Source organism: Symsagittifera roscoffensis, chromosome 3 (assembly GCF_963678635.1).
Source record: "Symsagittifera roscoffensis chromosome 3, txSymRosc1.1, whole genome shotgun sequence".
In the NCBI taxonomy this organism is placed as follows: Eukaryota; Metazoa; Xenacoelomorpha; order Acoela; family Convolutidae; genus Symsagittifera; species Symsagittifera roscoffensis.
The window spans coordinates 41,438,740-41,727,097 of NC_087064.1; the positions used below are offsets into that span (position 1 = coordinate 41,438,740).

The following is a 288,358-nucleotide window of genomic DNA, read 5'->3' on the forward strand; positions in this document are numbered from 1 at the left end:
AGCAAGAAATGGCTGTCCACTGACATTCCAATCGGACAATGGAACAGCTTTTCTAGGAAAACTTACTAAGGAGCTCAAGAGACATTATCAAGTAGCTCAGGCTCATTCCACGACGTATCATCACCAAAGGAACGGCTTAGTGGAAAGACAAAATTGGTTTCTGGTGTCAATGATGTGGGTGTTTTGTTCCCGATATACCGCTGATTCGCTGATCGGGGTAGATATCTGCCGCAAGTGATGGGAGTTTATAACAGTACGCAGCATTCACTCGGATGAATTAGTCATCACATCATGATGACTGGACATGAAAAGTTTTTGCCTATGACTTTCTTTTATCCAAAGTATGATGGAAAAAAAACCTCGCCACAAGTCTAGGTAAGGGATGTAATTAGACGTCAGCAAGAGCTGAACGATTTATGAAGATACAATACGCAACAAGCTCAGGCGAGGCCGAGGAAGAGGTTTGACAAGAGGACAGGCGGTGCAAAAGCTTACCCGGTAGGAGACTACGTGTGAGTTTTTCAGAACCGTATACCACCGAAAGGAACGAAAAAATCCTGAAGAAGTGGAGGAACCTTTCATGATAACAGAAGTGCATCAGGAGGGTTGTTTTTAGAGACTAAACACCGGCCGAGCTGCGCATTTTCAAAAAATTAAACCACAAAACCCATCCACAGAGGACTGGTGCATTCCTGAAGAACTGGAGGAGGGCGATTACCTGATGATGCACCCTGCTTGCTAAGTCAATGAGAAACGCACCAGGGCATGAGGCGCTGGAAGAAGAAATAAGCAGATAGAGGTTCCCAAAAACATTGAAACGGATCTACCCTTTTCAATGCAGACAAGACATAGTGACAGGACAAGAGCCGCAAAGAAAAATAATCGTTATGGAGACGACTTGGTAGTGGACAGGAGAGACCTGATAACGATAGTGGAAGACCTAGTAGGTCTAGAAGAGATACTCGCGTCTTAGGACACAGACTTTATCCATGATCGAGACAAGGAATGGATCGACGAGCGGTCTAAACTTGAAGTGGAATTAGTACCAACTGCGCCTATTGGAGTGGTTTAACGAAATGACATCAGATCCAAAGAAATCAGTGTCACGATTCAAGATTTCAGGACATAGACCGCAAGAGCAAGAAATACATAAAAAATGACAAAAACGATCCTTCCTGGACAGCCCACGAAGGGAAATTGCTAAGTCCTGCGTCCAACTTTAACTGAATATCCGGATGCGATCGACGGGGACGTCGATGTATAATTTTGTCCGGAGAGTGGGGATAGGACTTACCCACACTAAAACAATTTTAATAAAAAATTGAAAATTGCACGAAAAACAGGCAATCTTGAGGCAGAAACAGATGAAGGACCTAAGGAACCAAACATAGTGAGAGTAATAGAGTCATATTTTAACTTGCCAAATGAATATAGCATGAAACTTGTAGATAGCGATTTTATTTTTACAGATAAGACGTGTGCGATAGGTATCACCACGGATATGAATTTTAGAACAGCGTTAGCAGCAGACTTTAGGACAGAATAGTAACACATAGAGTTTTTGTGGAAGCAAATACCAGGAATAGGATGTACAGCAGCTTTAAAAACGGCGGCTTCGCGAAAACCAGGAAAATACTAATGCCTCTTGGTGACGAGGGCGATGGAAAAGCAGCACATGGACCCTGATGAAGTGGGTCTGTCCCTGTCGAGAGGGGAGTGAAATAACTCTCGCTTCCGGTGAACGACCCAAACCGAGGACGATTTCATCCTCGGGAGCTGTATGTTGTGATACATGTGATCTTTTCGGATACCATTAGAGAAGTGTATCTACATAAAAATATTATTTGAGTATAGGTTGAGTGTAGGTCGGGTGTAGGATGTGTTATGTGTTATTGTGTTCCGTTGTTATGTTATTAGGATCTTGGGTTTGGAAGTGTTGGTGACCACGAATGCTCAAAAAATAATTTAAGGAACAGATCCAAAGTGTGGACTGTCCACTTTTAGATCTAATTTCAAGATTTTAGACTGAATAGATTTTTAATATATCTTAAGACCAAAATCTTCTTATCTGACTGTTTTTAAATCTTTTTCAAAATGAATTTGTAGCAATGTTGATAGATGTGATAGTCGTGACCTCATTTTTAGACCCTGATTGATCAAGTTAGTCATTTAACTTCAACTTTGAAAAATCAATATATCGAATTCAAAAACAAACATGGACAATTTCGACAAACTGATTGATTTGGCCGATGCATACGTAGGGCCAGTCAAAGACGAGCCTTATCGTATTCTGCTGGAAAGAGATTATGCCCGGGATGACCCGGAGGTGGCCATGTTATCGGCTGCTCTGACCAACATCCTAGGGCATGACAACTAAGGAGTGCTGGATCGCCCATGTCTGCGTGTTAAGCGATGCAGAAATGGAGCTCTCGAGAAGCGACTAGGCGCACGAACCCGGTGTGGGTACCACAAGAACGTACCAGCCTAGAGAGATGCCTCTTCAAGCCAGGCCTAGGCCCGGTCTGAGGACTAGACATCAAGCTTTCCAGCAGGAAATGAGTAGCTCGTCCTGCATACAAATGAAAGCTGCGGTCCCCGACAAGAGACCAAAAGTGGACGAAGAAGTGCAGACAAATGGAATAAAGGAACATCTGAAAGAGACGAAAGACGAACTGGACCGACGAGTGCGAAAAACCTTGATCAGAACTGAAGAAGACAGAGATATGTGGAGGAGACTGTCTGATGATTGCAACAAGAAACAAGGAGATGAGATAGAACTCTTGAGGCAGGAATATAAAGAGCAATCGGATTGACTAGGATTAGCAAAAATGGAACGACCATTACCCGCAGGGAATTTTCCTTGTGGACGGTATCCGATGGAGCTTCTGACGCCTTGCGAACTAAGTCAGACAACAGAAAAGCAAGTCCCAACAGCACCCGGTAGAGTGACGATCTTGGATCCAAGTGACACCCTGTGTAATCCAGTCGTGGAAAGAACCATGCAGCAGCTGGTGGAAGCCGCTTGCCGACTTGTGGCCATCAGGAGTGTGCCATGTTCCGGGATGACTGCACCCTATGGAACAATTGATGATGCCGGCAGAGCAGATTTCTCTTCAGAAGTAATGAAGTAAACAGGAGCTGCTACATTGACGAAGTTAGTAAAAACTTCCAACAGAAAGATAAGAGAGATGCCAATGAAGAAAGCGTCGCGTGTAGTTGACATGCAAAAGAATAATCAAGTTAAAAACAACTTAACAGTAGTCCCAGGTACGGAATGCGAGCATGTTTCAATCGATCAGCTTGGAGTCCAGCAAAGAACACGCAGCAACCACCTCTTGGAACGTCGCATTTGACATTGGGCAAAAGTTTAAAGAGCGTTTTGCAAAACTTGAGAACCTCATGGATCACTACGGTGATGGCATTCGGATGTGCCATAGTAGCCCAGCTGTATCGGATGATGGAGTTGATGAACCCAGGTAAAATTGTGGACTGAAAGAATCTAATAGGCTCAAACAACGTGTCCAGAAGCTCGGACTCAGAAGAAGCCCAATGGGAGGCAAGGATAGTAAGCTTGTTTATCACAGTGTGGCAAAAACTCAGTGCGCGCTACTGACCGTTTGCACCATACGGATGAGCCCGAGAACGCAGTCATCCGCAGATAGAAGGCACAATGAAAGAGTCGTGAGGTGGAACAACATAGTGCGTAATTCGGCAAGTCGCAAATCTGGACGAATGATCTTAATTAACTTGGAGCTTGAGCTGAGGGCTCTGGCTCAGGCCAGGTTTACCACTGATGGAATACAATTTGACAGTATAGAAGGAGAAGTCTGGATTAACTGTCTCTTCCACGAGCGACTAGATGAGATAGAAGTTGAACTATTCGGCACTTGAGAACTTAGAACGGAAGAAGCGACGAACGTGCCTGCAATTTCGACCTTTGTGACCTAATCTGGAGACATGCTTTGGATCATATCCTGCCGTGTCACGAGTGATACAGAGGACCAATCAATCAAACGACGGATGCGACCTGAGGCACCTCCAGATCTGAAACGACGACAAGTACAAGCAGGAAAGAGCGACATCAAGATAAATGTTCCCTGATCTGGTCAAGACCAATACCTTCCCCCGGGCATGTTTACAAGCAGGATTTGATGAAGCTGCACCTTCAAACAGAAAGATTTGCAGCTGATGTCATGAGAATGTTGAATTTTAAGTGAACTTTACTCGATCGCTGGAGTGGATTGGTTGATAGCAGCAGGGATCAACTTCAGTTCTACAAGAGCATTGCAGCTTGCTGACCTTGAGGGATTGCCCTCAAAGAACACCGTGGTTGCCATGAGTGCCAGACCTTTGCCAGATGTAAGGATGAACCATAGTGAGCAGACTAGAGAGAAGAGACCAGGGAGATTCTTGACAAGTAAAGCACTAACGGGGCAACATGTGAGGATGTTTGAACAAGTGCGAGCGCCTCCAGCTCATGTGAAAGAAAGAGTCTTTCCAAAAAAAGTAGTACAAGGAGGTGATGCTGAAAGATACGGTGAACTGAAATTCCGAATAGACGAGACCTTCTTCGCCGCGTACTACAAAGCTGAGATGAGGAAAGCAGAAAAGATTTCTGCTTTCCTCATCTCTGCTTTGTAGTACGCGGCAAAGAAGGTCTCGTCTATTCGGAATTTCAGTTCACCGTATCTTTCAGTCACTGCGAGCTCGCACTTCGTGCATACCTCTAAGTCCTTGTTTCGGCCCGATGTAATGAAGTTGGCGGAAACCGACCATTGTTGATGCAATCCACATCGTTGGCAAATGGGGTTCAACGCAAACCGAAAGGAATCCGCACACAATCGTGTTTGCCGGAATTAATGATCACGTGCATAGTAGCGATATCCTACAGACTCAGAAAGCCAGCAACGGCGGAAGATGCAGTGTGGCCAGCAATTCCAGACATTTTGGAGTTCATGGGCGAGGTCATGGACGTCTTAAAGGAAGGCGGATTCTAAAAAATAACGCCAAAGCCAGTGTTCGTGTTATCCTCAGGATATGCGCACCTCCCGTATGAACTAAAATTTGTGTATGCAATGAAAACGTTACTCTCAGAAGGGAAACATGCTGTGATCGTACGTGCCCCAAACCGCGAAGTGTAGGCGAAGAATCTTAGGCTACTTCGGTTGGAGTATCCTGCAATATCCTCGGATAACTCAAACTTTATGAGAGGATTCAAAGACCATTCGCTACACCTGCTAATTTTAAATGAAATGTTGGGATTGGAACTGTCCAATTTCAGCAAACAGCTCAAGTTGAAATCGGGAATCGACGATGATCATCAAGTGATAGTGGGAAAGTCTAATGATCTTAGGTTCCTTGCGATTGAGTTCCATGGAGAAGAAAGGCCCAAGAGGCAGTACGCCAAAGAAACGAAAGATCACTTGGAAGCTATAGTTTTAAGAACAAAATCGGGGGCAAACAAGTGGCTGCACTTGACTCCTCGAATAGCGGCATTGCGCATGGACGCTTTTGAGCGGGGTGCAGCGATAATCACGAAGATCCACGCTTACCTAGTGGAAGAATTGAATTTAGTTGCAAATGAAGGAGAAAAGTTAGCGCAGTCCATAGACAGCATGTTCTAGATTACACTCGAGGCATTCTGGGCGCACAACGTGACGGGAGAAGAAGGTTTTGAGAGGACGGATAGCTTGTTAGAAGGGTTGGGAGCAGAATGGACCGCGTCCTCTCTGACAAAAATTTTCCCTGGGTTTTCTCGCTATCTAATACGGCAGTTCCTCAAGGCCATCACGGGATTATCTAGCCTAGTGATCCTTCGATTGTTTGTGAAGTTTGGAGCAGAAAAATTTTTATAAGGACCAGCAGTGCTGCTCCTTGAAGGAATACAAAAAGTCCGACTGAATGGACTCCTGACATTAATTGCGATCACGCATGGAAAATTGGGAGGATTGATAAATTTAACCCATTACTCCGAGCAGACGTGGGAAAATGTGAAAAAAATTGACATGAAAAAGTTTACGGACTCCTGGACTAAAATACGGGATCTGAGACATAATCTCAACCAATACATTCTACAACAGAATCACTTTGGAACCGGAGAAGTCAATACGATAGAAAAAGAAGAGGATGCGAGACGTTTAGCGGGGGTATGCCATTACTTACCGAATTACACCCAGCTATGAGGACAGATCCCTTAGCACTGATCAGGGGAGTCAGTGAGTTTATGACGACGATATAGGGTCCATCAGTGACGTTTGCGTTCGCTGACGCAGAAGTGGAAGCATACAGAAGATCGGTGTTGCATCTCAACCTCATTTCAGCAGTGGACGGGGGCATACTTTTTTGGTGTGAGCAGAATGTTCTACGCGAATTGATGAGCGAGGGCTGGCTGTTCGCGAAAATATCAGAGCCAGATATGACCGCAGTAACAATCAATGATCACTTCCATGACCAAATGGCCGACGTGGACCGAGGGCACATCGAGGTGTTCCCAAAGCTCTGGTTTTTGAGATCTTACGACGGAACGAACGGTGAGATAACTAGAATTCCTCGTCTAATAGACCCATACCTGAAGATGGGGCGACTACAAAAAGCTATCAGAAGAAATACCTGAGTTTCCCTTATTTCGGAGGAAGTTGCTCGGAACAGACTCCGTGGTACACACTCCCAGGTTGAGAGCCTTCGAGACCAACGCAAGTAGGATGGCGAAATTCTCTGAATCGATGGACCCGTGATTCGTAGGCAGAAATGCTGCCGTGCTGCATTTTACGCAGTTTTCACATGTGGATGTGACGACGGAGAGAAGGATGAGCAACGAGGCCACTCCGAAACCTGGAAGATTTGAGAAAGAATAGGCCAATTGGACCTGTCGCCAACTACCATGAGAGGCAAGGCAGACCTGCAAGAAGTCCCTGCACTGATAGTAATAAGAAGACCCTGCAAGAAGACCCTGCACTGATAGTAATAAATTTGAAACCAGAATTGGCAAACACTGGGAAGCTGCTGACTGGGACTGCTCTAGCGCCCTTCAGCTGTGAGAAAGTTGTGATAAAACACGAAAAAATTGAAGACCGGTCAGCTAGCAATCTAGTCGTGCCGAAGCTTCTAGCCGAAACAACGAACGACGAGCAAGGACTTCAGGGTTAAAAAAGGAAAGCGAGACGACGAGGAGAACGAAGACCGTCAACCGGAAGAGCACCGATGGAACAACAGCCAGACCAATACGGAAGGGACGACGACGACAGAGCCTCAGTAGGTGGTGCGCCTAGCCTGGACTTCTAATTCTTGGATGATGACGAAGTAGGAACAAAAATGTTGACAGGGACGATTGAACCAACGGAAGATGAAACGTCCACGGAACCTCCCTCAGTCTTTATGAATATAACCCATAACTTGCCGGAGAGCAGCTCTCAAAATACCAAAACCATTATAAAGAATTTTTTACGTGGTCTCCGCGTAGGAGAAGAATAGAATGCGCAGCACGAGTACCTTTCTTGGGAACCCTGCCAGAAGAAGAATGGGAAGTTCACAACAGAGATCATGAGAACTGGACAGGCTGTGGTATGGACAGAGTTGCTTTCATGGAGGAAATCTGGACAGTGTTGCAGTGCTACGGGACCCAGTCCATATTGAAAACAGGTCTCAACATATTCTTGACAAATTGGACGAATGAGAAGTGAGAATGAACGAAACCAATAAGGAAGTTGTATACATGTCCAGAACTCGAAAAGGAACGATGTGATCGAAAGTGTTGATCGACAAGATCAACGACATGAAGATGAAATTGGGCAACTAAGTCACGTTAAGAAAAATTGGGAAGGCAAAATTGGATTGTCACCTTTCAGCAAAGACTGCTAACTCAGCTGAACGAAAGCGAATCGAAGGTGTCATGGATATGGGGCAAGGCAAGGACAGACTGCCTGGCACGTCCAGAACAATGACCGATGTAAGGATGGTCCTACCCAACCTCATCGCAGGATTAAGATCAGCCAGCTATAACACCAAGCGTAGCAAGCGCAATTTTACTGGAGCTACCCTAGAATTGAAAGTACTCAGCCAATGTGTTGAAAGTATCCTTCGGGATTCCAGACCATCATGCATGAATCACGGAAAGGGAAGGGTCATAGGACAGCTGAACCCAGTGGAATACAACCAATTGATAGTATCGGACACCGTCTCGATTAACGAACCCGCCATTGGATACATGGAAATGATGAAGTACATGAACTCAGCTAGAGGACACCTGATCGCTCTGAAAAAAAAAGGTGAAAAGGAGTGTTACCTAGAAGAAATGATACAGGGCACGACGATGAAGCAATAGGCGTATGGAACGTTAGGCTCCTCAGAAATGCACGCGGAAACGGTGGATCAATTGGTGAGTTTGACGCGGAGAGCAGTAGTTCTGAGTATTTTCGAAGAAGATATGCGGACTACTCCAAAGATACATGCTCAAATAGCGATGCCGTACGTCAGAACTGAGGTGCGAGCCGAGCTGTATGACGGGACTGACGATGGAAGAGTGTGACTCGGAAGAAAGGAAAAGGTCGAAAGAAAAGAAGGTGCGCTTTATGGCGAGTCTATGAGACCGTATGATCTGTGAAGGAGCGGCATTCGAGAACTGAGAGACACGGTTCATGTTCGAAAAAAAAATCGGCACCTGCGCTTAATACCTGTGGAAAAATGCGGAGAGAAGACAGTAAGCCAGCGAAGACCTTGCTTTTACAAATGCTGTTGGACATTCATCGAAGCGAGCCAATGCGGAAGAATATGAAAAAACCTGTAGTAATAGAACCCCTGAAGAAGATCGATGGAATCCGAAAATTCTCAAACAAGGAGCTTAGGCTCACGAAAGAGTGGATAGGACACTGCTAAAGTCCAGTGAGTATTGTGGACCGATCAGAAAGAAGTCATTTGGGACTTGCATTGGAAAAAAGGTTGAAGGAAGATCTGGAAAATAACGATACGTTATACCACTATGTGTCGGGAGTTGTTGGAATAACCTATAATTTTTTTCATCAATGAGGACATACGTGATTGTTACATACGGACATTGTGTCAGAAGCTTTCAAACGAGCTTTTGTGACACATCGGAACGCAGTGACCATCTCAATGGAGAGAACATCGAAAACGAATGATTGTGACGAAGGAGAAAGAGAAGAAATGTTGGAGGAAGGTCTGGAAAAGAATGTGACGTTATACCACTATGTGTCGGGAATTGTTGGAATGACCTATAATCCTTTCATCAATGAGGACATACGTGATTGTTACTTCGATTACGATCAAGCTGAATTGCTGATATCCTGGTTGCCAAAAATATCAACAAAAAGAAGCATTGCCTGTCAGAAAGTCAATTTGGGACTTGTATTGGAAGAAAGGGTGACTGCATCTTCCATGCCAAAAACTGATAACCGAGTGGAATTTGGATTGGGTTTCTCGGATAAGTTACTGAGAACGAGCGTGATGGTGGCGTGGGAGATAATGAAAGCATCATGGTGCCCGATTCCAATTACCTCTTTGATATTACGAGCGACGCAGGTTGTGCAAAGGGAGTTGAATGAAGATTGCAGTTTAAACGACCTCAACGTCATCTAAAACTTGATAAAAACAGGATCTAGGAGCAACCGAGAGAACTACGTGGAATTTCCTGGCTGGGGATTTGTTATGAGAGCGATTCGATTGCTGGGAAATCATGTTGAGGAGAGCAACCGACAAGAAGCACCGACCAAAAAACAGTTAGAGTAATTCGATTGTCTGAAAAAATATAGATCTTTTTGAGAAAATATGCAAAATTGTGAATATTTCGATAGAAGTGAAGAAAGAATGGACCAGAAGACGACTGATACCACAGTTCAGAATCAAAATGACTCTATGGTTGTACGATTATGCCAAAAAGCTTATGTCGAAGCACATCAGGGTGTACAGTTCGTATCAGATGGACATATGGTCAGAAGCTTTCAAACGAGCTTTTTTGACACATCGGAATGCAATGACCACATCAATGGAGAGAACATCGAAAACGAATGATTGTGACTAAAGAGAAAGAGAAGAAAGGTTGAAGGAAGATCTGGAAAAGAACGTGACGCTATACGACTATGTGTCGGGAATTGTTGGAGGGACCTGTAATCCTTTCATCATTGAGGTTATACGTGAATGTTACTTCGATTACAATCAAGCTGTATTGCTGATATTCTGGTCGCCAAAAATATCAACAAAAAGAAGCATTGCCAGTCAGAAAGTCAATTTGGGACTTGTATTGGAAGAAAGGGTGACTGCATCTTCCATGCCAAAAACTGATAACCGAGTGGAATTTGGATTGGGTTTCTCGGATAAGTTACTGAGAACGAGCGTGATGGTGGCGTGGGAGATAATGAAAGCATCATGGTGCCCGATTCCAATTACCTCTTTGATATTACGAGCGACGCAGGTTGTGCAAAGGGAGTTGAATGAAGATTGCAGTTTAAACGACCTCAACGTCATCTAAAACTTGATAAAAACAGGATCTAGGAGCAACCGAGAGAACTATGTGGAATTTCCTGGCTGGGGATTGGTTATGAGAGCGATTCGATTGCTGGGAAATCATGTTGAGGAGAGCAACCGACAAGAAGCACCGACCAAAAAACAGTTAGAGTAATTCGATTGTCTGAAAAAATATAGATCTTTTTGAGAAAATATGCAAAATTGTGAATATTCCGATAGAAGTGAAGAAAGAATGGACCAGAAGACGACTGATACCAGAGTTCAGAATCAAAATGACTCTATGGTTGTACGATTATGCCAAAAAGCTTATGTCGAAGCACATCAGGGTGTACAGTTCGTATCAGATGGACATATGGTCAGAAGCTTTCAAACGAGCTTTTTTGACACATCGGAATGCAATGACCACCTCAATGGAGAGAACATCGAAAACGAATGATTGTGACTAAAGAGAAAGAGAAGAAAGGTTGAAGGAAGATCTGGAAAAGAACGTGACGCTATACGACTATGTGTCGGGAATTATGGAGGGACCTATAATCCTTTCATCAATGAGGTTATACGTGAATGTTACTTCGATTACAATCAAGCTGTATTGCTGATATTCTGGTCGCCAAAAATATCAACAAAAAGAAGCATTGCCAGTCAGCAAGTCAAATTGGGACATGTATTGGAAAAAAGGGTGACTGCATCTTCCATGCCAAAAACTGATAACCGAGTGTAATTTGGGTTGGGTCTCTCAGATGAGTTACTGAGAACGAGCGTGATGGTGGCGTGGGAGATAATGAAAGCATCATGGTGCCCGATTCCAAATTCCTGTTCGATTACGAGCGACGCAGGTTGTGCAAAGGTAGTTGAATGAAGATTGCAATTTAAACGACCTTAACGTCATCTAAAACTTGATAAAAACAGGATCTAGGAGCAACCGAGAGAACTATGTGGAATTGCCTGGCTGGGGATCAGAAGGCTGGGTAAAACATGGTAGCTGTCTGGCGAAAGTCTGTGGACTAGAAGGTCATTTGTGTGGAGGTCTTGACTGCGTGAAGCCACTTGCAAGCACCATAAACAATTGACGATACTGCTCGTAAATATAGTGATGAAAGCAAAAACGAAAAAAGTACTAATCGCAGAGGAACTGAAGTGAATCTAGTGAATGCAATAGGGTTTTACAGTATGTTTCGTATTTCACACACTTCGTAGCAATGGATGTAAAGAGTAGAAGGACGATCGTAGATAAAACTTTCTCCAAGCCAAAATTTGTAAGACTTCTCCAAGCCTTCTCCAAGATTTCTCCAAGACAAAATGTCGGCGAAATCTCACGAGTTGCTCTTTAAGATGTTTGCCGCAGTTCCAGGAAGAACGAGGGACGAGTTAGAACCGATACTAGGGAAGAAGTTCATGGTAAATGCTAGTGAGAACTTCACTGACTTGGAAAGACATAAGCAGAGAAATTCAACAGCGACGGATTACAATGCAGTAGACGAGAATGATGAAACCCACCGAGTGATGATGGAAGTGGAACTGCTACTGGAAGCGTCGGGCAAACGAAATTGGAGAAGCATCATATTGACACATGATGAGTTCCCATGCCCTTGTTTGCTACAAGCATGGTGGTGTCCTGGGCGAAGTAACCTGATGTTGATCTGGGACTCTGGAGAAGAAAGGAAAAGGTCGAAAGAAAAGAAGGTGCTCTTTATTGCGAGTCTATGAGACCGTATGATCTGTGAAGGAGCGGCATTCGAGAACTGAGAGACACGGTTCATGTTCGAAAAAAAAATCGGCACCTGCGCTTAATACCTGTGGAAACATGCGGAGAGAAGACAGTAAGCCAGCGAAGACCTTGCTTTTACAAACGCTGTTGGACATTCATCGAAGCGAGCCAATGCGGAAGAATATGAAAAAACCTGTAGTAATAGAACCCCTGAAGAAGATCGATGGAATCCGAAAATTCTCAAACAAAGAGCTTAGGCTCACGAAAGAGTGGATAGGACACTGCTAAAGTCCAGTGAGTATTGTGGACCGATCAAAAAGAAGTCATTTGGGACTTGCATTGGAAAAAAGGTTGAAGGAAGATCTGGAAAATAACGATACGTTATACCACTATGTGTCGGGAGTTGTTGGAATAACCTATAATTTTTTTCATCAATGAGGACATACGTGATTGTTACATACGGACATTGTGTCAGAAGCTTTCAAACGAGCTTTTGTGACACATCGGAACGCAGTGACCACCTCAATGGAGAGAACATCGAAAACGAATGATTGTGACGAAGCAGAAAGAGAAGAAATGTTGGAGGAAGGTCTGGAAAAGAATGTGATGTTATACCACTATGTGTCGGGAATTGTTGGAATGACCTATAATCCTTTCATCAATGAGGACATACGTGATTGTTACTTCGATTACAATCAAGCTGTATTGCTGATATTCTGGTCGCCAAAAATATCAACAAAAAGAAGCATTGCCAGTCAGCAAGTCAAATTGGGACTTGTACTGGAAGAAAGGGTGACTGCATCTTCCATGCCAAAAACTGATAACCGAGTGGAATTTGGGTTGGGTCTCTCAGATGAGTTACTGAGAACGAGCGTGATGGTGGCGTGGGAGATAATGAAAGCATCATGGTGCCCGATTCCAAATACCTATTTGATATTACGAGCGACGCAGGTTGTGCAAAGGGAGTTGAATGAAGATTGCAGTTTAAACGACCTCAACGTCATCTAGAAATTGATAAAACAGGATCTAGGAGCAACCGAGAGAACTATGTGGAATTGCCTGGCTGGGGATCGGTTATGAGAGCAACTCGATTGCTGGGAAATCATGTTGAGGAGAGCAACCGACAAGAAGCACCGACCAAAGAACAGTTAGAGTAATTGGATTGTCTGAAAAAATATAGATCTTTTTGAGATAATATGCAAAATTGTGAATATTCCGATAGAAGTGAAGACAGAATGGACCAGAAGACGACTGATACCACAGTTCAGAGTCAAAATGACTCTATGGTTGTACGATTATGCCAAAAAGCTTATGTCGAAGCACATCAGGGTGTACAGTTCGTATCAGATGGACATATGGTCAGAAGCTTTCAAACGAGCTTTTTTGACACATCGGAATGCAATGACCACCTCAATGGAGAGAACATCGAAAACGAATGATTGTGACTAAAGAGAAAGAGAAGAAAGGTTGAAGGAAGATCTGGAAAAGAACGTGACGCTATACGACTATGTGTCGGGAATTGTTGGAGGGACCTATAATCCTTTCATCAATGAGGTTATACGTGAATGTTACTTCGATTACAATCAAGCTGTATTGCTGATATTCTGGTCGCCAAAAATATCAACAAAAAGAAGCATTGCCAGTCAGCAAGTCAAATTGGGACTTGTACTGGAAGAAAGGGTGACTGCATCTTCCATGCCAAAAACTGATAACCGAGTGGAATTTGGGTTGGGTCTCTCAGATGAGTTACTGAGAACGAGCGTGATGGTGGCGTGGGAGATAATGAAAGCATCATGGTGCCCGATTCCAAATTCCTGTTCGATTACGAGCGACGCAGGTTGTGCAAAGGTAGTTGAATGAAGATTGCAATTTAAACGACCTCAACGTCATCTAAAACTTGATAAAAACAAGATCTAGGAGCAACCGAGATAACTATGTGGAATTGCCTGGTTGGGGATCAGAAGGCTGGGTAAAACATGGTAGCTGTCTGTCGAAAGTCTGTGGACTAGAAGGTCATTTGTGTGGAGGTCTTGACTGCGTGAAGCCACTTGCAAGCACCATAAACAATTGACGATACTGCTCGTAAATATAGTGATGAAAGCAAAAACGAAAAAAGTACTAATCGCAGAGGAACTGACGTGAATCTAGTGAATGCAATAGGGTTTTACAGTATGTTTCGTATTTCACACACTTCGTAGCAATGGATGTAAAGAGTAGAAGGACGATCGTAGATAAAGCTTTCTCCAAGCCAAAATTTGTAAGACTTCTCCAAGCCTTCTCCAAGATTTCTCCAAGACAAAATGTCGGCGAAATCTCACGAGTTGCTCTTTAAGATGTTTGCCGCAGTTCCAGGAAGAACGAGGGACGAGTTAGAACCGATACTAGGGAAGAAGTTCATGGTAAATGCTAGTGAGAACTTCAGTGACTTGGAAAGACATAAGCAGAGAAATTCAACAGCGACGGATTACAATGCAGTAGACGAGAATGATGAAACCCACTGAGTGATGATGGAAGTGGAACTGCTACTGGAAGCGTCGGGCAAACGAAATTGGAGAAGCATCATATTGACACATGATGAGTTCCCATGCCCTTGTTTGCTACAAGCATGGTGGTATCCTGGGCGAAGTAACCTGATGTTGATCTGGGACTCTGGAGACCTGCTCTCTATGGATTTACCAGACTCATCACAGCCCATGAAAATCGTGATAGTCGGAGTTATGAGAGCGATTTGATTGCTGGGAGCTCATGTTAAGGAGAGCAATCGACAAGAAGCACCGACCAAAGAACAGTTAGAGTAATTCGATTGTCTGAAAAAATATAGATCTTTTTGAGATAATATGCAAAATTGTGAACATTCCGATGAACGAAGAAAAATTGGACCAGAAGACGACTGATGACACAGTTCAGAGTCAAAATGACTCTATGGTTGTACGATTATGCCAAAAAGCTTATGTCGAAGCACATCAGGGTGTACAGTTCGTATCAGATGGATATATGGTCAGAAGCTTTCAAACGAGCTTTTTTGACACATCGGAATGCAATGACCACCTCAATGGTGAGAACATCGAAAACGAATGATTGCGACTAAAGAGAAAGGGAAGAAAGGTTGAAGGAAGATCTGGAAAAGAACGTGACGCTATACGACTATGTGTCGGGAATTGTTGGAGGGACCTATAATACTTTCATCAATGAGGTTATACGTGAATGTTACTTCGATTACAATCAAGCTGTATTGCTGATATTCTGGTCGCCAAAAATATCAACAAAAAGAAACATTGCCATTCAGCAAGTCAAATTGGGACTTGTATTGGGAGAAAGGGTGACTGCATCTTCCATGCCAAAAACTGATAACCGAGTGGAATTTGGGTTGGGTCTCTCAGATGAGTTACTGAGAACGAGCGTGATGGTGGCGCGGGAGATAATGAAAGCATCATGGTGCCCGATTCCAAATGCCTATTCGATATTACGAGCGACGCAGGTTGTGCAAAGGTAGTTGAATGAAGATTGCAATTTAAACGACCTCAACGTCATCTAAAACTTGATAAAAACAGGATCTAGGAGCAACCGAGAGAACTATGTGGAATTGCCTGGCTGGGGATCAGAAGGCTGGGTAAAACATGGTAGCTGTCTGGCGAAAGTCTGTGGACTAGAAGGTCATTTGTGTGGAGGTCTTGACTGCGTGAAGCCACTTGCAAGCACCATAAACAATTGACGATACTGCTCGTAAATATAGTGATGAAAGCAAAAACGAAAAAAGTACTAATCGCAGAGGAACTGACGTGAATCTAGTGAATGCAATAGGGTTTTACAGTATGTTTCGTATTTCACACACTTCGTAGCAATGGATGTAAAGAGTAGAAGGACGATCGTAGATAAAGCTTTCTCCAAGCCAAAATTTGTAAGACTTCTCCAAGCCTTCTCCAAGATTTCTCCAAGACAAAATGTCGGCGAAATCTCACGAGTTGCTCTTTAAGATGTTTGCCGCAGTTCCAGGAAGAACGAGGGACGAGTTAGAACCGATACTAGGGAAGAAGTTCATGGTAAATGCTAGTGAGAACTTCAGTGACTTGGAAAGACATAAGCAGAGAAATTCAACAGCGACGGATTACAATGCAGTAGACGAGAATGATGAAACCCACTGAGTGATGATGGAAGTGGAACTGCTACTGGAAGCGTCGGGCAAACGAAATTGGAGAAGCATCATATTGACACATGATGAGTTCCCATGCCCTTGTTTGCTACAAGCATGGTGGTATCCTGGGCGAAGTAACCTGATGTTGATCTGGGACTCTGGAGACCTGCTCTCTATGGATTTACCAGACTCATCACAGCCCATGAAAATCGTGATAGTCGGAGTTATGAGAGCGATTTGATTGCTGGGAGCTCATGTTAAGGAGAGCAATCGACAAGAAGCACCGACCAAAGAACAGTTAGAGTAATTCGATTGTCTGAAAAAATATAGATCTTTTTGAGATAATATGCAAAATTGTGAACATTCCGATGAACGAAGAAAAATTGGACCAGAAGACGACTGATGACACAGTTCAGAGTCAAAATGACTCTATGGTTGTACGATTATGCCAAAAAGCTTATGTCGAAGCACATCAGGGTGTACAGTTCGTATCAGATGGATATATGGTCAGAAGCTTTCAAACGAGCTTTTTTGACACATCGGAATGCAATGACCACCTCAATGGTGAGAACATCGAAAACGAATGATTGCGACTAAAGAGAAAGGGAAGAAAGGTTGAAGGAAGATCTGGAAAAGAACGTGACGCTATACGACTATGTGTCGGGAATTGTTGGAGGGACCTATAATACTTTCATCAATGAGGTTATACGTGAATGTTACTTCGATTACAATCAAGCTGTATTGCTGATATTCTGGTCGCCAAAAATATCAACAAAAAGAAACATTGCCATTCAGCAAGTCAAATTGGGACTTGTATTGGGAGAAAGGGTGACTGCATCTTCCATGCCAAAAACTGATAACCGAGTGGAATTTGGGTTGGGTCTCTCAGATGAGTTACTGAGAACGAGCGTGATGGTGGCGCGGGAGATAATGAAAGCATCATGGTGCCCGATTCCAAATGCCTATTCGATATTACGAGCGACGCAGGTTGTGCAAAGGTAGTTGAATGAAGATTGCAATTTAAACGACCTCAACGTCATCTAAAACTTGATAAAAACAGGATCTAGGAGCAACCGAGAGAACTATGTGGAATTGCCTGGCTGGGGATCAGAAGGCTGGGTAAAACATGGTAGCTGTCTGGCGAAAGTCTGTGGACTAGAAGGTCATTTGTGTGGAGGTCTTGACTGCGTGAAGCCACTTGCAAGCACCATAAACAATTGACGATACTGCTCGTAAATATAGTGATGAAAGCAAAAACGAAAAAAGTACTAATCGCAGAGGAACTGAAGTGAATCTAGTGAATGCAATAGGGTTTTACAGTATGTTTCGTATTTCACACACTTCGTAGCAATGGATGTAAAGAGTAGAAGGACGATCGTAGATAAAGCTTTCTCCAAGCCAAAATTTGTAAGACTTCTCCAAGCCTTCTCCAAGATTTCTCCAAGACAAAATGTCGGCGAAATCTCACGAGTTGCTCTTTAAGATGTTTGCCGCAGTTCCAGGAAGAACGAGGGACGAGTTAGAACCGATACTAGGGAAGAAGTTCATGGTAAATGCTAGTGAGAACTTCAGTGACTTGGAAAGACATAAGCAGAGAAAATCAACAGCGACGGATTACAATGCAGAAGACGAGAATGATGAAATCCACCGAGTGATGATGGAAGTGGAACTGCTACTGGAAGCGTCGGGCAAACGAAATTGGAGAAGCATCATATTGACACATGATGAGTTCCCATGCCCTTGTTTGCTACAAGCATGGTGGTATCCTGGGCGAAGTAACCTGATGTTGATCTGGGACTCTGGAGACCTGCTCTCTATGAATTTACCAGACTCATCACAGCCCATGAAAATCGTGATAGTCGGAGTTATGAGAGCGATTTGATTGCTGGGAGCTCATTTTAAGGAGAGCTATCGACAAGAAGCACCGACCAAAGAACAGTTACAGTAATTCGATTGTCTGAAAAAATATAGATCATTTTGAGATAATATGCAAAATTGTGAATATTCCGATGAATTGAAGAAAGACTGGACCAGAAGACGACTGATACCACAGTTCAGAGTCAAAATGACTCTATGGCTGTACGAGTATGCCAAAAAGCTTATGTGGAAGCACATCAGGGTGTACAGTTCGTATCAGATGGTCATATGGTAAGAAGCTTTCAAACGAGCTTTTTTGACACATCGGAATGCAGTGACCACCTCAATGGAGAGAACATCGAAAACGAATGATTGTGACGAAAGAGAAAGAGAAGAAATGTTGAAGGAAGATCTGGAAAAGAACGTGACGTTGTGAATCCACAACGGCTTCTGCAGAAAAAAGAAAACTAATATAGACCCTCTACCTTGTTGCAAAGGTAGAAGAGCAGATTTGTGGAGAACTGCCACCAAGAGCGTCAGAATGGCCAATGATGTGTTGCAAGACACTGAAACCAATAGTGCAGAGTCAAAGTCACAAAAGAAAGAGAGGGAGCAGTGACAAAAAGCCGAATGTCAAAATGCAAAAAGGAGAAAGATTAAAAAAATTTAGAAGTTCTAGAACTTCTGAGCGACGAACTCTAAATGAAAAGAACGAAAGAATTAGTAACATAGAAGGAAAAATTAAAATTCAAAGTTGTTTTTGATTGAGAAAAACTCAAATAAGATGCCAAGCAACTAATCTTGAAATTGAAACTGAATGAAACAAAAGATTTTACTTATTTTTGAGATTAAAATTTGTTGCTATTATAATTTTGCCTTGTGATTTTAGCTGGTGTTTTTAGAGACATTTATTTTATCTGGAGAGGCTTGGGTGAAAAATTTATTCCAATATTCCAGCCTGCATGATTGTTTTGAATCAACTAAGATGATTGTTCACTTTGTAGTGACATGGAAGACCTGGGTATTCTCTTGAGGAGGGAGATTATTTCCTTGTTCCTCCTAGCCACCGATTTCCTAATTTTTTTATTCAGAACCAATAACAACTAAATTTCCGAAGGGAGGAAGCATAGTAGTACAATTTTAGTTTAATGGTTGGCAAGACTGTCAAGCGTCTCAACACTTTTTAAATTTAGGAGAAGGAGTTTTGAATCAAGTTAATGGTACTAACAGTAAAAAAATTTAGGTCATATCCTCAGAGTGCAGGTTAATGAAAGGTAGTGGAAGCGTATTAGGATTCCACTAGTAGTATGGTGCCATTTGTAGAGTGTAGCGAGTATATACGATGCTGATAAAAATTCTTTTCGTGCTTTTGCAAATTCTGTTCGATGACACTGCACCATTTAGATGAGCACATTAGCCGGGATGCCCGGAAAGTGTGTGACTTTTGACCAGAGGGGAGAATCGAAGTTTTATCATGAGCAATTTAGTGGGAGAATCAGCTGTTTTAGAGAGTTTACGGTCTTATTTGACAAACTGAACGAATTGGAAGAGGTCGGTTTTAACTGACATACAGAGACACGTGACCATTCTTTTTTTGGCTAATAAAGAAACAGCACAAAAATCAAAAGAACAGTTTCGCCGGAACAAGAACGACACTTCGCGAAGAAAATCAACAGCAGGTATAGCTTTACTGTCGAAAAAGAGGCGCATTCCAACTTGTAAGGATTGTGCAGCAACAACCGTTACGGAGTAGTTCCTGAGAAATCGGAGTGGCATTGAAAGGATTTTACTACCCTTCCCGATCAACAACAAGACAGTTCTTCCACCGGATTCAAGAATCCGTAATGGTCTTGGGAAAAGACTTGGGACTCATTTTCAACAACTTTTAGCTTCCTGTTATGTCCTGAACTGAATTAAATAACATCAAATTTGTTTTCAGATTATGAAAAGCTAGGAGTTGAAGGAAAGGATTTATCCATCTCCCATGGATATGATGACTCTTATCTACTGAGCAAAAACAAATTTATTATGATAATAATTATTAGCCCTGTTTTTAGGAGTGACCTCGTGGTCTGGGGATACTGAGACTGACCAGCCGTGAGCTAAGTATATTATCATGTTAAAAAGTTAATTTGCAGGATCTGGCCGATAGCCTTGATTAATAACGACTTTGTTGAACCAATTTTAATGGACCACACATTGAACTGGCTTCGGCAGAGACGGTTAAAAGCATGTGAAGCTGTGTTTAGACGCTAGCCAGTCGTTTTAGGACCAGCTTTATTTTCCGTCGTCATTTACTGCCAGGCGAATGTTACATTTTCTAAATACTGCGACGAAGCCTGAGCTAGAAGCCTTAATATCCTGCATTGTACTAGGTGGAAGGTGCGGACCATCCACCTGGTACAATTTAGCTTTTCAACCTAAATAAGACCAAAAATTTCGGGTGCTAGAGGTTAGGTGGGAAGTTATGAGCCCTTTTATCCCGAGGCCATGGGACCAAAGATAATTAAAGAGATAGCGTAAACAAAAATAATCTATAATTAAGAAAAGGCCAAAAACAACTTTTTTGAAAACAAAAATCACAAAAAAAACAGTAAAAACCGAAAAGATACCAAAAACAAAAACAAACATGAAATGACAGTTTATATTTATTTTCCGGACAAGATGTGATCAGACTTTCTTAATTTTGTTGTTTCAGATTGATTTATATCATTTCTGATCGAAAGATCAAGTATGTTTGCTGTTGGTTAGGTACCCTCCCTTGAGTGTTGTTTGAGTATTTAAGAACCTTAATGATAATTTTGCCAGTGACCCTAGCCAACACGCTCACAACTGATGGGCCCACCTAGCCCACTAGATGTGTGGAGAACTGCCGCCAAGAGCGTCAGAATGGCCAATGATGTGTTGCAAGACACTGAAACCAATAGTGCAGAGTCAAAGTCACAAAAGAAAGAGAGGGAGCAGTGACAAAAAGCCGAATGTCAAAATGCAAAAAGGAAAAAGATTAAAAGAATTTAGAAGTTATAGAACTTCTGAGCGACGAAAAAAAGAAAGGAATGAACGAAGTAGTAACATAAAAAGGGGAAAATTAAAACTCAGAATTGTTTTTGTATGAGAAAAACTCAAATAAGATGCCAAGCAACTAAGCTTGAAATTGAAACTGAATGAAACAAAAACTTTTACTTATTTTGAGATTAAAATTTGTTGCTATTATAAATTTGCATTGGAATTTTCTTAGTGTTTTTAGAGATATTTTTTTTATCTAGAGAGGCTTGGGTGAAAAGTTTATTACAATATTCCAGACTGCATGATTGTTTTGAATCAACTAAGATGACTGTTCACTTTGTGGTGACATGGAAGACCTGGATATTCTCTTGAGGAGGGAGATTATTTCCTTGTTCCTGCTAACCACCGATTGTCCTAATTTTATTATTCAGAACCAATAACAACTAAACTTCCTTAGGGAGGAAGCATAGTAGTATAATTTTAGTTTGTTGGTTCCCAACACTTTTTAAATTTAGGAGAAGGAGTTTTGAATCAAGATAATGGTACTAAGAGTAAAAAAAAATTTAGGTCATATTCTCAGAGTGCAGGTTAATGAAAGGTAGTGGAAGCGTATTAGGATTCCACTAGTAGTATGGTGCCATTTGTAGCATGTAGCGAGTATATACGATGCTGATAAAAATTCTTTTCGTGCTTTTGCAAATTCTGTTCGATGACACTGTACCATTTAGATGAGCACATTAGCCGGAAAGTGTGTACTTCCATGCGAATTTTACATTTTCTAAATACTGCTACGTAACTTGAATAGCCAAGTCAAGTCTAATTTACAAAAATATCATGGCAACCTTACCGAAACACTATCACTCATAGCCTAAACGAGGAACTTTAAGAGAAGCCAGAATAGGGACAACAAATGACCTAGAATTCAGAGCAACCAGCGCGTCAACCGAAACTTTGGTACTACAAAACCGCCTTACAAGTCTTCGCGCAAAGAAGATCAACGGGAAAAACAGAAAAATCTATGGAAAAAAGATATTGCTTTCCAAGTCATGCTTTTAGCGTGACCAAAAAAAAATTCAAACCATGAGCCATTTTTCCGCATTGGCACAGTAGAACCTATCGGACAACAAACGCTGAACAGCCGAACTACAAGACCGGAAATTAGTCGGAATATGACAGAAAGTCGAAGCCTTTTATCGTGACATCAAGACACGATAAGGTGCTTGTCGAAAGAACTTCGGGTACACGGAATGTCCATTGGGACATTCGGGACGGATCCGAACCCTCCCGTGCATCGAAATCAGAGAGATATTGGCGTTATCTCCGGGAGAGTGCAAAATCGGAGGCCCGGTGCCCAGAAACTGTAAGAGACATTAACGATATGTTTTAGCTGCTGTAAAGCCCTGAGCGTGTTTAATTGACTCCGATTTCATTTAAGTATTTCAGAGCATGAGCAGTTAGAGTCAAAGAAGATTCAATCCGTCTCTAATGACTTTGGTAAATAACTGTCAAATAAAACATATTTAATAGTGGTTTTCTAGCCGTGTTTTCAGTAGAAAATTCGTTGTCTGGGGATATCCGAGACGCAGGCATTAAAAACGAAGGCTGATCAAAAGTCATTTGGTCTAAAAATGGTAGCAGGGCACTCAGCTCTTAACAGACCAGAAAAACAACTGGTTAGGACAATACGAATTAAAACGAGTAGGATTAGGGTAACCGTCGTCAGCCAAACGTCAAAAGGTAATTTATCTACGCTCTGTCACTGTGTAATGTCTGGTCGAAAATTACATAGACGTTTTTATGGCGCTCCTGAATGGGTCTGTTAAAGGCACTAGACCATCATGATCAGCAAACGTTTCAGCGACGAACCATCCGCTTCGGGACAAAGCTTGAGCTAGAAGCCTTAATATCCTGCATTGTACAAGGTGGAAGGTGCGGACCATCCACCTGGTACAATTTAGCTTTTCAACCTAATTAAGACAGAAAAATTCGGGTGCTAGGGGTTAGGTGGGAAGTTTTGAGCCCTTTCATCCTGAGGCCATGGGACCAAAGATAATTAAAGAGATAGCATAAAAAGAAGTCTATTATTAAGAAAAAGCCAAAAACAGTTTTTTTTGAAAACAAAAATCACAAAAAACAGTAAAAACCAAAAAGAAGACCAAAAACAAAAACAAACTCTTAAAATGACAGTTTATATTTATTTTCCGGACAAGATGTGATCAGACTTTCCTAATTTTGTTGTTTCAGATTGATTTATATCTTTTCTGATTGAAAGATCAAGTATGTTGGCTGTTGTTTAGGTACCCTCCATTGAGTGTTGTTTGAGTATTTAAGAACCTTAATGATAACTTTGCCAGTGACCCTAGCCCACACGCAACAGGCGACAACAAAGACAACGTCCACAACGACTGTTGGGTATTGTTAGCATAATTTTAGTATCGTTCGGGTACTATTTGAATAAACTCAAGTAGTGGGGGAACAATAGACTCGGTCCGATTGTACCCTCCATCGATTGCGAACTTCCGAATTAAGGGTATTACTTCGGATGTTTTAGTGAAAATGAGGGTATAGTAAGATCGAATAATGACTACTAATAGACTAAAACCCGTATTATGAATTAGCTATTGCCCATTTGGACCCCATTTTTTTGACGAATATTTTTCGTAATTTTCTAAAATTCTTCAGTATGTTTTCAGGATTGAAACTTTGAGATTTTAGAGGCAAAGCGTTAGAGGATTTTGCTAGCATAACAAGCTCAGTTACCAGAACAGTTTTTAAGTAACCTTCCGAGTAGCTCAGTTCTTAGAGATAGAGACTTAAAGATCGGAAAAGGAAGTCATCGGAGGGTCCGAAGCCGATAGTTTTGGCCAGTTTTTTTGTTTTTAAACCAATTTTAGTCCAGTTTTTGCTTTATTCCAGTACTTTACTGGCTATTGTACTCGTTTCAATTATTCTCAAGCGCTTTCAAAAAGTCACTTTAAAAGTTCATAGGTAGCGAAAAAAGGTCATTTCAGTGAACGCTTTTTTGTTGACTTCTCAAATACTAGCCAACTGATCGCAGTATTTTTGGTACCATAATTCAACGTTTTGATCATTTTTCTGGCGTGAAACCGTTTTCAGTTGGGAGGGTCCAAATTTTTAGGAACCCCCTTTACGACACAAATTTTTATAAAACTCCATTTTTAACCTACAAGGGAGGTTGAACTGTTCAATTAATTTTGTTTTAAGTGAGTTAGGCGGCGAAAACACTTGATTTTCCGCGGCGAAAACATAAAAAAATTGGGATTTTTGAGGAATTCTCCGACGTAACGCTCCGGAGTCAGTTAAGCCCCTTAATAACCGTCCCTTAAAAAACTTTTCTGTGGAGCCCTCCGAAATAATTCAAAAAACGTCCCAGAATAAATTGAGCCTAATATGATTCAATTTGACACTAGTCTGAGACTCCTTTCAGGAAAAACTTGAAAACTCGGAAATCTCAGGGAACCCTCCGAGGTAACCCTCCGGAGTGTACTTAGCCCCTTAAAAACCCTCCCCAGTGAATTTTGGAGATCCCTCCGAATTAGCTTAGTTGCTTAAGGTACCCTCTGAATAAACCCTCCGAAGTAACTTAAGCGTTTTGAGTATGCTCGCAAGTAACTCTCAGTGATGATTTGAGTCCTTTAACAAATCTCGTTAGTGAAAATCAGAGGGATCCTTTGAGGCAATTTAGATACATTAATTACTAAAATTTAAATAGCAGGTCAATTACCCACGGGGTGTGTGTATTAGGAGAAAATAGAATAGTTGACCCGAAGATTCGCGTTTAACTTTGGATTCTAGATCGGGTTCGTCAAAAGTAGCCGAAAAAATTTTTTGTCATGATTTTGATTCTGTGGCTGCATTGAGCCACTTAGTAGGCAGGTTCGTGCAATCCGGGAACACATAGTGGAATACCTCGGTGAGTGTGTAAGGTTAGACACACCCAGTTGAGAAGAAAGAACAATTGTTCCCTACTTTCGTGCACTTGGAACTGTCCGAGCATGGGAGAGCTTTTGTTTAGATCCTAAAAATTGTCGATCAGAGGTTGCCTTTGAGCTACTTAATAAGACAGCTTGGCAAACGCAGGATACATAGAAGAGTACCTCGGTGAGTGTATTAGATTCGACATAGTCACTTGAGACGACGGTGTCGTATGCTTCGTTCATTTGATTTTTTTTTCCAGATGTGGGAAGTCTTTTTCCTTAAGATTGGGTATTATTTGATTCTTATCACTGCTATTTTAAAAAAACTTGCTTAAATTTAAACGAGGCTACAAGGATACATCTTCAGCTATAAATTGATATTGATACGCTGTCACCTACAGGGCGTGATGTTATTGTTATTTTGCGGATTTTTGCAATACTTATATGAAATAAGTGATTGAGCGGAATTAAGAATAATTCAACACAGGGTAGACTCAGAAGTTACTCTTAGCTGAGTCGTTCCTAGAGTTTCTGAGAGACCAAAAATTCGCTTTCATTTTGAAAGAATTGAGTACATAGTTACGCTTAAGTTTTTTTAGTTTTTGGAACTTATGCACTGTTGTCGAAAATTTCTGCGCAACCTCACTGATCACGAAAGTATGGAGCGGAAATAATCGTTCGGAGAAATGACTAAAAGTCTCAGACTTAGCACGGGAAGCACGCGGAGAATCAAGTCGCGGCGCAGCCAGTCTTCGGTTGGCAGTACCTCCGACGTTGATGTTAGTGAGGCAACGAATGAAAATCGCGGTGATCTTTTAGTGAGCGGAATGAAACTAAGAAGCGAAAAGAATCTAGATGGCGATGACGGCGGTAACTCTGAGGCCGGGGCGACGACTCTGAGCGGGAAGGAGTTGAAGGAGCTGAAAGTCCTCGGAGCGTTCCGGGACTAATGCAGGAGAGGAATTGTTGTTCAAAGGGACGCCTAGATCGGAGATCAAGAGCAAAAGACGAAGAAAGGAACAATCCTCTCCAGCCAAGCAGAGTAAGAACGCGATGATCTCGAGCATAAGTCCCAGGGAAGAACAATCAAGTTCGAAAGCAAAAAAAGGTTCAAGACGTTGTATGATAACGCAACGCATGACACCGCTCCAAGCTGCTGGATTATCTTCTGGCTTTGTGCGTCTGGGACTAATATTTCGGACACGTAATTCACTCCCAGCCCGAAGGAGGAGAAGAACATGAAAGTGATGTCAACTTCACCATCAAGACCGGTGTCGGATCCGATAACGATGGGAACGTCATCGAGGTTCGATAGACTTATGATGTCAATGGGCACGCAGAGAGATGGAGCATCATCGAGCACTGGGCTGCAGCCTCAATTAACCTCGTCGTTTCTAGGTCTGACCACAGTGTTGGGCTCGGCCAGTGATATGAGAGGCAGGTTTGTTGATGTGTTGACAGGTCTTGAAGAAATGCGGCAAGATATGACAAAAAGAATCGACCGAGTAGAGGGGAGGGCTCAACAGGGCCATGAGAGGCTAAGAGAAGAGCTGGCCAATTCAAGGGCCAATTGTGATAAAGTTCAACAGGCTCAGATCACCTATCAGTGCCTTGCGGAGAGTTTAGCTCGGGCCAACAAAGAATCTGAAGAAAAAGACCGCAGAATGACGCGAGAGAAAAATCGGCTATTGAACAATCATATCAGCACCTCTTGTCAAACGAGGATAAAATTGGAGAGTATTTTGGACGCTAAGGCTGATCTTATGATGCGGAAGCTTGATGAGTTTTTAAACCACAACAACCGAGAAGGTCGCTCAAATCCGAGGGGTAAGTCGCATTGGCCATGTAATGGGTTGAGAGCCCCCATACACACAAAGGCGAGATCAAGAGCATGTTTTGAGTCTAAGCAAAGGGAGAGACCCAGGGCAGCCTCATGGAGGCCAGGTTGGACGGATCCAATCCGGCCAGACGTGGAAGCCCCATCTGGGGCACCCTTGACCTTAATTCCTCATGCCAGATCGATTCCAGATTTGACTACCGTCTCACATGACACTACGAGGTATGCATCAATGTTTGAGCCACTCAACAGGTCTCTCAAAACGTTTATCACCAAACTCCGAAGTCTACTGAGAGAGCAGAAAGGTCACGAAGAACACTCGAGAAATCAAAGTCATACAAAGATGAGTCAGACGGCTGCATTGATACTTGGATAGAGGCAATGAGTTTGCACTTTTGGGAAGAAAACCTCCCGAAGAAGCCGGAATGTAGCACACTGACGAGCAATCTAGAAGGAACGGCGGTCGGACTGTGTAATGGCGAAAAGGACAAATGAACAAGACAGTTCTCTTAGGATTTTCGACATCTTGCTGAATCGTTTCGGCTCGGGTGTGCAGGAACATCAGGCGATGGTGAAGTGTGAAAAGAGGCGCCCAAGAGATGATGAGTCCATTGACAAGTTTTTTGATGACCTCGAGCTGCTGAGAAGGAGTAGTAACCCTGACGAGAGAACCCCAGAAAAAACCTGGCCATAGCCTCGAAGTTCATGGATGGGGTAAGGATCGCCGAACTGAAAACCATGTTGGCCACCCTTTTTACCTCTTCAGCGAACTGTGTACCCACGCCCGATGATTTGCGCATGAAATGGTGTGAGTACCCGCTCATAAAGCCGAGGGCTCAAAATCGCTATTAAGGCAACTACAGTGGGATGAATACAGGCACAGGTTCCGGTTGGTATAAACCTCGTGATGACATGGACAAAAGGCGGTCATGCGCTAATTGTGGTGTCAGCCTGCTCCATCTATAAGCAAAGCATGAAGGCAATATGTGAAGATGAAAAATGGACCAAGGTGTTTCTTTTGCAATCTAAAAGGGCACTTCAAATCAGACTGCAATCAATTTTGGGGTGCAGTAGCAGACGCGAAGCACCCCTGTCACCAAGATTTGCTTTCTGGAGAAAAGACCAGTCAAGCACGCCTAATGAACGAAGCTGACTCGCGGAAGAAAGAAGTGTCACAGGGCACCTTCACAACCAAGAAGGTGAAGACCTTGCTCGATGATGCGATTGCCTCAAAGCTGGAGGCCGTCCCAGCTAATACGCCTAAGGTGGATTATGGCCTACTGGCTCTGCCGCATTACAGAAGGTTCGAGAAGAGTTAGCGACGACAGAAGTTGAACAATGGGTAAGGTCTGAACTGGAAAACTTGGAGATGCGGGAGAAACTGTGCACCTTGGAGAAGACAGTGGAAGCAGAAGACATTGAGAAACCTAAGAACCTAAGAACATTGAGAACTAGAGGTTTGAAGTTGAATGTCATCTCGGGGAAGACATTCGGAATGACGAGAGAAGGAATCAAGATAATGTCAATCATATCGGCTGTGGGTCATCAGGTGGTGAGTGAGCCATTTGATATTACCCTGGTTCACCTGGATATCTATGCAAATTGTTTGCGGGGACTAGATCCTACATTCGGGTAGACGGACATTATATGGAGATCTATGGCCCATACCCAATTTCGATGAATAAGGATGGCATAAACATCTACACGAACGCTCACTAGAAGAATGCAATTGATCAATTAGGCTGGCTCTACATAGGACAAGAGGAGCTCAAAGTACGACGAACTGGACATAACGCCATGCTGAGCAGAATGCAGTCCACATTTCCCGCGAAGCTGATCTAGCAGCACACTTGCTGGACATACAGGGCATGCAACTCTCCCTAAAGGACTGCTTGACACCGACGCGGTGGTCAGTGTCATGCTCATTAGCACCTAGACCGACATGTGCTTTGATAGGTCGGACTTGATACCGACTAATACCAGGCTGGCCGCGGCCAACAAGTGTGCTATTTATGTGGCCGGAAGGACAGCCATCATCTCGCTGCAACTGGCAGGAAGGCATCTCTGGATGAGCTTTCTGGTTGTCAAAAACATGGACGAGTCCGACCAGTTGATCTTAGTACACGACTTTGTGCGGAACTTTGACGTCACAATTGACCTCAAACACGGCTTGATACCAATCAAGGACCCAGAGAGGAAGTGTGAGAAGAAACCTATCAATAAGATTTTGATAAATCCGGCAAAGGTGTCAGTGTTTTTAGATCAAAAAGTTAGGTTGAAACCAAATCAAGCTGTAGTGGCAACGTTTAGGGTTTGGGGCTTGAATGAACTTAGTAACAACAGACAAGCATGTCTGGTCCCGAACCCAAACAGTAAGAGCTCAGATATTTTAGGAAGAAGCTTCTCACCAACTCAGAACGGACTATGTGTGAGTGGGTTGTTGAACACACAGGCAACATCGGTGACGATACAACATGGAAAGAAGCTTGGCAATGAGTTGCCTCTGAATACCTAATGTCTGAATATGGAGAACTACAAGAGGTTTAAAGTGACTGAGTGTCCCTTTCACGCCAACAAAGAATATATATTGAAGAGAATAAATGAATTAATGTCCTTTAAAAGAGCGTTTTCTATGAAATCGGAGGCATACGATGGGCTGTCTAGTTGTTCGAATGTCCACGAGAGATCGACAGACACAGAACTAGCAGCAAATAAACCAGTCCTACTTATCTGAGACAGACCACCTGAAAGGTGAAATATTGGTTAGGGAACTGGAATCCCTTAGGGAAGTGTTGAATGGGAACGCAGATGTTTTATCGCAACACAAAGCCAACACAGGTTGTTGCAATTTTATGGAACATGAGATAGAGATTTAGTAGGGCTCAGTACCTTAAAAGAAAGGAGCTAGAAGAATGACCCCACACATGTCAGAGGCATGAAGGATAGAATTATGTTGATAAAATATGACATGATTGAGTCATCAAAGTCCCGTGGGCATGTGGCGTGGTCATGGCTGTTACAAAGGGGGACAACCTAGGTTTTGTTTATCGCACTAATGATAAAAGATGCATATCCGATCCCTCGCATCGATGAAAGACGAAGTTGGTAGACGCAAAATTCTTCACGACGTTGGATTTGGGCTCTGCGTTCTGGCAAGTGCCCCTTAGGTAAAAGGACGGAGAGAATGCGTGTGAACAGAGTCTGTTCCAGTGGAAAAAAATGTCGTTTGAACTATGAAACGCGATGGCTGCTTCTCAACGATTGATGGCCCAGGCTCTCACCAATGTAACAAAGAAGTATGGAAACCTCATAATGTGCTACATTGATGACGTCGTGATCACAACACCAAACATGGAGAACCTCATAGAGAGGCAAGACGGCGTCTTCACTCGCATGAAGCAGGCCGGTCTGAAATGCAAAACGTCCTAGTGCGAGATCCTGAGGGAATCAATAAAGTATCTAGGTCGCCTTGTGGATAAGCACGGATTCATCCCAGACCCCGAAGTGAATGATGCAGTGCTGACATGGAAAGCACCTAAGACTGATACACAATTAATGAGCTTTCTCGGCTTGGCTAAATACTACCGAGAACTCATCAAAGGCAATGCCAACAAGATATACTCCACGCAGTAATTGATGCGGAATAAGGGCAAAAAATTCAGCTGGACTGACGAGGCTCAAGTCTTTTTTGAGAACATCACGCGAACTTTGTGAGGCTCCATTCATCGGCTTGCCGACCGAGAATGCAATGTTTGTGCTGGACATGGACGCATCAGTATTTGCTATCTCGGACACACTCCATCAGGAACAAAAATGGAATCGGAGGACTCTTCTCCGATCCATAAATTATGGGAGTGAGGTTCTAAGCGACACCGAGATGAATATTGTGCATCGAAGGCGGAGATAATCACAGTACCTACTTCTGTGGAAAAATATGGAGCCTTTTTAGGAAGTAATCCTTTTAAACTGCCCGTAGACAATCGAGCTCTCGCTTGGCTGAAAACTTATTCGATGGATCAGAGCTATATCGGTCGCTGGATAGTACGCCTGGATGGCTACCACATGATTATAGAACACCGAACCCGTCACAAACACCAAAATGTCGACAGCCTAAGTACAAAGACGGAGTTTTATGAGCGATTGGAAGAGAAGCAAGATAACCAGCCTGAAATTAAGGATGGCTTTTTCTTTTTGGACAAAGACATCCATGACAAGCTGCCACTCACCAGATGGCTTGACAAATCAGAGCAACCCATACCAGTACACCCCGAACTTCCCGCTTAAAGAGTCGCCGAGATAGAGGTGTTGGCAAAGGATGACCCGGTTCTGTCCATTGGACTTGTTAGTGCGCTCCGACTTGTTATAACAAGAACTTACCAGGCTGGGCATCAATAGCATATCGCTGCTGAACAAAACAGTGAGCGTGGCACTGGAAGTCATTCGGAAGCTCTGCGATCTAGCTGATAGAGAAGTTGAAAGGCAGGATCAAGAATGGATGGAAAGCATGCGTAGACTGACCATCACGGAGAAGACAGAGACAAGTCCTGTAGCGATCCGTAGTAGGGATGTTGAACGGGATTGCCAATCAATAGTAACTCAGCTGGTGAATTCGAAACCGAAGGATGTCTTGTTGAGAACATCGTACGTTGAATATCAATAACTGAACAGCACTCAGCCCACTCAGGATTTTAGCGTCGATTTGAAATCCAGTATGGCAAGGAGAGTTCAATTCGTTGATGCAAAAAAGGAGTACGAGCCGTGCTCGGCATCTTCTTTCGGAAATGAGACCTTGTCCGGGAAGTCATTTCAGGAATGTGATCGAGATGCGGAATTATCCGGAGATTCGGGTTCTATCAGACCCGGCCAGGATGATTTGCCCGGTGAGTCGATTCCAGGACAACCGAGGGACAGAATTTTGTCCTGGGAGTCAAAAAACATGATGAGTAAGTCTGAAGGCGACTGAGCAGGCTCCATCAACTCGAGTGACTGTTCGACATCTCAAACATGAGGGAACGTGTCTGAAACAATTTTCAGTTCAGACATGTCAAAAATAGCGATTCATTCCTTAATAATATAAAGGAAAACAGCGCGGAAAGGATAGAGAGATGCATCAAGACCCAGACATAGATAGATATACCTCCGACGAGAAAGGGCCTGTAGTCGACCATGCCACAGACGAACTTGAGTTGATAGCAGTATCGAAGCGGCCAAATAGAATAATTCCGCATGCTACGGTCGTCCGTACCAATCTTGAGCCAAAGATAAGTTGTGTTAAAACGATGGACGACGCCCATGTTCTGGAACTAGTAAGCGGACAACTAAATGTGTGGAAGACAAGTTTGAAAGCCAGGTACCGACTGTCGGATCTTTCAAGGGCTCAGCGAAATGATAGGATGACGAACCATTTAAAGAGATGGATAGAAAACGGAGTGCTCGACAAATGTGACCTAGAAGAAGAAAACTACAAGATCCTCAAGAGATTTTACATGAAGAGAAAATAATTGTTCTCTTTAGAAAAGACGGGATCGTTGCCTCCAAGCGCAAAGAAGAGGATAAAGTCCTTCACAAAAATAATTCAATGATCCTACCACAACTGTATATCAGACTGAATGATTGTTTAGCTCACACGACCGGATGGGTCATCAAGGCGTGAAACAAAGTGTAAAACCGGATACAGAAGCAGTTTGAATGGCCTGGCTCTGGCTTGAAGAAGCCCTGAGGAAAATGGATTTCTGTATGTCTGTCAAGTCAACCAGCGAATGATCCCAGGAAGCTGAGATTTCCTCTGCAATCGATAGAATCGTCGGGGTTCAATGAAGTGATGCAAATTGATCATCAAAAAATCAGCTTGACTGGCACGGGCTATAATCAAGTGCTGGTAATGATCAATCTTTTCACAAAAAACGCACAGGCAGTACTCTGTATGATTGTATCAGCGGAGGAAATCTGTGATCTTTTGATAAATGTTTGCATCGCTAGAACTTGGTGTCCGATTACGTTTCAGTCCGACAATGGCAAAGCAATGGTCAGCGAGCTCAAGAATAGATGATGAAAAAGTCGAAAGTGGCGCAGGCGCACTTCAACACATATCAGCCGCAGACGAAATGCCTGGTTGAGAAACAAACTTGCGCACTAGACTCCATTCTAAATATTTGTTGCTCATGATACATGGATGACTGGGATAAGCTCTTGCCGCAGGTGATGGGCGCGTACAATAATACTGAACACTCAACTACGGGAATCAGCCCACACATAATATTAACAGGATATGAAAAACCTGTCCAGTTAACTTTCTTTATCCTGAAAACGAGGAAGGAAAAACGGCACCGCAAACATACGTACGCGGCGTGATCAAGGCAACAAAAATTGAATGGTTTGTGCCGACAAAACACGCAGTAGGACCAAATTATGCAAATTGTAGATTCGATAAAAGACCGCTGACGCCAAAGCATGGTTGGTGGGAGACTAAGTCTGGGTCTTCCAGAGGTGGTTCCCTCAAAGAGAATCAAAAAGTTGCTGAAGAAGTGGCGTGGTCCACTTCAAATAACTGAAGTTCACCAAGGTGGTCGCTTTTATCGATTGAGCACTGGAAGTGCTGCTCATTGCGAGAACATTAAACCACACAATGCCTCATCAAAAGAGTGGTTAATCCCAGCTGACATGCAAGAGGATGATTACTTGATAGTGGATCCCGCTTTTGAACTAAATGAGAGGGGCAAACGCCGAATAAGAACGACGAAAAAGAGGTGGTGATTGACTGTGATTTGTCCTTGGACTTAGAATTAACTGAACAAATAGAGGACGATGACGAAACCCTACCTTATGGGGGGAAGACTGGAACGACCCAGAGCAGATTAAAGCTGACAAAGGAGTAGAACCTGACTTTCCTTTGGCCATGGAGACGGGCGCGATAGAGCAAGAGGAGAAAAGACAAAAAGAAATACAACCCGTACCGAGAGGATTTTGTCGTAGACAGAAAGACACTAGACGATATGACTGACTCAGTAGTAAGCCTGGATGAGAGAAGAGTCTCGCAGGACTTCAACCTGTTCGACGATACAGAAACAGACTGGATCTACGATTGATTGGTACCGAAAATGGAGTTCGAACCTGAGGTAGAACAAATTCATGAGCAAAAACTGACAGTTTTGCGAGTGCTCGAATTGCTTCATGAACTACCTGCAGATCTAAAAGAGACAGTCCTGACGATTCTGCATGTCGATCAGTCCAGCATCAATTACATCAGTCACGACAACACGGAGTCAAACTAGATCGGCCCAGATGGCACATTGCGCAATCCGAAAACCAACCTCGATCTTCTCGATTCTGGACAATCGTCCGGAACGTCGATGAAATTTTTTGTCCGAGGAATTGCTCAAGGACTAACCACGCTGAAAATTTTAAGATAGAAAAATTAAAATTGGCAAATGAGACAAGAGAACTGGAAACGTAGTGTGAAAACCTTAAAAAAACGCCTTTTGGACGGTTTCTCGAATCATATTTTGAACTGCGAAATCACTACTCGAACAACACTGTTGTGACAGACATTGATTATATACTCACTGAACGCACGTGCACTATAGCGATAATTGCGGGTGTAAATTTTAAAACAGCACTAGTGGCGCCGACTTAAGAGGAGAGTATAAGAATATCGAGTTTATATGTAAATAGAGGCCTGGTGTGGGAGAGATGATAGCGCCGTTCCCCGTTGAATCGCAGATACCAGGAAAAAACTTGTGTTTTTTCGTTACCAAGGCCACCGATAGGCAACACGTGAATCCTGAAAGCTTAGTGCTGGCACTAACTCGACTCAGGAGTGACCTCGCTCTTCCTACCGGTCTATGATCGCAATAGGAGAAAACTACATCCCACAGAGCCATATGCTCGAGTGCATGTGATTTTTTCGGAAACGGTTATAGAAGTCCACTTGCATAAGAAGTACTAACTGTGCACATGCTAACGCTACGGTTGAAATTAAGAGCCATTTAATTATGATTAAGAGTTTTCTACTACAATTCTTTTTAAAATATTAGGATTTAGGTTTTTAGGATAGGTATTGAGTATTAGGTTTTTGTATGGTAGTGTTGATGTGTATTTTGTTGTTTTGGGTTAGTATATGGTTATGATACTGTGATGGTTGTTTGATTGTGACCTTTGCTATTCCAGGTGCGAAAGATGGCAGCATCTAATCATTTTACATTGACACAAATGGAGAAGGACAACCCACCCTGAAGCTATTTTTTAGATGGAAAAGCAAAAATTTTATTTAATTCATTGCTTTTAAAAGATGTTAATGATGTTTTATTATAGAGGTATGATAGCTTGTATAATGGTTCTAAGTTGTGAATTGTCTTTTCGATCGTGATTGATCAGATATTTGTTTTATTGACATTTGAAACTAAAGAAATCGAAATTGAAAAAAAGAACCCACACGAAAGAGATTGAGCGACAGGAACGATCTATTGGACTTCATCTCAGCGAGTCTAGGGACGTCTCTGGGCGAGATATAACAACCTTTGTTGGATTGCAAATTTGGACTGGAAGATCTGGAACTGGCTATTGTCACCTGTCGCACTCCTCAAGGCGATGGGAAGAGAAGGCCAGGGAGACCGCCCCACGGAAGTAGTAATAATGGTGGCTTTCGACGAGTCCGATAACACCAAAAGAAACCAAAATAGCCTCACGTGATGGCGACGTGGGAGGTATGTGGTCACGACTGTGGCCACGACAGGATTAGGTGAGCAGAGGGATTATAGGTTAGGGGAGATGGCCCGCAATGTCCGCCCGAACTCCTCGGCACAGCCTTTTCTTGGAGTTAAGAGATGACGTGATGGGCCGGGCCTTTCATACTCGGCGGCTTCTCCAACGGCCGCTCCTGTTTCTAAGAAGGTCAAAAGGAACGAGATTGAAATCCAGACTGCGGAACTATTCAAGAGCGTGAACAATAAGAAGAAAGATTGCCAGTAATTACACGCTAAGTGTCAAGAGTATAAAGCGATAGCCCTGGAATGATACGAAAGGAAGAAGGAGCACATTGAATTGTTGATAACTCTCAAAGAAAAAGAATTCAAATACCTGAAAAACTTATATATGGCGAAGGTGGCTCCAAATGCCACCAGAGGTCCTGACGACAATGATACTGCGGGCATCCCAGCCTTCGGCGAAATCCAGAAACACTATACCTGACCCTTCATAGACGTACCTGGCTCCACAATTCCAAGAAACCTTTGAGCGGGTAGTCAGAGACCCTAGGAATGACATCAACCGAACCGGTGGACGGACGCTTCCCAGCGTACTGATCGCTCTTCAAGCAACTCAGAGCGGGTGCCGCAAACGATTGTATCAACGGGTCCAGCACGCAGCGATACCACCTTGAAGTCGCGTGTGGTGGACATCGAAAAGAACCTTGCGATTCGGAACCTCTTTGTGCAAGTGGCTGTGGACAATCCCCAAGCCTGCCCTAGTGGTATGGGCTGGAATCCTGCTGCCACCCATCAACCAATTCCTTCCGGGAGTCGTCTTTTGATTATGGGTGACAGCCTGGTAAGGGATTTGATTGAGATCTTTGCGAGAGTTCAGACCACTGCTGTTATCTTTGGAGGAGTCTCCGTAGCCGCGGTGATCAAAATGATGGAGTTCCATAATGAAAGTCAGTTAGACACGCTGATGATAATGATTGGCACTAATTACAACTCTATGGTTTCGGTTATGAATACCCTGGCATGCCGATCCATCGAATGATGAATGGAATTGGCCCCCGCGGTGTCCGGATGATATCGTATATCTGGCGTGGACCTCGACGGACTGCCTCAAGACAATACCATGGGACTCTGAACACGTGATCTCTCACGGACTAAGGTCCAGGGAGATGATACCATCTCTCCGAAGAAGCAAGTTCGTAGCAAGGCAAAAGCCCAACAACAGACACCACAAGATGTACCGGCCATTCTCCAAGACACCGGACCAAGCGTCTGGTGAGTATTCATGAGATTATCCCCGGGCACGTCCGGTGGAATGGGACATTAGGAGGTACAAAGGACTGGATACACCAAGGGGGTGATAGCCTGTTTGCAGCCTATGAACCGCTCGACATCAAGAGTGCAAAATATTTAAAAATGGCCAGTTCGGAATACGTGTACACGCCCCCTTCAATGTTTTGGCCAGACGTGATCTTTCTCACAAATCGCCAGCTGGGTTGGAGACAATCAGTGGGCATGGCGGTAAGCGTGCAGAGAGTTGTCAACATGGATCCGCAAGTGATAATATTAGCCGACTCAAAAACTCAAATGATCGTTTGCAGAGTCGGGGGCTATTGACCCACCTTACAGACGGATCAGTTCCCAGCAACGAGTTCATGAGAGAGGCGATAATGACGCTCCTATCGGCCATGACAGAAGCGGAGACCTCAATGCAGCGATGCTTCAGCAGGAATGTGGCGAAAACCATCTTTATTTTATCACCAGAATGAAGTGCTGGATGTGGTGCTGGATGAAGTCCTAGGGTTGGAACTGTCGAACTTCGCCAGGCTGCTAAGGCTGAGACCAGGATTGAATGATGACCATCTGCTAGTGCAGCAGGTGGCCAATGACCTCAAGGAACGCGAAGGCGTGTATGGTCAGGCGTAATTTGACATCGTCTGATGAAGACCTCATGGCATTGGCCTTGGGGACAAGACCGCACAAAATGTGTGGCTGTATCTGTCACAGAGGGTGTGCACGTTGGGAGAAGATGCCTTTGGAGATATTCCAGCGAGAAAAGAAATTCACCCATATCTAAAAACCTTGTTGCACGGAAGAGAGTAGGCTAGATACATGAGGTTGCAATTGTTGCAAGATCTGAACACCATGTCGCTGGACAAGTTCCAAGCGGATGTACTGACGACAAGGTCGCAATATGAGAGGTCCAACGCGATCCTGGCAAGAACGGGAGTGGGATGGACGCCATTCTTCCTGTTCACGTGCTATCCGAGAGCCTCCAGGAACTTGATTGCGAGCTTCGTAAAGGACGCCAGGAAAATGTCGATCGGCCTTGTAATGTAACTTTGTAGTCAAATGTCCATTTTATGTGGCATTTGACCCTGAAAACTTTGTGATGGGACGGACCGGTTATCTTTTTCAATCTGGCACTAGAGGACCTGAGGCTGCACGTGCTTCTCACGTTAATCCCGATGACGTATGGTCGTTAGGGTGACCTGTTTGTACTCTTGCGCTACCCCGAGCTGCGGCAGTGATCGAGCCGAGAGCTCAACGCGCATGGTAGACCGCCTCTTACCATAAAATGAAGGACCGGAGAACGGTTTTGATTCAATGCCTCCTGCAAGAGCGCAGGTTCCTGACTGGAGATTATAAGACCATAGCAGGAGCGAGTGAATGCAAGAAGTACGGCGGCATGCCCTCACTAACAGATCTGTCAGTGATGATGCGTATTGATCCGCTGGCTTTAGTGTTCACGATAGTGTATGGACCGATGCTGTGGCATGTGTAAAGGCATATAGGAACTCTGCAATCTGTGTGCGATATGTCAACCTGGTCTCGGTAATTGACCGTTCAGTGCTGAATTGGGTGGAACAACAGGAACTGAGAGAACTGGCAATCGATGGTAGGCTATTTGCAAGGATAGCGGAGCCTGGATGGATGCTGATAGATTTCAACATGTTCAAATGTCGAAATGGCGGTGAAGATCTTTCCAACGTCCAATTCAACCCCACACTCCGGATTCTGCGACCAATAGTGAAGGATTCGGGAGAAGCGATGCGAGTTCCGGCCTGGCCGGAAGCATATGTCCACTTGAAGGAAAACCAGCAGGCGTGGCTTGTAGGATCCAGACCATTTCCAGACCAATGCCCTCAATACCCGCAGATAAGGAGGATGTTGCTAGGAGTTACGTCTCCTATTACTGCCCCTAGCATCGGAGCAACTCGTGAAGTCGAAGCAAGAATGCGGAAATGATTTGAAGGCATGCAGCGATGCTGTACGAGCTGAATTGTTCCGGCGATTCACACCTTTGATTTAAATTTTTCTAATGCATCGAGTCGAAAGAAGATCAAGATCAAGGTCTCACGATCCAGGAAGCCCGTATTTCCTCTGACGTGTGGAATAATGTGTATTCACCAGCTGACGATTGGCGAAAACTAAAATTGCCAGGACAGGAGAAGGTAATAGTGTTGGAACTGGGGAGCGAATCCAGAGGAGCCATCTACATGACGATTTATGAGTTGGCGCCACATGGTGATGAATCAGTGGAATTCCTTGTGAATGACGAAATATTTTACCATGCGGGTGACCTGACTGTGCCGGCTCGGCCGGACTAAGCCATGGATATGCGCCAGTGCCCTTCCGGGCGGGGACCGAAGCCAGACGACGTCAACAATGACAACGCTGAGGATCAGGATGACGATCCCATGAACTGAGAGGAGGAAAGAACGAGCGGAGTGTATTTAGGAGCCTTAGAGAAGGAATTGTGGGAGGCAGTCCGTGATGAAGGTGGGGTTGAAACAACCAATAATGCGCGAGGTTCTAGAGAAGGTGATGGGCCCCACTGAATTTGATGGTCTGACCGAGTCAGTCACGGAAGGTAGTGCCGATGAATACTCAACTACATAGAGACAATATGTTAAACGATCCAAGAAAGGGTTGAAGAGGCTGAACACTGTGAGCTCCGAAGTGATTAAGTCTCAAGCCAGTGCAGTGGTGACGTCGCTGGCGAAAGTGTCCCGTCCGACTGAAAATGGACAAAGGGATCGCACAGTGCCGAGTGGAGGAGAAAAAGAAAACTTGATACAATCTATGCTGTTGGCTGGTTTGATTTGAACAGACTCGAAGTCGAGAAAGACTAAAAGAACCCTAGCACACACGAAACTTGAAATGGTAGTTTTCAGTCAGTGCAGATCTGGTGGGCTAGATTATTACCAACCCTCGCGAACGAACATGGCTCATAGGAAGCTGGAAGGACAACTCGACAAGGTCAAGTACAGTCGGGTTACGATACCCGACTCGGTTCACATGAGCGATCCCACCGGTGGCTATGTGGAGATGCTCAAAGCGAGGAATTGAGCGAGAGGGCACCTGGTGGCTTGAGTGAAAAGAAAGCGCTGCAGGAACATTTGCAGAAACTTTTGGAAGGCTCTAATTTGGAACCAAGATATTATGACACTGTAATGTCATCTGATGCTATTGAAAGGGGACTAGAACAACTGCTGAAGAACCCCTGGAGGGTCGCTCTCCAAAAATACTTCGTTAAGTCGATGTGTGCACTTTCAACAAGGGCGGCATATCTGGCCTACCCGTGCGTGAGGGCAGAGTTGCAATTGCGATTAGCATGGTGTCTGTTGGGATTCAAGAGGTCGTAGTACGAAGCCAGTAGTGACTCGAAATCGAAGAAACAAGAGTTGAAATTGATGGAGGCTCTACAAGCTTTGGTTGCCAGAGACGACTCAGCGATAGCGTGTGCTAAGCTTTGTTGCGTGAGGTTCGTGGTGGATCGTATCCCCACTGCCGTGTTGGAAGAATGCATAAAAGCTATTCGACAAGAAGGAGTTACTCGTAAATGGATCTTGCTGGAGCTTTATCAGGACTTGCCGCTCCAGATACCTACCAAGGAATTGAGCAACGTTGAGAGCTACAGGGGACTGGAGGAAGTGGTACCGGACCTGGAGACACCTTCTGAGGACCTTACAAGCTTCATGGTACCGGACCTGGAGACACCTTCTGATGACCATTTCTCATCAGGGGAGTATTCTTACCGGACGTGGGGAGTATTCTTGCCACTGCCTGGCGCAGAATTATGGTACCACAAAAGGGGGAACTTGATATTGGTATGGGATGTGCAGGAACTGTTCTCCACGGTATTGCCGGAGCAAACCCAGCTCGTATCAATTTTAGTAGTCAGTGTCATGATCGCGTTGAGGTGGTTGGAAGCCAACGCTCGAACGAAGAAACAGGAAACGACTATACCTACATCTAACAAGCTAAGCAACGTGAAATTCAGCAAAAATTAGGACTTGTTTAAAGCCACCTATAAAGTACTGAAAAAACCAAATGCAATTGAAAGGATCTGGACAAGGCATATATTGATGCTTTGATTCCCTGCTGTGATAACTTCATGGATATATGAGCTCGCGAAGCGTCATATGTCGAGAAACTCAGAAGCTTATCAGCGATTCCGGTTGGATATAGGACCGGGTGCCCATAAGAGATCATTTCTGACTCATAGAAAAGCTGTCAGTACACCTGTGAAGCGTGTGGCTGGATTGTCTTGCACAACAGAGAGCGAGAAGAAGGAGGTCTTTTGAGCTGACCTGGAGCAAAGGGTAAGCCTGTGCTTGCACAGCAGTTTCTGTCGGAATCGGGAGCGGAAAGTGACGTGGATCTCCTGCCCTGGTGTAAAGATAGACTGTCGAAGCACGAAAATTGGGGCACGGGCCGCAACTCTGATGCGAAGCTGCGAAGACGAGACGAGACAGAAGTGGGTAGAATGAAAAACTTGATTGTCCTTGTGTGTGAAAATTTGACCAAGTCAACAAAGCTTGATTATTGAAATTTTTGAATTTTTATTTTGATTAGAATTTGGTCAGACCAGATGTTGAAACTGTTGATATTTGTTATTTAAGATTGTTGAAATACAATGAATATTTTAGTTTGTTACTACTTATTTATGCAGGCCTTTAGGTGAGTACATTAACTTATTTAAACCTGACTGAAAGTTTTTAACCTGCACAGGACACATTTTCACTTTGTGGCGACCTGGTACGGTTTGGGAACGCTCGCTTGAGAAGGGTGGATACCTCATTACTTTTCCTAGCCAGATTTTCTTAGTTTTAATGTTTAGGGCAACAGCATTGGTGAACGATTATAATTTTGAGTAATTCTAAGTTAATATCAACGGGTGGGTGGCCGTGCCAGATTCCAAAACCTTTTTTTAAAACAAACAAGAGCAAAAGAAAATTTTTGATCAAATGACGTAAGTAGTCAGAGAAGAAATTTTAGCAAGGACACTCCTTATGGTGCATATTTCGTGAAAATGTTAGAAGGCAGTGAGATGTAGTGCGTGGTTTTTTTGCATGTAAGCGAAAGCTGATCAAAAGTCGTTTAGCTGATGGCCTAAAAATGGTAGCGTAATATCTAGCCCTTAACATACCAGAAAAACAACTGGCTAGGCCAAGACGGTTTAAGACGAGTAGGACTAAGGGAACTGACCTCAGCCAGTCGTCAATAAGCATTTTTTCTACGCTTCGTCACTGTGTAATGTCTGGGAGAATGTTACACCATTACTCAAAACTATACTAACCATTATTGCGATACAAGAAATCAACAAAAAACATGACTTCACGCGACAAACTGATTTAAGCAACACACTTGATAATCCTATAAAAGTCAATCAGTATTTCGAATATGTATTATGATGCTTCATTTCGAATCAAACTAAAATTGGACAAAGTTATACTATAATTTTCTCCAACTATTTCCAAAGTTTAGAAATAAAGTTGTTTTAGTTTTTGAGAAATAATCTCAAACATCATCCGAGCGAAATACTGCTAGTCTTCGAAACTTTTGCCGTTGGAACTTATTTTTTGTCATTACAAAACAAAATTCACCGGAAACTGTCTCTGCCCACATGCAAAAGGCATCAACTCACTTTCGTCGTCTATGAACTATGCGCGAGGAATGAAATGCAGCTTCGAGCATCCAAACGCACGCAATTTCAAGGTGTGTTCTTGGTGTCTAACTTGCGTGTCAGCAATATTGGAAGCCCTTTTTTCAGTTCAAGTTCAGTTCAGGAATTTCCGGCAAACTAAGTGATTTCAGAAACTCGGATGTATAATGGCAGAGCATTTTCATCGACACAATTATGCACACTATAACAATCGGTCGTAACTTCAGAGACCCTTAAAGACTATAAAGAGGATATTTCAGCAGTAACTTTCCAGAAAGGAACCACCGACCTTTTAACACAAAAGTAAAAAACCTCAATTTCGACGGCTTGGCATTCATAGACAAACTTTTGGCAAATTGGGCAAATTAATATTTCTAACCTCATATCCTGAGCAAATGCACGAATCCGTTAAAAAATTAGATATGCAGAAAGCAACGGCGTCATGAACGAAAACACTAGATCTGAGACACGTACAATAGAATCGTTTCGGAATCGGAGAAGATGTCGCGATCAAGAGAGATAAGTGTGAGGAGAAATCAGTGAGTTCGTGACTGTAATTTACTCGCCGCTAGGGGCTTTTGCGCTTCGTGGCCCTAAACTGATGACCCTATCGTGGAAACTTACAGGAAATCTGTGGAGCACCCGAACCTCATCTCTGTAATTGATTCGTCATCAATCAGCTGCAGTGATCAAAGTGTACTCACAGAGTCTATGGAAGAAGACATACTGTTTGGGAAAATTGCGGAAGCATGAGTACTGTGGATGGGGAACACAAAAAGCTGTGGAATCTTCGAACCTTCACCAAGTTAAATGGAGAGAAGACGAGAGTTGTGAGATTACTGCAAGCGTACAAGAGAAAAAAATTATTTTTCTCTGATCACAAAAATATTACTCGGAGCAGACTCCGCAGTTTACGCACCCTACTTCAGAGCTTTCGAGATGAACAAAACCAAGCGTGTGACATTCGCAAACATTTTGGATTAATACTTCGTGAGCAGGAAAGCTGCTGTGTTGTAAGGTACACAGTTTTGTGTCCAGTGAAATTTTCTTTTTCACCCTTACGCTGCGCCGTCAAGATGGGGAAAAACTTCAAGGATTGGGATTGTACAAGCAAAGAATGTTAAAAACCTTCAGGACTTTTAAGTGGATTAGATGTGGTCGTTGTTCTAATTGTGTAAACAAAACTCTTAGCGCCTCAAAGAAGACCCAATGGTTTCAGTGTCATATGTGTCTTAAGAGAAAATCTGTAAGTATAGCTTCAATTGGTAGTGACTTCGTGCTAAACAGTTATGTAAATACAGCCAATTCTAATGTTCGAGTGCTCAAGAGGGTACCTGAGGACTCGCGTCTTCTTTTGGCAAAAACTCTTTCAGATAAAATCAATGATATTTTCTACAAAGTAGAAAAAGTTACACATTGGCTGGTTTTTCTGGCGTTTTTCTTGTTTTTTCCAAAACAACCCCAAAGAAATGGTCGTAAGCAAACGACAGCTATGAGTTCAATTTTAAACAAAAAAAATAGGAACCAATATGGTTTCACTGCCTAAACCTTTGCTCAAGAATCAAACACAACCCAAACAGATCTCGCGCAGAGAAAAAAACTTACCAGCAGCAAGCTCGATGAGATAATCAAAAAGAAGGAATGACTCTGGCCACTTCCGATGACATGATCGCACTTTTTCCGACTCCTATTTATAAAAAATTGGTATCTGAACACCTATGTGTTAAGAAAAGCTGATTCAAATAACCCGGAAAATGATCAGGGAGGAGACCGTAGACTGGAACGATTTCAATGAAATTCCCGAAAAAATGCCAGAATTTTCTCTGATCTGGAGAATCTTACTCGGAGCAGACTCCGCAGTTTATGCAACTTCATTCAAAACTCTCGATACGAACGAAAACAAGCGTGTGACATTCGCGAACACAGTGGATCCATTTTTCGTGAGCAGCAAAAATGCTGTGTTGTACTGCACACATTTTTGTGTCCAGTGAAACTTCTTTTTTTACCCCTACGCTGCTCCGTCAAGATGAAGAAAAACACCAAAGAGTGGGAGTGTACATGCAAAAAATGCTTAAAACCTTCAGGACTTTTAAATGGAGTAGATGTGATTGTTGTACTAAATGGTACTATATCAATTGTGTAAATAAAAAAAATTAGCGCCTTAAAGAAGATCCAATGGTTTCATTGTCCTATTTGTCTTAAGAGGAAATCTGTCAATAATGCTTAAAGTGGTAGTGACTTCAGTCGAATTAGTTATGTGAATACAGCCATTTCTAATGTCCGAGTGCTCATGAGATGACCTAAGGACTCGCGTCCTCTCTTGGCAGAAAGTCCTTCAGATAAAATCGATGGTAATTTCTATTATGAAGAAAAAAATTACACAGTGGCTGGCTTTTCTGGCGTCTTTCTTGTTTTTTTTTTCAAAATAATCCAAAAAAAAGGTTCGTAAGCAAACGACAGCTATGACTTCTATTTTAACCAAAAAAATAGGAGCCAATATTGTTTCACTACCTAAACCTTTGCTCAAGAATCAAACACACCCCAAATTAATTTACATAACTAATTAGACTGGTAGTGACTTCAGTCTAATTAGTTATGTAAATACAGCCATGTCTAATGTCGGAGTGCTCATGAGATAACCTAAGGACTCGCGTCTTCTCTTGGCAGAAAGTCTTTCAGATAAAGTTGATGATAATTTCTATTATGAAGAAAAAAATTACAAAGTGGATGGCTTTTCTGGCGTCCTTCTTGTTTTTTTTTCAAAATAATCCAAAAGAAAGTGTCGTAAGCAAACGACAGCTATGACTTCTATTTTAACCAAAAAAAAATAGGAGCCAATATTGTTTCACTACCTAAAGTCTTTGCTCAAGAATCAAACACACCCCAAACAGATCTCGCGCAGAGAAAAAAACTTACCAGCAGCAAGCTCGATGAGGTAATTAAAAAGAAGGAATTACTCTGGCCGCTTCCGATGACATGAACGCGCCTTTTCTGACTCCTATTCATAAAGAATTTGTACCTGAACACCCATGTCTCAAGAAAAGCTGATTCAAATAACCCGAATAAAGGTCAGTAGACCGTAGACTGGAACAATTTCAATAAAATTCCCGAAAAAAGCCAGAATTTTCTCTGAACTGGAAACGAGGTTGACTGTTAAATTAAGATGCTCTTGTGTCATCTGCATATGTAAACGTCATATTGGTCAAGTAAGACTATCAAAAGCTGCAGATAACCTGATTAAGCCGAGTTTCTCAATGTATTATATACGTTGCGACGTTTAGCAAAGACACTCGAGATCAGGTCCGACAGGGAGCCAGAGACCCATTGATACGGACGAATAAACAGATCTAACTGGGGAAGACGACGGGGATAAAACCTCCAATGAGGGGCGTCAAGCTTACAATTAGACTTGCTGCTTGACAAGGAAAAATTAAAAAGAAACAGCGGAAAAAATGGCTAAGCAGGTGGAAGACCAATCTTCCACGCTGGAACTTCCCCTAGCTTTAATGACACCAATCGATAATATGCTAGAGAGTAGCTTTTCTGGCAATGTTGTACAACAAATAAGTCAAGCAAGAACGACGCCAACCGAATCACATCAAGAGGAAGGTTGAGAACACAGCAAGTGTTACCTTTCCTATGAACCTTGCCTGAGGAGGAGTGGGAGGTGTATCGATCATGAGAGGAAAATTGGCTGTGGCATGGAAAAACCGGCTTTTATGGAAGAGCACTACGGCAGTGAAGAGCTAAAGGACTAATCAATGTTGAAAACAGGTCTGAATTAATCACCAATGCGAAAAGTTCTAGAGAAACTGGACAAAAACGAGGGAAAAATGAGCAAACTGCTAATTGATTCTGCCACGGACGGGAGTGAAACAATTTCTTCTATAAAGCCAACATACCACAAAAATAGCAGCGAAATGATGTATTTGTCCAGAAAGAACAAGTGTGCTGACAAAAATCAACGTCTGTTCAAATTGTATTTCCTACAAACCAAATTGTCACAACAATCGAATATTTTTCGGTAATCTTACAGTTGATAAATATTCAATTAAGACAAACTGAATCAGCAACGAATTTTTGAGCGTGTGAGTTCATTCATACTTTGGCAAAACACGGCTTTTGACAGTCGAAAACCTGTCAATTAAGGTCGGTCAAGGCCATTTTACGAACTATTTTAAATAGCTAAATAAAACAGAAAAGGTTTTTTGGGGCATTCGAACACGGTTGAAAAATTAATGTCTCGTCTCGGCACATATTTGAGTTTTAAGAAGGACGGTCTATGTTGAGTTATAGCCTATGTGGTTAACTCATAGAGTAATTTCGGATAGGGTAAACCGTCTGCTCGTCACGCTATCTTATTTTCGGCCGGATAGATTCGTGCAACTTCTTAGTCTAATACCGATCCTAATCTTACTCTTATACTTACTAGTCTCAGGGTGTTTAACTAGTCTCTGCTAGGCTCAATAGATCTAGAGTATACTGGTTTATTGCGGCAGTTGAAGTTCTCTTGGAGAGGCAACTAATTTCTAAGTTAAATTCAAATCTCTCTGGTGCTGAAATTACAAGTAATTTCAGCACTTACAAATAAGTGGGTTGTTAGTTAGATGGATTATGATTGGTTAATATTAAATATTTTACAGTGATAAAATATCCAATTTATCCAATTATAAAATGTAGTTTAGATCAGGTTCCACCCATCCGGGTTTTACACAGTTTTTTAGAATCATCTTTCTGCAATTTGAAGGATGGATGATGAACGTTGGTATTTGGCGAACATCAAATTCTTGTCCGGTTCCTCTTGGAGAAGAAGTTCCAGGACGCTGGAATTAGGGACATAAAATCGTTGCGTCGTCTTTTGACAACGACTGTGATCCCCAATGAAATCAATCTGATTTCAAAATGATTTGCTATGACGGGTTTTTCCGTATTATGTAGAGAACTTGTTTTGTGTGCAACCTCGTCTGGGAATGGCGTGGAGATCGTGTGTGGAAGGGATGCCTCGTAACTCGGATCTGTACGTATACTTGAATATCGAGGTGGTCATTGGTCTAGTTCAATGAAGTCCTTTTCTGCGAAGTCATGTCGTACTCTAAATCCTTTGAGTTGTGATTGTGGACGGCATATCGGTTGTGCTTAGCCATTCTTTTGTTCGAGTGTGATTGGATCATTTAGTCTTTAGATGTTCGTCTTTGTTGTTGTGTATTGATCTATATACTGCAAAGAATAATTTACATTTTATAAAATTATGTTAATCCAATTTTTTAATCATGATTTTAGTTAATCGTTTTCACAAAAGCGTTTTGTTTTAGTTTGGTTATTTTGAAGAGTTACTCACCCTTGAATACCTCTTATTAAAAATAGAAGTGTGGTCACAAAGCGTGGATTAGCGGGGTGGGTTAGGCCGGCTATAGAGCATGCTCAGGACGTCCTCTCTGGTGGGTTAGGCCAGGAGTGGGAGTATGATTTCGTGCTGTTTCTTTGAGAAGTCCTGTTATGTGATAACGTTTTATGTTGGGCTTATGCTGGTCTTTTTTATGTTACTTTGGTTGAGTCCTTTTTTCAAAAATCAAATTGTTTTTGGTATGGGTTTGTCTTGCGACTTTTTTGTGTTTTATTTTTTCTTTCTTAGACTTTATAATAGTCTTCAAGAGAATAAATTATCCAGTTTTAAACTGGATTAATCCGGTTTGGGTACCGTCAGTTTTCTTTTCTTAGTCATGCTGTTATTTTATGATTTGAGGTGTTTAGTAAGCTGCGTTGGTTAGTTTGGTTTAGTATATAATTCCTTTCCAACCGGGTTAAAGGAAAGTTTGAAACTTGTTATCGTGTGTTAGAGTTGTTGAGTGTGAAAACTTGAAACTTAAAATCATTATTTAAACAACTCTTCGTGGGCGAGCTGTGCGAGTTTGGATAGAATTCTTGTGCGATTGAATGAAAATATCAAAGGTTAGTACTGCTTTCTCATTTTATCAATTTATTGCATAGAATTTGAATTTTACTGCGTTTGGGGGAAATTTAAAATTATAAATTTTCATCGTAATTATTTTTACTGCTTCATGAGGAAATAATTTATAGATTAAATTACTACATTTGGTATGAATTTTATTACATTATTTAATGCAAGAAATTAATGAATTTTAAGAGAATTTAACAAGTTTGTATTTTTATTTTTCTTTTCTGTTTTGTAGGTGATCGTGGTGATACGCTCGGCTACTGCCCTTGTATTCTATGCAACTATAGTTCAAATTTGTATTCACATTTGCACAGCAACAATAAGAAAAGGGGCAAAGCTATCAAAGTTAGTACTCGAGCGGATCAATGACAGGAACATGAAGTCAGGCAGCAAAAACATGGGAACAAGAACGGGAGAAGCTTTAGGCAATCCCGGATCTCCAACGTTGAAAGGGCCACTTCAGCGAAATAAACTAAGAAGAACACGCGAAAGGACGAGGCAATGACAGATTGCAAGGTACCTGTACCTCAAAGGTGATCGAAATAATGATAGCACCACCAATCCTAATGGCAGGAGCCTAATCAGCACCCTTTAAGACAAGAACGAGTGCCTGCACTGTCACTGGCGCAACATTGGAGATGGAAATCTTGTGCCAGCATAGAGACATCATTTTCAAAGACTTCAATCTTTCCATGATGAATCCGGAAAAAAGAAGTGTTGCTTAACGCCCGTCGAACACATTCGGTTAACAGTAAAGCACACTTAGGGGATCGACAAACGAACCTAAATGCGGATACCTGGAAAAGCTAGAACTCAAGAAATCGGTGAGAATTCTAAGGTCTAATAGCAGTACAATACGTCAGAACCAATCGCAACATAGACTCACCTGGAGTGTAACGGGATTGACTGAGGATGAGTAAAGTTCTGATGAGAGATGAAATTCGAAGGACACAAAGTACTCCTGATCATGACCCTGAAACGCATGATGATAGAAGAGAGAAACAGTTATGCTCGCAAATCAAAAACAGGCTTTTTTTGCTAAGATTCATGGTATGGACAAATATCAGCACCAGTTTTAATCACTTGTGCAAAAATCTTGAAAGAAGGCCACGAACCTCCGCGAACATTTTTTCTTGCAGGCAGTAACAGACATCTACCAAATCCGAAAGAACCAGTGGACTAAGAGCCTACAAAGAAGATAGACGAAATAGGAAGATTCTCCAATAAAGCGCTCGGACTCATTAAGGAATCGGTGGGAACACTAATGAAGTCTATTGACTACTATGGACCTATGAGAAAAAAAATCATATCAGTTTGCATCCGGAATTCTCGGAATGGCATGCAAGTCATCCAAAAACGTGATTGCTACTTTGACTATTACAATCAGTTTTACTGAAACTTTGGGTGTCTAGAATGCTAACCGTGAGCAAGTCAGGATGTCAAGCCAGGACAATTAATGGAAGAAGATGTGATCGCATCTTCTACACAAAAATTTGACTGCAGCGTAGATTGTGGATAATTTTTATGATGAATTGCAACAATCATGATTCACGAACCCAAAAATTGAAAAAAAAACTTGCGATTAACAGAAGACGTCGAGAAATAGCTTCATACTGTAATCTGCGTGACCTAAGCTTTAAGCACAACTGAACGCTTAAATACTGATTTTGTGGCAATAATTAATGCGAAATTTTTTGTTAAAAATGGGCATCAAAATTTTTTTGCACCATTACTGATTTTAGTTCAAGCTTAATCTTTCTTAAAATCGGGGGCAGATAAAGGATTTTTGCAAGGAAAGGGTATTTTCAAAAAATATGGAAACATTTTGTCAAAATTTAGTTTTCCTACTTTGACCAATTTTTTTCCGAGCTCTCCCTAAGCACTAAAAAACCAGTTTTGGGCAAGTTTATTGCGCCGCAGGCCACTTTTTGAAAACAAAACGGGTCGAAAAGGCGTTTTTGGACCTTTTTGGTAACATTTGACCAAAAAAAAATATTTTTTTTTAATGGAGCGCTCCCCATGCAAAATAGATGAACACTGCCGCCTGAGGATGCGTTAGAAACAATATCGGGTCGGTCAGCCAAAAATGGATATGTCAAAGTATACCAAATAGGTGGCTCTTTGAGCCGGCAAGAAGACAATTTGCTAAAGGAAGGATTCGCTACCCGACCTTTGACCTCTCTCTTTTGTTATCCCAATTTTTCAAAAAACGTTGATGTTTCTCGAACCAAATCTAAATTTTTATAAGAGAAAAAGCATCAAAACACCCAAACTGTGGTAATGCAAATTTAATATCGCCACAGAGGCGAAGCTGTGCTTCGCACAACTTGGGATACAAAACAGTAGTTGATTACACCTTTTAGTTCGTTAAACGTATCGCATTTTGAAATGCAAAAATTTTAAACTAAAAAAAGCTACATGAACACCCTTTACTGTCTTTGTGAGAGTAAATCCCAATTTGTCTTTTGAAGTTGTATTACTACAGCAAAAAAATGGGAGTTTTCAGTTTGTTAAATGGATTGGTTTCTGAAATTCATAAAACATCCTTCTAAAACATTCTTTCATCCTTTATTTTCGTTTACAAAATTGAACAAGATGATAAAGGCAACAATTGTGTACAAAAAGCACCAGTTTATGCGTTTTGAGCATGTGATTTTTCATTTTATACAAATATTCAATTAGTTTTTTGACCTGAAAACCCTTTTTTTCCAATTCGAGTTGCAAACCCGCCACCTTGGTGTCCAGAACCAAGCACAATCGGCTTGCTCGGATCGTTTTTTCTCAATGTCTTCCAGACACGGTGATAAAAAAAATGTGCCAAAGTTTTGAAATGATTCCATAATGCTGTTTGTTTTTTGCGGAGTGAGCTATGTGATTGTTGCTTTGACTCTCTCTTTTGATTGGGCAGCATCGACACGAGACATGAGATGGTATTTCAAACATGTGTAACACAACAGCTTCCCCTCTGTGTAAACAATGTTTAAAATTGCCTTTCAAACTACATGTTTTCAAGAATATAAAGTGTTGTTTGAGCCAATTTCTAAGGTACAACTTTTGAATTCTAATCGTCAGGCTAGTTGCGTTACATCACAAACAGCTTAAAAAAATCAGTCACAAACCAAAACTTCTCCATGTCTCGATATAAGGAAACAAGGAACCCAGTTTATTTCGGAGGTATTTATTGGATATTTTTTCGATTTGTTATACTGCTGAGGGATGCAATGGAAAAAGTCAAAGCTTAAAATTACCAGAGCATCTTTTTGTTGAGAAAAAATAAAGAGTGCCTTACTTCTGCAGAAAAAATCTCGCAACAGGCTCTTTCAATTTAACCCTTCATCTCAGATTTTATGGGGTAGTTTTTAAGAGACGTCAAAAACTTCTAAAAAACTGTCAAAAATCAATTTTTAGGGAACGGTCAAAAATAAGACTTTTGCTAAAGTAGGTCGTAGCCACTCAAGCAAAAAAAAGCAAAACTGGTTTTTTCGATTAAACAATTTTCCTAAGAGTGTTTTTAGAGAGGATAAAAAATTTGAGGGTAATAACAACTAAATCAAACTGGAAAAAAAACATAGTCGACTAAGCAGGGAAGCGGGAGTTAAACTTGACCAACGTGGCAAAAACTGACTTTCGTGTCCACACCGATCCATTTTGAGACACCCCTGTTGTTTCTTATATAAACAAACGACCTTCTTATTAAAAACTGCAAATTTACCGAAGCTTTTGTATTTGTCTACGACACAAACATTACTAAAAAGAAACAGCTGGATCGATAGCTTGAACCAAGACGTATAAATTATGAGTGTAAAATTTCGAATAAACTATGCAATATAGTTTATTTCTATAAACTATCTAAATATGGACAAAACATTCCTCAACTTAAAACTCTAAGCAGGTACCTCACCAAATTTTTTTAATCTCTGAATAAGGTACCAAAGAGCAATTGTATAATAATCGCATACCTTTGCAAATTGCAGAGTCATGCAAGCGACGTAGTGCTTAAGTAGATACTAATTCGTCATTCAATTTTCACATTTAGTTCTCACATTAACATCTTGCGATCGGTATCAGGACTACAATAAGAAATTTTTTGAACGAATTTTCTATAATTGATGAACAGTCGTAAATGACCAGAATGTAAACTTTTATTATGATGAATACTCCCAATATCAAAACATCACCAAATTACAGAAGAGTTAGTCTCTTCTTGCCCAGAAAATTCACAATTTGCTAAAAATAAGCAATGAAGAGCTGATCAAGCTTTGATTTTGTTGACAATTTTTACCTAAATACTCAGATGGTTATTACCTGAATACAATACACCGATAGTTATTATCTGTAAAGAATACCTGATATTGGCAGAGTTCAAGCCTTGCATTTTTCAAAATTTTATTTTCACTCTGAAAACGTCACTCGGGCTTGTTAGTTCGTTACTTGGCTCATCTAGGTAGTGCTGACTGTTTAACCTCCATCTAGTTCTACTGATCTAAGAGGCTTCGAGTGATGGGATACAAATAGTCGAAGCAGAAAAAATTAAGTGATCAAAATCGGTTTTCGTTTTTGAAACCAAAAACGTATAAGTTTCAACAATTTCAAGAAAATTTTATCTTTTTGCCATGCCTATTATGCAACAAAATAGCAAAACAAAGAGCAAATGCATTATTTGATCTAAACTTTGAAACAATTTACGCATTACAGTTGCAACATCTATGAATTTGGTCTATTTTTGTATGATCGGTGTAGTTCTGTTGATGCTTTTGTTGTAGTAACAGAGCAATGTCGTTTAGATATAACAACCGCAAAAACTCTGTACTCTTGATTTGAAAAAATACTGACTCATTGTATCACAAGATTTGGTTTCATAAGTTAGAAATGTATTGTGAAAGGAAAAAACGTGCTTTGCTTTAACAAGCGAAAGGACGAGGCAAAGAAATATCGCAACGTACATCAAAGATAATTGAAATAATGATAGTACCACCAATATCAATGGCAGGACTGAAATCTGTACCCTTTAAGACAAAAACGAGTGACTGCACTATCAAGGGTGCAAAAATGGAGATGGAAATATTGAGCCAGTGTGGTGACAGCACTTTGAAAGACATCAAGTTTTCCATGATGAATCACGGAAAAGGAGTGTTGCCTAACGTCCGTCAAACACATTCGGTTAACCGTGCCGGACACTGTCGTGATCAACGAACCTACTGGCGGATACAAGGAAATGCTAGATCTCCAGAAATCGATGAGGCTTTAACTAGTGGCTTACGAAACAACCGGTACATTGCATGTTACTTGGAAAACGTACTTCTCGAAACGATGATAGCGCAGAAAAGATACCAAACGTTGACTTTCATGGAAATGGTTGCCAGTTTACCTTAAGTGCAATGAAGAAACTTCGCTTCGAAAAAAAATCAGAGAGGCGACAAAACTCTAAGCTCTAATAGCAGTGCAATACGTCAGAACCGAGTCGCATTATAAATTCATCTTGAGTCTAACGGGACCGAATGAGGATGAGTAAAAATCTAATGAGAGAAAAATGTCGAAAAACAAAAAACTCTTGATGATCAACCTAAGAGAAGTGATGATAAATGATTCAGAAGAATTGACAAAATGAAAAGATGCTTTCTGTTTCCTAAGACTCATGGTATGGACAAATATCAGCGCCAGTTTCAATCACATAGACAAAAAACTTGAAGTATGACCACAAGCTTCAATGGACAATGTTCTTGCAGGCAGGCACTAACAGACATTCACCAGAGCAATAAATCATATCAGTATGTATCCGGAGTTCTCGGAATGGCATACAATCCATCCAAAAACGAAGACGTGCATGATTGTTGCAGGCAGTGTTACTTAAGCTTTGGGTGTACAGAATACTAACCGTGAGATATATAGCAAAATAGGACAAGTAATTGGAGAAGGGAAGAAGATGTGACTACAGCTTCTATACAAAAATCTGACTTCAGGGTAGATAATGGATAGATTTTTAAAATGAACTAAAACAGTCATGCTGACCAAATAGTTAAATCGTTAAATGGATTGGTTTAGAAATAAATAAATTAAACTAAAAAAATTGCTGAGCATGTTTCACATTTAAACTTTCTAAAACCGTCATTATTCTTGTAAAAAAAAAGAAGCTGAAAGAGATAGGAACAGCAAAAATTGTGAATACCTATTTTGGCAATCCGGGTTAAAATCCCGTCGACTGTGCTAAGGGTTCAACTATGTTTTGTGGTTTTGAAAAAAGAAACTCAATATCTGCAGAAAAAATTTTGTTCATTTCTATGAGAAGGTAAACTTTCAACATGAAAACAATTTTCATGGTAAAAAAGTGTTTTTCAAAACTATCAATTTTGGAAAACTCGTGAGTGAAAGGCTATTTCAAACATTTAAAACACAAAATTTTTGCTTCTCTGTCAAAAAATTTTAAAATTGCAATTCAAACTACGTGTTTCCTAGAATATAAAGTGTTGCTTGAGCCCATTTCTAAGGTTCAGCTTTTGAGATCGAATCTTCAGAGCAGTTGCGATACCAGTTGCGAAAAAAATGAGTCGAAAACAAATCTAAGAAAAGTAAGGTGAACCAGAATTTTCTTATGTCTCCATAAAACAAAACAAGGGCCCAGCTTAGTTTAGAGGTAACTGTTTGATATTTTTTTCGATTTGTTATACTGATGAGGGAACAATAAGAAAATTGAAGTTTAAAAATGCAAGGGCATCTTTTTCTGACAATTGCTGAAAAAAAACATTGCTTCTGCAGAAAAATATTGCAACTAGTTTATTGGATTTAATCTTTATCTCAGATTTCAAAGGGTAGTTTTTATGAGACGACAAAAATTTTTTAACAAAATTGTCAAAAACCAATTTTTTGGAGAAACGGTTATAAGTATCGAGGTCGCTCAGTCAAAAAAAATCCCAAATTGAGTTTCTCGATTGAACACCTTGCCTAAAAATTGGCTAAGTGTTTTTTGAGAAAAAACAAATAGCATCAAAAGTCGGCAAAAATAAAAACATCTTTTCCGAGGGTACTAACGTTTAAATCGACGTCGAAAATACATAGTCGATTATGCAGGGAAGCGGGGTATAAAACGCAATTTAAAAGGTCAAATCTGGAATTTAGTGTAAACACGGGTCCATTTTGAGATCCCTACTGTTTCTTATAAAAGCAAACGACCTTCTTCCAAAAAACTGCAAATTTAACTTTAACAAAGCTTTTCTATCTGTCGACGACTTTACTGGAATAAACGGCTGGATTAATAGCTTGAATTAAGACTTATCAACTAAAAGTGTAAGAGTAAAAATTTTGAATAAATTACTTCTAAATTTTATTCAAAACAGTCTTCCACAAGTTACCGCCAAACACGTACCTCCGCAAATTATTTTATCAATAGTAGTCCAATTGAAAGACAATTGCAAACTTTTAAAAATTGCAGAATCGTGCAATTGACCTGGTGCTTATATAGATGCTAAATTGTCATTAAATTCTCACATAAAAACCTAGAATCAGTATCAGGACTACAGCGAGGAAGTTTTTTGAAGGTTTTTTTCTATTTTTGATGTACCGCCTTATTTGACCAAAATGTTAACCTTACTTACGATGACATTTTCCAGTATAAAAGCATCATAAATTTACAGATGATTTGATCTCTTTATTTTGGCGAACAGAACAGTTTTTTTATCAAACTCTACTTCAGATAATCAACAAATTGTCCAAAAAATTCACGATTTGCTGATATTAAACAATGAAGAGCTAATCAAGTTTGATTTTGTTGACATTTCTTAGCTAAGTACACAGATATTTATTACTTGAATTCAATACACAATACACGAATAGTTTTAATCTGGAATGAAAACCTGATTTTGACAGATGTCAAACCCCTTCAAAATGGTTTAAAATTTTGTATTTGATTTTCAACCCGTAATCAGCATTCTGAAAACCTCACTCAGGCTTGTTAGCTGGTTTTTGGTGATTTGGATCCGTTTGGTGTCTGCTGGACGTCTAGCCCGCAATCAGTTCTACTGATGTTAGTGGCTTTGAGCGATGGTATAGAGTTAGTCGAAGCAGTAACCTTGAGTGAACATGTTCAAGTTTCGTTTTTTAAATCAAAAAATTGTAAATGTAAGCAATCAGAAGGAAAAATTTTTTTTTCATCCTTAATATGCAGCAAAAAAGCGGTATAAGCAGCAAATTGTTTTGTTGAATTGAATTTTGAAACAATTAACGCATTAAAATTGCAACGTTCATGATTTTTACTTATTTTTTATTTTCGCTTTAGTACTTTGATGCTTTTGCCGTATTAACAGAGCAATGTCGATTAGATATAACAACCGCTCAAAAAATCAGTTCTCTTGATTTAAAAAACTTTTGACACACTGAAAGCACAAGTTTTTGTTTCATCAGTTTGAAATGTAATGTGAGTAAAAAACATTTGTTTTGCTTTAACACGTGAAAGGACAAGGCAATGACAGATCGACTGGCACCTCAAAATAGATCGAGATAATGATAATACGACCTATCCTATTGGCACGGTTGAAAACTGCACCCTACAAGACAAAACCAAGTTTCTGCACTGTCACTGGCGTAAAATTGGAGATGAAACTCTTGAGCCAGTGTGGTGACAGCATTTTAAAAGTTTTCAATCTTTCCATGATGAATCACGAAAAAAAGAGCGTTCCTTATTGCCCGTCAAACACCTTCGAAAAAAAGTAAAGGACACTATCGTGATCGACCAACCTACTGGCGGATAAATAGAATTGCTAGAACTGCAGATTTTGGTGAGACTGCATATAGTGGCTTCCGAAAATACAGGTACCATAGCAAGTAATTTGGAAATCAAATTTCGCGAAACGATGAAGACGCAGAAATTTCATTAAACAGTGACTTCCTTAGAAAAGCATACCTACCAAATTACCGTGGAGTGCACTGCAGGCACGTCACTTCGAAAGAAGAGTGAGAGCAACGTCAAAAATTTTAGCTTTAATAGCAGTGCAATACTTCAGAACCGGGTCGCAACATGAAATCACCTGGAGTCTAGCGGGGTTGACTGAGTAAAATTCTGATAAGACAAAAAGTCGAAAGACAACAAAATTGTTGATGATGGCCCTAAAACACTTGATGATAAATGAGAAAAGTAGTTCAGTTCGCAAATTAAAAAGATGCTCTTCGTTTCCTTAGATTCATGATATGGACAAATATCAGCACCAGTTTTAATCACATGCGCAAAAGTTTTGAAGGAAGGCCACGACCGATGACCAAAATTCTGAAGGAGGGGTTTCACTATCCAACCCATCGCCTCTCCTTTTCTTCATCCCAATTTTTCAAATAGCGTTGATATTTCTCGAATCAAATTGTACTATTTTAGGATAAAATGCATCAGAACACTCAAATGGGGTAAAACAAAACTAATATCGACACAGATCAAAGCTGTGCTACACACCACCTGCGTTACAAAACAAGAAAGCCATTTAGTTCGTTAAATGTATCGGTTTTTGACATGCATATTTTGTAAACTAAAAAAAGCTACACCAACACAATTTTTTCGTTTTTGTGAAAACTACGATGAATTGGTCTATTTAATTTGCATTACTAAAAAAACAATCTAGCTTTTAAATCCTGAAATGGAATAAAGCTTGAAATTCAAAAACTCTGAACCAAAAAAAACTGTTAAGCATGTTTTTAAAAGAAACCTTCCAAAACATCCATTATTTTTGTTTCAAAAATGAAAAAGTAAATAAAAGCAAAAATTGTGTTCAAAGATCACTCATTTACGTGCTTTTATTATTTGGTTTGTTTCAATTTATTCAAGTATTCGTTTTTTAACTTCTTTTGACATTTTTGGAGTAAGCCGTTTGATAGTTTAATGCTTTGATTCTCCCATTTGAATGCAACAACACGAGATTGTTTGAAGCCATCTTCCAATTTCGACTGTAACAAGTGTTTAAGTATGTTTTATGGTTTCAAATAAACAAACTCACTATCTAAAAAAAACAATTTTGTCCACTTTTATGAAAAGCTGATCATTTGTCACGAAAACTATTTTCATGGTATGTAAGCCTTTAAAATTTTAGAAATTGCATTTCTTACTACGTGTTTTCTAGAAGATAAATTGTTGCCTGAGCCATTTTTTAAGGTTCAGGTTTTTTTAAATCGAATCGTCAGACCAGTTGCAATACCACACAAACAAAAAAATGAGTCAAAAACAAATCTAAAAAAAAGCTAGGTGAACCAAAACTTTCCTATGTCTCGAAAAAAGAAAAAGGGCCCAGCATATTTTGGAGGTGATTATTGATATATATTATTTTCAATTTTTTTTATAGTGCTGAGAGATGCATTGGAAAAACTCAAATTTTAAAACTCCAAGGGCATCGTTTTCTTACAAAAACTGAAGAAGTCCTTGCTTCTGCAGAAAAAAAAAACCTCGCAAGTTCTTTCGATTTAACCTCAGATTTCATAGGATAGTTATTGAGAGACGTCAAAAACTTCTAAAAAACGGTCTAATGTCAATTTTTTAGAAACAATTAGAAATTGAATTTTTTGCTAAATATAGGTCGTAGCCGCGTAAACAAAACATTTCGCAAATGTAGGTTTCTCGATTGAACACTCAACCTTAGAATTGGCAAGGTATTTCTCGAGAAATTTCAATTAGCTTCAAAAGTGGCAAAACAATTGACATATCCGAGGTTTAAAATCTTTAAATCGAAGTCGCATATACAAACGAGTCGATTATGCAGTAAAGCGGGGGTATAACGCAATCAACGTGGCCAAATCTGAATGAATTTGTTGTCCCACACGGATCCATTTTGCGGCCTCATGCTGTTTCTTATTTAAACAAATGATATACACCCAAATCCTGCAAAGTTAACGAAACTTTTCTTTTTTTCGACGACTCATACATTACTGGATTGAACGGCTGGGTTGATAGCTTGAATCAAATCTTAGAAGCTATAAGTGTAAAATTTTGAATAAACTACATCCAATTATGGGCAAAACAGTCCTCCACAAGTTACCTCTAAACAAGTACCTATACAAGTTATTTTATCTCCGATCAATAGTCCAACAGGCTATTGTATAATCAAAGCAAACCTTTCGAAAATGCAGATTCAAAAAAGCAGATGTTGGAGGTGATCAGGGGAGGGGGGGGTGGGGTGCTAGCGGTAACCAGTGTTTTGAAATAAGGAATAGATTACAGGATAGCTGGCTATGTATGTAACCTAATATATTAAAAGTAAAAGGTTTCCTTATGTAGTAAAATGAAGAATAGCTTTCCCAATGCATTAAGATGCGGAAAAGAATTGATAGGGTTTCAGTGAGATGGCAAGAAAAAACGGTTTTTTGTGTAAACATGACTAGTTTTTCGCAAAAATCTCAACGCGTGTTATCTAATAGGTAAATATCTTTGGTCTATTACGTGTAGATTGTAGTTTGAAGGCCTTTCATTTCGTTTTTTGTTCATGGTAAGTCAATGGTAAGAGTTTTTGGGTAAAATTTGAGATTTTTTAATCAAAAAGTTGAAAACTTTTCTAAAAATTTACAGAACACAAAACATTTTGATAAAAAAGACCTATTAACTATCTTGTTGGTTAAACTTTTTTTTAAATTAGTGCTCTATCTACCTGAAACTAAGCCTAAATCTACTGAAACTTCAAAAATCAAGTTTCTCGGGGAAAAAATCAAATTATAAAGAAAGTATATAAATCACTGCATCCTATAGTAAATTCTCTGCCATAACTTACACTTAAAATTTGAAATATACATATTTACATGAAATTACTTATAAAATATAAAAATATGCACATCACAAATATTATTCAATTTTCTCTGGTAGAATTTAAAAAGAAGAAATGCTGAATAAATAGCGTGGAGTCCACACAAACTATCAGTTTTCTGTAACTTTTTGCGAACCATTCGTTATTGATTTCCGGTCAGCCATTCAATCTATTAACATTGGTGTAGAGTCTATATTGTATTAAGATAGTGGAAAAAATTGGTAAAACTTCAGTGTTTGAGCAATAGTAAAATAATGGTAATATAAAGGTACTTTTGTGGTGTTTGTGAAGAGATCTCTAGTTTTTTCGCAAAATTCTTGAGACGAGTTATCTAATTGGTAAAGATAATTGGTTATTAAGTGTAATCATCGTATTGAAGTTAGTTTTTTGGTTCATGGTAAGTCAATGGTAGTAGTTTTGGCACAAAAACTGAAACTTTTTTTTCAAATTTTAGCGAAAAAACTTAAATTTTTTCTTAAAAAAAATCAAAAAACGATAATATTCGAGCCAATTTTAATTCCGTCTCATTTTCATATAATTTTTTCACTAGTTATGCTCAATCTAGCTGAAACCTGCTATAAATGTGAAAAAAATGAGTTTTTTAGAAGAAAATATGTTACAAAGAAAGTATATAAATCACTGCATCGTATAACAAACACTGCAATAATTTACCCTTACAAATAGAAAACTAAACATTTACATAAACTACTTATGAAATTTATAACAAACACATCATGAATAATATTAAAATTTCTCTGGTAGAATTTAAAAAGACGAAATGCTGAATAAATAGCGTGGAGTCCACACAAATATCAGTTTTTTGTAATTTTCTGGGAACCATTCGCCAATAATTTTTTGTTAGAAAGGAAAATGTTGGTATTTTTCAACCCAAAGAAACAGCAAAGTAGTATATTTTATCCAATTAAGCTATCATGATCCAGTTTACTCCATTATCCTTGCTTAGCGCTGTGTTGATGATTGCAAAAGAGTATTTTTTTGTTGAGATACTTTATCAGAGGGGTAAGATCCCATGTATTTGAACCTGAGCTCACCAAATCTTCCAATAACTTGTACGAGTGAAAATTATCCAACTTTGCAAATCTTAGCCAGTTTAAACCTAAAAACAAAGAAATTTATAGTTTGATAGTGCACTTTAGGATTTAAAAAAATATTAATGGTTTACACGCTTTTAGGTATTGAAAAAACAAAGTCCCATACACAAGTCTTGTGTACTGTACAAAGGTTAGTAAAAACTGCTTTACAGTCTATGTTGTAGTGACTTCTCGGAATTTCAATTGAACAGCATACATTGTCTACTGTTTTTTAGAGATTTTGGTCTGAAGAAGAACAAAATAGATAGTTCAGAGGGAATAACGCTGAAAAGTCCCAATAATTTACAATAGTTTTTTAGAAAAATTATTAGCGACTGTTCCAATTTTGTCAATTCGAAAAAGTGACAATCTTTCTCCCAAGACTATCCTTTCCGTTACTTCCTCCAAGGTAGATTGGAAAAACATTTTATTTTAATCTCGTGCTTTCTCCACTAATTTCTGGGTAAGGCAACTGTTCAACTGCATCCTGTGAAGAAGTCAAGTCAGAAACAAGAATATAATGACTATGAAAAAATTCCATAGGTAGAGTTTAAAAATCTTTGTTAAACTGAACTGTTTCTTTGTTTCAACATAGGAACGTCAAGGATAATTTGTATCTATTGAAACAATTGCTCTCCCAGCCCGGATAATTCTGAGCTTGCTCATATAAAATTGTTGATAGTTGAAAAATTTTTCATGAAAAGATCAGGCAGCAGCCGAATTTGTTTTCATTGCAACTGCTATGCTTCTTATTGGAGCGTTATTGAACACATTTTCCAGTCTAAATTGGTTCTGACGTGATGGAATGATGAAGGCTCTTGCTATAGTTTCCAGATAATTGTACTGAGCAGGTTCTGTTACCAGATTTCAATGCAAGTGTTGATGATTAGGTTCAGCAACTAAGATTCTTCTAGTAAACAGCAAATAATCAACAATTTTCAGACTGACATTTGGATTATCGACAGCATGTATAAACTTGGTCGAGCTCCAATTAATTTATTTCGGACTAAGATGAAAAAACTGTTTTCAAAACTGGGACTTTATCAAAAATCTCCAAGACAAAATTTGTAAAAACCCGGTGCCAAAAATGGCTACTTTGATTTGAACTCATTTTAAATTGACAAAAAAGTCTTCGCGAGAGCGACTGTTTTTAGAGCTACTTTATAGAGAAATGGATCTAGTTCTAATAGCTCTATTTTTTTTACCTCCCAATTCAATTGTTTCTGAAATGATTTTGTTCCCACATCTTTTGCAATGTTTTGAGTTCTTTTGCGTCCATTAACAATTTCCCCAATCAGTGGAGCCGCTATTTCAAACAAGTTTGCTACAATTTTTTTCAGCGGGAATTTATATATTTTTCAATAAAGGGGAATGCAGTTCTCCTAAGAGTTTGCGCACGACCACCAAAACCTCTTCAATGTTGCCTGACCAGCCCATGAAAAATAATCAAAATTATCATTCGAGATCTTGCGGAACAAGCAAACAGCTCCTGTAATTGCCACAGAGACAAATCGAATTTTTTGCCTGTACTATCTCCTAGTTCTATCTTGATACTATGGAAAGTGATTTATAACAATTTTTAATCTGTAAATTTGTAAAGGTATGATAATTCATGCTTTGTCCTGTAGATTTTAAATCTCTATTTTTTTTGGAGATGAAAGGAGAACAACGCTTTTAAAAAGTTTTTGTATCACCGACTTTTGTTAAATTGTACTATATCACAATATATCATGAGGGAATGTATTCTTATAATGTCGTAAGAATACTTAGGATAATGCGGTCCTTTACCACTCATTAAAATCCCTGTTTGATTTTGTTCTGAAGTATGTGTCAAGAATGTGACTGGAATCAGAACTTGAATGATAAACACTGATTGATACTATGGTAAATGAAAAGCTATCTTTCGCGTAACTTTAAGAACTGATACCTGTTCTGTTATATTCAAATGCTTGAGCGCCTAGAATGTTTTGTTGTTCATGGCTACAACTATATCACCAGTACTTGGATACAACCCTGGTTCAAAATGGTCGATTCAATGTTTTTTTTCTCCCCAGAGATTTCTCTGCCATCTTTACGAATGTAAATTTTCCCTCAGTAACATTTTGTCAAAAAGAAGGATATGATATTTCTGAAAAGCAAACTCTCATTTTCTTTTGAAATGTATTTATTCTAGACGAAAGTTTGTGAATTATTTCAGACTATTATTTGGATAACAATCAAAAGATTTGTTACAAACTAGCTCAACAAAAAAGATTCCATGACAACTGATCGATAGAATTTTAAATTACAAATTGATTTACCTTCAATCTGAAAATTTTCTCAGCTCTTTTTTGTAAAGTTTTCCCAGAAATTCTTCTTTGTCGAGATCTTTGATGATGGATGTAGAAGGCTTTATTGTAGATTTTACCGAAATTTCAAAATTCCATCTGTAAGTTGTAACTTGTACCCTTTCGAAAACGAATACTTTTCTTTGAAATTCCTGCTCTATCTCCAACTTTGAAATTTAGTTTTTTACATTTTGTTAGATGTTTATTCTACAAAATTGAAGGAAATCGGTATTCTTGACATCTGTAGGTGATTTTCCAATAGATCTATTAATGCGACAATTCATTCTAGACACAAATTGAGGTAACTTGTGAACGAACTTTTCACCATGACTTTCTATCAAGCGGTAAATTTTGTGTTTTAATTATTGAATAACTCTCTCTGCAAAAGCAGACTTTGCTCCACTCATTGTTGAGTAAACTTTGATGTCCTTCTTTTTGCAAATTTTTCTGTTTATACTGTTTATTTATCAAACCAAAGTTTTCACGGAGTGTTTTTTTTTCGAGAAATCAATTTTTTTGGAAGCTTGCAAAGTGTGTGTAGCAAACCTCGTTTTCATTGATTGACTCTGACAAATCGCAAAAAAAAACACCATCAGCAACCAACAAACAATTGTCTCCAGTGTTTTGACTCGCTAGTTTTCTCACAAAATTCATTGATATGTTTTCAAAAAGCTTAAAGTCTTCGGAAACGTCTAAACGGAGGTCCAAACTTTGTATACGATGTCTTGGCTTGTAAAAATTGTTCTATTTTCGGATTTGATAAACGGCTTGCTTTACTCAAATTTCGCACAAAACCGTACGCCGCTCTAACGCAAGAAGACAATTTGTTAAGACTTGTCTTTTCAGATTTTGAAAGGGACACAAGTTCCTCTCTCTTTCGCTTTGGAAATCTTGTTGATAATAGAATTAGGAAGAATTGGAAAAACTTCAAGCATGACAAAGTAAAAATCTGGAAACTTGGTACTTTTTTTGCTTTAGTGCACACAGATAGTCTACAAAAAAAATTTTTGTGTCTCGAACTTAAATGATACTGTCAGATTGACTCAATCTAATTCTAGGACAATTCAAAACTACATCAAAAAGATGCTTGTTGTTGCTTGTTTTTAATTTGCATGTCCATCACTGTAAAAGAAACCCAAATCTTTTGGTACAACCTTCTTTTTTTCTTGCTTTTGTTCCAATTTTGGTTTTTTGAAAGCGTGTTTTGTGATTGATAAACTGAGTAAGGAACTAGAACATTTTCTTCCATACTATGTCAATCGTTCAATGACAAAAAGACTGAAGAAAGATGTTAGTTGCAAGATTTTAGGCCAGCTTAAAATAGTTCTCCTTTTATGCAGTGAAGTTCTTCGTCGTGTGATTTCTGATTTTTCTCTTCAATATTTTACTACGTCTACTTATCGAAGATCCTGTAATTTTCTTCGTAGAAAAACTACTAGACATTCGCTGAGGAACTGAAGTAAATTTTTTGGGCTACGGAGGATGAATTCTTTTTGAAGTTTTTTGGGAAAATGTTTGAAAAATTGGGAGCATAGAAAAGTTTTGTATGCTCATTGTCCAACAACTTTGATGGAAATTTTGATAAAATTTTGATGGAAATGAACCGCATTTTGTGCAATATTTTAGCGAATCAATCGTTTTTTGAGTTAAATCAATGAGTAAATGGCCATAAGGAATAGATATTGCATCTTGATACCACTCTCCTAATTGAGATCCTGGACCTAAATGTTGACTTAATGTATCGATTTGTAAAACATCTCTCGGTGGTTTGAACAAGACTATAAGTTTAATTTGTAATTCCACACCTCTTCTTTATTTGCTTTGATGAAACAAGCTATGCCTAAAGTATATTGTATTCAGTCCCCTGTGTCTTCCAGCACAAGCAATTTTAACAAACTGTTTAGAATTTGAAATTCCATCAAAAGAATCATCAAACAGTTCAAAGTCAACTCCTTGGATAAAGTTAATGTTTTTTTTAGGATTTGTCTATTAAAAGGTTGATAATGTTGATAAAATAGAAAAATACTAAAAGAGGTCTATTACACGGAAGTCCAAAAAACCTCCATGATTTTCGTTCTTGATTGTCTTCATCAAATGCTACTTTCCTAAATTTAGTTGATAGCCACATTCATCACCAGTCCTAACTTTGAAATGAAAAAATTGATAAAGGTAAGTATTTAAAATTTTAAAACAAACGATATTACAAAATTATTTACATGGTTTACAATTTGTTAAAAAAACATCGAGTCCTTGTTGCCTGTTAAATGTTTTCCTTTCTGCGGAAGGAAGAGTTTATGCATGTCGTAATGAGTAGTTGCTACACATCTAATCACATTTTTCATCTTTGAAAATCAAGTTTTGAAGTTTTGGGCATGCATAGTCATCCACGTTTGTAACCTTTGTTTTTTATATTTTCGACAGAATCTTACATTTTTTATAATCTTTTGCAAAACAATTCCGTTTCTGGAGGTTTTAATTTTTTCAATATTTTTGCAAGCTGAGTATTTTTTTTATAAGCACTGCTTCCAATTTCCTACAGGAATTTTCCTACTTTGTCCATTTTTACCAACTCCTATCTCTTTCACTATTTTGTTTTCAATACACTCAAAATCCAAAATAACCAGACTGTTAGGGTAACTGTTTTTGCTGATAGTTTTGCATAAAAATACTAACAATCGAACAATCTATATACTATGGAAGCAAAAAGATTAATTTGTGAACAGAAAATCAATCCAGTCACGTGACCAAGAAAACAAGAACTAGGAAGTATAGGTAAAACATAGCAATATCCAGGTTCTTTATGCGTATTAGACTGTATAGATCCAACTGCATCATGTAGAATTGCATGAAGTCTCAAAATTTTAGGATTTGCAAAAAAAAATCCATACAAGATTTTCTGTATCCACTTAGACCATCAAAAGGAAAGTTTTGGTCCATTTTTTTCAAACTCATGTTCGGGTCTGAAACATTACAGGTTAGAAAAAAATAATTTCTTCTTTTAGTTCCTGATGAAAAGGCATGCTTAATCAAAGCAAAAGATCCGAGAATTTTTTTCAATTTCTAAACGCTCATTTTTTAGAGTGCATTCGTCAATAATGATACATAAGAAAAAAACCGGGGGATAAAATCAACCAGTCTGTCTTTCGTCTCTTTTTCTATTTGAAATTTTTGATTGTTTTTTCGGGTTTTTTCTTTCATACGAATTGAAAAAATTATGATTCTGTATCCAAATTTTGCAACTTTGGTCAATTTTGAGATTCCAAAAGTGTTAGCGAAAATTTCTGGCACTTTTTTTGCGAGACGATATGAAAGAGTTTTTTATTTTGAAACTTTTGAACAAAATTTCTGGAAAAACCAATGTTCCAACTCCTAGTGCTTATCTCGAAGACATTTTACAACATGTTTCAAAAAGATGAATAATTGAATTACATGAATATAATTAAATCACTCAAAAAAATTATTGAACATTTCAGTTCTCAAAAAACATAAAGTCTCCTAAGACTTGAGCGAAAACTTTTAGTTCGTTCAAAGTATAGTTGGCATAGGCAACTTGCTTCAAGACTTCGACTCCTTCGCAGTGAAGAGTCGAAACTGAATATAGGGTGGCTTGATCACCTCCTCTTTTGTAAGTTGCTATGTCATCATGGACCGCATGACAGTTCGCAAGTTCCTGCTCCATGATTGAGTCTTTGTCAGAATAGGGTTCCAATATATACGAGTACAAGGTTTTCAGCATCATGATTAACAATGTTCCGTATTGCTGATATCATTTAACCCTGTTTTTCATCAAGATAGACTAACTGCTATTTTTCAGTTTATCGCGAATCATTTTCCTTTATCAATTGGAAGAAAAAATCAAAGTAAATATCTCCGTTGTAGTGTTTTTTGGGAGCAAATTTTTAATTTTTACGCAAAGTGAATATAATTGAAAAGATTATCTTTTCGTGAAAACATTTTTATTTTGAGACACAGAGCCAACTGATCAGTAGCAGGTATTTGAAATTAAGAACAATTGGAATTTCATAGAGAATAGGAAAAAGATATGACTCATTTTACTTTCCAAATAAAGTATTTTTACCTTATGTGGAATGGTGAGTGAGTGATAATCCAAAAATGGAAATCGCGTAGCTTTAGAAAAACTATAAAAGCAATTTAATGTAGATAAAAACTAATTCAACTAATAATCGGTGATGGCATCTGCTTTGTGTCAAGCATATCCCACTTTTTATTCAGATAACACAGCGATATCTTTTTTTTTATCTCTGTCTGTCTCACTGCTACTCAAGACTACTGTGTATCTAAGCATTCATCATTCTACACAGTGGAAAATTTTAAGATTCACTTAGTTTTAATTGGATCACCGCTTGATCAAATTTTGCGAAGATTGGACAAATATCATTTCCCTGACCAGATTGTTGACTGTATTTACAATTTTCAACTTACAGAACTGGTTCCAATATTAGTTCATCAAGAGGTGAAGTTTTCAGTCAATTGAAACTTCCAGTAGAACACAATTTACAAAGTAGAATACCGGAAAATACCCAGTATTGAAAGGAAACTCCTGCTGCGATTAAAATTCATAGGACATTTTTTCAACTCTGCCCAGAAGCTTGCGTCCACCCAGACTTTTAGATCAACTCTTTCAGAAAGGATTCGAAAAGTTCAAAACTCAAAGTATGAATCTGATTTGTTGCAGAATTTTTAATTGTCTCCATGATCCTTATGTTTCTGTGAATAGTGAGCGTGTCAATTTTTCGTTTAACCACTGAATAATTGTTTATAAAATTCTTGTCAATGTTATTTTTTTTTCAGATTTTTAATTTTTTTAACGAAAAAGATTATGTCACTTTTAACGTGCGCAAACTAACCTCAAAATTTTTTTTTGCATGATGCAAAAATCTTCTGATTTTTTCAACAATTGTGCGAAAAGGTTTGCGTAATTTTTGTGTAGGAAGCAAGTTTTTTTGTAGTTTGGTAAAAACATATGCAAACTCTAACTACGTTTTTTGCATATGCGCAAAACGCACTTTTGGTAAATTATTGCCAGTTATTTTTACATTTTACAACTTAATACATTGTTTTCCTGATCAAAAAAACATGTAAAAATGGATTTTTTTAATGATCAATTTTAGATTAGAGAAATTCATAAAATCTACCTTTCATAAACTTTTTGACTCGCTAGTTTGTCCACAAAAGCCTCTCTCTTTCGATAAACCGCTTGTTCTACTCAAGTTTCACATAAAACCGTACGCCGCTCTACCACTAGAATACAAACTGTTAGGAAATTAACATTTTGTATTCTTCACTTGATTTTCAAACTCTTTCACTATTTTTTTTTCAATACAATCAAAAACCAAAACAACCAGACTGTTGTTTTAACTGTTTTTGCTGATATTTTTGGTTAAACTGACTAACAACAATCGAACAATGCGATATAATGTGGAAGCAAAAAAATTCAATATGTAAAAAGAAAATCAATCCAGTCACGTGACCACGAAAGCAACAACTAGGAAGTCTACGTAAAACAAAACAATAACCAGGTTTCTTATGCATAGTAGACTGCACAAATCCAACTGCATCATCTAGAATTGCATGAAGTCCAAGATTTTGGAAATTGCAAAAATTAATCCTCACAGGAATTCCCGAATCCAGTTAGACCACCAAAAGGAAAATTTTCGTTCATTTTTTTAAACTCGAGTCCAAAACAGTACAGGTTAAAAGGAAAATATTTTCCTCAATTTGTTTTTGATGGAAAATCATGCTGATTCAAAGCAAAATTTCTGAGAATATATTGAATTTCTGAACGTTCAATTTCTAGAGTGCATTCGTCAATAATGATAAAACATTTTTGAATGCCTCTACAAAAGGGAAAACCGAGGGGAAAAAAATCAACCACTTTATCATACATCTCTTTTGTCTATTTGAAATTTCTGATTGGTTTTTCAGGTGTTTTCTTCCATACGATATTCTATAAGATCTATTTTTTCTAATATCTGAACGATAATTTTAAAAAGTATCACGTCTTCTATTGTGCAAAGTCCAATCAAATTGAGAAAATTATGACTTTTCTTGTGAAACGATATGAAAAAGTTTTTTGTTTTGAATTTTCAAACAAAGTTTCAAACAAAAACGAATGTTCCAACTCATAAAGCTCACCTCAAAGAAATTTTGAAAATTGATTCAAGAAGATTAATATTTGAATCACATGAATATAATGATACTACTCAGCAAAACTATTGAACATTGCAGATCGTAAAAGACATAAAGTCCCCTAAGACTTGGGCGAATTGTTTGAGTTCGTTCAAAGTATAATTGAGGGAAAGTGCTTCAAGACATCGCTCTCCTTCGCAGCGGTAGCTGCAAGGTTTTCAGCGTCGTGAATAACAATTATCCGTATTGCTGATATCATTTAATTTTGTTTTTCACTAATTTAGACTTACTGCTATTTTTCGATTTATCCCGAATCATTTTCCTTTAATAATTGGAAGCAAGATTCAAAAAAAATCTCTGTTGTAGGATTTTTTGGGAGCAAGGATTTCTCCCAATTTTTTTAAAATAAATTTAGCAAACACAATATAATTGAAAAGATTATCTTTTCGTGAATACACTTTAAATTTTTAAATTTGAGACACAGAACCAACTGATCAGTAGCAGCTATTTAAAAACAAATGATATTTAGAAACTCATAGAGAACAGGAAAAAAAGAAGACTCACTTTACTTTTCAAATAAAGTATTATTACCTTATATGGAAAGGTGAGTGGGCGATAATCCAAATATGGACATCGCGTAGGTTTAGAACTATTAAAAAAGCAATTCAATGAAGATAAAAACTTTTTTTTAATTATTACTCGGCGGTGGCATCTGCTTTGTGTCAAGCATATCCAACTTTTCATTCGGATGACATTGCGAAATCTTTTTTTATCGCTGTCTCACTGCTACTCAAGACTACTCTGTATCTAAACATTCATCATTCTACCCAGTGGAAAGTTGCAAGATTCACTTAGTTTTAACTGGATCACCGATTGATCAATTTTTGCAAAGATTAGACAAATATCATTTCACTGACCAGATTGTTGACTGTATTTACAATTTTCACATTACAGAATTGGTTCCAATATTATTTTATCAAGAAGTGAAGTTTCCAATCAATTGAATCGTGCAGTCAAACACAACTTGAAAAGTAGATTACCGGAAAATACCCAGTTTTGCAAGGAAATGCCTGCTGCGAAAAATTCAAATTACATTATTTCAATTCTGCCCAGAAGCTTGCGTCTACCCAGACTCTTAGATCAACTCTTTCAGAAAGGATTCGAAAAGTTCAAAACTCTAAGTATGAGCCTGATTTGCTGCCAATTTTTGATTGTCTCCTTGATGGTTATGGTTCTGTGAATAATGAACGTGTCATTTTTTTTACCATTGAATATTAGTTTATAAAATTTTTGTCATTGTTATCTTTTTTTCAGATTCAAAATTTTTTCAATGAAAAAGTTTATGTAATTTTCAACGTGTGCAAAATTAACTCAGAATTTTTTAAATTGTGCGAAAATTTTTGTGTAGATTTTGTGAAGGAAGCAAGTTTTCTTCTAGTTTTTTTAAAAACACAAGCAAAATCTAACTTCTTTTTTTTGCATATGCGCAAAATGCATTTTGTATTGAAAAAATTTGGTAAATTATTGCTGGACTTTTTTTATTTATTGATGACTTTGAGTGCTATTCCCTATCTTAATACCTTGTTTTCTGATCAAAATACATGCAAAAGTGGATTTCTTAATGATCAAATTAAGATTAGAGAAAACTTTTGACTCGCTAATTTCTCCACAAAGGCTTAGTCGGTACACCAAAATTCGTTGATATATTCAGCATTCGAGGTTTTCAGCATCGTCAGTAACAATAATCCGTATTGCTGATATCATTCAACCTTGTTTTTCACCAACTTAATTTTACTGCTACTTTTCAATTTATCCCGAATCAATTTCTTTTATCAATCGGAAGCAAGATTCAAAGTAAAGTTCTCTGTTGTATGGTTTTTGGGAGCAAGGAATTCTCCCAACTTTTTTAAAATAATCTTTAGCAAACACAATATAATTGAAAAGATTATCTTTTCGTGAATACACTTCAAATTTGAGACACAGAGCCAACTGATCAGTAGCAGCTATTTGAAAAAAATGATATTTGGAAACTCATAGAGAATAGGAAAAGTAGAGATCTCACTTTAGTTTTCAAATAAAGTAGTATTACTTTATATGGAAAGGTGATTGGTTGATAATCCAAATCTGGACATCGCGTAGGCTTAGAACTACTAAAAAAGCAATTCAAAATAGATCAAAACTAATTTCAACTAATCATCAGTGATGGCATCTACTTTGTGTCAAACATATTCCACTTTTTATTCGGATAACATTGCAAAATTGGGACAATGTTTGAAATATTGGGAGTATAGAGAAGCATTGTATGCTCATTGTCCAAAAACTTTGTTTATGTTCCGGCTGATAAATAAAAGTTTGATGGAAATGAACCACTTTTAATGCAATGTCTGAGCGAATCAGCTGTTTTTGGAGTTAAATCAATGAATAAATGACCATAGGAATAAAAGGAATAGATGTTGCATCTTGATACCTCTCTTCTAATTGAGATCCTAGACCTAATTGTTGACTTGACGTATTGATTTGTAAAACCTCTCTCAGTGATTTGAACAAGACTAATTGTGTAAAAGGTAATTCTACATCTCTTCTCAATTTGCTTTGATGAAACAAGTTATGCTTAAAGTATATTGTAGGGTTTCTTGGGAGCTCCATGGTTGAGTCTTTGTCAGAATAGGGTTCCAATACGAGTACAAGGTTTTCAGCATCATGAATAACAATGTTCCGTATTGCTGATATCATTTAACCCTGTTTTTCACTAAGATAGACTAACTGCTATTTTCAGTTTATCGCGAATCATTTTCCTTTATCAATTGGAAGCAAGATTCAAAGTAAATATCTCCGTTGTAGGGTTTTATGGGAGCAAACTTTTAATTTTTACACAAAGTCAAAATAATTGAAAAAATTATCTTTTCGAGAAAACATTTTAATTTGAGACACAGAGCCAACTGATCAGTAGCAGGTATTTGAAATTAGGAACAATTGGAATTTCATAGAGGATAGGAAAAAGAGATGACTCTCTTTACTTTCCAAATAAAGTATTTTTACATTTTATGGAATGGTTAGTGAGTGATAATCCAAAAATGAAAATCGCGTAGCTTTAGAAAAACTATAAAAGCAATTCAATGTAGATAAAAACTAATTCAACTAATAATCGGTGATGGCATCTGCTTTGTGTCAAGCATATCCCACTTTTTATTCGGATAACACTGCGATATCTTTTTTTTTATCTCTGTCTATCTAAGCATTCATCATTCTACACAGTGGAAAGTTGCAAAATTCACTTAGTTTTAATTGGATCACCGCTTGATCAAATTTTGCGAAGATTGGACAAATATCATTTCTCTGACCAGATTGTTGAGTGTATTTACAATTTTCACTTTACAGAACTGGTTCCAAGGTTATTTCATCAAGAGGTGAAGTTTTCAGTCAATTGAAACGTCCAGTAGTAACAACTTACAAAGTAGAATACCGGAAAATACCCAGTATTGAAAGGAAACTCCTGCTGCGATTAAAATTCATAGGACATTTTTTCAACTCTGCCCAGAAGCTTGCGTCCACCCAGGCTTTTAGATCTTTCAGAAAGGATTCGAAAAGTTCAAAGCTCAAAGTATGAATCTGATTTGTTGCAGAACTTTTAATTGTATCCATGATCATTATCTTTCTGTGAATAGTGAGCGTGTCAATTTTTTGTTTAACCACTGAATAATTGTTAATAAAAATCTTGTCAATGTTAATTTTTTTTTTCAGATTTTTCATTTTTTAACGAAAAAGTTTATGCCACTTTTAACGTGCGCAAACTAACCTCAAAATTTTTTTTGCATGATGCAAAAATCTTCTGATTTTTTCAACAATTGTGCGAAAATGTTTGTGTAATTTTTGTGTAGGAAGCAAGTTTTTTTGTAGTTTGGTAAAAACATATGCAAACTCTATCTACTTTTTTTGCATATGAGCAAATCGCACTTTTGGTAAATTATTGCTAGTTATTTTTCCTTTTTGATGACTTTGAGTGCTATTCCTTATCTTAATACATTGTTTTCCTGATCAAAAAACATGTAAAAATGGATTTTTTTAATGATCAATTTTAGATTAGAGAAATTCATAAAATTTATTTTTCATAAACTTTTTGACTCGCCAGTTTGTCCACAAAAGCCTTTCTCTTTCGATAAACCGCTTGCTTTACTCAAGTTTGACATAAAACCGTACGCCGCTCTACCACTAGAATACAAACTGTTAAGAAATTAACATTTTGTATTCTTCACTTGATTTTCAAACTCTTTCACTATTTTTTTTCAATACAATCAAAATCCAAAACAACCAGACTGTTATGTTAACTGTTTTTGCTGATATTTTTGGTAAAACTGACTAACAACAATCGAACAATGCGATATAATGTGGAAGCAAAAAAATTCAATGTGTAAAAAGAAAATCAATCCAGTCACGTGTCCAAGAAAGCAACAACTAGGAAGTCTACGTAAAACAAAACAATAACCAGGTTCCTTATGCATAGTAGACTGCACAAATCCAACTGCATCATCTAGAATTGCATGAAGTCCCAAGATTTTGGAAATTGCAAAAATTAATTCTTACAGGAATTCCCGTATCCAGTTAGACCACCAAAAGGAAAATTTTCGTTCATTTTTTTAAACTCGAGTCCAAAACAGTACAGGTTAAAAAGAAAATACTTTCCTCAATTTCTTTTTGATGGAAAATCATGCTGATTCAAAGCAAAATTTCTTAGAATTTATTGAATTTCTGAACGATCAATTTCTAGAGTGCATTCGTCAATAATGATAAAATTTTTTTGAATGCCTCTACAAAAGGGAAAACCGAGGGGAAAAAAATCAACCACTTTATCATACATCTTTTTTGTGTATTTGAAATCTATTTGATTGGTTTTTCAGGTTTTTCTATAAGATCTATTTTTTCTAATATCTGAACGATAATTTTTAAAAAATATCACGTCTTCCATTGTGCAAAGTCCAATCAAATTGAGAAAATTTTGACTTTAGAGAATAGGAAAAATAGAAGACTCACTTTACTTTTCAAATAAAGTAGTACTACTTTATATGGAAAGGTGAGTGGGTGATAATCCAAATATGGACATCGCGTAGGTTTAGAACTACTAAAAAAGCAATTCAATGTAGAAAAATATTTTTTTAAATTAATAGTCGGCGGTGGCATCTGCTTTGTGTCAAGCATTTCCAATTTTTTATTCGGATAACATTGCGAAATCTTTTTTTATCGCTGTCTCGCTGCTACTCAAGACTACTCTGTATCTAAACATTCATCATTCTGCCCAGTGGAAAGTTGCAAGATTCACTTAGTTTTAACTGGATCACCGCTTGATCAAATTTTGCAAAGATTAGACAAATATCATTTCACTGACCAGATTGTTGACTGTATTTACAATTTTCACATTACAGAATTGGTTCGAATATTATTTTATCAAGAGGTGAAGTTTCCAATCAATTGAATCGTGCAGTCAAACACAACTTGAAATGTAGAATACCGGAAAATACCCAGTATTGCAAGGAAACGCCTGCTGAGAAAAATTCAATAGACATTATTTCAATTCTGCCCAGAAGCTTGCGTCTACCCAGACTCTTAGATCAACTCTTTCAGAAAGGATTCGAAAAGTTCAAAACTCTATGTATGAGCCTGATTTGCTGCAATTTTTTGATTGTCTCCTTGATGGTTATGTTTCTGTGAATAAGGAACGTGTCATTTTTTTTTACCATTTAAAATTAGTTTATAAAAATCTCGTTGATATATTCAGCATTCGAGGTTTTCAGCATCGTCAGTAACAATAATCCGTATTGCTGATATCATTCAACCTTGTTTTTCACCAACTTAATTTTACTGCTACTTTTCAATTTATCCCGAATCAATTTCTTTTATCAATCGGAAGCAAGATTCAAAGTAAAGTTCTCTGTTGTATGGTTTTTGGGAGCAAGGAATTCTCCCAACTTTTGTAAAATAATCTTTAGCAAACACAATATAATTGAAAAGATTATCTTTTCGTGAATACACTTCAAATTTGAGACACAGAGCCAACTGATCAGTAGCAGCTATTTGAAAAAAATGATATTTGGAAACTCATAGAGAATAGGAAAAGTAGAGATCTCACTTTAGTTTTCAAATAAAGTAGTATTACTTTATATGGAAAGGTGATTGGTTGATAATCCAAATCTGGACATTGCGTAGGCTTAGAACTACTAAAAAAGCAATTCAAAATAGATCAAAACTAATTTCAACTAATCATCAGTGATGGCATCTACTTTGTGTCAAACATATTCCACTTTTTATTCGGATAACATTGCGAAATTGGGACAATGTTTGAAATATTGGGAGTATAGAGAAGCATTGTATGCTCATTGTCCAAAAACTTTGTTTATGTTCCGGCTGATAAATAAAAGTTTGATGGAAATGAACCACTTTTAATGCAATGTCTGAGCGAATCAGCTGTTTTTGGAGTTAAATCAATGAATAAATGACCATAGGAATAAAAGGAATAGATGTTGCATCTTGATACCTCTCTTCTAATTGAGATCCTAGACCTAATTGTTGACTTGACGTATTGATTTGTAAAACCTCTCTCAGTGATTTGAACAAGACTAATTGTGTAAAAGGTAATTCTACATCTCTTCTCAATTTGCTTTGATGAAACAAGTTATGCTTAAAGTATATTGTAGGGTTTCTTGGGAGCTCCATGGTTGAGTCTTTGTCAGAATAGGGTTCCAATACGAGTACAAGGTTTTCAGCATCATGAATAACAATGTTCCGTATTGCTGATATCATTTAACCCTGTTTTTCACTAAGATAGACTAACTGCTATTTTCAGTTTATCGCGAATCATTTTCCTTTATCAATTGGAAGCAAGATTCAAAGTAAATATCTCCGTTGTAGGGTTTTATGGGAGCAAACTTTTAATTTTTACACAAAGTCAAAATAATTGAAAAAATTATCTTTTCGAGAAAACATTTTAATTTGAGACACAGAGCCAACTGATCAGTAGCAGGTATTTGAAATTAGGAACAATTGGAATTTCATAGAGGATAGGAAAAAGAGATGACTCTCTTTACTTTCCAAATAAAGTATTTTTACATTTTATGGAATGGTTAGTGAGTGATAATCCAAAAATGAAAATCGCGTAGCTTTAGAAAAACTATAAAAGCAATTCAATGTAGATAAAAACTAATTCAACTAATAATCGGTGATGGCATCTGCTTTGTGTCAAGCATATCCCACTTTTTATTCGGATAACACTGCGATATCTTTTTTTTATCTCTGTCTATCTAAGCATTCATCATTCTACACAGTGGAAAGTTGCAAGATTCACTTAGTTTTAATTGGATCACCGCTTGATCAAATTTTGCGAAGATTGGACAAATATCATTTCTCTGACCAGATTGTTGAGTGTATTTACAATTTTCACTTTACAGAACTGGTTCCAAGGTTATTTCATCAAGAGGTGAAGTTTTCAGTCAATTGAAACGTCCAGTAGTAACAACTTACAAAGTAGAATACCGGAAAATACCCAGTATTGAAAGGAAACTCCTGCTGCGATTAAAATTCATAGGACATTTTTTCAACTCTGCCCAGAAGCTTGCGTCCACCCAGGCTTTTAGATCTTTCAGAAAGGATTCGAAAAGTTCAAAGCTCAAAGTATGAATCTGATTTGTTGCAGAACTTTTAATTGTCTCCATGATCATTATCTTTCTGTGAATAGTGAGCGTGTCAATTTTTTGTTTAACCACTGAATAATTGTTAATAAAAATCTTGTCAATGTTAATTTTTTTTTTCAGATTTTTAATTTTTTTAACGAAAAAGTTTATGCCACTTTTAACGTGCGCAAACTAACCTCAAATTTTTTTTTGCATGATGCAAAAATCTTCTGATTTTTTCAACAATTGTGCGAAAATGTTTGTGTAATTTTTGTGTAGGAAGCAAGTTTTTTTGTAGTTTGGTAAAAACATATGCAAACTCTAACTACTTTTTTTGCATATGAGCAAATCGCACTTTTGGTAAATTATTGCTAGTTATTTTTCCTTTTTGATGACTTTGAGTGCTATTCCTTATCTTAATACATTGTTTTCCTGATCAAAAAACATGTAAAAATGGATTTTTTTAATGATCAATTTTAGATTAGAGAAATTCATAAAATTTATTTTTCATAAACTTTTTGACTCGCCAGTTTGTCCACAAAAGCCTTTCTCTTTCGATAAACCGCTTGCTTTACTCAAGTTTGACATAAAACTGTACGCCGCTCTACCACTAGAATACAAACTGTTAAGAAATTAACATTTTGTATTCTTCACTTGATTTTCAAACTCTTTCACTATTTTTTTTCAATACAATCAAAATCCAAAACAACCAGACTGTTATGTTAACTGTTTTTGCTGATATTTTTGGTTAAACTGACTAACAACAATCGAACAATGCGATATAATGTGGAAGCAAAAAAATTCAATGTGTAAAAAGAAAATCAATCCAGTCACGTGTCCAAGAAAGCAACAACTAGGAAGTCTACGTAAAACAAAACAATAACCAGGTTCCTTATGCATAGTAGACTGCACAAATCCAACTGCATCATCTAGAATTGCATGAAGTCCCAAGATTTTGGAAATTGCAAAAATTAATTCTTACAGGAATTCCCGTATCCAGTTAGACCACCAAAAGGAAAATTTTCGTTCATTTTTTTAAACTCGAGTCCAAAACAGTACAGGTTAAAAAGAAAATACTTTCCTCAATTTCTTTTTGATGGAAAATCATGCTGATTCAAAGCAAAATTTCTTAGAATTTATTGAATTTCTGAACGATCAATTTCTAGAGTGCATTCGTCAATAATGATAAAAATTTTTTGAATGCCTCTACAAAAGGGAAAACCGAGGGGAAAAAAATCAACCACTTTATCATACATCTTTTTTGTGTATTTGAAATCTATTTGATTGGTTTTTCAGGTTTTTCTATAAGATCTATTTTTTCTAATATCTGAACGATAATTTTTAAAAAATATCACGTCTTCCATTGTGCAAAGTCCAATCAAATTGAGAAAATTTTGACTTTAGAGAATAGGAAAAATAGAAGACTCACTTTACTTTTCAAATAAAGTAGTACTACTTTATATGGAAAGGTGAGTGGGTGATAATCCAAATATGGACATCGCGTAGGTTTAGAACTACTAAAAAAGCAATTCAATGTAGAAAAATATTTTTTTAAATTAATAGTCGGCGGAGGCATCTGCTTTGTGTCAAGCATTTCCAATTTTTTATTCGGATAACATTGCGAAATCTTTTTTTATCGCTGTCTCGCTGCTACTCAAGACTACTCTGTATCTAAACATTCATCATTCTGCCCAGTGGAAAGTTGCAAGATTCACTTAGTTTTAACTGGATCACCGCTTGATCAAATTTTGCAAAGATTAGACAAATATCATTTCACTGACCAGATTGTTGACTGTATTTACAATTTTCACATTACAGAATTGGTTCGAACATTATTTTATCAAGAGGTGAAGTTTCCAATCAATTGAATCGTGCAGTCAAACACAACTTGAAATGTAGAATACCGGAAAATACCCAGTATTGCAAGGAAACGCCTGCTGAGAAAAATTCAATAGACATTATTTCAATTCTGCCCAGAAGCTTGCGTCTACCCAGACTCTTAGATCAACTCTTTCAGAAAGGATTCGAAAAGTTCAAAACTCTATGTATGAGCCTGATTTGCTGCAAATTTTTGATTGTCTCCTTGATGGTTATGTTTCTGTGAATAAGGAACGTGTCATTTTTTTTTACCATTTAAAATTAGTTTATAAAAATCTCGTTGATATATTCAGCATTCGAGGTTTTCAGCATCGTCAGTAACAATAATCCGTATTGCTGATATCATTCAACCTTGTTTTTCACCAACTTAATTTTACTGCTACTTTTCAATTTATCCCGAATCAATTTCTTTTATCAATCGGAAGCAAGATTCAAAGTAAAGTTCTCTGTTGTATGGTTTTTGGGAGCAAGGAATTCTCCCAACTTTTTTAAAATAATCTTTAGCAAACACAATATAATTGAAAAGATTATCTTTTCGAGAATACACTTCAAATTTGAGACACAGAGCCAACTGATCAGTAGCAGCTATTTGAAAAAAATGATATTTGGAAACTCATAGAGAATAGGAAAAGTAGAGATCTCACTTTAGTTTTCAAATAAAGTAGTATTACTTTATATGGAAAGGTGATTGGTTGATAATCCAAATCTGGACATTGCGTAGGCTTAGAACTACTAAAAAAGCAATTCAAAATAGATCAAAACTAATTTCAACTAATCATCAGTGATGGCATCTACTTTGTGTCAAACATATTCCACTTTTTATTCGGATAACATTGCGAAATTGGGACAATGTTTGAAATATTGGGAGTATAGAGAAGCATTGTATGCTCATTGTCCAAAAACTTTGTTTATGTTCCGGCTGATAAATAAAAGTTTGATGGAAATGAACCACTTTTAATGCAATGTCTGAGCGAATCAGCTGTTTTTGGAGTTAAATCAATGAATAAATGACCATAGGAATAAAAGGAATAGATGTTGCATCTTGATACCTCTCTTCTAATTGAGATCCTAGACCTAATTGTTGACTTGACGTATTGATTTGTAAAACCTCTCTCAGTGATTTGAACAAGACTAATTGTGTAAAAGGTAATTCTACATCTCTTCTCAATTTGCTTTGATGAAACAAGTTATGCTTAAAGTATATTGTAGGGTTTCTTGGGAGCTCCATGGTTGAGTCTTTGTCAGAATAGGGTTCCAATACGAGTACAAGGTTTTCAGCATCATGAATAACAATGTTCCGTATTGCTGATATCATTTAACCCTGTTTTTCACTAAGATAGACTAACTGCTATTTTCAGTTTATCGCGAATCATTTTCCTTTATCAATTGGAAGCAAGATTCAAAGTAAATATCTCCGTTGTAGGGTTTTATGGGAGCAAACTTTTAATTTTTACACAAAGTCAAAATAATTGAAAAAATTATCTTTTCGAGAAAACATTTTAATTTGAGACACAGAGCCAACTGATCAGTAGCAGGTATTTGAAATTAGGAACAATTGGAATTTCATAGAGGATAGGAAAAAGAGATGACTCACTTTACTTTCCAAATAAAGTATTTTTACATTTTATGGAATGGTGAGTGAGTGATAATCCAAAAATGAAAATCGCGTAGCTTTAGAAAAACTATAAAAGCAATTCAATGTAGATAAAAACTAATTCAACTAATAATCGGTGATGTCAAGCATATCCCACTTTTTATTCGGATAACACTGCGATATCTTTTTTTTTATCTCTGTCTATCTAAGCATTCATCATTCTACACAGTGGAAAGTTGCAAGATTCACTTAGTTTTAATTGGATCACCGCTTGATCAAATTTTGCGAAGATTGGACAAATATCATTTCTCTGACCAGATTGTTGAGTGTATTTACAATTTTCACTTTACAGAACTGGTTCCAAAGTTATTTCATCAAGAGGTGAAGTTTTCAGTCAATTGAAACGTCCAGTAGTAACAACTTACAAAGTAGAATACCGGAAAATACCCAGTATTGAAAGGAAACTCCTGCTGCGATTAAAATTCATAGGACATTTTTTCAACTCTGCCCAGAAGCTTGCGTCCACCCAGGCTTTTAGATCTTTCAGAAAGGATTCGAAAAGTTCAAAGCTCAAAGTATGAATCTGATTTGTTGCAGAACTTTTAATTGTCTCCATGATCATTATCTTTCTGTGAATAGTGAGCGTGTCAATTTTTTGTTTAACCACTGAATAATTGTTAATAAAAATCTTGTCAATGTTAATTTTTTTTTTCAGATTTTTAATTTTTTTAACGAAAAAGTTTATGCCACTTTTAACGTGCGCAAACTAACCTCAAAATTTTTTTTGCATGATGCAAAAATCTTCTGATTTTTTCAACAATTGTGCGAAAATGTTTGTGTAATTTTTGTGTAGGAAGCAAGTTTTTTTGTAGTTTGGTAAAAACATATGCAAACTCTAACTACTTTTTTTGCATATGAGCAAATCGCACTTTTGGTAAATTATTGCTAGTTATTTTTCCTTTTTGATGACTTTGAGTGCTATTCCTTATCTTAATACATTGTTTTCCTGATCAAAAAACATGTAAAAATGGATTTTTTTAATGATCAATTTTAGATTAGAGAAATTCATAAAATTTATTTTTCATAAACTTTTTGACTCGCCAGTTTGTCCACAAAAGCCTTTCTCTTTCGATAAACCGCTCGCTTTACTCAAGTTTGACATAAAACCGTACGCCGCTCTACCACTAGAATACAAACTGTTAAGAAATTAACATTTTGTATTCTTCACTTGATTTTCAAACTCTTTCACTATTTTTTTTCAATACAATCAAAATCCAAAACAACCAGACTGTTATGTTAACTGTTTTTGCTGATATTTTTGGTTAAACTGACTAACAACAATCGAACAATGCGATATAATGTGGAAGCAAAAAAATTCAATGTGTAAAAAGAAAATCAATCCAGTCACGTGTCCAAGAAAGCAACAACTAGGAAGTCTACGTAAAACAAAACAATAACCAGGTTCCTTATGCATAGTAGACTGCACAAATCCAACTGCATCATCTAGAATTGCATGAAGTCCCAAGATTTTGGAAATTGCAAAAATTAATTCTTACAGGAATTCCCGTATCCAGTTAGACCACCAAAAGGAAAATTTTCGTTCATTTTTTTAAACTCGAGTCCAAAACAGTACAGGTTAAAAAGAAAATACTTTCCTCAATTTCTTTTTGATGGAAAATCATGCTGATTCAAAGCAAAATTTCTTAGAATTTATTGAATTTCTGAACGATCAATTTCTAGAGTGCATTCGTCAATAATGATAAAATTTTTTTGAATGCCTCTACAAAAGGGAAAACCGAGGGGAAAAAAATCAACCACTTTATCATACATCTTTTTTGTGTATTTGAAATCTATTTGATTGGTTTTTCAGGTTTTTCTATAAGATCTATTTTTTCTAATATCTGAACGATAATTTTTAAAAAATATCACGTCTTCCATTGTGCAAAGTCCAATCAAATTGAGAAAATTTTGACTTTAGAGAATAGGAAAAATAGAAGACTCACTTTACTTTTCAAATAAAGTAGTACTACTTTATATGGAAAGGTGAGTGGGTGATAATCCAAATATGGACATCGCGTAGGTTTAGAACTACTAAAAAAGCAATTCAATGTAGAAAAATATTTTTATAAATTAATAGTCGGCGGTGGCATCTGCTTTGTGTCAAGCATTTCCAATTTTTTATTCGGATAGCATTGCGAAATCTTTTTTTATCGCTGTCTCGCTGCTACTCAAGACTACTCTGTATCTAAACATTCATCATTCTGCCCAGTGGAAAGTTGCAAGATTCACTTAGTTTTAACTGGATCACCGCTTGATCAAATTTTGCAAAGATTAGACAAATATCATTTCACTGACCAGATTGTTGACTGTATTTACAATTTTCACATTACAGAATTGGTTCGAATATTATTTTATCAAGAGGTGAAGTTTCCAATCAATTGAATCGTGCAGTCAAACACAACTTGAAATGTAGAATACCGGAAAATACCCAGTATTGCAAGGAAACGCCTGCTGAGAAAAATTCAATAGACATTATTTCAATTCTGCCCAGAAGCTTGCGTCTACCCAGACTCTTAGATCAACTCTTTCAGAAAGGATTCGAAAAGTTCAAAACTCTATGTATGAGCCTGATTTGCTGCAAATTTTTGATTGTCTCCTTGATGGTTATGTTTCTGTGAATAAGGAACGTGTCATTTTTTTTTACCATTTAAAATTAGTTTATAAAAATCTCGTTGATATATTCAGCATTCGAGGTTTTCAGCATCGTCAGTAACAATAATCCGTATTGCTGATATCATTCAACCTTGTTTTTCACCAACTTAATTTTACTGCTACTTTTCGATTTATCCCGAATCATTTTCTTTTATCAATCGGAAGCAAGATTCTTAGTAAAGTTCTCTGTTGTAGGGATTTTGGGAGCAAGGAATTCTCCCAACTTTTTTAAAATATTCTTTAGCAAACACAATATAATTGAAAAGACTATCTTTTCGTGAATACACTTTAAATTTGAGACACAGAGCCAACTGATCAGTAGCAACTATTTCAAAAAAAATGATATTTGGAAACTCACAGAGAATAGGAAAAGTAGAGGTCTCACTTTAGTTTTCAAATAAAGTAGTATTACTTTATATGGAAAGGTGATTGGTTGATAATCCAAATCTGGACATCGCGTAGGCTTAGAACTACTAAAAAAGCAACTCAAAATAGATAAAAACTAATTTCAACTAATAATCAGTGATGGCATCTACTTTGTGTCAAGCATATTCCACTTTTTATTCGGATAACATTGCGAAATTGGGACAATGTTTGAAATAATGGGAGTATAGAGAAGCATTGTATGCTTATTGTCCAAAAACTTTGTTCATGTTCCGGCTGATAAAAAAAAGTTTGATGGAAATAAACCACTTTTAATGCAATGTCTGAGCGAATCAGCTGTTTTTGGAGTTAAATCAATGAATAAATGACCATAGGAATAAAAGGAATAGATGTTGCATCTTGATACCTCTCTTCTAATTGAGATCCTAGACCTAATTGTTGACTTAATGTATCGATTTGTAAAACATCTCTCGGTGGTTTGAACAAGACTATAAGTTTAATTTGTAATTCCACACCTCTTCTCAATTTGCTTTGATGAAACAAGTTATGCTTAAAGTATATTGTATTCAGTCCCCTGTGTCTTCCAGCAGTAGCTATTTTTACAAACTGTTTATAATTTGAATTTTCTTCACATGAATTATTTTGAAACTTCAAGACATGAATCATCAAACAGTTCAAAGTCAACTCCTTGGATAATTTTAAGTATTTTTCTTTGGATTTGTCTATTAAAAGGTTGATAGTGTTGATAGAAACAGAAAATTTTGTCAAACGTGGGTTGAAATGTACTAATTCTAACCAAGACAAATAAGATGCTAGATTCCAGATCAACTTGAATAAAAAAAATTGGAACAAAAAAAATAAAAAGATCTTTTACACGTACGTCCAAAAAGTTTCCGTGTTTTCCGTTCATGATTGTCTCCACCCAAAGTAAATTTCATAAATTTAATTAATTGCCACATTCATCACCAATCTTAACTTTGGAAAGAAAGAATTGATGCTGATTATTTTTTGAATTTTGAAATAAAAAGATATTACAAAGTGATTTACATGATTTACAATTTGTTTTAAAAAATCGAGTCCTTGTTCCCTGTGCAAATGTTTTTCTTTCTGCGGAAGGAACAGTTTCTGCATGTCAAAATGAGTAGTTGCTACACTTCCAATCATATTTTTCATCTTTGAAAATCAAATTTTGAAATTTTCGGCATGCGTAGTCATTCAAGTTGGTTTCCAAAATTTGATAAACCGCTTGCTTTACTCAAGTTTTGCACAAAACTGTACACCGCTCTACCACTAGATACAATCTGTTAAGACTTGTCTTTTCAGATCTTTAAAGGGATACAAGTTCCTCTGTCTTTCGCTTCGGCATTCTTGTTGATAAGAAATTTAGGTAGAATTTGATTTGCTTCAAACATGGTAAAGTAAATATCTGGAAAATTAGTACTTTTTTGCTTTAGTGCAAACAGAAAGTCTACAAAAGAAATTTTTGTGTCACGAACTTAAAAGATACTGTCAAATTAGTCAGATTGATTCAATTTTATTCTAGAACAATTCAAAACTAAATCAAAAAGTTGCTGGTTGTTGCTTGTTTTTAACTTGCATGTCCAGCACTGTATAAGAAATCAAAATCTTCTCTTTTTCTTGCTTTTGTTTCAATTTTGGTTTTTTGAAAGCGTACTTTGTGATTGATAAATTGAGTAAAGAATTAGGAAAATAAACTTTTCCATAGTATGTCAATCGTTTATTGACAAAAAGAGTGAGGAGAGATATTAGTTGTAACATTTAGGCGAGCTTAATGTGGTTCTTTTTTTTTGAAGTGAAATTATTCGTAGTGTGATTTCTAATTTTTCTCTTCGATATTTTACAACATCTACTTTCCGAAAATCATGTAGCTCTCCTCTAACAAAGTTACCAGACATTCGCTGAGAAACTATATAAAGCTTTTTGGGCAACGGAGGATGAATTGTTTTTGAAGTTTTTTGGGACAATGTTTGAAATTTTGGAGTATAGAGAGTTATTGTATGCTCATTGTTCAAAAACTTTGACCTGTTCCAGCTGACAAATCAAATTTTGATGGAAATGAACCACTGTTTGTGCAATATCTTAGCGAATCAGCTGTTTTTGGAGTTAAATCGTTAAATCAATGAGTAAATGACCATAAAGAACAGATGTTGCATCTTGATACCACTCTTCTAATTGAGATTCTAGACCTAAAAAGACGATTATGTTGAAGAACTAGCTCAAAAAAGTATGGGATTGTTTCATAAAACAAACAAACTACTGAGATTCAACAATCATTTAATTCATATAAATGATATAGATAGTTTCTTCAAATGTTTCGGTGTCCCAGTTGTGACATTTTCTTCAAAGGATCTGAGTTTCTCAACAAACATCTCCTGCGATGTAAGAATCGAGTGAGGTACATTTACTCAAATAATGTGTATGAGCTTCGCGAATTTTTGTTTGAAAGCTAAAATGTTTCTTTTTACCAGTTACTGAATACAAACGTTTTCAATGACCCAGCAGTTTTCAATTTTGAGTCGATTTGTCTTCCTACAGAAGAACTGAAAAAGGCACAAACTACAACCTGGATTGGAAAGATGTTCCAATTTCAGTCTCTAATTAATTGAATCTGATTGAGGAACCCATCTTTTTGTACAACAGGGATCCACATGACCTAACCATTGATTTTGTAATTAACCTCCAGCTGTTGGTTGAGCAAATTAGGCTGGAGATGAGAGAAAACCCACGATGTTGAAGTAGCTGTCAATTGCGAATGCATAAAATCTTTGACCAGCTGAAGGAGCCAGGCAAGAAATATTCAAGTGACAATTTTGAGCATAAAGATGAGTGCGCTGAAGACTCAGAGGAAGCTGGTATGTCAACTAATTTTTTGCGATTCAGAAAAATCAACTTATTGTTTTGAAACAACATCTGGAGAAATATGCGAATATTTTACAAACTTCTGGTTTAACAACGCTAGATATGACTTGAATTCGATCAAGTCCTACCTAATTCCCTATTTGATTCGCTATAAAGAACAAGAAAAATAATCAGCCATCAATAAAGCGAACAATTTAATACCTTTCAAGTTAGGATAAGCACAATTTCTTGACATAATGAAACTTCTGGGTGGAACAACAACTTAATACTCTTTTTTAAAGCCTTCAAAGCTAGCGAAACGAAAGGATTCTTTCCTTATGAGTAGTTTGATCACCTAGACAAACTTGATTTTCACAAATTGCCACCGCATAAAGCCTTTTTCAGTAAACTTAGGAATATTAATCCTATAGACGAAGACTTAAAGGACAGGGAAATTTCGAGAAGGAATGATCTTGACGAACAAAAAGCACTGAAAAAGCTTCAAATCAATACTGTACCCCCATCTGGTTTGGATAATTACAATAACTTAAAAGATACTTGGCCAAAACAAAACGAATGACTGTGTTCAAAGGTTTTTTGAAGTGGTACAAACACAAGGATGTTGTTCCAATCCTGAAATCAATGCGTAAAGTGATTCAGTTAAGCAATGGGAGAAACTTGGATGTAAGCTTTCGATTTACACTTGGATGTACGCACAAATGCCTACACAAATCTACAAATTGCAAGTTTTATCCGTTTTGCGAATGTGATACAGATTTGAGTAAAAAATTCGAGAAGACATGACCTATGGACCTTCCATTGTGCTCAATCAAAAAGCTGTAGTTGATGAAACATTCATCAAAAATTTATCAGACATATGTAAATCGATTGTTGGAATTGATTCAAGCCAGCTTTACCCTTACTCAATGTGTCAAGATATGGCAACAGGGCTGTACACGAAATTGAAGTTTGACACGGAGATGCAGAAGTTTAAGTTTAGACATAACCGGTCTCGCAACTTTGAGATTATTTTCGTGACTTTTTACCAGGAACAAAGACCAGAATGCAGTTGAGAGCTTTTTCACATCTGGAAAACAAAAGAAAGTCGACTGTTTTAATGAGGAACGTTCCTGTGATCACTGCAAAACAGTGTCTGAAGCAATGGGACGTTACTAATTGTGGGATGTTACTAAGGTTAAAAATCATGTCATAAACCAGTTTCCATAAAAAAGACCTCTTTCTCCAGACTCTCTTAAAGCAAAAATAAAAGAAGAAAATATTCAGTGCGATTTAGTTGTTCCAGATTAACTAAAATCAAAATTTGCCAATTTTTCTCCAGCTTTAAAAAACACTGAAGTTGGGAGAAACAATATTGGAGGGAGACTACATGAAAACTATGCAATCGAGAACGATTTGATAAAACATCTTCAGAGAATTCTGATATCTAGATTCACTTTAGAAAAAGGAACAGCTAGAACTTGTCTCGCAGTGCACCAAACTTGGACTTCTTTTAGGTGTTCAGTATTCTCCCTCAAAAAGGTCTTAAAGGTTTCGTTCAATCAGTGATTGATGATAGAAGAGAAGGAGACGGAAACCCTTTATTACGAGTTGCAGCAGAAACAATGAAACTTTTGGGTAATACCTCCTATGAATATAATATCATGAATAGATCCAGGCATAAAATCACGAGAAATCTCAGTGATGAAAAGACTCACAAGGCAATCAACGAATCCTTATTCAAAAATTTGATTACAATTGATAAAGACTTTTATGAGGTGGACTTGTTGAAATCAACCATTGAACACAGAGAACCCATCATACTTGTTTTTCTTTCATACTGCGGTATACAAAGCTGAGAATTATGGAAATTTACTACAATTTGTTGTTGTACTACAAGTTATGTGATGAAAAAAAAATTGAAGACTTGGAGATGGACAAAGACTCACTTTACTTAGCTTTTGAAGAAGTTTTATTTGACTGTACCCAACCAGGTAAGAAAGCTGCATGGGGAAAAACGAGGAAAAGGCCAGTTGCAAAACCTAATTTCTTTTCTTGATCGTGTTGCAGCATCCCCAAAAAGCATGAAAAGCAGAAGCCGGAATTTTTCAAATAAACAATTAGGCGTACAAAAATGCTATGTTTTTGTAGCAAAACTTATTGCTGCAATCACAAGTCAGATAAATCAAAATTCAGTGGTAAAGGTCTGAACAAAGGAGTTCCGAAAAATTCAGGAGATGGTTTAATGTCATTAAACAGTAGAGTAAGCGATGAAGTAATAAACCTCACACCTACTAACAGAGGTTTCAGAACTATAAATCAAATGGTTGCTACCTATGAACAGACAAAGAAAGGACTTAGTTATTTATATCCAAAAAGACAAGTTTGAGATGATGGAATTAATTCAAAGAGAAATGATGCAATGTAATGAAACTATGAGAAGTTATGCAAAGAATTAAAGTTGAGCACGATGCAGTATTTTGTTGGTTTTGCCTGTACAAAAATGCGGTAAACTTAAAATACGGTGCAGTGGTTTATAAATTTTCCTTGTAATTTTGTTTTTTTTTCTCAAAAAATCTATTTTTTTTTTGAAGTTTCAGTAGTTTTAAGCGTAGTTTCAGGTAGATAGAGCACTTTTTTAAAAGGAAAATCAATTAATAAATTAATTATTAGATCAAACTATATCAAATCTTATTTATCGTGTTTTAGAGTTTAGAAAATTTTTCAAATATTTTATAAGTCATCATTTGTACCCAAAAACTCTTACCATTAACTTACCATGAGCCAAAACACTAAGTGAAAGGTCTTCGTTCCACATTCTACATGTAAAACACCAAAGATGTTCACAAATTAGATAACCTGCGCCAAGACTTTTGCGAAAAAAAAACAGACATTTTCACACAAAATAACGTTTTTCTTACCATCACATTGAAACCCTACCAATTCTATTCCCTAGTTTTGTACATTGGGAAACCTATTCTCTTAGTTAATACTTTATAAAACCTATACCCTATCTTGGGAGAAACGATATTGGAGGGAGACTATATGAAAAACTATGCAATCGAGAACGATATGGTAAAACATTTTCAGAGAATGCTGATAACTAGCTTCAAGCTAGAAAATAGAACATTTATAAGCCCTCTATTCAATTTTTTTCTGGAACTAGTCTCTCAGCCCGCCAAATTAGGTATTTTCCTCAAGGCTCAGTATTCTCCTCCAGTATATTTTAAAAATTACGTTCAATCAGAGATTGATGATAGAAGAGAAGGAGATGGAAACTCTTTATTAGGAGTTGCAGCAAAAACAATGAAACTATTGGGTAAAACCAACTTTGGATATCAGATAATAGATAGATCCAGGCATAGAACGACGAAGTATCTCAGTGATGAAAAGACTCATAAGGCAGCCAATGAACCCTTATTGAAAAGTTTGAATACAGTTGATAAAGACTTTTATGGGGTGGAATTGTTGAAATCAACCATTGAACACAGAGAACGCATCATAGTTGGATTTTTTCAAACTGCGGTATGCAAAGCTGAGACTGCTGGAGGTGTACTACAATTTCTTGCTGTACTACTTGCTGTACTACAAGTTCTGGTAGGTAAAAAAAACTGGAGAGTTGAAGATGGACACAGACTCACTTTACTTAGCACTTGTTGAAGAAATTTTATATCATTGGATTTAACCAGATAAAAGAGCTGCATGGGGAAAAGTGGGGAAAAGGCAGTTGCAAAATTTTTTTTCTTGATCGTGTTGCAGCATCTGCAAAAAGCATGACAAGCAGGAGCAGGCATTTTCAAATAAGAAATTAGATGTAAAAAAAATGCTATGTTTTTGTAGCAAAACTTATTGCTGCTATCAGAAGTCAGATAAATTAAAAATTAGTGGTAAAGGCAGTCAACAGAGTTTTCAGAACTGTAAATCAAATGGTTGCTACATATGAACAGACAAAGAAAGGACTTGGTTTTTATATCCAAAAAGACAAGTTTGAGATGATCAAATTCATTCAAAACAATTGAAGTTATGAGAACTGATGCAATGTAAAAGAACTATAAGATTTGATGCAATAAGTTAAACTTATGTACGATGCAGTATTTTGTTTGTTTTGTTTGTATAAAAAAGCGGTAAACTTAAAATACGACGCAGTGATTTATATAAACTTTTTTAATTTTTGTTTTTTTTTCTCAAAAAATTTAGTTTTGTTTTCAAGTTTCAGTAGGTTTCAGCGTAACTTTAGGTATATAGAGCACTATTATCAAAAGAAGATCAATTATTAAATTAATTATTAGATCAAACTATATCAAATCTTATCGTGTTTTAGAGTTTTGAAAAACTTTCAATTATTTTATAAAAAAGTCTCAATTTTTGCCCAAAAACTCTTACCATTAACTTACTATGAGTCAAAAACCTAAGTGAAAGGCTTTCGTTCCACAATCTTCATGTAGTACACCAAAGATGTTTACCAATTAAATAACCTACGCCAAGATTTTTGCGAAAAAAGAACAGACAATTTCACACAAAAGAACGCTTTTCTTACCATCACATTGAAACCCTACCAATTCAAATCCCTACTTTAGTACATTGGGAAACTTATTCCCTATCTTAATACTTTAGGAAACCTATACGCAATCTTCATAGAAACGATATTGGCGGGAGACTACAACAAAAACTATGCAATCGAGAACGATACGGTAAAATATCTTCAGAGAATGCTGATATCTGGCTTCAAGCTAGAAAATGGAACAGTTATAAGCCCTCTGTTCAATATTTTTTCTGGAACTTGTCTTGCAGTCCGCCGAATTTAGTATTCTCTTCAGTGTTCAGTTTTTTCCTCAAAAAAGTTTTAAACATTTCGTTCAATCAGTGATTGTTGATAAAAAGAGAAGGAGATGGAAACCCTTTATTAGGAGTTGCAGCAGAAACAATGAAACTTTTGGGTAAAACCTCCTATGGATATCAGATCATGGATAAATCCAGGCATATAACCACAAATTATCTCAACCTCACACCTACTTACAGAGGTTTCAGAACTGTAAATCAAATGGTTGCTACATATGAACAGACAAAGAAAGGACTTGGTTATTTTTATCCAAAAAGACAAGTTTGAGATGATGGAATTCAATCAAAACAATTAAACTTATGAGAATTGATGCAATGTAACGATACTTTAAGAAGTGATGCAATGAAGTTAAGTTGTTTACGATGCAATTTTTTGTTGGTTTTGCTCGTATAAAATTGCGGTAAACTTAAAATACGACGCAGTAATTTAAATATATTTTTTTATTTTTTGTTTTTTTTTCTCAAAAAATCTAATTTTTTTTCAAGTTTCAATAGGCTTAAGCGTAGTTTCAGGTAGATAGAGCACTATTTCAAAAAGAAGATCAATTAAAAGAGTGATTAATAGATCAAATTATATCAAATCTTATCGTGTTTCAGAGTTTTCAGAAAATCTCTCATTATTTTTATTTGAAAGTCTCAATTTTTACCTAAAAACTCTTACCATTAACTTACCATGAGCCAAAAACCTAAGTGAAAGGCTTTCGTTCCACAATCTTCATGTAGTACACCAAAGATGTTTACCAATTAAATAACCTACGCCAAGTTTTTTGCGAAAAAAGAACAGACAATTTCACACAAAAGAACGCTTTTCTTACCATCACATTGAAACCCTACCAATTATATTCCCTAGTTTAGTACATTGAGAAACCTATTCCCTATCCCAATACTTTAGGAAACCAATACCCTATCTTGGGAGAAACGATATTGGAGGGAGACTAAATGAAAAACTATGCAATCGAGAACGATATGGTAAAACATCTTCAGAGAATGCTGATAACTAGCTTTAAGCTAGAAAATGGAACATTTATAAGCCCTCTATTTGATTTTTTTTCTGGAACTTGTCTTGCTGTCCGCCAAATTAAGTACTCTCCTCAGTGTGCAGTTTTCTCCTCAAAAATATTTTGCAAAATTTCGTTCAATCAATGATTGAAGATAGAAGAGAAGGAGATGGAAATCCTTGATTAGAAGTTGCAGCAGAAACAATGAAACTTTATGGTAAAACCTCCTATGGATATCAGATCATGGATAGATCCATGCATACAACTAGGAAGTATCTCAGTGATGAAAAGACCCATAAGGCAATCAATGAACCCTTATTCACAAGTTTGATTACAGTAGATAAAGACTTTTATGGGGTGGAATTGTTGAAATCAACCATTGAACACAGAGAACGCATCATAGTTGGATTTTTTTCATACTGCGGTGTGCAAAGCTGAGACTGTTGGAGATGTACTACAATTTCTTGCTGTATTACTTGCTGTACTACAAGTTCTGATGTAAAAAAAAACTTTGAAGAGTTGGAGGTGGACACAGACTCACTTTACTTAGCACTTGTTGAACAAATTTTGTATGATTGTATCCAGCCAGATAAGAGAGCTGCATGGTGTAAAATGAGGAAAATTGATTGCATAGACACTTTCAAGGCAGTTGCAAAATCTAATTTATTTTCTCATCTACAATCTATCGTGTTGCAGCATCGGCAGAAGGCATGACAAGCAGGAGCCGAGATTTTTCAAATAAGAAATTAGATGTACAGAAATGCTATGTTTTTGTAGCCAAATTTATTGCTGCTATCACAAGACAGATAAACTGAAATTCAGTGGTAAAGGTCTGAACAAAGGAGTTCTAGAAAATTCAGGAGATGGAACCATGTCAAAAAACAGGAGAGTACGCGATGAGTCAATCAACCAGACACCTACTAACGGAGGTTTCAGAACTGTAAATCAAATGGTTGCTGCATGTGAACAGACAAAGAAAGGACTTAGTTATTTAAATCGAAAAAGACAAGTTTGAATTGATGGAATTAATTCAAAGTATTTGAACTTATGAGAACTGATGCAATGTAATGAAACTATGAGAAGTTATGCAAAGAATTAAAGTTAAGCACGATGCAGTATTTTGTTGTGTTTGCTTGTATAAAATTGCGGTAAACTTAAAAGTGGTTTATATATTTTCATTGTTTTTTTGTTTTTTTTTCTCAAAAAATCTATTTTTTTGAAGTTTCAGTAGTTTTAAGCGTAGCTTCAGGTAGATAGAGCACTTTTTTAAAAGGAAAATCAATTAATAAATTAATTATTAGATCAAAATATATCAAATCTTATTTATCGTGTTTTAGAGTTTAGAAAAACTTTCAAATATTTTATAAGTCATAATTTTTACCCAAAAACTCTTACCATTAACTTACCATGAGCCAAAAAACTAAGTGAAAGGTCTTCGTTCCACAGTCCACATGTAAAACACCAAAGAGGTTTACAAATTAGATAACCTGCGCCAAGATTTTTGCGAAAAATAACAGACATTTTCACACAAAATAACGTTTTTCTTACCATCACATTGAAACCCTACCATTTCTGTTCCCTAATTTAGTACATTGGGAAACTTATTCTCTTAGTTAATACTTTTTAAAACCTATACCCTATCTTGGGAGAAATGATATTGGAGGGAGAGTACAAGAAAAACTATGCAATCGAGAACGAAATGGTAAAACAATTTCAGAGAATGCTGATAACTAGCTTCAAGCTAGAAAATAGAACATTTATAAGCCCTCTATTCAAATTTTTTTCTGGAAATAGTCTTGCAGTCCGCCAAATTAAGTATTTTGCTCAGTGCTCAGTATTCTCCTCAAAAATATTTTAAAAATTACGTTCAATCAGAGATTGATGATAGAAGAGAAGGAGATGAAAACCCTTTATTAGGAGTTGCAGCAAAAACAATGAAACTATTGGGTAATACCACCTTTGGATATCAGATAATAGATAGATCCAGGCATAGAACCAAAAAGAATCTCAGTGATGAAAAGACTCATAAGGCAGCCAATGAACCCTTATTCAAATGTTTGATTACAGTTGATAAAGACTTTTATGAGTTGGACTTGTTGAAATCAACCATTGAACACAGAGATTGCATCATAGTTGGATTTTTTTCATACTGCGGTATGCAAAGCTGAGACTGTTGGAGATGTACTACAATTTCTTGCTGTACTACTTGCTGTACTACTCAAAAACTTTGAAGAGTTGGAGATGGACACATACTCACTTTTTTTAGCCTTTGTTGAAGAAATTATATATGACTGTATCCAACCAGATAAGAGAGCTGCATGGAGAAAACAGGGAAAAGGCAGTTGCAAAACCTATTTTTTCTATTGTTTTGCAACATCCGCAAAAAGCATGACATGCAAGAGCCGGAATTTTTCAAATAAGAAATTAGATGTACAGAAATGCTATGTTATTGTAGCAAAATTTATTGCTACTATCACAAGTCAGATAAATTGAAACTCAGTGGTAAAGGTCTGAACAAAGGAGTTCCTGAAAATTCAGGAGATGGACTCATGTCAAAAAACAGGAGAGTACGCGATGAGTCAATCAACCTCACGCCTACTAACAGAGGTTTCAGAATTGTAAATCAAACGGTTGCTGCATATGAACAGACAAAGAAAGGACTTAGTTATATATAATTGAAAGACATTGCCTATTATAGTAGATTAACAAGATGGGTGGACAGATTGTTACCTTTTAATTTCTCAATCAAACATCTAGCAGGAAACGATATGGGCTTCACTGACCTTAGTTCTAGGATTTCATCTGGAAAAACCCTCTTAATATCTCATTACGACAAAGAATTTGTAGTCGCAAATATTAATAAGATTAACAAATCAATTAATCCGTCGGAGAAACAAAGAATTAGCTGCTCAGGCATTGGAATGAACCCTTATTCAAATGTTGAATTACAGTTGATAAAGAATTTTATGCGGTGGAATTGTTGAAGTCAACCATTTAACACAGAGAACCCATAATAGTTGGATTTTTTCATACTGCGGTATGCAAAGCTGAGACTGTTGGAGATGTACTACAATTTCTTGCTGTACTACTTGCTGTACTACAAGTTGGGATGTAAAAAACTTTGAAGAGTTGGAGATGTATACAGACTCATTTCACTTAGCATTTGAGTGTATTCAACCAGATAAGCGAGCTGCATGGTGAAGAATGAGGAAAATTGATTGCATAGACACTTTCAAGGCAGTTGCAAAATCTAATTTATTTTCTCGATCGTGTTGCAGCATCTGGAAAAAGCATGACAAGGAAGAGCCCGGATTTTTCAAATAAGAATTTAGATGTACAGAAATGCTATATTTTTGTAGCAAAATTTATTGCCGCTATCACAAGTCAGATAAATTGAAACTCAGTGGTAAAGGTCTGAACAAAGGAGTTACAAAAATTCAGGAGATGAAATCATGTCAAAAAACAGGAGAATACGCGATGAGTCAATCAACCTCACACCTACTAACAGAAGTTTCAGAACTGTAAATCAAATGGTTGCTGCATATGAACAGACAAAGAAAGGACTTAGTTATTTATATCCAAAAAGACAAGTTTGAGATGATGGATTTCAATCAAAACAATTTAACTTATGAGAACTGAGGCAATGTAATAAAACTATCAGAAGTGATGCAATGAAGTTAACTTATGTACGATGCAGTATTTTGTTGGTTCTGCTTGTATAAAAATGAGGTAAACTTGAAATACGATGCAGTGATATACATATATTTTTTGAAATGAACCCTTATTGAAAAGTTTGAATACAGTTGATAGAGACTTTTATGAGGTGGATTTGTTGAAATCAACCATTGAAAACAGAGAATCCATCATAGTTGGATTTTTTTCAAACTGCGGTATGCAAAGCTGAGACTGCTGGAGGTGTACTACAATTTCTTGCTGTACTACTTGCTGTACTACAAGTTCTGGGAAGTAAAAAAAATTGGAGAGTTGAAGATAGACACAGACTCACTTTAATTAGCACTTGTTGAAGAAATTTTATATCATTGGATCCAACCAGATAAAAGAGCTGCATGGGGAAAAGTGGGGAAAAGGCAGTTGCAAAGTTTTTTTTATGATCGTGTTGCAGCATCTGCAAAAAGCATGACAAGCAGGAGCAGGGATTTTCAAATAAGAAATTAGATGTAAAAAAATGCTATGTTTTTGTAGCAAACCTTATTGCTGCTATCAGAAGTCAGATAAATTAAAAATCAGTGGTAAAGGCAGTCAACAGAGTTTTCAGAACTGTAAATCAAATGATTGCTACATATGAACAGACAAAGAAAGGACTTGGTTATTAGTATCCAAAAAGACAAGTTTGAGATGATGGAATTCAATCAAAACAATTAAACTTATGAGAACTGATTCAATGTAACGAAACTATAAGAAGTGATGCAATGAATTTAAGTTGTTTACGATGCAATTTTTTATTGGTTTTGCTCGTAAAAAATTGCGGTAAACTTAAAATACGATGCAGTGATTTATATATATTTTTTTAGTTTTTGTTTTTTTTTCTCAAAAAATCTAATTTTTTTCAAGTTTCAGTAGGCTTAAGCGTAGTTCCAGGTAGATAGAGCACTATTTCAAAAGAATATCAATTAATAGAGTGATTAATAGATCAAATTATATCAAATCTTATCGTGTTTCAGAGTTTTCAGAAAATCTCTCATTATTTTTATTTGAAAGTCTCAATTTTTACCCAAAAACTCTTACCATTAACTTACCATGAGCCAAAAACCTAAGTGAAAGGCTTTCGTTCCACAATCTTCATGTAGTACACCAAAGATGTTTACCAATTAAATAACCTACGCCAAGATTTTTGCGAAAAAAGAACAGACAATTTCACACAAAAGAACGCTTTTCTTACCATCACATTGAAACCCTACCAATTCTATTCCCTAGTTTAGTACATTGAGAAACCTATTCCCTATCCCAATACTTTAGGAAACCTATACCCTATCTTGGGAGAAACGATATTGGAGGGAGATTAAATGAAAAACTATGCAATTGAGAACGATATGGTAAAACATCTTCAGAGAATGCTGATAACTAGCTTTAAGCTAGAAAATGGAACATTTATAAGCCCTCTATTCAATTTTTTTTTTCTGGAAATTGTCTTGCAGTCCGCCAAATTAAGTACTCTCCTCAGTGTGCAGTTTTCTCCTCATAATGTTTTTGAAAAATTTCGTTCAATCAGTGATTGAAGATAGAAGAGAAGGAGATGGAAATCCTTGATTAGAAGTTGCAGCAGAAACAATGAAACTTTTTGCAAAAACCTCCTATGGATATCAGATCATGGATAGATCCATGCATACAACCACGAAGTATCTCAGAGATGAAAAGACCCATAAGGCAATCAATGAACCCTTATTCACAAGTTTGATTACAGTTGATAAAAACTTTTATGAGGTGGAATTGTTGAAATCAACCATTTAACACAGAGAACGCATCATAGTTGGATTTTTTTCATTTTACGGTATGCAAAGCTGAGACTGTTGGAGATGTACTACAATTTCTTGCTGTACTACTTGCTGTACTACAAGTTGTGATGTAAAAAAAACTTTGGAGAGTTGGAGGTGGACACAGACTCACTTTACTTAGCACTTGTTGAACTAATTTTGTATGATTGTATCCAGCCAGAAAAGAGAGCCACATGGTGTAAAGTGAGGAAAAGTGATTGCATAGACACTTTCAAGGCAGTTGCAAAATCTAATTTATTTTCTCGATCGTGTTGCAGCATCGGCAGAAGGCATGACAAGCAGGAGCCGAGATTTTTCAAATAAGAAATTAGATGTACAGAAATGCTATGTTTTTGTAGCAAAATTTATTGCTGCTATCACAAGTCAGATAAATTGAAACTCAGTGGTAAATGAGTTAGGACCGATGTGGTTAACTCATAGAGTAATTTTGGATAGGGTACACCGTCTGCTCGTCACGCTATCTTATTTTCGGCCGGATAGATTCGTGCAACTTCTTAGTCTAATACCGATCCTAAACTTACTCTTATATCTACTAGTCTCAGGGTGTTTAACTAGTCTCTGCTAGGGTCAATAGATCCAGATTATACTGGCTTATTGCAACTACTGAAGTTCTCTTGGAGAGGCAAGTAATTTCTAAGTTAAATTCAAATCTCTCTGGTGCTGAAATTACAAGTAGTTTCAGCACTTACAAATAAGTGGGTTGTTAGTTAGATGGATTATGATTGGTTAAGATTAAATATTTTACAGTGGTAAAATATCTAATTTATCCATTAATCAAATGTAGTTTAGATCAGGTTCCACCCATCCGGGGTTTACAGAGTTTTTAGAACTACCTTTCTTCTCTGCAATTTGAAGGATGGATGATGAACGTTGGTATTTGGCGAACATCATTTTCTTGTCCGGTTCCTCTTGGATAGGAAATTGTTACGTCATCATTTGACAACGACTGTGATCCCCAATGAAATCAACCCGATTTCAAAATGGTTTGCTATGACAGGTTTTTCTGTATTATGTAGAGAACTTGTTTTGTGTGCAACCTCGTCTGGGAATGGCGTGAAGATCGTGTGTGGAAGGGATGCCTTGTAACTCGGATCTGTACGTATACTTGAACATCGAGGTGGTCATTGTTTTAAATCAATGAAGTCCTTTTCTGCGAAGTCAAGTCGTACTCTAAATCCTTTGAGTTGTGATTGTGGACGGCATGTCGGTTGTGTTTAGCCATTCTTTTGTTCGAGTGTGATGGGATCATCTAGTCTTGGGATGTTCGTCTTTGTTGTTGTGATCTATATACTGCAAAGTATGATTTATATTTTATAAAATTATGTTAATTCGGTTTTTTAATTATGAATTTAGTTAGTCGTTTTCACAAAAGCGTTTTGTTTTAGTTCGGTTATTTTGAAGAGTTACTCAACCTTGAGTACCTCTTATTAAAAATAGGAGTGTGTTCACAAAGCGTGGATGTAACGCAGTGGGTTAGGTCGGCTATAGAGCATGCTCAGGACGTCTCTCTGGTGGGTTAGGCCAGGAGTGGGAGTATGATTTCATGCTGTTTCTTTGAGAGGTCCTGTTATGTGATAACGTTTTATGTTGGGTTTATGTTGGTCTTTCTTATGTTACTTTGGTTGTGTCCTTTTTTCAAAAATCAAATTGTTTTTGGTATGGGTTTGTCTTGCGACTTTTTTGTGTTTTATTATTTCTTTCTTAGACTTTATAATAGTCTTCAAAAGAATAAATTATCCAGTTTTAAACTGGGTTAATCCGGTTTGGGTACAGTTGGTTTTCTTTTTTTAGTCATGCTGTTATTTTATGATTTGAGGTGTTTAGTAAGCTGCGTTGGTTAGTTTGTTTTAGTATTTAATTCCTTTCCAACCGGGTTAAAGGAAAGTTTGAAACTTGTTATCTTGTGTTAGAGTTGTTGATAGTGAAAGCTTGAAACTTAAAATCATCATTTAATCAATTCTTCGTGGGCGAGCTGTGCAAGTTTGGATAGAATTCTTGTGCGAGTGAATGAAAATATTAAAAAGGTTAGTACTGCTTTCTCATTTTATCAATTTATTGCATAGAAATTGAATTTTACTGCTTTTGGGGAAGTTAAAAATTATAAATGTTCATCGTATTTTAATTTTACTGCTTCTTGGGGAAGTAATTTATAAATGAAATTACTAAATTTGGTATGAATTTTACTACAATACTTAGTGCAAGAAATTAACGAATTTTAAGATAATTTAACAAATTTGTATTTTTATTTTTCTTTTCTATTTTGTAGATGATCGTGGTGTGAAGACCAGAAATATAAATCACACATTGATAGAAAATGGTTAGTACTAATTTAAATTTATTAGTTAAGAGTATTTCAAATTATACTTACCCTAATCTTCTGGGGAAAAAACCGTGATGGAAGATGTCTTGAATCATATCTGATGTTGTTAGTAATTTGGCTAGTATGCGTATTTTGTTTTTAGTTTGTAGCAGTGGCGAAAGCAATTGAAGTGCTTTAATGGTGTTTAGTTCTTCGTTGCCGACTGCAAACTCGTAAGGTGCGTTTTGAATGAGGTTATATATTTTGTGATTATATTTAGCATTGTGAATGAATTCTAATATGGGTATTTCAATAGGCTGGATAAATTCATGCGGGATAAGGCAGGGTCTGGATTCGTCGGCATTGAAGGCCTTCGTGATGGGACAGAATATATACATTTGGGTAACTGGGTCATAGTTGCGGAGGATGCCGTGGAGATTAGTATCTTTGATGCAATATGTAAAATTAAGAAAAAATGGTGACGTGTATTTTGAGTTGAGAAACTGGAAACGATGGTGAGGTTGTCTTAATGGAGTGTGTAAATCAAAATGATTTTGTATAAAACGATAATGTGTATAAGTGTGCGTTTGATTAGTGCGTAGCATAATATCGTGGGAACAGTGCAAATCGCGTTCCTGTGGTGAAAGAAAGTGAAAGGTTAGTGAAAAAAACTGAAATTTATCATAGAAGCTCTCGTATGCTTGAATATCAGCTAGTGATTCTGAAATTATGTGGTCATTCTTTCTATCAAAAATATTAAGTGTGAATACGTATGAAGTTTTGATGAAAAATTTTTCTGTTAGTTGCGGGTTTGCGAAGCGGTCTTCATCTAAAAATTTCTCTTGATTAGGGCGGATGATAATATGATCGTAGTATTCTATTGCAAATTCGTTAGCTCGGGGTGCAGTGAATGTTTTAGTAACTTTTTATATCCCACGTAAGTAAATTGTCGAGGTGTTAGTGTTGTGGTGAGTCTATATAACATGTTTTTATTCTTTTCATGCTGTCATGAGTATTTGCTAGTGGTAGGCAAAGGGAGTTAGTAAAAATATAATAAGCTGTCCAATGAAGTGTTGGCATTAAAACATGTTCATCTACAAAATTGCGTGTGTCATTAGTATCGTTAGGTGTGTTTAATGCATAATGCGGAAATGAGGATAAGGTGATTTCAAGAAAATTTTTCAAGTTGGTGTGTTGCGGGTGATTAAGATATTCGCGGGCTGTTCCGGGTGTTGGTTGGGAATGGGTGATTTGGAAATTTTCGTTTAAAAGTGCGAAAAGCTCTGTGAGTGCTAGTAGGTGTTTCGGTGGATGTGGATGATTGTGCTAATGATGGAGTGTAAGCTGAGGAGGGTGTGGGAGTAGGTGGATTTGAGGATGTTATTGTGGATGATAGTTGATGTATTGTAAGGGTGTTGGGGTGTATTAATTGTTGTTGTAAAGTTATAAAATTATCGAGCTCCTGGGAAATTTGGGGGGTATCTGGGAAATTATTATATGATCTGTCGGAATGAAGTGGAGAATAGGTTGGGGTCACTTGGGAAGCATAAGCAGGAGTGGAATTTGATGGCAGTGATGATTAGATGGGATTGGTTGAAAAGGGGTTTTGAAAAAACTAAGGAGTTGGTCTGGGTATAATTAGAGGGAGATGGTTCGGAGTCTGCAAATTCGTCGGGGGTTTCTACATTAGAGTTATTAAATTGTGAGATAGAATATAAAACTGAAATATCTGAGTTAGTATCAGAATTCGTGCTTGATGATATATTAATAATCGGAAAATCGGGTGGTGGGAAAGCAAAAGTGGAATTATTGGAATTTGAGTTTGGAGTTTGGCTGGGTGGGAATTTGAGCGATGGAGGGATCCAAGTTGTCGGCTCATCGTGGGCTAAAAAAATGATTACTTTGAGACTGAAAAGTGGTGGTGTGGGGTTGTTCTATAATTTGTTCGTATGTATTATCATTTTGTGAATGATGTGTCATTATATGTTGGATGGGACTTTGTGTTGTATTTGGTCTGGAATTTGGATTATTTGTGATTGCTGGGTTTCGGAAATTTCGGGGAACTAATGATAATGGATGATTTTGTGGTAGGGGTGGCAACTGTGGTGCGGTAGGTGTTATTTCTACGTTATTGTGTTCTTCGTCGTAAGTGTTTTGTCTTGTGGATATTTTTGTGTTATATTCTTTTATTTGTGCATCTGGAAGTATTTTGTTTATTGATGCTGAAAAAATTCCAAAAAATCCTGCAAATAGTATACGTGCTACGCTTGCCTGTCGGTTTACTTGTGTGTGTATAGCGCATGTGTTATAGATTCCTTCTAAGAGTGAGAAAAGAAAACCTATAAAATTAAACATGGCGTATCAGATAGTTAATTTTTCTAAGATGTAATAGGGCCATCCTAGAAAAGCTAGAATTTCGCTCTTTAAGGTGACAAAACTGAAAATACCTATAGGTGAAATATCTTGTGGTCTGTATTTTTCACCGTTTAAATATATGTAGTCTTTAATGTCTTTAAAATATCCGCTATAATCTTGTGTATAAATGTCTGCGAATCCTGCGGTTTCGGCAAGTTTTCTTAATTCTGGTCAATTGATTGTCTTTTTGTGTTAATTTGTGTTAGTCTGTATTGTGTCCATTTGTGTTAATAATTCCTGAAATTGTTGTGTTCTAATGTGATGTTGGATATCTGATTTAGAATATATTCCAATTGATTGTAAATCAATATTTGGATTACGAGCAATAGCTCTGATGCTTTCGGGTGAAAATTTTTTGAGTGATTGCATTAGTGTAGGGTATGGTGTAAGGAGATAGTATTTATCTTCATCAGGTTTTAACTGTACTACATTGTGGCTATTTTCTGATCCACATGGGACTGCGGTATCCCAAAAATATGTTCGTCTTGAAAAAATGTCGAAAAAATGTATTTTGTTTTTATAGAATATAGGGATTCTTTTATAACAACGTTTGTCTTCAAAAACATATAGTGGTGATACTTTTTTAGTGCAAGTATAAAACCATAAAATACTTTCTTCGTAATCTAGAAAATTTGATCTTTTTCCTGATAATAAGTATGTTGCCTAAGGTATTTTTAGTACCGCTAGTGCGAATGATTGTAGGATTTGTGTTCTTTCCAATTCGCATAGTTGATGAAGTGTCTCTAATTCGGAGAGTGACATTTCTTAAAAAAATTCGACTAATTGTGTAGTCTAACTTCATATCTAAGTGGATATCGTAATGAATATTACCAAAATAGGTGCTATTCATTAGTGGTAGTTCTTGTAAACGTGTGCTTTTACTGTCATGTGGTTTTAGTTTTCCACCAGGTTGACCTGTGCTTTTTTGAAAGTTAACTGGGATGTATGATGATCCTTCATTTAAAGGATGACTTACGGCATAAGGGTAAAATTTTATTTTTCCAGTGGTCATGTCGAAACCTTTTTCGTATTCGACAAGTATTTCAGAGTATTGTGTCTTATACTTGTGTTAGACAGATTCCTGTATTTACATGCAAATTCTGTTCTTGATAGATTTGGAAACGTGTTAATTTATTTTATATATCATGAATATTTCTAAAATCATTACTTTGTTTTCGGGATGGGTTTACTTGTTCGTATGGAATTGATTCTATAAAATATTTTTCATGAAATTTTATCATTCGAGCGTGTATTTTTGCTACTTGGAATGTTGTGCATGTATCTTCGGGAAACCAAACAATTGTTGCTTGGGTCCTTGTTGTAGGGTCACAATAACCTTGATCATTTTTGCAAGGTAATCTAATTCCTTGATAGATCATTGTGTTATCAGATAAATCTCGTGTGAATTGTACTTTTTCGAGTTGTATTTTCCAATCGAAAAACATTATTTCTTGATATCCTTTATTTTTTGAGTCTGCTTTGCAGTTTGAGGGGTCATTTATTCCAATGTGTGGTATCCAGTGTTTATCGTGTATGTCATAAGTTAATCTTCCGTGTGGGCCGTTGTATGGGTATTTTTCGTCTAATTTTATATGTCCTTGATATCGTTCAAGTTCTGCTTGATGTACAGAATCGGCAAAGACTTGAAAATTTACTATTTTTCTGTCTGTGTTTTTATTTTTTGTGATGTATAGTCTTAGTAGTTCGTTTTTACAATCATCGGAATTTAGATGTAAAAGTCGTTCTATATTACTTTGATAAAATGATTCGTGATCAAGTCGGTTCTTATTTCCATTGGAAACTTGTGAACAGTGTACTTTCTTTTCGGAAAATGTTGCTGATTTGGCAGTTTCAAAATCTAATTTATTTTCTCGATCGTGTTGCAGCATCTGGAAAAAGCATGACAAGGAAGAGCCCGGATTTTTCAAATAAGAATTTAGATGTACAGAAATGCTATATTTTTGTAGCAAAATTTATTGCCGCTATCACAAGTCAGATAAATTGAAACTCAGTGGTAAAGGTCTGAACAAAGGAGTTCCAAAAATTCAGGAGATGAAATCATGTCAAAAAACAGGAGAATACGCGATGAGTCAATCAACCTCACACCTACTAACAGAAGTTTCAGAACTGTAAATCAAATGGTTGCTGCATATGAACAGACAAAGAAAGGACTTAGTTATTTATATCCAAAAAGACAAGTTTGAGATGATGGATTTCAATCAAAACAATTTAACTTATGAGAACTGAGGCAATGTAATAAAACTATCAGAAGTGATGCAATGAAGTTAACTTATGTACGATGCAGTATTTTGTTGGTTCTGCTTGTATAAAAATGAGGTAAACTTGAAATACGATGCAGTAATATACATATATTTTTTGAAATGAACCCTTATTGAAAAGTTTGAATACAGTTGATAGAGACTTTTATGAGGTGGATTTGTTGAAATCAACCATTGAAAACAGAGAATCCATCATAGTTGGATTTTTTTCAAACTGCGGTATGCAAAGCTGAGACTGCTGGAGGTGTACTACAATTTCTTGCTGTACTACTTGCTGTACTACAAGTTCTGGGAAGTAAAAAAATTGGAGAGTTGAAGATAGACACAGACTCACTTTAATTAGCACTTGTTGAAGAAATTTTATATCATTGGATCCAACCAGATAAAAGAGCTGCATGGGGAAAAGTGGGGAAAAGGCAGTTGCAAAGTTTTTTTTATGATCGTGTTGCAGCATCTGCAAAAAGCATGACAAGCAGGAGCAGGGATTTTCAAATAAGAAATTAGATGTAAAAAATGCTATGTTTTTGTAGCAAACCTTATTGCTGCTATCAGAAGTCAGATAAATTAAAAATCAGTGGTAAAGGCAGTCAACAGAGTTTTCAGAACTGTAAATCAAATGATTGCTACATATGAACAGACAAAGAAAGGACTTGGTTATTAGTATCCAAAAAGACAAGTTTGAGATGATGGAATTCAATCAAAACAATTAAACTTATGAGAACTGATTCAATGTAACGAAACTATAAGAAGTGATGCAATGAATTTAAGTTGTTTACGATGCAATTTTTTATTGGTTTTGCTCGTAAAAAATTGCGGTAAACTTAAAATACGATGCAGTGATTTATATATATTTTTTTAGTTTTTGTTTTTTTTTTCTCAAAAAATCTAATTTTTTTCAAGTTTCAGTAGGCTTAAGCGTAGTTCCAGGTAGATAGAGCACTATTTCAAAAGAATATCAATTAATAGAGTGATTAATAGATCAAATTATATCAAATCTTATCGTGTTTCAGAGTTTTCAGAAAATCTCTCATTATTTTTATTTGAAAGTCTCAATTTTTACCCAAAAACTCTTACCATTAACTTACCATGAGCCAAAAACCTAAGTGAAAGGCTTTCGTTCCACAATCTTCATGTAGTACACCAAAGATGTTTACCAATTAAATAACCTACGCCAAGATTTTTGCGAAAAAAGAACAGACAATTTCACACAAAAGAACGCTTTTCTTACCATCACATTGAAACCCTACCAATTCTATTCCCTAGTTTAGTATATTGAGAAACCTATTCCCTATCCCAATACTTTAGGAAACCTATACCCTATCTTGGGAGAAACGATATTGGAGGGAGATTAAATGAAAAACTATGCAATTGAGAACGATATGGTAAAACATCTTCAGAGAATGCTGATAACTAGCTTTAAGCTAGAAAATGGAACATTTATAAGCCCTCTATTCAATTTTTTTTTTCTGGAAATTGTCTTGCAGTCCGCCAAATTAAGTACTCTCCTCAGTGTGCAGTTTTCTCCTCATAATGTTTTTGAAAAATTTCGTTCAATCAGTGATTGAAGATAGAAGAGAAGGAGATGGAAATCCTTGATTAGAAGTTGCAGCAGAAACAATGAAACTTTTTGCAAAAACCTCCTATGGATATCAGATCATGGATAGATCCATGCATACAACCACGAAGTATCTCAGAGATGAAAAGACCCATAAGGCAATCAATGAACCCTTATTCACAAGTTTGATTACAGTTGATAAAAACTTTTATGAGGTGGAATTGTTGAAATCAACCATTTAACACAGAGAACGCATCATAGTTGGATTTTTTTCATTTTACGGTATGCAAAGCTGAGATTGTTGGAGATGTACTACAATTTCTTGCTGTACTACTTGCTGTACTACAAGTTGTGATGTAAAAAAAACTTTGGAGAGTTGGAGGTGGACACAGACTCACTTTACTTAGCACTTGTTGAACTAATTTTGTATGATTGTATCCAGCCAGACAAGAGAGCCACATGGTGTAAAGTGAGGAAAAGTGATTGCATAGACACTTTCAAGGCAGTTGCAAAATCTAATTTATTTTCTCGATCGTGTTGCAGCATCGGCAGAAGGCATGACAAGCAGGAGCCGAGATTTTTCAAATAAGAAATTAGATGTACAGAAATGCTATGTTTTTGTAGCAAAATTTATTGCTGCTATCACAAGTCAGATAAATTGAAACTCAGTGGTAAATGAGTTAGGACCGATGTGGTTAACTCATAGAGTAATTTTGGATAGGGTACACCGTCTGCTCGTCACGCTATCTTATTTTCGGCCGGATAGATTCGTGCAACTTCTTAGTCTAATACCGATCCTAAACTTACTCTTATATCTACTAGTCTCAGGGTGTTTAACTAGTCTCTGCTAGGCTCAATAGATCCAGATTATACTGGCTTATTGCAACTACTGAAGTTCTCTTGGAGAGGCAAGTAATTTCTAAGTTAAATTCAAATCTCTCTGGTGCTGAAATTACAAGTAGTTTCAGCACTTACAAATAAGTGGGTTGTTAGTTAGATGGATTATGATTGGTTAAGATTAAATATTTTACAGTGGTAAAATATCTAATTTATCCATTAATCAAATGTAGTTTAGATCAGGTTCCACCCATCCGGGGTTTACAGAGTTTTTAGAACTACCTTTCTTCTCTGCAATTTGAAGGATGGATGATGAACGTTGGTATTTGGCGAACATCATTTTCTTGTCCGGTTCCTCTTGGATAGGAAATTGTTACGTCATCATTTGACAACGACTGTGATCCCCAATGAAATCAACCCGATTTCAAAATGGTTTGCTATGACAGGTTTTTCTGTATTATGTAGAGAACTTGTTTTGTGTGCAACCTCGTCTGGGAATGGCGTGGAGATCGTGTGTGGAAGGGATGCCTCGTAACTCGGATCTGTACGTATACTTGAACATCGAGGTGGTCATTGTTTTAAATCAATGAAGTCCTTTTCTGCGAAGTCAAGTCGTACTCTAAATCCTTTGAGTTGTGATTGTGGACGGCATGTCGGTTGTGTTTAGCCATTCTTTTGTTCGAGTGTGATGGGATCATCTAGTCTTGGGATGTTCGTCTTTGTTGTTGTGATCTATATACTGCAAAGTATGATTTATATTTTATAAAATTATGTTAATTCGGTTTTTTAATTATGAATTTAGTTAGTCGTTTTCACAAAAGCGTTTTGTTTTAGTTCGGTTATTTTGAAGAGTTACTCAACCTTGAGTACCTCTTATTAAATATAGGAGTGTGTTCACAAAGCGTGGATGTAACGCAGTGGGTTAGGTCGGCTATAGAGCGTGCTCAGGACGTCTCTCTGGTGGGTTAGGCCAGGAGTGGGAGTATGATTTCATGCTGTTTCTTTGAGAGGTCCTGTTATGTGATAACGTTTTATGTTGGGTTTATGTTGGTCTTTCTTATGTTACTTTGGTTGTGTCCTTTTTTCAAAAATCAAATTGTTTTTGGTATGGGTTTGTCTTGCGACTTTTTTGTGTTTTATTATTTTTTTCTTAGACTTTATAATAGTCTTCAAAAGAATAAATTATCCAGTTTTAAACTGGGTTAATCCGGTTTGGGTACAGTTGGTTTTCTTTTTTTAGTCATGCTGTTATTTTATGTTTTGAGGTGTTTAGTAAGCTGCGTTGGTTAGTTTGTTTTAGTATTTAATTCCTTTCCAACCGGGTTAAAGGAAAGTTTGAAACTTGTTATCTTGTGTTAGAGTTGTTGATAGTGAAAGCTTGAAACTTAAAATCATCATTTAATCAATTCTTCGTGGGCGAGCTGTGCAAGTTTGGATAGAATTCTTGTGCGAGTGAATGAAAATATTAAAAAGGTTAGTACTGCTTTCTCATTTTATCAATTTATTGCATAGAAATTGAATCTTACTGCTTTTGGGGAAGTTAAAAATTATAAATGTTCATCGTATTTTAATTTTACTGCTTCTTGGGGAAGTAATTTATAAATGAAATTACTAAATTTGGTATGAATTTTACTACAATACTTAGTGCAAGAAATTAACGAATTTTAAGATAATTTAACAAATTTGTATTTTTATTTTTCTTTTCTATTTTGTAGATGATCGTGGTGTGAAGACCAGAAATATAAATCACACATTGATAGAAAATGGTTAGTACTAATTTAAATTTATTAGTTAAGAGTATTTCAAATTATACTTACCCTAATCTTCTGGGGAAAAAACCGTGAGGGAAGATGTCTTGAATCATATCTGATGTTGTTAGTAATTTGGCTAGTATGCGTATTTTGTTTTTAGTTTGTAGCAGTGGCGAAAGCAATTGAAGTGCTTTAATGGTGTTTAGTTCTTCGTTGCCGACTGCAAACTCGTAAGGTGCGTTTTGAATGAGGTTATATATTTTGTGATTATATTTAGCATTGTGAATGAATTCTAATATGGGTATTTCAATAGGCTGGATAAATTCATGCGGGATAAGGCAGGGTCTGGATTCGTCGGCATTGAAGGCCTTCGTGATGGGACAGAATATATACATTTGGGTAACTGGGTCATAGTTGCGGAGGATGCCGTGGAGATTAGTATCTTTGATGCAATATGTAAAATTAAGAAAAAATGGTGACGTGTATTTTGAGTTGAGAAACTGGAAACGATGGTGAGGTTGTCTTAATGGAGTGTGTAAATCAAAATGATTTTGTATAAAACGATAATGTGTATAAGTGTGCGTTTGATTAGTGCGTAGCATAATATCGTGGGAACAGTGCAAATCGCGTTCCTGTGGTGAAAGAAAGTGAAAGGTTAGTGAAAAAAACTGAAATTTATCATAGAAGCTCTCGTATGCTTGAATATCAGCTAGTGATTCTGAAATTATGTGGTCATTCTTTCTATCAAAAATATTAAGTGTGAATACGTATGAAGTTTTGATGAAAAATTTTTCTGTTAGTTGCGGGTTTGCGAAGCGGTCTTCATCTAAAAATTGCTCTTGATTAGGGCGGATGATAATATGATCGTAGTATTCTATTGCAAATTCGTTAGCTCGGGGTGCAGTGAATGTTTTAGTAACTTTTTATATCCCACGTAAGTAAATTGTCGAGGTGTTAGTGTTGTGGTGAGTCTATATAACATGTTTTTATTCTTTTCATGCTGTCATGAGTATTTGCTAGTGGTAGGCAAAGGGAGTTAGTAAAAATATAATAAGCTGTCCAATGAAGTGTTGGCATTAAAACATGTTCATCTACAAAATTGCGTGTGTCATTAGTATCGTTAGGTGTGTTTAATGCATAATGCGGAAATGAGGATAAGGTGATTTCAAGAAAATTTTTCAAGTTGGTGTGTTGCGGGTGATTAAGATATTCGCGGGCTGTTCCGGGTGTTGGTTGGGAATGGGTGATTTGGAAATTTTCGTTTAAAAGTGCGAAAAGCTCTGTGAGTGCTAGTAGGTGTTTCGGTGGATGTGGATGATTGTGCTAATGATGGAGTGTAAGCTGAGGAGGGTGTGGGAGTAGGTGGATTTGAGGATGTTATTGTGGATGATAGTTGATGTATTGTAAGGGTGTTGGGGTGTATTAATTGTTGTTGTAAAGTTATAAAATTATCGAGCTCCTGGGAAATTTGGGGGGTATCTGGGAAATTATTATATGATCTGTCGGAATGAAGTGGAGAATAGGTTGGGGTCACTTGGGAAGCATAAGCAGGAGTGGAATTTGATGGCAGTGATGATTAGATGGGATTGGTTGAAAAGGGGTTTTGAAAAAACTAAGGAGTTGGTCTGGGTATAATTAGAGGGAGATGGTTCGGAGTCTGCAAATTCGTCGGGGGTTTCTACATTAGAGTTATTAAATTGTGAGATAGAATATAAAACTGAAATATCTGAGTTAGTATCAGAATTCGTGCTTGATGATATATTAATAATCGGAAAATCGGGTGGTGGGAAAGCAAAAGTGGAATTATTGGAATTTGAGTTTGGAGTTTGGCTGGGTGGGAATTTGAGCGATGGAGGGATCCAAGTTGTCGGCTCATCGTGGGCTAAAAAAATGATTACTTTGAGACTGAAAAGTGGTGGTGTGGGGTTGTTCTATAATTTGTTCGTATGTATTATCATTTTGTGAATGATGTGTCATTATATGTTGGATGGGACTTTGTGTTGTATTTGGTCTGGAATTTGGATTATTTGTGATTCCTGGGTTTCGGAAATTTCGGGGAACTAATGATAATGGATGATTTTGTGGTAGGGGTGGCAACTGTGGTGCGGTAGGTGTTATTTCTACGTTATTGTGTTCTTCGTCGTAAGTGTTTTGTCTTGTGGATATTTTTGTGTTATATTCTTTTATTTGTGCATCTGGAAGTATTTTGTTTATTGATGCTGAAAAAATTCCAAAAAATCCTGCAAATAGTATACGTGCTACGCTTGCCTGTCGGTTTACTTGTGTGTGTATAGCGCATGTGTTATAGATTCCTTCTAAGAGTGAGAAAAGAAAACCTATAAAATTAAACATGGCGTATCAGATAGTTAATTTTTCTAAGATGTAATAGGGCCATCCTAGAAAAGCTAGAATTTCGCTCTTTAAGGTGACAAAACTGAAAATACCTATAGGTGAAATATCTTGTGGTCTGTATTTTTCACCGTTTAAATATATGTAGTCTTTAATGTCTTTAAAATATCCGCTATAATCTTGTGTATAAATGTCTGCGAATCCTGCGGTTTCGGCAAGTTTTCTTAATTCTGGTCAATTGATTGTCTTTTTGTGTTAATTTGTGTTAGTCTGTATTGTGTCCATTTGTGTTAATAATTCCTGAAATTGTTGTGTTCTAATGTGATGTTGGATATCTGATTTAGAATATATTCCAATTGATTGTAAATCAATATTTGGATTACGAGCAATAGCTCTGATGCTTTCGGGTGAAAATTTTTTGAGTGATTGCATTAGTGTAGGGTATGGTGTAAGGAGATAGTATTTATCTTCATCAGGTTTTAACTGTACTACATTGTGGCTATTTTCTGATCCACATGGGACTGCGGTATCCCAAAAATATGTTCGTCTTGAAAAAATGTCGAAAAAATGTATTTTGTTTTTATAGAATATAGGGATTCTTTTATAACAACGTTTGTCTTCAAAAACATATAGTGGTGATACTTTTTTGGTGCAAGTATAAAACCATAAAATACTTTCTTCGTAATCTAGAAAATTTGATCTTTTTCCTGATAATAAGTATGTTGCCTAAGGTATTTTTAGTACCGCTAGTGCGAATGATTGTAGGATTTGTGTTCTTTCCAATTCGCATAGTTGATGAAGTGTCTCTAATTCGGAGAGTGACATTTCTTAAAAAATTCGACTAATTGTGTAGTCTAACTTCATATCTAAGTGGATATCGTAATGAATATTACCAAAATAGGTGCTATTCATTAGTGGTAGTTCTTGTAAACGTGTGCTTTTACTGTCATGTGGTTTTAGTTTTCCACCAGGTTGACCTGTGCTTTTTTGAAAGTTAACTGGGATGTATGATGATCCTTCATTTAAAGGATGACTTACGGCATAAGGGTAAAATTTTATTTTTCCAGTGGTCATGTCGAAACCTTTTTCGTATTCGACAAGTATTTCAGAGTATTGTGTCTTATACTTGTGTTAGACAGATTCCTGTATTTACATGCAAATTCTGTTCTTGATAGATTTGGAAACGTGTTAATTTATTTTATATATCATGAATATTTCTAAAATCATTACTTTGTTTTCGGGATGGGTTTACTTGTTCGTATGGAATTGATTCTACAAAATATTTTTCATGAAATTTTATCATTCGAGCGTGTATTTTTGCTACTTGGAATGTTGTGCATGTATCTTCGGGAAACCAAACAATTGTTGCTTGGGTCCTTGTTGTAGGGTCACAATAACCTTGATCATTTTTGCAAGGTAATCTAATTCCTTGATAGATCATTGTGTTATCAGATAAATCTCGTGTGAATTGTACTTTTTCGAGTTGTATTTTCCAATCGAAAAACATTATTTCTTGATATCCTTTATTTTTTGAGTCTGCTTTGCAGTTTGAGGGGTCATTTATTCCAATGTGTGGTATCCAGTGTTTATCGTGTATGTCATAAGTTAATCTTCCGTGTGGGCCGTTGTATGGGTATTTTTCGTCTAATTTTATATGTCCTTGATATCGTTCAAGTTCTGCTTGATGTACAGAATCGGCAAAGACTTGAAAATTTACTATTTTTCTGTCTGTGTTTTTATTTTTTGTGATGTTTAGTCTTAGTAGTTCGTTTTTACAATCATCGGAATTTAGATGTAAAAGTCGTTCTATATTACTTTGATAAAATGATTCGTGATCAAGTCGGTTCTTATTTCCATTGGAAACTTGTGAACAGTGAACTTTCTTTTCGGAAAATGTTGCTGTAAATTTATATCCTGTGACTGTTGTTGCTCGGGCTTTTGAATACAATGTTGCTATTACATTTGTAGTTTCTATAGCTTGTGGTTCTGTTTCGCATTGTGATACTTGATTTTTTGCATATTTGTGTAGTGTTTTTTGTTCGTTTTCTTCACAATCATAGTGTGTTACTAATAAATCCTGGGGTCCTGTGCGAGAAGGATTTGCGTTTTGGTCGGAAAATATTAGAAAAAAGATGCGTTGAAATGTTAATGTTTTTAGAATATACATGTGTATGATAATCCTGAGTATGGGTTATAAAATGTGATGTAACCAATTGTGTTTTTTGTATATCTATCGTATTTATATATTACTTCAGTAGTTATAAATGGTGGTGGTAGCGATTGAGCTGTTATATTTGGTGGGCTTTATGGGTAGGGATGTTGAACAATATTGTTAAGTTTGATCGTGATTTCAAATTTTAATTGGAGACTATTTTGTTGAAGTGTTTGAATATTGTGTTCACGAATATCTTCGTGGACATCTTGTCTATATTGTAGTCTGTTGAGTGCCCAACTGTGGAGTCGGTTACTATCTTGATGTTGTCCAAATAATGGTGGGGCTGCTACGAATGTATTCCAATCTAGTCGTAAAGGGATATTTGTTGATGATTGTTCTCGATATCTAGCGTCGAGGTTATTTGGAAAATTTAAAGGGAAAAGCGTCGGTGAAATTTTACTTAATGATGGTGTTGACGGTAGTGATAATGTTTCTGTTAGTGATGATAGTGTTGTATCCGTAGAAACATCTATTGGATCATTCATTAAGTTTGGTTCACTTTAAGTATATGAGTGTGTTGCCCAATATGGTAGTCGTGCGGTGGGATTGGGGGGTTAAAGGGATTTTCACGTATTTGTTCAGATGTTGGTATTGAACCTAAGTAATCTGAGGGTATATTTGAGGTGCTATGTTGTGAAAGTAGTGTGGGAGTTTCTGGCAATGTACTACTTGAAATTTCTGAAGTAGTTGGTGTTGGTGACTGGGGTATATCAAAATGAACTCAAAAGGGGTTTGAAAACTTCTATTTCTTCGTGGATGTATAATTTGTCTATTTATTTCAACTGTATTGTGATTTTGATCAAAAGGGGTTTGAAAACTTCTATTTCTTCGTGGATGTATAATTTGTCTATTTATTTCGACTGTATTTTGATTTTGACTAATGTTTCTTATTCTGTTTAAGTGGTAATGTGGGGTACAAATTATATGTTGGTTCACTTAGGGGTGCCTGTCGTTGAACTGGTTCTAATGGTTCAGATAAGCGAGCGTGTCGTTCTTCAAAAGTGTATGGGTTATCTTGAAAAGAAATTCGTGTGGATATTTGGGGGGTTTGGGTAGTTGTGGGTATTGCTGGGTTTTCTTGGGCTGATGTCGGTGAAGATTGATTTTGTGATTGTTGGTTAGCAATTTTTGAAAAGGGTTCGATCGATTTTTTCTAGTGGGAAGATTTATGTTTATTGTAGTATTCTTCGATGAAAAGAATTAAAAGGATTGTTGCTAAGGCGAATGTGACTATTGCCTTTTCTACACATTTGCACATTGTCAATATTAGGGATGATAAAAACATGATGAAAATTACAAATAGTAAAAAAATATCTGTTCTACTAAAAATTGTTCGTATCATTTAAATAGACTTTGAATTATCGTACATGTGAATATGATCAATGATTTGGGAAAGTTGAAGATATATTTCAAATAGGGAGTAGAAAATTTAAAAAATGTTGCAAAAAATTATTAAAATGATTCTAAAAGCTTCAAAAGTATCGAATAAAAATATGAACAAAAGTTTGAATAGTATGAAAAATTTTTTTAAAAAATCTAAGATTGTATTTTTTAAGATATTGACTGATCGAGAGAAGAGCATTTAAGAAATGATTTCTTCGTCGAATATTTTTTGTTGTTTGAGGCGAGATTCAAGAGTGGTCGAGTTATTTATGGATTTTTCGACAAGTGGGTTGAGTTTTGTGAAAAATTGTTGGGGGCTAATTTTATGGTGTTCAGGAGGTCTTCTTTGCTTTATTTTTATTTGTCGGGTGATCTGGGGTATTTTTGAAATATTTGTACTTACGACCAAATTATTATGGTCCTTTTTTACTTTAGGCTAATTTGCCATTTTTGGTTGGAGGGTTTTTGAGGTCTGAGTTGGGAAAATATTGTTGATCTTTGCGTTATTAGATAGGGGAGGGTTGTAATAATATGATGGTATTTATTTTAGTTGTCAAGTTTTAGCGAGTTGCTTATTTTTGACCTGGAGGTTGTAAAGTTATAGTTATATATATGCCTGGAGTTTAATATCTTTCGGCTAATAGGTTGGTGTTAGAGATATAGAAGGTGACGGATTTAAGTGAATCCTATTGGCTGAATCTGAACTAGGATTGTTGCGTATTTGTCAGCATGTTATCTTGAGAAATGAAAGTTCAAAATGATCCAGAGGTGCAAAAATTATATTTTAAAATCAAAGTTGTTTTTGAAATTCAACTTTCTTTAATATTTTAGTTTGTGGGATGAATGTTTTGTAGTTTTTACGTGGTTGATTTCTAAGTCGTGATAATTCTCTATGTTCTGATTTTTCTACTTGTTCTTATGGTAAAATTTTTAAAATCATTTTCCTGTTCTTTCTTTCTTTTTGAGGTATTTTTGGGTCTGGTATTTTATGATTGTTTTTAGCTTTGATTTGTGTTTGATTTTGATTTTCATGATGAACGCTGTGTTGTTCATCTATTTCTTTTTCTGTATGTGGATGATTTTGAATAACTTTTAAACCTGTGAAAGAATATAATTGAGTTAATTCGCGTAGTGCGTATTCTTTTAGGTAGTAGGGCAATAGATTGTTACGATGTTGAACAATTTCTTTTTTAGTTGGATCAGTAAGCTTATACGTTACGTCAGTGGGTTTGGCAATTATTTGGTATGGTCCTTTTCGAAGGGGTTGTAATTTCTCAGAGATTCCTTTTTGCGTATTAAAGTTAGTTATTAAGACGACTGTTACAATTTTTAAATCTGTGGCTGGTGTAAAGCGTGAATAAATTTGATCGTTAATGTTTTGCCTTTGTAACAATTTCTTTGTTACTTTTTGGTAAATATCATTGTGTTTTTTATCTCTATTTAAAATCCATTCGGTGTGTGTGCCGGAGGCTAATTTAAGAATTTGTGGGTGATGAAAATGATCTTCATCATGTGTGTGTAAAGGTAGGTTATAACAATTGAGTCTTTATTTGGTTGGCAATAACCTTGTGCATTTTATGGGAATTTGCTGTAAACATAATTGGTTTACGTGGCTTTTGATTAAAAACCATTTCGTATGGTGACATTTCTAAAGTTGTCGTGATTTGTGAATTGTATGCTAAGGGAAATAATTTTACATCTGCTGACCATTCTGTGTATTTTGTATCATTTCAATTAATGATACATCGGAGATATTCTTGTAGTGAACGGTTCATACCTTCGACTAAACCGTTTGTCCAAGGTGCATGAGATGTACGTGGTTTATTATTGATGTTATATAAGTGGCATAGTGTGATGATTTCATTATTTATGAATTCTGTACCGTTGTCTGTAATTAAGATTTCGGGTAATCCAAATTTAGCTATCCAATGTTCATAAAGCGTCGAGTAAGCATAATAAGCATTACAATGTGGTACTGGGTTGAGTGCTAGATAACGTGTGACCATAATGACCATAATGTAGGAGTTTCCTTCAGAAGATGGTGAAATTGGTCCTTGTGTATCGAATGAAATGCGATGGTTAAAATATAAACTTTGTCCTTTAAAATCTTGTTTTTGTGCTATTTGTTTTTGATTGTTTTTGATTTGGATAAGATTTGTTCAATTGACATATTATACAATCATTGCATAATATTTTTATCCAAATTGGTGCATTTGGGAAATAAAAAATTTGTGGTAAGTTCGAGTATGTTTTTTCTGATCCGGAGTGTCTTTTAGTATTTTGTGTATGTGAGATGTTAAAAGCTATTAATATCATACTTAAAGGAAGATAGGGAACTTTAGAATCATTTAATTGATATTCTAAAAGATCTGTATTTTCGTTAATTGTTGTGTTATTAAATTTTCGGAAATATCGGAGGAGTGTTTTATTTCCTAAAATTGTGGTATCTGCTTTTACGGGCTTAGTTTTGTATTTGTGCCATGATTTTAGTTGTCTAATTACTGGGTCGAGATTTTGATATTGTTTAAAAAGTCAAGTGTAACTTTATCTGTTGGGGAGAGAAACATATTGTCAATTTCTATTTTTGATAGGGGAATTGTGTCAAGTGGGTCATGGATGTCAAAAAATTGATTTATTGTGTATTTTGAATCGTTTGCTTGCGGTCCTGATAAATTTATTTTATCGGTTAAATTTTCTTGTTCAATGAATGGAAAAAAGTCTTTTTTAAGCGAGTGTTGTTTTATTCTTTTTTGTTGAGTATTATTTTTTATCCATTGTGAGTATGGAATTGGTTTAAAAGTTGATGTGCCTAGTAAATCAACTTCGTAGTGATTATTCTGGCAATCTAAGTAGAGTGGAAAATGTTGTAGATTAATTATCTGTGATTGATCAAGGTCAGTTTTTACTGCATATTCGTATTCTAGTCGGGTTGATGTTTCATCTTTTGCGAGATAAAATTTAATATTTTGTGGTATTTCAACTGCAGTTTTTCGTGTGAGTAATTCAGGTGGCGTATTTCGACTTAATGTATCTGGTAACGCAAGTTTTTCTCCTGCTGTCCAAACTATATGTAGGTTTGGAAATTTCATTAGAATTAGTTGAAATCTAAAAACTCTATGATTTGGATTTGATTTTTGTGTAAGAGAAATATAATTGGTTTGTGATCTGTGAATAGAAATATTGGGTGTTTTGATCTAAGTATCAGAAATTCATATTCTGTAAGTGTATAATTTATAGCTGTACATTCTCTAAATCAGAGTTGAGAGTCGTAGCTCTGCTTGTTTGAATAATCGTGAATTTGCTGATATAAGGTTCATTTTATTTGTTCCACTATGTGATTGTAGCAATGCTGCGCCGATGACAAAATTTGAAGCATCGCACATTGCATAGAATGGTTGATTTGGATCTGGATTTGTGTTTGAAATTTGTTCTGTTAAAAGCTTTTTAATTTCTTCAAATCGTGTTTGATGTTCAGTGGTCCATTCAAAATTATTTTGTTGTCTGAGGATGTTATAGAAGGGTCTTAAGTATAATTGCATTTTGTAAACATATTTACTTAAGAAATTTAACATTCCAAGGAATTCTTGGATTTTCTTTTTTTTTGTAGGTGGCTGAAGTTTTTGAATGGCATCAATGCGTGATTTTAATGGAGTGATAGTTTCTCGTTCTATAATATGTCCTAAAAATTTAACGCGTGTTAGAAAGAAGTGTGATTTATCGGGAGCTGCCTTCAGATTTTCGTTCTGAAATATTTTATGATACTGTTCTAAAACTGTAAACATTTCTTCTTTTGTTTGTGATTGCATAAAAACATCATCTAAGTATGTGATTGCATTTTTCTTGAGTATTAGTGGTCTAAAAATTTTACTCAAAAAAGCTGAAAAAGCTGCTGGTCCTATGGATATTCCATAGAATAAGCGATTAAATTCATATTGTTGATTTCTAATAACAAATTGTGTTAAACGTCGTGATTGTTCATCTAGTGGCATTTGATTATAAGCACTATTCATATCTGCGGTTGTGAAATATTTACCATTTATCTTTGTTAAGATAACTTGTATGGGTTCAATAGGTCAATTGCATTTTTATTCGTCAATTAGTGAATTGAGGTATCTAGCGTCTAAAACTATTTTTAGTGATTCACCTTTTGCTAGAATGATAACATGGTTGATAAAAGTGTTACCTTTTGGTTGTTCTTTCTTATTTACTGGTGAGATATTTTCGTATTGTTCTAAAATGTCAAGTAATCTGTTTACCTTGTCATGTAAGTGAATCGGTACTTTACTTGCTCTTTGTTTTTTGAAAACTGCGTCGGGTTTTAACGGGAGGTGTAGTGATGAACTATTTTTTCCAACGTCAAATTTTGATGTTGCGTAGACTGTTGAATATTTTATCAAATTCAGTTTGTGTAATTTGTAAATGTTCAAAATTAAACATTGTTAAAAATTTTTGTTGCTCTTTTCTGTAAATTGTTATTTTGAATGTTGGTTTAAAATATGGTGTTTTTGTGAAGTAATCTGTGTTTCTTTTTTCATTACTTATTATATTATTTATGGATAATTCTTCGTCAAGAATTGTTGATTGGCAAATATCTAATAATTGGAGTATATTATTATCGCGGTAGGTACTTCATTTATAGGTGAAATTGTAGCAACTGTTTCACAATATCCTAAAAGTCCTAAGGGTAATGTTACTTGATATGGTGTATTATTATACACGTGTAATGAAATGATGTCGGAATTCGTATTTTTAGAATATTTTATGGATGAGATCGTAATTTTGAAAAATTTGTGGATAGGTTCAAATTCGAAGTCTCACATGAAAAGCTGTTGTTTATTTTGACTTTTGTTATACTGGTGAACTTGTTCTATTGAAAAATTATATATATTTCCTGATAGTGGATTCAGGTGTTTCTGTTGTTGATTGTAAAAGGGATAAAATTTATGTTTCTTGACAAATTTTATCTCGGAAACAACTATTTCGGAAACTAGTCATTGGGCTGTATTTTTTGTTTTTGTGTATTTATCTTTGATATGGATCTTACTATTTAAGATGTTGATTGTTGGTATATATTTAGATATAAATGGTATGCCAATGATATTGTGTTTAATATCAGTAATATGAAATATTTGTTTAAATGGTTTGTTCAAAATTTTGTTTTGTTCCATTGTTCTTGTGGGAAGAAGGAATAATTGGATTTTTCCATAATTTACTAATGCTGATCCTTGTGCTGTTGCCAATTTACTAGAGGTTTTAAGATGTGCTAATATTGGATGCAATGTTTTAATTTCATTCCATGTGGGTATATTAATTATGTTTGATTCTGCTCCTGAGTCAATTAAAAAATCAATTTCAAGATCTGGTGCTAGAAATTCTTTGTTTCTTGGGCTCTCTGAGAGAAATGGAATTGTCCAAATTTTTTCTCTTTTTTTTCTCTTGGTTGTTCTTTTTGTATATTTTGATAAATATGTTTTGTAATTGAGCATTGTGTTTCATCTTTTTTATCGGGTTAAATTACCGTGTTAATTCCGTTTACTTCTTGTGTAGTTTGTGTATTATCAATGGGCCCAATATAGTAATTGTGGAGTTCCAATTGACTTTTATATATATATGTGAAGTGAAAGGTTGTTCATATATAATAGGTTCATAGTCGTTTTGGACTGTTATCGTATTTACAGAGATGGTATTATCTGTATCACTTTCTGTATCTGATGATTCACAATTTATATGATTTAGTTGTAATTCTTTACTTCCTGTGTCATCAATACCTGGAGGGTCTGAAGTTGTTTCTTCATTTGTTTGCACTTGATTAATGTGTCTTCGATGTTTTGATGTGCTACTTCTGTATCGATGTTTAGAATCGGGATAGCGGTTATTATTCCTATTTGGTGACTGGGAATAATTTCTAAATCGATTATTGTAACTTGAGTTTCGGTTTTGTGAATTATTTTGTGATCTGTTTTGATAGTTATCATTTGATCTGTGATAATTTGATATATTATATGAATTATTCCTTGATTGGGTAATTCTGATTTCGATTGTTTGAATAACTTCTATTTCTATTATGTGAATAGTTTCTATTTCTGTTGTATGATGAGTTTCGTGATTGATTATTGGAATAGTGTCTATTCCTTGGGTTTGATTGGGAACTGGATCCAGAAACGAATTCTGTTGTATTGGAATTCGATCGTGAATAGTTATTTTGGTTATTTTGGCTATTCGATCGGTTATATCTATTTTGTGAGAAATTTCTTGTATTTCCTCGTTCGGGTGATCTACCTCTATAACTTGAGTTATATGGTGATTGATTTCTTGTGTAATTTGAGTTGCTTGGAAGTGGTTTTCCTGAACTGTTATTACTATATATATTTTTGTTTGGTAGATTTTGGTCTTTTTTCATGTATTGATAGAATTATTTATTTGGTTCTTTGTGCTTTTGAGGTTTATTCTGATTGTCTTGTTGTTTTTGTCTACATTTGGAAGTACTGTGTCCGTATCGGCGGAAATAATTACAACATTTTTTGAAGGATGGTTTGCCTTTAAAGTTTGGATGTTTTTCGTAGTTATTTAGTATTTCAGTGATTTTTTCAATCAGGTCTCTGTCTGATTCTTGTATGTTATTTATATGTGTAGTATTTGTTTCAATCCGATTAACATATTGTAGTTTTAGATTTTCTGTTTCTTCAAGTTCCATTGTGATTTCTGCTTGTTCTAGTTTATCTGCTAATTTTCGAAAAGCTAAATCTGGTTCTCGAATTGAGGAAGAACGAGATGCTCTCTTTTTTATAGCTGTTTTCCTTAATTGAGGTGTTAAGGTCATCATTAAAATTTCTGTCATTTTTGTGTTTTTGTAATCATGTGTATTAAGTGAATATGCTTTTCGAACTAGTACTTGGATTCGTACTGCTAATTGTTTGATTGTTTCATTTGGTAATCTGCAAATTTCGTTGCATAAAACACTTTGACGTTGTTTGTTTCTTTCAGAATCAAACTTTTTTGAAAATTCTTGTGTGAATCTTTTCCAGTCTGATTTTATTTCTATGGGTAATACTGAAAACCCTTTTTGAGCTGCGCCATCTAGGGTTGTTTGTATTAACGCTGTGCGTCTATGAATCCAATTTTAATGTAATGGCGTTCTAATTGGTTCGGGTCCTATATTTAAAATTAAATTTGCCGTTACTGAATTTAGATAATCTTCTACAGAATATTCAGGGTCTGTTCCTGTGAATACCATTAATGGTTTATTCGATATTATTGATGATCCACCCATAAGGTATGGATTCATAGTCATCTGTAGTGATTCTGCGGCATTTGGCATTTGTGAAAAATTTGAAAGTTGATTTTTTGTGATTTCATGTTGTTGAAGGTAATATGGAAGCGGTATTTCATTTTGCATTTGTGTTGGTTGATAAGAATGCCTTAACATTGGGTTTTGTGGTTGTATAGGTTGAAAAGATATTGTGTTAAATGGGTTTTGTATATGCATTTGTTGTGGATTTTGTATATCTATTGGATTTTGTGGGTAAATTTTCATATTTTGAGATGGTTTGTGTTAGTGATGTATTTGTATTTCTTGGTGTTGTCAGATTGGGGTGTATTGGTGGAATACTTTGTTGTGTAGTTGCTGCTGTTGTTTGGACGATTTCTTCATTTATAAAGTGTGATGGTGTTTGAATATCTTGTTGTGTAAGATTTCTGGTTCCATTGAGATTTTCATTATGTATGAATGTTGATTTTAAGCTGTTATTTCGTGTATCAGGTAAAAATGTACTATAATTTATTGGTGTTGCGTCAATGGTTAATGGTATTACTTTTACATAATCTCTGTGGAAAGATATTGTACTTATTGCTTGACTCGAGATATCTTGTGGAATATTCAGAAATGCTGGATGAGACCAGTCAGGGTCCCAAACGTAATCTGATTGTTCTGAAAAGACAGTGTCGTCATTGGTATTTTGAGGTCTGAAATTTTTTCTTGCTTGTAAAATTAAATCTAAATTGTGGGTGAAATAATCTATTATAAACCATGCTAAAATCTTTTGTAAATCACGTTTAGTGTTTTGTGAAACATCTTCTTTAGTAAAATTTTCGCGGATTATACGTAGAAACGTTGAAAATACTGTGATTTCATTTCGCACTTTTGTATGCTTGGATGTTTCGGTTGGTGATATACTTATAACTTCTGTTTTTTCTAATATAGATAAATAACTATATATTACTGCAAAAACTTCGTTAGTGAATATGGAGTTTGCTCTTTGTGCATTATGATATTGTATGCTTTTGATATATTCTATGAATACTTTTGAAAATTCTAATTCAATATCGTCTGTTTGAATTACATATTTACGATGGGCTGTATTTGGTGGGCTGGATTCTATGGTGTAGATTCCATATTGTTGTGTTAGATTACATATGTCTTGCAAATAATGTTCAATAATTTGTCTTTTGATTTTTACATCCGGGAATTCTGCTTTGCATGGACTGATTCCTGGTTCAAACAAATTTACGAGTAAGTTCTTACAAAATCGTGTTTGTCCTCTACCATCGAGTGAATCTATAGGAAAAGGAAAAACTGCTTCTTCATCTGGACTTTCGTCACTTTGAGTGTGGCTCATTTTTTCGTTTGATGACTGTTAATATATAACTATCAATTTGTCTAATTGGTTCATTCCAATTATACAGGTGTACTGGTTTGTGTTTATTTTGCTTTTTTATTCTTCTTTTTCCTCTTTTTGATGAATTTGAAGTTGTTTCTGAGTCGGAAAATTTTAATTGATCATGAATGGGGCAATTTTTATCTATTGATTCTTTTGTTTTTTGTATAATTCGTCTGAAATGTTTCTGAAATGATTTTTTCAGAAAATGCGTTTCTATTTTTTGAAAATCTTTTTCGTGTTATTTGTCTTTTTTTGTTTATAATTCTTCTTTTTATTGTTTGTCGTTTTGTTCGAATGTATCCAACTGTTTGTGTATATGGAGTGATTACAAGATCGTGTTTTTGATGATCTATTTCACAATTGTGTAAAACGATTGTTTGTTTATTTCCTAAATTTTTGAATGACACAAGGTTTAGGATGAGGGATGCAAGAAGTTTTCCTAGACTGTTAGTCCTGACGATTTTTTGGTTAGCTTAACCTGGGTCTTTTTGTTCAGGGTTGGAGAGAAAAGTATATCGATTCCGAAGAATGATTTTTTACTTTCTCGTGGCTAGTCTAAGTTAAGGTGTTAACTTACTTAATCTTATTTAGGGGTAGTGATTGTGTTCAAGGTTTGGAGAATAGTAAATCGATCCACAAGGTTCAGGTATAATTAGAACGCAAGTAGTTCGTTAGATACTATTTTAAACTTTCTAAGTCTAAGATCTATCCTGGGTCTGGTAAGAGGAGGGTTTAAGTGAAGGATGAATAACCGAAGTTCTTCACTGTTTAGCTTAATTTGAATGGTTAGTTTTATTTAACAATTTCTATTAGTCCTGGGTCTTTTGAAAAGGTTGGATAGTGAATCGACGTTTGAGGTTGTTAGACACTTGCTAAGTGGGTGGGAGAGAACAAAATTGTTCTTTTTGATCCAAGGATAGGCCTTGATGATCAGGTTTCAAATTTAATGAGATAGAAAATTTATAAAGATCCAAGGATAAGCCTAGATGATCTGATTTTTAAAATTAAGTGAAATTAAATTTAAAATGGTTTAAGTTTATTTAATAAAAAGATTTAGTTTTTAATGATGTTAGTGAGCTTATGATTGCTGTTATGTTAAGGTGATGAAGCTGAAACAACGAGACGGTTTATTATTACTAACTATTTATTGTCATGCTACTAATTTTTATTTTTATTTTCAATAAATATTTTTCAAACATGTTTTATATAATACTGCAGAAATTAGGAAAACGATCTGAGATCTTTTTATCAACCGTTATTGTACATTAATATTTGTGTTTAGCGCCTGAAATGATCATGAAGATTTACTTCAAAATTTTAAGTTTGAAGTTTAAATTTAGATAAAAATCTAAATTCATTGCTAATAAGATTCCAAATATAAACGTTTGTGTTGGCTTTTGCCGTACAACCAAAAAACTAAATGGTAAGTTTCTACATAGTCGTATATCGTCTCTTGCCCGAAGTCTTCTTCCAATACCGGGTGGTTCTTGTATTGTTCGGAATATCGGCTCTGATCTATTGAGTCGTAGAGACATTTCAATTAAGTTATTATCGTGTAACATTTTGAAAATGTTTTGTCTAACTTCTAAACTATATTTGGATATTTCTAAGCTATTAAGGTCTTATTCGAGACTTATGGTCGCACCAGATGAGTTAGGACCGATGTGGTTAACTCATAGAGTAATTTCGGATAGGGTACACCGTCTGCTCGTCACGCTATCGTATTTTCGGCCGGATAGATTCGTGCAACTTCTTAGTCTAATACCGATCCTAATCTTACTCTTATATCTACTAGTCTCAGGGTGTTTAACTAGTCTCTGCTAGGCTCAATAGATCAAGAGTATACTGGCTTATTGCAACTACTGAAGTTCTCTTGGAGAGGCAACTAATTTCTAAGTTAAATTCAAACCTCTCTGGTGCTGAAATTACAAGTAAATTCAGCACTTACAAATAAGTGTGTTGTTAGTTAGATGGATTATGATTGGTTAATATTAAATATTTTACAGTGGTAAAATATCTAATTTATCCAATAATAAAATGTAGTTTAGATCAGGTTCCATAAAGGTCTGAACAAAGGAGTTCCAGAAAATTCAGGAGATGGAATCATGTCAAAAAACAGGAGAGTACGCGATGAGTCAATCAACCAGACACCTACTAACAGAGGTTTCAGAACTGTAAATCAAATGGTTGCTGCATGTGAACAGCCAAAGAAAGGACTTAGTTATTTATATCCAAAAAGACAAGTTTGAGATGATGGAATTCAATCAAAACAATTAAAATTATGAGAACTGATGCAATGAAATGAAACTATAAGAAGTGATGCAATGAAGTTAAGTTATGTACGATGCAGTATTTTGTTCGTTTTGCTTGTATAAAAATGCGGTAAACTTAAAATATGACGCATTGATTTATATATTTTTTTTGTATTTTTAGTTTTTTTTTCTCAAAAAAATCAAACTTTTTTCAAGTTTTAGTAGGTTTTAGCGTAGTTTCAGGTAGTTAGAGCCCTATTTTAAAAAGAAGATCAATAATAAAGTAATCAATAGTTCAAATTATACAAATCTAAATCACAATTTAAATTATTTAAAAGTCACCATTTACCCAAAAACTCTTTCATTAACTTACCATGAGCCAGAAACCTAAGTGAAAGGCCTTCGTTCTACAATCTGCATGTAATACACCAAAGATGTTTACCAATTGGATAACCTGCTCCAAGATTTTTGCGAAAAAAAGAGACAATTTCACACAAAATAACGCTTTTGTTACCATCACATTGAAACCCTACCATTTCTATTTCCTATTTTAGTACATTGGGAAACCTATTCCCTATCTTAATACTTTAGGAAACCTATACCCTATTTTAATAAATAGCCAGCGGTCCCCAAATCTATTCCATAACTTAAAACATGCGTGACCGCCGCCAGCACCCCCCCCCCCCCCCCCCCCGGTGATCACCTCCAACAGCTACTACTCAAATGACTTGGTGTTCAAGTAAATATTAATAATCAATTCTCACATTTAATTTTCACATAAACATTTTGCGATCATTGTCAGGAGTACAACAAGAAATATTTTGAAGGAATTTTCTTTATTTGATTAACCTTCGTATATGACCGAAATATCAACCTTAATTTTGGTGAAACTCCCAAAATCAAAAGCATCGTCAACTTACAGAGGAGTTAATCTCTTCGTTTTCACTTGACCACATTCTTTTTGATCAGTACTCTTCTTCAGATAATCAACACCTTGCCCAAAAAATTCACGATTTGCTTACATTAAGCAGTGAAGAGCTGATCAAGTTTCAGTTTGTTGACAATAATTACCTAAACACACAGATGGTTTTTACCTGAATACATGAATAGTTATTATCTGGAATAAGTACCTAATATTGACAGATGTCAAGCCCCTACAATTTTCAAACTGGTTTAAAATTTTGTATTTGATTTTCAACGCAGCTTCGGCATTCAGAAAACCTCACTTGTGTTTGTTAGCTGGTTATTGGTCCATTGGTTAAGTGTCTGCTGAATGTTTAGCCCACAATCAAGTCAACTTATATTAGAAGCTTGGAGTGATGGAATACCTTTAGTCGAAGCAGTGACCGCAAAGTGAAGAAATTAAATTTTTGTTTTGAAATCAAAAATTCATAATTGTAAGCAAAAAACCGAAAAAAAGAGCAAATACTTTTGTTGACCTGAATATTGAATTAATTAGCGCTTGCAACATTCATGAATTGGACATGTTTTTGATTATTGTTGATTAATGTGGTAGCGGATCAATGCTGCTCAGATATAACAATAGACAAAAAAAAGTTTTCCTGACTTTTTAGAAAAACATGGCACATTGGATCACAAGAGTTTGTTTCATAAGTTTAAATTTAAGGTGAGTGGAAAAAATTTGCTCCGCTTTAACACGCGAAAATACAAGGCAAGCCAGATCGCAAGCTGTCTCAAAGATGAGTGAAATAATGATAGTACCACCTATCGTGAAGGCAGGATTGAAAACCGTACTCTATAAAACAAAAACGAGTAACTGCACTGTCAAAGGCGCAATGTTGGAGTTTTGAGCCAGTGTGGTGACAGCACTTTGAAAGACTTCAAGTTTTCCAATATGAATCACAAAAAAAGAAGTGTTGCTTAACGTCCGTCGAACACACTCCGTTAACAGTGCCGAACAATGTCATAATCAACGAACCTACTGGCGGATACAAGGAAATTCTTGAGCTCCAGAATTCGATGAGACGACATCTATGGCTTTTGAAACAACAGGTATCGTAGCATGTTACTTGAAAACGCAATACGTCAGAACCGAGTCGCAACATAAACTCATCTGGAGTGTAGCAGGATTGAATGAGGATGAATGAAATTCTGATGAGAGAAAAAAGTCTTAATACAAAAAGTACTCATGATGGTGGCCTTAAAAGACTTAATGATAATTGAAGAAGAAACTGCTATGTTGGCAAAATGGAAAGATGATCTCTGTTTTCTAAGAATCACGGTATGGACAATCATCAGCACCAGTTTTAACCATATATGGAAAACTCTTGAACGAAGGTCACAAGCCTCAGGAACATTGTTCTTGCAGGCACTCACAGACATTCCGTTCACCGGACCGAGATGGCATACAATACATCCAAAAACGAAGACGTGCGTGATTGCTACTTCGACTTTTACAGGCAGTGTTAAGAAAAGTTTGGGTGTCCAGAATACTAACAGTGATATAAATAGCAAGTCAGGATGTCAAGATAAGTCAAGTAATGGAAGAACATGTGACTACAGATTCTATACAAAAATCTGACTGGAGAGTAGATTTTGGATAATTTCCAAGATGACATTAAACAACAATTTGAGTGAAAAAACTTGCTTTGCTTTAACACGCCAAAGGACAAGGCAAAGGCAGATCGCAAGGTACCTCCAAGGTGATCAAAATAATAGTAGCATTATCTATCTTAATGGCAGGAGCCTAGTCCGCACTCTTTAAGACAAAAAAAAAGCAACTGCACTGTCACTGGCGCAACATTGGAGATGAAAATCTCCTGCCAGTGTAGTGACATCATTTTCGAAGACTTCAACATTTCCATGATGAATCACGGAAAAGGAGTGTTGCTTAACGCTCGTCGAACATATTCGGTTAACAGTAAAGGACACTGTCAGGATCGACAAACGAACCTACTAGCGGATACCTGGAAATGCTAGAACTCAAGAATTCGGTGAGACAATATCTAGTGGCTTTCGAAAAAACAGGTCCCATAGCATGTTACTTGGAAAACGTACTTCGCGAAAAGATGATGACGCAGAAAACATACCATACGCTGACTTAATTGGAAATGGATGCCAACTTATTTACCTCAAGTGCAATGTAGGCACTTCGCTTCGAAAAAGAACGGGAGCAGCGTAAAAATTTTACGCTCTAGTAGCAAAGCAATACGTCAGAACCGGGTCGCAACATAAACTCTTCTGGAATGTAGCAGGATTGAATGAGGATGAATGAAATTCTGATGAGAGAAAAAAGTCTAAATATGAAAATTACTCATGATGGTGGCCTTAAAAGACTTAATGATAATTGAAGAAGAAACAGCTATGTTTGCGAAATGGAAAGATGATCTCTGTTTTCTAAGAATCACGGTATGGACAATCATCAGCACCAGTTTTAACCACATATGCAAAACTCTTGACGAAAGTTTTGCAAACTCTCTTTTCCACATATGCAAACTCAGAACTTAAGGCGGGTGGAAAAAATTTGCTCCGCTTTAACACGCGAAAGTACAAGGCGAGCCAGACCGCAATCTGTCTCAAAGATGAGTGAAATAATGATAGTACCACCTATCTTAAAGGCAGGATTGAAAACCGTACTCTATAAAACAAAAACGAGTGACTGCACTGTAAAGGGCGCAATGTTGGAGTTTTGAGCCATTGTGGTGACAGCACTTTGACAAACTTCAAATTTTCCAAGCTGAATCACACAAAAAGTAGTGTTGCCTAACGTTCGTCGAACACACTCCGTTAACAGTGCCGAACAATGTCATAATCAACGAACCTACTGGCGGATACAAGGAAATTCTTGAGCTCCAGAATTCGATGAGACGACATCTATGGCTTTTGAAACAACAGGTATCGTAGCATGTTACTTGAAAACGCAATATGTCAGAACCGAGTCGCAACATAAACTCATCTGGAGTGTAGCAGGATTGAATGAGGATGAATGAAATTCTGATGAGAGAAAAAAGTCTAAATACAAAAAGTACTCATGATGGTGGCCTTAAAAGACTTAATGATAATTGAAGAAGAAACAGCTATGTTGGCGAAATGGAAAGATGATCTCTGTTTTCTAAGAATCACGGTATGGACAATCATCAGCACCAGTTTTAACCACATATGGAAAACTCTTGAACGAAGGTCACAAGCCTCAGGAACATTGTTCTTGCAGGCACTCACAGACATTCCGTTCACCGGAGCAAGACGTTGCGGGTAAATTTGAAAGAGCCAGTGGAAATTTAGCCTATGAGGAAGGTAGAAGACAAAACAAGAGTCTCCAAGAAAGAGCTTAGACTCACGAAAAAATCGATAGGAACACTGATAAAGTACATTGCCCTCTTTGGTTCTATGAGAAAAAAACATATCAGTATGTATCCGGAAATCTCGAGATGGCATACAATACATCCAAAAACGAAGACGTGCGTGATTGCTACTTCGACTTTTACAGGCAGTGTTAAGAAAAATTTGGGTGTCCAGAATACTAACAGTGATATAAATAGCAAGTCAGGATGTCAAGATAAGTCAAGTAAGGGAAGAATATGTGACTACAGATTATATACAAAAATCTGACTGGAGAGTAGATTTTGGATAATTTCCAAGATGACATTAAACAACAATTTGAGTGAAAAAACTTGCTTTGCTTTAACACGCCAAAGGACAAGGCAAAGGCAGATCGCAAGGTACCTCCAAGGTGATCAAAATAATAGTAGCATTACCTATCTTAATGGCAGGAGCATAGTACGCACTCTTTAAGACAAAAAAGAGCAACTGCACTGTCACTGGCGCAATATTGGAGATGAAAATCTCCTGCCAGTGTAGTGACATCATTTTCGAAGACTTCAACTTTTCCATGATGAATCACGGAAAAGGAGTGATGCTTAACGCTGGTCGAACATATTCGGTTAACAGTAAAGGACACTGTGAGGATCGACAAACGAACCTACTAGCGGATACCTGGAAATGCTAGAACTCAAGAATTCGGTGAGACAAAATCTAGTGGCTTTCGAAAAAACAGGTCCCATAGCATGTTACTTGGAAAACGTACTTCGCGAAAAGATGATGACGCAGAAATCATACCAAACGCTGACTTACGTGGAACTGGATGCCAATTCATTTACCTCAAGTGCAATGTAGGCACTTCGCTTCGAAAAAAGAATGGGAGCAGCGTAAAAACTTTACGCTCTAATAGCAAAGCAATACGTCAGAACCGGGTCGCAACATAAACTCTTCTAGAATGTAGCAGGATTGAATGAGGATGAATGAAAAAAGTCTAAAAATAAAAATTACTCATGATGGTGGCCTTAAAAGACTTAATGATAATTGAAGAAGAAACAGCTATGTTTGCGAAATGGAAAGATGATCTCTGTTTTCTAAGAATCACAGTATGGACAATCATCAGCACCAGTTTTAACCACATATGCAAAACTCTTGAAGGAAGGTCACGAGCCTCAGGAACATTGTTTTTGCAGGCACTCACATACATTCCATTCACCGGAGCAAGACGTTGCGGGAAAATCTGAAAGAGCCAGTGGAATTGTAGCCTATGAGGAAGATATAAGACAAAAGAAGCTTAGACTCACGAAAAAATTGATAGGAACACTGATAAAGTCCATTGCCTTTTTTTGGTTCTATGAGAACAAAAAACATATCAATATGAATCCGGAAACCTCGAGATGGCATACAATCCATCCAAAAACGAAGACGTGCGTGATTGCTACTTCTACTTTTACAGGCAGTGTTAAGAAAAGTTTGAGTGTCCATAATACTAACCGTGATATATATAGCAAGTCAGGACGTCAAGATATGTCAAGTAAAGGAAGAACATTTGAAAACAAAATCTATACAAAAAACTAACTGATGGGTAGATTTTGGATAATTTCTGAGATGACATGAAACAACAATTTGAGTGAAAAAAAACTTGTTTTGCTTTAACACGCCAAAGGACAAGGCAAAGACAGATCGCAAGGTACCTCCAAGGTGATCAAAATAATAGTAGCACCACCTATCTTAATGGCAGGAGCCTAGTCCGCACTCTTTAAGACAAAAACGGGTGACTGCACTTTGACTGGCGCAACATTGGAGATGAAAATCTCCTGCCAGTGTAGTGACATCATTATCAAAGACTTCAATCTTTCCATGGTGAACCACGGAAAAGGAGTGTTGCTTAGCGCCCGTCGAACATGTTCGGTTAACAGTAAAGAACACTGTCTGCATCGACAAACGAACCTACTAGCGGATATCTGGAAAAACTAGATCTCAAGAAATTGGTGAGACATTATCTAGTGGCTTTCGAAAAAAAAAACAGATCCCATACCATATTACTTGGAAAACGTACTTCGCGAAACGATGATGACGCAGAAAACATACCAAAATTTGACTTACTTGGAAATGGTCGACAATTCATTACCTCAAGTGCATTGTAGGCACTTCGCTTCGAAAAAAAAATGGGAGCAGCGTAAAAATTCTAAGATCTAATAGCCGAGCAATACGTCAGAACCGAGTCGCAACATAAACTCATCTGGAGGGTAGCAGGATTGAATGAGGTTGAATGAAATTCTGATGAGAGAAAAAAGTCTAAGTACAAAAAGTACTCGTGATGGTGGCCTTAAAAGACTTAATGATAATTCAAGAAGAAACAGCTTTGTTGGCGAAATGAAAAGATGCTCTCTGTTCCCTAAGAATGGTATGGACAATCATCAGCACCATTTTTAATCACATATGCAAAACTCTTGAAGGAAGGTCACGACCCTCAAGAATATTGTTCTTGCAGGCACTAACAGACCTTCACCGGAGCAAGACGTTGCGGGTAAATCTGAAAGAATTGTAGCCAGTGGAATTGTAGCCTATAAGGAAGATAGACGACAAAAGATTTTCCATAAAAGAGCTTAGGCTCACGAAAAAATCGATGGGAACACTGATTAGCGTGATTGCTAATTCGACTTTTACAAAAGTTACAAAAGTTTATAAAAAAAATTACAAAGTTACAAAAGATTACGAAAGTTTTGGATGTCCAGAATACTAACTGTGATATATATAGCAAGTCAGGATGTCAAGATAGGTCGAGTAATGGAAGAACATGTGACTGCAGATTCTATACAAAAATTTTACTGCAAGGATAGATTTTGTATAGATTTCTAAGATGAACTGAAACAGCCATGGTGCCCAAATCCCATAGTGGATAAAATTTTGCTAGCTACACAATACGTCGCGAAGGAGATTTTTTGACTGTTATCTGCGTGATCTAAACATTATGCACAACTGAACCTTTAAATACTTATTTTGTGGTAATAGTCAATGATAACTTTTGTTTAAAAAAAATGGTCTCCTTTAATTTTTTGAACCTTTGCTGAAATTATTTCTTGCTAAAACTTACCACAAATCACGCGTGGATCTAGGATTTTTTTGAGGAAAGGATAAATTTTTTTTTTATTTCCGAAAAACTTTGTCAACGTTTTTCTTAGATTGACTACACTGGTTTTCGGAGCTCTCCCTATGCACTAAAAAGATCCTCTTTTGGCCAAATTTATTGCGCCGCAAGCCCTTTTTTTGAAAACAAACAAGCTGAAATGGCGTTTTTGGACACTTTGATAAAATGTGGTCAAAAAAATCTGTTTTTTTGTCGCGCGCTCCCCCTGCAAAATTAGTACACATTGGCGCTCAAGGACCCTTCAGGAAAAACATCGGGCCCGTTAGCCAAAAGTGGATATATCAAAATAGTCCAAATGGGGGTTAGCTCTTTTAGCCGACAGGAGGTCGAATTCCTGAAGAATGGGATCCGCTTTTGTTGTCCCAATTCTTTCAATAACGATGATGTTTCTTGAATCAAATCGTATTTTTTTAAATAAAAACTGTATCAAAATGCTCCAAACGGGTGAAATAAAAAGCAATATTGACACAGATGCAAAACTGCGCTTCGCAGCACTAGGGATAGATATCAAGAAAGCCGCTTAGTAGTTCGTTAAATCTTTTAGTTCGTTAGTTCTATCGGTTTTTGAAATGCTTAAATTCTACATTAAAAAAACTACATGAACGCAATTGGTCTACTGAAGCTGTATTAGTAAAAACAAAAACTTTGGCAGTTTTCAGTTTTTTAAAGGGATTGGTTTTTGAAATGCCTAAAGTATTCTTTTAAAACATCCTTTACTTTCGTTTAAAGTTGAAAATGATGAAAAAAAAAATTGTGTACAAAAAACACCAATTTATGTTCCTATGAGCATATGATTTTTCATTTTAAACAAATGTGCGTTTCATTTTTCGACCTTAAAACGTTTTTTGCAATTCGGGTTCAAATCCCGTCAGCTTGATGTCCGGCACCCAGCACAACTGGCCTAATCGGATCGGACTTTCTCAATGTGCTCTAGACACAGTGATAAAAAAATCAGCCATAATTTTGAAATGATTCAAATATGTTTTTTGTTAATTGCGGAGTGAGGTGTGCGATTGTTGCTTTGATTCTCTCATTTGAATGGGCAGCAACGACACAAAAGCACTTGAAGTCATCTTTCAATTTCGACTGAAACAAGTGTTCATGTATGTTATATGGTTTTGAACAAACAAATTAATTATCTATAAAAACAATTTTGTCCATTTTTTATGAACAGGTCAGTTTTGTCATGAAAACTACTTTCATGGCGTATAAGTGTTTTCCAAAACTCTCAACTTTAGAAAACACGAAATCTGAAATAGTATTTCAAACCTTTGTGTCACGAAGGCTTCGCCTCGGTGTTAAATATGTTTCAAATTGCATTTCCTACTACGTATTTTCTAGAGTATAAAGTGTTGCTCATTTCTAAATTCCAACTTTTGAATTCGACTCGTCAGACTAGTTGCAATACAACACAAACACAAAAAAAAATTAGGTCAAAAACAAATCTTAAAAAAAGCCAGGCAAACTAAAACTTTTTTATGTCTCGATAAAAGAAAACAAGGGGCCCAGCTTAATTTGGAGGTAACTCAGCTGCAACTTGTAGTAAAGTCAAGTCAAAAACAAGAATATGATGACTTTGAAAATTTTCCATGGGAATAGCTGGAAAACGTCGTTCAACTGCATTGCTTTCATTGTTGTATTGCATTGCTTTCATCGGGTTGACAAGGAGGAGTTGTATCTTATCTAATGAAACAATTGCTCTTCCGCCCCAAATATATCTAAGCTCTCTCAATTAAAGTTATTCATGAAAAGGTTTTCATGAAAAGAACCCGCAACAGCTGAGTTTGTATTCTTTGCAGCTGCTTTTCTTCTAATGGAGCATTATTGAATTAGTTAGCGCTTGCAACATTCATGAATTGGACATGGTTTTGCTTATGTTGATTATTGTGGTAGCTGATCAATGCTGCTCAGATATAACAATAGACAAAAAAAGTTTTTATTTGACTTTTTAGAAAAACATGGCACATTGGATCACAAGAGTTTGTTTCATAAGTTTAAACTTAAGGTGAGTGGAAAAAATTTGCTTCGCTTTAACACGCAAAAGTACAAGGCGAGCCAGATCGCAAGCTGTCTCAAAGATGAGTGAAATAATCATATTACCACCTATCTTAAAGGCAGGATTGAAAATCGTACTCTATAAAACCAAAAACGAGTGACTGCACTGTCAAGGGCGCATGTTGGATTTTTGAGCCATTGTGGTGACAGCACTTTGACAGACTTCAAGTTTTCCAAGATGAATCACATAAAAAGTAGTGTTGCTTAACGTCCGTCGAACACACTCCGTTAACAGTGCTGAACAATGTCATAATCAACGAACCTACTGGCGGATACAAGGAAATTCTTGAGCTCCAGAATTCGATGAGACGACGTCTATGGCTTTTGAAACAACAGGTATCGTAGCATGTTACTTGAAAACGCAATACGTCAGAACCGAATCGCAACATAAACTCATCTGGAGTGTAGCAGGATTGAATGAGGATGAATGAAATTCTGATGAGAGAAAAAAGTCTTAATACAAAAAGTACTCATGATGGTGGCCTTAAAAGACTGAATGATAATTGAAGAAACAGCTATGTTGGCAAAATGGAAAATTGATCTCTGTTTTCTAAGAATCACGGTATGGACAATCATCAGCACCAGTTTTAACCACATATGCAAAACTCTTGAAGGAAGGTCACGAGCGTCAGGAACCTTGTTCTTGCAGGCACTCACAGACATTCCATTCACTGTAGCAAGACGTTGCGGGTAAATCTGAAAGAGCCAGTGGAATTTTAGCCTATGAGGAAGATAGAAGACAAAAGAAGAGTCTCCAAGAAAGAGCTTAGACTCACGAAAAAATCGATAGGAACACTAATAAAGTCCATTGCCCTCTTTGGTTCTATGAGAAAAAAAACCTATCAGTATGTATCCGGAGCTCTCGAGATGGCATACAATCCATCCAAAAACGAAGACGTGCGTGATTGCTACTTCGACTTTTACAGGCAGTGTTAAGAAAAATTTGGGTGTCCAGAAGACTAAAAGTGATATAAATAGCAAGTCAGGATGTCAAGATAAGTCAAGTAATGGAAGAACATGTGACTACAGATTCTATACAAAAATATGACTGGAGAGTAGATTTTGGATAATTTCTAAGATGACATTAAACAACAATTTGAGTGAAAAAACTTGCTTTGCTTTAACACGCCAAAGGACAAGGCAAAGGCAGATCGCAAGGTACCTCTAAGGTGATCAAAATAATAGTAGCACCACCTATCTTAATGGCAGGAGCCTAGTCCGTACTCTTTAAGACAAAAAAAGAGCAACTGCACTGTCACTGGCGCAACATGAAAATCTCCTGCCAGTGTAGTGACATCATTTTCAAACACTTCAAAATTTCCATGATGAATCAAGGACAAGGAGTGTTGCTTAACGCCCGTCGAACATATTCGGTTAACAATAAAGGACACTGTCGGGATCGACAAATGAACCTACTAGCGGATACCTGGAAATGCTAGAACTCAAGAATTCGGTGAGACAATATCTAGTGGCTTTCGAAAAAACAGGTCCCATAGCATGTTACTTGGAAAGCGTACTTCGCGAAAAGATGATGACGCAGAAAACATACCAAACGCTGAATTACTTGGAAATGGATGCCAATTTATTTACCTTAAGTGCAATGTAGACACTTCGCTTCGAAAAAAGAATGGGAACAGCGTAAAAAATCTAAGCTCTAATAGCAAAGCAATACGTCAGAACCGGGTCGCAAGATAAACTCATCTGGAACGTAGCAGGATTGAATGAGGATGAATGAAATTCTAATGAGAGAAAAAAGTCTAAAAACAAAATTTACTCATGATGGTGGCCTTAAAAGACTTAATGATAATTGAAGAAGAAACAGCTATGTTGGCATAATGGAAAATTGATCTCTGTTTTCTAAGAATCACGGTATGGACAATCATCAGCACCAGTTTTAACCACATATGCAAAACTCTTGAACGAAGGTCACGAGCCTAGGGAACATTGTTCTTGCAGGCACTCACAGACATTCCATTCACTGTAGCAAGACGTTGCGGGTAAATCTGAAAGAGCCAGTTGAATTGTAGCCTATTATGAGGAAGATAGAAGAAAAAAGAAGATTCTCCAAGAAAGAAGTTAGACTCACGAAAAAATCGATAGGAACACTGATAAAGTACATTGCCCTCTTTGGTTCTATGAGAAAAAAAACATATCAGTATGTATCCGGAAATCTCGAGATGGCATACAATACATCCAAAAACGAAGACGTGCGTGATTGCTACTTCGACTTTTACAGGCAGTGTTAAGAAAAGTTTGAGTGTCCATAATACTAACCGTGATATATATAGCAAGTCCGGACGTCAAGATATGTCAAGTAAAGGAAGAACATTTGAATACAGATTCTATACAAAAAACTAACTGAAGGGTAGATTTTGGATAATTTCTGAGATGACATGAAACAACAATTTGAGTGAAAAAAAAACGTGTTTCGCTTTGAAACGCCAAAGGACAAGGCAAAGACAGATCGCAAGGTACCTCCAAGGTGATCAAAATAATAGTAGCACCACCTATCTTAATGGCAGGAGCCTAGTCCGCACTCTTTAAGACAAAAACGGGTGACTGCACTTTCACTGGCGCAACATTGGAGATGAAAATCTCCTGCCAGTGTAGTGACATCATTATCAAAGACTTCAATATTTCCATGATTAACCAATGAAAAGGAGTGTTTCTTAGCGCCCGTCGAACATATTCGGTTAACAGTAAAGGACACTGTCGGGATCGACAAACGAACCTACTAGCGGATATCTGGAAAAACTAGATCTCAAGAAATTGGTGAGACATTATCTAGTGGCTTTCGAAAAAAAACAGATCCCATACCATATTACTTGGAAAACGTACTTCGCGAAACGATGATGACGCAGAAAACATACCAAAATTTGACTTACTTGGAAATGGTCGACAATTCATTACCTCAAGTGCATTGTAGGCACTTCGCTTCGAAAAAAAAAATGGGAGCAGCGTAAAAATTCTAAGCTTTAATAGCCGAGCAATACGTCAGAACCGAGTCGCAACATAAACTCATCTGGAGGGTAGCAGGATTGAAAGAGGATGAATGAAATTCTGATGAGAGAAAAAAGTCTAAAAACAAAAAGTACTCATGATGGTGGCCTTAAAAGACTTAATGTTATTTGTAGAAGAAACAGCTTTGTTGGCGAAATGAAAAGATGCTCTCTGTTCCCTAAAAAAGATATGGACAATCATCAGCACCATTTTTAATCACATATGCAAAACTCTTGAAGGAAGGTCACGAGCCTCAAGAGTGTTGTTCTTGCAGGCACTAACAGACCTTCACCGGAGCAAGACGTTGCGGGTAAATCTGAAAGAATTGTAGCCAGTGGAATTGTAGCCTATAAGGAAGATAGACGACAAAAGATTTTCCATAAAAGAGCTTAGGCTCACGAAAAAATCGATGGGAACACTGATTAGCGTGATTGCTAATTCGACTTTTACAAAAGTTACAAAAGTTTATAAAAAAAATTACAAAGTTACAAAAGATTACGAAAGTTTTGGATGTCCAGAATACTAACCGTGATATATATAGCAAGTCAGGATGTCAAGATAGGTCGAGTAATGGAAGAACATGTGACTGCAGATTCTATACAAAAATTTGACTGCAAGGGTAGATTTTGTATAGATTTCTAAGATGAACTGAAACAGCCATGGTGCCCAAATCCCATAGCGGATAAAATTTTGCAAACAACACAATACGTCGCGAAAGAGATTTTTTGACTGTTATCTGCGTGACCTAAACATTATGCACAACTGAACCCTTAAATACTTATTTTGTGGTGATAGTTAATGAGAAATTTTGTTTAAAAAAATAGTCTCCTTTAATTTTTTGAACCTTTGCTGAAATTATTTCTTGCTAAAACTTACCACAAATCAGGCGTGGATCTAGGATTTTTTTTGAGGAAAGGATAATTTTTTTAAAATTCCGAAAAATATTGTCAACGTTTTTCTTAGATTGACTACACTGGTTTTCGGAGCTCTCCCTATGCACTAAAAAGACCCTCTTTTGGCCAAATTTATTGCGCCGCAAGCCCTTTTTTTGAAAACAAACAAGCTGAAATGGCGTTTTTGGACACTTTGATAAAATGTGGTCAAAAAAATCTGTTTTTTTTCGCGCGCTCCCCCTGCAAAATTAGTACACATTGGCGCTCAAGGACCCTTCAGGAAAAACATCGGGCCCGTTAGCCAAAAGTGGATATATCAAAATAGTCCAAATGGGATTAGCTCTTTTAGCCGACAGGAGGTCGAATTCCTGAAGAAGGGGATCCGCTTTTGTTGTCCCAATTTTATAAATAACGTTGATGCTTCTTGAATCAAATCGTATTTTTTTGAAATAAAAACTGTATCAAAATGCTGCAAACGTGTGAAATAAAAAGCAACCTTGACACAGATGCAAAACTGCGCTTCGCAGCACTAGCGATAGATAACAAGAAAGCCGCTTAGTAGTTCGTTAAATCTTTTAGTTCGTTAGTTGTATCGGTTTTTGAAATGCTTAAATTCTACATTAAAAAAATTACATGATCGCAATTTTTTGCTTTTGTGACAGTTATTACCTATTGGTCTACTGAAGCTGTATTAGTAAAAACAAAAACTTTGGGAGTTTTCAGTTTGTTAAAGGGATTGGTTTATGAAATGCCTAAAGTATGCTTCTAAAACATCCTTTACTTTCGTTTAAAGTTGAAAATGATGAAAAAAAAAATTGTGTACAAAAAACACCAATTTATGTTCCTATGAGCATATGATTTTTCATTTTATACAAATGTGCGTTTCATTTTTCGACCTTAAAACGTTTTTTGCAATTCGGGTTCAAATCCCGTCAGCTTGATGTCCGGCACCCAGCACAACTGGCCTAATCGGATCGGGCTTTCTCAATGTGCTCTAGACAGAGTGATAAAAAAAAATCAGCCATAATTTTGAAATGATTCAAATATGTTTTTTGTTAATTGCGGAGTGAGGTGTGCGATTGTTGCTTTGATTCTCTCATTTGAATGGGCAGCAACGACACAAAAGTACTTGAAGTCATCTTTCAGTTTCGACTGAAACAAGTGTTCATGTATGTTATATGGTTTTGAATAAACAAATTAATTATCTATAAAAACAATTTTGTCCATTTTTTATGAACAGGTCAGTTTTTATCATGAAAACTACTTTCATGGTGTATAAGTGTTTTCCAAAACTCTCAATTTTAGAAAACACGAAATCTGAAATAGTATTTCAAACCTTTGTGTCACAAAGGCTTCGCCTCGGTGTTAAACATGTTTAAAACTGCATTTCCTACTACGTATTTTCTAGAATATAAAGTGTTGCTCATTTCCAAATTCCAACTTTTGAATTCGACTCCTCAGACTAGTTGCGATACAACACAAACACACAAAAAATAAGTCGCAAACAAATCTTAAAAAAAGCCAGATAAACTAAAAAAATTTTATGTCTCGATAAAAGAAAACAAAGGGCCCAGCTTAATTTGGAGGTAACTCAGCTGCAACTTGTAGTGAAGTCCATTCAAAAACAAGAATATGATGCCTTTGAAAATTTTCCATGGGAGTAGCTGGAAAACTTCGTTCAACTGTATTGCTTTCAATGTTGTATTGCATTGCTTTCATCGGGGTGACAAGGAGGAGTTGTATCTTATCTAATGAAACAATTGCTTTTCCGCCCCGAAAATATCTAAGCTCTCTCAAATGAAGTTATTGATTGCTGAAAAAGTTTTTCAAGAAAAGATCCCGCAACAGCTGAGTTTGTATTCTTTGCAGCTGCTTTTCTTCTAACTGAAGCATTATTGAAGCGTTTTCATGTTTCAAATGGTTTTGACGAGATGGAATGATAAAAACTCTTGCTATGTCTTGAAATCATCTTCAGGTTTCGACTGTATCAAATTTTCAAGTGTGTTTTTAAGGTTTTGAATAAACAAACTTATCACTTATAAAAACAACTTTGTCCATTTTTTTGAGAAAGTAAACATTTGACATGAAAACTTTCAATGTTGGAAAAGAGGTAATAAAAAATAGTATTTCAAACAATTGTAGCTCAAAAACTTCACCTCGGTGTGGAAACTGCATTTCTTGATACGTGTTTTCTAGAATATAAAGTGTTGCTTAAGCCAATTTTTTTAACGTTCAACTTTTGAATTCGAATCGTCAGACTAGTTGCGATACAATAGAAACGTAATAAAGTTAAGTCGAAAACAAACCCAAAAACAACTCGGTAAACCAAAAATGTCTTATGTCTCGATTTAAAAAAACAAGGAGCCCAGCTTAGTTTGGAGGTAACTGTTTCATATTTATTCAATTTGTAATACTGCTGAGGGAATCAATGAAAAAATTCAAAATTTAAAATTCCAAGGGCATCTTTTACTAACCAAAAGTGAAAAAGCCCTTGCTTCTGCAACAAAAATCTCGCAACAGTTTCTTTCGATTTAACCTTTAATCTCAAATTTCAAAGAGTAGTTTTCAGAGACGTTAAAATCAGTAAAAAAAATTCGATGAAAATCAATGACAAAATTCAAAATTTAAAACTCCAAGTGTATCTTTTTTTTTACAGAAAATGAAAATTTCTTTGCTTCTGCAGAAAAAAATCTCGCAACAGTTTCTTTCGATTTAACGCTTAACCTCATTTCTCAATTTTCAAAATCTAGTTTTTCAGAGACGTTTAAAATTTCTAATAAACGGTCAAAAAATTATTTTTAAGAAACGGTCAAAATTAATTTTTTTGCTGAAATAAGGTCGTAGTCGCTTAAGCAAAAAAAAATTCCTGAAACTTGGTTTCTCAGTTGAAACATATTCTAAGAATTAGCAGAATCATTCTCATATTTATTTCTCAAAAGAACATCTTGCGATCGCTATCAGGACTACAACAAGAAGGTTTTTTGAAGGACCTTTTGATGAAAATATTTTTGATGAAAATATCCAAAATCAAACATATCATCAAAAGCCAGAGAATTTGATCTCTTTAGTTTGGGTGGGAAAAGTTCTTGCCCAGAAATTTTACGATTTGCTCAGATTAAACAATGAAGAGCTGGTCAAGTTTGGTTTTGTTGACAATTTTTTAGCTAAACACACAGATAGTTTTTACCTGATTACAACTCACGAAAAGTTGTTATTCAGAATAATTACCTGAAATTGACAGGTGTCACGCCCCTGCAAAATTCAAAATGGTTTTGAATCTTAGTATTTGATTATGAACGCGTCTTTGGCATTCTGAAAACCTCACTCGGGCTTGTTAAATGGTTGCTGGTGCATTAGCTCAGTTAGGTGTCTGCTGAACGTTCAGCCCGTAATCAGTTTTACTAATAATGAAAGCTTCGGGTGGTAGAGTACAGTTAGTCAAAGCAGTAACCACTAAGTTAAAATATTCAAATTTTATTTTTAAAATCAAAAAAATATAAAAGTGACAATGCGAGCAATCAAAAGAGAAATGCATCCTTTTTCAATGCATTTTATTCAACAAACTACTGAAATAAAATTCAAATATATAAAAAAAAAACTTTATTCTTTCTCAATTCATATTATTTAGCAAAATACCGTAAAAAAGAGCAAGTTTACTTAATGACCTGATACTTGAATCAATTACCGCATTAAAAATGCAACTTTAATACAGTTAGCATAGTTTTGACTGTATGCAGAGCAATGTATGCAGAGTAATGTCGCGTAGTAACAGAACAAGGTCGTTTAAAAATAACAATTGCCAAAAAATCAGTTCTCTTGATTTTCAAAAAATTTTTTGACGCACTGGATCACAAGATTTTGATGCATAATTTTGAAAAGCAATATGAATGGAAAAAACCTGCTTTGCTTTATTTAATTCCCAGATCACCTCAAACATTTTGTCAAACTTATTAAAACGCGAAACGCGATCAACGAGTAGTAGATGTTGGAACTGAGTTAGAGGGGGGCGGTTTGTGCCTTGCTGACCCCATGTATTAGAAAACGTTTCTGATTTCCGGCCATCGAGTCAAAGTATAAACATTGGGTATAGAGTCTACCTTGTATTAAGATAACAAATAGAAATGGTAAGGCTTCAGTGTTTGACCAATAGTAAGATAACGGTAAAAAAAACATATTTTCGTGGTGTTTGTGTAGAAATCTCCAGTTTTTTGACAAAAATCTTGAGACGCGTTATCTATTTGGTAAATATCAGTGGTGTATTACGTGTAATCGAGGTTTTGAAGTTAGTTATTTGATTCATGGTAAGTCAATGGTAGTCTTGGCACAAAACTGATCTTTTTTTAATTTAACCGAAAAAAAGAGGAAATTTTTACTAAGAAAAAATCAAAAAACACTAATATTTGACCCAATTTGAATTCTGTCTTATTTACATATAAATTTTTTACCAAATATGCTCAATCTAGCTGAAACGTGCTAAAACTTTGAGAAAAACTGAGTTCTTTCAGAAACTGCATCGTATAATAATCTTACTGCAATAATTTACCCTTACAAATAGAAAACTACACATTTTACATAAAATAACGTATAAAACTCAGAACATGCACAACGTGAATTTTATTCAAGTTTTTTTGGTAGAATTTAAAAAATTTTAATTGCGTAAAATCGGCACAAATTATCATTTTTTGTAGTTTTCTGTGAACCATCCGCTGATACTTTTTTCATTACTTGTTCTTTCTCTACTCGAAGAAACATCAAAGAAGTAAATTTTGGTCCAATCGAGCAATGATGATCCAGTGTTCTGTCATTGCTTGAAGCTGTCATTGCTTCGATCGCAAAAGAGTATTAGTACAACAAAAAGGTTTTTTGAAGGACCTTTTGATGAAATTATTTTTGATGAAAATATCCATAATCAAACGTAGCATCAAAAACCAGAGAATTTGATCTCTTTAGTTTGGGTGGGAAAAGTTCTTGCCCAGAAATTTTACGATTTGCTCAGATTAAACAATGAAGAGCTGGTCAAGTTTGGTTTTGTTGACAATTTTTTAGCTAAACACACAGATAGTTTTTACCTGATTACAACTCACGAAAAGTTGTTATTCAGAATAATTACCTGACATTGACAGGTGTCACGCCCTTGCAAAATTCAAAATGGTTTAAAACCTTAGTATTTGATTTTGAACGCGTCTTTGGCATTCTGAAAACCTCACTCGGGCTTGTTAAATGGTTGCTGGTGCATTAGCTCAGTTAGGTGTCTGCTGAACGTTTAGCCCGGTATCAGTTTTACTAATGTTGAAAGCTTCGGGGGGTGGAGTGCAGTTAGTCAAAGCAGTAACCACTAAGTTAAAATACTCAAATTTTATCTTCAAAATCAAAAAATTAAAAATGTGACAATGCGAGGAACCAAAAGAAAAATGCATCTTTTTTCAATGCATTTTATTCAACAAACTACTGAAATAAAATGCAAATATTTAAATAAAAACTTTATTTTTTTTCAATTCGTATTACTTAGCAAAATACCATAATAAAAAGCAAATTTACTTAATGGCCTGATATTTAAATCAATTACCGCATTAAAATTGCAACTTTAATACAGTTGGCATAGTTTTGATTGTCTGCAGAGCAATGTATGCAGAGCAATTTTGCGTAGTAACAGAACAAGGTTGTTTAAAAATAACAATTGCCAAAAAAATCAGTTCTCTTGATTTTCAAAAGAAAAACTTTTGACGCACTGGATCACAAGATTTTGTTGCATAAATCTGAAAAGCAATATGATTGGAAAAAATCTGCTTTGCTTTATTTGTTTCCCAGATCACCTCAAACATTTTGTCAAACTTATTAAAACGCGAAACGCGATCAACGAGTAGTAGATGTTGGAACTGATTTAGAGGGGGGCGGTTTGTGCCTTGCTGACCCCATGTATTAAAATACGTTTTTGATTTCCGGTCATCGATTCAAGTATAAACATTGGGTATAGAGTCTACATTGTATTAAGATAGCGAATAGAATTGGTAAGGCTTCAGTGTTTGACCAATAGTAAGATAACGGTAAGAAAAAAGATATTTTCGTGGTGTTTGTGTAGAAACCTCTAGTTTTTTCGCAAAAATCTTGAGACGCGTTATCTAATTGGTATATATCAATGGTTTATTACGTGTAATCGAGGTATTGAAGTTAGTTTTTTTATTCATTTTAAGTCAATGGTACTAGTATTGGCACAAAAAATCAGAAAACATAAATATTTGACGCAATTTGAATTCTGTCTTATTTATATATAATTTTTTAACCAAATATGCTCAATCTAGCTGAAACCTAATATAACTTTGAGAAAAACTGAGTTCTTTCAGAAAAAGTATGTTACAAAAAAGTATATAAATCACTGCATCGTATAATAAACATACTGCAATAATTTACCTTCACAAATAGAAAACTACACATTTTACATAAAATAACGTATAAAACTCAGAACATGCACAACGTGAATTTTATTCAAGTTTTTTTGGTAGAATTTAAAAATATTAATTGCGTAAAATCCGCACAAATTATCATTTTTTTGTAGTTTTCTGTGAACCATCCGCTGATACTTTTTTGATTACTTGTTCTTTCTCTACTCAAAGAAACATCAAAGAAGTAAATTTTGGTCCAATCGAGCAATCATGATCCAGTGTTCTGTCATTGCTTGGAGCTGTCATTGCTTGGACCGCAAAAGAGTATTACTACATCAAGAAGGTTTTTTGAAGGACCTTTTGATGAAATTATTTTTGATGAAAATATCCAAAATCAAACGTTTCATCAAAAACCAGAGGATTTGATCTCTTTAGTTTGGATGGAAAAAGTTCTTGCCAAGAAAATTTACGATTGGCTCAGATTAAACAATGAAGAGCTGGTCAAGTTTGGTTTTGTTGACAATTTTTTTAGCTAAACACACAGATAGTTTTTACCTGATTACAATTCACGAAAAGTTGTTATTCAGAATAATTACCTGACATTGACAGGTGTCACGCCCCTGCAAAATTCAAAATGGTTTTGAATCTTAGTATTTGATTATGAACGCGTCTTTGGCATTCTGAAAACCTCACTCGGGCTTGTTAAATGGTTGCTGGTGCATTAGCTCAGTTAGGTGTCTGCTGAACCTTTAGCCCGGTATCAGTTTTACTAATGTTGAAAGCTTCGGGTGGTGGAGTACAGTTAGTCAAAGCAGTAACCACTAAGTTAAAATATTCCAATTTTATCTTTAAAATCAAAAAATTATAAATGTCACAATGCGAGCAATCAAAAAAAACATGCATCCTTTTCCAATGCATTTTATTCAACAAACTACTGAAATAAAATGCAAATACATAAATAAAAACCTAATTCTTTTTCAACTAATATTATTTAGCAAAATACCGTAATAAAGAGCAAATTTACAATATGACCTGATATTTGAAACAATTACTCTATAAAAATTGCAACTTTAATACAATTGGCATAGTTTTGATTGTATGCAGAGCAATGTATGCAGAGCAATTTCGCGTAGTAACAGAACAAGGTCGTTTAAAAATAACAATTGCCAAAAAAAATCAGTTCTCTTGATTTTCAAAAAAAACTTTTGACGCACTGGATCACAAGATTTTGTTGCATAAATTTGAAAAGCAATATGAATGGAAAAAAACTGATTTGCTTTATTTGTTTTACCAGAACACCTCAAACATTTTGTCAAACTTATTAAAACGCGAAACGCGATCAACGAGTAGTAGATGTTGGAACTGATTTAGAGGGGGCGGTTTGTGCCTTGCTGACGTCATGTATTAAAACACATTTTTGATTTCCGTTCATCGATTCAAATTATAAACATTGGGTATAGAGTCTATATTGTATTAAGATAGCGAATAGAATTGGTAAGGCTTCAGTGTTTGACCAATAGTAAGATAACGGTAAGAAAAAAGATATTTTCGTGGTGTTTGTGTAGAAATCTCTAGTTTTTTCGCAAAAATTTTGAGACGCGTTACCTAATTGGTAAATTTCAATGGTGTATTACGTGTAATCGAGCTATTGAAGTTAGTTTTTTGATTCATGACAAGTCAATGATACTAGTCTTGGCACAAAACTGATCTTTTTTTTAAATTTTACCGAAAAAAGGGGAAGTTTTTTTCTAAGAAAAAATCAGAAAATATTAATATTTGACCCAATTTGACTTCTGTTACAAAGAAAGTATATAAATCACTGCATCGTATAATAAACATACTGCAATAATTTACCCTCACAAATAGAAAACTACACATTTTACATAAAATAACGTATAAAACTCAGAACATGCACAACGTGAATTTTATTCAAGTTTTTTTGGTAGAATTTAAAAATATTAATTGCGTAAAATCCGCACAAATTATCATTTTTTTGTAGTTTTCTGTGAACCATCCGCTGATACTTTTTTGATTACTTGTTCTTTCTCTACTCAAAGAAACATCAAAGAAGTAAATTTTGGTCCAATCGAGCAATCATGATCCAGTGTTCTGTCATTGCTTGGAGCTGTCATTGCTTGGACCGCAAAAGAGTATTACTACAACAAGAAGGTTTTTTGAAGGACCTTTTGATGAAATTATTTTTGATGAAAATATCCAAAATCAAACGTTTCATCAAAAACCAGAGGATTTGATCTCTTTAGTTTGGATGGAAAAAGTTCTTGCCCAGAAAATTTACGATTGGCTCAGATTAAACAATGAAGAGCTGGTCAAGTTTGGTTTTGTTGACAATTTTTTTAGCTAAACACACAGATAGTTTTTACCTGATTACAATTCACGAAAAGTTGTTATTGAGAATAATTACCTGAAATTGACAGGTGTCACGCCCCTGCAAAATTCAAAATGGTTTTGAATCTTAGTATTTGATTATGAACGCGTCTTTGGCATTCTGAAAACCTCACTCGGGCTTGTTAAATGGTTGCTGGTGCATTAGCTCAGTTAGGTGTCTGCTGAACCTTTAGCCCGGTATCAGTTTTACTAATGTTGAAAGCTTCGGGTGGTGGAGTACAGTTAGTCAAAGCAGTAACCACTAAGTTAAAATATTCCAATTTTATCTTTAAAAGCAAAAAATTATAAATGTCACAATGCGAGCAATCAAAAAAAACATGCATCCTTTTCCAATGCATTTTATTCAACAAACTACTGAAATAAAATGCAAATACATAAATAAAAACCTAATTTTTTTTCAACTAATATTATTTAGCAAAATACCGTAATAAAGAGCAAATTTACAACATGACCTGATATTTGAATCAATTACTCTATAAAAATTGCAACTTTAATACAATTGGCATAGTTTTGATTGTATGCAGAGCAATGTATGCAGAGCAATTTCGCGTAGTAACAGAACAAGGTCGTTTAAAAATAACAATTGCCAAAAAAAATCAGTTCTCTTGATTTTCAAAAAAAAACTTTTGACGCACTGGATCACAAGATTTTGTTGCATAAATTTGAAAAGCAATATGAATGGAAAAAAACTGATTTGCTTTATTTGTTTTACCAGAACACCTCAAACATTTTGTCAAACTTATTAAAACGCGAAACGCGATCAACGAGTAGTAGATGTTGGAACTGATTTAGAGGGGGCGGTTTGTGCCTTGCTGACGCCATGTATTAAAACACGTTTTTGATTTCCGTTCATCGATTCAAATCATAAACATTGGGTATAGAGTCTACATTGTATTAAGATAGCGAATAGAATTGGTAAGGCTTCAGTGTTTGACCAATAGTAAGATAACGGTAAGAAAAAAGATATTTTCGTGGTGTTTGTGTAGAAATCTCTAGTTTTTTCGCAAAAATTTTGAGACGTGTTATCTAATTGGTAAATTTCAATGGTGTATTACGTGTAATCGAGGTATTGAAGTTAGTTATTTGATTCATGACAAGTCAATGATACTAGTCTTGGCACAAAACTGATCTTTTTTTTTAATTTTACCGAAAAAAGGGGAAGTTTTTTTCTAAGAAAAAATCAGAAAATATTAATATTTGACCCAATTTGACTTCTGTTACAAAGAAAGTATATAAATCACTGCATCGTATAATAAACATACTGCAATAATTTACCCTCACAAATAGAAAACTACACATTTTACATAAAATAACGTATAAAACTCAGAACATGCACAACGTGAATTTTATTCAAGTTTTTTTGGTAGAATTTAAAAATATTAATTGCGTAAAATCCGCACAAATTATCATTTTTTTGTAGTTTTCTGTGAACCATCCGCTGATACTTTTTTGATTACTTGTTCTTTCTCTACTCAAAGAAACATCAAAGAAGTAAATTTTGGTCCAATCGAGCATTCATGATCCAGTGTTCTGTCATTGCTTGGAGCTGTCATTGCTTGGACCGCAAAAGAGTATTACTACAACAAGAAGGTTTTTTGAAGGACCTTTTGATGAAATTATTTTTGATGAAAATATCCAAAATCAAACGTTTCATCAAAAACCAGAGGATTTGATCTCTTTAGTTTGGATGGAAAAAGTTCTTGCCCAGAAAATTTACGATTGGCTCAGATTAAACAATGAAGAGCTGGTCAAGTTTGGTTTTGTTGACAATTTTTTTAGCTAAACACACAGATAGTTTTTACCTGATTACAATTCACGAAAAGTTGTTATTCAGAATAATTACCTGAAATTGACAGGTGTCACGCCCCTGCAAAATTCAAAATGGTTTTGAATCTTAGTATTTGATTATGAACGCGTCTTTGGCATTCTGAAAACCTCACTCGGGCTTGTTAAATGGTTGCTGGTGCATTAGCTCAGTTAGGTGTCTGCTGAACCTTTAGCCCGGTATCAGTTTTACTAATGTTGAAAGCTTCGGGTGGTGGAGTACAGTTAGTCAAAGCAGTAACCACTAAGTTAAAATATTCCAATTTTATCTTTAAAATCAAAAAATTATAAATGTCACAATGCGAGCAATCAAAAAAAACATGCATCCTTTTCCAATGCATTTTATTCAACAAACTACTGAAATAAAATGCAAATACATAAATAAAAACCTAATTTTTTTTCAACTAATATTATTTAGCAAAATACCGTAATAAAGAGCAAATTTACAATATGACCTGATATTTGAATCAATTACTCTATAAAAATTGCAACTTTAATACAATTGGCATAGTTTTGATTGTATGCAGAGCAATGTATGCAGAGCAATTTCGCGTAGTAACAGAACAAGGTCGTTTAAAAATAACAATTGCCAAAAAAAATCAGTTCTCTTGATTTTCAAAAAAAACTTTTGACGCACTGGATCACAAGATTTTGTTGCATAAATTTGAAAAGCAATATGAATGGAAAAAAACTGATTTGCTTTATTTGTTTTACCAGAACACCTCAAACATTTTGTCAAACTTATTAAAACGCGAAACGCGATCAACGAGTAGTAGATGTTGGAACTGATTTAGAGGGGGCGGTTTGTGCCTTGCTGACGCCATGTATTAAAACACGTTTTTGATTTCCGTTCATCGATTCAAATCATAAACATTGGGTATAGAGTCTACATTGTATTAAGATAGCGAATAGAATTGGTAAGGCTTCAGTGTTTGACCAATAGTAAGATAACGGTAAGAAAAAAGATATTTTCGTGGTGTTTGTGTAGAAATCTCTAGTTTTTTCGCAAAAATTTTGAGACGTGTTATCTAATTGGTAAATTTCAATGGTGTATTACGTGTAATCGAGGTATTGAAGTTAGTTATTTGATTCATGACAAGTCAATGATACTAGTCTTGGCACAAAACTGATCTTTTTTTTTAATTTTACCGAAAAAAGGGGAAGTTTTTTTCTAAGAAAAAATCAGAAAATATTAATATTTGACCCAATTTGACTTCTGTTACAAAGAAAGTATATAAATCACTGCATCGTATAATAAACATACTGCAATAATTTACCCTCACAAATAGAAAACTACACATTTTACATAAAATAACGTATAAAACTCAGAACATGCACAACGTGAATTTTATTCAAGTTTTTTTGGTAGAATTTAAAAATATTAATTGCGTAAAATCCGCACAAATTATCATTTTTTTGTAGTTTTCTGTGAACCATCCGCTGATACTTTTTTGATTACTTGTTCTTTCTCTACTCAAAGAAACATCAAAGAAGTAAATTTTGGTCCAATCGAGCATTCATGATCCAGTGTTCTGTCATTGCTTGGAGCTGTCATTGCTTGGACCGCAAAAGAGTATTACTACAACAAGAAGGTTTTTTGAAGGACCTTTTGATGAAATTATTTTTGATGAAAATATCCAAAATCAAACGTTTCATCAAAAACCAGAGGATTTGATCTCTTTAGTTTGGATGGAAAAAGTTCTTGCCCAGAAAATTTACGATTGGCTCAGATTAAACAATGAAGAGCTGGTCAAGTTTGGTTTTGTTGACAATTTTTTTAGCTAAACACACAGATAGTTTTTACCTGATTACAATTCACGAAAAGTTGTTATTCAGAATAATTACCTGAAATTGACAGGTGTCACGCCCCTGCAAAATTCAAAATGGTTTTGAATCTTAGTATTTGATTATGAACGCGTCTTTGGCATTCTGAAAACCTCACTCGGGCTTGTTAAATGGTTGCTGGTGCATTAGCTCAGTTAGGTGTCTGCTGAACCTTTAGCCCGGTATCAGTTTTACTAATGTTGAAAGCTTCGGGTGGTGGAGTACAGTTAGTCAAAGCAGTAACCACTAAGTTAAAATATTCCAATTTTATCTTTAAAATCAAAAAATTATAAATGTCACAATGCGAGCAATCAAAAAAAACATGCATCCTTTTCCAATGCATTTTATTCAACAAACTACTGAAATAAAATGCAAATACATAAATAAAAACCTAATTTTTTTTCAACTAATATTATTTAGCAAAATACCGTAATAAAGAGCAAATTTACAATATGACCTGATATTTGAATCAATTACTCTATAAAAATTGCAACTTTAATACAATTGGCATAGTTTTGATTGTATGCAGAGCAATGTATGCAGAGCAATTTCGCGTAGTAACAGAACAAGGTCGTTTAAAAATAACAATTGCCAAAAAAAAATCAGTTCTCTTGATTTTCAAAAAAAACTTTTGACGCACTGGATCACAAGATTTTGTTGCATAAATTTGAAAAGCAATATGAATGGAAAAAAACTGATTTGCTTTATTTGTTTTACCAGAACACCTCAAACATTTTGTCAAACTTATTAAAACGCGAAACGCGATCAACGAGTAGTAGATGTTGGAACTGATTTAGAGGGGGCGGTTTGTGCCTTGCTGACGCCATGTATTAAAACACGTTTTTGATTTCCGTTCATCGATTCAAATCATAAACATTGGGTATAGAGTCTACATTGTATTAAGATAGCGAATAGAATTGGTAAGGCTTCAGTGTTTGACCAATAGTAAGATAACGGTAAGAAAAAAGATATTTTCGTGGTGTTTGTGTAGAAATCTCTAGTTTTTTCGCAAAAATTTTGAGACGTGTTATCTAATTGGTAAATTTCAATGGTGTATTACGTGTAATCGAGGTATTGAAGTTAGTTATTTGATTCATGACAAGTCAATGATACTAGTCTTGGCACAAAACTGATCTTTTTTTTTAATTTTACCGAAAAAAGGGGAAGTTTTTTTCTAAGAAAAAATCAGAAAATATTAATATTTGACCCAATTTGACTTCTGTCTTAATTACATATAATTTTTCAACCAATTATGCTCAATCTAGCTGAAACCTGCTGTAACTTTGAGAAAAACAGTTCTTTCAGAAAAAATATGTTACAAAGAAAGTATATAAATCACTGCATCGTATAATAAACTTACTGCAATAATTTACCCAAACAAAAAGAAAACTACCTATTTTAAATAAAATAACGTAAAAAACTCAGAAAATGCACAACGTAAATTTTATTCAAGTTTTTTTGGTAGAATTTAAAAATATCAATTGCGTAAAATCCGCACAAATTATCATTTTTTTTGTAGTTTTCTGTGAACCATCCGCTTATAGTTTTTTGATTACTTGTTCTTTTTCTACTCAAAGAAACATCAAAGTAGTAAATTTTGGTCCAATCGAGCAATCATGATCGAGTGTTCTGTCAATGCTTGGATCGCAAAAGAGTATTTTGTTAGTTGAGGAACTTTATCAGATGGGTAAGGTCCAATGTGTTTGAACCTGATCTAGCTAATTCTTTCAAAAAAACTTACTAGTAAAAAACTATCTATTTTTGCACCTATTGGCTGCTTTGGATCTAAAAAACGAAGAAAGTAATTTCTTTTGGTAGAGTTTGGAACATAAATATTTAAAAAATTGACTAACATTCATTTAGGTACTGAATAAAAAAAAACACATTCACAAGCCTTATGTAATGGACACTGCTTTACAGTCTAAGTTGTAGAAAACTCACTGGTTTTCAATTATGCAACATTCATTGTCTACTTTTGGTTGCTTACATATGATAAGTAAAGTTGTGGTTCTTCATCTGAGTCATCCTCCGATTTTGCTCTATGTTCTGCTTTTTTTCTCTTGAAAGCATTGAACGACCTTCGCTTGAAAAAGTACAACTTTTAACTACCATGGGTCCCGCATGTCCAAATAGAGATTGCAGTCCGTCTTTTTGCTGGTTGGTCTGTAAAATTCGTATTAGTTCCTCTGACCCCCAAGGTGGATTAAACGTGAGACTAGTTTCTTTCGCACTTCAGCTTAGAAATTGTGATAACCTACTTTTGGTCCTCTCATTATTCGTTTCGCATTTTCCGCTCCACCCTTTCACTTTGCCAGCTTTTCTTTTTCTATTCTTGCTGCTTTTGCAATAGTAGATTCTGACGATCGATGTGAATACGGTCTTGGTAATGGTTCTAGTATGACTGCTTTCGGTAGCTCTGGAACGATGTGGCGATCAACATCCTCCGTAACCACCATTATGGTCTGGTCCAGCCACGTTTTGATTAACAATTGGGGTCATTCGAAGCCGAAAAGCAGTATACAGGAACATCTAGGTCAGCATGTAAAAATTGGGTCTTGTTTGAATTAGTTTATTTCGAACTTCGATAAATGGCAGTAACAACTTTTCTCGAGTGAACAAATCAATGGCAAGCCTGCCATAGAGTGAAAAACTATCCTGCTCCTAAGGAATTTGCTCTATCAGTGAACAGATGCATATCAAAACCTTGGGGAACTCTTCAAAAACCTATCCATGACAAGCAAGTATTCTTTTATTACTCATGCCGATGAGTTGAACTCGTTCGATATTTGTGCTTTACACTTACAGAGGATATAAACCATTGGCGCTGTGAACTATTTTACTCGTAAAATTAACTCCACAATTGGAGAATAGAAAATGTAGTAGGTTGTTTTCATATGGTAAATAAAATTTTGGTTCCTTATATGAGTCATCCTCTGATTTTCCTCTATGTTCTGCTTTATCTCTCTTGAAAGCATCGAACAACCTTCCCTTGAAAAAAAAAACTTTGAACACGATGGGTCCCGCATGTCCAAATAGAGATTGCAGTCCGTCTAAAATTCAAGTTAAATACTACTTTCTCTAGAGAAGTACTGGGAAACGCTTCTTGCGAGTAAGATGATATCAATTTACCCGAAACTGGGACTTTAAAAAAAATCATCAAGAAGAAAATGTTAAAGCACGTACCGAAAATGGCTACTTTGATTTAAACTCATTTTATAATGTCGAAAATATATTCGCGAGAGCGACTGTTTTTCGACTTACATTTTTGGAAAATGGATCTGGTTCTACTAGTTCTACGCTTGGATTTTTTTCTACCTCCCAATTGTTGCAAATTTTTTTGAAGTTTTGATAGAATTTGGAACGAAAAATATTTTAAAGTTGACCTACATTCATTTAGGTACTGAATCAAAAAAATCCTAGACACAAGCCTTATGTAATGGACAAGGGCTTTTGAATACTGCTTTAAAGTCTAGCTTGTGGAAAACTTTCGGATTTTCAATAATGCAGCGGTCATTGTCTACTTTTGCTGAGGAGTTAGTTCTGAAGTAAAACCAAATAGATAGTACGGAGACAAAAACGATGAAAAATTCCAAACAAAAAACATTTTTTTAGGAACCTAAACACTCAGAAAAGTTAAACGTTTTTAGCGACTGTTCCATATTTGTCGAGTTCAACATTTGATAATTTTTCTTCCAAGGGTACGCAAATGTGTTGTCCTGTAGTGTTATATTATTTAAGCGTGAAATGAACAAATCCCGCACTAGCTCATCTTGAAGCGTTTTAACTCCGGTCTGTCTGTTTGAGCAGTTAGTGCAGTGCAAATCCTTTTTAGGGCTTTGTTCGCCCCTGAACGTCTGCTTTGATGTTTCTTTTTGCTGGTTGGTCTGTAAAATTCGTTTTTGTTCTTCTGACCCCCAAGGTGGATTAAACGTGAGACTAGTTTTTTTTCGCATTTAAGCTTAGAAATTGTGATAACCCACTTTTGGTCCTCTCATCATTCGTTTCGCATTTTCCGCTCCTTCCTTTCACTTTGCCAGCTTTTCTCTTTCTATTCTTGCTGCTTTTGCAGTAGTAGAATCTGACATCGAGGTGAATACGGTCTTGGTAATGGTTCTAGTATGACTGCTTTCGGTAGCTCTGGAACGATGTGGCGATCAACATCCTCCGTAACCACCATTATGGTCTGGTCTAGCCACGTTTTGATTAACAATTGGGGTCATTCGAAGCCGAAAAGCAGTATACAGGAACATCTAGGTCAGCATGTAAAAATTGGGTCTTGTTTGAATTAGTTTATTTCGAACTTCGATAAATGGCAGTAACAACTTTTCTCGAGTGAACAAATCAATGGCAAGCCTCCCATAGAGTGAAAAACTATCCTGCTCCTAAGGAATTTGCTCTATCATTGAACAGATGCATATCAAAGCCTTAGGGAGTTCTTCAAAAATATATCTATGACAAGCAAGTATTCTTTTATTACTCATGCCGATGAGTTGAACTCGTTCGATATATGTGCTTTACACTTACAGAGGATATAAACCATTGGCGCTGTGAACTATTTTACTGGTAAAATTAACTCCACGATTGGAGAAGAGAATGTAGTAGGTTGTTTTCATATGGTAAATAAAATTGTGGTTCCTTATATGAGTCATCCTCTGATTTTCCTCTATGTTCTGCTTTATCTCTCTTGAAAGCATCGAACAACCTTCCCTTGAAAAAGTACAACTTTGAACACGATGGGTCCCGCATGTCCAAATAGAGATTGCAGTCCGTCTAAAATTCAAGTTAAATACTACTTTCTCTAGAGAAATACTGGGAAACGCTTCTTGCGTGTAAGATGATATCAATTTACCCGAAACTGGGACTTTAAAAAAAATCATCAAGAAGAAAATGTTAAAGTACGTACCGAAAATGGCTACTTTGATTTAAACTCATTTTATAATGTCGAAAATATATTCGCGAAAGCGACTGTTTTTCGACTTACATTTTTGGAAAATGGATCTGGTTCTACTAGTTCTACGCTTGGATTTTTTTCTACCTCCCAATTGTTGCAAATTTTTTTGAAGTTTTGGTAGAATTTGGAACGAAAAATATTTTAAAGTTGACCTACATTAATTTAGGTACTGAATCAAAAAAATCCTAGACACAAGCCTTATGTAATGGACAAGGGCTTTTGAATACTGCTTTAAAGTCTAGCTTGTGGAAAACTTTCGGCTTTCAATAATGCAGCGGTCATTGTCTACTTTTGCTGAGGAGTTAGTTCTGAAGTAAAACCAAATAGACAGTACGGAGACAAAAACGATGAAAAATTCCAAAAAAAAACATTTTTTTAGGAACCTAAACACTCAGAAAAGTTAAAGGTTTTTAGCGAATGTTCCATATTTGTCGAGTTCAACAGTTGATAATTTTTCTTCCAAGGGTACGCAAATGTGTTGTCCTGTAGTGTTATATTATTTAAGCGTGAAATGAACAAATCCCGCACTAGCTCATCTTGAAGCGTTTTAACTCCGGTCTGTCTGTTTGAGCAGTTAGTGCAGTGCAAATCATTTTTAGGGCTTTGTTCGCCTCTGAACGTCTGCTTTGATGTTTCTTTTTGCTGGTTGGTCTGTAAAATTCGTTTTTGTTCTTCTGACCCCCAAGGTGGATTAAACGTGAGACTAGTTTTTTTTCGCATTTAAGCTTAGAAATTGTGATAACCTACTTTTGGTCCTCTCATCATTCGTTTCGCATTTTCCGCTCCTTCCTTTCACTTTGCCAGCTTTTCTCTTTCTATTCTTGCTGCTTTTGCAGTAGTAGAATCTGACATCGAGGTGAATACGGTCTTGGTAATGGTTCTAGTATGACTGCTTTCGGTAGCTCTGGAACGATGTGGCGATCAACATCCTCCGTAACCACCATTATGGTCTGGTCTAGCCACGTTTTGATTAACAATTGGGGTCATTCGAAGCCGAAAAGCAGTATACAGGAACATCTAGGTCAGCATGTAAAAATTGGGTCTTGTTTGAATTAGTTTATTTCGAACTTCGATAAATGGCAGTAACAACTTTTCTCGAGTGAACAAATCAAGGGCAAGCCTCCCATAGAGTGAAAAACTATCCTGCTCCTAAGGAATTTGCTCTATCATTGAACAGATGCATATCAAAGCCTTAGGGAGTTCTTCTAAAATATATCTATGACAAGCAAGTTTTCTTTTATTACTCATGCCGATGAATTGAATTCGTTCGATATTTGTGCTTTACACGGACAGAGGATATAAACCATTGGCGCTGTTAACTATTGTACTGCTTTAAAATTCACTTCACAATTGGAGAATAGAGAATGTAGTAGGTTGTTTACATATGGCTAGTAAAATTGTGGTTCCTCATCTGAGTCATCCTCTGATTTTGCTCTATGTTCTGCCTTTTCTCTCTTGAAAGCCTCGAACAACCTTACCTTGAAAAAGTACAACTTTGAACTACGATGGGTCCCGCAATGTCCAAATAGAGATTGCAGTCTGCCTAAAATTCAAGTTAAATTCTACTTTCTCGAGAAAAGTACTGGGAAACACTTCTTGCGTATAAGAAGATATAAATTTATCCAAAACTGAGACTTTATCAAAAATCATTAAAGAAGAAAATGTTAAAGCACGTACCGAAAACGGCTACCTTGATTTGAACTCATTTAATAATGTAGAAAATGTATTCGCGAGGGCGACTGCTTTTCGACTTACAATTTTGGAAAATGGATCTGGTTCTACTAGTTCTAAGCTTGGATTTTTTTTCTACCTCCCAATTGTTGCAATGTTGTTAAAGTTAGAATGATTGGCTGTTTAAGCAGCTAGTTTGAGCTGGCGTCAAGCAAACTTTTTATCTGGTACCGCAAAAAAAATTTATCTCTCTTTTCTTGTTAACAATTTGACTCAACCTGTCTAATAGTTCATATACGTTTGTCAATAGTTCATAATTTATTCTTGTATAACTGTCTAACGATGGGTTTCGCGGCTAGTGTCATTTAATATTATATCGTCTCTTTAGTACTAATAACTGTGAGTGCTATAAAACAGCCGATGATACATTTGTCGAGTTTTGTTTAAGCCCCTTCTCTAGCAATTTTTCTTTTTTTTCGAATTGCGCTTGAATATGTATCAAAATACATCTGCCTTTTCTTGAACCGGGCACAGTGCAAAATTTAAATTTCAATGAAACAATATGGTTTTAAGATACTCCTTTGCCATCAAAAAGATTTTTAAACATTCCAATTTGCTCGTCTATAATCTCTCGGTTCCTTGTCCTCGCGTTGTAATGCATCAAAACCTGTTCAGCCTAGCTAATGCTTAATGGGTTTCCTTTTCGTCGTTCGCGGATTTCTTCCAGTTTAAAACTCTTTGAAATGGAACTGTGTTTTTGGTGTTCTGTTCGCCTTTTGGTGGTCTGTGTTTTTGGTGGTCTGGTCTGTTTTGACGCTTATGTCTCATTCTCGGCCAATTCTCTGTTCGATGGCCATTAATTTTGAACTCCTCTGACGAATCTGCCTTTTCAACCAGATCTCATTCCGTCCGTGAATCTTCTGATGAGTTCATGTTGTCTCATTAACCTGTTATGACTTGAACATTTTGATAAAATGATTTGACTGCTTCGTTTTCGATATCTTTCCTGTTGCCGGGCAGTTTTACAAATGATACTCACCGAATATTCTACCGCACTTAAGGCATATTTCTTTCCTTCATTCCGGTCAGCAAAATTGCCGTCTCTGTTTTTCGGTAGTTATTGTATGAGGAATTGGACTTCCTGTTTCCTTGATTTTGAACATTCAAATTTGATTCTGGTTTATTCTGCTCTGCCCGCTGGAGTTTTTTGACGATTAACTGTTTTTTTTCCTGATGCACCCGTGTTGCTTGTTTGCTCTCTTCAAACCTTTGTGCTCGTTTCAATATTTCTTTTGGTGCCAATTTCTCGAACGCAAGTTTGTCCTGTAGTTTTACCTTTTTCAAGCAAGAAATGAACCAATCACGCACTAGCTCAGTTTGTAGCGTTCCTAACTCCGATCTGTCTCCTTGAGCAGTTAGTGCAGCGCGAAACATTTTAGGGCTTTGTTTGGCTCGTCTACCCGTGTAAATAATTTATATCTTTCCTAGGTTACTCTTTACTTTTTCGAATGAAATTGTGATCACATCAAATAAATCTCTGATTGTCTGCTTTGATATTTTTTATGCTGGTTGGTCCGTAAAAGTCGCTTTTTCTTCTGACCCCCAAACTAGGAATTAACGTGATACTAGTTTCTGTTGCACTTCCGCTTAGAAGCTTTGATGTCCCTACTTTTGGTCCTCTTAGCATCCGTTTCGCATTTTCCACTTCAATCTTTCACTTGTGCCAGCTTTTCTCTTACTGCTCTTCCTGCTTTTGCAGTAGTAGATTCTGATGATCGAGATGATTAGGGTCTTGGTAATGGTTCTACTATGACCGTTTCCGGTGGCTGTGGAATGATGTGGCGATTTACAATCTCCTTAACCGTAGCAGCCATTACGGTCTGTTCCAGCCAGGTTTTGATTAATCATATGGGTCATTTGATGCCGACGCCCAGTATGCCGACGCCCAGTATACCTGATTTGTATACCATACTGACTGCGCCATGAGATATCTCCTAGTATAATTAGAAACAGATTGTTCGTAAAATGAATCCTTAGAGTACAAACAATAGGTTTTCTATGAGTGGGTAAGATAAGCGTAAGAACCGTACTCAAGAAGTTGACACACTGATCAGATTTGACCTTTGAGATCAGGCATTATGACTGATCTTGGTCAGGACCGGCAAAACATCATACTACGTAACAATACTTCATAGACTAATCGGCTACTGCCGTAGCAGTGCAAAAAAAACTCCAAAGTAAAATTATTTCAGTTTAAAAAAAACAATTACACGTTTCTAACCAATCCTGTGTTTAAACTTTTTCAGGCAAGGTAAAAGCAGAAACAAAATTTTCATCGGACAAGCATAATAGATAGAAGCAATTGGAATCAAAATGTGTCGTTTTCCAATGCATATTATGCAGCAAGTTGCCAAAACAAAGAGCAATTTTATTCGTTCATCAAATTTTTGAAACAGTTAACGCAATACATTTATTGAGGATAGTCTTTTTTACAAACTACATTTTTTTATGGATTTTTGCCAGACATTTTTACAATCTAAAAAGTTCGATACCCTTACTCGACTGAAATTTATTTCACCTGCAACCAATTTTTGCTCAGAGATAAGGTTTGAAAATGCCAATTTGGTATATTCAACTTCATTTTTCCGCAGTTTAAATAAACACTCGCGTTAAAATGATCACGCTGTGAATCGACAACATTTATTAGGAATTTCTTTTAAAATATAAATTTGTCCTGATCGTTTTTCAAAAAACTGAGATGCTCAGAATCAATTATTTAAAAAAAACACATCTTAGAAACATTTTTTTACATAGAGGCGAAGATGCACTTCGCATACACAAGCTGAAAAATGAACGATAACGCCACTGGGAAAATTGAATGAGTAAAACTTTGAGTCTACAAAATTTCATAAGTGACATAATTGATAAGTGACGTAACCCAATTATAACGCATTAGCAGTACCAGTGTTTTTGAAAGAAAAGAAATTTTCCAAATAGGATGCCTCAATTTATAGAGCAGTCTATGGAGCAGAAAGAACATGCAAAAACTAAATGTAATAAAAATAAACTCTTTTTTTTTATTTGAGATTTTTGTGAAAACTAGCCCCTCACACGCCATATTAAGTGCAAAGGGATAAATTTCGCTTCTAGTAAGAATGCAATTGTGGCAAATAAGTTCCTTCATCCAACTTCGAACGATTTCTTCGACGGATTAAATCTCCGCTTATGCGTTAATAGAGCGAAAAAAATCGCGCGTTAATTGTCCCAAATTGGCCGAAAAAGCCATCTTTTAACCCTCATAATTTAAAAAATTCAAAAGTCGAAATGTATCTCAAGAAAAACAAGACTGCGCATATCATATAAGAAAAAAACATTTATTTTTCAAATTTAGTTACTTTCAAATCAAAAGTTTTCCAGTTTTTATTCAAATCAAAAGTTTTTTGAAAACTTCTAATCAATTATATTACTGAGACTTTTGAAAAACTGCAAAAATTGAATTTTCCGAGGGTCATAAGTACTCGTGTAAAAAACTGGGCGCTACCGTTTTTGGAGTGGAGCTTCCCTTAACCCCTTCTTCAAAATCAAAACAATATCACAGATTCGGGAGAGTAGTTTCTGAGAAACAAAAAGTTTTAAAAAACAGTCAAAAATTCAACTTTTCCGAAGGTCATGACTTTTTGTGAAAAATAATTTAGGCGTAACCACTGATGCAGGGCAGCTTCTCATAACCTGATCTACCCAATGAACCAAATATCGCAGATTTGCAAAACTTTCGAGAAAATGTAAAAAAATTCAAAAAAATTGGGTACAAAAATCCCCCCATTCATTTTTTCGAAGGCTGTAGAAAGTGAGGTAAGGTAAAAAGACGATAGGGGATTATGCAGGCACAGAATGTAGTTACAGGACTTCCAATTAAAACTACTATTTTGAAAACCGGCTGTATTTTTTGAGAAAAAAGAAAAAAATATATTAATAATAATAATACAAAACCCGATGCCATACATTTACATCAACCTGATCTTATCAAATAGGAACCAGAAGCCACCTTAAATTTGAAATACCTGTATGATATTTCATATAATTTTTGTATTGATGCGGAAGGAGAAGGGTAATAAAAAAAACAGACCTATAGCAAAAAAAATTGAATTCCAATTAATGACTTCAAAATCAGTTAATTTTAATAATGACTTTATTTTCTTTAAACTGCGTCGTAACTTTTGGTGTTAACAAACCTAGGCGTAATCGTTTATGCAGAGGTGCTTCCCACAACCCATTCTACTTATTGAAACTAAAACCTCAGATTTTCAAAAAGTAGTTTTCGAGAAAAATCGACAAGTTTCAAAAAACAGTCTAAAAAACGTGAATTTGATTTTTCTGAGGGTCATAGCATTTTGTCGGAAGAAAATTGAGCGTAACTAAAAAGGCAGGGGAATTCTCTACAACCCGTCCGTTCGATAAAAACTAAAATACCAGATTTGGGAGGCTAGTTTTCCAGAAAAGTGTAGTTTCAGAAAATGGTCAAAAAATCGAAAGTTGACTATTTTGAGGACCCTTAGTTTTTGTGGAAATTTGAGCCTAGCCGCTTATCCAGAGGAGCTTTTCACAACCTGTTCCAATCATTGAACCTATAATCGCAGATTTGCGTGTGTAGTTTTTGAGAAATTGTATAAAATCCAAAAACGTAGGTAAAAAGTTCACCCCACACATTTTTTCGAAGGCTGAATAAAGTGGGGTAAAGTAAAAAGAGGATAAGGGAGTATGTAGGTACACAAGGGAGTGGCCGAAGTTCTCATTGGTACCACTCTTTCGAGAAAAACGAATATTTTGCAAAACGTCTCAAAAAAATGATAAAAACAGGTATTATGAAAATGTATGGGATGGGGTTTTTTTAAACTATTTTTGAGACGTTTTGCAAATATATAATTTAGGTTTTATAGAGAACTTAAATTTGCTGTTTTTCGTAGATGTGTCGTAGAAAAAATCATACCAAACCTGGCTGCGGTTTTATTACCCAAGCAATGCTTGTGTTAACGTACGAACTCATTTTTTTTCCAACCTGACTCGCGAATATTGTTGCGACGCAATTATTGTTGCAACAAAATGTGTTCAATTTGAAAGTTTTCATTTTGATCAAAAACCAGCTATTAAATACAGCCAATACTAAGGAAATTAACACAGACTATTTTATTGCAAATTCCTGTTTGATTAAAACAGCTATTATGAAAGTGCATGTGATCGAGTTTTTATTTAACAGGAATTTGTAATAAAATAGTCTGTGTTAATATCCTTCGCATTGGCTGTATTTAATAGCTGGTTATTGATCAAAATGAACACATTTTGTTGCAGCACTAATCAGACTTGTTAACGGGCAGCCATAATTGAATCCCGGCAAGATATAATTCAAGTCGAGCCCGTTGGCGGCCCGATAAACAGGGAATTTATGAAATATCGGCCCGTTGGGGCCCGTTGCTGCTTTTTGGTAAAAAAAAAACAAATTTGTTTCAAATTAATTTTAATTAATTGTTTTACTTATTTATAAAGACCTTTCTTAAAAGCCATGGAAACCATTTCAATTGCCTCAACGGTTGTAGGCGAAAGTTTTGCCCGTCTTTCGGATACCGTCAGACCGCAATCTGAAACATAACATTGGTTAGTCAATAAAAGTAAGGCCCGTTGGGGCCCGTTGACAAAAGTGAAAACCTCGGCCCGGCCCGGCACGGCCCACGGGCGGCCCGGCCCGTTGACAAGTATATTTCTTGAATATTTGCGACTTAAGTTGGAAAGAAAAGTGAGTTCGTACGTTAACACAAGCATTGCTTGGGTAATAAAACCGCAGCCAGGTGTGGTATGATTTTTACAACACAATTACGAAAAACAGCAAATTTAAGTTCTCTTTAAAACTTAAATTCTATTTTTGAAATTCACACAAGCTGGAACTTGTTATTTTTGGCAGCATTGTAGTTTTAATACTTGCAAAACGTTAAATTTGATTAGGATCATGAGACTCTGGAGTATGACGTATTGCCCTGTGAATGCCCTTTATTTAACGCTGTATATCTTCATAAGTATCTTCAAATATTTTTTGAAACTTAATTGAATACAGCGTTTATTGAGCTTTTTCTCCCGGCTGCCAAAATTTGTCAAGTTAAGGCCACAGTTAAGGCAGTTAGTTGTTTCTTTGATAAACGTGACATGATGCACATATAAGCTCAAATACCACTGGTGGAGACGAGTCATAGGCTTTCGAGGCACCCGATTCAGCAAGATGCTAGTTGGAATTAACTTGGACCGGTATGCTCAATTTGCGAAGCCGGAATGATTGTCTACAGCTTCCTTAGCTTGCTCTTTGCAGTTGGACTCCGCAGGCGTCTTGCCACTGGATTTTTAGTTTTTAACAATCTTATTGGTAGTTTTTTTTTGGAAATAGTTTGACATTCCAGCTAAAAGTTATTCTGAATAGTTTCGCATTGTCAGTTTTGTGAACAATTTGATGAAAACTAGTTGAGTGAAAAATATTCAAAAAGGAGAAGTCTGAATACACTCGATCATTTGCAATTGCTGTTATGGTATCTCAAATACAGTTTTCAAATTTCCATCTTATTTTGAAGCTGAAATCAAACTGCGCGTCTATTTGATAGAATAGCCGAATGCAGAGAAAGTTTCATTCCTCGCTGGCTAACTTGCTGCACCACATACGAAATTTGACAGAGGCGAAGCTGAGATTCGCACCACTTCCGATACAAAACAAGAAAAAATAAGATATAGAAAATAGACCAGTGCCCGTTAACTACCTTGAAACCACAATATCAGAAATGAGATGTTAGTTTTCGATATAAGTCAAGAATCACAAATCAAAGTGGACTATTCCCAAAGACAAAACTTTTGGAGCAGAAAAAAATTGGACGTATCCGCTAATTTATTTATTTATTTAAATATTCATCATGAGTAATCAAATTATCAAAACACAATATGCAAAAATTCAAAGATAACTCATGATAGGACAACCAGAAAGCCAACGAGAGGCTTGTTGAAGGTTGCCCCGTAAAGGACATCATATCACATCATATGACATCAGATCAAAAGGTTCAATAATTAATTTAGGTCAAAGAGGCAAATTTAAAGCGAAAAAAAAAACGAGACTTAAATAGTGCAATCACTCTTTTTTTTTTAAATTTAAGATCTTTATTCTTTAACATGAGAACTAGAGATATCATGCAAGCTTATACTTACAAGGGTATACAACTGACAGCGGGCGGATGCGAAATAATGACTGTTAATTTAATTAGCGAGCAAGTGGGCCCAGTTCTTAAGAGCTGGTAATCCAGTTGTTCGCTTTTTTCTAACTCCCAGGGGAGCTTTTCTAATGCAGGGGAGCTTTTCTAAACAATTCTAATCATTCAAATCAAAAATCAGATTTGAGGGGCAGTTATCGAGAAAACGAAAAAAAAAATCAAAAATATGGGTCAAATAATCCACCACTTTTTCGAAGGCGGTACAGAGGGTTCGGTCAAGTAGAAGAAAACTCTAGGGGAGTATTCAGGCACACAGGGAAGTAAGCAGTCTTTCCATTGATACCTTTTTTTGAAACTATAGAAAAATACTTTTTGCAAGATGTGAAAACATTTTTTAGGACGAAAAACAGTTCGAAGCCTATCCAGTGCAGTATGTTCCTGATTCCATAGACAAGTCTTCAAACATGTTAAAAATTTGTCGGAACGCTCAAAATGAATGAACAAAGTGAGCGTCCTTGTTGCGGATTTCGCTTACAACGCACAGTTTGGCCTCGTACTGAAATATTTTTCAAACCAATTGGTGAACATACAACCAACTAAAAAGTGCGGCGTGACGTGTTTAAGTTGTATTCACCTTGAAAAGAGGAATTTTTTTCTAGCAAAACGAAAAAACAAAGGTAAATCAAGGCAAAGAAAATTGCATATTGTAAGATTAAATCAAACACTTAAAGCATATAAAGATAATTGGCCAATTTTAATTGAGACAGAATATTTTGTTTGAAAAAAAAGCAGTTCGCACGTAGGACCTATCCCGTCCAAGGCATAATCGGTACCTCCAGGCTAAAGTCGCTGGGAACGGAAGGTTTGATATCATTATGGACCAAGATACAAGTGATTCAATAACTCTGTGAAACAAGGTTAACCCGGAAAAAAGTCTATATTCCAGCGTATAAATAATACTGAATAAGTTATGTTTGCCTTCCTTTGTTTTTTTTCACGTACCTTGCTATAATTTCACGAACAATTTCCGCCGCAACTGTGGTAATTTACTGCATTCAGCTCTGCTGCATATTCTGCTGTTAAAATATGTTGTTATTCTGTTTCTACTGTTTTACTTAGTTCCGAGTTTCAAATGAACCAACATTTTCCTCTTATTTTTGCTTTTGACATTTGTCAAGTTTTGATTTTATTACCGTATTTTCTCGGATAAGAACACCGTGGTTTATTCAATTGCCTTTTAATTGGTTTTTTCATTCGAGGGTGTCTTCATTTGTTATTCGTCTTCATTTGTTATTCATCTTAAAACTCTTGATCCTGACGGAACTTTAAGTTCGACAATCACCCTAGGAGTGCTTTTCAACGCTGATTTTTTTTTTATTTGTTCAAGATTGAAAATAAAGAACTTAAATTAGTAAGTTACAGAAAGCCCTTTACTTAGGGCTCTCCGAGATAATACGGCAATCCAAAAAAACCTTTAATTTAAAATCAATCCTTAAGTTCACTCATTTCATTGAGATCAATAAAAAGTTTGCACCCAAACTTCAATTTCAGGATTGTTTAAAAGCACCTGTACATATCTTGAAACACAAATAATTGAGTTCTTTCAAGCAGAACAGATCATTTTCCCTTGGCGGCTTTCTGTGCGCTCTTGGTAGCCTTTCCTGTCGCCTCAGTTTTCCTCACATCTTTGATAACGCCAACTGCCACCGTTTGTTTCATATCACGAACCGCAAATCTTCCCAGGGGAGCGTAGTCTGAGAATTTTTCAACACACATAGGCTTCGATGGAACCATCCAAACCATGGCTGCATCTCCGCTTTTAATCATTTTGGGGTTGTCTTCCAGTTTCTTAGCAGATCGTCTATCAATCTTTTCCGCGAGCTCCTTGAACTTGCAAGCTATGTGTGCTGTGTGGCAATCCAAAACTGGGGAGTATCCAGCATGGATCTCTCCTGGATGGTTCATGACGATGACTTGGGCGTAAAATTCTTTTGCTTCTTTAGGAGGATCATTCTTGCTGTCGCCTACAACCATTCCTCTCTTCACTTCTTTAACTGATACGTTCTTCACGTTGAATCCCACGTTATCTCCCGGCACAGCTTCGGTAAGTTGCTCGTGGTGCATTTCAACTGACTTCACTTCAGTACTCAACGCAGCGGGTGAGAAAGTCACAATCATCGCTGGCTTTAATACTCCTGTCTCTACACGTCCGACGGGCACTGTTCCAATACCACCTATCTTGTATACATCCTGGAGGGGTAGTCGTAGTGGCTTTTCTGTGGGTCTCGCTGGTGGCATAATGTTATCCAAAGCCTCCCTCAACGTTTTGCCAGTTGTGGTTACCTCCTCTTTCTTCTCGTTTTTTCTTTTGCAAGTCCATCCTTTGTACCAAGACATGTTACTAGACGGCTCAATCATGTTATCTCCGTGCCATCCTGAGATGGGAACGAAAGGAACTGAGTCAGGGACATAACCTATCTTCTTGATGTAGGTGGACACTTCTTTCTGAATTTCTTTAAACCTCGCTTCGCTGAAAGGTGGCTCTGTGCTGTCCATTTTGTTACAGGCGATGATAAGCTGCTTAACTCCAAGAGTGAATGCCAACAGAGCGTGCTCACGTGTCTGTCCATTCTTAGAAATTCCGGCCTCGAATTCACCAACACCTGACGCCACAATCAATACTGCGCAATCAGCTTGTGATGTACCAGTGATCATGTTCTTGATAAAATCCCTATGTCCAGGAGCATCAATAACCGTGACGTCATATTTGTCGGTTTCGAATTGCCACAGTGCGATATCAATAGTGATTCCTCTCTCCCGTTCTGCCTTGAGTTTGTCCATAACCCATGCATACTTGAAAGACCCCTTGCCAGTGTCCTGAGCATCCTTTTCGAATTTCTGGATCGTTCTCTCGTCAATTCCACCGCATTTGTAGATCAAATGACCAGTTGTTGTAGACTTGCCACTGTCTACGTGGCCAATGATAACGATGCTGACGTGAGTTTTGCCCTTCTTGTTCGCTGAGTCCGCTGCTTTAGGTGCCATTTTTGAGCAAGTGAATCACAAGACTTATCTGAAATTTTTTGGAATATTAGAAACAAGTTAGCTTTATATGGGAACAGCGTTATAATCAATTATGTTAAATGTAAAACGTAAATTATCATTAACAAAAGCAACTAGTCCAAAATTTTTAGAATCCAGTACGCAAATAAAATTTGCCTGTCTCCAATCAGCATGCCGTGTCCGCGTCACGTTTTATTGCCTTGCACCTAAAACAACCCAATCTCTGAATTTAGAATTCGTTGTCACTAATTGTGGGAACAAGCGTTCGATACCTCGAAGTCAATCCATCGCTAGCTTTACAACTACCCTTTAAATAGCAGCCTTACCAGAATACTGAAAAAGACCATTTACCAGACTAACTGAAATTAAAATTTCACAAGATAAAATTTAAGCAAAAAGTTTCCTTTAGATTAGCTCAAATACTGAGTCACACACCCTCAAAAATCTCGAGCCAAATGTAAGCGCCGCAGGGCAGAGCGGTCGCTGCCTGCCAATTCTCCGTTTGTTATTAGCGTTTAAAATCGACTGTATGTAAATTCGGTTAGGTTAAACAGCTTATCTTGTCTGGTAAAATTGGTCTGGTAACAAGTATTATCGAAGTTACGGTCAAAAAGCTAAATTACAGTCGAAACTGCTTATTTCGTTCACCCATTTCTGCTCAAGTGGGGTTAAAAAAATTGCTGTGAAAAAACAAATGTCACTCTTCCATCGCTAAAACAAGACTGGATATTTCACGTTGGCTACCTTATCCTTATTTAAATTGATTCTCGCTTACAATCTTGGCGCACTGGAAGCAGCTCTCCTCCAATTAATTTAATCGCCTTTCGCAGGCAACTATCAACAGCAATATCACTGAAGACTTAATCTGCTTATCCAGCAGCACCTACTGCTTCAAGCAGCATCAGTTTCGCCTATTCAGCTTGGCCGCCCGCACCATACTTCTCCTACTCAGCTTCAACCCGCAACATTATCACCTATCAGCAGCTTAATTTCTGGTCTGCTACTCAGCATCAGTTACTCCGAGACTTGTAATAGAAAATCTGATCCTTACATCTTTCAAGAGCCTCCAGATCTCGAGCGTGACCTGGATTTCGATTTCGACTTGGACTTGCTATCATTTGAACTTGATCGAGAGCGACTTCTTCTTCTTCTTTCGCGACTTCTACTTCGTGATCTAGATCTAAAATAAAGATGAAAATCAGAATAATAAGTATGGCAAAAATTATGCTCTGACCAGCATTCAGACCAACCTTTACATGCAACTATATTCAAGACTATATTCGAATAAGCGGTTCTACTTTTTCAACGGGACATCCACTGAATTGACAACATTGGTAATTCAGATTTTAACCCACACATGCCTATTGGTCAAAGTTTACTGAGAGTTGAAGCCAAATGTTTAACAGAGATCAAGAGAATATGTACTTCGAGGTTTTTAATTCAACGCAAATTTTGGATTTCTTTGCTATTGACGACTCCACCTTTTAACAAATTCATCAGACGTCTTAAAACTCTGATCTAAATTGAATCCTTAACTTAAATCCCTTAACTTTAAAACAATTTTCATTAAGCAGCAATCTGAAATGCAATTTCTCAAAAGAAACGAACATAAAAAAGCCACATACTCAAAATTGGTCGAAAATCGGAATAATTAATCGAGAAAAACCATCGAAAGTAAAAAAAAAGTAGATCTATAGAAACCCAAAAAAAATACAATAGGGCGAAATTTACCTCGGGAAACTTAACAGGCAATGAAATAGGGTCACTAACTTGATATTAAAAATGCAGAATCCTGAGAAAGGAAACAAAAATGAAGTTATTACATAGCGAGTTGGTAAAATTACAACCAACCTTAAAACATTTCAAATAGGCCGTATATTTAAAATGCTAACATGTTCAAAACATCTGTTGCAACAGAATGACCTAAAGGATGGATGCGTCCAGGAGTTATTTAGGGGATTGCAAAAGTAATCGATTGCAATACCCTTGCTTATCACAAGGGTAACAAGTTTCAGCTTGAAGGTCGTAATTATTTCAATTGACGTTGTCCGATAAATTTGTTCAAAGCTCGACTTTTATATCAATTAGCTCGTAATTCTATATTTGCCACTTTTCGGCACGTTGAGCCCTTCTGCTCTAATACCACGCCAACATGGACGATATATTGAAACCTTTCATGTTTTAATTTTTAGATTTCAGCTACGTGAAAAGGTACTTCAACTTTAAGTTAGTTGAATGGATCGGTTTCTGAAAAGCAAAAAATATTAACTAAAAACACTACAGGTTTTGCACTTTGCTTACATAAGCAAAAAAATGACCGATAACGCTCCTGGGAAAAACAAAGAAAACTTTGAATCTACATAATTTCGTAAGTGACGCATGCCAATTATTAGTCTATATAATTTTCAAGTGACGCAACCCAATTAGGAACGCATCAGCAGTACCAGTCATGCCTCAATTTACAGAGCGGAAGCATTTGTTTTAGTATACGAAAAAGTTCAAAACATCTGACCCTGCCCAGGTTCGCACCATCATTTGTTGCGAGTCTCCTTCCCTATCTCTACGCATCAATGATACCTTGAAGCTTAGGTGCTATTTGTAATATAATAGTGTTTATATCCATACCATTGCCTGCACCTCACTCAATAGCTGTTTATTCATCTTATGTACATTCTATTCTGCTATCGTAGAAATTTCAAACAGAACACTAATATTTGAGACTTAGGGTGAAAAAGAGTTCATATCATCACACTAATATTAACGACTTTTTCAACCCTATCACACAAGCTTCGCTTGGGTAAACATTCATTCTGAAATATTAATTTCTGTCGTAAAAAACCTTGAAACAGTATATTAGAAGCAAAAACAAAACACTAATGGACAAAATAAAGAGTATATTCAGGATTTTACTCTATTAAGTACCGTTTTTCAATGTCCATACTAGACAGCATTTCCTTTGCAATTAAGTTAATTTTTATTATTGACCAAGAGCAAATGACCAGAGAGTTACCCTACATTATCAACATTTAGTTTCCAAAACTTCAAAGTAATCCGGGCCTGAACAAAGCCAGTTTCCACTAAGAAACCGCCGTTTCAGTTACGGCTTTCAATTTGTCGGACGTATTAAATTTGAAATAATACAGAAAAAGGTCAGTGCACAAGCTGGATAGGGCCATACCAGCGTTATAAAAAAGGTCAGCAAATAATCATTTTATCAATAATCATCATCAAGTCATAAATCAGCATTAAATGCATCGTCGTAATGTTAATTTATCTTAGCCGTTCTTCATCTACAATAACGCTTATAGAGTAGTCAATTAACTAAACTTTGCGCAGCAATCTGCACCCCCTTATACATAGTATAAAGCTTGTGAGGAGCGCGAAGCTTAATTTAGTTATGTAGTTCATCGACTCTGGGTAGCTTTCTTTTTTCACCCTGTTTTTCTGCTAATCGCTGCATCGTCCGCGTGGCTGTTGGGGAGCAGTGCCACCGGTGCATCCGAAAATCAGCGGGCAGAAGCTACTTGGCTCTACGTTAAAAATCTTTGCTGATATTTGGAGTTCTTCAGCGTTTCGTGATTTTGTATGCGTCTTTACGCAGTTTTCGCAAGGGTTTGGCATGGTGGTTGAAAATTTTTACATCAAAGCGCGGCTAAAACGAAGAAAGCGCGGCTAAAACGTGAACTCCAGAGTCCGTTTGGTTTAATGTCAAATCGTGCTTCATCTTCAGTTGTAGTTGAATTGTTTACTGAGCTTTCGCCTTGCAACGACTGAAGTTTCGGCTCAATCTTGACGTCATGGCAAACCTCGTTGCTGAGGTTGGCGAATGTGTCTCTAATTTCAGAGTGGGGTTTTGGTCGGTTCCCATCCGTATCAAGTAATTACCATCTGAATATGGATTTATTCAGGTGGAAGTTGTATCTTCTTAGTTGTAAAACATTGAGCCAGTTAGAGGCCAGTTCGATTGCGTATTAATCAGTTTCAATTAAGGAGTTCATGAGGTTTTTGTTTTCTCTCGGTTTGTTCGATGAGCTTCCAATTTCTTTTTTCGAAAAAAATTTCTAGCTGTATTATTGCTGTAACGGGGGAAAAGGTTTTGAATTAACCATCGGTATAAAGTATAGAGAGTATAAAGTATAGTATTATTGCTGTAACAGGATCTTGAGATTACAGTACTTAGCCTATTCTAGATAGCTTTCCTGGTCGGATGGCAGCCCGTTTTAAGGGGTAAGGAAGATGTCACGGAACTGGGGTTAATGTGTCTTTACTTACTCATCGGAAAGTATTAGTTGTTCTTCTCACGTTTCTTAGTTTTCCATAGTATAAGGCGTTGTCCTGGTGAATCAAAGCTTTTCTTGAGAACTTCAAGAATATGCAGCTAAATACTGTATTAACCAATCAGAATCGAGATGAGAAAGCAAACTTTCGAAATTATTATCATTTATTAATTTCTACCTTGTCTCAATTCTCATTAGTTAATACATTTGTCTGCTTGCTGACGACTAGCAAAGCGCGGTTGTCTAAATACTGTTACGTTACCAGTTTTTCACACATTATGTGGGTCTAGGACAACAAGCCGAAGGGACTTCAGGCCGAAATTTAAACATTACAAGCACCTCAAACTTCAATTTTTTCATCTGTAAAACGTTGCTTTACAAAAATGTAGGCAAGTTTAGTCCATAAAAATCGTTATTCATGAAAATGAATCACTTAGGATTGGCATCCGTCAATAATTTCAGAGTTTTTGAAATGCATAAATTATAAACAAGAAAATTGCCTTTATCCGTGTTTTATATTTCAACTTTCCTAAACATCATTTGGAGGCTTAAATTTTAAGAAAAAGCCAATAATAACTTTAAAAAGATCATAAAAGTAGGAAATTCTTTTAAAAGGTTTTCAATTGAATCCTATTTCATCACTTAATGAGAAAATTTTCGGCTTGAAGTACTTAATTTTTCGATTCGGCTTGAAGTCCCTAATTTTTCGATACGGCTTGAAGTCCGGCAACCATATTATGTCAATTTTCTCGCAGGAACGACTGTTTTATTCTGATTATTCAAGAAAAAATTCATTACGATGCACAACAAAAACAGGCATTTCAGAATGTGTACTTAATTTTGTCTTCTAGTATAGATAATGCCAAAATGTTGGCAGTATCTTATCGATTAACGAGTCTAGGACATGTCGACGGGACTTCAAGACGAAGGAACTTCAGGCCAGGGATGTTCAAAAATTAATTGCAATTAATTTTTTGTTTTTTCCAAGGCAATCAATTAATTGTAATGGGGACTTTCTAGCAATCAATTATTGCTATTAATGGGCTTCCTCAATAAAACATTCTTTTCAAGAAAACAATTTAATGTTCTGCATTTTGAGGATGATTTATAACAAACTTCAGTGTCTTTCGGCTGTTGTAGAGGAATAACAGACATTCCAAGCTTGCCGGCAAAAGTCGATATCATTAACTCACTCAAAGAATTTCCAGGCTATATTAGGCCTACAATACTGTTATAATAAATGTTATTAATACGTGTTATTATTGCTAATTAAATGTTGCTCTACCATCAATTAATGGGTTTAGAAAAAACCGCCGTCAATTAATTGCATCCCATTAATTGCAATTAATTTTTTCTCCATTAATTTTCGAACACCCCTGCTTCAGGCCGATATTGAAACTAAACATACACCTCGAATCACTATTTTTTTTATCTGTAAAACGTCGCTTTAAAAAATTTAAGTCATGTTTAGACAAGAATAAGCGTTATTCATGACAATAAATCACTTAAGATTGGCATCCGTTCATAATATCGACCGGTTTTTGAAATGCATAAATTATAAAGAAAATTGCCTTACCCTGTTTCATTTTTCAACTTTCCTTAACATCATTTAGAGGCCTAAATATCATGTAAATAAAGATCATGCTATTGAGTATAATTCTTCAAAAAACGTTTTCAAATTAATATTTCATGACTTGACTAAAACTTTCGGCTTGAAGTCCCTAATTTTACGATTCGGTTGGAAATACCGTCGGCTTGAATACCCACCGTTATTACATCTGTCAATCAAATTTGATTATCGAGTCTGGTAAAAAGTTGTATTAAAACTTCTCTGGTTAATAGGGTCCGTCCACTCGGCACCCGATTAAAATGCTCAAAACTACCTCACTAAAGCTTTACATACCTTCGTCTGTCACGATCATCGTGTCTTCTGGATGAACCACCGTACCTTCGACGAGCTTCGTGTCTTGGATTATCTGGGCGATCATACCTAGCCATGGCTACTCTCAAAGGTCTGCCATCAAAATTTGCACCATCCAGATAATCGATTGCGTCTCGTGCATCACGTTTGTCGTAGTATCTAAATCAAGGAAAATGGGATTTAAAAAGTAATCGTAAATGGGTCTAGGACAACAAGCCGACGGGACTTCAAGCCGAAATTTAAACATTACAAGAATATCAAATCACTATTTTTTCATCTGTAAAACGTTGATTTTCAAAAATTTAGGCAAACTTAGTCCGTAACGACCGCTTTTCAAATTATACTCTTTAAAACAAGCGCTTTTCAAAAATTTACTTTCAACCGTGTTTCATTTTTCAACTTTCCTTAACATCATTTGGAAGCTGAAACTTTATGAAAACGCCAATAAGTACTGAAGGAAGATCATGAATGCTATGGTTTGTTTGTATGTGCAAAAAGATGGTTTAACAAGGGGCACCTCCCTTGCAGCAATACTGGCCAGCTATAAAAAAAAACTAAATTACAAAAGGGGCCCTTCCGTTTAGTTACGGTAAGTGCACAAGCTGGATAGGGCCATACCATCGATATAAAAATGCATATATATTAGCAATGAAGTCATAAATCAGCATTAAATGCATCGTAGTAATGTTAATTTATCTTAGCCGTCCTTCCTCTACAATAGCGCTTATGGAATTGTCGATAAATTAAACTTTGCGTAGCGATCTGCACCCCCTTATAGAGCTCCTCAGGAGCGCGAAGCTTATTTTAGTTCTTATGTAGTTTATAGATTCTGGATGGCTTTCTTGTCTTTTTTCACTTAGTTTTTCGACTAATCGCTGCTTCGTCCGCGTGGCCGTTGGAGCAGCGCATCCAAAAATTAGCGGGCAGAAGCTACTCTGCTCTACGTTTAAAATTCTTTGCTGATATTTGGAGTTTTTCAGCGTTTCGTGGTATTTGTATGCATCCTTATGCAGTTTTCGCGATGTTTTGGCATGGGGTTGAAAATTTTCACATCAAAGAAAGCGCGGTTGAATCGTGAACCCCAGAGTCCGTTTGCCTTAATGTCAAGTCGTGCCTCATCTTCAGTTGTAGTTGAATTGTTGACAAAGCTTTCGCCTTGCAGCGGCTGAAGTTTCGCCTCAATCTCGACGTCGTGGAAAACCTCGTTCATGAGGTTGGCGAATGTGTCTCTAATTTCATTGTGTCTTATGTGTGTGTAACCACCCTTTGCACAGTGAAGCGCATGTGTCAAGTTTAAATTAGCACCACATGCACATGTGAGTGGGTTTTTGGTTGTTTCCCATCCGTATCTTAAGTAAATATCTCTGAATTCTGATTTATTCAGGTTGAAGTTGTATCAGCTCAGTGGTAAAGCATTTAGCCATTTAGAGGCTCCCTTTTCAGAGGTTGGGTAAGACAGTGCCGAAGTAAGAGAGTGCCGAAAAGAAAAATTTGTTAAAGAGTGCCGAAAATGAAAATTTGTTAAAGAGTGCCGAAAATGAAAATTGAGTGCCGAGGTGGGTGTAATTAGTGTTTTCAGCGAGGCATGGCCCGCTAATATTTGGCAAGGACCATACGTTCGCTCCGCTCACTTGAATCCGATACGAGTGCTAGTTGTGTCTAAGGGTCTGTGATTCAGGAATTAAAGAACTTAGTAGCATTCTATCACCCAAGCGATTTGTTAAAGAGTGCCGAAAATGAAAATTTGTTAAAGAGTGCCGAAAATGAAAATTGAGTTTTGTTTGCTCAAAAAAGAAAAGAAAGTTTTGTTTGCTCATCGATTTTGGCGCCAAAATTGAGTCTGAACAAGTTTCAAGTGTCATTATTAATTTTCCCGCCAAAAGCTAGCCTCTTAAATTGCGTTCCAATATTTCCCGCCTTTTTCGGCACTCTCTAACTTCGGCACTGTATAACGCCCCCTTTTCAGAGGCCAGGTCGATTGCGTATTTATCTGTTTCATTTAAGGAGTTAATGAGATTTGTTATTCTTTTCGATTTGCTCTAACAGTTTTCAATTTTTTGATTTTCGTACTTATTTTTTCTGGCTGTGTTACTGCTGTAATAGTATTTATAGTGTTAGGCGTTGTACTGGCAAGAAATGAAAGCTTTTCTTGAAATCCTTTAGAATAGCAGGCATAAACGTTTTGAGGGGAGGTTTTAGCGATTTTCGTTAGTTTTTTCAAAATTTTCATTTGCTCATTCTGTTGAAATTCGAGGAATTTTTACATTCAGATTCTGTTTCTATAACTGAACCAAGCACTCGGGCTCCTGCCTTTATAACGATTCCTGTATTTGCGAAGATTTTCTGAGCTAACCGAGTTTTTCATCCTTGACAATTTGGATGCTTTCACGTGGTAGACGAAAAATTTACCCAGTGATACAATTTTATCGAGGACGGTTCGTAGATTGCTGAATTTACCGACTGCGTTTCCGTCGTCTGCGTATCATTTCTGGGTTACATCGTCTTCTGATAAGTTTTTTATTATTATCAATATATTGGATTTACATTTACAACGTAAATGAGGGAACTGTTAGTCCCGTAGATAAAGATTTGAGAGTAGTCTGACAGCACCTAACTAACAGGGTTGGGAATTGCAGATTTTAAAAAAATAACTGAAGTTTTCTGAAAGTTTTTGAAAAAATCTCAAAAAACGTCATATCTCGAAAACTACAACAATGAGCAGTTTTGTAAAAATTTTGGAAAAAAAATCGCAAAAAACGTCATATCTCGAAAACTACAAGGATTTGAACAGTCAAATTTGGAGGCAAGATTTGTAACTCCTCAGAGTACTCTTGACAGCACCCAACTACAGGGTTGGCAAGTTCAAGTTTTGTAAATTATTTTGAACTAAAATGATTCGGGCATTCAAAATTGGAGGCCAAAATCGCAACCCTATATATCGAACTCTATATATAGACGGTAATTCAAGTCCAATCCAGTCCATAAGTGATAATTTAAGTCAAGGGCTTTAGTTAAGTAAAAGACGTTCAATTTCAATGTTTCTCAAAATTGCTATGGGACTCGAATTCTTCTAGTTATGCTTTAAAATGCTTTGAACATACCTTACAAAGGCGAATCCTCTGCTCTCATGTTTGATCGGGTCACGAGGAATGTATATATCTCCAACACGCCCATATTTTGAGAAAGTTCTTTTCAATTCATCAACAGATGTGCGATACGTCAAATTATCCACTTTAAGAGAATACATTTCGGCAATATTGGGAGGCACACCATTTCCGCGGTATCTATCTCGTTCGCGACTCATTGCACTCTGAAAATGAAACAATACCTACGATAATCAGAAAGCATAAGAGATTAAATGCTTAAGTTTCACAAGCAGTGCAAAAAAACTTGAAATTAATTGGTAAAAAACATGACTCTTCGTTGAGCTGGAGGAGACGCTGTTGACAAAATATGTTCACATGCCCGTCGCAATCCGTATCGGTTGGTAATCGTCTCAGTGAACGAGAATTGATTGCATTTCGTGACGTAACCTCTGCCTTAAACATGGGTTTTAAATAATGGACCATATATGGTAAGACAAAATTGTTACGTGTCTTTAATGATGTGCGGTATCAGGGATTTTCTAATGCAAAACGAAATTTTGTAAACCCAAGAAAAGCTTAATTTTGTTTTGACCACAAGCATGATTTAAGAGTCGCTGAGAAAACAATCATCATTAATGATTTCAATTGAGAAGCTGATGAATTTTTTTATATTGTTTGCCGAGAAGTTTGCAGGAAAAACTCGTTGAACAATTCAAAACACACACCATGAATGAATATACAAATCGAGATAAAACAAGCTTCTCCTATAAAACAAGCATCTTCTTTCTTGTTCTATTAGACAGTTTTTAGCAAAAAAAAAAGGAAATTTAGGTCTTTTAGCAAAGTTTGAAAGACAGGGTGGCCAGTCAATAAGCAGAATGGGTTCAAAAGCAGAAAAAAAATTCTATTTTTTACAAGCTAATCGGTAAAATAAGTCTGAGGATTGTCAATTTTACCAAAGAAACGAACATTTTATTATTTTTGTACTATTTTGGAGGCATTAATCCTTTCTGGCTTCTTTATTTGATTGTAAACTTAGTTTTGTACTGAAACCATCTTTTTTTTAAATCGTTGTTTTTCAGAAGTCAATGGGTGTCAAGTTTAAGGTAAGTGAATGCACCATGTGCTCGATACTAAATTTCAAATGGAGAAGCAAATTTATGCCAATAGAGAGTCTCTCCTTCCGTACCGTGAACTCGATCTGCCTTCGACTCAATCATGTGCTCACGCTTTCCTGACAGAATCTTGTAGGATGCTTACCTCAGGTTTTTCAAGTTACTATGCTTTGTTTCTGTACGATAAGCATGACACGTTAAAGCGCTTATTAGCTCAAAGAAATTTGATGACGGAACATTTAACACACATTTTTTTTGTGTCCTATCTGTTTACTTGCAATCTGAATTTACATCTGGGAAATGCAACTAAAATCATCTCCCTGCCTGAAGAGTGAATCTATGATCATAATGACTTCGTGTGTTTTTTCCAGGAAGAAGTCCTAAAGTTTATTCACGCTAAAAGTTGATTTTTTGCTGTTTGACTTATGATGACTTTTCAAGTTTACTTCATTTCTTTTGTTAAATGAAGGCAAACTCTACCTTCGAATAGCATCAGTCAAAAGGTCACGAAAAACGTGAATGATTTCTAATTTCATAAATGGACGATACCAGTCGATTAAAAAATTACCTTTAGATCCAGTCTACTCTAAATGGGATAATTTTACAAAGAAGTGCCATTATTAAACAGTACTTGAAATGCAAGGAGCTTCAACGTGACATTTTTTCTTCGAAATTCGAAAAGTGAAAATTTTCTATCCAACTTTTTTGGTTAACTTGCAATTGCTGTAATCAATTATCAAATTGTATCAAGTTTTTTAGTTTTGCGGTTGTCGTTGAGAATTGTATAGAATTTTTGAAACCTAATTATTTTACTTCATCTGTTGCATCTAGCCAAGTTTCGGCTGAACATAAAAGTTTCGATTGAACATTAATTGAAGACTCGTGACTTCGAACTGCTTTTTTTCCTCATGCTATTTTTCTTAGGGACCTTGCATTAAACAACATGGTTCCAATTTAATTTTAGCTTTGCCAGTTTTAGCGAGCCTTTTCAACCTAAGACCTTTAGACAACACCATTGAAACAACCCATCGCACCATAAACAGTATAATTCAGAGTATCGCTTCCTTCATCTAACCCTGTAGTTTTGCACAGTTTGAAATAAATGTGAGAAAAAAAGGATTGCGCCTACTCCTGTCCCTGCTGATTTTATGCAGGCATTTGCCTTCATTGGCTGAAAAATCTGACTCAAGCCTTTCTTGATTTCCAAATTGCTAGCAATCTTTTAAATATCTGTCGAGGCATTTTTTAAAGTGGGTGGAATTTTCCCATTCGGCTACCAAAAGTGTTTGTTATTGGCTTGCCTGTCGTCAATCTCGATGGCAATGGATGCGAGATTGATAGGCATTTTCACGAATTGTCAGAGTCTATTTTAACGCTACATACAGTAATGGTTTGTTAGTAGCTTCCATTGTTCCTCTTTCGCCATCGTTTGCGTCTTTTTCGTTTTTCAATATTTCTCGTCTGCCATAGATTGCTCAGGAATTCCTAGTGCCTTCTACCGTTTTCTTTCTGTTCTTTTATTCAAGAAGTTTTGCATGAACAGTTTTTAGAGTTGACTTTTTTTTCAATTTTAGCTATTTCATTTCCCAGCCCACCCTTCCTTCTTCATTTTGGCTTCAGCAACTTTTGATTTGATTGTTCGGACTTAAGCAGAAAGTGACGGAATACTTCTGCTGGTGATGGTTTTTTTCTCGACAAGTTTCGACTTTTACCTAGCAATTTTTGACGTTTTACTTTATTTAAAGTAACTGTTGTCCTGAGCTCGAATTCTAAGAGATGTTGCACTCGTGGTCATATTTTGCGAAGTTATGCGCGGTTTAAAAATTGTTTTTTTTGGAACAATTAACGCGCAATATATTCCATGCTGTTAACGCGAAAGGGGTAATTTAATCTTTGTTAAAAATTGTTCTAAGTTGAATTGAGGTATGCTATTTTATCTATTTAATACTTTTCTACTTGCGAAATATATCATTTTTGTTTTTCACACAGCGGGTGTGTAATGGTTTGCAAAAAAAATCAAAAAAGCGTTTTGAATTCTTCCATGATTTGAATTCATTCAAGGTTTTTGCCGTGACACGAGCAGTGTTGTATGTAGTTCGATTTGACCTTTAACGTTGTTAAATTTAGAATTAATTGGACTTTTTTTTCTCAGGATGAAGTTTTCTTTTCCAAGCAGGAGTCCTAAAGATTTTTCACGCTTAATTTTGATTTTTTGACTTGAGACTTCTTGTCAAGTCCTTTTCAAACTCCTTGGTTAATTTAGGGCAACTCTACTTTTGAATAGCAAAAGTTAAAAGACCACAAAAAATGGGACTGATTTCTAGTTTCAAAAACCGACGTTACCAGTCAGTGCAACAATTACCTGTAGATCCATTTTTCTCTAAATGGTTTATTTTTACCAGCAAAGTGCCAATGACAAATAGTATTTGAATTGCAAAGAGCTTCAACGTGATCTATTTTTCTTCGAAAGATGAAAAGTGAAAAATTTAAATCAAATATTTTTGGTTATCTTGCAATTGCTCTATCCAGTTTTGGTAATTATTAAGTTGTATCAAGTGTATCAGTTTTGCAAAACTAATTAATTTACATCATCTGTTGCATCTGGCTAAGTTACGGCTGGCAATAGAAGCTTCGATTCAAGATTAATTGCAGACTTGTGACTTTGAACTTCTTTTTCAATCCTCATGGCGTTTTTCCTAGGGAACTCGCATTAAACAAAATATTTTCAATTTGTTTTCAGCTTTGCCATTCGTAAGCAAAAAGGTTTCAATTAATTTAGCTTAGCGAGCCTTTTCAATCTAAGACGAGCCTTTTCAATCGAAGGCCTCTGACTAACACCATTGATACAAGCCATCGCACCGTAAATAGTATAGTTTAGAGTATCACTTCTTTATCTAATCCTGTAATTTTGCACAGTATGAAATAAATGTGAGAAAAAAAGGGTTGCGCCTACTCCTGTCCCTGCTGATTTTATGCAGGCATTTTTCTTCATCGGCTGCAAAATCTGACTCAAGCCTTTCTTGATTTCCAAATTGCTAGCAATCTTTTAAATATCTGTCGAGGCATTTTTTAAAGTGGGTGGAATTTTCCCATTCGGCTACCAAAAGTGTTTGTTATTGGCGTGCCTGTCGTCAATCTCGATGGCAATGGATGCGAGATTGATAGGTATTTTCACGAACTATCAGATTCTATTTTAACGCTACATACAGTAATGGTTTGTTAGTAGCTTCCATTGTTCCTCTTTCGCCATCGTTTGCGTCTTTTTCGTTTTTCAATATTTCTCGTCTGCCATAGATTGCTCAGGAATTCCTAGTGCCTTTTACCGTTTTCTTTCTGTTCTATTATTCAAGAAGTTTTGCATAGACAGATTTTAGAGTTGACATTTTTTTTCAATTTTAGCTATTTCATTTCTCAACCCACCCTTCCTTCTTCATTTTGGTGAATGATTTCTAGTTTCAAAAACGGACCTTACCAGTCGGTTAAACATCTACCTATAGATCCATTTTCCTCTACTTAGAATATTTTTACTAGCAAATTGCCAATGATAAACATATTTGAAATGCAAAGAGCTTCAACGTGATTTGTTTTTCTTGGCAAGATGAAAAGTGGAAAATTTAAAGGAAATTTATTTGGATAACTTGCAGTTGCTCGTACCAATTTTCTTGGTTATCATATTGTATCAAGTTTTTTAGTTTTGCGGTTATCATTGAGAATTGCAAAAGAAAATTGAAACATAATTATTTTACTTCATCTGTTGAATCAAGTTTAGGCTGAACATAGAAGCTTCGATTGAACATTAATTGAAAAGTCGTGACTTCGCACTGCTATTTTTCCTCATGATAGTTTCCTTAGGGACCTCGCATTAAACAACGAGATTTCAATTTGTTTTTAGCTTTGCCAGTTTTAGCGAGACTTTTGAACCTAAGACCTAAAGACAGCACTATTAAAACAACCCATCGCCTCAACAAATCAGTACAAATCAGAGTATCACTTCCTTCATCTAGCCCTGTAATTTTACAGTTTAAAATAATTGTCGAAAGAAAGATCGCGCTGATTTTAATACTCTTTTCGGTGCTGATTTTATGCGCGCATCTGCGTTCATTGGCAGCAAAAAGTTGACTGGAGCCTTGCATAGATCTCCGCGTTTCCCAAAGGTTTTTTAAATTATTGTCGAGGCAGTTTTGTAAAGTAGGTGGAATTTTTCCATTCGGCTATTAAAATGGTTTGTTATTGACTTGCCTGTCGTCAATCTCGATGGCAACGAATGCGATAATGATAGGTATTTTCAGTAACTATCAGATTCAATTCTAACTGCTACATAAAAACCATGATTTTTTAGTAGCTTCCATTGTTTCTCTTCCGCGATCGTTTGCTTCCTGGTTTTTTCTCGTCTGTCATAGACTGCTCAGGAGTTCTTAGTGTCTTTCATCGTTTCTTTTCTGTTCTATCATTCAATAAGTTCTCCATGGACAGTTTTTGGAAATTTTTTTTTCATTTTTAGCTAATTCATTTTCTAGCCCACCCTTCTTTAGAGTTGACCTTTTTTTTCAATTTTAGCTATTTCATTTCTCAACCCACCCTTCCTTCTTCATTTTGGTGAATGATTTCTAGTTTCAAAAACGGACCTTACCAGTCGGCTAAACAATTACCTATAGATCCACTTTCCTCTAATTAGAATTTTTTTACCAGCAAATTGCCAATGATAAACATATTTGAAATGCAAAGAGCTTCAACGTGATTTGTTTTTCTTGGAAAGATGAAAAGTGAAAAATTTAAATCAATTTTTTTGGTTAACTTGCAGTTGCTCTAACCAATTTTCTTGGTTATCGTATTGTATCAAGTTTTTTAGTTTTGCGGTTAGCATTGAGAATTCTAAAAAAATATATGAAACCTAATTATTTTATTTCATCTGTTGCATCTGGCCAGGTTTCGGCTGGCCATAGAAGCTTCGATTCAACATTAATTGAAGACTCGTGACTTTGAACTGCTTTTTCAATCCTCATGGTGTTTTCCGAGGAATCTCGCAATAAATAAACTGGTTTCAATTTGTTTTTGTTTTTGCGATTTGTAAGCAAAATCGTTTCATTTATTTTACCTTAGCCGTTTTTTGCGAGCGTTTCCAATCTAAGGTATATGAACAAGACCATTGCTACAAGCCATCGCACTATAAATATCATAGATTAGAGTATCACTTCACAGCTATTTTTGACGTTTTTCTAATTTGAAAAGTTATGGTTGTCCTGAGCTCGAATTTTACGAAATGTTTTACTTCTGATCATATTTCACAAAGTTACGGGGGTTTGAATATTGTTTTATTGGGAAAATTAACGCGCTATATATTTTAAGCTTCAAACGCGAAAGCGGGGATTCAGCAATTTGTTTTCAGCTTTGCCATTTGTAAGCAAAAAGGTTTCAATTATTTTAGCTTAGGGAGCCTTTTCAATCTAAGGCGAGCCTTTTCAGTCTAAGGCCTTTAAATAACACCATTGATACAAGCCATCGCACCGTAAATAGTATAGTTTAGAGTATCACTTCTTTATCTAACCCTGTTTTTGCACAGTCTGAAATAATTGTGAGAAAAAAAGGGTTGCGCCTACTCCTGTCCCTGCTGATTTGATACAGGCATTTGCCTTCATTGGCTGCAAAATCTGACTCAAGCCTTTCTTGATTTCCAATGTCGGATTTTTTCTGCTGGGGTGGTTTTTTCCCGAGAAATTTCGACTTTTACCAAGAAATTTTTGACGTTTTTTTTTATTTTAAAGTTATTGTCGTCCTGAGCTCGATTTTTAAGAGATGTTTTACCTGTCATCATATTTCGCAAAGTTATGTAGGTTTGAATATTGTTTTATCGGGAAAATTAACGCTCGATATGTTTCAAGCTATTAACGCGAAAGGCGGCATTTAATCACTGTTAAAAACTGCTCAAATTGAGGCATGCTTTTTAATCTATTTAATACTTTTCTACATGCGAAATATATCATTTTGAGCTTCACACAGCGGGTGTGTAATGGTTTCCTAAATTTTCTGAGTTCTTTCAGTTTTGAATTCATTCAGGGTTTTGACAAAATAGTTTCAATTTATTTTCAGCTTTGCCATTTGTAAGCAAAAAGGTTTCAATTATTTTAGCTAAGGGAGCCTTTTCAATCTAAGACGAGCCTTTTCAATCGAAGGCCTCTGACTAACACCATTGATACAAGCCATCGCACCGTAAATAGTATAGTTTAGAGTATCATTTCTTTATCTAACCCTGTATTTTTGCACAGTTTGAAATAATTGTGAGAAAAAAGGATTGCGCGTACTCCTGTCCCAGCTGATTTTATGCAGGCTTTTGCCTTCATTGGCTGCAAAGTCTGACTCAAGCCTTTCTTGATTTCCAATTTGCTAACAATCTTTTAAATATCTGTCGAGGCATTTTTTAATGTGATTGGAATTTTCCCATTCGGCTACCAAAAGTGTTTGTTATTGGCTTGCCTGTCGTCAATCTCGATGGCAATGGATGCGAGATTGATAGGCATTTTCACGAATTGTCAGAGTCTACTTTAACGCTACATGCAGTATTGGTTTGTTAGTAGCTTCCATTGTTCCTCTTTCGCCATCGTTTGCGTCTTTTTCGTTTTTCAATATTTCTCGTCTGCCATAGATTGCTCAGGAATTCCTAGTGCCTTTTACCGTTTTCTTTCTGTTCTATTATTCAAGAAGTTTTGCATGGCCATTTTTAGAGATGACCTTTTTTCCAATTAGAGCCAACTCATTTCCCAGCCTAACCTTGCTGCTTCATTTTGGTGATCGCATCAGCAATTTTTGATTTTATTGTTTTGACTTAAGCAGAAAGTGACGGGATAATTCTGCTCGGGGTGGCTTTTTCTCCGAACAAATTTCGAATTTAAGCTAGGAATTTTCGACGGTTCTTTAGTAACCTGAAAGTCCTTGTTGTCCTGAGCTCCAATTTAAATAGATGTTCTACTTTTGATCATATTTCGCAATATTATAGGGGGTTGAAATATTGCCTACTCGGGACAATTAACGCGCGATATTTTAAATGCTATTAACGCATAAGCGGAGGTTTAACCACTGTTAAAACTCGTTTCAAATTGAATTGAGGCATGACATTCAATCTATTAATTACTTTTCTACATACAAATTGTATCATTGTTTTCTTTACACAGCGGGTGGGGAATGGTTTGCGATTAACGCATCAGCGGAAGATTAATCATTGTTAAAATTCGTTCCAAATTGAATTGAGGCAAGCCATTCAATCTATTTAATTCTTTTCTACATACAAATTGTACCTTTTTTCCTTTACACAGCGGGTGGGAAATGGTTTGCGAGAAAATCACAAAAAAAATGTTTTGATTTTGTTTCAATTTTTTAGTATTTATTATCAATTTCATGCGAACACTAATCTATTGACTTTGAAAGGCAGTCAGAACAATGAGAGTTGTGCAGTTATGCAAGCAAAAATAATTAATTTACTTCATCTGTTGCATCTGGCCAAGTTTCAGCTGGCCATAGAAGCTTCGATTTAAGATAAATTGAAGACTCGTGACTTTGAACTTCTTTTTCACTCCTCATGGTTTTATTCCTAAGGACTTCGCAATCAACAAAGTAGTTTCAATTTGTTTTTAGTTTTGCCATTTGTAAGCAAAAAGGTTTCAATTATTTTAGCTTAGCCGTTGTTTGCTAGCCTTTTCATTCTAAGGCCTATGAATAACACCGTTAATACAAGCCATCGTACCCTAAATAGTATAGTTTATAGTATCACTTCTTCATCTAATCCTGTAATTTTGCACAGTTTGAATTAATAGTGAGGAAAAAAAAGATTGTGCGTACTCCGGTCCATAATGATTTTATGCACGCATCTGCCTTCATTGGCTGCAAAAAGTTGACTCAAGCCTTTCTAGATATCCGAATTGCCTAACAATCTTTTCATTAACTGTAAGCAAAAAGGTTTCAATTATTTTAGCTAAGAAAGCCTTTTCAATCTAAGACGAGCCTTTTCAATCGAAGGCCTCTGACTAACACCATTGATACAAGCCATCGCACCGTAAATAGTATAATTTAGAGTATCACTTCTTTATCTAACCCTGTATTTTTGCACAGTTTGAAATAATTGTGAGAAAAAAGGATTGCGCGTACTCCTGTCCCTGCTGATTTTATGCAGGCTTTTGCCTTCATTGGCTGCAAAGTCTGACTCAAGCCTTTCTTGATTTCCAATTTGCTAACAATCTTTTAAATATTTGTCGAGGCATTTTTTAAAGTGATTGGAATTTTCCCATTCGGCTACCAAAAGTGTTTGTTATTGGCTTGCCTGTCGTCAATCTCGATGGCAATGGATGCGAGATTGATAGGCATTTTCACGAATTGTCAGAGTCTTTTTTAACGCTACATGCAGTATTGGTTTGTTAGTAGCTTCCATTGTTCCTCTTTCGCCATCGTTTGCGTCTTTTTCGTTTTTCAATATTTCTCGTCTGCCATAGATTGCTCATGAATTCCTAGTGCCTTTTACCGTTTTCTTTCTGTTCTATTATTCAAGAAGTTTTGCATGGACATTTTTAGAGATGACCTTTTTTCCAATTAGAGCCAACTCATTTCCCAGCCTACCCTTGCTGCTTCATTTTGGTGATCGCATCAGCAATTTTTGATTTCATTGTTCTGACTTAAGCAGAAAGTGACGGGATAATTCTGCTCGGGGTGGCTTTTTCTCCGAACGAATTTCGAATTTAAGCTAGGAATTTTCGACGGTTCTTTAGTAACCTGAAAGTCCTTGTTGTCCTGAGCTCCAATTTAAATAGATGTTCTACTTTTGATCATATTTCGCAATGTTATAGGGGGTTGACATATTGCCTACTCGGGACAATTAACGCGCGATATTTTAAATGCTATTAACGCATAAGCGGAGGTTTAACCACTGTTAAAACTCGTTTCAAATTGAATTGAGGCATGACATTCAATTTATTAATTACTTTTCTACATACAAATTGTATCATTGTTTTCTTTACACAGCGGGTGGGGAATGGTTTGCGATTAACGCATAAGCGGAAGATTAATCATTGTTAAAATTCGTTCCAAATTGAATTGAGGCAAGCCATTCAATCTATTTAATTCTTTTCTACATACAAATTGTACCTTTTTTCCTTTATACAGCGGGTGGGAAATGGTTTGCGAGAAAATCACAAAAAAAAATGTTTTGATTTTGTTTCAATTTTTTAGAATTTATTATCAATTTCATGCGAACACTAATCTATTGACTTTGAAAGGCAGTCAGAACAATGAGAGCTGTGCAGTTATGCAAGCAAAAATAATTAATTTACTTCATCTGTTGCATCTGGCCAAGTTTCAGCTGGCCATAGAAGCTTCGATTTAAGATAAATTGAAGACTCGTGACTTTGAACTTCTTTTTCACTCCTCATGGTTTTATTCCTAAGGACTTCGCAATCAACAAAGTAGTTTCAGTTTGTTTTTAGTTTTGCCATTTGTAAGCAAAAAGGTTTCAATTATTTTAGCTTAGCCGTTGTTTGCTAGCCTTTTCATTCTAAGGCCTATGAATAACACCGTTAATACAAGCCATCGTACCCTAAATAGTATAGTTTATAGTATCACTTCTTCATCTAATCCTGTAATTTTGCACAGTTTGAATTAATAGTGAGGAAAGAAAAGATTGTGCGTACTCCGGTCCATAATGATTTTATGCACGCATCTGCCTTCATTGGCTGCAAAAAGTTGACTCAAGCCTTTCTAGATATCCGAATTGCCTAACAATCTTTTCATAAACTGTCGAGGCGTTTTTTAAAGTAAATAAATTTTTCCATTCGTTTACAAAAATGGTTTGTTATTGGCTTGCCTGTCGTCATTCTCGATGGCAATTGATGCGATATTTACTGGACTATGTTCTGATTGTGTTTATAATAGTTTCCTATTTCAGATAACATTGTTTTAATCGATTGTTTTAATTGAATATTGGAACAAAGACTGTTGTCATTTATGTTATCTACCTAATTGGAGTATCCAACAATGAACGTGCTTGAATGCCCAGCACCCGAGTGCCCAACCACATGGGACGCCACACTCGCTTCAGATGTACTCTCCAACCTCATCCAATTGCACGCACGAACTGCCCACCCAGCTGATGCAGGCACAACATCCACATCGAAGCTAGAGAAGGTGAAGCGGCCCACTATCGACTCCGGGGGAACCAATGAGGACTGGCAGTTTTTCAATCAGCGGTGGTCGGAGTAAAAATCCGCAACACGATTATCCGGCCCTGACGTCATCTATCAACTACTCGAGTGCTGCGAAGAGTCTCTCAGGAAGGACCTCACACGCACGTATGGTACGCTCAATAGCAGCACCGAACAGGTAGTTTTAAACTCTATCAATTCACTTGCCGTTCGCGCAGAGAACATACTTGTGGCAAGAATTCACCTCGGTCAGATCAGACAAGACAGAGATGAACCAGTGCGCGCCTTCGCTGCCTGTCCACGTGGTCAAGCAAGCGTGTGTGCTTTCACGGTTGAGTGTGGTTGCAACCCGCCCGCAGTGGTAAGTTACTCTGACTACATGGTTCGAGATGCGCTCATCAGAGGCATAGAAGACGAAGAAATACGGCTAGACATTCTCGGTCAAGCAAAGCAAGACCTTACTCTTGACGAGGCCCTGCAATTTATTGAGGCCAGGGAGAGTGGTAAGAGATCAGCCCTTCAGCTGAAAGGATCGTCTGTGCAGGCCGCGTTATCAACTTACAAACGAAAAGACAAGCTTCGAGTTACCACTCCACGGAGTGGTGCCACATGCGGTTATTGCGGGCAACCTGGTCACAGTCAGAACAGACAGGACCGAATCAACAAATGTCCGGCATATGGTAAGCAGTGCGGCAACTGCGGAAAATATCATCACCTCACGGAAGTCTGTCGACAAACAACTCAACGCTAAACCGCAGCACCCGTCGATAATTCTGGAATGCTGGGAGTTCTCGACGCCGTCCACAGCATCAGCACATCAGGTAAAATCAGTCATCTTGTTCTGGATCATCATATCTACGACGAGTTGTGCGATTCTTGGAAACGTAAGTCATCACACCCTCAACCGGTAATCGACGTCAGAGTAGTGGTGCATCCCGACGATTCTGCAGCACTCGGTTTCTCGGACAGGAATCACAAAGTCAAGCACTGAGATGCAAGCTCTTGCAGACACTGGTTGTCAATCTTGTCTTGCCGGTACGAACATCCTCCGCCTCCTAGGCTTGCAGCAATCTGATATCATTCCTGTGACAATGCAGATGTCGGCCGCCACAAACCAAGGTATCAAGATCTCCGGTGCAATTGTCGCGCGAGTTGGTGGAAAATCAGCAGCCGGCAGTGCCGAAACTCGTCAGATCATATACCTGACCAATGGCACTAAAAGACTGTTCTTGTCTAAACAGGCATGCATTGCCCTTGGGCTTATATCTAAGAACTTTCCTACAGTAGGTGAAACCCACTCCTCGGTATGTCAAGTGACCAGTGACCGTGCATGCCAATGACTAACGCGCAAACCACCGCCACCGGTCCCTTCTGAGATCCCATTTGCACCAGTTGCAGCGAACCGGCATAAACTAGAAACCTGGCTGAAAGACAGGTATAGTAGTAGTACATTTAACGTGTGCTCCCATCAACTTCTTCCAACCATGTCTGGTCTACCCCTACGCCTTCACGTCAACCCGGAAGCGACTCCATCGTGCGTCCACACCAATACCAGTTCCACTACACTGGCAGGATCAAGTGAAAACAGCGCTCGACGAAGATGTCCGTCTGGGAGTAATTGAACCAGTTGCCGTTGTTGAACCAACAAGGTGGTGTCACAGGATGGTGATATGTGCCAAAAAACCTGGAAAGCCCAGACAAACCGTTGACTTGCAACCACTGAATCAGCACGCCTCTCGCGAAACGCATCATACGCAGTCGCCTTTCCATCAGGCGCGATCGGTTCCACGCAACACTCAAAACGGTTTTCGATGGATATCACAGCATCTCCCTTCACGAAGATGATCGTCACTACACCACTTTCATCACACCGTGGGGAAGATATCGGTACTGTGTTGCACCTCAGGGGTACATCGCATCAGGAGACGGCTATACACGCAGGTTTGATGAAATTGTTTCACAGGTACCTAACAAGACAAAATGCATTGATGATACTTTATTGTGGTCGAGTGACATCGCAGAGGCATTTTCACAAGCCGCAGAATGGCTTCACCTATGTGGCAGCAATGGCATTGTTCTAAACCCTTCAAAGTTTGTTTTTGCGAAGGAAACTGTCGATTTTGCAGGATTTGAGATCAGCAATAGCACCGTTGGTCCATGTGCCCAATACTTAGAAGCCATTGAAAGTTTTCCATCGCCCAAGAACATCACGGACATCCGAAGCTGGTTCGGTCTTGTTAATCAAATCTCGTATTCCTTCGCTGCAGCGCCTCAAATGAGTCCGTTTCGGAACCTTTTAAAACCTGGTACACCATTCCAATGGACAGATCATCTTGAGCATGCGTTCCAAGCGTCGAAGAATGTCATTATCAACGAGATTCGCTCAGGTGTGGAAATTTTCGATAAGGGGAGACCTACTTGTCTTGCGACTGACTGGAGCAAGTCTGGAATTGGTTTTTGGCTAACGCAAAATCATTGTGCCTGCCAGCCCATCAAACCCTTATGTTGCGCAAGCGGATGGCGTGTGACCCTCGTTGGCAGCCGGTTCACGAGCAGTGCAGAGTCAAGATATGCTCCAATCGAAGGTGAAGCGCTAGCCGTGGTCGACGCACTCGAAAAATCGCGTCACTTCGTCCTTGGTTGCGATAACTTAATTATCGCTGTGGATCATAAACCTCTCGTCAAGGTGTTCGGGGACAGATCGCTACATGATATAGAGAACCCACGCCTTCGAAACCTCAAAGAGAAGACACTGCGGTTCCGATTTCGTATAGTCCACGTTCCTGGAGCTAGAAACGCAGCTGCTGACAGTGTTTTACGTAATCCTGTGGGGGTTTCCGAAGAAATGCAATTGCCTGACGACCAACCCACTGAGTCAATCGGCGCACCAGAAACTATGTGCCTGGCTTCTATTCGTGTACACGACAATAAAGAAACCGAGATTTGCTCTTCCTTTGATAACAAAAGCAGAGATGTCCTTAGTAAGATTACCTGGGAATCTGTGATCTTAGCACAGCTAGCGACTCATCGTGTCAACTCCTTCTACAACATATTGAAGCGGGTTTCGCGAAATCGCGACAACGGGTGCCAACTGCCATACAAGGATTCTTTCAATACCGTGAACATCTTTCTACCTACGACGGAGTTATCCTTTATAAAGATCGTGTGGTAATACCGCCATCGCTTCGGCAGAAAGCACTCGCCGTCTTGCATTCCGCGCACCAAGGTGTTTCCCAGATGATATCAACAGCTGAGTCCTCCGTCTTCTGGCCTGGAATGGTTCCGGCAATTACAGCGTGGAGAGAGAGATGCGCCACGTGCAATAGAAATGCGCCATCCCAACCGAGCCAACCGCCAACGCCACCCTTCCAACCGCTGTACCCCTTTCAATGTGTAGTCGCGGATTACTTCCGATACGGTGGGCAACGTTACCTTGTAGTCGTAGACCGATACAGTAATTGGCCTGTGGTAGAGCGTTCCAACGATGGTTCTAAAGGATTAATTACTTGTTTGAGGCAGCTTTTTGTGACATTCGGTATAAGCGACGAGCTGTCGTCAGACGGAGGAACGGAATTCATGTCACATGAAACTCAAACATTCCTCAAAATTGGGGCGTTTCGCACCGCGTTTCGTCCGTGGCTTTCCCGCACAGCAACTCGCGTGCAGAAATTGGCGTGAAAACTATTAAACGACTCATAGCTGATAATACCGATAGGAACGGATGCCTGGACACCGACAACTTCCATCGAGCAATGCTTCAGTATCGCAATACGCCAGATCGAACCACGCAGTTATCTCCCTCGATGTGCGTTTTTGGCAGGCCAATTCGGGATTTCCTTCCCATTCACCCTGGTAAGTACCAACCACACAGAAACCTTGGCTGCCCGTGAAGATGCCCTTCGTATCCGCCATGCACGGATTTCAGAACGACTTGAAGAACACACCCGTCATCTGCCACCGCTACGGGTAGGCAATAATGTCCGGATACAAAACCAAACCGGTCCAAATCCGACCAAATGGGATCAGACAGGTATTGTTATTGAGGTACGTCAGTTCGACCAGTACATAGTTAGAGTGGATGTTTCAGGTCGTGTAACTCTGCGAAATAGGAAATTTCTGCGTAAGTTCCTTCCAGTTGTTCACAGAGACCACAGAGGCCTAAGTGAGCACCCTCGACCAACCGATGTCAGTTTGGCACAGGTGCCGCAGGTAAAGCCTTTGACAACTTTGGTCAAACCATCATCAGTGGTTCACCTGAGTATACAGAAGAATCCGTTGGACATCTGCGAGCCGTCACTGCAACCTGATCAGCCAGATCTCTTCGAACAACAAAACCCAACGGCAGGTGTTTTGCCTTTGGAGCATGTGAGTCAGACAGAGTCGTCGGACGCAACCACTACACTGTTGTCCTCACAAGGTAAGGTTCCCCGTGCTCTCAAGTGCCTGGAGCCTCACAATAAACCGGGACTGGTTGAGGAAGTGATTGAAAACAGCACAGGTAATCGGACAACTCGTCGTCAGTTGAGGACGCCGGAGCGTTGTTAGACGACATGCTTATCCACGAGTGCTTTTGAGTATCTGCAATGAAGTAAGAACAGGAGAACTATTCGAAACATTGCAGTTGAACTATTCAGCCCTTTACGAAATGACTTGAGGGGGCATAATGGACTATGTTCTGATTGTGTTTATAATAGTTTCCTATTTCAGATAACATTGTTTTAATCGATTGTTTTAATTGAATATTGGAACAAAGACTGTTGTCATTTAATATTCAAGGTATTTTCACGAACTGTCAGATCTATTTTAACGCTACATCCAGTAATGGTTTTTTAGTAGCTTCCATTGTTACTCTTTCGCCATCATTTGCGTCTTTTTTGTTTATCGTCTGCCATAGGTTGCTGAGGGATTCCTAGTGCCTTTTCATTGTTTCCTCTCTGTTTTAGCATTCAAGAAGTTCTGCATGGACATTTTTAGAGATGATCTTTTTTTACAATTATAGCCAACTCATTTCCCAGCCTACCCTTGCTGCCTCATTTTGGTGATCGCTTCAGCAATTTTTGATTTTATTGTTCTGACTTAAGCAGAAAATGACGATATATTTATGCTCGGGGTGGTTTTTTCCCCGAACAAACTTCGAATTTTAACTAGCAATTTTTGATGATTCTTTATAAACTTGAAAGTTTTTGTTGTCCTGAGCTCGAATTTATAGCGATGTTCTACTTCTGAGTAATTTTCGCAAAGTTATTGGGGTTTAAATTTTGCCTACTCGGGACAATTAACGCGCGATGATTTTAATGCTATTAACGCATAAGCGAAGATATAATCCCTGTTAAAACTCGTTCCAAATTGAATTGAGGCATGCCATTCCTTCTATTTAATACTATTTTACCTACAAATTGTGTCATTTTTTTTCTTTACGCAGCAAGTGGGAATTGGTTTGCGAAAAAAATCACAAAAAAACTGCTTTGATTTTGTTTCATTTTTTAGAAATCTTCATCATTTTTATGCGAACGCCAATCTATAGACTTCAAAGGCAGTCAGAACAATGAGGGTTGTGCAGTAATGCGAGCAGTCTGTTAATGATTCGATTTGGCCTATAACGTCGTTTAATTGAGAATTAATGAAATTTTTCAGGAAAATCCTTTAAAGTTGTTCAGGTTCAAGTTTACTTTTTCGCGGTTTAGCTTTCGGTTTTTGTAAGTTCAATTCCTTTTTTTTATCGAGTTGAAGGAAAACTCCCATATCTAACAGTTCAGCTCAGTCGTCTTTTCCATCTCGTATGAGGTATTGGCGTCACCCATGTAGGACCGCCTGCCACTGGTTTCGATCGCTGGCAATGGTTTCCAGGTAATATTTACAGATCGCATCAAAGACGCGGCGGGAGAAGTTGAGCGGTTTCATTAGTTCATCTGTTTTTTTCTTCATGATCCTTTCGTTTGAAAGTTTTACCCCACCTGGCGGTCTTTTCCAGGATCGATCTGGTTTGGCCATGAATAGGATCTTGGGGTATCGACAGGAATCGACGCGAAGAACATACCCGAGGTATGTCTTCTGTCTGCGCCAGATGGTTTCCGAAAACGTCTCTACTTGATCACTCTTTCGCAGGACCTTGATGTCGGATACCTGGTGTTGCCACCTGGTTTTTGTGACTATACGAAGGCATTTCATATAGAGTACGTCGAGTCTATGAATATCGGCTCGGATTATGTTCCAAGTTTCACAGGCGTGTGAAGCAATTGTGAAGACACTGGCCTTCAGAATACGGATCAAGATCTTTGTTTTGATATTTGATTTCCACAACTGAGATAACTGGCTGAAAGCGGCCCAGGCGAGATTTAAGCGCTTGGTTACTGTTGAAGCCTAAAAAAGACATCTCAGCTTTCTACTTGAACTAAATCTACGATTGAACTGATTTACTTATTTAAAACCGCATTTAACAAAAATCAATTGACTTCTATCTATAACTCATGAAATAATTTACACTCTTTGCAAATCACTAGTTTTATTCAGTCGGATTGGTGATTTTTCGTTTCCCAACTTTTGCTGCACAACGTTTTTGGTGTAACGCGACTCACAAACGAACCAAAGATTAGAAACAAAGAGGAAAGTTAAAAATGTCATCACCTGCTAGTGACATGAGCAACGTGACGCTCACTCTTCCTGCTTTGAAGCGATCAAGAAGTGCTAACCTCGGTGTCATTACCCGATCGGAAAATGCCGTCTCAGCAATCTTCAACAAAGAGGCATCTGCTCTAACCTACAAGGAAATTGGAACTCTCAAGGCCAATCTCACGATGTGCGAACGAAAGAAAAAGGAACTGGAAGAGCTTAATCAGCAAATTTCAAATGTTCTAAACGATGATGAAGATGCAATTGAAGTTGAATTGGAAGAAGCTTAGAAAATCTACCTTCAAGTAGATTGTTTGATGGAAATGATCACAACTATGTTAGATGACCGAGGAAAATATTCAACTGAATCGGTCAAAGACGACGACAGCGCAAGCGGAACAGGATCCTACAAATCCACTTCCCAACGTGGTGCTGGCCGAAACCAAGATACTTGCCTGAAGTTGCCGAAACTGAATTCGCCAACATTTAGCGGAAGGTATGATCAATGGCTACCTTTCTTAGATTCCTTTGATGGAGCAGTTCACTCAAATGCATCGCTGTCTGATGTTCAGAAACTGCAATACCTAAAGGGTGCCCTCAAAGATGAACCGTTTCGTTTGCTATCCCACTTGCCTACTACAAACGCGAACTACTCAGTCGCAAGGGAACTTCTAAAGGATCGATATGCTGATGTCAAGATGATCTCACACGCTCACTTGGAAGCAATTTTTGAATTCACTCCAATGAAGCATGAGTCAACCGCAGCAATACGTCGCTTGATTAACACCTACACGGAAAACACGATGGCACTGACAGGACTTGGACTAAAAATTGATCAATGCGATTTGATCTGGGTTCACGTTTTGGCCAAGAAATTAGATCCTGAAACTAGAAGACAATGGGAACTTTCCTGCGCGGGAAGTGACGTGCCAAAAATCAAACAGATGAAGAAGTTCTTGGAGGAACGATCTCGCGCCCTAGAAGCTACGAAGGACCTCCAGTTACCTTCAATTCATAGAAAAATCATCAAGGAAATTCAGACCAATCTGGAAACTCTAAGAAAGATGACAAGGTTCAGACACCACACGAACTCTGCTAAGACAAGCATCTGCCCATGCTGCAGTGGTGATCACCGCGTGTATCAATGCACAAAATTTCAGGAAATGTCTATTTCCAATAGAAGACAAGAAGCCAAATCAAAGCGATTATGCTTCAATTGCCTGTCCCTTGGACACCAAAATCATGAGTGCAAGTCGAAGTCAACGTGCCAAACCTGTCGAAAGGGTCATCACTCGTTACTTCACATCCATACAGACCCAAACAAGCAACCGGGACCTGAAAATAAGTTTGCGGGTCACGGGGGTACTACCGGTGCCACTACCATACTGGGAACTGTACTAATTGAGGTGAAAACTGCAAATGGCGGTTATCACAATTGTCGAGCCTTACTGGACAGCGGATCTGAATGCAGTTTCGTTACAACCAGCTGTGCTAACCAACTCAAGCTACCAATCAAGAAATTGACTCTTCAACTAACTCGAGTTGGCGGAGGTGCAAAAACTGTGAAATCTGGTTCTGTCAATCTGGAAACAAAGGATTCTCAGAATCAATCTCTACATATTGAAGCCTTCACTCTTCAAAAACTTTCTGGCTACCTGCCCAGAGAACGGGTGAATATACCGAACAGTTTGGATATCACACGTCTTAAGCTCTCGGACCCAGACTTTGATAAACCAAAGGAAATCGATATAATCCTAGGCTGTGATGTCTACAACGACATTGTTGGCTGCGAAAAGATTAAGCTTACAGACAAGCTTTATGCACGTGACACTCTATTTGGTTGGATGATTTGCGGCAGAACACCCGGTCCTCCAACAACCTTCTTTAAGTCATTTCATGTGTCTATTGACGATAGTCTAAGGAAATTTTGGGAATTAGAAGAAATTCTTGATTTCAAAAAGACAACAACAGAAGAAGATCGATGTGAATCTCACTTTAAGGAAACAACCATACTACAAAATGGACGATTCACCGTGCAGCTGCCTTTCAAGCCCAATAGTCAACTTGGCGACAGTTTAGCACAAGCAAAACGCAGATTCAATTATCTCGAGCGACGACTGGAACAGAATCCAGAACTAAAGATCGCTATACCGCATTCATAGACGAATTTCTCGATATGGGGCATATGGAGTACATAACGCCTGGAGAAATCTAAAAGCCATTTGATAGCGTATATTATCTGCCACATCACTGCGTTTTCAAGGAAGATTCTACTACCACAAAGCTACGTGTAGTTTTCGACGGATCTGCAACAACATCAACCGGACAATCACTCAACGACACTTTGATGGTTGGTCCCACGGTACAAGACGACCTCTACTCGATAATCATGCGCTTCAGGTTCTACCCAATTGCTTTATCAGCAGATATCGCAAAAATGTACCGACAAGTTGCTCTAGAGGACAAATCGAAGGATTTCCATCGCATACTTTGGAGATCAAATAAATCGGATGAAATCAAGCATCTCAGGATGACACGTGTTACATATGGAATAGCTTCGTCAGCTTTTCACTCAACAAGATGCCTCAATGAAGTAGCAGATCAATCTAAGAACGCAAAGATCAAAGAAAGTCTCAAAAATTGTTTCTATGTAGACGACTTTCTTGGTGGCGCTAATTATAAGCATGAAGCAGAAAGACTCATCTCTGATTTATGCGAAGAGCTGAACTCTCATGAATTCCCTCTACGAAAATGAACTTCAAGCAATGCTAAAATAATTGAAGGATTGCCAGAACATCTCCGCGAAAAATCGGATGTACTGGAACTTTTCTCTGACGAATACAAAATCAAGGCGCTAGGAGTCAGTTGGAAGCCCAATAAGGACATCTTTTGTTTTTCAACTGCCTTACCAGAGCTGAAACTGCTTACAAAGAGGACTCTTCTGTCCACAATTTCAAAATTGTTTGATCCGATGGGATGGCTAGCTCCATTCATCATCAATTGAATGGCTGGGTCCAAGCTATGGGTCCAAGGTTTTGATTGGGATTCTGAAGTCGATCAGAAAACCAAGGAAAAATGGTATGAGCTCACCGGAACATTGCCTCAACTACTGGAACTACAGATACCAAGATCTATGAGCTCACATCCAATAAAGGAGGTTCAACTTCACGTATTCTGCGATGCTTCCGAAAAAGCATATGCAGCCGCAATCTATGCAAGAATTACCAATGATGACGTCAAAACTTTTGCGTATCTACTGACCTCCGAAACAAAGGTTGCTCCGGTCAAAGCAATCTCTGTTCCCAAATTAGAGCTCTGCGGTGCAAGTTTAGCTACCAAACTTCTTAAATCAGTTCATTCAATTTTGAGGAAAACAAATCTCAAGATAACTTCACACGCCTGGACTGATTCAACAATTGTCTTGCAATGGCTTGCTCAACTTCCAAGAACGTGGAACAGTTTTGTTGCAAACAGAGTTTCACCAATACAAGAGACCCTACCCAGAAGTGATTGGAAACACGTGCCAACAGCAGTAAATCCAGCTGATTTAGCCTCTGGTGGTGTATTAGCTGACACATTAATATCTTCATCACTCTGGTGGAATGGACCAGATTGGTTGACCAAGGATGAAAGGCACTGGCCCAACCTACAACCATCTCTAGTTGAAGCACCTGAAAAACGAACCGTCAAAGCCAAGACTAATGCAGAAAGTGAACAAATTCGAACTGTTCTCGCAAATCATGCTCAAAACGAAATGACGGATGGAATTTTTCGTTTAAAGGACTACAGCACTTGGAACAAGACAGTACGCATCGCATGCTATGTACTATCATTTGTTCAACATCTTAAGCATAGAATATCGACAAACTATCGGAAGTGGCTCAGATCTAAGCGGATATCTGATGTACAATTTGAAGAAGATTGTCTTAGTCCTAAAAATAGAATCATGGCAAAAATGCTAATTCTTCGTTTAGAGTTGGAGGCAGACTAAGTTGGAGGCAGACAAATGCTAATTCTAAGAGTTGGAGGCAGACTTTCACAATCGAACTACTCAACAGACAAGAAGTTTCCAATACTCGTTTCGAAAAAATCTGATTTAGTATCCCTACTTATACGCAAATATCATGAAGATACTCTTCATGGCGGGGGGCAATTAGTACTGAACACAATGAGAGAGGAAATTTGGATAATCGGAGGCCGTGATCTAGTTCGACAGTTCATTAGAAGATGCATGAGTTGTGTCCGATTTAGTCAGCAACCTACTTCTCAATTCATGGCTGATCTTCCTACAGAAAGAATAACACCCGCAAAACCATTTGCTCAATGTGGAATAGACTTTGCTGGTCCCTTCGAAATTAAGGAAGCAGAGGTCTCAAAAATTGATGTTGCCGTCTTTGTTTGTCTCGCGACAAAAGCTATTCATTTGGAAATGGTTACTCGTCTAACCAAAGAAGCATGCATCCTTTCATTGAAAGGATTTACTGCACGCCGTGGTAAACCTGAGAAAATCTTAAGTGACAATGGAAGCAATTTTATCGGGGCTCGAAATGATCTGATCAAAATCAAGGAACTGCTCGACAAAAATGGAACGGACAAATAGAGGACTCTGGGAAGCAGCTGTAAAAAGTATGAAGAGACATATGCGAAAAGTTATAGGACTGCAACGTCTCAGTTTTGAAGAATTTCTTACAATTCTTAATCAAATTGAAGCTGTCTTAAACTCACGACCATTGTATCCAATGTCAAGTGATCCTAACGACCCAACTCCGCTGACACCCGCTTATTTTCTGATAGGGGAATCATTGCTAACTCTTCCCTCTGCTGACATCCAAGTTTCAACCAATGTACGATATCGACTATTACAGAATATGATCAAGGATTTCTGGAAAGTTTGGAAAAGGGATTACCTCATAACGCTACAAATACGGAAAAAATGGTTCACGGATGGCCCAGAATTTAAAGTTGGCAGCCTAGTCCTACTTGCCGAAGACAATGAACGACCGCTCGAATGGAAAACTGGACGAATCATAGAAGTTTATCCTGGAAATGACTCGATTGTTCGAGTGGTAAAAGTGAAGACCACAACTGGTGAATACATACGCCCAGTCGCGAAGCTGCGGAAGCTACCAGTATAGCAACCAAGTCATATCCAATGTGCAGTTCATTTAAAACAAGAACTTTATTGTGCTAAAAATCGAAAAATATCAAAAATGTGCAGTTTTCAAATTTTCAGTGGTAGTACCCCCATGACCCTTTTGAAAGTAGGAACCTAAATTACCCCCTATGCAATGCTTTATGGTCTGAATCGTTCATATTGACTACTTTCATGTAAATTCCCAATGTTGTATGTTCATAAAAGTCGAAAATGATGTAAATTTTCATCAATTTTTGTGCAAAATCGTTCATTAAAATTCGTATGAGGTTGTACTCTCATGACCCAAAATGTAATTATTGTCTGAAAACAGCTAGGATACGCCTACGCTCCTGTCTTGAATGTAACAATAGGCTCTCTGATCACGTCAAACTGTTAAAATGTTATATTTGCCTTTAAATTATATTCAAAGATGTCGTATTGTAATGATTTACAACCATTAATTCGCATAAAATGTTTTTCTAAGTACACAAACTTTCGCTCACGACTCGTACCGTTAATACTTCACTTGTATACTCCTTACTTATGGTGCAGTCACATTTAGTTCATTTATTGAATAATTGCTTACATATTTACCGTTGAACAGTCATTCGCTGTCATGCGATTCGCTGTCATCTGGTCCTCTTCGCTTGTTGACCCTGCAGTGTTGCTGGCAGCGCTTCCACGCAGATGCTACCAAGGAAAGTCGAGTTTGCATCTCCGCATAGTACATGCAGCAGACCCTCTCTTCGTCGCAGAGAGTCAGAACTGCGTGGCACCACGCATATAGAAGATACAAACTTTTCCCCTTCTCAAGAACACCATAGCGGACCAGTTTCTTCTGCTGAGAACCAAGGTTCCTCAGATACTTAGCAGCATCAGTGAACCCCATCTCCGAATCATTGCTACCGGCCAGGCGCTCAAGTTCACCAGAGAGATTAACTTCAGATGTCATCAGCCACAACTTTCGGCCCCCCAGAAGACACAAAACAGCATCATCTTCCTCATCCAAGTGTTGATGGAAAGTCCGGAAGGACGAGGACTCTACAAAAATACCTTGGAGAAGAGAAGAAAAGACCTGCTTCGGCCATCTGGTCTGACCTCCAGACATGACGCCAATAACACCCTTAGCTGTCACACTAGGAGTCTCTCGACAGTTAACTCCAACCTCCCAGCCAGTGCACAATGACCCTTCTACGCTGAGGTCACTAATACGTTTAAGACCTCTAAGTTGCTTCTAAAACAAAATAAACGATTGATGCACACCCGCTATACTCTACTACTATGATACAATTGAATAAATGCTACTCACAGTCTCAGCTTTCGGAAACCGCAGAACTGCCCTATCCACGATTGCAGCTTCCTTCCTTGAAGACTGGATCTCATCCAACGACTTTACAGGAATCGGAGTGAAACCCAGATCTCCTCTGGTCACTGCATCGAAGAAACCCTGCAGGTCCTCCCGGTCGACAGCGCCCCGCCTACTGGACCTTCGCACCTCGCCATGTGGAGGCAGACGTGGTGCTCTACCCGACTCCGCCCTCTCCTTCGTCTCATACACTGTAAATGGGTAGTCATATCCAGACATAATAACGATCTGAAAATTGAAGACACTTCAAGGGAGGCGGAATGTTGAAGCCTAAAAAAGACATCTCAGCTTTCTACTTGAACTAAATCTACGATTGAACTGATTTACTTATTTAAAACCGCATTTAACAAAAATCAATTGACTTCTATCTATAACTCATGAAATAATTTACACTCTTTGCGAATCACTAGTTTTATTCAGTTGGATTGGTGATTTTTAGTTTCCCAACTTTTGCTGCACAACAGTTACTACGGCCCCGGCAGAACCGTCTGGGGTTATCTTACTACCAAGGTAGCAGAAATCGTTCACATTCTCGACTCCCGCCCCATTTATGTCGATTGTACCGTATTTATCAGCGGTTTTCATGAGCTTCGTTTTCTCGCAGTTTATATGAAGCCCGAGCTTTGCTGCCTCGTCTGACAGGAGAGAGGTCATCTGACTGAGGTTTTATACGAAGTCTGGAATAATGGCGATATCATCGGCGAAGGCAAAGTTTTCAATTGTATACTCTGATGGCCAGATCACAACGTGATTCCACGGTTTTGAGTATATGGTTTACCGCAAGAAGGAAAAGAACAGGTGACAGGGTCCCGTCCTGTCTTACTCCAGTGAAGACGAAGAAACTGTCACTCTCGTCGTTGTAAGCCTTGATCTTACAACTAGTGTGAAGGTACATGTTCACTATGATATCGGTGTTTGCTGTGACATCAGCCTCTCGGAGTAGTCTCCAGAGAGCAAGCCTGTGAATACTGTCAAATGCAGCTGTTAAGTCAACGAAGCAGATGACAGTCGCTCTTCTAAACTCGTGTCGCTGCTCAAGTATTTGATGGAGGCTATAAATCTGATCTATACAGCCTCTAGCCGCCCGAAAACCTGCCTGACTCTCTGGAGGATGATGCTCTCCAGTATTTTGAACGAAATACACAACAAGGAGATCCCCCTGTAGTTTTTGCACATTTTGACGTCGCCCTTATTGTGAAGCGGGATCAGGTGGGAGATGCGCCACTGTTCAGGAATGGGTTCTCCAATCCAGATCTTCTCGAGAATAATCTGTATCTTCTGCGCAAAGGGAAGACCAGGGGGCTTTAAGACCCTCTGCCGGTAAGCCGTCAGGTCTACTGCTTTGTTATTTTTGATTCAATTTATAGCTGTCAAGACTTCCTGGACGGTGTGTGGTTCGTCGATGTCGTCACAGTTACCAGGTGCACTGGTGTCGATATGCACTAGCTCAGAAGGACTAGGACGATTGAGCAGCTCACTGAAGTGACGTACCCACCAGTCCATCCTATGGTTGACGTTTAGGATGGTCTCACCTTGCCCGTCTAGGATCGTCCCAGAGACTGGCTTAGACTTTTTTTGGAACTGTGGTCACGAGCCAATTGAAAGAGTTTCCTGCAAATGCCGTTGGCGGAAGCCCGCTCAAGCTGCTCAGCCAACTCATTCCAGTAGTTTTCGCGGTCCTTCTTGACGCTGCACCGAACCTTGCGTGCCAACTCTCACGCTCTGGAGCTGTCGCCACGGATGCGAACTAGACGCCGCGGAGAGAGATGTCAGAGATTCAGCAGAGAGATGTTGAGCTATTTGGGGAGTTTCTTCTTGGGTACACTCCTCAATTTCAGACCAACGGTAGCGATCACTATTGCGTGGTCTGAATCGACGAAGGTTTCCCAGAACGACCGACATTGGGAGATTGAGTTCATTCATTCAGTGCCGACGACAATATAGTCGATCTGGTTCATGGTCCGTCCGTCAGGTATCCTCTATGTTTGAAGGTGCCTGAGTTTGTGCTGAAAGATGGTGTTACACCAACGGAGATTTCTGGAGGCGGTAAAGTCGTTAAGGGGGTCGCCATTTCGACTGAATGAGTTACCAATGGCAAACCTACCGATGTTTGCGGAGTGATCTGTGGTACACATCTGAGCATTAAAATCTCCCGCAATAATGAGCACATCTCGTGAAGGGGCCTTGTCGCCGAGAGACTCTAAACTCGAGTAGAAAGAGCGAATGTCCTCCTCAATCTGATTCTTGCTAAACGCTAGTTCACTGGCTCCCACTCCATGGCGCATTTGCTGGCTGTGGGCGATACCCACTCCATACAGCCCAGTTTGGTTGTCGGGACCACTATTGTATAGCTTGTAGTTTAATTTGGGGAGGCTAGGATGTTAGTGGTTGTACTCTCCGATGGCTAGTCGTAGCTCCGAGAGGCAGATAGTTTCAAGCTGATACTGGCACATAATCATCGCCAGCATGGTCTGTTGTACAGGCGAGAGCAATGTGCGGACATTTAGGGACCCTACTCTGATGGGGTCAGAGCGCCCTGAGATAGGGGAGATTTCGCAGTTCCTACTTAAACGGGTAGGAGACCTGATGGGTTTCCCACTTAAGCGGGGGGAAAACCTGGCAGCATTCGGAATAGTGTTAGGAGACTTCATGGGTGTCTAGCGGCTGTAATACCTCAAGGACTCGCCAGGGCCAAGGGCCAGAGCTCCGTTGGCCCTGCACTGCTGGCCCCCATACCGCGTCGAGGAGGAGATGGATTTATGGGGTCTAACATAAATCTAACAAGGTCACGGAAAACTTGATTTACTTCTAGTTTGGAAAATGGAGCGAAACAAAAAATTTGTGAATTGATGCAGTTTTTTTTTAATTGGTTATTTATATCAAAGTATCAATCTTAATTTTTTCAGATTTTTCACAGACCAAAATAGTAGTTTTTCACAAACCAAAATAGTAGTTTTTTTGTTTTTCACAAACTAAAATAGTAGTTTTTTCTGTTTACTTGCGTTCATTGACTTTTTTCCCAGCTGTCTGTTGGCTATGTTTATCGTGTATCGTACGCGCAGATTTCAAGACAAGTTATTTGGTTTAATGCGTAAAGACGAGAGGCAAACATATCACTTTGTCTAGAAAAATCAGGGAAAAATTTCAAAATTCTTTCTTTTGCTTCTTATGTAAAAAAAATTTTTGCTTTCCAGAAACAAATTGAGCCTAATTTTCCCAACAAATTAATAAATGGCTGGTATAAAATAGTATTAAAAATCCGCCAAGACTGACAGATATTGTTTTTCTGAAGTGCTAAGAAATTCGAAATGTTATTGCTAAAATTGAGCATTGGCTAAAAAGTCTGTGCTAAAAATAACTGCAATTGGTTTCTATTTTTTCAATTTGCTCTGTTGATAGGGACATTCGGAGTACCAGAGTACGTACAAGTGGAAGGACTCGCTCAAGTCAGCCTCCAATGAGCCGGCCGAAGAGCTATTAGCTCAGGAAGCGGGAAAACCCTCATACTACTTGGCCTGTAAGTATACTTTGTCAGACCTTTGACTACCTCTGAGTCTAATGTTCATCTGGTTGGTTATAAATCTAATCGCCTTGTCAATTGTACTTGAAGTACATCCTCAATTTCGAAAACCCAGGTGGTTTGGTTTTTTGCTACTCCTGTTTTCCCTCTGATTTTCTGCTACTACTCCTTGATTGTTTTGTTTGAACAAGTAAAACGAAAAGTCTTGACTTCAGACACTTTGCAAGAGCCGCCCCTGCAGCACAAGAGGAGGATCACAGACCCCTATGTGACCAATCAGCTGCTGGAGACCACCAATCCGAGAGAGATAGAGGAACTCATCAACGGCTCGCCCAATCCTGCTACTGAAGCCAGGAGACCAAAGGTACATGTGACTTAGGGCGCCATTAATTCAGAATCGATGCTCCAATATATTATAATTATGAGAAAGAGCGCCAGTTGTTTGTTCAAACCTTCCATTATGGGCTTGAAAACACTATTTCTTTTGAAATCGCCTGCGACGCGTAAATTTTCTTTTAATACAGTACTGCTTAAATATCAGAATTATCGATCTAAAAATTGGCATCTATTTTGAAATTAAGTTCAAACCCTCTACCTTCGTTACAGAAACATTTTTGTGTATGTCAGTGATAAGTGTTTTAAGAAATGCTTTTTGTGAAAATTTGTATAATGCCATCAAATAATGAATGTTTTCTACAGACTAGTGTAAAATACTCTGAGCCTGCTGGAGCCAAGACGAAACTCATCGGCCCTGCAGCTGAAACAGCTATGTCTAAAACATATCAAGTGAAAGCTAAACAACCAGCTGTAGCCAATCCAGAAGTGTTGAAAAAGAAATCGTTGCCGTCCAAGCATGATTACAAACTGTCGCCCCCAAAAGCGCCTCGCTTTGAAAAGTCGGCTCAACCAACCGTCGACTATCCGCACGCAAATCCAGAACCCTACTTGGAAGATGCCAAAACGGAAATTGTGAAGTCAAGTTTGGAGAAAGGGTTAGACGATAGCGTCAAAGCCGAAATTAAGATGAAAACTATGGCAGCATCAGTGGTTCCCAAAGTGAAGCCTCGAGTTTCTGAGTACAGTCGCAATTTTCCTAAATGGGATAACTTCTCTCGTTCCAAGCCAACACTAGATGATTCTGAGGTAAAACCAAGTGCTAAAATTAAAATGCGTTGATTACGAAAACACAGTTTTGAAACGAAAAATGCATGTGAAGAACGTCAATTAATTAGTTTGCGTAGTAAAAAATTTGATAAATGAGTGTTCAAGTTTTTTGATTTTGATTAGATTGGCAAAATTTAATATTTTTTTATAGTTTTTTCTAATAGATTTTTCTATATATTTTTTTCTATTTCGCTGTGTTACTAGATTTTGGCTGTTTTGATACAGGTGGTGTTCAAGTCGCACGCTGGTATTCCGCCATATGCCAGCGACTACATTCAGAGATCCAGTTCGTACCAGAGGGAGTTCAAGGACTGGAGCAGAAGTGCCTCTCTGGCCAGGAGCAGAAGTCTCGCGGCCAGACCTCAGAGGGCCAGGGATGACATTACAGTATGTGCCAGTGATAAGAGTAAATAGTTGGATTGATTGAGTGTTCGCTACATATTTAGACAAGCACAGTGCAATTTTTTTTGAAGCAAATATTTTCCTCTGCTTGACTTACTGGTCCGCACATTCGATTGCAACTGGAGAGTTGAGGTTGCTGGATTTCAATTAGAATGCAACACAAGCTATATCTGCTTATTTTTAGTGCATTTTTTTCTGCAAATCTATTTTACGCTAGCCAAATGTTTTTGGCAATGGGAGGTTTATAGTGAAAAAAAACGTAGTGAAAAAAAAAGGTGTTTCGTAGTTATCAAAGATACATGCTCGATTCCTGACGACGGCGTATATGATAATTTTTAAGTTATTCCTTTTCTTTTGGTGGGTTATTTTTGCACTCTGATTCTGCTTAGCTTATTCTCAAGAGCAACTGATTTGAAACAGTGAATTTAATTTTCTGTTCTACAGCTAAAAGGAAATACTTAGTATATAAGTGTGGTGCTTTTTTACTCGCCTGTTTCGCTCATCTGCTTGGATAATTCCTGCGTCGTTGTCATCTAAAAGAGCCAAGCCTACTAGAAAACTAAAATTAGTTAGGAAATCCAATGCCTTCTCAGGTAAGGATTTGAAAACTCTATTGCGCAATTCAGTCTTTTTCTCGTTTTCGGTCGGGCCCTGCGTACTGATTTGCAATTGCCGCAAAGCTTGTTTGAGATCATTTCGCGCAGCTTCAGCAAGATTTGAAAAGAATTTGATTTTTTTTAAAATTGTAACATAGCTACTCTTTCCCTTTTTCGGCCTGGCTGGCGTTTTTGTTTGGTTCATACGAAATTTTATCGAAAAGTAAAAGAAACTTCGGAGTCGAAACTAATTTCGCTGTAACAATTGCTGTTCATTTGTTCTGTAGGATTTTGATCTATTTGAAGGTTAATGCACTAAATAATTGAAAACTGTCGTTCTAAAACGACCGATGCCTTAAGAGGCAATCATTTTTATTTCGAGAATAGGCAGACTAGTTTGAATTTTGCGCGCTTTAGGTCTGCTTACTGTGCTAAAGAGATACTATCAGTAATGACGATAAAGGTTACAGAGGACTGTAACTTTGATAAGCCGAAGTTGTGGGCCTCAAGTTTAACGACAACTTAGGACCAGATAAAACAGCAACAACACAATTGACTTCTTTGAGTTTTTTAACAGGAAAAGAGGCTTAGGTTGTGGGCATTCTATTCACAGTAAGTTTTGACCAAATGAGACCGCAGTGCCACCCTTAGCTCTTTCAGTTAATTTGTCGCAGTGGAATTAGTCATGTGAATTTGTCAAAAACGCATCAAATTTTGTGAACCTTCTCTTTATTTTGCTAACGTTTTTTGGTATTGTCAGATAATTATGATTGCTTCAATCGCCAGAGTATTCATATTGAAGTTTGAAATACCAATTGCCTAAGTTTAAACCGCATGCTAGTCCGTTAGTGGGATCGGAATTATACTATTTGCTGAGTTTTTACCGCTTGTTTTTTGAAAATTGATGGTTTGATTCTTTCACAAGTGAACTGTTGAGTTGAAGAAGCCAAAGAAACATTAGGGAAGTTTTGATACTTTTCCCCAGCCAGTTTATCAGATGAGCAGTACAAAGCTATTCATAATATTTAAATGACGTTAAGACAAGCCTTAGTAGAAAAGGTGAATCATGCTACTGTTATACTCTGTCGAGGTAGAAGAGTTATCTGGTACAACCTTTCGTGAGATGAGTTTCGCTACTGCATAAATTCCAAAGCAACAAACTTGTTTTTAACCAGCCAGCCCAGCTCTTTTGGACAGTCTCAGGTCGTTCCTGATCAGAGAGTTGTTTTGGTTCTTGGTCTTTAGATTCAGAAATATCTTCATGATCATCTTGGTAGTATTCATTAAAATATGATCCGCCTGGTGACCGAGTTTCGATTGATCGTTTTCTTCCTCAGCATCATTTTAATTTTCTCCAATTCTGCGATGCTGGTGTCGAGATTATATCTATCGTTTTGTTTTGCGTCGAAGTTTTGACTGCTCTCTCCGTGGCCAGCTTATGTCGAATTTGCAGAGAGATGCCACATTTCGCCCTTGCAACTGCTAGCACTTTTTTTTGAATGGCGGAGATTGCACAAATCGTCTTCTCGTCTTTTGCAATTCTGTCAACTTGAATTCATCTGCAAATAATTGAGCAGAGGCCTTCAACTGTAATGTTTTTGTGTTCTCGGATAAAAATCTTTTTTGTACTTTTAGGGCATTCCACCAATGACTTGCTCTTTTACTCGCCTGTTCCGCTCATCTGCTCGGTTAATTCCTGCGTTGTTGTCATCTTAAAGAGCCAAGCTTGCTAGGTAATTCAATTCAGTTAGGAAATCCAATGCCTTCTCAGTTTAGGATTTAAAACTTCTATTGCGCAATTCAGTTTTTTTCTCGGATTCGGTCGTGCTCTGCGTACTGATTTTGCAATTGCTCCGAAGCCTGTTCGAGATCATTTTGCGCAACTTCATCAATGTTTGAACAGAAGTTTTGAACAGATTTTGACTAATTAAATGGTTAGATAGTCAGCTACTCTTTGTCAGTCTGGCTTGCGTTTTTGTCTGGTTCATACAAAACTTCTCATTTGTTCTGTAGGATTTTGATCTATTTGAAGGTTAATGCACTAGATAATCGAAAACTGACGTTTTAAAACGACCGATGCCTCAAGAGGCAATTATTTTTAAGAATAGGCAGACTAATTTGAATTTTGCGTTGACGGTCTACTTACTGTGCTAAAGAGATGCTATCAGTATTGACGATAAAGGTTACAGATGACTGTAACTTTGATAAGCCGAAGTTGTGGGCCTTCAGTTTAACGACAACTTAGGACCGGGTGAAACAGCAACAACACAATTGACTTCTTTTGAGTTTTTATAACAGGAAAAGAGGCTGAGTTGTGGGCATTCTATTCAAAGGTAATTTTTGACCAAATGAAACCGCAGTAACACAATTAGCTTTTTCAGCAATGTTTAAAGGTTTTCGTAATAATTTAATGGCGATAAGTTAAGCTTTAGTAGAAAATAAGTATCGTGCTTCTGTTATTCCCTCAGTTTAGGTAGAAAATATATCTTGTACAAATTTTAGCGAGATGAGTTTCGCTACTGCATATTTTGCAAAACAACGGACTTCTATTCAACCAGCCAGCCCAGCTATTTTGGACCGTGTCAGCTCGTTCCTGATCGGAGAACTGATTGGATTCTGGTCTTCAGATTCAGAAATATCTTACTGATTATCTTGACAGTAGTCTGTATAATAATAATCCGCCTGCTGATCGATTTTTGACGGATCGCTTTCGTCCTCATCATCAGTGTGATACTCTCAAATTCTGCGATGCTGGTATCGAGTTTTTATCTATTGTTTGAATATGCGTCGAAGTTTTAACTGCTTTCTGCGTAACAATTATGTGATGAATTTGCAGAGATATGCCAAATTTTCTTGTCTTCCTTGCTTCGGCTAGCCTTAATTTGAATTACGGAGGTTGCACAGTTTATCTTCTCGTCATTTGCGATTCTGTTGGATTCGTTTGCAAATAATTGAGCAGAGGTCTTGAATTTTAACATGTTGGTTTTCTTGAAGCAAACTTTTCTTGTTTTTGTTGGGAATTCCGCCAGTGAGTTACTCTTTTACTCGCCTGTTTCGCTCATCTGCTCGGATTTTTCCTGCGTTGCTGTCATCTAAAGTAGCCAAGCTTGCTAGACGATTCAAATTAGTTAGGAAATGCAATACCTCCTCATTTGAGGATTTGATAATTCTTTTGCGCATTTCAAAGTCATTTTCTCGGATTCAGTCGGGCTTTGCGTACCGATTGTGCAATTGCTCCAAAGCTTGTTCGAGATCATTTCGCGCAGCTTCATCTAGATGAAAAAACACTCAACTTCATTTCAAATATTGATGAAGCTGCGCGAAATGATCTCGAACAAGCTTTGGAGCAATTGCACAATCGGTACGCAAAGCCCGACTGAATCCGAGAAAATGACTTTGAAATGCGCAAAAGAATTATCAAATCCTCAAATGAGGAGGTATTGCATTTCCTAACTAATTTGAATCGTCTAGCAAGCTTGGCTACTTTAGATGACAGCAACGCAGGAAAAATCCGAGCAGATGAGCGAAACAGGCGAGTAAAAGAGTAACTTACTGCGCATCCGCAACAACATCCGCAAGCTTAATATTTACATCTTCATCTAGATGAAAAAACACTCAACTTCATTTCAAATATTGATGAAGATGTAAATATTAAGCTTGCGGATGTTGTGCTTCTGGTATGCGGAACACAGTGATGCCAGCTCGTAAAGTTCCTTGGAACTTTAACCAATCTTCTTTTTTTCTCCAGTAAACGCTAAGCTAGAATCACAAGGTGAGGTGGTGCTGCCATAAAAAACCGTCGATAACAGCTATAGAGAGTATTCCAGGTTGCAGTCAAGTTGTTTGTCTCTTTTTTTGATGGTGGAGCAGTTATGAGATTATTAAAGGTCTTCAAAGAGGGAATGTTTTCAATTTTGATTGTAATTGAAATTTGATGTTGGGTTTTGTTGTGAAGTTTGAAATTTTTAATTGTAGAGGGATATTTTTTTTGAAGTCCAAATGTAAATCTTCAAATTTATAAAACTCAAAAACCAAAACGAATATCATTCTAGCAATATAAAGGCTGGTAGCAACTCAGAAGAGTAGTCGGTTGCAATTTTTTGCTTGAAAGCTGTTCTACAAGTTGTGTGATAATTTCAAGCTGCCTTAGCGATAACATTTAAGATAGGTAGTAATTTGCAGAAAAACGCCACCATCTCAGTCATAATTTGATAACTCTTTTGATTTTATTTAACTTTTTTGATGGGTAATATTTGCGCTCTGGTTCTGCTTTTACTCATTCTCAAGAGCAATTGATTTGAAACCGTGAATTTATTGTTCTGTTCTACAGCTAAATTTCTGTAATTACTTTAAATTGCAGTAGAAAAAAAAGGATTTATATCATTTAGTATCATATCTAAGTTATTGTGAGCCACGGAAACATTCAGACAACGGAAAAAATTAGAACTGTTGATTTGGACACTGACAATTGTATTATGATTTTATGAATACGAATCAACAATGAGAGGGATTTAGTTTGATTAACTCTTTCGATGACCTACGATTGTTTTTTGAGTTTCTTGATTTTGCATGAAAGAAAACCCATTCCTAAGGTTATTTGTCCTACCCTCAGGACAAAAAAATATACAATACGCATTCATTAAAAGCATTCAACTTCCTTTTGTAGTCTCTGACCTTTAATCTATCGTTTTTAAAGGTATTGTAGGTATCGTTTAAAGGTATCGTTTATAGATTAAAGGTTTTTAAATTGTTGTCGGATTTTTCGAATTGTCGGAACTTTTTCATATATTTTCATCGGACAATGCAAAAATGAGCACAAAAGTGTAGTCGGCAATTTTCTTACTCTTTTGGATACTTGTTATTGCTTTTTGAAGTTTTGCGGTGTTTTTATTGAATACAGACGGTAGTGCCGGAGGAACTTTGGATTCAAGTGTTATCATGTAACACTAATAAATGGTCCATTTGGGTGAATAATTTAATATCAGCGGGCCTAGGGCAACATACCGACAAGCAGGGCGGATTTTTTCGGAGGGACGCCCCCTCGTCCCTCAGGTATTCGGCCCCCTGCCGACTCAAAGTGTCCCCTTTTGGTATTTTTAAGCTGACCGACCCTAAAATTTGTCTAAAGGCGCCTTTGGCGCCAATATAATTTAATTTTGAGGGTGAGCGCGCGCCAAAAGTTTTGAGGGGGAGCGCGCGCCAAAAAAACGCGTTTTTCACAAAATGCCCAAAAACGGCTTTTCTACCTGTTTTTTCAAAAGTTTGGCTAATTATTTTTTGTCTAAATAGCGTCTGCTAGTGTTCTGTGATTGCTTGGAAATACAATTTGGTCGAGCTAAAAAGAGTCGATAATAATTCGCATCTGCCCTCGAAAAAAATTCTGCATCTGCCCATGCCAACAAGACTTAAAGCAAAGCAGTTTTTAGGCCGAAATTTATATTTTTTGATTGCGTGGCTATCAATATGGCAGCCAATTTTTTTTGACAGCCAAAATTACTATCATTTACTTTTTATGATGGTTACAAACGTTTGGTCCATTACACAGGTATCTTCTGATCTATAGGCTTCTCGGCCTCTGTCAACCAGCTCCTTCTGTGGACGTCCAATCCATTACAATATTTTTAACACTAAAATCTGATTAAATCTATATAAAGCCCACCAATATATGTGCTTTGAACCCATGTGCTTTCAATTTTTACGCTTCCGTCTGGCAAGTTTTATCAAAAAGGAATGAAGACTTTTTCAGGTTAAAAACTTGGTTAACAAAATCATTTGATAGCTAGATTTATAATCAATTCAATTTTGTTAGCTTCTTCGGCGTTTTTAGCCTTGAGGTAATGACTACTCCTGGGATAGCAAAGGTCCCAGGTTCGAAACTGTTCAGGACCTGTTTTTCAATTTGAAAATTTCCCGTTTCAAGAAATTGTACGTCTATCGTCTGTCTCTCTATGTTTTGTCTGCCCCATTACAGACTTTTCTTGTTCACTGAGAATTTTCATATTCGTCCAAAAGGTTCATTCGGCCTGTATTGTTTCTACTTATGTTATATCGGCTTAGCGTACATCTAACATTACTTTCGGCTTCTTGAATTACTTGTATGTCGACGTGAAGTAAAAAAAAACAGTCTTCTTCTTTTTCGTGTTTCTGGAGGGGGCATCAAATCAGAGTATCAGTACTTTATAGCTCAAAGTTCTTATGACAACAACTTGGTTTTTGGCTCAATGGGTGTTCACCCAATTTTTGTCGACTTAAGTTTCCTCTTGATGAAGGTTTCTTAATACTAATTAAGCCCAGTAATACTAATTAAGTCCAGTATACAGCACGGTAGCAACCAGCGGTGTCTTATTTAGTGTAAATAATTCATTTTCTCTTTTTAATTAATTTTCTTGTCCGTTTTTTTGCTATCTATTTCTATTTCTCAAGGCCTCACTGTATTCTGTAATTGTTCCATTTAACATCTTTGCGATAATCGAATTTTCAGACTTAATTCAATATGATTCATTTCAGTATGATTCATTTCAATATGTCACTAAAGATCTCTGTGGCCGAATTGTCCAATAGACTGTCCAAGTGTTTTACTCTGAAGCAGCAAATCTCGTATTTTCTTGATTTTTAAAGCTCTTTTGACACTTTTGTTTTTGTGCTTGAGAAGTACAGCCTCGCCTGTATTGAAATTTGGTCTTAAATTGATCTTATAAGGCACTAGTGTGTAGAACTAGTGAAACTATTGAGCACACATTGGGAAAAACTAATTTTAAGTCATTGGTAAAAAATGAGTAATGCAATTTGTTGAGAAATTTATCAGCGTTTTTAAATTTTTGAGTAAAATTACTGTCTGCCGAATGAAATTTTTCATGCTTATGTTGTTAAGGTAGCTGCAAAGTCTGCTTCGAGCAAAAATAACAAGGAGTTCCAAGATGTCAGATTGACTGAATCTACCACTAAACATCTGCCCCCACAGGTTCCCCAGTTTCCAATGAGGTAAATGCGACTTGTTGTTTAAAGCGTCCTGTACCGGCCAAAAACTAGAAGTGATTTTTTAGATTCTACTTTTAAACTTGCTCAGTTAGAAATTTTATTTCTCGATGAGAACTTTCTCTCATGATTCTAGTGTAATCTTTTCATGTTTAGAAAACTTCGAACTACGTATAATTCGAGCTTCAAGGATATAACCAGAGCTGAACTCTCCAAAACTGCGCCGGTTGTAAGTGATAATATTGAAAACTTAGAATGTTGCTTCAATTGTAGGTTAATTTGAACTGAGCTTAAGGGTCGAAGTGGACAGATTGATGCTTTTAGTAGTATTGTAATCCGCCGTTTGTCCTGAGGGGGGTCATTCCTAAAGGGGGGGTGTCAAAAAGGTCCTAAAACCTAAGTGAGGGGTCCTAAATTCTTAGGACCCCTCACTTAGGTTTTGAGACCTTTTTGACCCCCTTAGGAATGACTCCCCACCAAAGGACACACGGCGGATTACAGTTGAAGACCCCCAATTTTTAGGGGTCCGCCAGTATAGGGGTCCGCCTCAGATCCAAGGGCAAGGATTTTGCATTTTTCCCAGCGCTTTGCCCACTATCACCGAAAAGTGCTGGTATCCTAATTTTAGGATCCAAAAATTTTTTTTTGGCCTCCCAACTAGGATTTTACCAAACAGTCGCAAAATGCTGGTTCCTTGGCGGAAATTAATTTTTTGGATCTTTTCGTTTGTCTCGAAAAATTTTCTACCGTCACTTTGAACGTACGAATAAAAATTGAAATGCATGTTCATTCTCACTCACCGCCGTCACTAACACCCTTCTTTTTTAACATCAGATACTGAAATGTTGAATAATAAAATAGATAAAATGAGTTTAATAGGAAAGTGGCACACTGAGGATATTGATCAAGAAAATTTAACTTTCTCAGTTTTTTCAACTGGTGTCAGATCAAAAAGTAGTAAAATTCACCGTCGTCATAAAGTTCTCATCTCGAGGTTTGCTGAAATAGCAAAAAAAAAGAATATGCTCAAAGTTGTAAACAGCTGTTTTATTTGAATGACTTCTCCAAATAACGTGGTGCTTTTATACAAAACAGAAAAAGTAATCATTGCTACTTATGAAAACTGATTTAATTACTCATTCGATTTTGACTCTATGATGATTGAGAAAGGGGTGGAGCGAATGATTCGACTTTGTTTTGATAAATTTTCAAAATATCAATAACTTCCAGTGATCTATCTTAATATCTACCACCGAGATATAGGACTGAGTAAGTGGTATCTGCAAGGTCACTTTCACTTCCACTGGCTTGAATTTCATCAGGTCCGCTAGTTGTTGGAAAAAAATACAATTAAATTGGAAAAACCTAGAGTTACTTCAACGGACATGGAAATCATTCACGAGATTTATTTGACTATGAAAAAAACCTACCCGGAAAACTCTGACCGCCGTAATTATTTTCTAGCTACATGTTCTCTGTTTTTCTTTTCTTGTAAAAATGATATTAACTATGATGTTCCCATTAAACTTAGACCATATGGAGGTCTTATTGGCATAGACAATTCTTCATTGGACGAATACCTGATTGATTCAAAAATATTACGACTGCGTGCAATTTTACACGATGCCGCGGGATTTGTCCACGAAGTTTTTAACACAGGTCCCATCTACTGTTATATGCTACCCTGGAAATGTAACAACAGCCTGATTGGTCACTTGAGTGGTATTACGTTCTATTTATTTGTTAAACTGACAATTCTCTATCAATTGTTAGAATGTTGAAGGAAAAATCGATCGTGCTAGACTTAGAAGGATTCCGTTGTAGGAAAAATAATTTTATAGTTAAAGAACTAGCCATTACAACTTCTGATTACAGTGATTTTCTTATTTTTCTACCTCCAGCCAGTTTCAATTCACTTCCTAAATCTGAACAAAAAGCATACAGCTGGTTGACAAATAACTTGCGCGGAATCCACTGGGTAATCGGTGATTATTTATTTTCAAACCTCAATCAGATTATTCAAAGTTTTGTTTTGAGAAACTCTAACGCCATCTTTTACGCTAAAGGAAAAGAAAAGGCTGATCTTCTGGCAAAGTATTTGGATCGAAAAGTTGTGAACCTTGATGAATTGGGTTGCTTGAGAATACAGAGTTATCCAGCTTGCAATAGATATTCACATCATAACCACTCCAGGAATCACTGCGCCCTGAAGAAAAGCAAGGCGTTTTTTGATTGGCTGAAGAATGAGCAACAGCGAGAGTCTAACGATGTTGGAGACGTACCTATCTCCAAATTCAGTGTTATGTGCTTGGATGAATCCAGAGAGCGACATCAAATTATCATTAACAAGAGTAGAACTAATCGATTGCCGAGGTCAATTGGTGCAGCGAAAAGAACAAATCACTTTATCTGAAGAAGAGTTAACTACTTTGAGAAGGTTTTTCCCGGTGATTGACCAATTCATATACTTTCAACGGTTCAAGTTTCTTCAAAATATTAGCCGGCAAACGAGGAGTTTATCTTCCCAAGCTAGTCTTAGTACTCAAACGTCAGCCCGGAGTTCAAATGGACTTCAGCAGCAGTGATTTACCTGTAGAAGTTCAGAAATTAGAAAAAGAAAACTCAGTGAAGAAAATCATTTTATGTGAAAACTAAAAATGTCCCAGCCAATTATGTAGTGGAAATGTATGACAATGAAAATGATACTACTAAAGTTTACACTGGTTATACTCGATACGAGATTTTTTACTGTTTAGAAAAAATAATAAATTTCATAACCACACATTTTTCTTCCTCAATAAGAAACGGTTGATATAGATAGATAGTCAGAGAGAGAGAGAAAAAAAATTGAAAACGTGAATGTGTGAAATATCAGATGATGAGCCTGATGCAAGTATAGTTACTGACTTTGTTTATGATCCAAATAACACCGAACAAAAGTCTTGGAAATTTTGTTTTGATGCCAATGTTCCCAGATCAGAAGTAGTTTTTATGTCCCAACTGATTATAATTTTATTTTTACTAAGCTTTTGTATCTATAAACTTTCTTTGACGCAAGTAATCTGTGAAGAAACATCAGTTTGGTTTTCCATATTGTCTGGATTAGTTGGGTACGTGCTACCAAACGCAAGGATATGAATAAAATTATTGATACGTCGACAAGACTGTTTTTGGCAGTTGTAGGACCTTCGGTATCAGGAAAAACAGAATTAATTTTCAATTTTTTGAAAGGGAGAACTTTTTATCTCAAATTTGGAAAAGTATTTTTTTTACAAAGATATTCAATCTATACTTAAGGACGAGTTGAACGCTCGCAGATTTCGATTAGAATTTGTCAACTTTGATGGATTCGATCGTTTGAGAAACATTGAAAACATTCTGTTAGTGTTTGATGACTCATGCGAAGAAATATACATTGATAAAGAATTCGTTTAACTAGCAACAGCAGGAAGACACAAAGGCTTAGATGTTATTTATGTCAAACATAATTTATTCCAACAAAGTCGATGGTCACGAACTTTTGATTTGAACACATCTCACATCATTTTATTCAAATCATCTCGTGATATTCAGCAACTTGATCACCTCGGAAGACAACTTAGTGCACCTAAATTTTTACGGCAATCGTATGAACTGGCTACAAAAGACAGCTTTGGACATCTATTAATAGATTTTGAACCCCGAACATCAGACTGTCTCAGATACTGTTCAAACATAATACCACCTGGTCCGTCAATTTTCTATTTACCATTAGATAAGGCAGAAGTGACACCCATCACAAATGAACGCGAAAAAAATTCTGCAGCACAGGGTACAATTGAATCCAACTAAGTCAGCTACGGAGCTTTATTGGAAAATCATCAAATACTCAAGTTATATCAGTCGTTTGCGAATGCTTGCTCAATGTAGTCAACGGTAATGTGCCTGTTAGTTTTCCAAATCTTAATAATTTCGAAGAAACATATAAGATTCTAATCCATGCAAAAACGAGTCTCGAAAAAAAATCAGCTGTTATATTGAGTATACAAGGATTTTATCTAATCAGACATATACTTTATTTTTGCTTCAAGTATTTGACAGCAGGAAAATGACAGCACAAGAGTTTGTTCTGATTCCGAAGCATATTTATATTAGAGAACAAACCCATGCAGCGCAAATTTTGCTTGAAAACTCAATCAAACATAAAAAAAACCGCAACTATCATACTTGAATCGATTAAGACCCCTAAAAGCAACCACAACAACTAATTCTCCAGTTATACCAACCCCCGAAACACTTATCAATGCCACAATCAACAAGAACAAGCTCTCCTTCTCTCTGAAGATGAGGGAAATGAGCTGGAAACAAGTACTGAGCTTAATGATGCTTTATCCACTGAACGTATTACGTTACAATTACAACTCATGGACGAAAACAAACCTAAGCTAGCAAAAAAAAGTTCTGGAATTTATTAAAAAGTCAGAATGAGTCACAATAAACAAAGAAATTGAAGAGCTTTACGTTGATAAAGGTCCAACCGGTCTTAAGGCATCAGTTTTTTGTATGATATACAACAGCAAACTAAAAAGTTATACAACCCTGCGTTCATACTGATTTTGAGGTCTCTCAAACTTGACGAACAGTTGGTTATGAACAAGTATGCGAAAGTCGCGGTTCAGTCTCCTTTCTCCCAAGAAACCGTCGTCAACGAGTTCCAGCTCAAATAGCATTAAAAGACGCAAAACCAGAAGGACTGTTGCAGACAGGGAAAGAGAATGGTCAGCGCAAAAAACCAAACGAGAAGAAGGCGCAGAAGAAGAAGACTCTGAATTGTACGGAACGCCCGATAACGATTCAGATTCTGCAACGACAGAGAAGACGAAGACAAAAACAAAAAAATGGCAAGATTACACCAGCTGAAGAAAAACTATTGAAAACTAAATTTACAAGTAAAGGTCCAGCATTTTCTGGCGGTATACAGAATTTAAAAGAGGAATAAAAAAATTCGCGTAGTAAAAAAAAACATTTTTTACATACAGAGCCTGCATACACAAAATATCGAACAGTTCGTCGCAAAACACCACGCCTCAATGTGATAGTTTATGACATAGACGAAATATGGTCAATTGACCTAGCGTAGGTTGATAAACTTGCAGATTACAACAAGACCATTAAATATCTTATGGTTGCAGTGGATTGCATGTCCCGCTATCTAAGTGTACAGCCATTGAAATCAAAGTATGCTACCTCAACTGCGGAAGCATTCAAACAAGTGATAAAAACAAAACAGCCACAAAAAGTCCGGGTAGATGAAGGCACAGAATTCAAGGGGTCAATCAGAATTTGATGTGAGAAAAAGGGCTTTAAAACATACACAACAGAGTGAAAAAAAGTCCGCTTTCTCCAAGAGGAACATTCGATCACATAAATGTTTTATAAGTATTTGGAGGACAAATGGACCTACTCTTACAGCGATAAGCTTCAAGACTTTGTCAACACAATAAATTCGAGAACAAACAGCGTCATCAAATTATCCCCCAATACAGTGACAAAAAAGGATGTTCCACGTCTAATTTCTTCAAGAGCGGAACAATTATTGAAAGTAGTTCGCCGACCAAAGCTCTACGTTGGCGATTTTGTGAGAATAGCAAAAATTGACATCCCTTTTCCAAAAAGTTGTAAACAATCCTTCACTGACGAAGTTTTTGAAATATTTGACATACCAACAAGGAACCCACCGACTTATAATCTTATCGACGCTGATAGAGAACCAATAGAGGATAAATTTCATGAGCCCGAACTAATAAGAGAATTGGAAAAGGAAGGGTCTAGCTAAACAATGTCTAGCAAATTTGTAGGTGACAAAGATTCCTTTAGTATTACATTGGTGTCATCAGCCTCAAAATGGATATCTTCATTGAAATTTCACTAGCGAGTTATAAAAATTTGCTGAGTGAAGATATCGATTTGCAAGGCGAATGGAGAGTTGCATTGACAGGAATAACTCATTTTAACAATGTAACAGATACTAAAATAGTTTACTACAAAAAGACAAAGTTAAAGCAAGTCTTAAAGTGGGAAAAGAATAAATATCTAGACCATATGATGTAGAGAAAACTGAAATAACAAAGGGTGAATATGACGAAATCAAGAAATTATTCAACGAAATCAATGGGAAGGTTGATCTTGATAATTTCAGTTATAGCATCGACCCCATTACCAAACATCTTTCAATGTGGATGCATTATTCGGAAGGCATTACCTTTGAAAGCCCACAAGTTTCTAGTTTTTTAGGTTTCAAAGGTATAGTAGATGGAACAGGCTACCATATCGGCTATAAAGAATCCAGTCATATCCATAGCACTCTCACATCGCAAAACCTCATTTATGACTACCCTGTTGATATCTCTGCTGGAACTCAAATGATGTTTATCTACTTGGATATAATCCATTATCAGATTGTGGGTGACTCCAAAGCACCGTTGCTCAGATTCATTGATACTAATCGACGAGTGAGAAACGGTTACGTTTGCAGCATTGAATCAAATCATCGCAAAGTTTTTAGTAACTTAGATTATAAAAAAACTCCTCGTGAAGAACATCCAGAGCATTGCGGTAAACCTACGAACAGAAACTGGAAGACTTGTACCATTTGCGGGAGGAGAAGGAAAAGTTGTTTTGACTTTAAAATTTCAAAACTTTCTGATTCAGATTATGGAGGCATACTATCATAATCAAGCGACCATGCCTCACTTCTCAGGACATTACAGACAGCGGGGTATTGGCTTCGGTGCTCTGGCTATGGGTATTGGACGAGTAGCACTTCCGTTAGCTCGGAAATTTATAGTACCAGTAGCAAAACGTATTGGAAAAGAATTACTTGTTCAAGCAGCACCCGAATTAATAGATATAGCAACCAAGAAGAAAACGCCCGAACAAGCCTTAAAAAACACAGTAAAAAACACAATCAAAAACAAGATGGAGCTGGTCGCAGCAAGTCCCGTATGAGCAGAAAACGGAAGACAGCAACAACAACAAAAAGAAAAACAAAAGTTCTCATTCCAAAGAAACGAACTCCACTGAGAAGTCGCTCCAATTTTTTCACCTAAGTACGAAATGATTTCTAATTTATTACCAACTGAAGCAACTCACAGCTTATTAGACTAATTTGAAAAGCCTCCTCTACTCGTTAAATTTGAAAATGCATTCACTCAAAAAATTGGTCCATCTTATTCACCTGATGGTCCTATGCTTGAATTTGAAGTTTTTAGAGATAGAAACAACTTTATCGATCTTCAACGAACTCGCTTGGAGATTGTAGCAAGCGTTGTTCAAAATAATGGTAATGTACTGCGAACTCATGCTACAGAGGCAGCACAACAAGACACCCCATATTTAGTTATTAATCCCCTTTCATTTTTATTTTCCGAATGCACAATGTCCTTGAATGGAGAAAAAATTTCAACGACTAATGCCAATTTCGCTCATAAGAGTTTCATTGAGACCGTATTTTCACATGGTAATGATGCAAAGAAAACATTGCTTGCTTGTCAAGTTTATTATTATGAAGATAATTCATCAGGTATTGATGGTGCTAATGGGCGAGCTGAAGATGTCGCCGAACGCAAGCGAATCGTAGCTGCATCAAGCGAATTCCATTTAGTTGGTAAAATTGCTTGTGATTTTTTATCATGTGACAAACATCTTATCAGCGGTGTTACAATAAGTCTTTCTCTGAGACTAGCTCCTAATGACTTTGTTATTATGTCCGAGCAACCTAATAAACATTACCAAGTTCAAATCACTGAACTGAGGCTAACCTATATGTGCGCAAAATGACAGTAAGAGATATTGTACTATCATCGATAGAAAAGACTCTGATGAAAATACTCGCAATATACAATTATATTGAAGTTTTACCAAGAACTTTTTTGGCCACAACTGGTGTGCAAAATTGGCGACAAGAAGACGTTTCTGCCAAAGAGCCAGTTCGTCGAATGATTTTGGCAATGAGCTCGAATACAGCATACCTGGGAACTAACCGAACAAACCAGTTTCATTATCAAAAATTTCAGCTGAATGAAATCATTGTTAACCGAAACTGTCTACCCTTTGCAGGTACTCCTGTGTCAGCGGCTCATAACAAAAGAATATACTATAACACATTGGAAGCTCTAGACTTTGTTTTTAACAATAGTTATGGAATCAGTTTGGCTAATTATCACAATCATTATTTTATGGCATTTGATCTCAGATCTACTCAGGAGGCTTCACATGACTTTATTCCTCCTGAATTGACCAACTGCACCATTTCAGTAGAACTGAAGTTTAATGCACCGCTGGGGGGAAATGTGGAGTTACTTTTCATGGGAGAGCGTGCATCGACAGTTTATGTGCGTTCCGATAGAAAAATAGCTAAAAAACACTCCCATGAATTGAATCGGAAAAATGAACAATCAACAGATTACTGAGCTAATTAACCAATGCAAGCATTAAAACATCGATTTAGAGGTGTTTTACCAGCTAACTTAGCATTTAGAACAATTTTGAAACGCGACAAAACTTTTATGATAAAGAACGCATCCAACTCAGACCAGCCAGGAACTCACTGGCTACTATTCGCTCAAACTGGTGGTCAAATTCTCTTTGCAGATCCTCTTGGAATGGGACTACACAACTATCCACATGTTTACAAATACATGAGATATTCTATTCATGAAGGAAACCAAATACTGATGAGCAAGCCAATCCAATCAGCTAACACCTGTGTGGACTTTATTGTATTTATGTTGCTCATGTTAAACTTTCATCCAAATTTCGTATAGGTTTCAAAGTAAACGACCATGACATGATGCGTTTCGCTAAACATATGATGTTATAAATTGGAGAACATGGATGTGGGGAGGGTCATTGTCGAGCAATAGGGTGCAAGTCTCGTTGTGAATTGAATGGGTTGCAAATGCAAAATTTGTGTTTAGAGGGAGTTGTGAGGCGTCGGGTTCAGTGTTCAGAATAAAAAAATTTTAAATTCGTTCGAAATTTTTTATAAAAAATCAGGCGACTGCTCATACATTGCTTTAACCATTCTGCTGGTTAAATCAAATTATGCAGACGTTTTTTTTCTGTTTCAGGCAGCTCTACACTTTTTATGATTCCAGTACTGATCATCTGCCTCGTTTTCATCACCACTTTCAGCACATTCTTTTTCGGGACGGACTGATCGTTCTGACGTTTATCGTCTCTTATGATGTTTATCATTTACAGCTGAGGAGGAGGAGGAGAAAAGGAGGAAAAAGAAATTGAAGTCCTTTCACCAGCTTGTTTTTAAACCATTTTTTTTAAATCTTTGAATAATTATCTGCCAAACAATCAAATTGTCTTGCGTCAAGAAGGTCACTACTTGATACACTTAAACACGCCATCTTCATTCTTTTTATACAACTTTACTGTGATATATGTACCCGTTTTGTCAAAAGTTTTCGTTCCAACTCGTACAATGCGTTTTTCTCCCGAAGATATATCTTGAAAATCATCGTAAAAGTCTGCATCATTTTCTAGCGACGAGTACATAGTAGTGGTGGTAACAGTAGAGACTTGTTGGTTCAACTGTTTTATGAGAGAGTAAAATGAATAATGTATTGAATAGAAGATAAACAAATCTCTGTTGTAAACCTAAGCTCCAAGGGGGAACATCCAATTAACTTTAGTGGTTAGAATTTTATGAGGCATATAAACTTTTATTAAACCTGTCATTATTGTTTGGCACTCCTGAAGTAGCTCGTAAATCAGGATATACATTCACGTCGGTACACGTGTAATTCCTTTGATGTGGTCAGCTGCATGCCTTAATGTCTAGGAGGCATATACCAGGATGAGGTTTTTTTTTTGAAGTATACTTATTTCGGTCTAACTGGAGGGTTAGAATTATACTTTTCATAAACTTTAATCTGATTGCCAGCCACACATGCACCCGCACCTTTCTCACCCACACATTACACTAGCTATTGCATAAATCTGAGTTGGTTTCATTCTCTCAATTCTTTTCAAATTTTGGGTCAGAGGCTTAGTTTGTCAAATAATTCTAAGCTTAAAATGACTGCTCGTCTACAAATCATTTCCATCTCAGATCATGAGAGAAAAGTAATCTACTAAACTTATACGAGAGAATCAGTTGCCATTTTGCAGCAGAGAGAGAGAGGCTAGCATCCTCTCCATTCAACGTCCTCTCCGCCAATCAACAATGGCAAGAGTGGTCAACGAAGAGTCATATAATGCTGCCCAACTATGTATTCGATCACATTGATCTTCTTCGCCAGGAGCGTAAACGGGTGTATGAAAGACCTACAATCCATCAATCCTACCCGGCTCTCGAAAAGACTGAAATAAACAGACGCGGGATACCTCGAAGAATCATCAAGAAAGATACTTTTTCGGTATGATTGTGACTCCATACCCCTTTACGAGAACCAAGAGGGATCAATTCGCGATTATGCTGAACGCGAGGGCTACTGGGACATTCAAACAACCATCTCGTCTCCCGATTCTACTGTTCCAGATCAAGTTACTCCAATCTCCTCTATTTTGGCTTTAGAACTAAGCAGTGGAACACAAAGTTCCATCACCCCAGTGGTGGACCTGGCTACTCCTAAAACTCCGCCTGTCAATGCTTGCTACACACCGAAGAAAAGGAAGATAGAATTTAAACAGTTCTGAAAACTTAAGAAACTTTATTACATTTTCAATCTTGCTGAGTTTTTGTGTTGTTCTGAAATTTTTATTGAAAGAATTATCAACTAATGTGTACACATTCTTATTGGATAATTGACCTCAACGATGAATTAAAGTTTGTTTCGTTCTTTCCAATCAATAAAAAGGAAATAAAAACAAAAGAAAAAATTAATAGAAGAAGAAAATCAAAATAATTTTAAAAAGTCGGCATAAAAGTCTAAAAAAGTATAATTTTTGATAAAATTCCCGTCAAATCCAACTTACTTATATCAGTTTTCTTTAACGCTCATTTCGAAAAATCGTAAAAGGTAAACTGAATACTCTTCCTTAGATTTATTTAATGATGTTAAAAGGAAAAACATAAAAATGTTTTTGTTATGTTTTTTTCATAATAGTTTTCAAAATACAAATATTAAGACAGAAACAGAGAGAGAGAGAGAGAGAGAATTGACGATCCATCAACCCCATTAATGTCCTTTTTGGTGTAGAGCTTTTTCAAAAGAAAGCTGTTAATGGATGGGACCAGCAATTCTGCCGTTTAACCAACCATAGTAACTTTTGGCTCTTTACACTCTCTATTTTTCTCTCTCTCTCCAATATGTCTACAGCCTGGTGGGGTTAGCCAGGACTCTTAGAAGTAGACTTTAGAGAGTATATGAGCCTTTATAAAGCATTATATATATTAAAATCACACGTCTATAACAGATTTCACGTGTAATAATACTCATTTTCAGGTAAAAATGGTTTAAAAATTCAAAATGTTTTTCTCGATTTTTGAACATGGATTATAATCCTGTCCAATACATCACGACAAATTGATTGGACCAGGTTTCATTGGATTTGAGACAAAATTTTTTTTTTGTAAATTTGATTTTTTTTTCCAGATGGAAAAGCAGAATTTTCAGATAAAATCACATGTTTACAACCTCAATATTGTCTTAATAGACCACCAATCGCACGTTAGATCATGCCCAGTACATAATTAGCACTCAGGTAACCTTCTTAACGTCAATATCCCGCTTCTATCAAAGTTTAAATAGAATAATATAAATTTTACCCAAAAAAAAAGAGGTAACATTTGAAAAGTTATGTTTTTTTGTTGAATTTTGAACATAGGTATCAACCTTGTTCAAGAGATCAAGACAAATGCATTGAACTAGGTTTCGCTAGATTTGGAGACAAAAAAATTTTTTGAAACAATTATGATTTTTTTCAGCCCGATTTGTACAAAAAATTTGTTAAGTTTTTCACTTGACTTTACCGAGCGGGAGGCGTTCCCGAGGAGCGTAACGACGAGCAACGCTGGGTTAGCTATTGCCCGCTAAACTAAACGGCCATGCCTTAATATTTTGAAGTACTCTAAATGAAATGTTTTCAAGGAACACTAAATCATTGAATAAATAATCATACATTTAACCCCTTTCAAGATTTCGAGTTATGTTTATCTGATTTCATCGTTTAACATGAATGGCGGAATACCATTTTGATTGAGTAAACAGACTTCAAGAAAAAAGAATTTGAAGAGTTCCATTTTTTAGCTCATTTGCTTAACAGTTTTAGTTTTCGTAGATGTTAAAATTTATTAGGTCTTTGAATTAAGTATATGACTCGGTGAGTAATTGATCCTAAAAGGAACCGTTATTTTGATCGACAGGTTAATTTAACCACAGACCCAGCAGTTAATAAAATATCGTACAGCCTAGTCAATTACACAAAACCGATATAGTACATTTCCTAAATTGATATGAAACCTTAAAACCATAACCACTTCAAAGCCTACTTTATAATGACTAAGCTCAACCTACATAAATAAGTTTAATTTGTGATTTAACGAAAAGTGGTTTTTGAAAAATTTTTACTTCTCGCTTTTGCTTTGTCAAACTCAGCTTTGCTAAAAACTTTCCTGAACTCTCAACTTCAAACCAACAATGCCTAACTCAAGCGAAAACAAACACCCGTCACTTGTTTGACCTGCTTGAAAGTCTTCAGTTCAGCGAGGAACTTAAGAAGACACGAACAGACGATCCATAACATATTCGCAAACCCGCCACCGCCAACTATCTGCGACGATTGTCGAGAATCGCTGGCAACATTTGCCGAAGCTAGAGAGCATGTCGAGTTCGCTCATAACGTGACAACCGATAGTCTCTGTATGTACTGTCATACAATCTTCCTCTCGGTTGAGAAGCTCCGGCAACATATGTTGAAAAATACATCAACTACCCATTTGGAATCCCGGTAATGAGGCGGGAACATTAGCTGCTCCAACCGAATCTGCGTTTAGGGGAAAGTTGCGGCGATACGAGCTGAGCGTTGGAGAAGAGGAAGGGGAGCTGATGAACTTAACGATGCGACACAAAGACGAGATTGATGTGTTGATAGAAGAAACAGTAGAGGAGGGACCCTGTAAAATTCAACTGCATGTGGACGTTACTATGATAAAGTTCGTGAACGATATAAACGAATCTGGCGATGGGGAAGTACGTAGCGAGAAGACACTGTTGTATCTGAACTCTAAGATGATCAATGTCTTCTTCAATGGAATCGACAAAGAGACCTATTTGGAAATGATTGAGCACATGGTCAATGCCATCAATACTTTTTCTTCACACGGTAGCGGATGATTTGTGGAGCGCATCGAAAAGACGCCAATAAGTTTTGCCGCATTTTCCCCTATCCGAGCTGGCTCTTACATCCACCTACTCGATTCATTGAAACCCGTGAAACAAAGCTTCACCAATAGAAAAACAAGGAATGATCAAAAATGTTTTCTATATTGTTTCGTGGCTGCGTACCATGATCAAAATTCCGAGACAACGGCTACCCTTTACCCTGCTGCAGAACGCTGGCAGCATCGAAACCATTTAAGAACTATAAGCTATCCCAGCACCAAGTTGTGAAAATTGAAGGATGGTACGAGATGCCTTTGGGATTGCATGATATTGGCAGATTTGAACGACTAAACAACTGTCAAGTCAGCGTATTCCGGTACGCATTGAGTTTTTTTATCAAATCATTACTTGTGTAATTAACGGAAAACACTTAATGTTCATTCAGGAGAAACCCAAAAAAGCAAAAAGTTTGTTTTCATTAGATACAAAGGAGGTGAATTGCTGCCTCTGAGGTTGTCCAGCAAATACTCAAGTGATTTATGTGTAGATCTACTACTCCTCAGCAACGGTCAAACTCATCACTATGTACTGATCATAGACTTGATGAGGGTGGTGGAACATGTGCGTGGAAAGCTACACCAGACCGAAACTAAATTTGTCGCAAATGCTTCCACACATGTTCATCCATCGATACCCTTCAACATCACCAGGGAATGTGCTATCAAGATGAAGGAATGGTAATCAATATGCCGAAACCGGGAAAGGACACTCATCGTTTCAAACATTTAACTGCTCGTTGGTATGTACCAAGAGTTTTTTACTTTGACCTCGAATCGCTACTGCTGCCCGTGTACGGCCCCCAACCCGACCCTAAAAAATCTAGCACCCAAACAAAAGAGATTCATCAAACATGCGGTTACGCTCTAGCCGTTTTTGAATTTAGAATGCGCAAAGTTTTAAAATTTGAACTGAAGAGAGGAGACAATGCATTGAAGGAATTGATCGCCTCGCTCGACTCGTTGGCGAAACAAATTTATCTGGAAAAACGAAAGCATTATGCGTTCAATGGTGAAGCAAGTTACACGCGTGAAGAAGCGTACACTTGTTGGGTATGTGAAAAGGAATTTGGTAACAATGACCAGGTTGTACTTGATCACTGTCACTCTACCAACAAGTTCTTGGGGTGGGCGCATAACGAATGCAACATCAATCGATAAACGGCTAACTATATTCCTGTAATAGCCCATAACTTATCGAACTATGGCCTTCACTTCATTATAAAAGCCCTCTCCAAAAGTAACCCTGAAAACACTTACTCGGTGATCACCTCTACCGAAGATAAATACAGATCGCTCACAATGTCGGTCTACATTAAATCGTACACAGATAAAAACGGAAAAACAAAAAAGTGTATGAAAATCTACGATTCATAGACTCCTATAAATTCATGCTGTCCCCCTTTCAAAATTTCTCGAAAATTTGCTGGAAGAAAATTTTTTCCTATTGGAAAATTACTTTGCAGAACTGGGTCACTCAGCAAAACAAATAAACCTGCTCAAACAAAAAGGTTTCTATCCGTATTGTTACTTCGATAGTTTTGCAAAGTTTCGTGAAACTCAACTACCACCTCAAAGATTGTGGAGCAACACTTTACAAGGAGGGGAAGTAAGTCTTTCAAAAAATCAGTACAACCATGCCGTTAAAGTTTATGCGCTTCGCTAGGCGAGTACCACGATGTGTACCTAGCATTGGACGTACTACTGCTCGTTATCAGTGTTCGAAGCCTTTCGAGAAGTTTGTTACGAAACCTACGGACTGGACTGTGCATGCTACTTCACGGCCAGTAACCTCTCGGGTGATGTATTCTTAAAAGTCTGCAATGCAGACCTCAAGTTACTTACGGAAAGGGAGCATTTGGACATGGTGCAAAAAATGATTCGGGGAGGGATGCCATCAATATATACAACAACAAATATAAGCCAACAACAAATACCTCGAGAACTACAACCCCGAAGAGCCCTCTAGCTATCTTTTGAATATAGATACAAATAACTTATACGGAGGTATCATGAAACTTCCCATGAATGATTTCTCAATTGTTGAGGAAAGCCTCGAAGATATTTTGAAAACAGAAGATAACTCTGAATGGGGATATATTCTTGAAGTCGATCTCAGTATACCTGAAGAACTTCAAAATTACTTTGCAGAGTACGCGCTAGCCCCCTCACTTGAAGTTATCGGCATGGATAAACTAAGTAACGAGCAAATACAGATATTAGGGGAGATGGGGGTCACGTCGCTACCAAAACTCCAAAACTGGTTCAAACATTAGATCCAAAGGAAGGGTACGTTCTGCACTAACTTACATGAAAACTCTACATAGAACTAGGCTTAAAAACTACCAAATTGATTAAGGTCTTAAAGTTTTGTCAAGGTAGATGGATGGAGCCCTTTGTGGATTTGAACACTCGATTGAGAATGTCAGCGCGAATGTCAGGAATCAAAACTAGGACGCAAAAACTAGAAATTATTAGAAACGAAAGAGAATTGCTTCAAAAAACAGCTTTGAGCACGATGAAAAGCTTCCAGATAATCAACGAGGAAGTTGCTACAGTTTGTTCTGCCGTAACAAGTATTTTGTGGGATAAACCCATGATAATAGGTGCCAGTATTTTGGACCTATCGAAACGATTCATGTTTTATTTCCACTACCGGCAGATGAAAGCTAACATGAACTTGGAACTGTTATACAGCGATACGGATTCCTTTTTTTATGCGATAAAAACCGAAGACGTATATGCCGATCTGCAAAAAATGAACGATATCTTTGATTTTTCCAACTACCTCAACGATCACTTTTTATTCAGCAATGTGAATAAAAAGGTTGTACTAAAATTCAAAGACGAAGCGGCCGGAAAAATCTTTGAAGAATTCATAGCCTTAAAACCTAAGCTTTACTCGCTGGAATATGCAGGTTAGTATTGAAAAAAGCACCTCCCCGGTTCTCCTCAGGTTTTTTTAAGTTTTCAATGAGCTCTACCGAAACAACAATCTAATTTGAACCATTGATAGCTCTACCGAACACCCATCAAGGTTTGGAGGGATAACCGAACGCATTAAATTTTGTTTAAAATTATTAGCTGAAATAAGTTTCGTCACCGGTGAAAGGCTCTGATTCTTCATTTTGAAACTTAAAATGAAGAACCATTCATCTTTTAAAGCCGTTTTCAAAACACTACTTAACATATACGCGTCTTTGTTATTTTTCGCGCCAATAAATTCTGAGTTTTCAGTTCAAATTTACCAGGGCTATTGGTTTTTGACGCTGAAATCAGTTTATGGTTTAATCTCTATTTATTTGTTCTTTATTTAGACTCCAGTGAGAAAAGAAGTGCTAAGGGATTGGTGCAACACTCATAAACAACTTACCCACCAGAGGTTCAAGGATACGTTATTGAGTGGCAAAACCCTTCGCATATATAACTACTCTATTAAATCTAAAGCCCATACCAATATAACTATTGCACAAAACCGACTTGCACTTTCACCCTTCGATAGCAAGCGGTTCTTGCTATTCGACGGAATAGCCACATTACCCTTTGGGCATAAGTCTACCGAAGATAATGTGTTCTTCGACGCCATTGCAGAAGAGAGCGAGTGGGCAAACTCTCAGTTAACAGATAGTCCGACCTATAGCAACCATAGCGGTAACAGCGATAGCGATAACAGCAGAAGCGAGCAATCGCCCGTGCAGGAATTTCAGGGCCCTGATTGGGGCTTTCTTCAAGAAAGCTACACGGAAGAAGAGCTCAAAGAAGAAAGCGCGGCTAGCAGTTCGCGAGACCCTCCGCCTATTAAAAACCCGTTCATTCTAACAGAAGCGTCTGTTAGTTCAAAAAAAGTCAGAAAAAAAGGAGAAAACTTGATAATAATTGATTAATCAAAACCCAGCTCCTTAAAATGTCGGCTAAATTGTATTGTTGCTTGGAATTACAGCTGTGCATTTGTAAATATAAAACATTCAGCAAACCTTGTTTTACTTTAAACAGACCAGCACAAAAGAGAGTGGTAATTACAACTTACCCTTGAAACAGGAGCAAAAGATTAGATACTAAGTTAATAATAAGTCGGAAAAGTAACGAAGTTACAAAGTGAAAGAAAATAAGTTGGAAAATAAAGTTGGAGAAAATAACAGGAAATAAATGAACAATAATTACCAAAAGATTGTAAAACAAAAAGGAAACTTTAATTGTACTTTATGTAAACTCATATTTATATGAACGAAAAGGATTAGCTGATAGATATAAATAAGCGGCCAAACTGCAGCCGGATATGACCATACTTATTAAATTAATGGCGGGAAAGTTTAGAAGCGATTAATTTTAACCACCGCGCGAGAATAAATTTCACACCAAAGTATTTTTCTGTCCTAAAACCAAAGTATTTTTTTCTTCGGGTGTCCCTAAGGGTGGGGGTTTTTCTACTTTGGGTCGGGTCATTTTGATTCTGAAACCTATAGGTGGAGTCCTAAAAATTTAGGACCCCTCACTTAGGTTTTAGGACCTTTTTGACCACCCCCCCCCCCCCCCCCCCCCACTTAGGAATGACCCCCCCCCCCTTAGGACACACGGCGGATTACAATACTACTGCTTTTGAAACTGAAACCTTGTATTTTCCAGGCATCAGATGCTAAAGTCAAGGAGACTCCCCTGGTCAAGGAAGTTGGAGACTTGAGACAAAAGGCTGCCTACTACGGAGCAAGACATCTGGGCACGCACATATCCAGAGACCACCTGGGACAGCTCATAGCCCAGAATGCCGACAAGTGGGACGACCCTGGAAGTCCTGCTTCTGCGGAAGACATGGCGGAGAATGGGGAGCTTGCTAATGCTTTGGATTTAGCGAGAAGTGTCAAAGCTGCTGCTCCTAAAATGAAAACGTGCATTAAAATATAAAATCCTTTTTTCAGACTAATTCTAAGGAATGCAGACTAAAAGATTGTCTCCGAACATTTATCATCATGATTTTAAAAATGCGGTAGTTGTTTTTTGAATCATTAGTGAGCATTGATCTGATTTTAATTTTTCAGTAGCTACAGTAAACCCGATCGGCCAGCAGGTCTGCCCAGCAAATTGCAGCGATGGGATTTTGATCCCGCCAAGAAAGGAGTCATTCCGTCCGAAGCGGGGAAACAGCGTGTGAACAAAGTGAGCTGCGATGAATATCAAGAGAGTGAAGAAGCGAATCCGAGAAATGAACTAAACATGAATGACGAACTTGTTCACTCAGAAGATGTGTCCGAGGACGAAGCCGATGTAGAGAAAGGAAAAGAAACAAACTTTGACCAGAAGAAGTATATTGAACGGTGAGTATAAACGATTTTAGGAAACTAATTGGCGGAAAATGTCCTATTGAAATAATGAATACTCAGAATTGGTTCTGACTTTGTATCGAAGTAGTGTGTTCTTAGACGTGTAAGCAATATCCTGTGTTTATTTTCATTTGCGAGATCAAGTGTACTTGAAGTTGTGCTCCATGCATTATTAATTACAAAAATTTTCTTACAAATTGTGAGAAATTGACCTCGCTTTATTGTGAAACCTCATTTTCTGCCAGGCCCTTCCCACTTGGTGAAGTGATAATGCGCGTACCTTGGGATCCTAAGGTCCTTGGTTCAAGTCCTGACCGGAGCTTGTTGTTCCGACCAATTGAAAATTGTGGAGGAACTTTGTATTCGGGTGTGTTTTAGTTTTTTCTTTTTGTTTTCCATGCAAAATCAGGCTCCACAAATAATTATCGGAATGGGTTGAGTGATTACACTTGCGAAGCTAGTGTGTTAGTCCGAACCTTCTTTTTTCAACCTAATTCGCAAATATTGGTGCGGCACTTTTATAGTGGGGCACCTTTACAGATTTTTGATAGCGTGTGCCTTGACATTCGAATAGTAATAAGTTAACGCAGTTGATGCATTTTTAGTTCATCAAATGAACCGAAAAAAGTTATTTGTTTCAAACAACATCACAATAATAAAAGCTCGATTTCAAAGATTTTCTAACTCAATAATCTTTTGAAATGCATAATTTATACATAATGTGGCTTAATGCTTTGCAATTTGTTACATGCAGCGTTAGTGTAGATGCCCTCAGGAGTGCAGCCAGTATTTAGACAGCCGCGTATTCATACTGGTCAGTATTTAGAGAAATACTGTATGAACCAATCAGAATCGAGAAAAAACATAAATAATCCAAAATAAATAATAAATATTTATTAATTTCTTCTTTGTGTCGATTCTGATTGGTTGAAACAGTATTTGTCTAAATACTGACCAGTATGAATACGCGGCTGTCTAAATACTGACATGTAACCATGCCCTCAGTTTGTTAAGTTCCATATTATTAATTGCAAAATTGAGTCTATTTGTATTTGGTGCTAAATCTCGTTGGCAATTTGTTAGCTTATGCAGCTGCTTTGTTCGTGACTAGTGTTTTTCGGTTGTTAAGCTTGAGTGGCTGAGGAGATATTGCGTGAGACTCAAAATCTCTTGATTGCAGTAGGTCGTAGGTTCGAATCCTACACGTAGCCGAATTTTGCTAATTCGAGATTGATTTCTAATTTTTCTTATTTAACTTGATAGAGCTGCTTTTTGGTCGTGTTCTCGCAAGTGTTTGCGAAGCACAGCTTCGCCTCTGTGTATATCATGTTAAAGCCCTTGCAGTCGTGACTGGAACGACTTCAATGAATTTTCCAAATAAATAGCCAGTGTCGAGAAAAGCCGGTTTGAATTTTTGGTTTTTCTAGTTTCGACCGAATAAAGTGATGATAACTTGTTAAATTGGTCATTTAGGCATCAAAAACTTGTTTTTCGAAATGGAAACTTGTTTGAAAGCTATATTTGGCTCATTTCTGGCAAGAGACATTTTTAAATTGTTTTTGCAAAATATTGTTCAAAAAAACTAGAAAAAGTTTTGATTTTTTTTTCATTTTTTTTTAATTCTTTTTTTGCAGACAACTGTTGTTGATTATGCCTAATTTGCTAACTTTTTAAGCGTGTGTATAGTTTCATCATCATACTACGTACAAAAAATACACGAAACTAATTTGAAGAACTTGTATTTGTAGTTAATATATGAACCTTCTGTGCTACTTGCACAGCAACCAGCTATCCTTGTTTTTTTTTCTTTTCACGTACAGAATGGGCCGAGTGATATATCACATGAAAATTTTGAAGTTTTTAGTTTTTACTCTAATTTTGAGCGTGCATGCTTAATTATGCTTAAGTTGAGCTTTTCTGTAATTCTTTTTTCAAAAACTGTTTCCAATTGGCCGAGTTTACTATGACTATCTAATATGTCTAATTTCTATTAATCGTTCAGATCTATATCTTTCTCACATCGCGCAGAAAAAAAACGGCACTAATTTGAAAAAGAAAACACTTTTTTTTGTTTTTGTTTTTTAAGACTGTTCGGAACATTCTGTGATACTTGCACAGGAACCGGCTGTTGTCCTTGGTTTTATTTTTTTTCCTGGTAAAACGTGAAATGTCGGAGTTTTGCTTTTCGTTTGTTTGCTTTTTTGACGATTTAGTTTCCAAAGCTGAACTGTGACCTTCCGTCTGATTCAAACAACTGTAATTATTAGTTTCTCTCGGTTGCAGTATTGTTATTTTTGTCATGTTTTCCTGAATTGAACTTCCTTTGAAACAAACATGTGAAATGTTTGTAGATGTAAAATTTTTTTTACTGGCTTCCGTCTGATTTTGTATCAGCTAACTCGCAACGCTCTGTTTGTTCTGTATCGCAAAAATTGTGAAGCTCCCCTTCGCTTCCCCGTGTTTAAAATTTTCTTCGCAATATTACCTGTTGTTCCCAATCTATCGACAGCGAAATAGGGAATTGAAAGCAGAAGTAAATCTGAGTTTTTACTCAAATTCGGTTTTGGTTGTGATGATTTTAAACTGGTGTCTACTTGCTCCTGAATTTTTTTTTTCACGATTGTATAATTAATATGTCATATATATTTGTGGTATATATTTATATTATAGGTCTTCTAACAAAACAAAAGTTATAGCTAGTGCTTCCACGATGAAGGCAGAACGAGAGTACGACTTGATTCCTGGCAGTAGTCGTAGCTCCGAGGGAACTCCTAGACCTAGATTTGGATTACGTAACACCCTGGAGCTAGGACGAGTGCCCACTCCCGAGATGGGCAAGACGGCGAGCAAGAGCAAATCGTACTTCCCGAAGAGCAGACACCATTTGGACAGAACAACTGTGATCAAACCAGGTACATTAGTTGGATCGTTTCAAAATTGGTGTTTTACTAAGGTGGCAATTAAGGAACATTTATGATTAAAAGTATGTTTTCAGATTAACGTCTTTGGTATGATTGTATACGTCTTTTTGTATTGCATATATCTGTCAGCTTTATCTGATCTATTTGGCTGTGAGCTCTGAGGTCTGAAAAAATGGAAGTTTTTGAGGTGGTCCTCATTTCGATAAGGTTAAAGATTATTCAACAACCAATTTGTGTCATTCAGAATCTGGGAGAGCAGACGACAATAAGTGTCCGAAGCCCAGAGTGAAAGCCAGACCCAACAGTGCGCGGCCCGAAATCAAGTCATCCGAGGATCACTTTGGAGCTCCTCAGCTTCCCCACCACAAAGTTCAAGGTCAGATTTCATTTATTATGATTCATTCCCTAACAAATTAGTCAAATTGTCTTTTTTTATAGTCACATCACACATTACATTTTCTTTCTTTTCATTAGCCCACGTTGGTCGGGTTGGGCTCGTCCGTCTCCAGGCTAAGGAACTTCGCAACTTTCACCGGCCTAAGCCACAGGTCTGCGAGAGTATTATATTTTCTCGGAACCACTGGTTGAAAATTATTCAATGCCTTTTTTCTTCACACTTTTTAATAGCTTAGATGAGATGTTTTGTGAGATGGTAAATAGTTCCCTTGTCTTTTTTCAGCTGAGAATCGGAAGCCCAAGGAAACGAATGCAGCCAAACCGGTGCACCCTAAAGCCAAAGTAGACTCGTGGATTGTCAAGTCTCCTAGAAACCATGCAAATACCCAATATGTGAGCATTCTGAGTTGCAAATAGTATTGTACTTGCTTTAAATTTTGTTTGTGGATTTTTCTGAGCACTGCACTTGTTTTTTTTCAGACAAGATAAAGCCATAAGCATAATGATCAATTAATTTAATAAATACCAGTTGGCATTGTGAACTTTCAGTCGTTCACACCGGCGAGGTCATTCGGGCGTCCGACTGGAGATACGCATGAAATTGTTCTGAACACATCTGCCTCTGAGTCGCCTAGTCCGATGCCCTTCTCTACAGCTGTGATTGAGAGACACCAGGGAAACGACGAAGGGTTTGAGGAGGAGGCTGCAATGGGACTGAAGTACCGCAGTTACGGCGAAAACCGAATGAGGAAGTTGGTTACCCAGTTAACATATTGAGTTTCTAATATCCGGATTTTATAAGACTCGAACGTAATTCAGACTCTTATATAGGTCGTGATGTTTTTTCATCTGTTTTTTTCAGGAAACTTTAAAGTTTACTCAAGCTCAAATTTACTTATTCATGTTTTGACTTTGGATTTCTTCACAAGTTCAGCTCATTTCCTTTTTTTATACTAGCGAGCGTTGGAGTTTCCGCAAATAAAAGTGCTCACTTATTTGGTGGCATTTTTTGCTATAATTGCGATCTCCAGGATTGGAAATCTCATAGCATCTGTTCTCTGCTTTTTTTGTGGCTAGTGTTTGTTTGTGGTCCGTGTTTGAGTGGTTAGTGTGTAAGACTAATAATCTCTTGGTCGAAGATCAAATCTGAGACGAAGCCGATCTTTTACTTATTCGAGGCTTATCTCTGCTTTTTATTGCACTTTATAGAGCTACTTCATGTCGTGTTCCCGCTACTGTTTGCGATGCGCAGCTTCGCCTCTGTTTAAAAGGAAGGCTCCACTATCGAATTGCGAAAAAGTAAATTTCACAAAAAATTTGATCGACCTCTAGTGGAATTTAGTTTTCAGAATTCCTAGCGAAATAAAAAAAAACTTACCTATTGATTACACTAGCAACTTTAGTGAGAGCAATTGGCAATTTGTTAGCATGTGTAGCGGCTTTATTTGCGACTACTGTTTGCCGGTTGTTAAGCGTTCGTGGCCGGGAGGGCAGGGCGTGAGACTCCGAATTTTGAGGGTGCGGGTTTGCACCTTCGCCTGTTTCCAGTTTTCTCAAATTGGGTTAACTCTATCAAAAACTGTTCTAGAAGTTCAAAGAGCTTCAAGGCCATATCTTTTTTTCTTCGAAATTCTGAAGTTGAAATTTAAAAAAAAGTAAACTTTTTTTCTGTTTACTTGCGCTCATTGACCATTTTCCTACTGTCTGTTGGCTATGTCTGTAGAATTATTTGTTAAAATTCTATTAAACTTCTGCTTTTCGCAACAATTCCCTGAAATCGTGAAAAGCACTATTTAAGTAATTTTGCATGAAAAGTATCAACAAGTTAAGTATTTTCTCAGTTGCCTAAAACTAATCGAATTTATCTCTGAGTGTGGCTTTTCAGGGCTCATAAAGACCATTCAAACAACTACGACATGGAGTCTCTGAGACTGCCTCTTGACTCATTAAAAGAAAAAGATGACTTAGACAAGGTTTCCATAACGAGTCTGGCTTCATCCAGATCCATGGCATCGGAAATTCTAGAGCGGGCCAGGAATCGAAGAGATAAACTGAGAGTGAAATAAACTAAAGCAGAATGTTCGACTGAGAATGACAATTTAATGATAAGAATTTGAAGCATATGGATAAAATTGTTAAATTTTCAAGCATAGGAATCCAATTTAATTAATGCAGCCTTATAACTTTTAAATATGAACAAAATTAGTCGTGAACAGAATGGTTCACGATTAGTATTTTTTTTATTTTCAATTTTTTGATTCAGTCAAAATGCTTCAAATCTAAAATTCATGTTGCTCAGAAATGAAACTTAGTTCATTTCGTCTATCTTGTGTAAATTTTGTGTACATATGAGTTCGAATCTTCTGTAAATGTCTGTTTCCTGATTTCTTGTTATTCAAATTATTTACTATCTTGTGACTCCACTCTTCGTTAACACCATTCTTTGGCAGGGGCGGATTTAGGAGGGTTAGGGCGTCCGCCGCCCCCTCGCCCTACAAAGATTCGACACCCTGCCGCCCCTTTGTACTATTTTGAGATATAAAAATTTGGTGACGGAACCTAAAAAATGTCTAAAGGCGCCTTTGGCGCCTTTTTATACTAATTTTGAGGGGAACGCGCGCCGAAAAAGCGCGATTTTTTTGTCAAAATTTACCAAAAAGTGTCTAAAAATGCATTTTTGACCCGTTTTTTCAAAATTTTGCAAATTTGACCAAAACGGTCTTTTTAATGCTTTGTCAGAGCTCGGAAAATTAGTTTAGTCGACCTAAAAAAAATTTTATTTTGTGTGTTTTATGTTCGAGCAATTTTATTTGAAATCAATTGAAGTTGATGATTTAACGTATTGTTTCAATGTGTCAAAAAAATGATAAACTTCCAATTTTTTGCAGGGTTGACTCGACTGTTTGTCTGCAAAGAATTGTGGCGGCAAGTTCTGCACGAGATCCAGGAATGCGCTTCTTTCTGGCTGAAGTTTTTGAATTTCCTTTGTTGGCGTTTTTTTATTTCCTTTGGTGGAGGTTTTTTTTGTTTTAATCTAGCTTTTTTACCGTTGCAAAAACCTTTAGAATTGACAATTCTTGATATAATTGGGTTTTTTTATAGGTTTTCAGAGTTTTTTTTTCTGGTTTTCGGCAAGTTTTTTTCTGTGGCAATTGTTTGTAATTATTACTTTCATGATTTGAAAAATTTGTGTTCCGTGTTTTTTGTGGCCTATAGCAATAAAGGGATAGGGCCTCTCAGTCCCGATTGTTTGTGATGGTTATGCAGATTGTTTGGTAGCATAATTTATAGAACAGTTTTCGAGTAAATTTGGGCTTTTTGTATCTCAATTTTTAGATTGGAATGTTTTCTTATCGTTTGCATCTATTAGTTATTAGACAGCATGGATAAGCCTAGAATGCATAAGCGCAAGAAATGGATAAAAGTGAAGCCCAAATCCTTCTTTTATTATAAACGTAATTGATTTCTTAACGTTTGCATTAAATTTTTTTTGAATTTTTAGCCTACAATTTTTTCAACAAGTTTCGTTCAAGTTTTTCAAGTTTAAGACACAATTTATTTTGATTTTTGGAGCTTTATTGTGTATCACAAGTGGTGGATTAACAGCTTAGCCTCTGTGTATTAACCTTGTTTTTTGTCATTTTTTATTTATTTTTTTCAAAAAAAATTTATTAGTTGAGCTTCGCAATGGTAGATGTCCTTATTCTGATTAGAATAATTTTTAAAACCTGTGTCATCAAGTTTTTCTAAGTTTTGAACGCTTTCCTATCTAGTTGAACAAAGTAGTTAAGTAAATATCAAAAACTGGCTTCAGGTTGTTTTTAACCAAACTGCAGCTTTTTAAAACTTCGAACCTCTTAATTAAGTCTCATCAAACAAAAGAGGAACTTTTTCCTAATTGTTCCGATTTTTGAAACGAAAGTGACAAGATATTTATGCTCGAGGTGATTTTTTTCTTCAGACAAGTTTCGACTTTTTAGCTAGCCATTTTTGACGGAAAACTTATCACTTTGTACTTTATATAGCGTGTCGGGGGATGATTTTCACAAAAAATTCATTATATTTTTATTACATGAAGTAACTTTTTATTTAATTTTTTTTCTCCGTAGAATTCATCAGGTTATTACTGCTCCATAGACCTCAAAAGGCAGTCGGAACATTCAGGGCTTCACCTTGCGACTAGCAATTTTGTCATCTATTTACAATTAATGTCAACAATTTCTGATTACGAGTTAAGTTTTGTTATTACAACTTAAGGGGCACTTAGCATAGTGGTAAGGCATTCACCTTTGAAATAGCCAGATCGTGTATTCGATCCCATGCCGTGACAATGATAGTGTGTGAGGACGAGCTCTCACTTGACCCCTAGCTTCAGGTTTACCACAACCTGACCAAATATGGCTGGAATAGTGGTACCACGTCAAAGTTCTAGACTCAAACAAACGGTCTCAAAAAAGAGCTTTGCTCAACAAAACAACAGTCTGAAATGTGGGAAGATAATACAAATAGACTTGCCTCGACAGAACTGTTAAGGCCTACCGATATATTCTCTGCGATTCAGAACTACGATTCTGGAGCTACATTATTATTATACTTTTAAGTAGTTCGTATGCATGAAGTTCTCTCACATAGCATAATTTGTGTATATCTCAAAGTTTTTTAGCTTATTTCATTTTTTAAAACACTATATTAATAAAATGGTTTATAAAACTTCTGCTTTAATTGAAATCTACGACTATGCATCATAGAAAAGATTTTTGCTAATCTCCTCCGATTTCTCTCCCGTATTTCCTACAACTTAATGTATAATCAGAAACAATTCCACAATACTATGCATGTTGTCCGGATTTCTAGGATTATATATTATGTCCAAGTTCGGTTCCTTATGAGATTGTGATCTGTACAACATGCATAGTATTGTGGAATTGTTTCTGATTATACATTAAGTTGTAGGAAATACAGGAGAGAAATCGGAGGAGATTAGCAAAAATCTTTTCTATGATGCATAGTCGTAGATTTCAATTAAAGCAGAAGTTTTATACTTTCACCTTAGCCTGCTTCTTAAAGAAAACCATTTTTACAGACTTGGCTTCATTAAGTGTTAATTTAATTACTTTGAACTAATCGTTCGCACTGTTGACGTCCGACTTAAGTTGTTCCAATGACTCTGTTCTATTAATGATATTACAGCCGTTTAAATTTATTTTGAATTCAATTGAGTTTTTAAGAAAAGTGTACCAAAAATGAATGTTTGTTCCAAATCCAACTGTCAAATTAGAAAGAAATTAGGCAGCCCAGATGCTATAGAAATTGAAGAAGAATGCGGGAAGTTTAAAACCTAAGTACTTAAAACGAAGGTAACTATAGCGGTTGCGAGGGCCAATTTTCCCAACCATTTCGGGTGTCAAGATCAATCGGATCGGAATTCATCGAGTGTGGGTGTTGCTCGGAGATCAATGTTCCAGAGCTCACTCATTAAGAAGAATAAGAAGATTTTTAGCGCGTTTCTTATTTTCAATTCAATCTACTTATAAGCGGGTAATATGAAATTTCTGACTTCAAATTTCTGCGTCAAACTCGGTTTAGTAATTAATATAGTTTAATTTATGAGGATTTTTTTAATAAAAAAACTCCTCGTCATCCAAATTTAGTTTTTCACTGTTTGAATTTTCGAATTCAAACTTGTTTGCTAAAGGAAGACAATTTTTTTTCCGCTATCATCTAGATGGCGCAAAAAGACTATTATCTAGATGGCGCGGAATAAACAAAATACTTATTGATCCAGTTTTAGTTAATTATGTAAAAATGTTATTCTCAAAAATTCTTGAAACGCTAAGCTCAAAAAATTGATTTTTTTCCTGGGAATTTGAAAATTTCAAAATAATCATCAAAAAGTTTAGCTTGGGTTTTCTTTTTGTAAATTTTGCAGCTTAAGTTCCATTTGGTTTCAAATTTTGTATTTTTTTTTCTATCACAATCTCACAGCTAAATTTTGGAGAAATTTTTTGATTCTTGGAGTAGATTCTTTTAAAACAGTGGCTGCCTGAGAAAGAAAGAGTTGCTCGTGTTGTGAAGTAGTTGTCTTCATAGAGAGAAGGGGTACAGTTGCTCGTTTTTCAGAAGTGGGTTTCGTGTATCTGGATCGTGTAGAGTGATGGTGTAAAGGTTTCAGATTTAAGCCATGATGTTTTGATTTCGTTCAGTTAGAGCGAGACTACGTGCTTTCTCAACTATTCATCGAATGGATAGGAGAGGTTTGACTTCTCTGATTTAAGCGCCAAGTGACGAGGATTCGTATGTGAGGTCAACATCGAGTAGCCATTGATCTTAATGATGTCGAATGTTACTGAAAGCTCAGAAAGCAGGCGTATTATGTTTTTAGTGCGAAGCAGTGGCCAAAGGAGTTGAAGCGCACTGTTGATGTTTACTTGTTCGGTAATAGCTGAAAATTCGTGATTGGAATTGTGTATTAGATCATAAATCGTGTGGTTAAATTTGAACTTGGGTATGCCTTCCAATAGAGCTACTTCGATGGGTTGAATATATTTGTGGGTAATGATGATGGGAGAGTCTTCTTCTAGTGGGAAGGTGTTTGTTAAGGGGCAAATTATATAAATCTGACGGACAGGGTCGTAATTACTGAGGATGACGTGCAAGTTAGTATCTTTGTTAAAAAATTGTGAAGTTTAAAAAATAGGGTGTTGTGTATTTTGAGTTAATAAACATGAAGCGATGGTTTGAGTTACGACATGGGGAACTGTGTATGAAGTGCCATTGAATGAGTTTGTAATATCTATTTGAGAAGAAGGGGTACAGTTGCTCGTTTTTCAGAAGTGGGTTTCGTGTATCTGGATCGTGTAGAGTGATGGTGTAAAGATTTCAGATTTAAGCCATGATGTTTTGATTTCGTTCAGTTAGAGCGAGACTACGTGCTTTCTCAACTATTCATCGAATGGATAGGAGAGGTTTGACTTCTCTGATTTAAGCGCCAAGTGACGAGGATTCGTATGTGAGGTCAACATTATGTATGTGAGTTTTTTTAACGTAGCTTCATACGAGCAGTGAGGATCTCTTTCTCTTGGTTTCAGAAAGTTAAACGTTATTCAATTTGTTGAAGAAGGGCTCATAACTCTTAGTGTTTGTTAGTGCGTGATCATTGATAAGGTCGAATTTCTTATTTGTGCTGTCAGGATGAAAAATATAATCTGATGCTATTAAGAATTTTTCAGTAAGTTGTGGGTTGATGTAAGGGTTCTCATCAAATGGGGTATTTTCCATATATGTAGTTACTGTGTGGTCATAGTGGTTAATAGAAAATCTGTTAGTTTTTTGTGCAATAAATCTGTTTAGTGTTTGATTTAAGCCTTTGCTGGTGAATTGATTAACGTGGAGTGCAGTAGTTAGTTTTTCAGTGAGAGAGTCACAAAGTTCGTTATGAGTGGGGTTGTTCATTAAGGGTATTTTTGTGGGTTAGTAAAGTTATAATAGATATCCCATGAAGGTGTTGGGTGTAGGGAATACTCATATATAAAGGGAATAAAGTCGTGATGACTGCGGGCGACTAATGAGAAATTGTGGTGTGGCTTTAGGGTGTTTTCGTTTCCTGAAAACTCTGTATGCAAGTGAAGGTTCAATGTGGATAGATTGAATAGAAGATTCTGAGGTTCAGTTTCAATTGTTAATTGATTGTTGGTGACTAATTGTTAAATGGGAACATGAATTTGTTGTTGGTGATTAAAACACTCATTCAATTTGGGCTCGAATTGACAGTCAGTGATAGAGCTGTGTACATTGGTATCATTACTGAAAAAAGGCTAAACAATAGGGGTAGCGTGAGTGTGCGAAGAAAGAGAAAGAGAGGGTTCAACGGGGGAAAGGGGAGTTATGGGCTGAAAAGGTGGTTGGGAAAAGTTAATGGGACTGGAGCCAGAGACGAGGGACTCATGGGGGTTTCAACATCGGGGTTATTAAAATTGGAGATGGTTTAAAAACTGTTTGAGTTGAGTCATTCGAGTCCATGAGTGGTTAGTTAGAAAAAAATGGTTAGGGAGAAAGAGGTTAGGTCTGAAATTGAAATGAGGGAATCAAAGCGTTGGAGATTGGGTAGATAGAAAAAGGGAATAGCTAAGGGATCCAATTTGTCGGCTCACCGTGTGGTTAAAAGGTGATTGTTTTGAGAACGAAAAATTAAGGTGTGCGATTGTTCTATTTTTTGTTTATATGTTTCGTCTAAACTTGGTTGTTGAAGTGCTATATGAGATATAGGGCTACGATGTAAGTTATTAGTATGCATTGGTCGTTCGGAGGTCGAAAATGTATTTTCTATAGCTTTGTGGTACTAATGATAGAGGATTATTTATGTGTAAACTATGTAAAAGTGATGGTGTTGTAGGTGCTTTATTTGTTTTGACTTGTGGAGTATCATATGCGTTAGGTTTTGTAGATAATTTATTGTTGTATTCACTATTTTGTGCATCCAGAAATATTTTGTTAATAGAGATTGAAAATATTCCGAATAAACCTAGAAAAAAATGCGTGCTACGCTAGCTTGTCTTTTGACTTGTGCATGTATTGCGCATGTATTATAGATTCCTTTCAATAGTGAAAAGAGTAAAACTATGAAATTAAATCTTGCGTATACTATGGTCATTTTTTCTAAGATATAGTGGGGCCATCCTAGAAATGCTAGGAGTTCGTTTAAAAAACTAAAAAAACATTGATTGGATAAATATGAATGAATGCTACTGCTGAATAAATTCAATCAATGCTACTGCTAATGCGAGAGATTGTAATATTTGTGTTTTTCTAATTCACATAGGCGATGGAGTGTTTCTAACTTGGAAAGGGACATTTCTTGAAAAAACCATCTTCTCTTTGTGTAATCCAATTTCATATCGAGGTGAATACCATAGTGGATTGCGCCAAAGTATGTGTTATTCATGAGGGAAAGTTCTTGTATCCGTGTACTATCTTTGTTTTCTGGACGAACTTTTCCTCCAATGTTTCCGTTTTTTATAAAAAGTTACTGGGATGTAACATTTCTCGTCTTCTCTATTTTATTTTGGTTCATGCATGTCGAGAACTATTTTGCCGGTTTTCATGTGAAAACCTTTTTCTTATGCGACAAGAATTTCTGGGTATTGTGTTCGAAAAGTGGTTTGGGGTAATTGCATGTTACCTCAATTTCAGGGTAGATTTGAAAACGTGTTTATTTCTTTTCTACACCAAGCATATTTTTAAAAGGATTTTGATTTGATCTTGTTTGGTCCGGGCTTAACTTATTAAAAAGTATGGATTCCATGAAGTAATTTATGTGAAATTTTACCATACTTGCGTGAATTTTAGCAACTTCGAATGTGGTACATGTGTCTTGAGGGAACGCAACTATGATTGCCTGTGTTCGCGTAGTGGGATAGGCGTAGTGTACCTATTCTAGTTGAATTTTCCTATCGACTAACAATATTTCTTGGTAGCCTAAATTTTTTGCATTTTGACGATTTTTTGATTCCAATATGAGGTATCTAATTTTTGTAGTGTAAGTCATAAGTTAAACGTCCATGTGCGCGATGAAAGGGAAATTTATCGTCTAGTTGCACATGACCTTGATGGTGTTCAAATTGTGCTTGATGTGCAGAGTCTTGAAAAACTTAAAAGTTCACTGATTTATAATTTTCGTTTTTGTTTGGAACTATTTTTAAACGTTTGAGTTCATTTTAACAACCTTCGGGGTCAATATGAAAAAGTTTTTCTATATTATTTTGGTGAAAAGATTCATGGTTCTGTGTTTTTGTTGCCATTTGAAACTTGTGAACAATGTACTTTCTTTTCAGAAAAATTTCCCGTGAAATTATATTCTGTTTAGGTTGTTTCTCAGGCTTTTGAGAAAATTGTAGCACTTACAGTTGTTGATTCTATATCTTGTGGTTGCGATTTGATTAATTGTGCGACTTGATTAATTGCATATTTGTGTAGTATTTTTTGTTGGTTTTCTTTGTAATCATAATATGTGACAGAGAGATCTTGTCGTCTTGTTCGGGGTGAAGGACTTCTATGATTTATGGGTTCGATTTGTTCTAGATGAGAAAGGGTTTTTATTGCAAAAAAAAACTACTATTAAACGACACATGTGTACGATAGTCCTGAAAAATTATTTTAAATTGTTATAAAACCTATGATCTATTTTTATATACCTATAATATTTATAGATAAGTTTTGTTGTGATAATTGGAGGGGTGAAGATTGAGCTGTGATGTCTGGTGGTGATAATGGCAATGGATGAATTACTGAATTATTTAGTTTCGCTGTTATTTCAAACTTAGGAGCTCAGTTTTGTTGTGAAAGTATTCGGGTATTATGTTCTTGAATATCTTTGTGAAAAATGTGTCTGTATTGTAATCTGTTGAGTGCCCAATTTAGGAGTCTTTTGCTATCAAGAAAAAGGGCAGGGGGTGCTACAAAGGTGTTCCAATCTAATCTTAAACGTGTACTTGTACCTTGTAGCTCACGATATCTATCGTCTAAGTGACTTGGAAAGTTTGCGGGGAATATAATTGATGATGTTTGTCCTTGTGTGTGAGGGTGTTGATGGAAGTGATAATGTTTCTGGTAATGATAAAGAGGTATCTGAAGAAAGTTGCACTGGGTCATTTACAAGGTTAAGTTCGCCTTGGGAAACTGCGCTGGTCATCCAATGCGGGAGTCGTAAGGATGAAGTGTGGAGATTAAAGGGATTTTCACGATTTTGATTAGAAGCAGGTGTTGAACCTAATTAATTGGATGAAATGTTTGGTGTATTTTGTTGGGAAATGTTTTGAAGCAGTGGAGAGGTGCTTTGTATTATACTAATTGAAAGGTCTAGAGGGGTTGATGATTATGATGAGAGAATATTGAACTGTACTCTTGGTGTGGTTAAGTTTCAACTGCATCGGGGTTGAACTGCTCATTGTTCTATTTAAGTTTGATTTTGACTAAAATGCCTGGTTCTGTTAAGATCTTGTTATAATTAGGGGTAAATTTTATGGTTTACTCGCGCTGTGGTTCACTGAGGGGTGCTTGTCTAATGGCTGGTATCAATGGTTCAGACAAGGATGCATGTCTTTCTTCAAAAGTATAGCGGTTTTCTATAAATGAGATACGGGTAGATGATTGCGGTTGATTTCTTTGACTAATTATAGGTGTTGTTGGGGGTCTTGGGGTTGGTTGCTTGATGGGGAATCCTTAATAGGGTTTGGATTAACAACTTTGAATTTTTCTTATATTAAATCTGAGTTCTTACAAAATTCTTCTGCAAAAATGATCATTAAAACTTTTGCTAGTTCAATAGCAGTTAATGCCTTTTTTTGCATTTATACAGTGTCAGGTTAGATAAGCTAGAGTGGGGAGAAAAATTATGAAAAGAATATAAATTTTTAACTCAGTCAACATTGAAACATTACTAGAATTATCAAGTTTTGTACCTGATTAGGTGATCAAGCGTTTTGGAGAAAAATGGGTCTAGATGAGGCAATAAAAAATATGAACTGAATACAACAAATTGGAAAAATGAGGACTGCAAATTCTAAAAATCAAATATGAAAAAAGTATCAGCTTGAAAAAAGAATTGAAAGGTTGAAATGACTGTTATAACTGAGTGTAACTGAGTTTGTGTAACTGAGTTTGTGTAACTGAGTTTGAAATGAGCATTTGAAAAGTGATTTGCTTTACCAAATTTTTTAAAATTTTTTCAGAGTTTAAATCAAGTGTGGTCGAATTGTTTATTGATTTTTGACAAGAGGGTTGGTTGTGGAGAGTTTTTGGTAAAGGGATGTCTGGGTAATTAGGTATTAGCTTTCTGATGCTTCTTTTTATTTGGGGGAAGATTAGAGGTTCTTAGGCTAAAGGTCAGGTTGAGTTTTGTCTCTGGGCATATTTAAAATTTTCCTGTTGGCTAAATTCGGGATATAAGATGAGACCGCTAATAATAGTGGTGGTACTTAAGGAAAATTGAGATGATTGTCAAACCACGTAATTTGATTGGGTGATTCTGAACGAGTTATTTGGAGAGAGAAAATGATTGTTTATAATGAAAAAGTTTGCTTTAGGTTTTCACTCAAAAGGTTATCTACGTTGTTAATCATTCAGAGCATTTTCTAGAATTCAACTTTCTTTAATATTTTGGATTGTGGAATAAAACTTTTGTAATCTTTTCCAGGTTGATTGCATTACGCGATGATTGGCATTGTTGTGATGTTTTTTGATTTCAAGGTTTAGGATTTTTTCCTGTAATTTACGATTTATTTTTGTTTTTTGAACTATTGGTTTTGTCTTTTCTTCTGGTTTTTCATTTTGTGTTTGATCAGGTGGTGGTGGTAAATTTTTGAAGTGTGGTGTTTCTGATTGATTATTAGTGTCTGTTTTTGTGTCGAAAATGTGTAGTCCTGTAAATGCGTTAATTCACGGAGGGCGGGTTTTGTCAGGTAGTACGGTAAAAGACTATTTCTATTTCGTACGAGTTTTTTTTTTGCCGTGATTTATCAGTTTTTATGTGTCAATGGTGGGCTTTTCTATAATTTGATATGGTATTTTTGGAATAGATTGCAGCTTTATTGAAATTCCTTTTTGAATTATAATCTTTGAAATTAAAACAAATTGTTTTTAGAATTGTTGCTGGTGTAAAACGTGATATTATTTGAGACTGAATATTTTGTCTTTGTAAAAAATTTTTTTGCGATTTTCTGATAGAATTCATTGTTTTTTATCGCTATTTAAAATCCAATCTGTACGTGTTCCAGAAGCTAACTGTAAATTTTGTGGATGATGAAAACGATCTTCATCATGAGTGTAGAGTGGTAGGCTATGACATATTGAATTTTGATTTGGTTGACAGTAACTTTGTGCGTTTTTTGAGGTAATGTGTGGTTATTTGAGAATTATATGCTAATGGAAATAATTTTACGTCTATTGGACATTCGGTCTGTTTTTTATCGTTTCCTGTAATTGTACATTGAAGGTAATCTTTAGTGAGCGGTTCATGCCTTCAACTAGTCCGTTTGTCCATGGGTTATGTGATGTTCTTGGTTTATGTTTAAATTTGTAAAGACGACACAGTGTAATTAATTCGTTATTTATAAATTTTGATCGCTTATTTGTAACAAGGATTTCGAAAACTCCGAATTTTGCTATCGAATGTTTATATAGTGTGGTGTAAGCATAATAAGCGTTAAAACGGGGTACAGGATTGAGTGCCACATAGTGTGTAAATGGTTCCACTCTTACCATTATATACGAACTTCCTTCTGAGGATAGGGATAAAGGGCCTTTGGTATTGAAGGAGATTCTATGATTGAAATATAAACTTTGTCCTTTTTAGTCTTGTTTTTCTGTTATCTGTTTTTGGTGTGGACTTTGTTTATTTAATTGACTTGTAATGCATTCAATACAAAGTACTTTTTATCCAAATTGGTGCGGTGAAAAATTAAATACGATTAAACTCCAGCATAGTGGTAGACAGGGTACTTTCGTGTCTGGATGGTGGAATTCTAAAATGTCAGTGTTTTCATTTATTGTTGTATTGTTAAATTTTCGAAAATATTGGAGTATTTTCTTGTTTTCTAATATTCTGATATCTGCTTCCATGGGTTTTAGTTTGTATTTATGCCAAGATTGGATCCCAAATGTCTGATGACAGGGTGGGTTGAGATTTTGATGTTTTTGTAATAACTGAGTTGTCAACTTTTCAGTGTTTGGGGAAAAATTTGAGTTTCACTTCTGGACCGAGGGATAATATCTGAGGGATTTTGTACATCAAATATTTTAACGATTGTGTATTTTTGAGCTGTATCTGGAGGGCTTGACAAGTTTATCATATCCGTGATGTCTTCTTTTTCTAATATTAGTAACGATTTTTTTCGTTGTGGTTTTTGTTGATAGAGTTTAGTTGTGTATTGTTTTTTATCCATAATGAATATGGTATGGGTTTAAATGTTCTTTTCTTCATAAACCTTCTTCATAGTGGTTGTTATGGCAATCTAGGTATAGTGAAAAATATTCTAGGTTGTTTGTTCGCTGTTATCAGAGTCTGTTTTTACTGCATCTTTTACATTTTAATCTTGGTGATGTTTCGTCTTTTACGAGAAAGATTTTTTTTTGTGGTTTTTCTAGAGTTCTTTTTCATGCAAGAAGTTCAAGTGGTGTATTTCGACTAAGTGTATCCGGTAAAGCAAGATTTTGCCTCCTGTTCGAAATATATGTAGTTTTAGAAATTTCATTAGAGTTCGTTGAAATCTGTTTACTCGATGATTAGGATTCGATTTCTGTGTGAAAAGAAAAATTATGGCTTTTTGATCTCTTAATAAAACTGTTGGGTGTTTACATACTCTGTTAGTGTATATTTTATGGCTGTACAGTCTCTCATAACTGTAGAGAGTCTGAGTTCTGCTTGTGTAAAAAGTCTTGAATTTACTGATAAAAGGTTCATTCTATTAGTGCCTTGATGTGATTGCAAAAGTGCTGCGCAAATTCCAAAATTGGAAGCATCGCACAAAGCGTAAAAAAGTTGGTCTGGAGCTGGAATTGTATTTGAAGTTTGTTCTGTGAGAAGAGACTTAATTTTATCGAAGCGTTTTGGATGATCTAAGTCCAGTTGAACTTATTTTGTTGTCTAAGAGTATTATAAAATGGTCTAAGACATAATTGCAATTTATAAACTTATTTGTTTTAACAGATTAGAACTTATTATAACTTTAACATTCCAAGGAATTCTTGAATTTTCTTTTATTTTGATGGTGGTTGGAGTTTTAAATTGCATCTAATCGGGATTTTAAAGGTGTTTTTGTAGTGCCTTCAACAATATGTCCCAGGAATTTCACACAGGTAAGGAAAATTTGTGATTTATCTGGAGCTGCTCTCATGTTTTCTTACAATAAATTTTGGTGAAATTATCTAAAACTGTAAATAATTTCTCTTTAACTTGATATTGTATGAAAATATCGTATAATTATGTAAAAACGTTTTGGATGAGGATTAGTGGTTTAAAGTTTTTGCTCATTAGTACGAAAAATGCTGCTGGTCCTATGGATAATTCATGAAACAGTCTATTAAGTTCGTATTGTTGATTTCCAATAACGAATTTTGTAGAACGACGCAATTGTTCATCTAATCGCATTTGATTGTATGCACTATTCATATCGGCTGTGGTACAATAGTGTCCGTTCATTTTTGTAGGTAATACTTGTATGGGTTCTATGGGCCAAATGCATTTTGATTCATCAAGTAGAGAATTTTATCATCGTGCGTCTGAAACAATTTTTAGTGATTCTCCTATAGCAAGAATAGTTATTGGGTTTATAAATAAATTTTTTCCTTCGGGTTGTTCTTTTTTACTGGTGATATAATTTCATAATGTTCAAGAATGTCAAGAAGTCTGTTTACATTGTCTCTCAAATGTTTTGGTACTTTACTTGCGCGTTGTTTTTTGAAAACCGCGTCGGATTTCAGTGGAAGGTGTAGTGGTGAATGTCTTTTTTACCATCAAACTTTGATGTAGCACAAACCAGCGGACTTTTTAATATTAAATCTGCTAATTGTTCAAATTTCTTGTTGGTTAAATTGAGAATGTTGAAAATTCAATGTTGTTCAATTGTGTGGTTGGCAATTTGAAATGTTGGTTTAAAAAAGAGGGTTTTTGTGAAAAACTGTCGAGTAAAGTGTGTTATTTTTAATGAAAAATTCTTCATTAAGAAGTTGATTGACAAATATCTAATAGTTTTATCTAATAACTCTATATGCCTTTTCTTGTGTAAGGTAAAAAGTTGCATTTGTTCCACAATATCCAAGGAGTCCTAAAAGAAAAAAATGATTTCATATGGTGAGTTACTATATACATGTAATCCTATGGTATCTACGTTTGTGTTTTTAGCGTATTTGATAGTTGAAATCATTACTCTAAAAAAATTATGGATTGGTTTGAATTCAAACTTAGGCATATAAAGTTCCTGTGTATTTGGTCGTTGTTACACTGGTGAATATGGTTGATGGAAAAATTATACGGATGTCCTGTTAATGGTCTTCATTGTTTTTTACGTGATTTCATAAAACTTTATAAATTTTTGAAAAAATGGGGGTTGTTTATTTAGTCTTTGCAAAAAAGTTGAAAATGTTTCATTGAGTTTATTAGATTTATCTTTTATTTGCAATTTACCGTTTCGGATGTTTGTAGTTGAGTCAAATTAAGTAATAAATGGGATTCCGACTATGTTATGTTTAATATCTGTGATGTAAAATAATTGTTTGAAATGTTTTAGCAGGAGATTTTTTTGTTCCATTATTCGTGTTGGTATGTGGAATAAGTGAATTTTTCCGTCATTCGATATGTTGATAAGGTTAGCGTATGCGCTTGAGTCGATTGAAAATATTATTTCAAGATTTGGTGGTTGAAAATTTTCGTTTTTGGGCTTTCTAGAAGTATTGGGATTATCCATTTTTTTGGGGGTTGGTACTTTATTAGTTGTTTTCTGGTATACATTATTCAGACTTGAAACATTTTCAATTATATGTGGAGTGTAGTTCGCAGCAGCTTGACTGTTTTTTGTTTCTTGAAAATTTAAATTGATGGAATCATTTTTGTAATAGTTCGATTCAATTGGTTTTTTATATTCATGATTTATTTCAAGCTTGTTAATAATTACTGTGCTTTTTGTATCGCTTCCGTCATCTGTGCTTTCAAAGTGTATGTGGTTTAGTTGTAATTCTGAAGTTTCTATTTTGTCAATGGTCTTGTTTCATTTGTAGAGTGTACTTGGTTGATTTTTATTTGATTTTTTGGTGTACTACTTCTGTAGTTTCGATTTGGCTTGTTTGAATATTGAGAACTTTTTCTTGATTCGTTTTGATAGTCGTTGTTCCTTTTTCTAGCTTTATCACGGGATCTATTATTATAATTTTTTAAGGGCCTGTTTGTAGGGTGGTTTTGTGGTTTTTTGTTTGAGTAATTCCAGTCTCGATTGTTTGAATAGTATTGATTTCGAGTATTTGAATAGTTTCGGTTCCGATTATTTAAAGAATTTCTTGAACGGTCATTGGAATTGTATCTATTCTGAGAGTTTGAATTTGAGCGGTTTCTATTATAGTTTGAGTGATTGCTTTTATTTAAGTTTGATCTAGAGTAATTATCTGATACTGATTGTTTCGACTCTTTGATCTGCTATATCTTTTTTGTGAGTAGTTTTGCGGATTTCGTCAATTTGTTGATTTTCTGCGAAAACTATTTTAGTATGGGGATTGTGATCTGTTATTACAAGAGCTATTGATTAGGTAAGTTTTGATCTTTTTTCAAGTATTGATAAAAAGATTTGTTTGGTTATTTGTGTTTTAGTGGTCTATATAATGTGTCTTGTTGTTTTTGTCTACAATCAGCAATGCTACATCGATATCTACAACAACAATTACACCAATTTTTGAATGATGGTTTGCTTTTAAAATTTGAACTCTTTCCATAGATGTTTATGATCTGAGTTATTTTTTTTTTGCTAGTTCATTGTCAGAGTCTGGAATAATCTTAGTTTGTGGAGTTGTTTTTTGAACCTTGCGTACATATTCAAATTTTATATTCTCTGCTTCCTCTAGTTTCATTGTGACTTGAGCTTGATCTTGTTTGTCCATTTGTTTTCGAAAATGAAAATCAGGTTCCCGGATTGATGATGAATGTGATGCTTTTTTTTTTCTTGCAATTTTTGGTAATTGTTGTGTTAGAGATATCATTAGAAATTTTGTCATTTTCGTGATGTTGAATCTTGTGCATTAAGAGAAAATGCTTTTCGTGTAAGAGTTTTTTCTTTCTGCGAGTTGTTTTATTGTTTCGTTCTGGAGTCGATTATTTTCAATGCATAAAACTCTTTTATGTTGTTTGTTTTGTTCAAAGTCAAACATTTTGGAAAAGTGTTGAGTTTTAAAACTTGGTTTTGGTACTTGTTGAGTATAGTTATGTTCTTGTTGTTGATTTTGTAATTTTACGTCTACTGAACATTCGGTGTACTTTCTATCGTTTCCGTTAATTGTACATCGAAGAAATTTTTTTAGTGAGTGGTTAATGCCTTCAACTTGTCCGTTTGTCTATCCATAGGGCATGTGAGGTTCTTGGTTTATGTTTAATATTGTAAAGACGACACAGTGTAATTAATTCGTTTTTTATGAAATCTGTTCCATTATTTGTAACAAGGATTTCGAGAAATCCGAATTTTGCTATCCAATGTTCATATAGTGTGGTGTAAGCTTAATAAGCGTTAAAATGGAGTACAGGATTGAGTGCCACATAGTGTGTAGGTGCATCCACTCTTACCATTATATACGAACTTCATTTTGAGGACGGGGACAAAGGGCCTTTGGTATTGAAGGAGATTCTGTGATTGAAATATTAACTTTGTCGTTTTTAGTCTTGTTTTTCTGCTATCTGTTTTTGGTGTGGAAACTATTTATTCAATTGACTTGTAATGCAATCAATACAAAAGTATTTATTATCCAAACTGGTGCGGTGAAGTTTGAAATACGACTAAAATTCAGCATAGTGGTAGAAAGGGTACTTTTGTGTTTTGATGGTGGAATTCTAAAAAGTCAGTGTTTTCATTTATTGTTGTATTGTTAAAATTTCAAAAATATAGGAGTATTTTCTTGTTTTCTAATGTTGTGATATCTGCTTCTATGTATTTATACCAAGATTTGACGCCAAATGTCGGATGACAGGGTGGGTCGAGATTTTGATGTTTTTGTAATAACTGAATTGTCAACCTTTCAGTGTTGGGGGAAAAATTTGAATTTCACTTTTGGATAGAGGGATATTATCTAAAGGATCTTGTACATCAAATACTTTTTTGATTGTGTGTTTTCGAGCTGTATATGAAGGGCTTGCCAAGTTTATCATATTATTTTCTTCATAGAGATTTTTCATAGTGATTGTTTTGGCAATCTAGATATAGTGGAAAATGTTCTAAGCTGTTTGTTCGCTTAGTATCAGAGTCTGTTTTTACTGCGTATTTACATTTTAATCGTGGTGATGTTTCTCCTTTTACGAGAAAGATTTTTTTGTGGTTTTTCTATAGTTGTTTTTCGTGTAAGGAGTTCAAGCGGTGTATTTCGACTAAGTGTATCCAGTAAACCAAGATTTTTGCCTCCTGTCCGAAATATATGTAGTTTTGGAAAGATCATTAGAGTTCGTTGAAATCTGTATACTCTATGATTTGGATTCGATTTCTGTGTGAAAAAAAAAATTATGGCTTTTTGATCTCTTAAAAAAACTGTTGGGTGTTTTGAGCCAAAGATTGAGAATTCATGCTCTGTTAGTGCATACTTCATGGCTGTACAATCTCTCGTAACTGTACAGAGTCCGAGTTCTGCTTGTGTAAAAAGTCTTGATATTACTATTAAAAGGTTTATTTTATTAGTGCCTTAATGTGATTGCAAAAAAACTGCGCGAATTCCAAAATTGGAAGCATCGCACATAGCGTAAAAAAGCTGGTTTAGATCTGGAATTCTATTTGAGATTTGTTCTGTGAGAAGAGGTTTAACTTTATCGAAGCGTTTTTGATGTTCTAAAGTTAAGTTGAACTTATTTTGTTGTCTAAGAGTATTATAGAATGGTCTAAGACATAAATGCAATTTATAAATTTATTTGCTTTAAGAACTTTAACATTCCAGGGAACTCGTGGATTTTTTTTTTAATTTGATGGTGGTTGGAGTTTTAAATTGCATCTATTCGGGATTATAAAGGTGTTTTTGTAGTGCCTTCAACAATATGTCCCAGGAATTTTACACAAGTGAGGAAATTTTGTGATTTATCTGGAGCTGCTCTCATGTCTTCTTTTAACAAGTTTTGGTGAAATTTATCTAAAACTGTAAACAATTTCTGTTTAACTTGATATTTTATGAAAATATCGTCTTATTAATTTAAAACGTTTTGGATGAGGATTAGTGGTTTGAAATTGTTGCTCATAAGTACAAAAAATGCTGCTGGTCCTATGGATAAGTCATGAAACCGTCTATTAAACTCGTATTGTTGATTTCCAATATTGAAATTTGTGAAACAACGCAATTGTTCATCTAATGGCATTTGATTGTATGCGCAATTCATATCGGCTGTGGTACAATAGTGTCCGTTTATCTTTATAAGTAATACTTGTATGGGTTCTATGGGCCAACTGCATTTTGATTCATCAAGTAGAGAGTTTTATCATTGTTCGTCTGAAACAGTTTTCAGTGATTCTCCTTTAGCAAGAATAGTTACTGGGTTTATGAGTAAATGTTTACCTTCGAGTTCTTGTTCTTTTTTACTGTAACATAATTTCATAGTGTTCAAGAATGTCAAGAAGTCTGTTTACTTTGTCTCAAATGTATTGGTACTTTAATTGCGCGTTGTTTTTTGAAAATCGAGTCGGATTTCAGTGGAAGGTTTAGTGGTGAATGTCTTTTTTTACCATCAAACTTTGATGTAGCTAAAACCATGGGACTTTTTAATAGTAAATCCGGTAATTGATCAAAGTCTTGTTGGTTAATTTGAAAATGATGAAAATTCAATGTTGTTCAATTGCGTCATTGGAAATTTGGAACGTTGGTTTAAAAAAGGGGGTTTTTGTGAAAAAATTTCGAGTCAAGTGTGTTATTTTTAATGAAAAGTTCTTCGTTAAGAAGTTGATTGACAAATATGGCTTTTGTTGATAGGGTTTTGTGGTTTAAAATTGTACTTCTTAAGAGTATTATAGAATATCTTCGGTAAAATATATCAGGATCACGGATTGATGATGAATGTGATGCTCTCTTTTTTCTTGCAATTTTTGGTAATTGTTGTGTTAGAGATATCATTAGAAATTTTGTCATTTTCGTAATGTTGAATCTTGTGCATTAAGAGAAAATGCTTTTCGTTTAAGAGTTTTTTTCTTTCTGCGAGTTGGTTTATTGTTTTGTTCTGGAGTCGATTTCAATGCATAAAACTCTTTTTTGTTGTTTGTTTTGTTCAGAGTCAAATATTTTGGAAAATTGTTGAGTTTTAAAACTTGGTTTTGGTACTTGTTGAGTATAGTTATGTTCTTGTTGTTGATTTTGTAATTTTACGTCTATTGAACATTCGGTGTACTTTCTATCGTTTTCGTTAATTATTTATCGAAGAAATTCTTTTAGTGAGTGGTTCATGCCTTCAACTTGTCCGTTTGTCCATGCATAGGGCATTTGAGGTTCTTGGTTTATGTTCAATATTGTACAGACGACACAGTGTAATTATTTCGTTTTTTATGAAATCTGTTCCATTATTTGTAACTAGGATTTCGAGAAGTCCGAATTTTGCTATCCAATCTTCATACAATGTGGTGTAAGCATAATAAGCGTTAAAATGGGGTACAGGATTGAGTGCCACATAGTGTGTAAATGCATCCACTCTTACCATTATATACGAACTTCATTTTGAGGACGGGGATAAAGGGCCTTTGGTATTGAAGGAGATTCTATGATTGAAATATTAACTTTGTCCTTTTTAGTCTTGTTTTTCTGCTATCTGCTTTTGGTGTGGAAACTATTTATTCAATTGACTTGTTATGCAATCAATACAAAAGTATTTTTTATCAAAATTGATGCGGTGAATTTTGAAATACGACTAAGTTTCAGCATAGTGGTAGAAAGGGTACTTTTGTGTCTTGATGGTGGAATTCTAAAAAGTCAGTGTTTTCATTTATTGTTGTTTGTTAAAATTTCAAAAATATAGGAGTATTTCCTTGTTTTCTAATGTTGTGATATCTGCTTCTATGTATTTCTGCCAAGATTTGACGCCAAATGTCTGATGACAGGGTGGGTCGAGATTTTGATGTTTTTGTAATAACTGAATTGTCAGACTTTCAGTGTTAGGGGAAAAAACTTGAATTTCACTTCTGGATAGAGGGATATTATCTAAAGGATCTTGTACATCAAATATTTTTTTGATTGTGTGTTTTCGAGTTGTATATGGAGGGCTTGACAAGTTTATTATATCCGTGATGTCTTCTTTTTTTTTAATAATGGGAACGATTTTTTTTTCGTTGTGTTTTTGTTGATAGGGTTTAGTTGTTAGGGTTATTGGGTGGCTTTTGTTGATAGGGTTTTGTGGTTTAAAATTGTACTTCTTAAGAGTATTATAGAATATCTTCGGTAAAATATATCAGGATCACGGATTGATGATGAATGTGATGCTCTCTTTTTTCTTGCAATTTTTGGTAATTGTTGTGTTAGAGATATCATTAGAAATTTTGTCATTTTCGTAATGTTGAATCTTGTGCATTAAGAGAAAATGCTTTTCGTTTAAGAGTTTTTTTCTTTCTGCGAGTTGGTTTATTGTTTTGTTCTGGAGTCGATTTCAATGCATAAAACTCTTTTTTGTTGTTTGTTTTGTTCAGAGTCAAATATTTTGGAAAATTGTTGAGTTTTAAAACTTGGTTTTGGTACTTTTTGAGTATAGTTATGTTCTTGTTGTTGATTTTGTAATTTTACGTCTATTGAACATTCGGTGTACTTTCTATCGTTTTCGTTAATTATTTATCGAAGAAATTCTTTTAGTGAGTGGTTCATGCCTTCAACTTGTCCGTTTGTCCATGCATAGGGCATTTGAGGTTCTTGGTTTATGTTTAATATTGTAAAGACGACACAGTGTAATTATTTCGTTTTTTATGAAATCTGTTCCATTATTTGTAACAAGGATTTCGAGAAATCCGAATTTTGCTATCCAATGTTCATACAATGTGGTGTAAGCATAATAAGCGTTAAAATGGGGTACAGGATTGAGTGCCACATAGTGTGTAAATGCATCCACTCTTACCATTATATACGAACTTCATTTTGAGGACGGGGATAAAGGGCCTTTGGTATTGAAGGAGATTCTATGATTGAAATATTAACTTTGTCCTTTTTAGTCTTGTTTTTCTGCTATCTGTTTTTGGTGTGGAAACTATTTATTCAATTGACTTGTTATGCAATCAATACAAAAGTATTTTTTATCAAAATTGTTGCGGTGAAGTTTGAAATACGACTAAATTTCAGCATAGTGGTAGAAAGGGTACTTTTGTGTCTTGATGGTGGAATTCTAAAAAGTCAGTGTTTTCATTTATTGTTGTATTGTTAAAATTTCAAAAATATAGGAGTATTTCCTTGTTTTCTAATGTTGTGATATCTGCTTCTATGTATTTCTGCCAAGATTTGACGCCAAATGTCTGATGACAGGGTGGGTCGAGATTTTGATGTTTTTGTAATAACTGAATTGTCAGACTTTCAGTGTTAGGGGAAAAACTTGAATTTCACTTCTGGATAGAGGGATATTATCTAAAGGATCTTGTACATCAAATATTTTTTTGATTGTGTGTTTTCGAGTTGTATATGGAGGGCTTGACAAGTTTATTATATCCGTGATGTCTTCTTTGTTTTAATAATGGGAACGATTTTTTTTTCGTTGTGGTTTTTGTTGATAGGGTTTAGTTGTTAGGGTTATTGGGTGGGTCTTGTTGATAGGGTTATTGTTTTTTATCCATATTGAATAAGCGTTAACTAAACAGGATTTAAATGTTCTTTTCTTCATAAACATTCTTCATAGTTATTGTTTTTGCAATCTAGATATAGTGGAAAATGTTCTAAGCTGTTTGTTTGCTTAGTATCAGAGTCTGTTTTTACTGCGTGTTTACATTTTAATCGTGGTGATGTTTCGTCTTTTACGAGAAAGATTTTTTTGTGCTTTTTCTATAGTTGTTTTTCGTGAAAGGAGTTCAAGCGGTGTATTTCGACTAAGTGTATCCAGTAAACCAAGATTTTTGCCTCCTGTCCGAAATAAATGTAGTTTTGGAAATATCATTAGAGGTCGTTGAAATCTGTATACTCAATGATTTGGATTCGATTTCTGTGTGAAAAAAAATTATGCCTTTTTGATCTCTTAAAAAAACTGTTGGGTGTTTTGAGCCAAAGATTGAGAATTCATGCTCTGTTAGTGCATATTTCATGGCTGTACAATCTCTCGTAACTGTAGCGAGTCTGAGTTCTGCTTGTGTAAAAAGTCTTGAGTTTACTGATAAAAGGTTCATTTTATTAGTGCCTTAATGTGATTGCAAAAAACTGCGCGAATTCCATAATTGGAAGCATCGCACATAGCGTAAAAAAGTTGGTCTGGATCTGGAATTGTATTTGAAAGTTGTTCTGTGAGAAGAGATTTAATTTTATCGAAGCGTTTTTGATGTTCTAAAGTCCAGTTGAACTAATTTTGTTGTCTAAGAGTTTTATAGAATGGTCTAAGACATAAATGCAATTTATAAACTTATTTGCTTAAGAACTTTAACATTCCAAGGAATTCGTGGACTTTGTTTTAATTTGATGGTGGTTGGAGTTTTAAATTGCATCTATTCGGGATTATAAAGGTGTTTTTGTAGTGCCTTCAACAATATGTCCCAGGAATTTTACACAAGTGAGGAAATTTTGTGATTTATCTGGAGCTGCTCTCATGTCTTCTTTTAACAAGTTTTGGTGAAATTTATCTAAAACTGTAAACAATTTCTGTTTAACTTGATATTTTATGAAAATATCGTCTTATTAATTTAAAACGTTTTGGATGAGGATTAGTGGTTTGAAATTGTTGCTCATAAGTACAAAAAATGCTGCTGGTCCTATGGATAAGTCATGAAACCGTCTATTAAACTCGTATTGTTGATTTTCAATATTGAAATTTGTGAAACAACGCAATTGTTAATCTAATGGCATTTGATTGTATGCGCAATTCATATCGGCTGTGGTACAATAGTGTCCGTTTATCTTTATAAGTAATACTTGTATGGTTCTATGGGCCAACTGCATTTTGATTCATCAAGTAGAGAGTTTTATCATTGTGCGTCTGAAACAGTTTTCAATGATTCTCCTTTAGCAAGAATAGTTACTGGGTTTATGAATAAATGTTTATCCGTCGGGTTCTTGTTCTTTTTTACTGGTGATATAATTTCATAGTGTTCAAGAAGTTCAAGAAGTCTGTTTACTTTGTCTCAAATGTATTGGTAGTTTGCTTGCGCGTTGTTTTTCGAAAACCGAGTCGGATTTCAGTGGAACGTGTCTTTTTTTACCATCAAACTTTGATTTAGCTAAAACCAAGGGACTTTTTAATAGTAAATCCGCTAATTGACCAAAGTTTTGTTGGTTAATTTGAGAATGATGAAAATGCAATGTTGTTCAATTGCGTCATTGGAAATTTGGAACGTTGGTTTAAAAAAGTAGGTTTTTGTGAAAAAATTTCGAGTCAAGTGTGTAATTTTTAATGGAAAATTCTTCGTTAAGAAGTTGAATGACAAATATCTAATAGTTTTATCTAATAACCCTATATGCCCTTTCTTGTGAGGGACAAAAGTTGCATTTGTTCCACAATATTCTAAGAGTCCTAAAAGAAAAAAGATTTTAGTTGGTGAGTTACTATATACATGTAATCCTATGGTATCTGCGTTTATGTTTTTAGCGTATTTGATAGTTGAAATCTGTACTCTAAAAAAATTATGGATTGGTTTGAATTCAAACCTAGGCATTTAAAGATTTGACGCCAAATGTCTGATGACATGGTGGGTTGAGATTTTGATGTTTTTGTAATAACTGAAGAGTCAACCTTTCAGTGTTGGGGGAAAAAAATTGAATTTCACTTCTGGATAGAGGGATAATATCTGAGGGATTTTGTACATCAAATTATTTAATGATTGTGTTTTTTTTGGGCTGTATCTGGAGGGCTTGACAAGTTTATCATATCCGTGATGTCTTCTTTTTCTAATATTAATAACGATTTTTTTCGTTGTGGTTTTTGTTGATAGAGTTTAGTTGTGTACTGTTTTTTATCCATAATGAATTTGCTATGGGTTTAAACGGTCTTTTCTTCATAAACCTTCTTCATAGTGATTTTTATGGCAATCTTGATATAGTTGAAAATGTTCTAAGCTGTTTGTTTGCTTAGTATCAGAGTCTGTTTTTACTGCGTATTTACATTTTAATCGTGGTGATATTTCGTCTTTTACGAGAAAGATTTTTTTTGTGGTTTTTCTATAGTTGTCATTGTGTAAGAAGTTCAAGCGGTGTATTTCGACTAAGTGTATCCGGTAAACCAAAATTTTTGCCTCCTGTCGTTATATGTAGTTTTGGAAAAATCATTCGAGTTCGTTGAAATCTGTATACTCTATGATTTGGATTCGGTTTCTGTGTGAAAAAAAAATTATGGCTTTTTGATCTCTTAAAAAAACTGTTGGGTGTTTTGAGCCAAGGATTGATAATTCATGCTCTGTTAGTGCATATTTCATGGCTGTACAATCTCTCGTAGCTGTAGAGAGTCTGAGTTCTGCTTGTGTAAAAAGTCTTAAGTTTAATGAAAAAAGGTACATTTTATTAGTGCCTTGATATGATTGCAAAAAAGCTGCGCAAATTCCAAAATTGGAAGTATTGCACATAGCGTAAAAAATTTGGTCTGGATCTGGAATTGTATTTGAAATTTGTTCTGTGAGAAGATATTTAATTTTATCGAAGCGTTTTTGATGTTCTAAAGTCCAGTTGAACTTATTTTGTTGTCTAAGAGTATTAGAAAATGGTCTAAGACATGAATGCAATTTATAAATTTATTTGTTTAAGAACTTTAACATTCCAAGGAGTTCGTGGATTTTCTTTTAATTTGATGATGGTTGGAGTTTTAAATTGCATCTATTCGGGATTTTAAAGGTGTTTTTGTAGTGCCTTCAACAATATGTCCCAGGAAATTCACACAGGTAAGGAAAATTTGGGATTTATCTGGAGCTGCTCTCATGTCTTCTTTTAACAATTTTTGGTGAAACTTATCTAAAACTGTAAACAATTTTTGTTTAACTTGATATTGTATGAAAATATCGTATTATTAAGTTAAAACGTTTTGGATGAGGATTAGTGGTTTAAAATTGTTACTCATTAGTAAAAAAAAAATGCTGCTGGTTCTATTGATAAGTCATGAAAAAGTCTATTAAACTTGTATTGTTGATTTACAATATTGAATTTGGTGAAACGACGCAATTGTTCATCTAATATCATTTGATTGTATGCGCAATTCATATCGGCTGAGGTACAATAGTGTCCGATTATCTTTATAAGTAATACTTGTATGGGTTCTATGGGCCAACTGCAATTTGATTCATCAAGTACAGAGTTTTATCATTGTGCGTCTGAAACAGTTTTCAGTGATTCTCCTTTAGCAAGAATAGTTACTGGGTTTATGAGTAAATGTTTTTCCGTCGGGTTCTTGTTCTTTTTACTGGTGATATAATTTCATAGTGTTCAAGAATGTCAAGAAGTCTGTTTACTTTGTCTCAAATGTATTAGTACTTTGCTTGCGCGTTGTTTTTTGAAAACCAAGTCGGATTTCAGTGGAAGGTGTAGTGGTGAATGTCTTTTTTTACCATCAAACTTTGATGTAGCTAAAACCAGGGGACTTTATATTAGTAAATCCGCTAATTGTTCAAAGTCTTGTTGGTTAATTTGAGAATGATGAAAATTCAAGGTTGTTCAATTGTGTCATTGGAAATTTGGAACGTTGGTTCAAAAAAGGAGGTTTTTGTGAAAAAATTTCGAGTCAAGTGTGTTATTTTTAATGGAAAATTCTTCGTTAAGAATTTGATTGACAAATATCTACTAGTTTTATCTAATAACCCTATATGCCCTTTCTTGTGTAAGGTAAAAAGTTGCATTTGTTCCACAATAGCCTAAGAGTCCTAAAAAAAAGATTTTAGTTGGTGAGTTACTATATACATGTAATCCTATGGTATCTGCGTTTGTGTTTTTAGCGTATTTGATAGTTGAAATCTTTACTCTAAAAAATTTATGGATTGGTTTGAATTCAAACCTAGGCATTTAAAGATTTGACGCCAAATGTCTGATGACAGGTTGGGTCGAGATTTTGATGTTTTTGTAACAACTGAAGAGTCAACCTTTCAGTGTTGGGGGAAAAAAATTTGAATTTCACTTCTGGATAGAGGGATACTATCTGAGGGATTTTGTACATCAAATTATTTAATGATTGTGTTTTTTAGCTGTATCTGGAGGGCTTGACAAGTTTATCATATCCGTGATGTCTTCTTTTTCTAATATTAGTAAAGATTTTTTTCGTTGTGGTTTTTGTTGATAGAGTTTAGTTGTGTACTGTTTTTTATCCATAATGAATATGGTATGGGTTTAAATGTTCTTTTCTTCATAAACCTTCTTCATAGTGATTTTTATGGCAATCTACATATAGTGGAAAATGTTCTAAGCTGTTTTTTTGCTTAGTATCAGAGTCTGTTTTTACTGCGTATTCACATTTTAATCGTGGTGATGTTTTGTCTTTTATGAGAAAGATTTTTTTTGTGGTTTTTCTATAGTTGTTTTTTGTGTAAAGAGTTCAAGCGGTGTATTTCGACTAAGTGTATCCGGTAAACCAAGGTTTTTGCCACTTGTACGAAATATATGTAGTTTTGCAAAGATCATTAGAGTTCGTTTTTACTGGTGATATAATTTCATAGTGTTCAAGAATGTCAAGAAGTCTGTTTACTTTGTCTCAAATGTATTGGTAGTTTGCTTGCGCGTTGTTTTTCGAAAACCGAGTCGGATTTCAGTGGAACGTGTCTTTTTTTACCATCAAACTTTGATTTAGCTAAAACCAAGGGACTTTTTAATAGTAAATCCGCTAATTGACCAAAGTTTTGTTGGTTAATTTGAGAATGATGAAAATGCAATGTTGTTCAATTGCGTCATTAGAAATTTGGAACGCTGGTTTAAAAAAGTAGGTTTTTGTGAAAAAATTTCGAGTCAAGTGTGTAATTTTTAATGGAAAATTCTTCGTTAAGAAGTTGAATGACAAATATCTAATAGTTTTATCTAATAACCCTATATGCCCTTTCTTGTGAGGGACAAAAGTTGCATTTGTTCCACAATATTCTAAGAGTCCTAAAAGAAAAAAGATTTTAGTTGGTGAGTTACTATATACATGTAATCCTATGGTATCTGCGTTTATGTTTTTAGCGTATTTGATAGTTGAAATCTGTACTCTAAAAAAATTATGGATTGGTTTGAATTCAAACCTAGGCATTTAAAGATTTGACGTCAAATGTCTGATGACAGGTTGGGTCGAGATTTTGATGTTTTTGTAACAACTGAAGAGTCAACCTTTCAGTGTTGGGGGAAAAAAATTTGAATTTCACTTCTGGATAGAGGGATACTATCTGAGGGATTTTGTACATCAAATTATTTAATGATTGTGTTTTTTAGCTGTATCTGGAGGGCTTGACAAGTTTATCATATCCGTGATGTCTTCTTTTTCTAATATTAGTAAAGATTTTTTTCGTTGTGGTTTTTGTTGATAGAGTTTAGTTGTGTACTGTTTTTTATCCATAATGAATATGGTATGGGTTTAAATGTTCTTTTCTTCATAAACCTTCTTCATAGTGATTTTTATGGCAATCTAGATATAGTGGAAAATGTTCTAAGCTGTTTTTTTGCTTAGTATAAGAGTCTGTTTTTACTGCGTATTCACATTTTAATCGTGGTGATGTTTTGTCTTTTACGAGAAAGATTTTTTTTGTGGTTTTTCTATAGTTGTTTTTTGTGTAAAGAGTTCAAGCGGTGTATTTCGACTAAGTGTATCCGGTAAACCAAGGTTTTTGCCACTTGTACGAAATATTTGTAGTTTTGCAAAGATCATTAGAGTTCGTTGAAATCTGTATACTCTATGATTTGGATTCGGTTTCTGTGTGAAAAAAAAAATTATGGCTTTTTGATCTCTTAAAAAAAACTGTTGGATGTTTTGAGCGAAGTATTGATAATTCATGCTCTGATAGTGCATATTTCATGGCTGTACAATCTCTCGTAGCTGTAGAGAGTCTGAATTCTGCTTGTGTAAAAAGTCTTGAGTTCACTGAAAAAAGGTTCATTTTATTAGTGCCTTGATATGATTGCAAAAAGCTGCGCGAATTACAAAATTGGAAGTATCGCACATAGCGTAAAAAAGTTGGTCTGGATCTGGAATTGTATTTGAAATTTGTTCTGTGAGAAGAGATTTAATTTTATCGAAGCGTTTTTGATGTTCTAAAGTCCAGTTGAACTTATTTTGTTGTCTAGGAGCATTATAAAATGGTCTAAGACATAAATGCAATTTATAAATTTATTTGTTTAAGAACTCTAACATTCCAAGGACTTCGTGGATTTTCTTTTAATTTGATGATGGTTGGAGTTTTAAATTGCATCTATTTGGGATTTTAAAGGTGTTTTTGTAGTGCCTTCAACAATATGTCACAGGAAATTCACACAGGTAAGGAAAATTTGTGATTTATCTGGAGCTGCTCTCATGTCTTCTTTTAACAAGTTTTGGTGAAACTTATCTAAAACTGTAAACAATTTCTATTTTACTTGATATTGTATGAAAATATCGTATTATTAAGTTAAAACGTTTTGGATGAGAATTAGTGGTTTAAAATTGTTACTCATAAGTAAAAAAAAATGCTGCTGGTCCTATGGATAGGTCATGAAAAAGTCTATTAAACTCGTTTTGTTGATTTTCAATATTGAATTTTGTGAAACGACGCAATTGTTCATCTAATAGCATTTGATTGTATGCGCAATTCATATCAGCTGTGGTACAATAGTGTCCGATTAACTTTATAAGTAATACTTGTATGGGTTCTATGGGCCAACTGCAAATTGATTGTTCAAGTAGAGAGTTTTATCATTGTGCGTCTGAAACAGTTTTCAGTGATTCTCCTTTAGCAAGAATAGTTACTGGGTTTATGAGTAAAGGTTTTTCCGTCGGGTTCATGTTCTTTTTTACTGGTGATATAATTTCATACTGTTCAAGAATGTCAAGAAGTCTGTTTACTTTGTCTCAAATGTATTGGTACTTTACTTGTGCGTTGTTTTTTGAAAACCGCGTCGGATTCCAAGGGAAGGTGTAGTGGTGAATGTGTCTTTTTTTACCATCAAACTTTGATGTAGCTGAAACCAGGGGACTTTATAATAGTAAATCCAATAATTGTTCAAAATCTTGTTGGTTAATTTGAGAATGATGAAAATTCAATGTTGTTCAATTGTGTCAATGTTTTGATGATTGTGTTTTTTTTGAGCTGTATCTGGACGTCTTGACAAGTTTATCATATCCGTGTTGTCTTCCTTTTCCAATATTAGTAACGATTTTTTTTGCTGTGGTTTTTGTTTATAGAGTTTAGTTTTGAACTGTTGTTTATCCATAATGAATATGGTATGGGTTTAAATGATCTTTTCTTCATAAACCTTCTTCATAGTGGTCGTTATGGCAATCTAGTTATAGTGGAAAATATTCTAAGCTGTTTGTTTGCTTAGTATCAGAGTCTGTTTTTACTGCGTATTTACATTTTAATAGTGGTGATGTTTCGTCTTTTACGAGAAAGATTTTTTTGTGGTTTTTCTAGAGTTGTTTTTCGTGTAAGGAGTTCAATTGGTATAATTCGACTAAGTGTATCCTTAAAGCAAAGTTTTTGTCTCCTGTCCAAAATATATATAGGTTTGAAAATTTCATTAGAGTTCGTTGAAATCTGTATACTCGATGATTTGGATTCATTTTCTGTGTGAAAAGAAAAATTATGGCTTTTTGATCTCTTAATAAAATTGTTGGGTGTTTTGAGCCAAGGATTGAGAGTTCATACTCTTTTAGTAAAATTTTATGGCTGCACAATCTCTCATAACTGTAGAGAGTCTGAGTTCTGCTTGTTTAAAAAGTCTTGAATTTACTGATAAATTTTCATTCTATTAGTGCCTTGATGTGATTGCAAAAGTGCTGCGCAAGTTCCAAAATTGGAAGCATCGTACAAAGCGTAAAAAAATTGGTCTGGATCTTGAATTGTAATTGAAATTTGTTCTGTGAGAAGAGATTTAATTTTATTGAAGCGTTTTGGATGTTCTAAAGTCCAGTTGAACTTATTTTGTTGTCTAAAAGTATTATAAAATGGTCTAAGACATGAATGCAATTTATAAATTTATTTGTTTAAGAACTTTAACATTCCAAGGAGTTCGTGGATTTTCTTTTAATGTGATGATGGTTGGAGTTTTAAATTGCATCTATTCGGGATTTTAAAGGTGTTTTCGTAGTGCCTTCAACAATATGTCCCAGGAAATTCACACAGGTAAGGAAAATTTGTGATTTATCTGGAGCTGCTCTCATGTCTTCTTTTAACAAGTTTTGGTGAAACTTATCTAAAACTGTAAACAGTTTCTGTTTTACTTGATATTGTATGAAAATATCGTATTATTAAGTTAAAAGGTTTTGGATGAGGATTAGTGGTTTAAAATTGTTACTCATAAGTAAAAAAAATGCTGCTGGTTCTATGGATAGGTCATGAAAAAGTCTATTAAACTCGTATTGTTGATTTTCAATATTGAATTTGGTGAAACGACGCAATTGTTCATCTAATAGCTTTTGATTGTATGCGCAATTCATATCGGCTGTGGTACAATAGTGTCCGATTATCTTTATAAGTAATACTTGTATGGGTTCGATGGGCCAACTGCAATTTGATTCATCAAGTAGAGAGTTTTATCATTGTGCGTCTGAAACAGTTTTCAGTGATTCTCCTTTAGCAAGAATAGTTATTGGGTTTATGAGTGAAAGTTTTTCCGTCGGGTTCATGTTCTTTTTTACTGGTGATATATTTTCATACTGTTCAAGAATGTCAAGAAGTCTGTTTACTTTGTCTCAAATGTATTGGTATTTTACTTGTGCGTTGTTTTTTGAAAACCGCGTCGGATTCCAGTGGAAGGTGTAGTGGTGAATGTGTCTTTTTTTACCATCAAACTTTGATGTAGCTAAAACCAGGGGACTTTATAATAGTAAATCCGCTAATTGTTCAAAGTCTTGTTGGTTAATGTGAGAATGATGAAAATCCAAGGTTGTTCAATTGTGTCATTGGAAATTTGGAACGTTGGTTTAAAAAAGGAGGTTTTTGTGAAAAAATTTCGAGTCAAATGTGTTATTTTTAATGGAAAATTCTTCGTTAAGAAGTTGATTGACAAATAGCTACTAGTTTTATCTAATAACCCTATTGTAACATTCGCCCAAATATCACACAGCGACGGAGCGTAGAAAAAGTACCTATCAACGACTGACAGGCGTCAGTTACCTTAATTCTACTCGTTTTTCACCGTCTCGACCTTGCCAGTTGATTTTCTGGTCTGTTTAGGGCAAAGTAAAAAGTTACCATTTTTAGGCCATCAGTCAAACGACTTTTGATCAGCTTTCGTTTGCATGCGAACACAACCACATAGCTGAGTCTCGGATCCTCAGACTACGTGATTGTCATTAAAAACACGGCTCGAACAACCTATTTTTATATGTTTTTGTGTGACAGTTTTATATTAAATCCATTGGAGATGGATTGACCCTTTCCTTTTTCTATCTACTCATGCTCTGAAATATTAAATAATAACGGTGTTAATTAAGATCTAGGACATTACAGCAGCTGTTATAGTCAGTTTTCACAGTCCCTTCACATATAACAGTCTCTGGGGGACCAAGCCTCCGCTCCCGTGATTTTCTTGAGATAACACTCTTATCTCCTATATTTCGTGTCCCGGGAGGGTTCCGTGGTATTTCTCTTCCCCCCACTGAAGCCTCCGTCTCCACAAATATCTGTCGCTAAGGTCCTTATCGGGTGTTCTTGCCACGATAAGAGGCTCCGTGTTTTTCTGTCTTTGATACAACTGTTCTTCACAATCTATATCGTGGTTCTGATTTTCGTCTTTTCTATTCAAAATGGCCGTCTTTTTTCTATTTCTCAGAAATGTTCTTCTTCCGATCGAAATTTTAAAAATAAAAATTCTAGAACATTCTGACCCCCCGTCGCAACACTTTTCTGTTCATAAGGCCTTTAGTCACTCTTTTTTCTGTCGCGGGAAGGTTGTGCTGTGTCATCCGGCAGAATGGCACATACTCCCCGGACAAGTCTCCATCAATGTCCCTATTGATCGCACAACACCGGGTTATCATCAAGTAGGTATCCAGTTTTCTGTAACCAATCTTACAAATCGCATAAGAAAATGAAATTTATCTACTCCACTTCAACTCACTACGTGTTCACAAATGGCATCGTACTACATCTCACTGCCTTTCAACATTTTCACAAAATTTGCACCATGAGGAGTGTCCTAGATAAAATTTCTTTTCTGACTACTTACGTCGTCTTGTTATAAAACTTCTTTTCGCTCTTTGTGATTAAAAAGTGGGACGTGGCACGGCCACGCACCCGTTAAAATTAACTTAACTTCACTCACCAAGTATAATTAGTCATTTATGCGGTCCTTTCAATATTAAAACTAAGAAACTCTGTGGCTAGGAAAGTTATTGAGTTACCCACCCTTCTCGAGCGAATATACATACATAGATAATAGTAACTAAAATCAACAATTTCAACAATTTTAACAATTGCAACAATTTTCAAAGTTTGGTCTGACCAAACTAAATCAAAACAAAAAGTTTAACAAGTTCAATAATCAAAACTTGGTTGATTTGTTCAAGTTTTAGCACACAAAGACAATCAAGTTTTTTTCTCCTTCTCTTCTCTTCTTCGGTCATCTTCATTCCATCATTTCTCCATCCTGATGTTCAGCGTCACTGTCTTCCAGAATTTTCTCTAACATGTCCAGAGAGTTGCGGGCCGTGCCCCAACCCTCCTGTTCCAACAGCCTCGGTTTGCAACAAGGTAGCAAGTCCACATTCACCTTCTGCTCCCGGTTCCTGCAAAAGCTGTTGTGAAGACATAGGCTCACGTTTCGTTCTAGGTCAGCTCTTAAGACCTCTTTCTTCTCATCTTCAGTAACACAAGGCGCTCCAGCTACTCGCTTCACCGCCGTGGTGACCGCGTTTCTATGCGTCAGGAAAGCTCTCTTATAGGCTCCTGGTCCTATGTCTAGCTGGAAAGATTGATAGGCTTCCGTGTTCCTTGACATGTGACGCTTCGCACGTTCATACATCCAAGATGTCATCACTGCACGGAACCAAGGCATCAATCTTTGCCTTGACCATATTCTTTCGATGGCTTTAGGTATTCTCAGAACCTTGCAGGTGGTTCTGAAAAGATCCAATTCACTACTCATTTTCACGTTGCTCAGCTGTTCAGGAGTCGGCACGGCCGTCTCCTGCTCACTTGTGTCTGCATTAGCCTCCAACCATCTCACTGCTAGCATGGCGCTAACCACCACGATTGACACTGGTTGATTCTGATCGGGCAACCCCGTGGAGTACAACTCCTCCACGTCCCATACTAGGATCAGATTCCCGCGTTTGGGGTACCACAACGTCTGCGCTAAGCAGTGGCAAGGATACTCCCCATGGGTTCTCACTATGTTCCTTCGGGTCCGATACCCTGAGGCTCCCAGTAACGGTTCCACTTCCATCAGAATTCTATGTAGGTCGTCTTTCTCTTCTATGGTGGGGAATTCAGTAGGTAACGCTCCACTCGCTTTCTGTTTCTGGAACTCACTCACGTTGCCTTCGTTCAGTCTCATGAACTCTTCACCCACAACGTCTTGCAACTCGCCTTCGGATCTCTTCGGGACTGCCCGAAAGATCTTTGCCAACAAGTCATATGACCTCTCTGACATTCTGGCCAACCTCACGCACTTTGGCACAGAGAAAAGTTGGTCAACCAACACTTGTTGCGTCCTCGCATCCATCACCACCATGTGCGTAGGATACTTGCTATTACAATACGGCGCTGAGCTTGAACCCACCATATATTTTGAACCAGTAGGTCTGTGATAGGCTTCACTATCCTTCAGATTCATTTCATTCTCTAGGGCTTCTCGCCAGCCTCCAATCTTTTGCTCTGTCTGTAATGCTCCAGGGAATATTTCCACGCTGAGGGACGTCACTAGCTCATGGGCACGCTCCAAGCGCTCGAGCGATTCTATCGAACTCGTCATGCTGCAAAATCCCAAGGCTGTGATCAGGTTTACGTCCGTCACCCCATGGCAGTCTGCGACCAACTCCATGGCACTCTTATCTGACATGCTCAATCTTCCGTACAATCGTGCCAGTTGTCGATGCTGCTCGCTTAGCGTAATCAGGCAGTGTCCCAGGTTACAAACATGTCCTTCCATCCCACTGTGTTGAGCCAAGCATGTGCCTTGCTTCAACCAATTACTCGATGTACCTTCCTCGGACAGCTCCGTGGACGGGTTGCTCTTCTTCTTCGTCAATCTCATGGCCAGCAGGTGATGTATCATGGCCAGATCATGTAAACTCGCATCATCATCCCGTTCTAACATGACATCCGCGGTCATGTCCCAGATTAAGCCTGCGTTAGGATGGGGACACCAGGAAGGTTTCATGAGTTCCCACATCACTACTAGACTGGTTTTCAAGGGACCGTCCCAAGAACCACAATCAAAACTCACTTGCCCTTTTAGCTCGGGAATCGGGGGCTCGACTACTCGTTCTTCCAAAATAATTCCAAGCTTGGGTTGTTCCACCATCAACATTCCAATTTCCTTAATCCGTTCAACCCAGAAGTTGAGCACTGTGACTTGCTCGTAGTCGAAGTATGCTTCCCTGGCTTCTTCGTTCACGAAGGGATTATACGCCATCCCCGGTATGCCAGACACGTATTGGAACGACTTCAGTTTCCCTAGTGTTGCAAACTCCTTTTGTCCTCTGGCCGCTTCAATCAAGTCTCTGCTCACTCTCAATTCTTTGTTGGAGTATCTTCTCACCTCTTCCAACTTGCGATAGCTTTCCATATCATTCGACTCCTTGCTTGGCACGGTCAATGGCATGTCCTGATATAGCTCTAGGAGTGCCCTAAGGAAGTTCCTTTCGCAATCAACTCCCTTTTGCCGAATGATCTTTATACATTCTCCCAACACAGGAGTGGGGATGCAATCCACCACGAACCTGACCAAGCAAAGGGCATCCTTACGCTTAGCCCATGCTATCGCTGAATCGTCTTTCGAAATCAATGCTCGTAGAGCTTCCATTAACTCTAGCTCCTGTTCTCGTGATTTCGAGTCATTACTGGCTTCATACTCCGCCTTTTTGATGCCCATCAAGCACCAAGCCAGTCGTACTTGCAGATCAGTTCTCACGCAAGGATGAGCCAGGTATGCTGCCACAGTAGCAGGTGCATTCATCGTCTCATCGAAGTATTTCTGGAGGGCCGCCCTCCAAGAAATCTCTAGCAGTTTTTCCAATCCAATTTCATTCGCTTCTGATGACATCACTGTGCCATACTCTCTTCGATTGAAGTTAGAGTTCTCCGTGATCCCTTTCAGATATTCTTGCATGGCCCGCTTTTCACTCCAAGCCATCAGGTGCCCTCTCGCGGAGTTCCTCGCTTTCAACATCTCCACATAACCCCCTGCCGGATCTCCCATGTGGACCGATTCCGGCACAGTTATTCGACTGTACTCGACCACGTCGAGTTGTCCTTCCAGTTTCAACTTGGCCATGTTGATCCGCGAGGGCCTATAATCTTCAAGTCCTCCAGATCCACATTGACTGATGACTTCCATTTCTAACTTAGTGTCTGCCAGGGTTCGCGCCGTCTTCTTCGATCTCGTGGCGGTTACGGTCAGACCTGCCAAGAGCATAGGGGGTATCAGATTCTCTTTTTCTCCCCCTGTCAGTGTTGTACTATCTCCCTGCCCGCTCTCGCCTGAACGACCTGCGCTCGTTAAAGAGGTCACCACTGCGTTGGCTCTTGACTTCACCACTCTCGGGTTCATGGCTCGACTTCCTGTCTTCCCTTTTAGTCGCTTCAGCCCTTTCCTGGCTCGTCTGACAGGTAATTTCTTTGCAACATGCTGATCATCGGCACTGTCTTCTGTTACTGACTCGGTCAGAACATCCGACTCCATGGAGCTCACTATTTTTTCCAGGACCTCACGCATGATGGGTTGGTTCAATCCCACCTTCATTATGGACTGCGTCCCATATCGCCTTATCACGTCCCAAGATTTCTCCATGAAGTTTACTCGGCTCCAGATTGCTCCTGTCTTGCCTTCCAACTCCATTTGATATCTTTCCCATTCTTCTTCTGGTAATGTGCTGAGGAACGATATCTTCATTGACTCTTCGATTTTCCTCCTCCTTGGTGATTCATAAAGCAGTTTCTGCGGATCCCTGCTTCGGCACTCTCTAGCCTGGCTTATTGGGTCTATTGGAGATAGATCGGCCGACGCCTCCTTTGTAGGAGACATGAAGGACGATGGTGCCATTAGCAATAAACTCCCATCGACTTCCCCATCGTCGTCTTCACTGAACCGGTATTCTAGCAAGTCCCTTTCCAACGCTCCTAGATCGGTCTCTCCCGGTTTCTCCGTCTTACTTCCGGTCCCGTCATCGTTATCGTCCTGATCCATCAATTCATCGTCGTCCGCATCAGGTTTCGGCCTAGGTCCCGAGGGTCCTTGTCGCGCGTCTGTGCCCGAATCCGGCCGAGCCGGTACGGCCATGTCTCCTGCATGATAAAACAATTCATCATCGACCAGGAACTCTACCAACTCCTCGCCATGTGGGGCCAGGTCCTCTATCGTTATATATGAGCCTCCTCTGCTCTCCCTTGCCACCTCCAGCATCACCACTTTCGCTTCTCCTGACCACTTCAGTCTCGATAAGTCATCCGCGGAAGAATATACTTCGTTCCACGTTTCAGCCGAGACCTCTGGTCTCCTGGAGGGTAGTGCTTTGATCTTTTTCCTGCTCCAGGCATCGGGGAATGAGAAGTCGAACGTATGCGCGGCAGCAACGTTCCAGCTGATGAAGCGCGGCTCCATCCCTCCACTCCACTTCAGCATTCTCTTCTCTGCGTCACGAGCTGCTCCAATACGAGGGGCAGTGATGGGAGATGTGACTCCCAACAACATCCTCCTTATCGGTGGATATCGATGGCATTGGTCCGGCAGCGGCCTGGACCCAGGAAGCCATGTTTGTTGATTCTCTTTCGCCTGGGCATAGGCTCCCGGCAATTGAGGTACTCCCACAGCCTCTCCTGTATCCTTCACCACTGGTCTCAAATTCCAGAGTTTTGGGTTAAACTGGATGTGGGACAGATCCTCACGGCCCATTCTGCATTTGAAGTGGTTGTTGAAGTCCATCAACACCCAGCCTGGCTCTGCTATTCTTCCGAACAGCCTATCGTCGCTAGCCAGCTTCCTCAGTTCACTCTGTTCTACCCAATTCAGCACGGAACAATCCACTACTGAGACCAGGTTGACGTACAACACTGAATTCCTGTACGCTTTAACTTGCACATCCGGGAACGCAAAAGACATCACCGGTCCATACACCACTGTGACGAATTCCCTCAGTCCGTGGACCAGAGCCAACGGATCAATCCGCATCATGACAGCTAAGTCTGTTAGTAAGGGCATGCCACAATACTGCTTACATTCGCCTGCGTTCGTCGCCACCTTGTCCTCTCCTGTGACGCTTCTGTTCTGTTGCAAGAGGTATTGAAGCAGGAGAGTCCTCCAGTCTTTCATCTTCTTGAGCGAGGCGGTTTCCAACTGTGCATTGAACTCACGACTGGGTCCCTGTAGTTGTTCAGGGTAACGTAATAGCACAAGCAAATCTCCCAGTCGACCATAGGTCATGGCAATCAGAGTCAGGAGTCCGTCCAATCTCAAATCTGCCAACGCTTGGGTAAAGAGGTTTGCCGGTCCTTTCACAAAGTTTTCATGACCAAATGTCACGTATAAGGCTAGCACCAGGCCAATCGACAACTTCCTGATGTCTTTGACGAAGCTCGCGATCAGGTTCCTAGATGCCTTCGGATAGCACGTCGATAGGAAAGATGGCGTCCATCCCACTCCCATTCCACCCAAGATAGCATCTGATCGTTCATACTGTGCCTTCGTGGCCAGCACGTCAGCTTGGAACTTGTCCAACGACATCGTGTTTACGTCTTGCATCAGTTTCAACATCTTGCCTCCAGCCAACTCCCGGGCATTAAGTAGATTCTTCAGATACGCGTGTATCTCTTTAATTATTGCCGGCGCATGCTCAAACGCGTCCTCACCCAAGGTGCACAGCCTCGGTGACAGATACAACCATATGTTGTTGTGTGGCTTCGTACGCAAAGCTATTGCCATGAGGTCCTCCTCTGCTGACGTCATATTCTTTCTGATCATCCTTCCCTGCTCATTCTCTGCATGATCCATCTGTCTGAACCAGAGATCATCAGCCACCTGTTGTACTAACAGATGATCGTCACCTACCCCTGGTCTTAGCTTCAGTAATCTTGCGAAGTTGGACAGCTCCAACCCCAGAACTTCATCTAGCACCAACCGAGTTGTGCTACAATCTCTGAGCCCCTGTATGGCATTCGAGATGTCAGCCCAAACGGCGGGAAGCTCAGATCGGGACGGATAGTAATTGTCCGGGTCCACCACTCTGTTTGGGGCAGGAATTATCACGTTAAATATCCCCTCTGCTATCATCGTGACCATTGTGTACACAAATTGAAGGGGTTCAGGCAACGCAGCGTAGCCTGGTGACAATACGAAGATCACCTTCACCACATTCATGGTGAAACGTTGTCTTGCTGCTGCCTCTACCTCGGCCATCGCCGAGAGCAGTGTCATTATCGCCTCCCCTATAACTTCGTTACTCGGGATCGATCCATCCGTCAGACGTGACAATAAGCCCCTGCTTTGTAGATGATCATTTGAGCCTGCAACCACTATTACCTGCGGCTCCATGCTGACCACTCTCCGTACACTTATCATCATGCCTATCACCTGTCCCCAGTCCAGTTTAGGCGCCGTTAAGAAAATCACATCGGGCCAGAATAGAGAACGGGGCGTGTAGAGATAATCGGAGCCGGCCACAACCAGATATTTGGCAGCCTTCATGTCCAAGGGGTCATAAGCTGCAAAAAGGCCATCGTCTATTGGGGCCTTCAGGTTCCCGTATCTCTTATCGTCTCCAACCACTGTTGTAGTTCGGGGGTAATCCCTCGAATACTCGCCCGGCGTCTGACCGGGTGGTTTAGCGAATTGTCTGTACATCTTGTGATGTTTGTTATTGGGCTTGTTCTCCGTCTGGAACTTGCCATTGCGCACAGGTGGTGTCCTTTCCCGGGTCCTATCTCGAACGTCGGTGAGCGACCGGGTGTTTAAAGGTCCAAAGGTATTGTCATGAGGTAATCCATCCAGGTCTACATGTCGGAGTGAGGTCGAGGAGCTGAATTTCTCCTGCTCTGCTAGCAGCCAATCCACACCCGGTATCCGATAAAGTCGCGACACTGTGGGACTTTCACCGCCAGTCATTCTCATCGCATTCTCCCGACACGTCAAGGTATTCATATTCAACTTCGCCGACATGTCCTTGTTATACTGACCCCAATGACTAGGATCTGATCTATTCCAAAGCAGCCTGCTGCCTGATTCGATCCCCTCCGCTGGCACGGTACTTGTAGACGGTCCTGCTGTCGAAGCAGGATTTGTCGTGGCAGGCGAATCGTTCCTCCTAGACGCGGTCTGCGAGTTATTCCTGTTGTTCTGTTCCACCGATCTGCCGAGTCGGCTTCCAATCGATTGCGGCCTGGGAGGAGGAGCAGTCCCTAGCCTGTCTCTCACGTTCGAGCTCGGAGCGGCGGTTGCGGCTCCAACCGTCTCCGTTGCCAAGGGCCCTAGACGGTTGGCGAGGGATTCGTTGCCCTTATTCTACTCCCTCCGGTCGAATTGGTCCGAGCCAAAGAACCGGTCGCCCTCGACTCTTGCTCCGCTTCCCTCAATTGCGTCTGAAACACATCATTAATCCAATGCCTCCCTCGTTGGGTATTGAAGTGCACTCCATCTTTAGTGAGCGCGATGTGGTCAGTCATGCGCAGCATATTTTCGAGATCCAGGAGTCGCAACTCGCCAGGGTTGTTTCTCACCAGACTGCGGGTCATTTCATTCCACCGCGTCACGTTGCCATTCATGAAATCTGCAGCTATGGTGCCCACCAAAGGATTTGGTGGTATCGTGCACAGGATCACGAGTTTGGGTCTGTACTTTTCTTTCAATTCGTTCAAGAGACACACCAATAGAGGTTCCCACTTATTCTCTGGAGTCACGGGGGCTCTCGAGACGTCATTGGTCCCCAGCATTATTATTAATGTATCCAAATGATCCTCGCTCTGGAACTCCATCATTTTGATGACTTGAGCCACTGAGGCTCCTCCAAAGGACAGAATGGTAGTATGACCATAGACGAAGATCTCATTCAGATCTCTCACCAAACTGTCTCCAATGATCAAATGGCGACTCCCTGGGGGAATTACTTGGTCGTTCGTGGCGGGGTTCCAGCTCATGTCTTTCAGGCAGGCTCGAGGATGCTCGGCTGGCACTTGCGTGAACTGATGACGTGCCATCAGATTCTTCCTGATGTCTACCACGCGAGACTTCTCAAAGACTCCACCAGGCGCAGAACACGCTATCGTGCGGGTTGCTCGCTCCGAGCTATTTGATGAATGATCACGACGCTGGGAAGGAACGATCCTAGCCAGTGTCCGCTCAGTGCCTCTGTTGATCTCATCCATCGCGGCTCTGGCCACTTGGTTAAATGATTCCTGAAATTGAGGAGCTAGATAGGTGTCAGAAGGGTCTGGTATCGTAAACCTCTGACTCGAAGCAGACGGTCGTGTCTGCTGAGGAGCCTCGGGCCCCCTTGATGCACGCAAATCCAGAACCTCAGGTCCTCTCGATGCGCACAGCTCCTGCGCTGTTGTCCTGGGGCGTGTGTCGTTAGATCCCTCCGAGGACCTCATGCTCGCCAGGATTTCCGGTGAAACTTGGCTCACCTTCGCCATATACAGCTCCTTCAGGTGCTTTATCTCATCCTCCTTGTAGGCCACCTGCAGATCTTCAAATTTCTTTTTCCATTCGTCTCTCTCCCGAGCTATGGCCCTGTACTCCTGAAGTTTGGCACACAGCTCACTCTGATCTCTCTCCTTCTTCTCCAGTGTCTCAATCGTCTCCGACGTCTGGATCTCTATCTCGCTCACTCTCACTCTCTTTAGGGGAGGAGCAGCTGTTGGAGAGTCGACAGAGTGTGACGGGCCTGGCCCATCACGTTGTCTCTTCGCTCCAATGAGTGGCTGCGCAGGTTGGACGGGTAAGGGCATCTCACCTAGCCGGTGGTCCCTTTGCTCACCTAGTCCTGGCTCACGAGCCAGGTCGTGGCCAGACATCTCTCCACGCCTCCATCTCATCAATCGGTTTCGGCCTCTCTCGGCGGTCCCGGACTCACCGAAGGCCAACATCAACACGACTTCTGTAGGGCGGTTCCCTCGACCCTCTCTTCCCAGTGCATTGAGGAGTGCGACCACAAACATCGCCAACCCCGGGTCTTCTCGTGTAAAATCACAATCGATCAGCCGCTGATAGATCTCGTCTAGAGTCGCTCCTAGACTCGCTGAGAGGAATTCCATGAGTTCGTTCGTGTCACCCATTTCTTTTCGTGTTGATTCTTGTTGTCGTGTCGTGTAATTTCTTTCTGTCTCCTCTGATTCAGTGTTCAGTAAACAATTTTCGATCAATCAAGATCTAAAAAACAGGTCGCGACTTAGAACCATCATTTTTGGATGCAACATCAATCAATTCTTTAAAACTCTCCATTGAAATTCTCTTCACAATTCTGATTTAAAATTTAGCACCAAGGTGGATCGTCCACCTTTATCTTTGTCAGAGTAGCACGAATAAGCGCTGTCACCTTGATGACACAAACATAAAACATATCATAACAATAACATAACATAAACACATAAACATCACACACCTATACTATCATATAAAAACCTAATCCCTAATACTGTACCTAAAACCTAACCTAAAACTTGACTCTAATTCTTATCGAGCAACTTAATAAAAACCACTTATCGCCGAGCGCAATTCTTAGCATATGCTCAGATAGTATTTTTTATGTAAGTAAACCTCTATGTCAGTCTCTGAAAATATCACATGCACAAGAGCGTACAACTCTCTCGGGTGTAGCTTCCCTCTATTGGGATCATAAACTGGCAACGAGAGAGAGGTCACACCTCTCTCAACCAGGAAATCCCTAAGTCGAGTCAAGGCCAATACCAAGCTCTCCGGATTCACGTGTTGCCTATCAGTAGCTTTCGTAACCAAAAAACACAAATATTTCCCTGGTATCTGTGATGCAACAGGGGGCAACGCTATCATTCCTCCTACACCCGGCCTCTGTTTCCACAAAAACTCGATATTCTTGTACTCTCTTTTAAAGTCGGCCGCTAGTGCTGTTTTGAAGCTTACGTCCGCAGTTATCGCTATGGCGCACGTGCGTTCCGTGAGTATGAAATCGCTGTCCGTTATAACGATATTGTTCGAATAGTGGTTCGGGAGATCAAAATACGATTCAAAGATTCGTCCAAAAGGTGGTTTCTTAGCATTCTCGCCCTCTGTCTCTAGTTCTCCGGTTTCCCTTGCCGATTTCAATTTTTTTATTATGAGATTTTCGGTGTGGGTGAGTCCTACCCCCACTCCCCGGACAAAAATATCCATCGACGTCCCCGTCGATCGCCCAAAGTCTAGGAGACCGAGGTTGGATTGTGGAACACGTAGAGGACCATCTGGGGCGACCCAGTTGGACTCGGTATTGTCATGACTGATGTATTTGACGCCGTCTCTATCGACGTCCTGAATCGTCAGGATCGTCTCTTTTGGATCTGTCGGCAGATCGTGGAGCCATTCGAGCACGCGCAAGTTTGTTAGTTCTTGCTCATGAGTCTGTTCCGTTTCTGGTTCGAACTCCACTTCCGGCTCCGATCGATCGTCGATCCAATCTTGATCCATATCGTTCACAAGGTCGATTTCTTCTAGCATCGCCACTTCTTCCAGTCCCACCAGCGAGTCTATGACATCACTCACTACTATCCTGTCTACAACGAAGTCCTCGCCATACGGATTGTATTTCTTCTGGTTTTTTCCTCTCTTGCTTTGGCGTGTTTCCATAGTGAGAGGAAAGTCAGGCTTTATTCCTTTGTCAATTTCGGTTTGTTCCGGGCAATCCCAGTCTTCTTCGGCATAGGGTAGAGTTTCATCGTCCACCTCTACTCGCTCAGTCAACTCGAGATCCAGTGGTAGATCGCAATCGTCCACCACCTCATTCCCGTCGTTCTTGTCGCGAGTACCCCTTTCATTCACTTCACAAGCAGGATCCACTATTAAATAATCTCCCTCTTGCATGTCCGCTGGGATGCACCAATCCTCTGACGAGGCATTGTGTGGTTTGACGTTCTCGTAATGAGCCGCTCTTCCAGTGCTCAGTCGATAAAAACGACCTCCTTGGTGCACCTATGTTATCTGAAATGGACCACGCCATTTCTTTAATAGTTTCTTGGTTCCTTTTGGTGGAACCACTTCCTGGAACACCCAGACGTAATCGCCAACTGAGTAGGCTTTTGCATCGGCTGTTCTTTTATCAAACCTCCTTTTTTGTCTAATTTGCGCCTGTTGCGTATTCCTCCTGCATAAGTCATTGAGGTCCTGTTGTCTTCTAATAACGTCCCGCACGTACGTTTGCGGTGCTGTCCTCTTCCCTTCATATTCAGGGTAGAAGAACGTTAACGGGAGTGCTTTTTCGTGACCCGTCAGCATCATATGCGGACTTATTCCCGTGGTGGAATGCTCCGTGCTGTTGTAAGCACCCATCACTTGCGGCAAGTGCTTGTCCCAGTCATCCATGTAGCGTGAGCAGTAGACTCTCAACATGGATACCAGTGTGCGATTCTGCCTCTCGACTAGGCCATTCGTTTGCGGGTGATAAGTGGTCGAGTGGGCCTGCGCTACCTGCGACCTTTTCATTAACTCTTTCGTGAGATCACCTACGAATGCTTTGCCATTGTCCGATTGGAACGTGATGGGGCAGCCATGCCTTGCTATCCACACATTTATCAAATGATCGCATGTTTCTTCTGCCGATGCTGTTATGCACGGTGCTGCCTCCGCATACTTCGTAAAATGGTCGATCATTACCAGCACCTGATTATAGCCCGTTGCTGTCATGCAGATTTTCTGATGATCAATTTGCACCACTTCGTTGAAACTTGACGATTCTATTGACTGTAGGGGGAACCTTAGTTTCCTGGGATCCTTTGCCTGTTGACAAGACAGGCATGCGGCTATCCATTTCTCACAAGCCTTCTTCAATCCCGGCCATTCGAATCGTTTTTGTATCCTGTTATACACTTTGTCCACGCCTTGATGTCCCATCTGATCATGTGAGCGAAAGAGCAATTCGGTCTGGTACAACTGTGGTAACACTATTGAATTGTATTTATAAAGGACCTTGTCCTCCTCCTTGCGCTTACAGGCTACGATTCCGTCCTTATTCAGGTACAACAAGTCTTTCCTCTTCAGGTAAAATTGCTTCAGGATTTTGTAGCTGTCTTCTTCCAAGTCTCCCTTGTCAGGTGCTCCATTCTCGATCCATCTTTTCAGACTGCTCGTCATTCTATCATTTCGTTGAGCCCTCAGGAGATCCGACAGCCTGTACCTGGCTTTCAAATACGTCTTCACCACGTTCATTTGCCCACTCATAATCTCCGGAGCATGAGCATCGTCCATCAACTTGACACACCATATCTTTTTCAAAGGCGCCGCTTCTTGCACAGATGGTTCCAGATTGGTACGGACGACCGTACCATGTGGCAGCAATCTGGTTGGGCGTTTTGAAACTGCTATCAGCTCGAGCTCGTCTGCGGCATTATCTACCACAGTGCCCTCTTCATCTGAGGTGTATCTGTCCCTGTCTGGATCCTGATGTGTTTCTCGGTCCAGCCCACGCTGCTTCCAGTCTACCAATAAGGAGTGGATTGCGATCTCTGACACATCGGATTTGGAAGTTGTTTCAGACGTGTTGTCCCAGGACTGGGGTCTCGAGTCACCACTTGAAACGACTGATTCCTCAACATCATATTCCAAGTTGTCTGAGATGTTTCTTGACTCCCCGGACAAAACTCTGTCCATCGGTCGCTTTGAACCCGACTCCCCGGACAAAATTCTGCCCCTAGGTGGTCTAGTCAACCTCTCCCCGGACAAGTCGTCCTGCACGGGCTCAAAGGTGTCTGACTCATCAGAGGAGACGTCCTTGACTGGCTCGAAGGTGTCAGACTCCCCGGACATTGTTCTTGGTTCCTTTTGGTGGAACCACTTCCTGGAACACCCAGACGTAATCGCCAACTGAGTAGGCTTTTGCATCGGCTGTTCTTTTATCAAACCTCCTTTTTTGTCTAATTTGCGCCTGTTGCGTATTCCTCCTGCATAAGTCATTGAGGTCCTGTTGTCTTCTAATAACGTCCCGCACGTACGTTTGCGGTGCTGTCCTCTTCCCTTCATATTCAGGGTAGAAGAACGTTAACGGGAGTGCTTTTTCGTGACCCGTCAGCATCATATGCGGACTTATTCCCGTGGTGGAATGCTCCGTGCTGTTTTAAGCACCCATCACTTGCGGCAAGTGCTTTCCCAGTCATCCATGTAGCGTGAGCAGTAGACTCTCAACATGGATACCAGTGTGCGATTCTGCCTCTCGACTAGGCCATTCGTTTGCGGGTGATAAGTGGTCGAGTGGGCCTGCGCTACCTGCGACCTTTTCATTAACTCTTTCGTGAGATCACCTACGAATGCTTTGCCATTGTCCGATTGGAACGTGATGGGGCAGCCATGCCTTGCTATCCACACATTTATCAAATGATCGCATGTTTCTTCTGCCGATGCTGTTATGCACGGTGCTGCCTCCGCATACTTCGTAAAATGGTCGATCATTACCAGCACCTGATTATAGCCCGTTGCTGTCATGCAGATTTTCTGATGATCAATTTGCACCACTTCGTTGAAACTTGACGATTCTATTGACTGTAGGGGGAACCTTAGTTTCCTGGGATCCTTTGCCTGTTGACAAGACAGGCATGCGGCTATCCATTTCTCACAAGCCTTCTTCAATCCCGGCCATTCGAATCGTTTTTGTATCCTGTTATACACTTTGTCCACGCCTTGATGTCCCATCTGATCATGTGAGCGAAAGAGCAATTCGGTCTGGTACAACTGTGGTAACACTATTGAATTGTATTTATAAAGGACCTTGTCCTCCTCCTTGCGCTTACAGGCTACGATTCCGTCCTTATTCAGGTACAACAAGTCTTTCCTCTTCAGGTAAAAGTGCTTCAGGATTTTGTAGCTGTCTTCTTCCAAGTCTCCCTTGTCAGGTGCTCCATTCTCGATCCATCTTTTCAGACTGCTCGTCATTCTATCATTTCGTTGAGCCCTCAGGAGATCCGACAGCCTGTACCTGGCTTTCAAATACGTCTTCACCACGTTCATTTGCCCACTCATTATCTCCGGAGCATGAGCATCGTCCATCAACTTGACACACCATATCTTTTTCAAAGGCGTCGCTTCTTGCACAGATGGTTCCAGATTGGTACGGACGACCGTACCATGTGGCAGCAATCTGGTTGGGCGTTTTGAAACTGCTATCAGCTCGAGCTCGTCTGCGGCATTATCTACCACAGTGCCCTCTTCATCTGAGGTGTATCTGTCCCTGTCTGGATCCTGATGTGTTTCTCGGTCCAGCCCACGCTGCTTCCAGTCTACCAATAAGGAGTGGATTGCGATCTCTGACACATCGGATTTGGAAGTTGTTTCAGACGTGTTGTCCCAGGACTGGGGTCTCGAGTCACCACTTGAAACGACTGATTCCTCAACATCATATTCCAAGTTGTCTGAGATGTTTCTTGACTCCCCGGACAAAACTCTGTCCATCGGTCGCTTTGAACCCGACTCCCCGGACAAAATTCTGCCCCTAGGTGGTCTAGTCAACCTCTCCCCGGACAAGTCGTCCTGCACGGGCTCAAAGGTGTCTGACTCATCAGAGGAGACGTCCTTGACTGGCTCGAAGGTGTCAGACTCCCCGGACATTGTCTCGTCCATGGACGAACAATCTGGGTTTGGCTCGTATTCCTCTTTTGCATCCGTGAAGTGCACTCTCCTCGTGAAGCTAGATTTCGACCTGATCCTGACTTCCTCAGTAGCTTGGTTTTGATTCGATGTTCCATATTCAGTGAACGAAGTTCTCAACAATACTTCTTTCGGCATCGAGGTCACCAGCTGGTTGACGATCGACCTGCAATCCCGTTCAACGCCTCGGCTGCGAATGGACACTGGCCTCTTCTCTGTTCTCTCGGTGACAGTCAACCTCTGCATGGTCTCCATCCATTCACGATCATGCCTATTCACTTCCCTATCCAACAAGTCACGGAGTTTTCCCATGACGTCCGGCGCCACGTTCACCGTCTTATTCAATAAAGCGATGCTGTTTATACCCAGCCTGGTCAGTTCTTGCTGTACCAAGTTGGATCGGACTAGCAGGTCCAACGGAACGGGTTCGCCTCTGGCTAAAAGCTTTATCTCCGCAGCCGTCTCCACTGGAAGGTCAGGGTGTCCAGGTATAGGATGTCCTGATTTGTCTAACCACCTAGTAAGTGGCAGCTTATCGTAGGTTTCTTTGTCCAGAAAGGAAAACCCGTCTTTGATCTCTGATTGGTTAGCCTGCTTCTCCTCGAGGCGCTCATAAAATTCTGTCTTTTTACTGAGGCTATCTGCGTTCTGGTGCTTGTCACGGGTACGGTGCTCTATGATCATGTGGTATCCATCCAAGCGCACGATCCAACGACCAATGTAGCTTTGATCCATCGAATAGGTTTTCAGCCAGGCAAGGGCACGATTGTCCACACGTAACTTGAATGAGCACTCCCCAGGTAGGCCCTGTATTTTTCCACGAACGTGATCACAGCAAACATCTCCGCTTTTGGTGCGCCGTACTTCATCTCAGTGTCACTCAGGACTTTACTTCCATAAGCTATCGGACGAGGAACCGTTCTCCCGTTCCACTCCTGCTCTTGGTGAAGTATGCCTGATATCGCAACCACTGATGCATCCGTGTCCAGCACGAACATTCCCTTCTCCGTTGGCATGCCGAGGACCGGTGCCTCGCAAAGTTCACGTTTGATGTTTTCAATTGAGACTTGTGCCTCATCAGTCCAGGTGAACTTTTTGCCCTTGTTTCTCATCAATCTCTGCATGGGGTATATTTTGTCAGCATACCCCTTGATGAACTCACGATAATAATTGGCGAATCCCAGAAAACTCATCAACTGTGTATCTGTTTTAGGTGCCTTCCAGGTCAACACCGCTTCAACCGCTTCGGGATCTGGTCTCACTCCATGTTTGTCAACCAGGCGGCCCAAATACTTTATGGAATCCCTGAGGATTTCACACTTAGAGGGTTTGCATTTCAGACCCGCCTGCTTCATGCAAGAAAACACCTCCTCCAACCTCTCTATGTGGTCTTCTAGGGTTGGTGTTGCAATCACAACATCATCGACATAACACATGATGAGATTCCCGTATTTCTTAGTGACGCTCGTGAGTGCCTGAGCCATCAGTCGCTGGAACGTGGCCGTCGCGTTGCACAATCCGAATGGCATCCTCTTCCACTGGAACAGTCCCAGCTCACACGCGAAACCTGTTTTCTCTCGATCTTGCTTTCTGAGTGGCACTTGCCAGAATGCTGAGCCCAAATCCAACGTCGTGAAGAACTAAGCGTCTCCCAGCTTGGATAGGCTCTCATCGATGCGGGGAATGGGGTATGCGTCTTTTATAGTCACTGCGTTCAGATAACGGAAATCACAACAAAACCTGAGTTGCCCCCCTTTCTTTTTCGCCATGACCACGCCACAGGCCCATGGGGACTTCGACGGCTCGATCATGTCGTACTCCATTAACATCTCGATTTCCTTCCTACACGCTTCTGACTTGTTTGGGGTCATTCTTCTCGCCCCTTCCCTATGAGGTACCGAGCCCTCTTCTATCTCAATCTCGTGCTCTACAAAATTGCAACAACCTATGTCGGCCTTATGTTTCGAAAAAACGTCTGCGTTCCGATTTAGCACCGCCCTGAGCGAATCTAGTTCCT

The 288,358-nt window shown here is 37.3% G+C and overlaps 3 protein-coding genes across 4 annotated transcripts; 1 reads left to right on the forward strand and 2 right to left on the reverse strand.

Moving 5' to 3' along the window:
• The first annotated feature begins 108,574 nt into the window (after positions 1–108,574).
• On the forward strand, positions 108,575–239,551 carry LOC134841621 (nuclear protein MDM1-like). The gene is made up of 15 exons (XM_063857648.1): positions 108,575–108,584; positions 179,399–179,424; positions 206,120–206,237; positions 206,456–206,604; positions 206,940–207,383; positions 207,630–207,791; positions 215,274–215,383; positions 215,534–215,606; positions 233,376–233,635; positions 233,786–234,061; positions 236,738–236,979; positions 237,233–237,364; positions 237,668–237,777; positions 237,934–238,136; positions 239,270–239,551. Exons 2-15 carry the CDS (start codon positions 179,407–179,409, stop codon positions 239,448–239,450), a joined length of 2,478 nt encoding a protein of 825 aa, XP_063713718.1. The 5' UTR covers positions 108,575–108,584; positions 179,399–179,406; the 3' UTR covers positions 239,451–239,551.
• On the reverse strand, positions 167,360–169,075 carry LOC134842380 (elongation factor 1-alpha-like). Its single transcript, XM_063858688.1, has one exon. It carries the CDS (start codon positions 169,014–169,016, stop codon positions 167,589–167,591), a length of 1,428 nt encoding a protein of 475 aa, XP_063714758.1. The 5' UTR covers positions 169,017–169,075; the 3' UTR covers positions 167,360–167,588.
• On the reverse strand, positions 169,106–178,573 carry LOC134842381 (serine/arginine-rich splicing factor 2-like). Of its 2 annotated transcripts, none has more exons than XR_010162499.1 (4): positions 178,334–178,573; positions 175,215–175,391; positions 169,810–170,214; positions 169,106–169,240 (listed from the first exon to the last, which is right to left on the reverse strand). XR_010162499.1 is itself a non-coding variant. In XM_063858689.1 (4 exons), the coding sequence occupies exons 1-3, from the start codon at positions 178,534–178,536 to the stop codon at positions 170,091–170,093; spliced, it is 504 nt and encodes a 167-aa protein (XP_063714759.1). In that variant the 5' UTR covers positions 178,537–178,573; the 3' UTR covers positions 169,106–169,240; positions 170,086–170,090. The 2 variants fall into 2 exon arrangements, 1 of the variants encoding a protein (XP_063714759.1); XM_063858689.1 differs by having other exon boundaries at positions 170,086–170,214.
• Positions 239,552–288,358: the final 48,807 nt, after the last annotated feature.

Excerpts from the sequence above, each read along its gene's own strand:
- LOC134842381 (XM_063858689.1), bottom strand. The coding sequence starts at position 178,536 with ATGAGTCGCGAACGAGATAGATACCGCGGAAATGGTGTGCCTCCCAAT. Across the intron at positions 175,392-178,333 it reads AGAGGATTCGCCTTTGTAAG|ATACTACGACAAACGTGATG; the intron begins GTATGTTCAAAG and ends TCCTTGATTTAG. Across the intron at positions 170,215-175,214 it reads GATGATCGTGACAGACGAAG|ATCTAGATCACGAAGTAGAA; the intron begins GTATGTAAAGCT and ends TCTTTATTTTAG.
- LOC134841621 (XM_063857648.1), top strand. Across the intron at positions 237,778-237,933 it reads ACCATGCAAATACCCAATAT|TCGTTCACACCGGCGAGGTC; the intron begins GTGAGCATTCTG and ends GTGAACTTTCAG. Across the intron at positions 238,137-239,269 it reads GGCGAAAACCGAATGAGGAA|GGCTCATAAAGACCATTCAA; the intron begins GTTGGTTACCCA and ends GTGGCTTTTCAG.
- LOC134842380 (XM_063858688.1), bottom strand. The coding sequence starts at position 169,016 with ATGGCACCTAAAGCAGCGGACTCAGCGAACAAGAAGGGCAAAACTCAC.